Source organism: Heptranchias perlo, chromosome 11, assembly GCF_035084215.1.
Source record: "Heptranchias perlo isolate sHepPer1 chromosome 11, sHepPer1.hap1, whole genome shotgun sequence".
Classification (NCBI taxonomy): Eukaryota; Metazoa; Chordata; class Chondrichthyes; order Hexanchiformes; family Hexanchidae; genus Heptranchias; species Heptranchias perlo.
In genome coordinates, this window is record NC_090335.1 from 44,322,720 (window position 1) to 44,606,494 (window position 283,775).

Here is a 283,775-nt window from a genome sequence, read left to right on the forward strand (position 1 = left end):
GGGAACTGAGCACATAGCACAAAACTCTAGAGAGTTTCAATATCTCAATTCTGGTTTGAACTTGGCAACAATGTCACAGGTACAGTAAATTCCCATCAGAATTATTTGTGATGAAATAACTCAATATAATGCAGTTCCACACGTGTTCATTGGAACTTTCTGACTTGTGATGCCTATATCCTAAATGCCAATTGTAGATAAAGTACAATCTTAGCTTTTATTTCCTGGTGTGGTTATATCACTGAGACTCAATTTAGACATCATTGACCTGAACTAGTTGGAATACCCTTTCTTTCTTTTAAAAAAGTTGCATTGTACCCCTTTTCCAGGTTGCATGCTATTGAACATGGGCTGGCTGATGATGGAGACCTCTGTACCTTTACAAAGGTTGTGTATGTCACCAGCTGACATGTAGGATAGGACACCCTGCAGACTCCCCTTCACAGAGATGGAGGGCTCCACTGCCATAAAATGCTACATGTAGCAAGTCACACGTGATAACCACCAAAGCAACTCTAGCAGGTAGCTGAATTTAAGAAAAGAACAAGAAAAGCAGACTTGACTCACCAAACCTGCCCTTTTCACAGATCATGTAAATAAACTGTACATTTAAAACATTATCATGGAGTCCACTTCACTCATATACTCTCCTGAGGGAAATGTTCAAACTGCTCCCTGGTCCCTCGAAGTATTGGAATTTAACTCCAGAGTATCTATCCATTCCCACATCACCATTATTCAATCCTGGATTGTTGCTTTCCACAAATTACACTTCTTTGGTCACAATGGCAGAGAAGCCATCATCTTCCATAGTTTATTTGATTATCTGTGTCAATACATATTCTCATGATTTTTAATTCCATTCCTAATCAGATATTTTTGCTTTTGCTACCGATCTGTTCTATATAACAGGCTACTATTAAGAGTGAGAGAAAAAGGAGACAGAAAGGAAAAGTAAGAATAAAGAATAAAAAATTAACAATTTGACATTTTTAAAATCTCCTAAAACAATTCACAACCTGAAGGAATAAGACTCCACATTTATGTTAATTTTCAGTGCCAGAGAAGGTGATTGGCAGTCTTTAACATTCAGCTCGTCATTAAAAAGATACTTAACCTTGTAATTACTAGCCCTAAATATCTGCGGTGGGTTTAGTTCATATCTACCATGCAAATACAGCAACTTCACAACATTCAATGCATGTCAGTGGTGAGGCAGACAGCGAAATGCCGTTTTTGCGAAGCTAACAGCAGAACGACACAACTCAGACAGCAGCTTTTGGATATTTGTATTTAAGCACGCATCTGCTCCTTGCCTGAAGTTGCTGTATCTTTTACGCATAAATAACGGCGAGTACCATTGACCTCACCGTTATTTTGACAGCAAAATCTGGCCTTTCTCAACCTGTTTACTGTCTGATAGTGATTGAGCTGCTGTGTATTTCCAGCATTTTCTGTTTTATTTCTGTTATTGTCATCTCATGGCCACCTAGTTTGGTATCATCAGCAACTTTTATAATATTATAAGTACTCTCCCCACATGAGTTTATGAATAGTGTAAACAGGAGACTCAGAATAGAACTCTGATCCTCATCCTCTATAATATTTCTAACCAACCTAACTCTTAAAGGACTTATTTTACTTTTAACACAGACATACTGCTCAAAAAAAAATTGAATCCTTCTTGCTGCTATTTGCAGTTGGCCATTCTATTGCCCTCTTAGCTTATCTAATATTCATTTAGTTATCCACAATAGACAGTCCTCACAACTTTTTGTTTCCTTATATCTTTAAAAATATTTTCACTTGATCTTTAGGTTATTTTTGAGTTCCTTTTCCAGCCACTGTGTCTAGGTCATGCTATCCTTCTCCTCTTTCTCATAGACGCACATTTTCTTTATGCATCCCGTCAAATTTTGAATGACAATCAAGCTGCAAATATGAAACTGAACTTCCACTACAGCGCTTTTAATCTGCGTCAGCCCATGAGACCCAAGCTATAGGTTTAGAATGTTGTCATAAGTCTCAAGTGCTTCAAGGAAGATAACAGCACATGCAAAAAGAAGCATAACTTTCACTTCACATGAATTGAATATCCAAGTCAATTTTTAAAAAACGCCTCTATCAGTCAATATTCCTCAGTCTCAAACAAAACACTATCATCAGCTCTGCTTTTAAATTATTTATATATTTAATACTACTTTTCCTTTTTTTAACTCCCCCATCCTCCCCACCTTCTGTACTACCCTTCCTCACCAGGCAGAAGGAAAGATGATTTGGGATGCTATTCTGAACAAATTACTGGAGGTGCATAGTAATAGAGTGAGATTGGCCATGAAATGCTCCTCCCAGTATGTTGACCAAGAAATACTTCAAGGGTGAATTAAATTGATTCTCATAGAAGCTTGGAGTCCAACTTAAAGCCTTCTGGGTTGGAAGTCCAGTGCTGTTTATCACTGGAGCAGTCAGGACACCAGAAACAAGTTTGTCACAATTTTTTTGAACTTTGAAGTTTATTTAGATTATGTTTATTGTAGCTAAGGTTTCTTTTAATATATTAAGTGCAATGTATAATGCAAAGCATTTATGTGAAGGCAAAAGCTTTGATTTGCTCAATGGACCAGGAAGCATCCAACAGAATGCCACCTTGTGCCACCTTGTGGTAGTTTTGCATCACTGCAGGTGAGTGGATACTGCAACTGCAAACAGACTTGCCACATTGGAAAATATTAACTTTCTGTCATTTCCTGTCATATTTATTATTAATTACATTTTAAGACTTGTTGCTGTCCTTTATTGATTTCCCTCTTCTTAATTCCTCTAAAGAGAACAGAGGATGGCGAGGAAGCGGGAGGGCCCCAGTACTTGCCTGTAGCCAGAGCTCTTTAGCAGCAGCTCATGAAGAGTGCTTTAGCTGAACACTGCCTGTTCTCTTGCAATAATAGTCATGTCCAATATCTCTCCCGGTCCTTCCACTTTCAAAGGAACTGCATCTGCCCAAAGACCAACATTGTTATTCATGTCAACTAACATTGCAGGGCCGCCAACTACTACAGGAACACTCTCTGCACACAAAGGTTTCAAAAGTTATCATTTCCATAGCATCTTAACAATTCTTAATGCTAATTATCATCCTGATAAAAGCCGCTAGGGATCTGTCTTAGGTGCTCTCTTAGTTTATCTAGTGCTCCTACGAGGTGCTACCTGAGTGACAGCAGTATGGGAGGTGGAAGGCAGCTGTGGCTCTGTCAACGGCTCTTGACATGGTCATGGTTGGAAACTGCTAGGAACTTGGGGCTGAGAGGACCCAGCTCTACACTGCATTAACTCAGCAGCTTCTGGGGTCCAGCTGGCATCCTAGCACCGTAGCAGTCACTGGTTGAGGGAATGGCGGGGGAGCAGGCATGCTGTCATCATGAGAGAGACCAACATGTGCTACTCCCATCGCACCATTGTTACTCCCATGGAGCTGCAGCACAGCATTCCTACTGATCTGCTGGAGAGCAGGCTGCAGGAGGTTCTATCCATATGGTCTCCCAACTTGTTCAAGTCAGTGAAGATGGTGAAGCCCAGAGCCTGCATGGCCCCAGTATGAGCATCCTTAACAGAAACTCATGCCAGAAACTCCTGCTGCAGCATCCATTGAGGTGACTACACATTCCATGGATTGCTATAGAGTTCCAATGCCATGCACCAAAACCCGGCATATATTGGTAGTGGAATCCTCCACAAGGTTCAACATGTTGTGGAAGCTCTCTGGTAGGCAGTCCCAGGCATTCAGCAATTGATGGTGCAGAACAATAATCTTTCTTTTAAAGGCTGGGCCTCTGAGGTCTGCAGCTCTGTCTTCTTCAGCAAAGCTGGAATTCGAGCTTGCCCTCTATTTCATAAGCTGTCCTTTCCACTTGCACTTGCACCTGCTCACTTGTTATCGGTAACTCACCCAGTGCAGAACCCTCTAACTCACTATCCACAGTGCAAGGGGTCCCAATATCTGTGCTGGTGCTTGAAATTGTGAGAACAAGTTATGGTGCAGCTTTGGGAGGGTTGTCCTCCACAGTGTCTATTGAAGAATGGCCTGAGACTTTTGATGGGCCTAGAAAGAGGGGAGAGGGACAAGGGTTAGTAAATAGTGGCAAGGGTAAGCAATACCAGATGATTGGCAGCACTATGGTCCACCAGGTTGTCATGCTGCATGTTTGAATGAAAGAGTTTCATATAAAGAGAGAAGGAAGGGAAGATGCTCAAACATCCTGCTGTGCATGGCCTTCAGCCTCACCATCTCCAATGCTGCATGCTTTCCCTCCACCAATTATGTCAGAGGCAGCCTGCTCCATTGGTGTGAGCACTTGCAGAGAGACAGGACCTCTTCCTGATCTTATACTCTCCCTCAAGTTGTGTGCGAGCTTGTCCTGCATGAAGAGTGGGAGTGGGTTAGTGTGTGCCGTGTTGAAGGTTCTGAAGATGAGCGAGGCAGCTTGACATAGTGTGCATAATGAGAGGAAGAAACAGCAAATGTGGGGATGAGGGGGAGTCATTATGAGGGCAATAGCAGGTCCTGAGTGTGCAAGTGCGAGCAGAAGGAAATGCAGTGAAGTGTTGTGGTTGCAAAAAAAGGCATGCGAAGTGGAGGAAGGAAGGATTAGTAGCACTGGGACTAAAACAGGATGGTGTAGGGCTGTATTACATAGCAAGAAATGAAAAAAATCAGAAGATTTCTGAATATTAGCTGGATCTCAAGACTGAAATAGTTTTTAACTCAGCCCAGACAATGTATGTTGAATAATTTTATCCACAAAATAATGACCTTTTCTTACTGTTGAGCAGCATGTGTGCTGAGCACGATTATGAGGAAGAGCCATCATGATGCTGGTGAAAGTACATCAGGGATGAACCCCAAAACACAACTCTGAATTTGAAATGGGACAAATTCGGCTAAGTTCAAATGTATTTGGACAAATACTAAATAATTCCAATTTAGATGAGTTTTCCTCCCTGCCTCCACACCAGCACAATTAAGATGGCGAATTCACTGTATGGAAGATTATTGGTGCAAATTTGTGTCTATCATTCCTTGTCAAGGCTAATATAGCTCACTCGTGCATGTGAGAAAAGGCACTCCGCAGAGTCAGAAGACATTGGCCAAGAAATTTGGGTGCGGGCGTGAGGGGGCGCAGGGTTCAATCCTTGCACCTGAATGATGAGGCTCAAGGTACCCCTGATAATCAGCCTTGGGCCTCATTTACATCGAGGCAGAGCTGCTAAAAGCAACAGGCAACTCGCAGGCAAAGCACAATTAAAGATTGGGTCATTGCTGGCATCGCAGCGGCCCTCAGGTAAGTGAGGAAGTGGGGGGTGACCGGGAAGTGGAGGGCAGCCGGATGGGGGAGGGGGAGTGATCGGGTCGGGAGAAAGTGGCGGTGATCTTTGTGATGAGGTAGCGGGGGGGAGTAGCGGTGGCAGGCAGTGGCCCACATTCTTTGAATGTAGGGTCGGGAAGAGCTCTCCTGCTCCCCCCGGCTCCACGTTCAGGTGAGTTTTTTTAAATGCTTACCTTTTTGGTTGCGGCCTAACAGGCAGTCCCTTTAAGGACAGCCTGTTAGGCTGCATGTAGACCTGGTTTTCTTGAGGGCAAACCATTCTAGCAGTGGGGTTTCAAGCAGGCATTAGGCCCCTTATTTGCATATGCAAAGGGTCTCAGGCACGGGCATTGCACGCCGATTCTTTGGCCTTCACCACTATGGCGGGTGGTGCGCTTTCAGCTCGTAATAAGCGTGTACTTCCTGTCCGCCATATTGGAGGCTTAGGAGGTCTTTTAATGCCCGAAACTCAGGTGCTGCGTGGCCAAATTCTAGGCCCTTATGTACATCAAATAATATCCATGATCGTGCTTCATTACATTTGTGTACAAAAACACGATTGTTATTATTAAGTATATGAAATCGTCATGAAACAAGGAAGGATAGATGGTCATATATTTTACACCATTTTAATGCGATCTTAAAGATGAACTGATAATACAGAAGGCTTCCAATACGATTTTGAAAGTGTTTTTGATTTAAAATTTTCTAAAATGATCTAAAGCTATATTATCCATTTAATTAAATGAGACCAAAAGCAGTGTTGTGGCAATGATCTTCATTAATCCTTTCAGTATAATTTAGCTTATTTTAAAGCAAATATGTTGGCTTAAAAAGTTTCCCAAGGGTTTTATATATATATGTGTGTATATATATATATATATGAAAGTTTTATACCAAACCTGTGTAAGTGGCAAATAAATGGAAAATATACAGCAAGTCTAAACCACGTAGATAAGAGTTGCAATCAACTGTGAACACAATTTGTATCCTTCTCATTTATTTTTCATGCTTCCACAGAATCATTTTACATAAATCTGGTTTATGTTTTGAGTGTTGGGCACAGTAGCATTTAATAAGCTCTATACGTCGATCCTAAATACGCTACAGTGTTCAGGACAACAGAAATATCTACTAAACAGTACTATAATGTTTGAGTCAAGCTGCCATACACATTTTCAGGACCTTTAAATCTGGGGATGCAATTTATGCACAGTGCGACATGGTAAGATTTTGCCCTGGCAGGATGTAAAGTCATGGATCCAACTTTTACATCAGTGTAACCAACACGCTGACTCTTCAGTAGTAGCTGCCCAGCAGTATCTATTTGGCTAGTTGGAGTTGTTGCTCCTTTAAACAGATTAAAAAAGGGTGATGCAAACAGAACATAGGCCAATACAAGGATCAGTTGAAGTGTACAGGTGTGGAACTTTCCAGATTCCCTGATATTTTGTAGTTATGCCTTTTATACAGATTCCATTAAGCTCAGTAGGGTGAATAATGCGATCTTCAGTGCCTGTCCTGCTGCTGTACCACAATATGGGGCACTGAGGAATGAAGCTTATGGAGCGTCTGATGTGTGCTTTACATGATAATGCATCTTAGAAATGCTTGTAGTGCTCAGAGCCCGCACACCTGTTTTGCACAGGACTTATTATACCCTCAAAAAATGTTTCTTAGTGCTGTACCTCTTATTGGGCTCAATTTTGAAATGGAGCCAGGAAGAGGGTATGGGGGGTCATTTTGAGGTCGGGAAATCCATTAGTATGGGTTTATCAGACATCCTCACGATTTTGACGTAAGGACGTCTTTTATTGTTTTTTGTCGGTTTCCCGTCTGACTGACCGACTGATTGACAGGCTGGTCTCAATCAGATGGGAGAGCAGCCAGGGAGCGAACGTCTGCAGGTAAGTTTGCAGGTACTTGTTTGCAGGGAGGGGCGCGGGACGGACAGGAGGCATAGGTAGGCGGGGGCACAGGTGGGCATAGGTGCGCGCGGGGGTCACGAGTCATGGGGGATGAGATCGGGGGTCATCGTGGTGGTCTGCAATCATTGTGGGGGAGGGTCGGTGGGTCGGGGTGGGGGGATCGAGGTCAGAGGATCGGGGTCGGTGGATCGGGGTCGGGGTCGGAGGATCGGGGTTGGGGTAGGAGGATCGGGTTGGAGAATCGGGGGTCGGGGTCGGAGGATCGGGGTCAGGGTCGGGGTCGGAGTCGAGGTTGGAGAATTGGGGTCGGGGACGGGGTCGGAGGATCGGGGTTGGGGTCTGAGAACCGGGTCGGTGTTGGAGAATTGGGATCGGGGCCTAAGGATTGAGGTCGGGGTCGGAGGATCGAGGTCAGGGTCTAAGGATTGGGGTCGGGGTTGTGGAATCGGGGTTGGGGTTGGAAGATCGGGGTCAGGGTTGGGGGTTGGGGTCTGAGGATTGGGGTCGGGGTCGGAGGATCGGGGTCGGGGTTGGAGGATCGGGGTCGGGGTTGGAGGATCGGGCCGGGGTCGGGGTCGGAGGATCGGGGTCGGAGGATCGGGGTCGGGGTCTGAGGATTGGGGTCGGGGTCGGAGGATCAGGGTCAGGGTTGGGGGTTGGGGTCTGAGGATTGGGGTTGGGGTCGGAGGATCGGGGTCAGGGTTGGGGGTTGGGGTCTGAGGATTGGGGTCGGGGTCGGAGGATCGGGTCGGGGTTGGAGGATCGGGTCGGGGTCGGAGGATCGGGGTCGGAGGATCGGGGTCGGGGTCGGAGGATCGGGTCGGGGTCGGAGGATCGGGTCGGGGTCGGAGGATCGGGGTCGGAGGATCGGGGTTGGGGTCGGAGGATCGGGGTCGGAGGATCGGGGTCGGGGTCGGAGGATCAGGGTCGGGGTCGGAGGATCGGGGTCGGGGTCGGAGGATCGGGTCGGGGTCGGAGGATCGGGTCGGGGTCGGAGGATCGGGTCGGGGTCGGAGGATCGGGGTTGGGGTCGGAGGATCGGGGTCGGGGTCGGAGGATCAGGGTCAGGGTCGGAGGATCGGGTCGGGGTCGGAGGATCGGGGTCGGAGGATCGGGGTCGGGGTCGGAGGATCGGGTCGGGGTCGGAGGATCGGGGTCGGGGTCGGAGGATCGGGTCGGGGTCGGAGGATCGGGGTCGGGGTCGGAGGATCAGGGTCGGGGTCGGAGGATCGGGTCGGGGTCGGAGGATCGGGGTCGGGGTCGGAGGATCGGGTCGGGGTCGGAGGATCGGGGTCGGGGTCGGAGGATCGGGTCGGGGTCGGAGGATCGGGTCGGGGTCGGAGGATCAGGGTCGGGGTCGGAGGATCGGGTCGGGGTCGGAGGATCGGGGTCGGAGGATCAGGGTCGGGGTCGGAGGATCGGGTCGGGGTCGGAGGATCGGGTCGGGGTCGGAGGATCGGGTCGGGGTCGGAGGATCGGGTCGGGGTCGGAGGATCGGGGTTGGGGTCGGAGGATCGGGGTTGGAGGATCAGGGTCGGGGTCGGAGGATCGGGTCGGGGTCGGAGGATCGGGGTCGGGGTCGGAGGATCGGGTCGGGGTCGGAGGATCGGGTCGGGGTCGGAGGATCGGGGTCGGAGGATCGGGTCGGGGTCGGAGGATCGGGTCGGGGTCGGAGGATCGGGGTTGGGGTCGGAGGATCGGGGTCGGAGGATCGGGTCGGGGTCGGAGGATCGGGTCGGGGTCGGAGGATCGGGTCGGGGTCGGAGGATCGGGGTTGGGGTCGGAGGATCGGGGTCGGAGGATCGGGTCGGGGTCGGAGGATCGGGTCGGGGTCGGAGGATCGGGTCGGGGTCGGAGGATCGGGGTTGGGGTCGGAGGATCGGGGTCGGAGGATCGGGTCGGGGTCGGAGGATCGGGTCGGGGTCGGAGGATCGGGCCGGGGTCGGAGGATCGGGTCGGGGTCGGAGGATCGGGGTCGGAGGATCGGGGTCGGGGTCGGAGGATCGGGTCGGGGTCGGAGGATCGGGGTCGGAGGATCGGGTCGGGGTCGGAGGATCGGGGTCGGAGGATCGGGGTCGGAGGATCGGGGTCGGAGGATCGGGTCGGGGTCGGAGGATCGGGTTGAAGGATCAGGTCAGAGGATCGGGGTCGGGGTCGGATGGGGAGGGTCAGGGAAGGATGACCAGAGTCGGGGGCTTGGGGTCGGGGGTCTGCGATTGGGGGGGGGCCACGATCGGTGGGGGGGGGTCGGTGCTGGTAGGCTTGTTGGACCTGGGGGAAGCCTGCTCACGAGCTGTGCCTTTCTAGGCATTTACCTGAAGTCGCGGGCCTTCTCCCCTCCTTTCACAAGGTGTAAAACAGAAGGCCCGGGAATCCTGGCCCCCCCAAGGTTGAAATCGGGAATTAGTTAAAAATGGAGGCCTGAAGCCATCTTGAAAGGTTTTAAGGCCGGGTTGGCCGACTCCCCTCGTCCCACCCTGGTGAAAACCGGAAATGGGCGGGTTGGAGGCGGGTCTGAAATGATGGCCATTTTCAATGCCCTCCCGCCCCCAACCACCTGTTTTTTACTTTTAAAATCGAGCCCATTGTGTCTGAACAATGCTCAGTGCCCATATCAAATGGGCACCAGAAGGGAGGCCCCTTCCCACATACTGGTTCGTGCCTCTTAAAGGAGCTTCCTCTTCCCTCAATCCTTGCCAGTGCCTGTTGTACTTATTTGACCTAAACGAAAAGCTGTTTTATTATTTAGTTGCTTCAGGACCAAGGAACTGTCAGCTTCTTAAAGGTTCATTCCACTTGCAAGATCAGCTTGTCTTCCTAAGGATATTTTGTACTGGGCTACCTATATATGTATCTCTCTGGACATTCCTCTGTAGTTGCAAGAATCACTCCACGTGATATCAAGAAACGGCTGAGTGCACTGGATACAGCAAAGGCTATGGGCCCCGACAACATCTCGGCTGTAGTGCTGAAGATTTGTGCTCCAGAACTAGCCGCGCCTCTAGCCAAACTGTTCCAGTACAGCTACAACACTGGCATCTACCCGACAATGTGGAAAATTGCCCAGGTATGTCCTGTCCACAAAAAGCAGGACAAATCCAATCCGGCCAATTACTGCCCCATCAGTCTACTCTAAATCACCAGCAAAGTGATGGAAGGTGTCGTCGACAGTGCTATCAAGCGGCATTTACTCACCAATAACCTGCTCGCCGATGCTCAGTTTGGGTTCCGCCAGGACCACTCGGCTCCAGACCTCATTACAGCCTTGGTCCAAACATGGACATAAGAGCTGAATTCCAGAGGTGAGGTGAGAGTGACAGCCCTTGACATCAAGGCAGCATTTGATCGAGTGTGGCACCAAGGAGCCCTAGTAAAATTGAAGTCAATGGGAATCAGGGGGAAAACTCTCCAGTGGCCGGAGTCATACCTAGCACGAAGGAAGATGGTAGTGGTTGTTGGAGGCCAATCATCTCAGCCCCAGGACATCGTTACAGGAGTTCCTCAGGGCAGTGTCCTAGGCCCAACCATCTTCAGCTGCTTCATCAATGACCTTCCCTCCATCATAAAGTCAGAAGTGGGGATGTTTGCTGAAGATTGCACAGTGTTCAGTTCCATTCACAACCCCTCAGATAATCAAGCAGTCCGAGCCCACATGCAGCAAGACCTGGACAACATCCAGGCTTGGGCTGATAAGTGGCAAATAACATTCGCACCAGACAAGTGCCAGGCAATGACCATCTCTAACAAGAGAGAGTTTAACCACCTCCCCTTGACGTTCAACGGCATTACCATCGCCGAATCCCCCACCATCAACATCTTGGGGGTCACCATTGACCAGAAACTTAACTGGACCAGCCACATAAATACTGTGGCTACAAGAGCAGGTCAGAGGCTGGGTATTCTGCGGCGAGTGACTCACCTCCTGACTCCCCAAAGCCTTTCCACCATCTATAAGGCACAAGTCAGGAGTGTGATGGAATACTCTCCACTTGCCTGGATGAGTGCAGCTCCAACAACACCGAAAAAGCTTGACATCATCCAGGACAAAACAGCCCACTTGTTGGCAACCACTGGCAACCCATCTACCACCTTAAACATTCACTCCCTTCACCACCAACGCACCGTGGCTGCAGTGTGTACCATCCACAGTATGTACTGCAGCAACTCGCTAAGGTTTCTTTGACAGCAGCTCCCAAACCCGCGACCTCTACCACCTAGAAAGACAAGGGCAGCAGGCACATGGGAACAACACCACTTGCATGTTCCCCCTCCAAGTCACACACCATCCCGACTTGGAAATATATCGCCGTTCCTTCATCGTCGCTAGGTCAAAATCCTGGAACTCCCTTCCTAACAGCACTGTGGGAGAACCTTCACCACACGGACTGCAGTGGTTCAAGAAGGCGGCTCACCACCACCTTCTCAAGGGCAATTAGGGATGGGCAATAGATGCTGGCCTTGCCAGCAATGCCCACATCCCATGAATGAATTAAAAAAAAGGAGTTTCAGAGGTTCAGATATTCTAGACAGGTGATCAGTCGCCAATTCTATTGCAAATTCCAAATTACATACTGTTGAGTAAGCAGCAAACATAAGTGCCACCTGTCAATAGTGCCGGGAAGGGGGGATCCCAGAAAATTCGTGTGGAGGTGGTGAACTGGTGCTGTTGTAGGATTTAAAGGCCTGCAGCAGCGTAAACATGTCAGCAGTATCAAAAGGTGAACCATGACTTTTTCAGAGGCAGACATTGATGTTTTACTCTTAGGGATGCACTCGTGGAAAGATGATATGTGGTGGGCAGCAGGAGGCCAGTCAATCCAGGACCTCTTTCTATTCTGAATTTACTCTACCAGCATCCCCGTTGCTGTATCTGAAAACCTTGGGGCCCTGCTGAAATTCATCGTATCCCTAACCATCTTCGGCAGCTCTACAATGTTGCTTCCCTCCTTTGGCCACAAAAAATGCACCTCCCTTTAAACTGTAGCTGGCCATCAAGAACCTGCAGCAGCACCTGATTCCCCACATCTCACAGCCTATAGGGAGCATGTTTCACACTAGCAGCTCACCTCAACAAATTAGGGGCTACCCGGAAACTGGACGTATTCCCTGCCGATTCCTCCAAGCAGCTGTGGCTCTCTCCCCGTCCACTTCCCGCCTGTTTCCCGTGGAAGACCACAATCACACCCACCTTTTTAATCCTTGTTTGGCAGAATATTGCTGGTATTTTTTGATAGACTAGCACAAATTTCATGATTTGTGACAGGTCAAAATTACCTGCATTTTCCAATATTGTTCTCAGCTGACCCCCAAAGATCGAACGGGAGAGCTCATCTCTTATGTAGGGAGGTAGTGGCCTCTGCTCAAAACCTCCTGGCAATTCTGTAGATTAGCAACTGAATCTACATTCCCTCCGCCAACTGCACCATACATCGGTGTTCCAATATATTGCATTACTGGAGCATCACAAATTATTGCTTGCATGTAAATAAGATATTTGTAAACAGTGTGGTGTGATTTAGAATTGGGGGAAGGGTAAAGCTGGAGATTTTTGATTTAACTTATTAATTATTAAGAGTAGAGTGCCATGATTTATAACAAAACGTGAGGCGCATTTTCTATTTAGCCAGTGAGCAATTATTTGCAGAGTTTGTTTTATAATGAAAATGTATTTTCAATGACGTGTCCCCAGTTAGGCGTATCGAGACAATACACATATGGAAGACGAGCTGAGATCCCATCCTACCTTAATGAGACATTAGCTGTTCGAGCAATTAGAGTGCAGCAGATCTCTGTCACACAGCAGCTATTCTCAACACTAATTAAACAACAGCATGGCCTGAGCCACTCACAATCAAGAATTTTCCACACACGACAACTACTTATCTTCTCAGGAGTGCAATCTTGGCAGGGTTGCTCCACATATTCGAATGATGAATCCCCTGAAGGAAATACAGGTTTCCTTTAATTATTCAGTACGTTTCTGCACTAAACTGTTGTCTTGTATGGAGGAAATAGAACATGACTATAATCTTCCTATCATCCTCACCTAGCAGCACTTAAATGACACAATTATCAAGATTGATAAATACATTTAAGGAAGCCAGAATTAATTACCATTCCTAACAAGCTTCATCTCAATTGTTTGGTAACAGTGTATACGTTTATATCTATAGGAGTATGTATAAATGTGATATCTGTATACTATACATAAATACCTCTATAGAGATGTGTCGGTGTTGAAGGTGTGCCTCTATTCACAGTGCTTATATGTGCATATGGACATTAGCATGCAAGCGAGAAGGCAGGAATACCAGTCGCACTGGAATCTCGGAGAGGCCACTGGCCCCTCTGTGTTAGTGGTCAGTTTGATCTAAGATGCCAGGGATTCCACAGTTAAAGATTTGTTGCTCCCTAACTGGGGTGCCCATATTATAATGGCAATCGAGTATTCTGGGATTTCTTCTTAGTGGGGCCCATATGCAGCCCAGTATGGCTGCATATGGGCCCCGCTATGGCATGTAGATCTACTTTCTGCAGGCGTACATACCGCTAACTGGATTGCTGGCATATGTGACGGGATTTCCAAGGGTGCCTTTTCTTTATTCTTTCATGGGATGTGGGCGTCGCTGGCGAGGCCGGTATTGATTGCCCAACTCTAATTGCCCTTGAGAAGGTGGTGGTGAGCCGCCTTCTTGAACCGCTGCAGTCCGTGTGGTGAAGGTTCTCCCACAGTGCTGTTAGGAAGGGAGTTCCAGGATTTTGACCCAGCGACGATGAAGGAACGGTGATATATTTCCAAGTCGGGATGGTGTGTGACTTGGAGGGGAATGTGCAGGTGGTGTTTTTCCCATGTGCCTGCTGTTCTTGTCCTTCTAGGTGGTAGAGGTCGCGGGTTTGGGAGGTGCTGTCGAAGAAGCCTTGGCGAGTTGCTGCAGTGCATTCTGTGGATGGTACACACTGCAGCCACAGTGCGCCGGTGGTGAAGGGAGTGAATGTTTATGGTGATGGATGGGGTGCCAATCAAGGGGGCTGCTTTGTCCTGGATGGTGTTGAGCTTCTTGAGTGTTGTTGGAGCTGCACTCATTCAGGCAAGTGGAGAGTATTCCATCACACTTCTGACTTGTGCCTTGTAGATGGTGGAAAGGCTTTGGGGAGTCAGGAGGTGAGTCACTCGCCGCAGAATACCCAGCCTCTGACCTGCTCTTGTAGCCACAGTATTTATATGACTGGTCCAGTTAAGTTTCCAGTCAATGGTGACCCCCAGGATATTGATGGTGGGGGATTCGGTGATGGTAATGTCGTTGAATGTCAAGGCGAGGTGGTCATCGCCTGGCACTTGTCTGGCGCGAATGTTACTTGCCACTTATCAGCCCAAGCCTGGATGTTGTCCAGGTCTTGCTGCATGCGGGCTCAGACTGCTTCATTATCTGAAGGGTTGAGAATGGAACTGAACACTGGGCAATCATCAGCGAACATCCACATTTCAGACCTTATGATGGAGGGAAGGTCATTGATGAAGCAGCTGAAGATGATTGGGCCTAGGACACCACCTTGAGGAACTCCTGCAGCAATGTCCTGGGGCTGAGATGATTGGCCTCCAACAACCACTGCCATCTTCCTTTGTGCTAGGTATGACTCCAGCCACTGGAGAGTTTTCCCCCGATTCCCATTGACTTCAATTTTACTAGGGCTCCTTGGTGCCACACTTGGTCAAATGCTGCCTTGATGTCAAGGGCAGTCACTCGCACCTCACCTCTGGAATTCAACTCTTTTGTACATGTTTGGACCAAGGCTGTAATTAGGTCTGGAGTCGAGTGGTCCTGGCAGAACCCAAACTGAGCATCGGTGAGCAGGTTATTGGTGAGTAAGTGCCGCTTGATAGCACTGTCGACGACACCCTCCATCACTTTACTGATGATTGAGAGTAGACTGATGGGGCGGTAATTGGCCGGATTGGATATGTCCTGCTTTTTGTGGACAGGACACACCTGGGCAATTTTCCACATTGTCGGGTAGATGCCAGTGTCGTAGCTGTACTGGAACAGTTTGGCTAGAGGCGCAGCTAGTTCTGGAGCACAAGTCTTCAGCACGACAGCCGGGATGTTGTCGGGGCCCATAGCCTTTGCTGTATCCAGTGCACTCAGCCATTTCTTGATATCACCTGGAGTGAATCGAATTGGCTGAAGACTGGCTTCTGTGATGGTGGGGATATCGGGAGGAGGCTGAAGATGGTTGCAAACGCTTCAGCCTTGTCTTTTGCACTCACGTGCTGGACTCTGCCATTGTTGAAGATGGGGATGTTTACAGAGCCTCCTCCTCCCGTTAGTTGTTTAATTGTCCATCACCATTCACAACTGGAGTGTGGCAGGAATGCAGAGCTTTGATCTGATCCGTTGGTTGTGGAATCGCTTAGCTCTGTCTATAGCATGTTGCTTCCGCTGTTTAGCATGCACGTAGTCCTGAGTTGTAGCTTCACCAGGTTGGCGCCTCATTTTTAGGTACGCCTGGTGCTGCTCCTGGCATTCTCTTCCACACTCCTCATTGAACCAGGGTTGATCCCCTGGCTTGTTGGTAATGGTAGAGTGAGGAATATGCCGGGCCATGAGGTCACAGATTATGCTGGAATACAAATCTGCTGCTGCTGATGGCCCACAGCGCCTCATGGATGCTCAGTTTTGAGCTGCTAGATCTGTTCTGAATCTATCCCATTTTGTACAGTGGTAGTGCCACACAACATGTTGGATGGTGTCCTCAGTGCGGAGACGGGACTTCATCTCCACGAGGACTATGCTGGTGGTCTCTCCTGCCAATACTGTCATGGACAGATGCATCTGCGACAGGTAGATTGGTGAGGACGAGGTCAAGTAAATTTTTCCCTCGTGTTGGTTTGCTCACCACCTGCTGCAGGCCCAGATCTAGCAGCTATGTCCTTCAGGACTCGGCCAGCTCGGTCAGTAGTGGTGCTACCGAGCTACTCTTGGTGATGGACATTGAAGTTCCCCACCCAGTGTACATTCTGTGCCCTTGCTACCCTCAGTGCTTCCTCCAAGTGGTGTTCAACATGGAGGAGGACTGATTCATCAGCTGAGGGAGGGCAGTAGATGGTAATCAGCAGGAGATTTCCTTCCCCATGTTTGGCCTGATGCTATGAGATTTCATGGGGTCCAGAGTTAATGTTGAGGACTCCCAGGGCCACTCCTGTGTACTCCCTCCTGACTGTATATCACTGTACTGCCACCTCTGGTGGGTCTGTCCTGCCAGTGGGACAGGACATACCGAGGGATTGTGATGGAAGAGTCTGGGATGTTGGCTGAAAGGTATGATTCTGTGAGTATGGCTATGTCAGGCTGTTGCTTGACTAGTCTGTGGGACAGCTCTCCCAGTTTTGGCACAAGTCCCCAGATGTTAGTGAGGAGGACTTTGCAGGGTTGACTGGGCTTGGTTTGCCTTTGTCGTGTCTGATGCCGGGTCTATTCTTATTGTGACTTTTTTTAAGCGAGATTTTGACAACTGAGTGGTTTGCTAGGCCATTTCAGAATCAACCACATTGCTGTGGGTCTGGAGTCATATTTATGCCAGACCGGGTAAGGATGGCAGGTTTCCTTCCCTAAAGGACATTAGTGAACCAGATGGGTTTTTACGACAATCCTGTAGTTTCATGGCCACCATTACTGATACTAGTATTTTAATTCTGGATTTTATTTAATTAATTGAATTTAAATCCCCAGCTGCCGTGGTGGGATTTGAACTCATGACTCCGGATTATTAGTCCAGGCTTCTGGATTACTAGTCCAGTAACATAACCACTATGCTACCATACCCCCCCTTCGAAACCCCCCCCACCCCCCCTTTGGGATTTAATGTCCCAGCCATCAAGGGACGTAAACACGAAAGTGACAGGTTCCACCTCAATTTCCGGCCTTTCTGCTCCCAGGATGCCTGACTTTTGCCTTAAAAAGGGCCAGAAGTTCTACCCTTGTGGAACAGAAAGTTGGACACAGAGGCTAATGCAGATGTTTCGGAGTGCTCCCAATTTTCCAGTGATTAGTTTTAATGACTAGAAAATTGGGAGCATCACAAGTTAATCATTCTGCTGCATGCTCCTATCTTTGCAAGCTTCTGTGGAGGGAGGGGAGTCTTGCTAAATTTACCCGTACATTTGTGCATGTCTATAGTCTGGAAATGTCTTTTGGTGTTAGCTCTAACAAATGCATTATTTGTGGGTAATGATGAAGAACTCTAGTTGTACAGAGTAGTGCAAATTTTCCCACCATTTAGCAAATGCTGCCAAATTGCTATGGATGAGGCTTTCATATGCTATGCAGTGAAGATCTTCGATAAACTTAGTGAGCTTGTTATTGTTGGGATTACAGGTAGTTAAGGAGAAGACACACCATATTGAAAGGCTTATGCTTTGGTATGTGCACTGTGTTCCTAATGCCCATATACATTGGGTGTTGCAGCAGAGGTGGTGTGCCAGTTGTTTCTAACAACAGGTGTACTGTTGCATAGTGGAGCTTCAAGATACTAACATCTGTATACAATGGGTATTGCATCCATCTGAGAAAGATCAGTAAGAGCAGGAAAGGACTGCCAGTGATACTTGGTGATGCACAAGGTGTACAGTTTGTTCCCACTGATGGACTACCCATTGGATCTATTGTCCCAGACACAGCTATGTTTGTTTGGCTGAAGAGCAGTACCTTCAGAGGCTAAGGCATTGCAGGGAGACAAAGGAACAACTGTACCATCACCTACAGGAAGACTCACAGATGAGTTTTAACATCCATACTGCTAGTGGTGATGAGGCCACCATGGCACTCAAATTCACGTGTCCATCTAATTTAGCACTGGGAACATCTGCAATGTCAGCCAATTTGTTGTCCACAGATGCATGAAGGAGACAGCTGAAGGGAGGCCCAACAATTCATCACATTCACATTGACCAGCAATAGTTATATGAGAGGACTATGATTCCAGCACTCCGTTAGTGACCTGAAGTCCAGGGCGTCATTCATTACAGCCATTACAAATTACAGGTCTGCCCTCTTCTCCTGTATACAACTGTGCTAGCCACTCCCATAAATGATCCGAGATCTTACATTCAGCACTGTGCCCCTACTGCCCAATATCAAATTATATATTAAAGCATAACCTGGGAGTGTAACAATAGGACCTCCTTCGTGATCTGAACTGGATATCATGGGAGCAATTTCAACTGCCGCCCTCCCCGTTCACACTGGATATCGGGGCAGTAGGCAGCTTAAATTTGGTACCAGACTTTGAGCGACCTAATGAACAGTCCTTAAAGGTTTGAGTCAAAGGATAGGAGAAAGTGTGTATGGAATGAAGTATAAAAGAACTAATCTGAAACTCATCCAAACCCAAATAAAATGAAAGCAGATGTTAAAGCTTTTTTTACAACGATTTTAGTGGGGTCAGGTCGGGTTGCTAACCCTCCAGGATTGCCCTGGAGTCTCTAGGAATTAAAGGCTAATCTCCAGGACACTGCTGCGAGCAACTAAGAGAAAAATCATAAGCTCAATAAAAAAAATCCTTTGAACACTTTTGTTTACTAGTTATAAAAATATTGGACATGAGAAAAAAAGGTTGTTTGACTGACAGTCAAGAATAATCCAATCAAGGTAATGAAGAATCAATCTGCTTTCCAATTGGTGTGGTAAGGCGGTGCACCGTGAGTAGGCACTGTATGGACATGTTGGGCGACCAATGGCAGGAGTGTGGGGGTGGGGTGGTTGGAGGCAAGAGGTCATGTGATGACACCTCCAGGAATATGTTCAACCAGAGTTGCCAACCCTAGGGCCAGGAGGAGCATGAATGCTGAGTGCTGGCAACTTGCCCAAAATATTGAGATGATGCCAAACCCCATTAAATTGGTTTGGGCCTCCCACTAGTGCCATTGAGTGGGTGGCACAACTGCTCTGCCCACTACCCTCCTTATGTGCACTTCAGTTGAAAATTGTCCCTCATGTCTTTCATAAGAACATAAGAAATAGGAGCAGGAGTAGGCCAATCGGCCCCTCGAGCCTGCTCCGCCATTCAATAAGATCATGGCTGATCTGATCCCAACCACAAATCTAAAGAACACAAGAAGTAGGAGCAGGACCCGGCCACATAGCCCCTGGGCCCTCTCCGTCGCCCACAGGGCATTGACCGATCCGAACTCAGCTTCATGTCCAATTTCCTGCCCGCTCCCCGTAACCCCTAATTCCCTTTACTTCTAGGAAACTGTCTATTTCTGTTTTAAATTTATTCAGTAATGTAGCTTCCACAGCTTCATGGGGCAGCAAATTCCACAGACCTACCACCCTCTGAGTGAAGAAGTTTCTCCTCATCTCAGTTTTGAAAGAGCAGCCCCTTATTCTAAGATTATGCCCCCTAGTTCTAGTTTCACCCATCTTTGGGAACATCCTTACTGCATCCACCCGATCAAGCCCCTTGACAATCTTATATGTTTCAATAAGATCGCCTCTCATTCTTCTGAACTCCAATGAGTAGAGTCCCAATCTACTCAACCTCTCCTCATATGTCCACCCCCTCATCCCCGGGATTAACCGAGTGAACCTTCTTTGTACTGCCTCGAGAGCAAGTATGTCTTTTCTTAAGTGTGGACACCAAAACTGTATGCAGTATTCCAGGTGCGGACTCACCAATACCTTATATAACTGCAGCAATACCTCCCTGTTTTTATATTCTATCCCCCTAGCAATAAAAGCCAACATTCCGTTGGCTTTCTTGATCACCTGCTGCACCTGCATACTAACATTTTGATTTTCTTGCACTAGGACCCCCAGATCCCTTTGTACTGCAGTACTTTCCAGTTTCTCGCCATTAAGAAAATAACTTGCTCTCTGATTTTTCCTGCCAAAGTGCATAACCTCACATTTTCCAATATTATGCATAGCTTTCATACATAGCTTCATGTGTACTCCTGCAATCTTTCAATAGGTGGACTGAAACAGTTCTGTGGTATGAGGCCAGATACAAATCAGTAAGCTGCTTTATTTTACCGTTCCCAGACCCTTGGTTTACAAGGAGTCTTACTCAAAATCAAAGGCATGTTCGCCAATGGAGAAGAGGTGTGCCAGCTTCCAATCCTAGCAGGTGAGTCCCACCCGGGGAGTGGTCATGGCCAGAATCTGGACCAGGACCCCAAAGATGAGGGTAACTTTCTTTTAAAAAGTAGCAGTGGGATAGAGGAGTCGGTTTGTGTCTCCTTCATTTTGTTTCAGAAGGGAAGAGGTCGGCACTCTGTACTCTGGCTGGCTACCTGTGCGTTATGGAGCTCCCCGGATGTGCTCCCAACCCCACCTCCTGGCCCCGTAAACTTCAGCAAGGTCCGTGCCTGGAGGCCCCAGTGTGAGTTATTGACCACTATCACTCCGTGGCTAATTTTCTTTCAACCACCAGCCCCAAATGTGTATCCTCTCTGCAGACCTACAAAGAGTAAACTATCCAAGTAATATTGGTTATTTGCATATTTTAAGTTTTTGATAAAGGTTTAAAAGCCCTTGTTGTGAATAGCAAATGAACTAAAGCCTAGACTTGGGCCCTAGGATCCATATACTCAAATCATGAATGGTACCAACCATTAAAATTATATTAAAAAATAATTTTGAAAGATAAAGTGATGACAAAAGAGTTAGTTCAATGTGAATGAGTGGGACTAAGGTTCCGATATGGAAAATGCAATTCAATTTATATAAGTCTGAACATGAATATCTCTTTTAAAATAAATTTTAAAAATTCAAAGTAATGTTACCATTTTATTAAATTTACTTTTGATCCACTCTTGAATATTTTTGTTTAAACAATGATTATTGGTGTTATCAGGCATACTGGTCAGGAGGAGCTATTGTGCCAGACTTGATAATGCTGTTTAGTGTTGCAAACGAACATCAGAGGGGTCATTTTTTGAAATTACACTCATGGCATAGTTCACTGGGAGTACACACTGGGAATTCAGATGCACGGTCCCCATCATTGTCCATTATTAAAATGAATGGATGGAAAATTGTGGTAGCGTGGACCTGAATTCGTGACATGCGCTTTTGCTGAGTAAGGTTCCATGCCAGGAGCATAATTTCGTAAGACTAACCATCAGATTTCATGCTAACTCTGTCAAACCTGTGCTTAGACCATAGAATCTTTCAAACTCTGTTACAACCTACTAGGAATCCGAAAAGTCTGGATCCACCAAAGGGAAAGAGTAAAACAATGGAAAGAGTAGTATTACCCTTTTTGTTGCAACTCACTTAATTGCAATTCCCATTTTAACAAAATTATTTCTATAGTCCCATTTTTTTTGTCTGTATTTCCAATTGTGAAGAGTTTGTTTCATTGCAATTTCATTTATTGCAATTCCTGCTTATATGCAAGTGTGGCGCACGGAAATCCCGCTTTAATGAGTCTTGTCACCTTTGAACCGGAGTCTTTCATTCGCAATCTGATTGTGTTCAGTGGTCAACAGCCTAAAAACCGGTTTGACCTGGTTTCCGGTCATCCCTAATGTTTGTTAGTGTTGTGTGGGTGAGCAAGGAATGACAGTCGAATTTCAAGCTGGTTCAACAAAAAACGCATCATGACTTGCATGGTTTGCAGTAATTGAAGATGCAAAAGATAGTTACCCATAAGAAGCATGGCATTTCTGAAACTCAGGTTTCTAGAATTCTGAAAAGAAAAGCAGACGTCTTGTAGGACTGGGAAAGAAATGAGAACAGGGATAGGAAACATAAGCATAAAAGATGGGCGATGTTGATGAAGCGCTGCTTCGGTGGTTTAATCACAAAGAGCTCAGAAAATCCCGCTTGGCGGCTGCCTGTTTGAAGCTAAAGCAATAGAACTTGGCTTGGAAAGCTCTGAAGCACCAAATGGATTCCTGTAGCACTGAAAAGTGAGACACAACCTTGTTTACAAACATCCTGTACAAAAAGCGGACAGGGACAAACCCACTGCTGAAGTGTTGCCGGGTTTGTTAGCAGAGCATCCACCTAACTTCATTTACAATCACGACGAGACTGAACTTTCCTATTGTGCCCTGCCTGATCAAACCTACACAAAAAAAAGAGGGAAGGTGAGCGACGGCAAAATGAGAAATGAATGCTTTACATTGTTGTGCCCGAACCAAATGGGTTCAGACAAGGTGAAACCTCTCGTGAGCGGGAAAAGCAAGAATCTTCGTTGCTTTAAACATGTGAAAACCAGTGTCAATGCTTGGATGAGGCAAACAATTTTCAGAAAGGGGCTGCGATCTTTCAATGTCAGGATGAGAAAGCAGTGCAAGGGAGTGCTTTTGATTGATAATGCCACTTGCTGTGATGTGGCTCTTAATATTTAGCATGTAAGGGTCCTTTTTTAACCATCTAATACCACTTCCATCATCCAGCCCCTGGACCAAGGTGTCATTCATAGCATGAAGCAGCACAAGAAGCAATTCCTGTGCAAGATGTTTTAGATTCCATTGAGGAAACTGTCGTTTCATAGGTTATGAAAAGTATAGTATGATGGATGCTTATACACTTATCCAGTAAAGCTTGATTCCCTGCTGCATCAGTAACTGCTTTAGAAAGTGCAGTGAGGAAAACCAGTCAAAGTTGCAAAAATTGATGAAGGGATTCCCGGCGGTTTGAGTGAGGCAGGTTCGATCTTTTTGTTTCAAAGACTTTGACATCTGCAGAGAGATGACTGATGCAGAAACCGTTTCTTCTCCAAAAGATTCAGAGACACAGGCTGCAGAGGATGTAAATGAGGATGTGCCAGAACTGGAAATTCCCAAAGTTAGAGAGGTAGATTCTGCACTGTGCGTTTTGTGTCGATTCATCGAGACAAAAGATAGTGAAACATTTGATGAATTTTATTGCACTGGAAGGAAAATTGCAGAGGTTGATGACTTTTTATCTCCACCAAAAAATCACAGAATTCTTCGCAGCAATTATGAGGAATATTTATGTTGAAACATTTTGTTAATATTTACCTTGGCAAATAGAATTTGCCAGGAGTCAGGGTAGATATCCTTCATTCTTTCTTCCCAATTTCTTCTTTAGCCCCAAATCTGATGCAGGGGCCTTCCCCTTTCATCAGGTTTGGGTCCACCAGTAGCAGCAATAATGACAGAGGAATATGGAGAAGAAGGAATGATGCATATGCCCCATAGTCTTTATTGGGTCTCTAAACTGTCTATAGACATTAGGCTAGCACAGATATTATGAAGGATTAACTCCCAGAACCAGACCTCTCTAGGGGTGCAGTTTGTGGTGACCTTGAATAAGTGCTTGACAGAATCATGCTTTCATCCTCCCTCAGAGCAGGTAAGATGCGATAGTGTCTGTTCCAACATTTCAAATTTCCAAGTACCAGTGTAGCTGCAGTTTCTTCGAACCTAGTACAAGCAGCTGGTGCTGCAGCATTCATATCTAGTTCTTCCCAACGGGAGAGATCGTTTTCCCAAGTTGTAGTATTTGAGGTACAGTTACCAGAAGCAGCAGCTGCATTGCTGACATCACTACTACTTCTATCTTGGATTTTTTTCTTCTCTCCATGGTGGAAGATCTCCTTTGGTTATGATGTGTAACAAAATCATAAACACATTTAGAAAGAAAGCGTTTAAACTGTTTCTACGTATACCACACACAGAAAATCTTTCCCCATGTGGGAACTCTCAAGACACAAACCCTCCAATTTTCTCGGTTGCAATATTATCTTACCCATGGTGTGTGCTGTATCACCCAATGAAGAAGAACTACAAATTACAAGGATATTTTTAAATTGAGACTTTTACCCAGCAATATTTTCACATCAGTTTTATTACCAGATCAGTAACCAACGGTGTTCATCTTATGTCATATAAGCACAAGGTTGATTTAAAACACTAGATTCCACATGATTTGTTCAAAAAGATTTTACAACAAATGTTTCATTATTTAAGTGTATAACATTGCCTATTGCTAAACCTGCTAGCACAAGTTACTTGTTACTTCTCAAAGTTACTTGCATTAGTCGTTAACATTCTATAGACCAATAAGAAATGACCTATGCCTTGCCGTGCAGATTGGTGGCCTCATTCAAAATTAAACCGTCATTAGCTCTATCAAGCAGAAGTTCAGACATTAACATGAGCTTTGACACAATTCAAACAAAACAATGATTTGTTTATCTGTCAGTACATTACAGGTGACACCAGATTTACATTGTCTGTGTACCAGTGTAGAAATAAAATGCTACAACTGACAATATAAAACTTTCAAATGTTACAGATTGAAAATGTACACATTGAAAAGACAGTCACATAGGCACTTGAGAAAAGAAAATAAAACACCACAAAGGGATAAGGCACAAAGACTAAACTCACAATGTCTTTGGAAAAAAGACAGAATCAGCTTCACTGTAGCTTGTTCAAATACATTGATTTTGCCATAAACACTGATACCCAAATTGTAGTGTCCATCACTGTATTTCCGTATCTGCTTTAGCACAATCACACTGAACTCACATTGATGTTTAACAACTATTCATAACATTTCAGTTTCATCGTTACATGCATTTGCATTGTAATATCACTTTTTTAATGCATTAGTTTAATAAAATGGTAATTCACTGTTTTGGCTTTTATGACATCGTCAATCTAGATCCTGATTTTTAACATGTAACTTTGTTCTTAATCTATCTCAATTTGCTCAACTAAACTCTTTCAAAGCAGTAACATAATTAATAAGATTGTAAAATAAAATCTTTGCCCAACAATTGATTACAATTGACTGAACAGAAGGGTTAGGATTTAGTCCAGAACTTAAACGTTTAAAATGAGTTTATATTAGTACAATTAGGACTCAACTTTATTTAAATTAATATATAGAAACCTGCATAAGGAAGAAAAATTGAAAAATACAGGTATCAGAAAGTGCCATGACTTACTCATTCACAAGCACAAGTCAGAAAGTCAGGATTAAATCATTCAATGTTTCCCTTCTGATTTTCACGTTCCAAAGTGCAGAGTAACATCAGCATGAAGATCTTATCAGTCCATAGCTCTTGATTATTTGGAGTTAATAGCACAGTGCTGGTTGTTAAAGCTGAATAAAATCAGAACCATGTTTTTGATAGTTAAAAGTTACTATTATGCGTTATTTTAATCAATATAAATGTGAATCTATGCTTTTACATAAATTATAAAGTAGGACATGAACATTTTTTAAAAAATGTATTCCTCATAAAACAGACACCTGTAGTGTCCAGATGGGATGCCTGTGCTGCCTAAAATCTACTGGCTAAGTTGATCAGATTTTCACAGATGACATGGAGAATTCCTGGAGGTTCCTAGAGTTGAAGAACTACGTGTAATACTATCTAGTATTCCTGTACAAAAGTTTTCTCACTGTAACTTTTTTACTCAAACTTTGTTACTACAAGTTAGTTATTTTTGTATGCATCTCAGAGGCATATATACAACTTAGGAGCTTAAAAAGGCATCACTGTCCAAGGTAGATGGATAATAATGAGGATTGTTGGTGTTTTAATATCACTTAGTTCTACATATAATGCAACAATTTCTGAAGTAAGGTTCAACTACTGTAAATACAATTATAGGCAGAAATTTATCATGCAAAACACATTCTATTTTGTAATGAGCACAGTAACTAAGACAGCAAGCATCAAGAAATAGCTGTTCACATAGTATAAGACTTCTTCCAAAAATCTAAAATTTGTTAATGTAATGTGGAAAATCATGAAAAATAAAAATAAAGTTGTGTCAAAAGGTGCAAAACCATGGATTCCTATTACTAACAGCAGGTTCAATTATGACTTATTATCTCCCAGCAGATTAGACAAAAATTCATGGAAAGCCTACAGAGAATAAGGTTTCATAATGACATTTTTCATCTGTAGTTTGGAAAACTAAATGATTGTATAAATCAGTAGAACTGAAATATTTTTAGAAGATTACGCAACTAGCAGATGATGACCATAAAGCTGTGCATTAAGGAAGAGGTGACGGGTCTGGCTGTTGAAGTATCTCTTACTTAGTTCTTTCTTAGCAGCCCCTTTTTATATGCAAAGAGCCCCGCAGCAGCTGCAGAAGCGAGGAATGCTGACCATCCGAAAAGCTTAAAACATCCTGAAATTGAAGGCAAGTTTCTCTCCCAGAACGTTGGCTTGATTGGCAATGCTGGAACATCCTGAAAGAAATATTAAGATCTACATCAGGGGCCTAGCTCGGTGAACAAATATTTTCAAGACTCACGCATTGCCTCAACCAAACAGGAGGATACACCTGCAAAGGACTCAATATGTGAGGGGACAAAGGGTGAATTATAATGATAAGCCTCTGACTTCACAACTGGATGGTTACAGATTTGAGTTCTCAACAGTCTGATACAAGAACATCCCAGCTACAATTCTAATTAATTTTATCAGTCTTTAAGCAAGCCAGCTTAGAAGATGGAGATGGCCAATTCACAATACTCTCAGTGTAACAGGGAGAGCGGCATGGTTACCTTTCAGCTGTTGTTCTCCCAGAGGCTCCTTTTGTTGTATAAAAAAGCTGAATGTGAAGAGATTATCAGCTGTAGATATAAAGCCAATACTGTACGATCAAATGAAGTTCAGGTTCATTGCGAAAAAAAGTCTCAAGTTTTAGTCTGAAAACTTGAGGAGGATCTTGACAGCACAGTCATCAGCTGACTCAAATATGATGCCAAATGTAAGATTAAATTGATCCCCACAGTTGCAATACTGAAAATTTGAAGGATGCGAATAGCCTCACGTTTTTATAAAATTGCAGTAAATTTATATCAATTTTTGCTATTTAGGTGTCCTTCCCTCACCAGCTTCTCCAATGAAGTCACTAATGCGGAGGGGCCGACTGTGTCTCAGAGCAGCTTTACTCATTGCAATAAGGTCAATCAGCAAGCTGATCCAGAGCTACTAACACCAAGAAAAAATAAAACTTGAGAATTACACTACTGACAGGGTCCTTTGGAATAGGCCATCATCACAGAGATTTTTGACAGCAAAAGAAAGAAACTACCAATAAGCGCAGATTTTTAGCCGATAATCATCATTAAAAAAAAATTTTAAATTAAGATTACACATAACAATAAAAAAATAAGGAAACCATGTTCTAATGTACTAGAGACTTCCCTCTGAGTGAAATACAGATGGATGACATCTGAGAAGTTTTATAGAGAGACAATACAAAAAGAACTACTTAAAGTTTAAGTGTGGCAATTTTAGGGGAATTGGCCAACCATCAGTTTGGAAATCACGAGGTGGTATATGAAGATTTTAAAATGACCTAATTAGTAAACAAGCATGTGCACTAAATCCAAGTGCACATGACAAAAGCAACTGACTGAACCTATTACAATTTCCGTCAACATTAGTGTAGCACTAATTATTTGAAGAATGTGCAGGATAATTTATTTAAAAGTAGCTGGAGGTCCCAGTTGATGAATATAAAAACTGATGTGTAAAATGTGATGCTGCAATTGTCAGTTGGCCTCGAGCAGGCAGTCCATGAGACCATAGACAGTGCACAGTGAGACATCATAGAAATATTCAGAAACTTACCAAAGACTTGGGCTCATCCTGCCAGATCTCACTTGCTGAAATCGTCCCCATATCATACAATATCTGAAGGGAAAAAAAACACAGAAGTATATCTTATTAAACTCAGCTCGTATTTCCCAGTGACGGATTTACCGTTAGTAACAGAGAGCTGGTGACAGCTACAAGTTATCTGACATTTGCCAAATGACTGCTGATATCAATTACTAACGGAACGGACAGTAATGCCAACTTAGATCAGTACGCCTACATTATCCTGCTACCTTCATCATCAGGATAGCATTTCTACATCTTCCTGTATTTAGACTAAACCCTTGAGCCCTGTCAAGATTATAGGGGGGTAATGTTCCAAGTACGCACGGCAACCTCGTACCAGCACGTATCAGCAAATCGTAGGCATGTTCCAATATGCGCTGTCAATGGCCAAATCACTAAGGGGAACAACTGAAAACAAGCAGGCTGTACATTTGGAATTGAAGAAAGTTGTCCTAAATATTCGAATTGTGATGTATTTTGGTTGGAGGCTGGAGAAAATTACAATCAAACTCTGCCAGGTTGGCTCAGTAGTAGCACTCTCACCTCTGAGTCAGGAGATCATGGATTAAAGCCTCAGTACATGATTTTTGAGTACATAATCTAGGTTGATATTTCAATGCAGTACTGAGGAAGTGCTGCATTGGTGGAGGTGCTGTCTTTCAGATGAGATGTTAAACCAAAGCCCTATCTACCTGTTCAGGTGGATGTAAAAGATCCCATGGCATTATTCAAAGCACAGCAGGGAAGTTCTCCTGGTGTCGTGGCCAACATTTGTTCCTCATCTGACATCATCAAAATAGATTAACTGGTCATTTATCAAACTGTCGTTTATGGGACCTGGCTGTTTACAAATTGGCTACTGCGTTTGCCTACAGAACAACATTGATTACACTTCCAAAAGTAATTCTTTGGCTGTGAAGCACTTTAGGAAGTCATGAGAACATGAAAAGTGCTAAATAAATGTAAGTTCTTCCTTTCTTTCGATACTGATCTCATTTTCAAGACAAATGGCAACATAAACTGAAGTCATCTTTAGGGAACCAGAATTACCTTCAAGTGAGATTTTATGCAACACGTTTCAATAGCTTTCAAATTAGATGTCATACTATAAAATAAGGGGTTTTGCAGTGCCTGACTAAAGCCTGTAAATAAATGATTAACTAGCAGTGAATTTATCCATGGACAACTTTGACAGTGGAGTGCATCCCCAGGCTCAGGACAGCCCAATGAAGTGGAAAAGCCCCATCTCTCTCAGTTGAAGCACTGGCACAGAAAAAGCTTGGTCCACAGGCCACAGCAGTAATCAAAACTGCTAATGATTGGAGATGGCAGAAGAATGAAGGATTCATGGTAGCAGATGCTCTAATAAAATCCTTCATGTAGACATTGAAAAATATAACCACATTAAATTATAAAGATATTATATACCAGTTTTCCATTCATCGGGAAGCTAAAACTGAGTAACATGCAAGTATATAATATATTAGCATGGAAAGAGGATTGGTTAACAGACAGACAACAGAGAGTAGGGATGAACAGGTCATTTTCGGGTTGGCTGGCTGTAACTAGTGGGGTGTCGCAAGGATCGGTGCTTGGGCCTCAGCTATTTACAATCCATATTAATGACTTAGATGAAGGGACCGAGTGTAACATACCCAAGTTTGCTGACGATACAAAGTTAGGTGGGAAAGTAAGATCTGAGGAGGACACAAAGGGGGTGATTTTAACCTCCAAAAACGGGTGGGTTGGGGGAGGGTGGGAATTGAAAATAGTTTTTTTGGGTCACAACCGCAACATTTTTGGACTTGGCATTCCCAGTGGGAAGCCTGTACTTTTACGCGCCCAAGTTAAACCCGGAAATAAAGCCGGGTTGCGGTCGTGACCCAAAAAACAACTATTTTCAACTCCCACCTGACCCCGACTCACCCGTTTCTGGGGTTTAAAATCACCCCCAAAGAGTCTGCAAAGGGATATAGACAGGTTAAGTGAGTGGGCAAGAAGGTGGTAGATGCAGTATAATGTGGGGAAATGTGAGGTTAATCACTTTGGTAGGAAGAATAGAAAAACAGAATATTTTTGAAATGGTGAGAAACTATTAAATATTGGTGTTCAGAGAGATTTGGCTGTCCTGGTACAAGAAACACAAAAAGTTAGTATGTAGGTACAGCAAGCAATTAGGAAGGTAAATGGCATGTCAGCCTTTATTGCAAGGGGTTGGAGTACAAGAGTAAGGAAGTCTTACTACAATTGTACAGGGCTTTAGTGAGACCTCACCTGGAGTACTGTGTACAGTTTTGGTCTCCTTATCTAAGGAAGGATATAAAGGATATACTTGCCTTGGAGGCGGTGCAGCGGAGATTCACTAGATTAATTCCTGGGATGAGAGGGTTGTCCTATGAGGAGAGACTGAGTAGAATGGGCCTATACTCTCTGGAGTTTAGAAGAATGAGAGGTGATCTCATTGAGATATGTAAGATTCTGAGGGGGCTCGACAGGGTAGATACTGAGAGTCTAGAACTAGGGGGCATAGGCGCAGGATAAGGGGTTGGCCATTTAGTACTGAGATGAGGAGGAATTTCTTCACTCAGAAGGTTGTGAATCTTTGGAATTCTCTACCCCAGAGCGCTGTGGATGCTGAGTCATTGAATATATTCAAGGCTGAGATAGATGGATTTTTGGACTCTAGGGGAATCAAGGGATATGGGGATCGGGCGGGAAAGGGGAGTTGAGGTAGAAGGTCAGCCATGATCGTATTGAATGGTGGAGCAGGCTCGAGGAGCCATATGGCCTACTCCTGCTCCTATTTCTTATGTTTCTTAAATCAAATTAATAGTACACCTTCAGCAAAAGATTAAAAAGGGAGTTTAACACATGTATTTTCTTGAACTCTATGGTGCTATTCTGCAGAACAAATCTGCTACTTTAATGAATAGCACGCTTTAACCCTTTCCTCACTGAATTTCATCCATGCAATTAACTTTGTTTCCATGTTTGGTAAATGACAACAGCCCGATTCGCTCTGCTTTTCAATAATATGTGAATTCAAATTACCTATTACACCATTGAGTATCAAGGAATACTTGAAGTTAACTCAATATCAAAGCTTGTTCAGTATGGACTGGTTTGGACTCTTGATCATAAGATAATTATAGATGAGGAAGGCCATTTGTTTCATCCAATTGGTTCTTATATGATTCCAGGGTTTCATGTCCACTATTCTGTCTGGAAGTCCATTCCTTGTATTGATCACTGTTTGTATGATGGACTTCCTGATAGCAGTTTAAAATTTGATGTTTACTAGTTTGAACCAGTGTCTCCATTAACTATAAAGTTATTTTCTGAATTTACTTTTTCCATACTATTCACTATTTTATATACTTCTATCCATGGCTATCTTTCTCGCAACTCCATGTTTGAATCTCATCAATCAGGTTTCCGCTCCTTCTGTAGCACTGAAACGTCACTAATCAAAGTCACAAATGAATTTTTTGAGCAGGTAACAAGGAGGGTCGATGAGGGGAACACGATTGATGTAGTGTACGTGGATTTTAGCAAGGCTTTTGACAAGGTCCAACATGGCAGACTGGTCAAAAAAGTAAAAGCCCATGGGATCCAAGGGCAAGTGGCAAGTTGGATCCAAAATTGGCTCAATGGCAGGAAGCAAAGGGTAATGGTTGACGGGTGTTTTTGTAACTGGAAGGCTGTTTTCAGTGGGGTCCTGTAAGGTTCAGTACTAGGTCCCTTGCTTTTTGTGGTGTATATTAATGATTTGGACTTGAATGTGGGGTCTTGATCAAGAAGTTTGCAAATGATACAAAAATTGGCTGTATGGTTGATGGTGAGGAGGAAAGCTGTAGACTGCAGGAAGGTATCAATGGACTGGTCAGGTGGGCAGAAAAGTGGCAAATGGAATTCAATCCAGAGAAGTGTGAGGTAATCCACTTGGGGAGGGCAAACAAGGCAACGGAGTACACAATAAGTGGGAGAATACTGAGAGATGTAGAGGAAGTGAGGGACCTTGGAGTGCATGTCCACAAATTCCTGAAGGTAGCAGGACAAGTAGATAAGGTGGTTAAAAAGGCCTAAGAGATACTTTTCTTTATTAGCCGAGGCATAGAATATAAGAGCAGGGAGGTTATGCTAGAACTGTATAAAACATTGGTTAGGCCACAGCTTGAGTACTGCATACAGTTCTGGTCACCACAAGATGTGATTGCACTAGAGAGGATACAGAGGAGATTTACGAGGATGTTGCCAGGACTGGAGAATTTTAGCTATGAGAAAAGATTGGATAGGCCGGGGTTGCTTTCTTTGGAACAATGGAGACTGAGGGGAGATTTAATTAAGGTATATAAAATTATGACGGGACTAGATAGAGTGGTAAGGGAGGACCTATTTCCCTTAGCAGAGGGCTGTGACCAGGGGGTATAGATTTAAAATAATTGGTAGAAGGATTAGAGGGGAGCTGAGGAGAATTTTTTTCACCAAGAGGGTGGTGGGGGTCTGGAACTCACTGACTGAAAGGGTGGAAGAGGCAGAAACCCTCAACTCATTTAAAAAGCACTTGGATGTGCACTTGAAGTGCCGTAACCTACAGGGCTACGGACCAAGTGCTGGAAAGTGGGATTAAGCTGGATGGCTCTTTTTCGGCCGGCATGGACACGATGGGCTGTTCTGTGCCGTAACTTTCTATGATTCTATGATATACTCTGTGACTGTGACCGTGGTGCATTTTCCCTCCTCATCTTTCCCAACCTCTCTGCAGTCTGTGTAAGGTTGACTACACCATCCTCCTCCAATGCTTCAGTTTCTAGCTCAGTTGGACTGGCCTCGCTTGGTTCCACACTTACCTATCTGATCATAGCTAGAGCACCTCCACAATGGCTTCTCTTCCTGCCCCTGCATCATTAACACTGGAGTCCAAGAACCTATCCTTGATCCCTTCTCTTCCTCATCTACATGCTGCCTCTTGGTGAAATCAACCGAAGATATGGGGGTAAATTTTAACCCCAAGAATGGGTGGGTTGGGGGCAGATGAGCAGTCAAAATTCTCCGATTTTGGAGTGGGACTGCATCCCAGCTCAAATGCGCCGACTTCCGGGTTTGACCCAGACGCGATTGGGTGCGCGCGTGCTTCTGACATCCGGAAGTCCCGCCGGCGATAATTAAAGGGTCAACTGAGTTATTTAAAGTCCTTAAAGCTGTAAACTGTTTGTGTATTGAACTACACAAGCCATTTTAACTGCTTGTGAATGTGTCTCCCATGGTCTCTGAAAGACGTCATGGAAAAGGAGGTGAGTTGCAGCCGGCCCTCATTTGGACCTTTAAACCAGCGATTGACACGTGAAGAAAAGGTGAGTTTTTGCAGCAGGGAGATCAGTTCCCTCAGATAAACCTTTGGCTGGGAGTTCTTTATGTTTAGACTGAGATTTCTTTGTTCACACTCAGAATTCTTGTGTTCACAAATATTTACCTACATTTTGGACCCCCTCAAACTGACAACATCAGGAAGGGAGGGGGGGGCACAATGGATTTATTCTACAGCACATCTGAGGAGGAGGCACATCACCATCCATGGCAGGCATGTCGTGCAAATCTGGGAGTTGCAGGTCCACAAGTGGCAAGTAACATTCGGGCCAGGCAATGACCATCTCCAACAAGAGAGAGTCTAATCACCTCCCCTTGACATTCAACGGCACTACCATCACTGAATCCCCCATCATCAACATCCTGGGGGTCACCATTGACCAGAAATCAAACTGGACCAGCCACATAAATACTGTGGCTACAAGAGCAGGTCAGAGGCTGGGTATTCTGTGGCGAGTGACTCACCTCCTGACTCCCCAAAGCCTTTCCAATATCTACGAGCCACAAGACAGGAGTGTGATGGAATACTCTCCACTTGCCTGGATGAGTGCAGCTCCAACAACACTCAAGAAGCTCGACATCATTCAGGACAAAGCAGCCCATTTGATTGGCACCCCATCCACCACCTTAAACATTCACCCCCTCCGCCACCGGCGCACCGTGGCTGCAGTGTGTACCATCTACACGATTGCAGCAACTCGCCAAGGCTTCTTCGATAGCACCTCCCAAACCCGCGACCTCTACCACCTAGAAGGACAAGGGCAGCAGGCGCATCGGAACAACACCACCTGCACATTCCCCTCCAAGACACACACCATCCTGACTTGGAAATATATCGCCGTTCCTTCATCGTCCCTGGGTCAAAATCCTAGAATTCCCTACCTAACAGCACTATGGGAGTACCTTCACCACATAGACTGCAGTGGTTCAAGAAGGCGGCTCCCCACCACCTTCTCAAGGGCAATTAGGGATGGGCAATCAATGCTGGTCTTGCCAGCGACACCCACATCCCATGAATGAATAATTAAAAAAATAAATCCGAGGACCTGCACATGAGCCAGGAGTATTCATCAACCGAAATGGATACCATTCCATCAATACGCAGCTGGTTTGTGACCATCGGAGGAGGTTTCTGCAGGTGTGTGTCAAATTCCCTGGAAACTGCCATAATTTCTTCATTTTGCACGAGTCCAACATCCTGGCCCTCTTCCACGCACAAGACAGACTTAAGGGCTGGCAGCCTGGAAACAAGGGATACCCCCTGCAGACATGGCTCATGGTACCTCTCTGAAACCCCACCAACGAGGCACAGCAGCGGTACAACGACAGTCAAATCACCACCAGGTCTGTCATTGAACAAGCCATTGGAATGCACAAGATGCGCTTCAGATGCCTGAATCGATCTGGGGGATCCCTTCAGTACTCACCAGCGAGGGTATTCAGAATAATAGTCATGTGATGCGTCCTGCACAACATCGCTCAACAGAGAGGATTACAGGTGGAGGACTTCCCATGCGCTCATGAAGCACCCGCATCTGCCATCAACATTGGAGAAGACGAGGAGGAGGAGGACGACAATGGGCAACCCATCGGCAGAGCAGCGGCACACATGGCTGCTCGTGATTCTAGAGAGTCACTCAGATTCTCACATGGAGATCTGCAAAGTGAAGATAGTGAAGGACTCAAACCGCCTGGAATGACCACCACCAACACCAGCACCCCACCCTCCGCTTGCACAAAACAGTCCTTCAATCACACACCCGGACCTCCAAGAAACTGTCGAAAACTTAATTACCTATTATACACAATGCATTTGTTGCTTTATCAAATGCTGCTGTGTTATGATGTCCAATCTGGGTACACAGAAAGCGCCCACAAATTTGATGGTGCAAGTAGGGGTGACACAGGATGAGGCGACACAGGAGGAGTTTGAACGTCTGGGTGGAATAATGCCTTATTAAAGTGTTGTCCTTTTATATATATATATGTAGGACAACACTTTAATAAGGCACTTTCTTATCAATTTTTTCCCGGTTCGGATTGGACCCGAGGAACTGGTAGAGATACACCGGCATAACCTCACCACCGTACAAGTTTCTGAGGATGTCAAAAAAGGACTTAAAAGAATATCAGGACACATTTGGGTATCTGACACCCCTGTTGCCTAAATACTTGAAAGCATTGCGAATGGAGATACGCCTCTCCCAGAAGGTTTATTATAACCTACAACAGGACAATAAAAATGTTTTCAAAGGAAGAGAATCAGGTAGTAAGAATTCAGTAGGGGGTGATGTAGTGGTCATACTGTGGCGGGGTAAAACTGATAGGCGTTTAGTACCCTGTGTCAGTACATAGCTCAAGTAATGGACTTCCAATTGTCTAACCTATGCTTTCTTTTGATACGATTTGTTTTACATTCCTTTCTTATCAATTTTTTCCCGGTTCGGATTGGACCCGAGGAACTGGTAGAGATACACCGGCATAACCTCACCACCTTACAAGTTTCTGAGGATGTCAAAAAAGGACTTACAAGCTTCTTGGTAATAAATTCTTACTTGTCTGAAAATAAGTGTTTTGGAGTTAATGCATTGTGTATAATAGGTAATTAAGTTTTCGACAACACACCCATTGTAAACGCGCCCAATGGGTGACATGAAGTCTTGCTGTTCATGATGAAGCACATTTTAACAAAAGGGACTCAAGAATGGACAAGATGTGGTGACAACTATGACATTTAATGTGAATGTAACAAAAAACAAAGAGAAATGAAAAATACGACATTTAGTCAGACAACCTTGTGCATACCCTTGGCGATTACAAAACCTTAGCCTTCCTCTTCCTACTGCTTCTACGGGGTGCATCCCCTGTGGCTTCAGCAGAGGTATTGGCAGGTTGCTCAGGTCCCTGTCCTGCCTGCTGAGATGCTCTTGGAATTTGGAGCCCGGGAGAGCCCCGCCAAAGACTGCTCCACCTGCACCAGGAGGAAGCATTGCGGGTACTGGTTGGGGGGGGGGGGGGTGCAATGGGTGAGACGTAGGAGCGCTTTGAGTGGCATCCCCACTTCCATGTCCCCTTTCACCATCATCCCTCTCCAGGGCCATGGCAACAACACTCCTACCACTCTGCTGGACAACAGCTTGGGAGACATCTGTGATGCGTTTCAAGGCTACTGCTAAAGTATCAGTCTGCCTGTTTAAGATGGCAGAATAGTCGGCACTCTGACTCTGCACAGTTGTTGTCAGGGCCTGAATGGACTCAATTTTGAGCCATGCTTGAAGCTCAATGGAGGCTGCCATTCTCTCCACCGCAGACATTCCCACACTCACCTGCATCTCCATTCCACTAATGCTGGAGGTGGACTCCACCAGCCTCTCCACTATTGTGGAGAGTGAGTGTGGGCCGTCTTCCAGTACGTCTCAAAGGTGCATCTGTACCTCGATCATTCCTCTTCTCAACGATGGTCCCTGTGGTTCAGCATTTGCGTCCAGCTAAGCAGAGCTTGGAGAGGAGTGTGCCCCCGCGCGGACTCTCCGTAGCTGCCCCTGCCACCAGTTTCTGTTCGTGCTCACTTGTGAGTGGTGAATCACCAGGTGACAACCCAACTAACTGTCTAAAATGACCCACCAAGGTGTGAGTATCTGCGCTGGTGCATGACTGGATATGATGTGACGGTGCGCCCTCAGAGGCATGGAGCCCCTCTGAGGAATCACCCCCATCTAGGTCGTCTGCTGCTTCAGCATCCTTGAAAACCATGGAAGTGAACATACTGCAATATTAAGAATCATCGCAGAAGTGATGTTGCGATAAGCATACTGACGGGGTTATTTGATGAATGCATTGCTCTGGTTGAGGCTGCCAATGAAAGAGATACATCAGAGGGTGAGTATGAGACAGATTCATCACATTGCATCAGGATTGGGGTGAGTGGGACTGGTGGGTTCGCAAATGGGGAGGTGAGTAAGTGCACAGAAAGTGAAGGTAAGTTGAAACTGAGCCTTAAATGGGTGTGAGGAGTGATGTGATGGAATAGGCTTCGCAGGACAGAGTGAGAGGGGCGAAATGTGCACCACAGGATCAGTCACTGTACTCACTTTTCCTGACCTGGAAAAGTCATTAAAGCACTTCCTGCAGTGTACCCATATCCTTGAAATGATGGTCCTGCTGCTCACCTTCTCTGCCACCTCGAGCCAGCCCTTCTTGGTGGCAGAGGCAGGGCGCTTCCTCCTGTCAGCCGGTTACAATGTATCCCTCCTGCTCCTCACACCAGCTAGTAGGAACCCCAGCGAAGAGTCACTGAACCGGGGTGCTGGCCTTATCCTTTGTTGCTCCATTTGGCTCAATTCCTCCTTTCTCCCTCAAAAACCATGGTTGAAATGGCCCTTTAAAAATCAAGCTCCCAGCACATCATTCGGGTGCACACGACGCCCGCTGCGCAGCATGGAGACACGAAACCCAGAAGTCATATTAAGGGCCTTCAATTGAGTCGCGATTGCGCAAGAAAACGCATAAAAACATTTTCCGGGTTTCCCACGCGTGCATTAACTCCCCTGCTGAGTTCCCACCGATAAGTTAAAATTTACCCCATGGGGTCAGCTTCCACATGTACGCTGACAACATCCAGCTCTACCTCTCCACCACCTCTCCAAACCCTTCCACTGCCTCTCTGCTGTCAGACTGATTGTCTGACATCCAGTCGAAAATTTCCTCTTGTTAAACATCATGAAGACTGAGATCAGCTTCATAGCTCTTCTTTGCTCTGCCTCCATTGCTTGAATGTCTCCCTTGTTTCTCGGTGACCAGAACTGGACACAACACTCAAGGTGTGGTCTGAACAGATTAATCATAACTTCCAATGTTTCCTCACAACTCAGACCTCTAACACTAGGGATCAGCCTCAAAGCACTACTCTCCACTGCCTCCAATGTCTCCCTTGAGTCTCAATGTATCAGGTTACAATATATCCCTCCTGCTCCTCCTGGTATCATCCTGGTAAATCTCCTCTGTACAGGTAGGACCTGTTTTAAAATTTTTCAAAAGGTTTCTCGCCCGATAGCCAGCTTGATTGACAGGCTGGCTGCCTGTCGGGTGGGAAAGCAGCCGGGGAGTGGATGGAAGGTAAGTTGGAGTTTGGTTGGGGGGTGGTCGGGAAGAGATCGGGGTCTTTGGGGTTTGGATGGGGGTTCAGGGAGAGATCAGGGCCTTTGGGGTTACCAGAACTGTACACAGCACTCAAGGTTGGTCTAAATAGAGTACCATACAAATTGGTCATGACTTCATCTGACTTGTATTCTACTGTTTTGGCTGCATAGTTCAACATTTTATTGTAAGGAGTCGTACAACACCAGGTTATAGTCCAACAGCTTTATTTGAAATCACAAGCTTTCGGAGCTTTGCTCCTTTGTCAGGTGAGCTTTGCTCCTTTGTCACCTGACGAAGGAGCAAAGCTCCGAAAGCTTGTGATTTCAAATAAAGCTGTTGGACTATAACCTGGTGTTGTACGACTCCTTACATTTGTCCACCCCAGTCCATCACCGGCATCTCCACATCATGGCTACTATCAACATTTTATTGGCTTTGTTGATTGCTGCTTTGATTGGGCACGTTGAGCGTCAAGTCTACTAAGACTCTTGTGTCCTTTAGCTATTTCAACGTGATTCAGGGTTATGAGGAGAGACTGGAGTGACTTGGGGGGAAATTTTAACCCCCAAGATCAGGTGGGTGGGAAGTTAAAATAATAGAATTTTGCAACACGACTGCAACCCGGCTCCAACGCGCCCACTTCTGGTTTTAACGGAGACGGGTTGGGGGGCGGGCGACCAATCCACTCTCAGGAGGCGGGTCAGTCTGTGAAATCTTTTAAGGAGGCTGCATGCCTCCATTTTACCTAAATTTTTATTTTTAACCCATGAAGGCTGGGTTTCCCAGGCCGCGGGAATTCTGGCAGGTAAAAGGAGGCAAGAAGGGCCGGGTCCATGAGGTAAGTGCATTTACATCACTGCTTGTGCACCAAGAGGAGCAGGAGTGCTTCCCCAGGCACCCCAAGCTAACCTTTCTACACACCCCATGATCGGACCTCGCGATCTCCGACTGCTTCCACCCCGGCGAACGGCACCCCCACATCCAAACCCCAAAGACCCCGATCTCTCCCTGAACCCCCATTCAAACCATAAAGATCCCGATCTCTTCCCGACCCCCCACCCAACCAAACTCCAACTTACCTTCCATCCACTCCCCGGCTGCTTTCTCACCCGACAGGCAGCCAGCCTGTCAATCAAGCTGGCTATCGGGCAAGAAACCTTTTGAAAAATTTTAAAACAGGTCCTACATGTACAAAGGAGATTTACCAGGATGATACCAGGAATGAAGGATTTCAGTTATGTGGAGAGATTGGAGAAGCTAGGATTGTTTTCCTTAGAGCAGAGAAGGTTAATTATGAGGGGTTTTGATGGAGCAATTAGGGAGAAACTGTTTCCTCCGGCACGTGGGTCAGTAAGCAGAGGTCATAGATTTAAAATAATTTGCAAAAGAACTAGAGGGGAACTTAGGAGAAATGTTTTCACACAGAGGGTTAAGATCTGGATCGCACTATCTGAAAGGGTGGTGGAATCAGATTCCATAGGAACTTTCAAAAGGCAATTGGATATGTACTTGAAGAGGACTAATTTGCAGGGATAAGGCGAAAATGCTGGACAGCTCTTTCAAAGAGCCGGCTTTAAGATTCTATGATTCTACCGTTAAATTTGGTGGAAACTCTTACCTCCGAGTTTCCTGTCCGCAAACCCCCCACCGCTCTCTTCCCAGCTCCAAGTTAATATTGGGGTCCTGGACTATTCAGTTTGCAAAGGAGGCATCTAAGCATCTTGTAACAACAACTTGCATTTATATAGTGCCTTTAATGTAGAAAAGCATCGCAAGGTGCTTCTTTCAGAGGCGTAATCAGAGTGAAATGGCCACCAAGACAATTTTTACTTCCTATGTCTAGTTCTTTACAATTACTGTTACTAAATTTCATCTGCCATATTTCTGCCCACTTACATATTTTGGCATCATCTGCAAATTTAATCACTTTGCATTGAGCTTCTGAATCCATACCATTGCTATAATAACTATATTTCCAAGTCACACACTATCCCGACTTGGAAATATATCACCGTTCCTTCATCATTGGTGGGTCAAAATCCTGGAACTCCTTACCTAACAGCACTTTGGGAGAACCTTCACCACACGGACTGCAGCGGTTCAAGAAGGCAGCTCACCACCACCTTCTCAAGGGCAATTAGGGATGGGCAATAAATGCTCGCCTTGCCAGCAACGCCCACATCCCATGAATGAATAAAAAAAAATTTGAAACAGTAGCAGTCACAACACCGATCCTTGGGCCACCCCATTTAATACTTCCACCCACCCCAACATAGCTCCTCTGATAGTTATCACACATGTTGGGTGGCACAAAACAAATAACAACAACAATTTGCATTTATAAAGCACCTTTACCGTATGAAAATGTCCCAAGGATAATAAATTGATGCCAACCAAGCAAGGAGATATTAGGATAGGTGACTAAAAGCTTGGTCAAACAGGTAAATTTTAAGAAGAGTCTTAATGGAGGAGAGAGAGGTGGAGAGACGGAGAGCTTTAAGGAGGTGATTCTAGAGGGACTGCCTAAAGGCACTGCTGCCAATGGTGGGGCGAAGGGAATGGAGGATGCACAAAAGTCCAGAGTTGGAGGAATGCAGTGTTCTTAGAGGGTTGCAGTGCTGGAGGTGGTTACAGAGATAGGTAGCGGTAAGGCCATGAAGGGATGTGAACAGGAGGATGAGAATTTTAAAATTGAGGCGTTGGTGGACTGGGAGCCAATGTAAGTCAGCGAAAACAGAGGTGACGGGTGAATGGGACTTTTTTTTTCTTTGTTAATGAGATGTGAGCGTCACTGGCGAGGCCGGCATTTATTGCCCATCCCTAATTGCCCTTGAGAAGGTGGTGGTGACCCGCCTTCTTGTTCCGCTGCAGTCCGTGCGGTGAAGGTTCTCCACAGTGCTGTTAGGAAGGGAGTTCCAGGATTTTGACCCAGCGACGATGAAGGAACAGCGATATATTTCCAAGTCAGAATGGTGTGTGACTTGGAGGGGAACATGCAGGTGGTGTTGTTCCCATGTGCCTGCTGCTCTTGTCCTTCTAGGTGGTAGAGGTCATGGCTTTGGGAGATGGTGTCAAAGAAGCCTTGGCGAGTTGCTGCAGTGCATCCTGTGGATGGTACACACGGCAGCCACTGTGCGCCGGTGGTGAAGGGAGAGAATGTTTAAAGTAGTGGATGGATGGGGTGCCAATCAAGCGGGCTGCTTTGTCCTGGATGGTGTCGAGCTTCTTGAGTGTTGTTGGAGCTGCACTCATCCAGGCAAGTGGAGAGTATTCCATCACACTCCTGACTTGTGCCTTGTGGATGGTGGAAAGGCTTTGGGGAGTCAGGAGGTGAGTCACTCGCAGCAGAATACCCAGCCTCTGACCTGCTCTTGCAGCCACAGTATTTATGTGGCTGGTCCAGTTAAGTTTCTGGTCAATGGTGACCCCCAGGATGTTGATGGTGGGGGATTCGGTGATGGTAATGCCGTTGAATGTCAAGGGGAGGTGGTTAGGCTCTCTCTTGTTGGAGATGGTCATTGCCTGACACTTGTCTGGCGCGAATGTTACTTGCCACTTATCAGCCCAAGCCTGGATGTTGTCCAGATCTTGCTGCATGCGGGCACGGACTGCTTCATTATCTGAGGGGTTGCAAATGGAACTGAACACTGTGCAATCATCAGCGAACATCCACATTTCTGACCTTATCATGGAGGAAAGGTCATTGATGAAGCAGCTGAAGATGGTTGGGCCTAGGACACTGCCCTGAGGAATTCCCGCAGCAATGTCCTGGGGCTGAGATGATTGGCCTCCAACAACCACTACCATCTTCCTTTGTGCTAGGTATGACTCCAGCCACTGGAGAGTTTTTCCCCTGATTCCCATTGACTTCAATTTTACATGGGCTCCTTGGTGCCATACTCGGTCAAATGCTGCCTTGATGTCAAGGGCAGTAACTCTCACCTCACTTCTGGAATTCAGCTCTTATGTCCATGTTTGGACCAAGGCTGTAACGTGGTCTGGAGCCGAGTGGTCCTGGCGGAACCCAAAGTGAGCATCGGTGAGCATGTTATTGAGGAGTAAGTGCCGCTTGATAGCACTGTCGATGACATCTTCCATCACTTTGCTGATGATTGAGAGTAGACTGATGGGGCAGTAACTGGCCGGATTGGATCTGTCCTGCTTTTTGTGGACAGGGCATACCTGGGCAATTTTCCACATTGTCGGGTAGATGCCAGTGTTGTAGCTGTACTGGAACAGTTTGGCTGGAGGCGCAGCTAGTTCTGGAGCACAAGCCTTCAGCACTACAGCCGGGATGTTGTCGGGGCCCATAGCCTTTGTTGTATCCAGTGCACTCAGCCGTTTCTTGATATCACATGGAGTGAATCGAATTGGCTGAAGACTGGCTTCTGTGATGGTGGGGAACATCAGGAGGAGGCCGAGATGGATCATCTACTCGGCACTTCTGGCTGAAGATGGTTGCAAATGCTTCAGCCTTGTCTTTTGCACTCATGTGCTGGACTCCGCCATCAGTGAGGATGGGGATGTTCACAGAGCCTCCTCCTCCCATTAGTTGTTTAATTGTCCATCACCACTTGATGTGGCCGGACTGCAGAGCTTTGATGTGATCCGTTGGTAGTGGAATTGCTTAGCTCTGTCTATAGCATGTTGCTTCCGCTGTTTAGCATGCATGTAGTCTTGTGTTGCAGCTTCACCAGGTTGGCACCTCATTTTTAGGTATGCCTGGTGCTGCTCCTGGCATGCTCTTCTACACTCCTCATTGAACCCCTGGCTTGTTGGTAATGGTAGAGTGAGGAATATGTCGGGCCATGAGGTTACAGATTGTGCTGGAAAAAAATCTGCAGCTGTTGATGGCCCACAGCGCCTCATGGATGCCCAGTTTTGAGCTGCTAGATCTGTTCTGAATCTATCCCATTTAGCACGGTGGTAGTGCCACACAACACGTTGGATGGTGTCCTCAGTGTGAAGACGGGACTTCGTCTCCATAAGGACTGTGTGGTGGTCATTCCTACCAATACTGTCATGGACAGATGCATCTGCGACAGGTAGATCTGTGAGGCAGAGGTCAAGTCAGTTTTTCCCTTGTGTTGGTTTGCTCACCACCTGCTGCAGGCCCAGTCTGGCAGCTATGTCCTTCAGGACTCGGCCAGCTCAGTCAGTAGTGATGCTACCGAGCCACTCTTGGTGATGGACATTGAAGTCCCCCAACCAGAGTACATTCTGTGCCCATGCTACCCTCAGTGCTTCCTCCAAGAGGTACTCAACATGGAGGAGGACTGATTCATCAGCTGAGGGAGGGCGGTAGGTGGTAATCAGCAGGAGGTTTCCTTGCCCATATTTGACCTGATGCCATGAGATTTCACGGGGTCCGAAGTCAATGTTGAGGACTCCCAGGGCCACTCCCTCCTGACTGTATATCACTGTACCGCCACCTCTGGTGGGTCTGTCCTGCCGGTGGGACAGGACATACCCAGGGATGGTGATGGAAGAGTCTGGGACGTTGGCTGAAAGGTATGATTCTGTGAGTATGGCTACGAGTGCGGGTTTGAATATAGGCAGCAGAGTTTTAGATAAGCTCAAGTTTATGGAGGGTGGACGATGGGAGGTCGGGCAGGAGAGTATTGGAATAGTTGAGTCTGAAGGTAACACTCGCGTAGATGAGGGTTTCAGCAGCAGATAAGCTGAGGCAGGGGCAGAGATGGGTGATGTTATTAAGGTGGAAGTAGGCGGTCTTTGTGGTGAAGAGGATATGAAGTCAGAAGCTCATGTGGTGTGTGGTGTGCTCATTCCACATTGGGTATGCGTCCTTCCCGACAGCTGCCGTCCTGCCTTGACCTGGCAAGAAAGCCGCAGCAGCTTCCCCACTCAGCCCTGGGTTAAAATGCAATCAGAGTCCTATTGACAGAATAGGACTCCAATTTGCATTCGTTCATGAGGCTCCTGTTTGTTTCCGGTGGGCGCCTCAGCCACCTAACTGCAGTGAGCATTTAAAATGGTGGTAAGCGGTATTCTAGCAGAAATGGGGCAATAAGGCACAATGGTCCATTTTAAAGGTCCCCCGCCCCGTTCCCACGGGGCAGGGCGGGTTAAAATTGACCCCACACTAAGGAAAATATGGGCAAGTGAATCATCAAAACTACCTCCACAGTATGCCATAAAGAAAATCTTAGAATACGTGGACTGGTGTAAATAAAAGCGAAGTATTAATTGTGTTAGATGAAAGTTAAAACACATGTTGAATACTGTTAGCAGTTCTCAGTGCTGTGTCTCAAAAAGCAGATTGGTGTATCAGAGCACTTGGAAGTCGTTCTCTAATATATGCCAATTCTCCTGATGCTATTTTTTTCACTAAGGCAAATCTGTCAACAACGGTGAACTGTGTGTAACTGGATGTGTGGTATTGCTATGGTTACCGTACAGTTTTCAATGGCTACACAGAATGGCAAGAGAGATTGTTCCTGATTGATGACAGTCTTAGGGAATGCAGATTATTTTTCATTAGAACAAAAAGAGGATCAAGGGAAGACACATTTTAAGTGTTTAAAACAATGAAGGGGATAAACCAAATAGATACCAGAAGACCATTCAGTGCAGAACACTGATTATGGAGAAACAAGCTGAAAGTGAGAAAACGACTGGCAAATGGTATTTTTCTCAGTGGGTTATCATAATTGATTTATGAAATGTATTATCTTCCAGGGCAGTGAAAGTACGGTAGCATAGTGGTTATGTTACTGGGCTAGTAATCCTGGAGGCCTGGACTAAAATCCAGAGTCATGAGTTCAAATCCCGCCACGGCAGCTGGCGAATTTAAATTCAATTAATTAATTAAATTCAATTAATTAAATAAAAATCTGGAATTAAAATACTAGTATCAGTAATGATGGCCATGAAACGACCGGATTGTCGTAAAAACCCATCTGGTTCACTAATGTCCTTTAGGGAAGGAAGCCTGCCGCCCTTACCCGGTCTGGCCTATATGTGACTCCAGACCCACAGCAATGTGGTTGATTCTTAATTGCCCTCTGAAATGGCCGAGCAAGCCACTCAGTTGTAAAATCTCGCTACGAAAAGTCATAATAAGAATAAAACCGGACGGACCACCCGGCATCGGACCACTAGGCACCGGACACGACAACGGCAAAACACCAAGCCCAGTCGACCCTGCAAGGTCCTCCTTACTAACATCTGGGGACTTGTGCCAAAATTGGGAGAGCTGTCCCACAGACTAGTCAAGCAGCAGCCTGACATAGCCACACTCACAGAATCATATCTTTCAGCCAACGTCCCAGACTCTTCCATCACCATCCCTGGGTATGTCCTGTCCCACCGGCAGGACAGACCCACCAGAGGTGGCGGTACAGTGATATACAGTCAGGAGGGAGTGGCCCTGGGAGTCCTCAACATTGACTCTGGACCCCATGAAATCTCATGGCATCAGGTCAAACATGGGCAAGGAAACCTCCTGCTGATTACCACCGACCGTCCTCCCTCAGCTGATGAATCAGTCCTCCTCCATGTTGAACACCACTTGGAGGAAGCACTGAGGGTAGCAAGGGCACAAAATGTACTCTGGGTGGGGGACTTCAATGTCCATCACCAAGAGTGGCTCGGTAGCACCACTACTGACCGAGCTGGCCGAGTCCTGAAGGACATAGCTGCTAGACTGGGCCTGCGGCAGGTGGTGAGCGAACCAACACGAGGGAAAAACTGACTTGACCTCGTCCTCACCAATCTACCTGTCGCAAATGTATCTGTCCATGACAGTATTGGTAGGAGTGACCACCGCACAGTCCTCGTGGAGATGAAATCCCGTCTTCGCACTGAGGACACCATCCAACGTGTTGTGTGGCACTACCACCGTGCTAAATGGGATAGATTCAGAACAGATCTAGCAGCTCAAAACTGGGCATCCATGAGGCGCTGTGGGCCATCAGCAGCAGCAGAATTGTATTCCAGCACAATCTGTAACCTCATGGCCCAGCATATTCCTCACTCTACCATTACCAACAAGCCAGGGGATCAACCCTGGTTCAATGAGGAGTGTAGAAGAGCATGCCAGGAGCAGCACCAGGCGTACCGAAAAATGAGGTGCCAACCTGGTGAAGCTACAACTCAGGACTACATGCATGCTAAACAGCGGAAGCAACATGCTACAGACAGAGCTAAGCGATTCCACAACCAACGGATCAGATCAAAGCTCTGCAGTCCTGCCACATCCAGTCGTGAATGGTGGTGGACAATTAAACAACTAACGGGAGGAGGAGGCTCTGCAAACATCCCCATTCTCAATGATGGCGGAGTCCAGCACGTGAGTGCAAAAGACAAGGCTGAAGCGTTTGCAACCATCTTCAGCCAGAAGTGCCGAGTGGATAATCCATCTCAGCCTCCTCCCGATATCCCCACCATCACGGAAGCCAGTCTTCGGCCAATTCGATTCACTCCACGTGATATCAAGAAACGGCTGAGTGCACTGGATACAGCAAAGGCTATGGGCCCCGACAACATCCCAGCTGTAGTGCTGAAGACTTGTGTTCCAGAACTAGCTGCGCCTCTAGCCAAACTGTTCCAGTACAGCCACAACACTGACGTTTACCCGACAATGTGGAAAATTGCCCAGGTATGTCCTGTCCACAAAAAGCAGGACAAATCCAATCCGGCCAATTACCGCCCCATCAGTCTACTCTCAATCATCAGCAAAGTGATGGAAGGTGTCGTCGACAGTGCTATCAAGCGGCACTTACTCACCAATAACCTGCTCACTGATGCTCAGTTTGGTTTCCACCAGGACCACTCGGCTCCAGACCTCATTACAGCCTTGGTCCAAACATGGACAAAAGAGCTGAATTCCAGAGGTGAGGTGAGAGTGACTGCCCTTGACATCAAGGCAGCATTTGACCGAGTGTGGCACCAAGGAGCCCATGTAAAATTGAAGTCAATGGGAATCAGGGGGAAAACTCTCCAGTGGCTGGAGTCATACCTAGCACAAAGGAAGATGGTAGTGGTTGTTGGAGGCCACTCATCTCAGCCCCAGGGCATTGCTGCAGGAGTTCCTCAGGGCAGTGTCCTAGGCCCAACCATCTTCAGCTGCTTCATCAATGACCTTCCCTCCATCATAAGGTCAGAAATGGGGATGTTCGCTGATGACTGCACAGTGTTCAGTTCCATTTGCAACCCCTCAGATAATGAAGCAGTCCGAGCCTGCATGCAGCAAGACCTGGACAACATCCAGGCTTGGGCTGATAAGTGGCAAGTAACATTCGCGCCAGATAAGTGCCAGGCAATGACCATCTCCAACAAGAGAGAGTCTAACCACCTCCCCTTGACATTCAACGGCATTACCATCACCGAATCCCCCACCATCAACATCCTGGGAGTCACCATTGACCAGAAACTTAACTGGACCAGCCATATAAATACTGTGGCTACGAGAGCAGGTCAGAGGCTGGGTATTCTGCGGCGAGTGACTCACCTCCTGACTCCCCAAAGCCTTTCCACCATCTATAAGGCACAAGTCAGGAGTGTGATGGAATACTCTCCACTTGCCTGGATGAGTGCAGCTCCAACAACACTCAAGAAGCTCGACACCATCCAAGATAAAGCAGCCCGCTTGATTGGCACCCCATCCACCACCCTAAACATTCACTCCCTTCACCACTGGCGCACTGTGGCTGCAGTGTGCACCATCCACAGGATGCACTGCAGCAACTCACCAAGGCTTCTTCGACAGCACCTCCCAAACCCGCGACCTCTACCATCTAGAAGGACAAGGGCAGCAGGCGCATGGGAACAACACCACCTGCACGTTCCCCTCCAAGTCACACACCATCCCGACTTGGAAATATATTGCCGTTCCTTCATTGTCGCTGGGTCAAAATCCTGGAACTCCCTTCCTAACAGCACTGTGGGAGAACCGTCACCACACGGACTGCAGCGGTTCAAGAAGGCGGCTCACCACCACCTTCTCGAGGGCAATTAGGGATGGGCAATAAATGCCGGCCTTGCCAGCGACGCCCACATCCCGTGAACGAATAAAAAAAAAGTTACACCAAAAGTGGAGTTTACAGGTTACAGTGAGTGTGGCGTGTTGGATGTGTGGTAAAATGAACAATGAACCTAAAATACTCCTGAAGTCTTGGTTAACAATATCTGGCTGCAGCATGTGATCCAGTAATCAGGGATTATAAAGAAGTGGGCCAGAGTCTTCTCAGCATTAATGATGTGGAGGTGAATAAAGCTAGCCCAGGAGAGGAAAGGGTTAATAAGTAACAGGGTTGCATTTTAAATAGTACAAGATTCAATAATCTTAAATACATTAGACTATTTCACACAGACTGCTAGCTTCAAGTGTAATGAGTCACATTAGTTCTTGATGGCGCTGGTAGGTGAAAAGCCGCAGGACAGCAGTGCGGCTAAGGCAAACAGATGCCATTACCCAAATCACTCTGCACTACATGCTTCTTGGTCAAGTACCATGGAGAAATTTGTTGCCTGTGCTGCCCTGTTCTTTTAACTAAAGGCACATACAGAGAGGAAGAAGACTGTGCCATGAGTATGTGTGCGTGGTGGGGGTGGTGGTAGCATGGATGCAATAGTAAAGAAAATTCAGAAATTGGTGTGTTAAAGATTGTTCTTCACCTGTAACTGCTATTTTGCCCCTTTGGGAGGTGATGCTTGTTTGAATTGCCTGGCATCTCAGGACACTCCGAGCATGGTGACAGCAAATACGTTAATGGTATTAATGTGCTAATACTCAACAATTCTAATCTAAATTATATTTTCTAATTAGCGTAAGGATAGTGAAAACTGCATTTCAAGATTACTTTTACATAACAAAACAATTAATTCTGGCAATCTCTAATGCACTTTGAAATTAAATTTAAGTAAAATGACAAACTAATTCTGACATGCATTATGCCCCAATAAAAAAAAACAATTTTATTTATCACTGTTTAATTAAACCTGCAGAGTACTATCGGAGGGATTTTAAACAATTTTAACATTGTGATTTGAGCTCTCTATGTAAAACAAAGCTTGCTACTTTTCAGATGCAAGCTACAGTTCTTAATTAAAATGTATGAATCTTTCACTGCTCACATTCATTTAATTGTCTGCTGAAATAATTATTTCTCCTTTTTCTTTCTTCTTCCTTGCAGGGATTCTCCACATCGCTTCACTCTCTCAGCAAACCAAGGCGCACATTCCGCCAGGATTTTCTACTCAGCTCAGACAGCAAGTGCTTAACCTTGGGGTGATTTCAGCCTGGCCCAGTCATGACTGCAGTCTAATGCCCCTTCATATTATAGAAGTGCTCCTACATTTGAACAGTTCTGTAGTATAATGGGGCTCCTGGTGCTGTCCAATCTGCCTCATTTACCTTGCAGAGCAGCTTCCACAGCACCACTGTCAATGGAGAAACAAATTTCTATGCATAAGCTTGCACGTACATGGTTGTCTAGAAGTCTTGATCACAACTTTCATTTTCTGGCCAGACCAACTGTTCAAAAATCATTCTACTGGATGGGAACCTCAGCCGGGAGTCAGAAGGGAGTAAAGTTGAGAGCAGCAAGAGAGGGGAAGACCCAGGGGAAATTTACAATACAAATAGTACAAACAGTTGTTCAAGAACAAGTGAAAGGGAAAAGCGTAGAGCAGCGGAAAGAAAGTGTACTTTAGGCACGACAAAGTAAAAACTAGAAGGCGTAAGGCGATTAACCCAGCATCAAAGCTGAAGGTCAGGCTAGGGTGTGTGGCCCAACTAAGAGTTCTATATACAAATGTACGGAGTATAAGGAATAAATTAAATGAACTACAGGTTCAAATTCAAATTGGAGGATATGACATGATAGCTATTACAGAGACATGGCTGCAGGATGGTCAGGATTGGGAATTAATTATACCAGGTTATAAGGTCTACAGGAGAGAAAGGGAAAATGGAAGAGGGGGAGGAGTAGCCTTAATGATTAGGGATGAAATCACTTCAATGATAAAGGGGGATATAACGAGAGGTAAGCAGCCAACAGAGACCTTATGGGTTGAATTAAGAAATAGGAAAGGATCTAAGACAATAGTGGGAGTTGTATATAGGAGCCCTGGCAGCAGCTCTGAAGTGCTAGATTGTATAAATGCAGATTAGACAAGCGTGTAAGAAAGGCATAGTGGTCTTAATGGGGGACTTTAACCCTCACATAGATTGGGAAAAGCAGACTAGCAACTGTCAGAAAGGTAGCGAATTTCTTGAGTGTGTCCGGGATAGTTTTCTACAGCAGTATGTCCTAGAGGCAACAAGGGGGCAAGCCATATTAGATTTAGTAATGAGTAATGAACCAGATTTAGTTAATGGCTTAACTGTGCGTGAACATCTATCCAATAGTGATCATAACATGATCGAGTTCAATGTAGTGTTTGAAAGGAAAAAAAGTGAATCAGCTGCTAAGATTCTAGACTTGGGCAAGGCCGACTTCAATGGGATGAGACAGAGACTGTCCACAGTAAACTGGGAAAATCTGTTAATGGGTAAAACGACTGATGATCAGTGGGAAATGTTTAAAGAAACATTTAACGTGATACAGAATCGGTTTATACCCCTGAGGGGCAAAAACTCTACTTGCAAAAAAAACCAGCCATGGACAACTAAAGAGGTAAGGGCCAGTACAAGACATAAGGAAAGGGCATACAAAAAGGCAAAAAATGGCACAGATCCTGGCAAATGGGAAAGATACAAAGATCAACAAAGGGTCACAAAACAGATAGTAAGAGCTACAAAAAGAGAGTATGAAAAGAAACTCGCAAGGGATATCAAAACCAATACGAAGAACTTTTATAGTTATATTAGGAAAAAGAGGGTGGTCAGGAGCAGTGTTGGCCCCTTAAAAACTGAAAGTGGGGATATTGTCATTGACAATGGGGAAATGGCGGACATGTTGATCAATTACTTTGCGTCAGTATTTACAGTCGAAAAAGAGGATAGCATACCAGAAATCCCAAGAAAAATTATATTGAATCGGGGACAGGGACTCGATAAAATTAACATAAGTAAAGCAACAGTAATGAAGAAAATAATAGCACTAAAGAGTGACAAATCCCCAGGACCAGATGGTTTCCATCCCAGGGTTTTAAGGAAGTAGGTGAGCACATTGCGGATGCCCTAACTATAATCTTTCAAAGTTCTCTAGATTCAGGAACTGTCCCTCTAGATTGGAAAATTGCACATGTCACTCTGCTTTTTAAGAAAGGAGAGAGAGGGAAACTGGGGAATTATAGACCAGTTAGCCTAACATCTGTTGTGGGGAAAATGCTGGAGTCTATAATTAAAGATAGGGTGACTGAACACCTCTAAAATTTTCAGTTAATCAGAGAGAGCCAGCTTGGATTTGTGAAAGGTAGGTCGTGCCTGACAAACCTGATTGAATTTTTTGAAGAGGTGACTAAAGTAGTGGACAGGGGAATGTCAATGGATGTTATTTATATGGACTTCCATAAGGTCCCACATAAGAGACTGTTAGCTAAGATAGAAGCCCATGGAATCGAGGGAAAAGTACGGACTTGGTTAGGAAGTTGGCTGAGCGAAAGGCGACAGAGAGTAGGGATAATGGGTAGGTACTCACATTGACAGGATGTGACTAGTGGAGTCCCGCAGGGATCTGTCTTGGGGCCTCAATTATTCACAATATTTATCAACGACTTAGATGAAGGCATAAAAGTCTCATGTCTAAGTTTGCCGATGACACAAAGATTGGTGGCATTGTAAGCAGTGTAGATGAAAACATAAAATTACAAAGGGATATTGATAGATTAGGTGAATGGGCAAAACTGTGGCAAATGGAATTCAATGTAGACAAATGTGAGGTCATCCACTTTGGATCAAAAAAGGATCGAACAGGGTACTTTCTAAATGGTAAAAAGTTAAAAACAGTGGATGTCCAAAGGGACTTAGGGGTTCAGGTACATAGATCATTGAAGTGTCATGAACAGGTGCAGAAAATAATCAAGAAGGCTAATGGAATGCTGGCCTTTATATCTAGAGAACTAGAGTACAAGGGGGCAGAAGTTATGCTGCAGCTATACAAAACCCTGGTTGGACCGCACCTGGAGTACTGTGAGCAGTTCTGGGCACCGCACCTTCGGAAGGACATATTGGCCTTGGAGGGAGTGCAGCGTAGGTTTACTAGAATGATACCTGGACTTCAAGGGTTAAGTTACAAGGAGAGATTACACAAATTGGGGTTGTATTCTCTAGAGTTTCGAAGGTTAAGGGGTGATCTGATCGAAGTTTATAAGATATTAAGGGGAACAGATAGGGTGGATAGAGAGAAACTATTTCCGCTGGTTGGGGATTTTAGGAGTAGGGGGCACAGTCTAAAAATTAGAGCCAGACCTTTCAGGAGCGAGATTAGAAAACATTTCTACACACAAAGGGTTGTAGAAGTTTGGAACTCTCTTCCGCAAATGGCAATTGATACTAGCTCAATTGCTAAATATAAATCTGAGATAGATAGCTTTTTGGCAACCAAAGGTATTAAGGGATATGGGCCAAAGGCAGATATATGGAGTTAGATCACAAATCAGCCATGATCTTATCAAATGGCGGAGCAGGCACGAGGGGCTGAATGGCCTACTCCTGTTCCTATGTTCCTATGAAATGAGTGCTCAAATCAGCCACAGCTCCAGTCGGCCATTTACACTTTCTATTTACAATCATCTCCAAAGCTGGTTTTCCATTCCTCTGGCTGAAGTGCTATAATGTAAAGGGGAAAACAGGACTACCCAGCTAGTAGTAAAGTTACTAACTAACAAAAAGAACTTTTCATTATAGGTCAGATAGAGTGGCAGTCTCCATTGGAATCTGATACTACACTGCATAGGATAATGGAAATTACAGCAGGTGTCCATTCAACTCATGGTACTTGTGCCAGTGTTAATTCTTCAACTGGAACAATCTAATTGAATCCCATTTCCCTGCCCATTTCATGTATCCTTTTATATACTTTTTCAAATTCTTATCCAATTCCAAATGGTTATAATCTCTACCTCAATAGTTACTTGTGGTAAAGCATTCCATGTTTTACGAGTCCTCAATGTGAAAAACAAATTCTAACTCCTCTTTTTGTTTTTGTGATAATTCTGAGCCTATGCCTTCATGTTACCAATTTGCCAACCAGTGGACTCAATCTTTCACTATTTACTTTCTGTAAACCTTTCATAATTTTAAAAACCTATAAGAGATTTCCCCCTTAACTTTCTCTGGTCCAGTACAAAAAAGCCTCAATTTTTCATCACTATAACCGCTCATTCCTGATCTTATTCATGTACATCTACTCTGTATCCTTACCATGGCTCTAATATCCTTCTTATATTGTGGTGCACAGAACTGCGTGCGATATTCCAACTTTGCCGATGTCTTGTACAAATTCAACATGACTTCCTTGCTTTTATATTTAATGCCCCTTTATATAAAACCCAATATCCCAATTTGCCTTTTTAACCAGCATTCCCACCTTAAAGATCTGCAATTTCCTATTTGTTCCTCATAGTTTGCCATGCCTCCTAATTTGGTATTATCCGTGAACTTCAATATCATTCCCCTTGTGCCTATGTCCAAATCATTTATCTAAATGGAAAGCAAAAGAGGTTTCAGCACAGATCCCCAAGGCACATCATTACCTACATTCTGCCAATCCAAAAACATCCATTTATCTAATTTCTCTGCTTTCTGGCCCCAGACATCTCTCTATCCATGTGCTTACATTTACTTTAGTTTTTTGAAACAAATCCCTTATAAAAACATATCCCCTTTATCTATACACTGTGATATCCTCAAAAAATTCAGTTAAATTAATCAAGCATTACCTATCCTCTACAAATGCTGATTGCCCCTATTAACCCATGCCTTTCTCAGTGTTAACTAATTGCATCCTATATTATGAACTTTAGAACTTTACCCACAACCGAGATATCACTAACTAGCCTATAATTTCCTGTATTATTCCTTTCCCCTTTCTTGTACCGGGTGTAACATTTCTCTCCAGCCCTTTGGCTCAATTCCTGTCTTTGGAAAATTACAGTTAGTGCCTTAGTTATCTCCTCCCTAACCTGCTTCAGTATTCGGAGATGCGAATCATCTGGGCCTGGTGACCCCTCTATTTTTAGTCCCAATAACCTTATAAATACAGTTTTCTTTTGAATATTTATCTCCAGTAGTGGCTCTTCCATATCCTTCTCAGGTACTCTCACAATTCTATTTTCACCATCCTCTAAAAATTAAGGTGAAATACTTTTTAAACATTTCTGTCAATTCCTCCCTCTCAAGTACAAGATGGTTCACTTCATCTCTAAATGGTCTCATCTCTTTGGGTGTTTTGTACTTATGTGCTTATAAAAGCACTTATTATTTCCCTTTGGTGTTGACTGCCAGTCTTTTTTCAATACTTACTCTTAGTTTTTCATATTTCTTCCTAGCCTTCCTATACTCATGTAAAGAATCTTACAACACCAGGTTATAGTCCAACAAATTTATTTGAAAATCACAAGCTTTCGGAGGCTTTCTCCTTCGTCAGGTGAATGACGAAGGTGAATCACATTCACCTGATGAAGGAGAAAGCCTCCGAAAGCTTGTGATTTTCAAATAAAATTGTTGGACTATAACTTGGTGTTGTAAGATTCTTTACATTTGCCAACCCCAGTCCATCACCGGCATCTCCACATCATTCCGATACTCACTTTCTATAATTTTTATATTTCTCACAGTTCTTTCGATATTATTCCCTTATATTTATCATATGCCTAATTTTTGTTCCAGTCTCCAGATTTATGGAACTCAAGCCTTTGATCCATCCCTTTTCTCCTTGTTGGAATGCATTAACCTGCAATAGTAGAAAGCATCTGGCTGAACTAAAATGCTATTAAATATGACAATTTAATTATTTTCAAAAGTGCTATTAAACTGATACACAAAAAGGAATGAAAGAAGGAAGGAAGGAAGGAAGGAAGAACTTGCTTTTCTATAGTGCCCCTTTGACATTATCAGGACATACCAAACCATACACTCCACAGTCAATGATGCACTTTTGAAATGTAGCCACTGTCATTGTGTAGGGAAACAAGGCAGCCAATTTGCACACAGCAAAGCCCAATAAACAACAATGAGATAAATGACCAGATAAATCTGTTTTTGTGATGTTGCTTGAGGGATAAATGTTGGCCAGGACAAAATGGGAACTCTTCAGATAGTACCATGGGATCTTTTACTTCCACCTGAGAGAACAGACAGGGCCTCAGTTTAATCTAGGCTAGCACTTCAATTCAGCACTCCCTCAGTACTGCTCTGAATGTCAGCCTAGATTACATGCTCGTCTCTGGAGTGGGGCTTAAATCCACATCCAAGGCTGACATATGAATGTTAGTCAATCTATGGGTAGGATTGCAAATTTAACTGCCCACGGGCTCAATATCACATCAGCAAAAATCACACTTTAAATAATACTTAAAAATCAGCAGCAGATGAGAGTTCAGTCGTAAAGATGCATTTAAGTTGCATGCTGCTTGCGATATACAGACTATCTCAGTAGTGAGAATGAATGCCAGGAACATTTCCACTTATGCAAATGATCATTCCATCTCTGGTTTAGTCACACTTGTGAGGGAATATTGTAACTCCCCAACACCAGTGATATGTTCTCAATTTACTGAAATCCAGATGAACAGCACAATGCAAAATGCAATTTTATTACAGTGAAGGATTCCTTTTGCCCCTACCTCTCTGGCTGCTCTCTCCCCAGCCTGCACAGCACCCTCCATGTATCCACTCCAGTGGGTGGCTGTCTCAGTGCCAGCAAAGTAGATCTTCTGAAATGGCTGTCTCAGGATTCTTCAAAGACAAAAATATTCATTAGCAACATGATGTTTATAATACTGAACACTGCTGAAACTAATCAGCAGAAATGCATATATACATAGTGCAGCTAGTCAGTACAAACCAGTATATCTATATTTGTAACTGACAGTGCACATTGGTGCCAATTTTTGTGTGTTTTTCCCTATCTGTGCTCCTCCAGGGGAAGAATGCAAATGCAGCATCAACGTCACAAGGTACTTACAGATGAGAAAGGCCATTTGGGTCATCTTAAAACATCTATCCAGAACAACCGTACACTTCCCCCATTGCAGCATGTCATTGTTTCTGAAATGATTTTAGGGTCTTTGCTTCCACCATTCTGCCCAGAAGTCCATTCCAAGTTTTGATCACTCTGCATACAGAACCTCCTGATATCAGTCCTAACATTACCGTTTGCCAGCTTGAACCTGTGTCCACTAATGCTACTTTGTTTATTTTAAAGTAAACCTTTTCCATGCCATTCACTGTCTTATATACCTCTGTAAGATCACCTCTCAAATGCCTCCTTTCCAAGCTGAAAAATCCAAGTCTATCCAGCCTCTCCTCATAATTCAGACACCTGACACTAGAGATCTGCCTTCTGGCTCTTCTCTGTACTGCCTCCAGTGCTTGAATGTCTCCCTTGTTTCTTGGTGACCAGAACTGGACACATTATTCAAGATGTGGTCCGACCAGAGGATTGCATAGTGTAAGGAAATATAGGGGACGATTTTAACGATCGCAGACTCCCGACCCCGATTGCGGACTCCCGACCCCGACCCTCCCCCGCAACGATCGCAGACCCCCGATCCCAATTGCGGTCCCCTGACCCCGATCCCTCCCACAACAATCATGGACCCCCGCGATGACCCCCCCGTGACTGACCCCAGATCCCTCCCCCCACCATTGAAGACCCCTGTGCCAACCTATGCACTGTGCCAACCCATGCCTCTCCCCATCCATACAAACAAAGACTTACCTGAAGACTTACCGAACCACGTCCTCTCCCTGGCTGGTCTCCCGTCCGACTGAGACCAGCCTGATGACGGCAAACCAACAAAAAAAAATAAAAGATGTCCTTACGTCAAAATCATATGGACATCCGGGAAACCTGTACTTCTGGGTTTCCTATCCGCAATTTGAACCCCCTGCCCCCTTTCCGGCTTGGAGTCAAAATCATGCCCATAGCTTCCACACAAATTCAGTAAAAGTAGTTAAAAACACACAAACAGGCTATCTGAGGCAAAAACAGTGAAATAAAGGATGGGCCTTTATGTCGCTAGGCAACCACATTGCACACATGTAACTTGACTCATTGTACCACATGTATTTTGATATGTAAATTTTGCTATCCTCTCTGAGCACCTTCTTCCCTTCTGTACTAATCAAGCAAGTATATAGGAATTAACCATATAACCTAGAATCTGTCACCTTTACAAAAACCCTTAAAATCCTTTAATACAATTAAAAAGAATATGAAATTGCTAGCACAGCACACAAGCAGTAACCATAGCTACATTAACAAGTTACTCAGTCATGTCCACGAGATAAGGAGCTAGTTGTCCATATGAGACAATGAAGTCTTAGAGCTAACAGCCTGGGACAAGATAGGGATTGAAAAGATAACAGGTCCAAATCTCTGGATTTGGCCTTGAAGAGAAGTTAGACAAGATAAGTTGGAGGGGCAGGCCCTCTCTAGTGTTGAAAGCCAATGATTGGTCAACCAGATGGTATGACATTTTGACAGTCTCTCAATCACCCCTTGCCTGCAAAATATAGAGGTAAGGGGGGGTGATTTTAAACCCCAAGAGCGAGTGGGTTGGGGGTGGGTGGGAGTTGAAAATAGTTGTTTTTTGGGTTGGGACCGCAACCCGGCTTTATTTCCGGGTTTAACATCAGCGCGTAAAAGTACAGGCTTCCCACTGGTAATGCAAAGTCCAAAAATTTTGCAGTTGCGACCCAAAAAAACAACTATTTTCAACTCCCACCCGCCCCCCAACCCACCCGTTCTCGGGGTTTAAAATCACCCCCAGGAAGTGGGTTGACTCTCCTTCCTTTGTCTAAAGAGATACACGATGCCTCATTGGCCACCTCGCCCTTTAGAAAGACCCCGATAGGGTAAACATCTGTGTCAGTAACAGCCCTTCTGCCGTCCCCCAAAAGTAGCATGAAAGAGAAACCCCTTGCTAGAGTCAGGTTGTAAAGGACAGAAAAGAAGGTACCTAGGGAGTAAACGAGAACGCGAGTACATGTATGAGGGAATGTGGAACGGTGTCACAGCTTCTACCCAAAGGACAATGGGCTGATGTAATTCTCAATTGTGCTTTATAAATTATTGTTTCAATACTGTACGGTATTGATTCTTACTTGTGCTAAATAAAGTCATATGACTATTAACCATTATGGAGTCAGCCTCGAACCTTTGAACAGCGAGTCAAATAGACAACAATAGTCTGATATTGACTTTCTTTGATTTGTATTCTGCTGTTTTGGCTATGTAGTTCAACATTCTATTGGTTTTGTTCATTGCTGCTCTGCATTGGTTGGACATGTTAAGCATTCAGTCTACTAGGATTCCAAGTCTCCTCTCAACCTCATCCATACCTATTTCAACCCCATTTACAGAGCACATGTGTCATTTATTTTTCCTTCAAGCATGATCATATCAGGGATATTACCCAAATACAGATTAAAGCTCCATCTACTTTGTCCCAATAATGAATCTTACTTCTATCCTTCTCACTGTCTATAATGAAAATGTGCAGATGTTATAGCAATAAATAAATGTGCTGTTGGATAATTAAATTAGCATAACTAGGCACAACAATCTAAAGATCACATCACCATCAACAGAAACAACAACAGCATTATTTGGAATATATATGGCCTCTTAATCTAATCCATAGAAGTTACAGCAAATGTTATTGACTCCACTGACCACAATGGAGAAGCCTGCTTTCACTCTGTTTAATGGCGATAAACCTGTACAAATGTTCCATATTAGAACTCTGATTAAATTAGCAATTTTTTGCTATAGGCCTAATCTGAATCCATTCACACTTCAATAAGTGTTTAACTGCTGATGTAGATAATAAAATTATTGCACTTACTTGCCATACTGTGTCATGATTCCCGGAGGGAAGTATGCAGTGTAACATCCACCTGAATACTGCTCCTCACACCAGTTCTTCTCTTCATAATGAATGGGCTGGACAAAAACACAAAGGGGGAATTTTAACCCGCAACTACAGGTGGGTTGGAGGTAGGTGGGTAGTTAAAATAATTGATTTTTCGAGCGCGACCGCAATCTGGCTCCAACACGCTCACTTCCAGGTTTAACGGAGGTGCATTTGGATGTGTGCGAGTAACCTAGTCGCTGCAGTCGGGTCTCTAATTAGTGCAGGCAGGCGGGTAGTTACCGCAGCAATTAACATCCTCATGGGGCGTTAATTAGGTTTTTTAAAATTGATTTTCACTGACCTTTAAATTTAACGCCTCCAGCGCAGGTTCCCCGGGGTTCGTGAATCTCGCTTGTGAAAAGAAGGAGAAAAGGGCCGGATCATGAGGTAAGTGTCTTTATTGCACTGCTCATGGGCCAGGAGGAGCAGGAATATCTCCTCCAGGCCCAACAAGCTTACCTGCAATGATCAGACCCCCGCGATCAGCCGATGCCCCTCCCGATAGCTGATACCACCCCCCCTCCGATGTCCGACTGCTCAACCCCCTCCCCATGATCTCCGACTTCCCTCAACCTCCCCCCCATTGCACCCCCCCCCCCAATCCAAACCCTGAAGATCCCGATCTCTCCCCGGCTCCCCCATTCAACCCCCGAAGACCCAGATCTCTCCCCGATCTCCCCCATCCAAACTCCGACTTATCTTCCATCCGCTCCCCGGCTGCTTTCCTGCCTGACAGGCAGCCAGCCTGTCAATCAAGCTGGCTTTCGGGCAGGAAACCTTTTGAAAAATTTTAAAGCAGGTCCTGCAGTTAAGTTCAGTAGGACCTGCGGGAAATCCTTACTTTCGGGTTTCCCATCTGCAAATCCCCTCTACCCCCCACTATCTTCGTGGCTCCAAGTCAATATCAGGGCCAGAGACACATAAACACACAATTCTGTGATATACCACATCTTTATTGAAATCTGGTAGTTTCCAGGGGCCTTGTTTGAGGTGGAAACTTCGTCCCCCAAAAGATGGTTCCCCACGAGGGGTCTGGCTGGACGAAGGGAACTTGCAGGTTGGGAGCTTCCCCAGCCCTGGCCTGGGATATGCTCAGCAGCTGGTAGGTAAGAGAAAGAAGTCATATCGGCTTCCTGATCAATGGACAAGGGGTCCACCCCTAGGTCGGAACCCTGGAAGACTGAAGCTTGACTACACGATTGATTAACCACCATGCAGCTTTTGGCCCTTCCTGCAATTTACTCGCTGAGGCCCAAGTGAGCTCATTTAAATATATTATAATGAGAGCAAGTGGCGCTGCTGCTCCAACTTACTGTAGCACTCACAAATCACTCGGATTAAGTTAGACTGAAAATCATACGACACAGCTGTTGTCAGGATCAGCTGAGACAGGTGGAAGTGAAGAGTTTGTGATCCTGAACGGTGTGGAGAGTTTCATTCACGATTTCTGCAGCTGGGAAAGATTTTTTGAAGCAACTTTTCTGCTACACAAAAATTTGCAGGGTCAGGGGAAGGTCATTTGATTTAAATACCTCAGGCAGGTGCTTGCGGCATTAAGGCCAGATCTCACCCACCTGGCCAGAAGGCCACAAATTGCAGTGGAAGTGCGCCAACCGTGCCGGGGGTGGGGGTGGAAGAGGGAGGGGGTTGCTAGGCTCCCTCCTCAAAAAGAACTCTTAACTGCCCCTGTTGGCATCCTTTGTAAGAGGGCCACTTTTAGATATTAAACTCACTCCTTTATCTTCAGGAGTCCAGGGCATGTGCCCATATGAATCCTTGGTGGCCTGGTTTGTCTGGTCTTAGCAGACGTACTGCTGCCAATGAAACTCTGGGTCCCTCTGAAGGACACAGGAACTCCTGGCGTGAGGAATCCACACCCCTCCTGGTCCTGCCCCCTTCTGCATCAATGTCCTGGCAAGAGGAGGGCAGAGGCTCCGCCCCTTGCAAAGGCCTACAGAAATCCTGATGTTAGGCCAGGACTCAGCATATCTGGGTCCCGTCCAGATTTCCAGCACATGTGGCGCACTCCCACCGGAGTTACGAAGAAAGCGCACCAGAAGGGCCAAATGTTTTTGCACACCCCAGTATTTTGGTGCAACTGCTAATTTGAAAATTAATTGCTGCTTCTGCTGCTGCTGCATTGAATGTAGATGAGAGCATGGTGAAACAGGGCTTCAGTTGCTTTCTTTTTTAAAATTTATTTGTTTATGGGATGTAGGCGTCGCTGGCGAGGCCGGCATTTATTGCCCATCCCTAATTGCCCTTGAGAAGGTGGTGGTGAGCCGCCTTCTTGAACCGCTGCAGTCCGTGTGGTGAAGGTTCTCCCACAGTGCTGTTAGGAAGGGAGTTCCAGGATTTTGACCCAGCGACGATGAAGGAACAGCGATATATTTCCAAGTCGGGATGGTGTGTGACTTGGAGGGGAACGTGCAGGTGGTGTTGTTCCCATGTGCCTGCTGCTCTTGTCCTTCTAGGTGGTAGAGGTCGTGGGTTTGGGAGGTGCTGTCGAAGAAGCCTTGGCGAGTTGCTGCAGTGCATCCTGTAGATGGTACACACTGCAGCCACTGTGCGCCGGTGGTGAAGGGAGTGAATGTTTAGTGTGGTGGATGGGGTGCCAATCAAGTGGGCTGCTTTGTCCTGGATGGTGTTGAGCTTCTTGAGTGTTGTTGGAGCTGCACTCATCCAGGCAGTGCATGGAAATGCGAATTCCTCATGTGATGTCTCTGTGGGTGCCTGGAAGTATATTTTGTCATAAAAGACAGTGATGGCCTTCACTAGCACTAGTAGTTCAGTGCAGTTGGTTGGGTGTTTCTACTGGGCTTCATGGACTAGATGGCACTCCTCAGTCAGGTACATCATTAAGGTGCACTGGAGGCAGCTGAACTTCAAGTACAAATCTCCTATGCCTTGTTTGCTGCTCAGATGCTACCTACTGGGGATAGGGCGGGAAAGTGGAGTTGAGGTCGAAGATCAGCCATGATCTTATTGAGTGGCGGAGCAGGCTCGAAGGGCCGTATTGGATACTCCTGCTCCTACTTCTTACATTCTTATACTCAACAATGGATGATGCATCATGCCGTGTGCTGGAACACGATTTTCAACTGATTGACACCTGGTCTGATCTGCAGTTTAATGTTCATTTTTTGTTTATATTCTAGTTCTGCGTGAGTTTCTCAGGATTGGCCTCTAACAAAACCGTAACATGCAAAAAGCTGTTATCAATATTTGCTAATTTCCATGAGTTCATATTGAGATCAGGGCACTATTCAGAATATTGGTACAAAGAGAAGGTCTTGCGCATCTATTTTTCTAGAAAAAAATATACAGGAACATATGGCCTGTGAAGGTCCCTCCCTCTTCAAGATGAAATGAGTCTTTGGGAGATTCATCATACTAAATAGGATTGAATATCATCAAATAAAACAGACTAAACCTATAAGAATGCAAGAGAAAAAACAGCTTACATGCAATGCCTCCTCAGACTCAAGGACCTTGGCATAAATCTCACAGATCTTCTTCTTCCTGCATATCAAAAGATAATCCAGGTTACATTTCACATGCTGTAAAATAAGCAGTGACAAATAAAATGGAAGCCATGTATAACATGGTTTTCTGCGTTCAGGGTGCTCTACGGTATGACTTCCATATACTGACATTTGTAGTTCAGTTACTAGTTTTTCACAGGTTTGTAAATAACGTCCTTGTTAAAGCATACTGAATGACATAAATTGGTGATGTTGTGTAAATGGACTTTCAAAAGGCACTTGATAAAGTACCACACAATAGACTTGTTAGCAAAATTGAAGCCCATGCGATTAAAGGGACAGTGGCAGCGTGGATACAAAATTGGCTAAGGGACAGAAAGCAGAGAGTAATGGTGAATAGTTGTTTTTCAGACTGGGGGGGAAGTATACAGTGGTGTTCCCCAGGGGTCGGTATTAGGACCACTGCTCTTTTTGATATATATTAACGACTTGGACTTGGGTATACAGGCAATAACTGCAAAGTATGCATGTGACACAAAACTCGGGAATGTAGTAAACAATGTGGAGGATAGTAACAGACTTCAGCAGGACATAGACAGACTGGTGAAATGGGCAGACACATGGCAGATAAAATTTACGCAGAGAAGGGTGAAATGATACATTTTGGTAGGAAGAATGAAGAGAGGCAATATAAACTAAATGGTACAATTTTAAAAAAGAGATCTGGGGGTGTATGTACAAAATCTTTGAAGGTGGCAGGACAAGTTGAGAAGGCTATTAAAAATGCACATGGGATCCTGGGCTTTATTAATAGAGGCATAGAGTACGAAAGCAAAGAGGTTATGCTAAACCTTTATAAAACACTAGTTAGGCCTCAGCTGGAATACTGTGTTCAATTCTGGACACCACACTTTAGGAAGGATGTTAAGGCCTTAGAGAGGGTGCAGAAGAGATTCACTAGAATGGTACTGGGGATGAGGGACTTCAGTTATATGGAGAGACTGGAGAAACTGGGGTTGTTCTCCTTAGAGCAGAGAAGGTGAAGAGGAGATTTGATAGAGGTGTTCAAAATCATGATAGAGTTAATAAGGAGAAACCATTTCCAGTGGCAGAGGACACAGATTTAAAGTGATTAGCAAAAGAACCAGAGGTGATATGAGGAAACTTTTTTTACGCAGAGAGTTGTTATGATCTGGAATGCACTGCCTGAAAGGGTGGCGGAAGCAAATTTAATAACAACTTTCAAAATGTAATCGGATAAATACTTGAAGGGAAAAAATTAACAGAGCTATGGGGAAAGAGCAGGGGAGTGGGACTAATTGGATAGCTCTTCCAAGGAGCCGGCACAGGTACGATGGGCTGAATGGCCTCCTTCTGTGCTGTGACATACTGCAATACTATGATATGCAGTGCCTTCATAATGAACACTATTATATCAGTAGCCCAAAACTCTAATGACCAAGCAGATCAAGTAAGCAGAGATTAATGTACTGATTAATGATGAGTGAAACAGCGATATATCTGAATACCAATGGAGCAGGATCGCAGAAGGACATTTCTATGGATCTCAGGCTTAGCAGTTTAGGACTGACTAATGGGACTTGTTTTGACCTCTTCACTGAATACCCTCTGTAACTGGCACAATATGTTCATTTTCTATCACATACGTGCAGAAAACAAATTTCCTATAAATTTCTACTGCTGATTATAAAATCAGGAGTCTCATCAGTGACAGATATAAATGCAGGTAGGCAGCTTCCCAGATTGAGAATCTTGATCAAAGATAGTGAAAATTCTTCTTTAAGTACAATTTGAGAACTGCATCTTAATTCACAGAATACTTGGCACAAACTAAGTATCTCATTATAATTTTATATTGACACGAAAATTTTCATTCAGTAAGATGACAGACATTTCTCACTATTAACCATTTGGATGCAGATTTCTGCTACTATTTTGCTAGGTTAATTTATGCTAATTCTCCATTACAGAGTACAAGTAAATTTAAAAGTGCTTTTAACAAAAATAAATGATCTGTTTATGATTACTGGCAGATACAACAACAACTTGCATTTATATAGCACCTTTAATGTAGGAAAACATCCCAAGGTGCTTCACATGAGTCTAATCAGACAAAAATGGACACCAAGCCAAAGAAAGAGATATTAGGATAGGTGACAAAAGGCTTGGTCAAAGAGGCAAGTTTTAAGGAGGGTCTTAAAGGAGGAGAGAGGGAGAGATGGAGAGGTTATGGGAGGGAATTCCAGAGCTTAGGGCGGCGGCTAACACATTTTCCATTAAAGTCTCATTATTAAACATGACATTAACCACTTGTAAGTTTTAATGAGGTTCACTCACCTAGCTTCCTTTGTGAGATTTACCAGACGCCGTGCTTTTCGAGCAAGGATAAATCTGAAAGAAAAGAGTTGGAAAAATATTTGCATGTAAATTGTCCTGAACTGCAAATGTGCTTTTAAAATCACTCTTTGAAAAATGCTTTCAATGCAATTTTTCATGCAACACTCCATCTGGAGAGCAGTCGTTCTGTCGGTGTATTGAAAGATTTTTTTAAATTAAAAACCCATGGGCCTAGAAATTCGTTGATGCTGTGCCCATCTTACAGGCATAAAACGGGCGCCTAAGCATCCAATATTCCGCACCAGAACAGCGCCGCCCACCATATTGGTAAAGGCTGAAGTATTGGTGTCCAGGGCCCGTGCCCAAAACAGGTGTTAGACCCTTTACATAATCAAATCGGGGGCTCAATGTCTGTTTTAGGGTCCCTTTCTGAAATCAGCCTAACCGGCTAGAAGCAGGAGTGTTCCTCCCAACTCCACAGCAATCCTAAAGACCACTGCCGGCTCCCGCTCCGCCCCTTCCTGATCGCCTTCCCCCTCCCGATCGCCGCCTCCACCAGCTGGTGCTCCCATGCCCCCGATTGCCGGCCCCCCAATCACCGACCCTCTCCCAGGACCTACCTGAGGGCCGCTGCCAGCGACGCGGTGGCCCAAAATTTCAATCCGCTTTGCCAGCTAGCTGCCTGAACATGCGCAGCAGGCGTCTACAGCTCATCGGTCTAATTTAAACAAGGCCCAAGGCCCAATATCAAGTGTACATTGAGCCTACCCGTTCCGGCACAGGGAAGATTTCCTACACCCATTTCGCACTGGCCAGGCCAGCACTATCCAATTTCACCCCCATGGTATCCACATTCTACAACTTCAACAAAAAGTTTGATGAAGTTTGTTGAAAAATATTAGATTTTGTGAGGCTTTGCTGGTGGCACAGACCCTTGTCAGGGGTGAAGACAGATTGTGAAATCAAGGGAGCAATTCTCAGCACACTGCATTTTGCAGTGCTGAAGGTGCTCCCACAATGCTGTTAGGTAGGCAGCTTCAGGATTTTGACTCAGCGACAATGAAGGAACAGCGATATAGGTCCAAATCAGGATAATGTGTGACTTGGAGGGAAGCTTGGAGGTGATGGTGTTCCCATGCACCTGCTGCCCTTGTCCTTCTAGGGGTGCCGGTCGCGGGTTTGGGAGGTGCTGCCGAAGAAGACTTGGTGAGTTGCTGCAGTGCATCCTGAAAATAGTACACGCGGCAGCCACAGTACGCCAGTGGTGGTGGAGGTAAATATTTTGACTACTGGATAAAGTGCCGATCAAACGGGCTGCATTATCCTGGATAGTGCTGAGCTTGCGTGTTGCTGCAGCAGTATACATGTAGGCAAGTGGAGAGTATTCCATCACACTCCTGACTTGTACCTTGCAGGTGATATCTTTGGGGACTCAGCAGGTGATCCACTCGCTGCTGAATACCCAGCCTCTGACCTGCTCTAGTTGCCACGGCATTTATGTGGCTGGTCCAGTTGAGTTTCTGATCAATGGTGTCCCTCAGGATGTTGATGGTGGGGGACTTGGCGATGGTAATGCCATTAAATGTCAAGGGGAGGTGGTTAGATTCCCTCTTGTTGGAGATGGTCATTGCCTGGTGTTTGTGAGGCATGAATGTTACTTGCCACTTGTTGGACCAAGCTTGGATGTTATCCAGGTCTTGCTGCATGTAGGCATGGACTACTTTATTATCTGATGAATTGCGAATTTGGCTGTTTACCCCCTGATCCCCATTGACTTCATTTTTACTAGGGCTCCTTGGTGCCATACTCAATCGAACGCTGCCATGATGTCAAAGGTAGTCCCTCTCACTTCACCTCTGGAATTCAGCTCTTGTGTCCATGTTCAATTAATGTTCCAGTGGTATCTGACCACAGAAACATCATATTACAAGTAAATGTCCATTATCCCATGATGCCATCATTATGCAGCAGTCAACTGTGTCCATGTTATTTGGAGGCTTAAATAGACTGAAAGAATGGCTGCTGACAGGCAAGCATAATCCTCTGTAGCCATGACTGATGATTTCATTGAGCTATCCCTGAACTGCAGTTGAACATAAATACAATGAGACACATGCCTCAATTAGAACAGTCAAGAATAAAGCAGAATGTCAAACACCTAAAAAAAAGTCCAGCTTTTGCAACAGCAGCTGCAGCCAAGACAAAAAGACCCCAGAAAAGACAAACTCAAAAGCCAGAATACAGAGGAGTTAGTTTGTTTAAGACATGCAAGACAACTCATGAAGTGGGGTAGCCTTATTTTCATGTTATTAGATAACTAAATGACTCTGATTATAACTATTGCTCTGCACCTTCACCTCACTGTGGAATGAAGTAGCTTCATGATTTGAACCAAGTCTTGCATCATATAGTGTTAATTCGGTCAACCTTCGAAAAGATTGAATAAATACTTGTGCAAAAGGCACGGATATCCTGTTCAAGTAAAAAGGGGATTGCACCCCCAGGTCCCATTATCATACAAGTAGATATATGGCAGTGTCAGACAACCCCATAAAAGTAAGTCACTCATACTGCATACAGGAACAACTGACGCCACTGAATCCAAGAAGGTATCTACAGCAGACCCGAATTCATAACAATTGGTGGCAGGATGTAGAGTTACACTGGTGACAAAGGTGATTTAAATAAATTTTAACATGAAGGAACAGAAAAAGTATCATCTAACAATGTCCACATCAAAAAAGATCGAGCTTAGGTTGGCGAGGTTGGCAGCCGTTAAGAAAAGGAGCAAAATTTTCAGCTAAAAGAGCATAGCCCCGATTTTAACTCAGGGCGGCAGTCGTGCGTGTGGGAGCCGACCTTAGCAGCCTGAGGTCCAGGAGATTTTAACTTTTTTGCATAGGCCCCATAAGTCTCTCAGAGACCAGCAGGAAGTAGCAGTTGCCCCGTGGGCAGGAGCACATTGTCATGTGGCAGAAGGCCGCCGAGGACCGAGGGAATGCTCCCCCACACTCAGGTAAGTGGTTGGAAGGGGGATCAAGTGGGTCTCGTGATCAGGGGAGGAGGGAAAGCGTGGGACAGGGGAGGCCTAAATTTTCCTTGTGGGGCCTAGAGAACTCCTGCTCCTCCTGGCCTCACAAGGGCTTCCCTGTCCAGACCTTTGGTTAAACCAGATGCCTCATGCCGCTCAGCAAGCCAGCTACTCAGCCCACCCTGGGCGAGGGTACAGGGGGCAGTCAAGCAGAAGTTAGAGATCTGAAAACAATGAGGCTACGCAGTCCCGATTTTGCCAGCATCACTAACGGCATCATCTATGATGTGAGTAGTTCCACTGCTGCTTGGAACCGATGATGAAATTGATAAGTTTCTGTAAGGTGCTATCTTGTTCTGGAGTATTGGCAGTGCTGGCTAGCTATTCTTCGGGGGCGACTACAGCAGAAAAGGAACACATCTTAGTATGCTGGGTCCAGGAAAACACCTTCAAACCAAACTTGCATTGCAGGATACAGTGCATGATGTTTGTGTGCATGAATGAGTGTAAGTGAATGACAGAAAGAAGGAAGAAGACACAGGAACACAATGGTACTAGCTCTAAGCTTGAGGAGGCCACAACTCTACGTTCCCTTACTTCATCCATGCTCTTCTATGCAAGGATAGGATATCAACTCTGTGCTAGAAGAAGTACACTCTTGATTTTTCATTCATGATACAGATTTCCAGAATTTAAAACTAGTAGCTACGTTGTAGAAATCCTGAACATAATGTCCCTTCATCTTTAATTTTTGTCCATTTACTGTAATTATTTCATTTCGAATTTTGGATTTTCCAGGTGAGAATCAACTTCTATGGTTTATTTTTTTTAAAGAGCTACAGAGACTTGAGTTTTTTTTTATTTGTTCATGGGATGTTGGCTTCACTGGCGAGGCCGGCATTTATTGCCCATCCCTAATTGCCCTTGAGAAAGTGGTGGTGAGCCGCCTTCTTGAACCGCTACAGTCCGTGTGGTGACGGTTCTCATACTGTGCTGTTAGGTAGGGAGTTCCAGGATTTTGACCCAGCGACGATGAAAGAAAGGCGATATATTTTCAAGTCGGGATGGTGTGTGACTTGGAGGGGAATGTGCAGGTGGTGTTGTTCCCATGTGCCTGCTGCTCTTGTCCTTCTAGGTGGTAGAGGTCGCGGCTTTGGGAGGTGCTGTCGAAGAAGCCTTGGCGAGTTGCTGCAGTGCATCCTGTGGATGGTACACACTGCAGCCACTGTGTGCCGGTGGTGAAGGGAGTGAATGTTTAGGGTGGTGGATGCGGTGCCAATCAAGCGGGCTGCTTTGTCCTGGATGGTGTAGAGCTTCTTGAGTGTTGTTGGAGTTGCACTCATCCAGGCAAGTGGAGAGTATTCCATCACACTCCTGACTTGTGCTTTGTAGATGGTGGAAAGGCTTTGGGAAGTCAGGATGTGAGTCACTCGCTGCAGAATACCCAGCCTCTGACCTGCTCTTGTAGCCACAGTATTTATGTGGCTGTTCCAGTTAAGTTTCTGGTCAATGGTGACTCCCAGGATGTTGATGGTGGGGGATTCGGCAATGGTAATGCTGTTGAATGTCAAGGGGAGGTGGTTAGACTCTCTCTTGTTGGAGATGGTCATTGCCTGGCACTTGTCTGGCGCGAATGTTACTTGCCACTTATCAGCCCAAGCCTGGATGTTGTCCAGGTCTTGCTGCATGCGGGCTCGGACTGCTTGATTATCTGAGGGGTTGCGAATGGAACTGAATACTGTGCAATCATCAGCGAACATCCCCATTTCTGACCTTATGATGGAGGGAAAGTCATTGATGAAGCAGCTGAAGATGGTTGGGCCTAGGACACTGCCCTGAGAAACTCCTGCAGCAATGTCCTGGGGCTGAGATGATTGGCCTCCAACAACCACTACTATCTTCCTTTGTGCTAAGTATGACTGCAGCCACTGGAGAGTTTTCCCCCTGATTCCCATTGACTTCAATTTTACTAGGGCTCCTTGATGCCACACTTGGTCAAATGCTGCCTTGATGTCAAGGGCAGTCACTCTCACCTCACCTCTGGAATTCAGCTCTTTTGTCCATGTTTGGACCAAGGCTGTAATGGGGTCTGGAGCCGAGTGGTCCTGGCGGAACCCAAACTGAGCAACGGTGAGCAGGTTATTGGTGAGTAAGTGCCGCTTAATAGCACTGTCGACGACACCTTCCATCACTTTGCTGATGATTGAGAGTAGACTGATGGGGCGGTAATTGGCCGGATTGGATTTGTCCTGCTTTTTGTGGACAGGACATACATGGGCAATTTTCCACATTGTCGGGTAGATGCCAGTGTCGTAGCTGTACTGGAACAGCTTGGCTCGAGGCACGGCTAGTTCTGGAGCACAAGTCTTTAGCACTACAGCCGGGATGTTGTCGGGGCCCATTGCCTTTGCTGTATCCAGTGCACTCAGCCGTTTCTTGATATCACGTGGAGTGAATCGAATTGGCTGAAGACTGGCTTCTGTGATGGTGGGGATATCGGGAGGAGGCCGAGATGGATCATCCACTCGGCACTTCTGGCTGAAGATGGTTACAAACACTTCAGCCTTGTCTTTTGCACTCACGTACTGGACTCCGCCATCATTGAGGATGGGGATGTTTGCAGAGCCTCCTCCTCCCATTCGTTGTTTAATTGTCCATCACCATTCACGACTGGATGTGGCTGGACTGCAGAGCTTTGATCTGATCCGTTGGAATCGCTTAGCTCTGTCTATAACATGTTGCTTCCGCTGTTTAGCATGCATGTAGTCCTGTGTTGTAGCTTCACCAGGTTGGCACCTCATTTTTAGGTACGCCTGGTGCTGCTCCTGGCATGCTCTTCTACACTCCTCATTGAACCAGGGTTGATCCCCTGGCTTGTTGGTAATGGTGGAGTGAGGAATATGCCGGGCCATGAGGTTACAGATTGTGCTGGAATACAATTCTGCTGCTGTTGATGACCCACAATGCCTCATGGATGCCCAGTTTTGTGCTGCTAGATCTGTTCTGAATCTATCCCATTTAGCACGGTGGTAGTTCCACACAACACGTTGGATGGTGTCCTCAGTGCGAAGACGGGACTTCATCTCCACGAGGACTGTGCAGTGGTCACTCCTACCAATACTGTCATGGACAGATGCATTTGCAACAGGTAGATTGGTGATGGACGAGGCCAAGTAAGTTTTTCCCTCGTTGTTGGTTCACTCACCACCTGCCACAGGCCCAGTCTGGCAGCTATGTCCTTTAGGACTCGCCCAGCAGTGGTGCTACCGAGCCACTCTTGGTGATGGACATTGAAGTTCCCCACCCAGAGTACATGCTGTGCCCTTGCTACCCTCAGTGCTTCCTCCAAGTGGTGTTCAACATGGAGGAGGATTAATTCATCAGCCGAGGGAGGGTGAAAGGTGGTAATCAGCAGGATGTTTCCTTGCCCATGTTTGACCTGATGCCATGAGATTTCATGGGGTCCAGAGTCAATGTTGAGGACTCCCAGGGCTACTCCCTCCTGACTGTATATCACTGTACCGCCACCTCTGATAGGTCTGTCCTGCCGGTGGGACAGGACCTACCCAGGGATGGTGATGGAAGAGTCTGGGACATTGGCTGAAAGGTATGATTCTGTGAGTATGGCTATATCAGGCTGTTGCTTGTCTAGTCTGTGGGACAGCTCTCCCAATTTTGGCACAAGTCCCCAGATGTTAGTGAGGAGGACTTTACCAGGTCGACTGGGCTTGGTTTGCCTTTGTCGTGTCTGGTGCCTAGTGGTCCGATGCCGGATGGTCCATCCGGTTTTATTCTTATTGTGACTTTTTTTAAGCGAAATTTTACAACTGAGTGGCTTGCTAGGCCATTTCAATCGGGCAATTAAGAATCAACCACATTGCTGTGGGTCTGGAGTCACATATCGGCCAGACCAGGTAAGGACAGCAGGTTTCCTTCCCTAAAGGGCATTAGTGAACCAGATGGGTTTTTACAACAATCCGGTAGTTTTATGGCTACCATTAGTGATACTAGTATTTTAATTCCAGATTTTTATTTAATTAATTGAATTTAAATTCCCCAACTGCCGTGGCAGGATTTGAACTCATAACTCTGGATTATTAGTCCAGTAACACAACCACTATGCTACCGTACCCGTTTGAAGCAGAGCAGGAGTATGGTTGCCACACTAGCCTAACAGACTGTGGCGACAGTCTCAATTTTTTTAAAAGGGAATCTCCCTTGTTCTCTCTCTCTCACCAAGGCAAGTGGGGATAACAAAATGTAAATATACAAATCAGCTATATGTTTTTGTGCAATTATGCAGCAGTACGATATTCTCATGCAGAAAAACTCCAACTAAAAGTAATGATTCTGATCACTGGTCTTCTAGAGGTGACTAGTGACTGTTACAGGTGCCTAGCCAATATGCTACTTACCCTATGATAGCAGGGACAGAGCCATCTGGTTTGGTGTCATCCAGAGTCAGACCAATAGGAGATTCCTCATCTTGAATGATCATGCTACCGCAGTAATCTGATTAAAATGAGAAATGAATTACATCTAATTCTGACAGCAGTTTTGAACTGACTGGCAATCTGTTTACTATCTTTTGTTTAATACCTCCACAAATGATGTGGAGCAAGAAGTCACAAGCATGGTGGTGAAATTTGCAAATGACACAAAGCTAATGAAGGTGGTAGATTGTTAAGCTAAACAGGATAAGCTGTAAGAGGATTTGTATATACTTGGGAATTGGGCAGACGGGTGGCAGATGAAACTCAATGTGCAGAAATGAAAAGTGCTTCAGATGAGAACAAAAAATCCAGAAAGGGACTATTATTTAAATGGAAAGAGAATAATGTGTATGGAAAATGAAGGCGATCTGGGGGTCCTGATTGACAATAAATTGAAGATATTGCAACAAAGGTTGGTGGCAGTGAGTAAAGCAAATCAGCTGTTGAGATGTATTAAAGGGTCAATATTTAGCCAAAATAGGGAGCTAATCTTGCCACTTTATAAATCATTGGGTGACTGCACTTAGAATACTGCGTGCAGTTCTGGTCGCGCAGAACAAAATGGATATTGCAGCTATTGAAAGGATACAGATGAGGGCAACGAGAATGATTGAGGGGATGGAGGGATTGGATTATGAGTCATTATGTAAATTGGGCATGATCTCACTGGAAAAGCCAAGGTTGAGAGGTGATATGATTGTTGTATTTAAGGTCCGAAAGAGACTAGATAATATAGACCATGACAAGCAGTTTCACCATGTCCAGAACTGTAGAATGAGGACACGGCCTGCACATGAAGTGGGTAAATTCAAAACTAATCTGCGGAAACATTCTTTCAGTGAACGAATGGTAAATCTAAGGCTCCCTAGGGAGATGGTGGAAGCAGCTAGTGTTAATTCATTCAAATTAGATATATTTGTTTCAGAAAATAATACTTTGGGATACAGTATATGAGTAATTTGAGATGTGACATATGGTAAGTATAGTATGCTTGGTGACTTGGTAACTGGTGACTTTGGATCTATGGTCCCCAAAGCTTTTCACCACTGGGGTTTTCATTGTCCGGGTCTGTTGTTTTACCAATTGATAGAAATTGATTGCCATGATTAATCAACAACTCCATTACTGTCACATTATGCAACGATCAGGATATTAGAAGGCGAAATAGAAGGAACTTGGTCTTTCTCGTCTACCAATTCCTATGTTTTCAAAGTTAAAAAGTTTTAGTACAGTTCAAGGAATTCTTTCTTTGCTTCATGGTAGCTCATTTTCCTCCCTCCAATTTCCACTTTGGTGACACAGGACACATATGCACAATTATGCTTAATTATGAAAGTGCTAAATCAGAATTTAGTAAAAAGTTCATAAATTTAGATATAATATAAATAATAGCAAAACTTTTAACAATACTACTGATCAATGCTATTCCTAGGTGAGTCAGCATATAAGAGTCTTATTTTAATTCTGTTCATTACTCTTGTAGAAAAGTACCCACCTTTCTTCCTCCAGAAGTTTTCCTTGTAGTATACCATGCATTTGATCACACATCCCATAGGAACACGCTGGATGAGTTGATTTCGCAGAGGTGGCAGGGGTGGTTCATAGTGAATCTTTACAGTGAGGGCTGGTGGGATGGCACTGATCACATATTTAGCCTAAATGGCAAAAAAAAGTTATAATTTTCTTTTCCTCTTTCCTCTTTCATTACCTCACCCAACCCCTCTGCCCACAAAGATCTTCCGCAGTTGAATAAGCAGGATTCTCCACTAATAGTCAGCTCTGTGGAGATTCTAGTGCAGAAATGCCTGTCCTTCTTGGGGCTGAATTTTGGTATAAGAACAATGGAGGAACTGGAAATTGGGGCGGAATCCAAAGCTACCAAGTTTACTCCTTATTGACCAAGACATGACAAATTCTGGAAGGTGGGGGTGGTGGTGGTGGTGGTGCAGATGGTTCGTCCGCCCATCTTCTCTGGCGCTTTAATTTCAGTCTGGGAGTGTGTGTGAGATCACTCCTATGCATCACATCAGATACAACGCCTTAAGGCTCAGTGGTACCCACGCCAACAGAGAGCGGGTGTCGATGCCATTCTGGGCTGCATGTGGGCTCCGCCATGACAAAATCAAATGGTTCCTGGCAACTGCAGCCCCAATTTTGCCAGGATTGTATTATTAGTTATATGGAGTGGCTGGCAATTGGAATGTCACTTATGGAATTACCTCGTAGAATCACCATAGCTCTATCAGCTTTGGGCACTTACATGACGCCTGTGTGTGTTGAATTTCCTTTTGTTTTGAGGGGAAGGGGGAAAAAACAGACCCCCAAAATTCCACCTCATTTTCAGGGCATCTTTAGTGTAAGATCAGAGCAAATACTTTTCCTGGGCAGCATGTTGGGGCAGTAGCCATTTCCTTCCGTTTTCCGCCCAAAAATCAATTAATTCGAATTTCCACATGCCTTTTGTTGCTTTCCACAATAGCCCCGTCGAGGCCCCAGTCACATAATTAATGTATATTAAAATTAGGACCAGTGGTGCTGCAGCTCTGAATTTCCAGGTTTTATACTCACAATTCACTAGGGGTGAGTTAGAGTGAACAATACAAGGCATAGCTGTAGTCAGGATCAATCTGAAGATTGCTGAAAGTTTGAGTAGTGATTATTGCAGCTGGGAGTGATTTTTTTTGGCATTCTGTCCACTGTCTACAGACTTGTTCCTGTCTGCCTGTGGAGTTTGAAACCACTGGGAGATTTTGACTCCCACCCACAGTGAGGGCTTCTCAGGGGCAGATATGGCATTCTCTATGGGCATATGTTTGTATGTCATTATCATGGAGAAGAGGAACAGGAGAGGATGAGGAAAGAAGAGTGAGGCAGACTTTAAGGAGGATACAGCCCACCAGACATTACCCTCTTATTGGCTATACAGGCAGCACAGGTCACATGAGGGCCTTAGTGAACAGATATGTATTAGAAAGTGAACCTCATCAAACAGGCAATGAGGGAGCCCTGCCAGCTGCCGCATGGGCACCTGCAGCCACAGTCATCAGCCCACTGTTCCATCTACGGCTATGAAGGTGATATGGTGGACGTTGAAGAGATGTTTCCACTTGCGGGGGAGACCAGAACTAGGGGCCATAAATATAAGATAGTCAATAATAAATCCAATAGGGAATTCAAAAGAAACTTTTTTACCGAGAGAGTGGTTAGAATGTGGAACTCGCTACCACAAGAAGTAGTTAAGGCGAATAGCACAGATGCATTTAAGGGGAAGTTAGCTAAACACATGAGTGAGAAAGAAATAGAAGGATATGCTGATAGGGTTAGATGAAGTAGGGAGGGAGGAGGCTCGTGTGGAGCATAAACACCGACATGGACCTTTTGGGCTGAATGGCCTGTTTCTGTGCTGTACATTCTATGTAATTCTACGTAAGTTGACAACTGCACTCAATTTTTATGGTCATTACAAGCAGCCACGGGGTTTCTCTGTAATATTAGCCAGAGTACAGTTTGGGCATGCATTAGTTAGATGGATGATGCATCTTTCAGGACAGCAGTGGAATTTATTGAGTTTGGCATCACAGTTAGGCAGCAGTGAGATGGTACCCATGCTGCTTTGTGAGCCACTAAATTCAACCACCTCAGATTCCCCAACAGAACAGGCTTCCATTCCCTGAATGTACAGATTGTATGGGAAAACATGCAAAGGATTCTACACGTCAATGCAAGATTTGCTGGAAGTTGTCATGATGTATTCATCCTTTGGAATTTGGCCCTCCCTGAATGCTTTAAGGAAGAAAATCATGTCAACGAATAGCTTGTAGGTGACAAGGTGTACTTCCTGTTCCCATAGATAATGACTCCAATAAGAATTGCACAAACAGCAGCAAAGGAGCACTACAATTAAGGCATATGCCCACACCACAGTAGTTATTGAGAAGATCATCGGGTTCTTAAGGACGGCTTTCATGTCCTTGCAGGTTGGGAAAGGGGCTGCAGTATGCTCCAACTTGTGTATCCTGCAGAGCTGCAGTCTCCTGTGCACTATACAACTTTGCTACACCTGGACTTGGGTGTGGATTATTGCTTTAGAGGCAGGCATACATGGAGGAAGGCATCATGAGGATTCCTCCGTGACTGCTGCAAGGGGTATCAGAGCACAACTGATCAGTGAAGCCTTCTCTTCTGTTTAACATTGTCTACCTTAACTTCTCCCCCACCTTCAAATAATGGACTAGTCCTTCAATCCACTATCCATCAGACCTTTTTTTTAACTAGGCGTAGCTTAATGAACTAACCAGAACTGCATGAACATACCAATGATACACCCTTGTAAGCAGCGGCATCCTATCTGGCTATGCAAATGGCCCCATTCCGCAAGATTTGGGACAGAGCTTTTTGGCCTGGGGCAAAGGCAAGTGGGGCTTCCACTCTGCTGAACTTATGTTGACAGATGGGCCCACGGGCCACTATTCACTATCCCAATCCTGTGGAGTACTTTGGAATAATGTGCATTATCAGTTGTTACCATCCACTTTGCTCACCCCAAATGTCTCATGATCCAGTGTCTCCACAAGGACTGTATCTTGTGTTTGATCAATCCGGATTACAGGCTTTTGCAGCTTTACACAGTCTCCAAGGTTAGCCATTAATCGTTCACAGATTTGACCAGAACCACCAACAAACTTTCTTTCCTACAAATGCAAAACATATATTAATGAACTATTTAAAACCGTGTATCACTAAAATAGTTCATTAACTATGGCTCATTTACACTCGTGAATGAGACATATAAGACATCAAAAAAGCACAGATCAAAGAAACACTTGCATTTATGTAGCGCCTTTCATGACCTCAGGACGTCCAAAAATGCTTTACAGCTAATGAAGTACGTTTGAAGCGTTGTCAATGTTGTAATGTAGGAAACGCAGCAGCCAATTCGTGCACAGCAAGGTCCCACAAACAGTAAAGTGATATTGACCAGATAATCTGTTTTAGGGATGTTGGTTGAGGTATAAATATTGGCCAGGACAATGGGGAGAACTCCCCTGCTCTTCTTCGAAATAGTGCCATGGGATCTTTTGCATACACCTGAGAAAGCAGACTGGGCCTCGATTTAATGTCTCATCCGAAAGACAGCACCTCCGACAGTGCAGCACTCCCTCAGTACTGCTCTGGACTGTCAGCCTAGATCTTGCGTTCAAGTCTCTTAATTGGGACTTGAACCCAAAACTTTCTGACTCAGAGGAGGGAGTGCTACCACTGAGCCACAATGGAACATCAGGACTATTTTGGCTCACCAAACCTGCAGAAGCCATCGGGAGGACAGATCTGGAGCAGAGTGGAACTTCTGCCCACTCGCTGCCTACGTTCCTTTCCCCCTTCAATTTTATTTTATTTTTAACCTCTTTATCCATGGGATTTTGAAACTTGAAGTAGTCTCCCTTTTTAATGGTATATATTCTGTAACTTTGCAATCTCCTTTTTTAAAAATATCCCATTGTTGATCTACAGTCCTTTGTGCCTATTTCCCTTTCCAACTTATCTCAACTAGTTCACTCCTTAGCGTAGATCTTGACTTAATGGAAATCATAATGGAAATAAAAATCAGGAGAGATGTAAAACGGGCTGCCTACTCTCGATCACCCGTTTTATACTATTGCACCATGTCAAGGTTTACCCCCTAATCTTTCCAAAATCTGCTCTATTCTAATCTCGTGTCCTTGTTTTGGAACTAACTTTTCCCCTTTCTATTTGGACCTTAAATCTGATCATATTATGGTCACTACTCCCAAGGCACTCACCCACATTTAACTCATCTATCTGATCTATTTCATTACTCATAACTAGATTTAACAAAGCCCTCCCTATATAGACTCGTGAACACACAGTTTGAGCCCTGCACACATCTTAGGAATTCCATTCTCTTTGCTCTGTTTACTCTCTCCCTGTCCCAATCAATGAGTTCATAATTAAAATATCCTAGAACAATAATTTTGTTATTCCTACTCATTTCCCTGATCTGTTCACAGATTTCCTATTCCATTTCTTTCCCTCAATTAGGTGGCCTGCAGTACAACCTTGCTAATGCAAAAATTCCTCTTTTTAAAAAAAACCTTTGATCTCTAGCCATACTGACTTTGTCTGAACCTCTATTTTTTTTGCATAAATCAGCGTGTTTACCCTCTTTAACCAAACTTGCCATTCCTCCTCTTTTTTTTACCTATTTTGTCCCTCCTGAAAAGATTATAACCCAATATGTTATTTTCTTGCGCAGCACTGAGTCTGGACCCGTGAACATGCCCAGATAAATTTCTACCCCACTGTGAGTTAGCTGTACATCTGCTCTCACAGCATGCAGGACCACTAAATTGGCCCGAATATTTCTTCATTAAGATATCTGATATGAAAGGCTTCTGCTGGCATAAAGAACATTGCTTTAGCTGCTCAACTTCAGTTTCATTTCAGTCTATTTGACAGCTGTGCTCCTTGTGGCAGTCAGGACTATGCCTTATCCACATACAAGTATTGCATCAGAAAGTCCACAAAAGACCGTTTCCTCCAGAAATCTTGCAGATTATTGGACTGTGCAAATATATATTCTAAAGAAAATATTTTAATCCATTTTGGACTGATTCTATCTTTATTACTTTCTTAGCATTTGTATTCATCATTATCTTCTGTTGTCTTTCTGCCTCTGTGAAATTAAATTACTTGTAAATAAATATGACTGTTAGATTTACCCTGAATGCAACAGTCTGACAGTGTGGTATTTATTACCTTTTAGAGTAGACAGGGTATGGGTAGCCCACGTAACCTCTGGTGTAATATACCATAGTTAAAAGGTAATTGTGAGTCAACTGGCATGCAATCCCACTCATGTCACTTTTAAGGGTACAGACTTCAGTTTAATGGACACTCTTCCACTTATGGAAATTGCCAGGGATATCAAATTACCAAGGATATCAAGCATTATCAACATATCCACTCAGGCCAACGGGGAAATGAGATACCACAACCAGAAAATTACCAGACCACCAGAAAAACAGGATGCTACAGATACCCAACCATTAAATAAGATGTGTAATCAATAAATCGTTTGGAAATTATAAAGACAGAAAATAAAAATTATCTTCAAAGGTAATTATTTGCAGATACTAATAGAGGAAGTGTGCAAAACTTGTTGGTACAGAATCAACTGTCATTCTGATAACAGACTGCTGAGTCACATATACAGAACAGCACCATTTTCTTAAAGGGACACGTCGATAGAAATCTGGACTCGTTATTTTTCAGGTTGCTTGGGAAAGGCACTTTTAGAGAATTTTCAGGAAAAAGTTCTACCCGACATTCTCTGTTAAATTATCCGCCACAACAATAAAAAAGACATCTAATGAGAATTCAGATGCAATTTTGACAGTTAATGCTTCAATTGCCAGAAGCAAGTCACCTGATAGGAACATAGGAACAGGAGTAGGCCATTCAGCCCCTTGTGCCTGCTCCGCCATTTGATAAGATCATGGCTGATCTGTGATCTAACTCCATATACCTGCCTTTGGCCCATATCCCTTAATACCTTTGATTGCCAAAAAGCTATCTATCTCAGATTTAAATTTAGCAATTGCGCTAGTATCAATTGCCATTTGCGGAAGAGAGTTCCAAACTTCTACAACCCTTTGTGTGTAGAAATGTTTTCTAATCTCGCTCCTGAAAGGTCTGGCTCTAATTTTTAGACTGTGCCCCCTACTCCTAAAATCCCCAACCAGCGGAAATAGTTTCTCTCTATCCACCCTATCTGTTCCCCTTAATATCTTATAAACTTCGATCAGATCATCCCTTAACCTTCAAAACTCCAGAGAATCCAACCCCAATTTGTGTAATCTCTCCTCGTAACTTAACCCTTGAAGTCCGGGTATCATTCTAGTAAACCTACGCTGCACTCCCTCCAAGGCCAATATGTCCTTCCGAAGGTGCGGTGCCCAGAACTGCTCACAGTACTCCAGGTGCGGTCCAACCAGGGTTTTGTATAGCTGCAGCATAACTTCTGCTCCCTTGTACTCTAGTCCTCTAGATATAAAGGCCAGCATTCGATTAGCCTTCTTGATTATTTTCTGCACCTGTTCATGACACTTCAATGATCTATGTACCTGAACCCCTAAGTCCCTTTGGACATCCACTGTTTTTAACTTTTTACCATTCAGAAAGTACCCTGTTCTATCCTTTTTTGATCCAAAGTGGATGACCTCACAATTGTCTACATTGAATTCCATTTGCCACAGTTTTGCCCATTCACCTAATCTATCAATATCCCTTTGTAATTTTATGTTTTCATCTCCACTGCTTACAATGCCACCAATCTTTGTGTCATCGGCAAACTTAGATATGTGACTTTCTATGCCTTCATCTAAGTCGTTGATAAATATTGTGAATAAGTGAGGCCCCAAGACAGACTCCACTAGTCACATCCTGCCAATATGAGTACCTACTCATTATCCCTACTCTCTGTCGCTTTTCGCTCAGCCAATTTCCTCACCAAGTCCGTACTTTTCCCTCGATTCCATGGGCTTCTATCTTAGCTAACAGTCTCTTATGTGGGACCTTATCAAATGCCTTCTGGAAGTCCATATAAATAACATCCATTGACATTCCCCTGTCCACTACTTTAGTCACCTCTTCAAAAAATTCAATCAGGTTTGTCAGGCACGACCTACCTTTCACAAATCCAAGCTGGCTCTCTCTGATTAACTGAAAATTCTCAAGGTGTTCAGTCACCCTATCCTTAATTATAGACTCCAGCATTTTCCCCACAACAGATGTTAGGCTAACTGGTCTATAATTCCCTGGTTTCCCTCTCTCTCCCATGCAAGTCACCTTTTTCCCACTCTACACAGGCAATACACATATACAAATATGTACAAATTTCCCCACTGCTATTTATTATCGATCTTTTCACAAGATGTACTGGAACAAGTCAATCAGCATCCACAATATTTAAAATGTTTGCTCACCTGTCCGCCATTGGTTGTTGAAAATATCCGTGTTGTTCCACCACACTGCTTGACATACCACAGGAACCAGAGAGCAGAGACTTCATGTGGTTCGGAGGTGACATTTACATTTACAAAGAGTGTAGCAAAGAGCTTGGCAACCCTACAGATTAAAATTAAGAGGGAAATGTCTGGAAAACTCATCAGATGCTCACAGAAAACAGTGCGGCTGAGTTGTGGTACAATTCCTCAATTGTGAAGATTAAGTTAACCAGACCATAAATATTCAAAAGGTTATACCAACAAAATATTTGAAACTCAGCGACAGCAAAGCAGCTACAAGAATGTGACAGGTTCAACAAAGAAGTGTACGACTGCAATAATCCATGGAATAGAAATTCCGATTGGCAAAGTTGAGATACAAACTCTTAATGCGCTCATACGACATTTCTGTGTCTATTATTTTTAAAGGTGTTAACTTGTTTATACCTGCGTAAAAACAGTGCATGCAGGAATGTAGTTAGAGTGCATTAAGTGTACATACATGAACTTGCCTTTGGGGGTTTATACACTACCATGTGTCATTAAGTGAGAACCCAGGCTGAACATAGAAAGTTCAGAGGGGAAGTGAAAAAGGAAATAAGAGGGGCAAAGACAGAGTATGAAAATAGACTGACAGCTAACATAAAAGTGAATCCAAAAGTCTTCTATAGGCATTTAAACAGTAAACGGGTAGTATGAGGAGGGGTGGGGTCGATCAGGGACCAACAAGGCGATCTACTCACTGAGGCAGAGGGCATGGCCGAGGTACTAAATGAGTATTTTGCATCTGTCTTTACCATGGAAGAAGATGCTGCCAGAGTCTCAGTACAGGAAGATGTAGTTGAGATACTGGATGGGCTAAAAATTGATAAAGAGGAGGTACCAGAAAGGCTAGCTGTACTTAAAGTAGATAAGCCACCTGTTCCGGTTGGGATGCATCCTAGGTTGCTGAGGGAAGTAAGGGTGGAAATTGCGGAGGTACTGGCCATAATCTTCCAAATATCCTTAGATACAGGGGTGGTGCCAGAGGACTAGAGAATTGCAAATGTTGCACCCTTGTTCAAAAAAGGGTGTAAGAATAAACCCAGTAACTACAGGCCAGTCAGTTTAACCTTGGTGGTGGGGAAACTTTTAGAAACGATAATCCGGGACAGAATTAACAGTCACTTGGACAAGTGTGGATTGATTAGGGAAAACCAGTACGGATTTGTTAAAGGCAAATCGTGTTTAACTAACTTGATAGAGTTTTTTGATGAGGTAACAGAGAGGGTTAATGAGGGCAATGCGGTTGATGGGGTGTATATGGACTTTCAAAAGATGTTTGATAAAGTGCCACGTAATAGGCTTGTCATCAAGACTGAAGCTCATGGAATAAAGGGGGCAGTAGCAGCATGAATACAAAATTGTCTAAGTAACAGGAAGCAGAGAGTAGTGGTGAACGGTTGTTTTTCGGACTGGACGAAGATGTACTGTGGTGTTCCCCAGGGGTCGGTACTTGGACCACTGCTTTTCTTGATACATATTAATGACTTGGACTTGGGCGTACAGGGCACAATTTCCAAATTTGCAAATGACACAAAACTTGGAAGTGTAGTGAACAGTGAGGAGGATAGTGATAGACTTCAAGAGGATATAGATTTCAAGAGGATATAATGGGTGGACATGTGGCAGAAAAGTGCGATGTGATACATTTCGGTAGGAAGAAAGAGGAGAGGCAATATAAACTAGAGGGCACAATTCTACAAGGGGTACAGGAACCGAGAGATCTGGGGGTATATGTGCACAAATCATTGAAGGTGGCAGGGGCAGGTTGAGAAAGCGCTTAAAAAAGCATACGGGATCCCGGGCTTTATAAATAGAGGCATAGAGTACAAAAGCAAGGAAATCATGATGAACCTTTATAAAACACTGGTTTGGCCACAACTGGAGTATTGTGTCCAGCTCTGGGCACCGCACTTTAGGAAAGACATGAAGGCCTTAGAGAGGGTGCAGAAGAGATATACTAGAGTGATTCCAGGGATGAGGGACTTTAGTTACGTGGATAGACTGGAGAAGCTGAGGTTGTTCTCCTTGCAACAAAGAAGATTGAGAGGAGATTTGATAGAGGTATTCAAAATCATGAAGGGTCTAGACAGTGTAGATAGAGAGAAACTGTTCCCATTGGCAGAAGGGTCAAGGACCAGAGGACATAGATTTAAGGTGATTGGCAAAAGAAGCAAAGGTGACATGATGAAAAACTTTTTAACACAGCGAGTGGTTAGGGTTTGGAATGCACTGCCCGAGGGGATGGTGGAGGCTGATTCAATCATGGCCTTCAAAAGGGAATTGGATAAGTACTTGAAAGGAAAAAAATTGCATGGCTACAGGGATAGGGCAGGGGAGTAGGACTAGCTGGATTGCTCTTGCACAGAGATGGCACAGACTCAATGGGCCGAATGGCCTCCTTCCATGCTGTAATCTTTCTATGATTCTATGATTAAAGTACAGCACTAAACACATGTCCTGTTATTGGCAAAAAGGGCTGTAGCCAAGTAATATTGCAAAGACAACTAGGAATCTTGTTGACCCCTTACTTTATTAAGTATAATATCAAATAATACATATAGATTAGTTTAACAGCAAAATTCTCTGAGACCCTGGGCTACTGGCTGAACCAGACCATCTGTAATCCTCGTGACCTGTTCGATCTTAAGCTGAGATTTAAACCCCAAGTCCTATCCATCACCAAGACCGCTTACTTCTACCTCTGCAACATTGCTCATCTCCAGCCCTACCACAGCCGCTCCGTCACTGAAATCCTTATGCATTACTTTGTCACCTTCGGACTCAATTACTCCAGCAGTCCTTGCTGGCCTCCCATCCTCTGTAAACTCCACCTTGTCCAAAACTCTACTACATGTATCCTTGCCTACAGTAAGTCCTGCTTGCCCATCACCCCGGTTTTCATTGATCTACACCAACTCCTGGTCTCCCCTGCAGCACATTTAAAATCCTTATCCTTATCTTTAAATCTGTCTATGGCCTTTCCCCATCCTATCGCTAAAATATTCTCCAGCCCTATATAGCCTCCTGAATGGTACATCCCCTTGACTTGACCTTCTGTGAATCCGCCCCCTCCCACCATTTGCCGCACCATTGGTAGCAGAGCTTCAGTGAGTGTGTGCAGGCCTGATGACCTTTTCTCATCCTGAGTACATAACATAATATAATATAACAAAAGATCTATAATAGCAACTCTGTGCTTACAGTACCTTTATGAATCAATGCTTTTTAACGTATATTTTAAAAGAAACTGATGAAAGGATCACAGTTACCTTTTAACTAATCTTTAAATTAATCTGGTCCTCATCAGATAAGTAAGCAAGAGGTCCACACACAGTGCAGGAATTGCTTTTAAAATTACCGTAAATGTCAGTAATTCTCAGGAGAGCCAGGCTATGCTAGTGAATAAGATAGTTTTACCTGGTCTAGCACTGTGATAGAACTGAGAATTGGTGTGTTAGTTCTGTGGAGTGGGATGCTGCAATTTCCCATTGTGTTCAATTCTCAATCTGAGTTGTGCCAAGCAGAGGGATTCTGCATCTCGGCACAAGGAGAGGGAAAAAAATCAGATTGGATACTTCAGACTGGGTAGTAATTCATATCTCCTGATGGCTAATCATAGGCAGTGTTGGCACAAGTATGGAAACTGGCCATCCACCCACCCTCTCTGGAACAGGGACGCGAGTCTAGCTGGCCTGAAGAATGTGGCTATTGAACCCGGGCAAACCAATAAAAAGAAAATTTTTAAAAACTTACTTGGTCCAGCAAAGTTTGTCTATCAGCTGTTGCATTGTTATTTTATCCCATTGTTCAGCATGGGGTGCTGTCCATGGTGCTTCAACTGGTATCTGGAAAAACAAGGTTCATTATCCTTTACAGGAATATTCTTCTTATTAATTGAAGTTATGAGACTTGTGTTGAAGTGCATCTATCAGGGGATAAAATATTAGATTTCGGGCTCAGAGAATTAGTTATGCTTTGTGTAGGTTCTTGCCTGCATACACTATGCTGACTCCATTCTCACCCTCACCTTCCCAATTTCTGATCCATCTCCTAGCTCTGTTCTTGCCCCTTCCCATTTTTCATCCATGCCCTAGTTCCATTCTTATCCACCTCTTCACACTCTTCTCCCTGTTGCTCCTTAATTGATGTGCCAGCATCATTCTCACCTACCCAATCCACTTTCGGATTTGTGTCCCACCTCCATTTTTACCTCTTCACATGCTTTAATCCATGGCACATCCATTCATCCCTTGCCAGCCTTTGATCTGTATCCCAGCTCTACTCTTGCCCATCATGTCCACTTTCCAATCCATGTTCCAACTTGATTACACTCCCTTTTCAATGCTTTGATCTATGTTTCAGCTCCATTACCTCCCTTCCCGCTCTCTGATCCATGTCCTAGTTCTATTCTCACCTGCTCTCTCCCACTTCTGTGATCAAGTTAAATTTAAATATTTGGGTGACAGTAATCCATTAGAATTCCAGTGTCAGAGCAGCACTGTATGTTAACTTCATGCACGACAAACGTGAGCATCATAATGCCCTCAAATATAATGAAGAACACGTCTCTATAGAATCACAGAATTTTACAGCACAGAAGGAGGCCATTCATCCCATCTTGCCTGTGCTGGCTCTTTGATAGAGCTATCCAATTTGTCCCATTCCCCCACTCTTTCCCCATAGCCCTGTAAATTTTTTCCCTTCAAGTATTTATCCAATTCCCTTTTGAAAGTTACTACTGAATCTGCTTTCACCACCCTTTCAGGCAGTGCATCCCAGATCATTACAACTCACCGTGTAAAAAAAATTCTCCTCATCTCCCCCTTTGCCAATTATCTTAAATCTGTGTCCTCTGGTTATCGACCCTCTTTTTCTCACTATCAACTCTATCAAAACCCTTCAGAATTTTGAACACCACTGTTAAATCTCCCCCCAACCTTCTCTGCTCTAAAGAAAACAATTCCAGCATCTCCAATCACTCCACACAACTGAAGTCCCTCATCCCTGGTACCATTCTAGTAAATCTCTTCTGCACCCTCTCCAAAGCCTTTGCATCCTTCATATAGTGTGGTGCCCAGAACTGGACACAAAACTCCAGCTGAGGCCTAACCAGTGATTTATAAAGGTTTAGCATAACTCCTTTGCTTTTGTACTCTATGCCTCTATGTATAAGCCCAGGATCCCTTATGCTTTTCAACTTGTCTTGCCACCTTCAAAGATTTGTGTATCCAGTACATTTTAACTCTTGGACTGCTGGCAGGTTTTTCTGGGCTTCCCCGGCCTCAGTTGAGTGGGGGCTGATATGCCCAGTGAGATGAGGCGTACTGGCTCCTGTAGGGTACAAGTTGGCACCACATGAGGGTCCAGGCCAGGAAGTGCCTAGACCCATCAAGACAAAGTAACTTTAAAAAAAAATTATCAAAAAATCATTTCTCTGGGGCGTGACTGGACACAGTTCCAAAGGCGACAGCAGACACCAGGGGTCCCAGCCTGTTTGGACCGGCAGACACACAAGATAAGCATGAATGTGCCCATGTTAATTAGGTGCCCTCCCACCGACCTCACAACTCTCGCAAGGTTAGCGCTAGAGGGCACGAGTGGGCGGAACTCACGGGATCTCATCCCCGAGCAATTTCAAGCCTTTAAAGTCTAACTTTGACCTGATTCCTTCCTGGAGAGAAACCAGCTCTCCTTCTATATGCTGTTGTCACAGACTTGTTGGAAACAGAAAAAAAAATAGTAATCTTAATAGATTGAACATATCTTTCGATTTTTTCCCTAAAGAATTACAAAGTAGCACTGAGTTATTTTTGGTAAAATTAGTTAACACTACTTCCAGTTTTTGACAATACTGGCTGGAAAGTATTTAAATAGATAAGCTCCCATTAATAATTCTTGAAAGAGTATATGTATTTTTTTGTATTCCTTGCATTTCCTCTTTGAGAACCTGCACCTATTTTGTACCACTGTGGTTTGCTCATCTCTGTGAGCTGTATCTGCATCAAATGGTCTTCATTCTCAGAATGTTACAGAAGTGAGATATTGGCCTGAACATTCCTCTTTAGGGTGGACTTTCAGCGGGGTGGTACTTCTGCCCACCCCTCTATGTCCGCACCAGCCCTGACCTATTTTCCTGGTTTGGAGCTCATTAGAGTTTCCCGTCGTTAAGAGGGGGCTTGCCAATGCCAGCGAGGAAACTCTGGAAGGACGCCACTGCTGCACCACAAGATCCAACAAGGGCAGAAGCGCCCCAAAAATTCAAAAGAGATCTCTCACTCAAGACTGAGGCTGAGAATGAGGCCTTCAGTAGGTAAGTTTCTGGGGTCGTGTGGAGAGGGAGGAGGCTGCTACAAGGCTCTCTCCCTCCATTTGTGTATTTATCGCTGCTTTCCAGGCCCTACCGCCACCTTCCATATGGCAGCCCCAGGAAACGGCAGCAACAGTGGCAGGGAGCAGGGAAGTCCATCAGGATCTCAGGCCCCATGACACCAGACCCCGTGTCCCTGCCACCGTTTACATGTGGCAGGTGGGGAAGCAGCGGGCGGCATGGGCCCTGATGGGACCCCAGGCAGGCGGTGGGGCGACAATTTTCCGACGTTCTTCATCACACTTTCACCCAATTTTGGGATCGCAGAGAAGAAATCCCCCCCTTCTTGTGCTCAAAAAGGGAAAGCAGAAGTACATATTTACATTTCAGTTTCATCACTGGGAGAATTTATTCGCACTTACAGTGTCACATTCTCGGATAACACCACAACATTTGTCAAATGCATTATTTAAAGACGATTAAAATTACTGTTTACCTCCTTTCCCATGTCATCCAGGGTTCTCCATAGGTTGTTGTAATCCATGTAGGCAAACGGATTCCACATAGGTGGAAAAGGACCCCTGAAAGGATAGGATTTTCCCTGAAACAAAAAAGAAATTGAAAATAGAACAGATTTTCCTTGGAAATGCCTTTTCCCAATCTGACCAATTAAGGTATAACTGATCTCAAAAATTAATCACAATGCCAAACATTGTAGGAGACTTCAATTCGTTACATGTACAAATATCGAATACGCCACTGACGCTCCAGGTGGACTTGATAGAAAAAAATCACAGGAGTCCAAAGTCAACAGCCTCTCAATGAAACCATTAATGCAGTATGAAGATTCTGCCACGAACGTTGAAATTTTATTCAATTTAAGAGAATGCGGATCATAGTATCAGATGTAAAGGCCAAGGATCCCAACTAAAATTTATCACTGTAAAGTCAAGAGCACCAAGAATTGGGTGTACTGATCCCTGCACCCAATTCTCCAATCAATGCTCTCTTCAAGGAAGGCTTCACACTGTGGATGTTAATTCACAAAGTTTAATCTATTGTTTCACGTTCCTAGATCTAACAATAGTGGAAGATAAATGCCATACATGCCAGCCTGAAAGTTAAATTCCTTTTTATTAGATTTCAGGATTTGTATTGGTGCTTTGGGATCACCACGTACAATTAGTTTTTTTCTATGAAAGCCAAAACCCAGTGGCCTTACCTATGATATATGAAAGAAGCAATTACAATGGGAGTGCAGTGGGACATGAACTTGCAACTGCAGCTGCAACTATCAGTGTATTATAGGAAAAAGAAAACTGAAGCACACAAAAGTGCAATTTTGGTTCTGATAGCACAAAATTTATTTCTTCAGGGGATTGGGAGACATGCCCACCCCTCCCACCCTCCCAGTAAATTTAGTTTCTTGACATTTTTTGGTGCAATTTCGAGCATTTTGAAATGTACTAAGATTCAACACTTGAAACATAAAATTCTTTATTCTGGCATTGCACGGAGTATGATAGGTATTGACTTTGGGCGGTTTTCGAGCAGGGTGCTTGGGCTGCCTGTTGTCATCTGTCTGAGGCTCGAGCCATTTTGATGGTTGGGCTTCATTTAAATTTAATTGGTGGGCTGCCCATGCAGTTCTAACAGTGATAGGCGATCTGCCCAATTGCAGGGCGGGATAACAGGCTTGGCTGGTGCCCATTTAAAGTGTGCTTGCACGTCATAAAGTGAGGGGTCATTTTACTCTCCTGACATTGTTACTGGAATTTTGTACGGTTTGAACTATAAGATGTCACGTCCACAATATAGCAGTGGAGATCCTTGTGGGACTCTAGGCTGATAGGCGGGTGACAAGGCAAACTTTGCAGTAGGCGTGGGGGGAGGTGGCTGACAATGTGAACACACGGATCATCACTCCCAGGACATGGGTTTGATTTTGACACCGTCAAATCAAAACTTTCAACAACAACTGTGGCACAGGTTGCAGGCTAGTGCAGTGAACGCTGATTCGTTGTATCCCTTCAAGCGAGAGCTGGACCTGTTTCTGGCTGGGGTGGAGGTCATCCCATACAAGAGGCAGGCACCTTGTAATGTTAATCAGGACCAGGGTGGTTTCCTGGACTAGTTTTGATCATCGGAGAGGTATTATCCAGGTTTGTTCCCCTAATTGGTCTGGGTTTTTATCTGTTTGTTCACCTCTCCCAGGAGATTACAGTGGTTCCGGGTGGGTGGGGAGTGTCTGTATTGTGATACACAAGGTATCACAACTGTATGGGACAGGCTGGGTGGACCATTAGGTCTTTTCCTGTCCGTCACTTTTTGTATGTTTGTATATAAAGACTGTAATTAACTAAATTCAAAAGGAACACAAGGGGGCAGCAGAGAATCTGAAGGATGAAAAATAACGAATTGCAATAAATTAATATTTATTTTTGAAAATTGAGCTCAAAGCTACAGCTTATATTTTTGATTAGGAAAATCTAGCATGGAATGCAGCCAAAGTTAATTATATTCCATCTGTACTATTGGCCTCATTATTCAAATCTGTATGTGTGATAAAACATTTTCCACAGGCTCTGCGCTGGTAGTGCTGCATCTGCATTGAAACTGTAATCAAGATGTCTAGCAACAACCTGATCCTGATGTGGGCACAACTGACAGGAAGTTACTTGAGATCTGTAGTGGAACACTATCATTACCACACTCAATTTTCTAGCAAACCTTGTATTAAAAACAAGTTGCAGCATTATGTAGGCTTATAAAATAAAGGAGAAAAAAGGACTTTAAAAAATGGAAGCATGGCAGAAGTATAAAGAAACAAATGAAAGCATGGGGAACACATTCGCCCGGATTTCCATCTCCATTTTTGGGTGGGGTGATAGCACGCTCAAAATCAGAGTGCAGACCTTACCGCCTCATTCCCCCAGTCATTTCCACCTGCCGCTATTTTGATTGGGGCCTTCAGGTAGGCACCAAGGCTCCAACTGAAAACAGGTAGGAGCCTCATTATACAAGGCAAATAGGGGTCCTATGATGTCAATCAGACCCCGATGCAATTTTCAAGCACCAATGTTACTGGATATAGAGTGGACTAAGCAGCTGTCCTTAAAGGGATGATTGGAGGCCTCCAAAAATGGGGCAGGTAGGCTTTTTTTGTGATTTTTACGGGGTCAGGAGAAGCATTAGTGCTTAGGTGCCAAGATAATTCTTGCCTGGCATAAAAATCATAGAATCATATCATGGTTACAGCACATAAGGAGGCCATTCGACCCGTCGAGCCCATGCTGGCTCTCTGCAAGACCAATCCAGTTAGTCCCATTCCCCATCCTTTCCCCATAGCCTTGCAATTTTTTTCCCTTCAACTACCTTTCCAATTCCCTTTTGAAAGCCACGATTGAATCTGCCTCCACCACCCTTTCAGGCAGTGCATTCCAGGTCATAACCACTTGCTACATAAAAATTTTTTCCTTATGTCGTCTTTGGTTCTTTTGCCAATCACCTTAAATCTATGTCCTCTGGTTCTCGACCCTTCTGCCAATGGGAACAGTTTCTCTCTATCTACTCTGTCTAGACCCCTCATGATTTTGAACACTTGTATCAATTCTCCTCTCAACCTTCTCTGCTCTAAGGAGAACAGCCCCAGCTTTTCCAGTCTATCCACGTAACTGAAGTCCCTCAACCCTGGAACCATTCTAGTAAATCTTTTCTGCACCCTATAAGACCATAAGAGATAGGAGCAGGAGTAGACCATTCGGCCCCTCGAGCCTGCTCTGCCATTTAATGAGATCATGGCTGATCTGATTTTTTTTACCTCAACTCCACTTTCCCGCCCTTTCCTCATATCCTTTGACACCCTTGCTGATCAAAAATTTGTCTAACTCAGCCTTGAACGTATTCAATGACTCAGCCTCCACAGCTTTTTGGGCTAAAGAATTCCAAAGATTCACGACCCTCTGGGAGAAGAAATTCCTCCTCATTTCCGTCTTAAACGGGCAACCCCTTATTCTGAGACTGTGCCCCCTAGTTTTAGATTCCCCCCGAGGGGTAACATCCTCTCAGCATCTACCCTATCGAGTCCCCTCAGAATCTTGTATGTTTCAATAAGATCTCCTCTCATTCTTCTAAACTCCAATGAGTATAGACCCAACTTGTTCAATCTTTCCTCATAAGACAACCTTTCCATACCCGGAATCAACCTAGTGCACCTTCTCTGAACTGCCTCCAATCCAAGTATGCCCTTCCTTACATAAGGGCACCAGAACTGTACACAGTACTCCAGGTGTGGTCTCACCAGCACCCTGTACAGTTGTAGCATGTCTTCCCTGCTTTTATACTCCATCCCCCTAGAAATAAAGGCCAATATTCCGTTTGCCTTCCGGATTACCTGCTGCACGTGTATGTTGACATTTTGTGTTTTATGTACGAGGACACCCTGATCCCTCTGTACCGCAGCATTTTGTAGTATTTCTCCATTCAAATAATATCTTGCTTTTTTATTATTCTTTCCAAAGTGGATGACTTCACATTTTCTCACATTATATTCCATCTGCCAAATTTTTGCCCATTCGCTTAACCTGTCAATACCCCTTTGCAGACACTTTGCGTCCTCATCGCACCTTGCTTTTTCACCTATCTTTGTATCATCAGCAAATTTGGCCACAAGACACTCTGTTCCTTTATCCAAGTCATTGATATATATTGTAAATAGTTGAGGCCCCAGCACTGATCCCTGCAGTACCCCATTAGTTACAGATTGCCATTTTGAAAATGACCCTTTTATCCCGACTTTTTGTTTTCTGTTAGTTAGCCAATCCTCTATCCATGCCAGTATATTACCCCCAACACCATGAGCTCTTATCTTGTGCAGTAATCTTTTATGTGGCACCTTATCGAATGCCTTTTGGAAATCCAAATATACTGCATCCATTGGTTCCTCTTTATCCACCCTGCCTGTTACTTCCTCAAAGAACTCTAATAAATTTGTCAGACATGATTTCCCCTTCATAAAACCACGTTGACTCTCCTTGATTGTATTGAGTCTCCAAATGTCCTGCTACTACTTCCTTAATAATGGATTCTAGCATTTTCCTAGTGACAGATGTTAGGCTAACTGGTCTATAGTTACCTGCTTTCTGTCTCACTCCCTTCTTGAATAGGGGTATTATGTTTGTGGTTTTCCAATCCACTGGGACCTTTCCAGAATCTAGTGAATTCTGGAAGATTATATCCAATGCATCCACTATCTCTGTAGCCACTTCCTTTAAGACCCTCAGATGCAAGCCATCAGGTCCAGGGGACCTGTCAGCCTTTAGACCCATTAGTTTACCTAGTACTTTTTCTCTAGTGATAGTGATTGTTTTTAGTTCCTCCCTCCCCTTTGCCCCTTGATTTTCTACTATTATTGGTATGTTATTAGTGTCTTCTACTGTGAAGACAGATACAAAATATCTGTTCGATTCCTCTGCCATTTCCTTGTTTTCCATTATTATTTCCCCAGTCTCATCCTCTAAGGGACCAATGTTTAATTTAGCTACCCTTTTCCTTTTTATATACTTGAAGAAGCTTTTACTGTCAGTTTTTATATTTCTTGCTCGTTTACTCTCATAATTTATTTTCTCCCTCTTTATTATTCCTTAAGTCATCCCTTGCTGGTTTTTAAAGTTTTCCCAATCTTCGGGCTTACCAGTAATCTTTCCCATGTTGTATGCTTTTTCTTTTAACCTGATACCATCCTTGACTTCCTTAGTTAGCCATGGTTGGTTCACCCTTTTTGTGAAGTCTTTCCTCCTCACAGGGATATATTTTTGTTGTGAGTCATAAAATATCTTTTTAAATGTTTGCCACTGCTTATCCACCATCATACCATCTAATCTGTTTACCCTCTCTAAGGCCTTCACATCCTTCCTAAAATACGGTGCCCAGAATTTGGACACAATGCTCCGGTTGTGGCCGAACCAGTGTTTTATAAAGGTTCATCATAACCTCCTTGCTTTTGTGCTCTATGCCACTATTTATAAAGCCCAGGATCCTGTGTGCTTTTTTGACCACTTTCTCAACCTGCCCTGCCACCTTCAATGACCTGTGCGCATATACCCCCAGGTTTCTCTGTCCCTGCACCCCCTTTAGAATTGTACCCTTTAGTTTATATTGCCTCTCCTCGTTCTTCCTACCAAAATATATCATTTCGCACTTCTCTGCATTAAATTTCATCAGCCATGTGTCCGCCCGCTCCACTAGCCTGTCTATGTCCCCTTGAGGTCTATCACTATCCTCAATGCAATTGTATACAGATTAGATGCAGAGATTTGATGAAAATCTGAACAACATACTATCCATTGTTGGAAGAGTCACAACTTATTCACGGGGTGGCTCTTGGGGGGTGGGGAGGAGGCCTGTTTTCTGAAGCTGTTGAAGAAGACTTTATACAGCTGCTTTTTAGGGGAGTACCACCCAGTCAATAGTTACAGACCTGCAAGCAAATACAGATGCTGACTTTAAGAAGAAGATGAGTTGCAGTCCTGGAGTTTGAGGTAACATTGCGTGACAGGTTTTTTTTAACCATAATAAATATCAACCACAGCACCATCTACAAATGTAACTGGTACTGCAAGTAAATGTTGACATTTTTACAATGCATTTTCTCATTGAGACAGTATGACATAGGTCATTTCAATGCATTTTGAAATATAATGTTGCAACTCACTCAACAATTTTAATATATAATAGAATGCGATCAACTACATTCAGATTAGCAGTCATATAATCATAGTCAAAAGGATTTAATTCAATTGTGGTTAACTGGGACAGGATCCCAACCCACTGATTTGGTGAAATCAATGGTGTGTAAATTAAATTCAGAAATAAGAAGAGATGGCACTTCACCTGATATACTAAAATTGTAATATCTATCTATTATATTAAAATCACTGAGTGGGTCAGAACATTCCATTTGATAATTCCTATGTCAACATTCACCTGTAAGGAATCTTACAACACCAGGTTATAGTCCAACATAGTCACCTGCATAGTGTCATAGCAGGTACAATACAGGAGGAGGCCATTCGGCCTATGCCAGTTCTTTGAAAGAGCTATCCAATTAGTCTCACTCCCTTCAAGTACTTATCCAATTCCCTTTTGAAAGTTACTATTGAATCTGCTTCCACTTTTCAGGCAGTGCATTCCAGATCATTACAACTCGCTGCATTAAAAAATGTTTCCTCATGTCGCCTCTGGCTCTTTGCCGATCACCTTAAATCTGTGTCCTTTGGTTACCGATCCTTCTGCTACTGGAAACAATTTCTCCTTATTTACTCTGTCAAAACTATTCATGATTTTGAACACCTCTATCAAATATCCTCCTAACCTTCTTTGTTCTAAGGAGAAAAACCCCAGTTTCTCCAGTCTCTCCACTACCAGCTGCACCTGTAGATGGCACTTTGAGAAGTGGTTTTCAATATTAAATGTCAAGCTACGTTAGCTGCTAAAACAACAGCTGATATATAGCATAGTGAAAGTTATTTGTAAAATAAACAAATTGAGTCTGCATACAGTTGCAGGCTCTGGGCATCAAGTGTCACTATTTTTCTGAAGTACCTTTCAGTCAGCCAGCAGCCATGTTGGTATAGGGAAGTAAAGGAGGTGAGTAAATATGTGTAAAAGTAAATCATAATTTTTGTTCTTTAAAATATATAGCCTCATACAGCTCTGCCAGACTTCCTGCAACCCCACCCCATTGGGTAAATTTTCTCCCTTCCAACAAACTCCAGGAAATTCCCTCAACCTGCTTCACCCACCTGTTTGCTCACATGGTTTATTTCACTTGCACCTATCCTCACAATTGCAACCGCCCGGGCCCAACACCCAGCTGGGCTGCCCCACTCCTTACAGCTGAGGACATAGAAATTCCCAGAACCATCTGGCCTCTACCCTGGCTCCTATTAAACATAGGGAGATTTTGAGCCACCCCGCCCGGCGGAGATGGGACGGTAGCACCCCTGAAAATGGTGGGGAATCACTTACCGCCTCATTCAGCTGGCACAGTCGCCGCCGCAGTTTATGCTGTACATAGGACCCCTGTTCACGATTTTAGGACAGTATTGGGCGCAGCACCTGCTCCACCCAGTGTCAGCTGGAGGTCCAGCCAAAGAGAAACCCAAAGGTAAGTTTTACTGAATTTTTTTGGGGCCGGGTAAAGCACGAGTGACCCTCTGGGTTGGGTTGCACAAAACTAGCCTGGGCTGCTGCCATACCAGGTGCCCCCCCCGCACCCCGAGATTGCACCCCCTCCTACAAACCAACCTTCTTCCAATCCACCAAGTCGCCCAATATTGCGGCGGGTCGAAGCTGGCATGCTTTCCCAGGGCACTCATTTTCCGTCCGAAGTCCATGTTGGGGATAAATCTATCCCACACTTCCTTCTCCCTTCCAAAATGGTACAATAGAACTTGCCAGCAGTTGCTATCAGGACCAGACAGGAGAGGGGAGGTTGGTAGATGACTCCTGGACTTCTTTTATTTCCTACCCTTGATTCAAACTGTATCATGCCAAACAATGCACCACTCAATTGTTAATAAATGCAGATATTAAATGCTCGTAGGAAATAGCTTTTAATGATAGGTAATATATCTTGATATTACCTTTTCAAGTTAGCAACTCTTCACTGCATCATACAATTGTTTATTAGTTCCTATGCAAGTCACAACAAGATAAATTGAGGTCTGTCTACATGCACATGTGCAGAATCTGCTTGCAGCATCTGTGGTGCATCAGAGACTTTATAGACTTTATATGCACTGCAGGTATCATTGTCAACATCTTATTCCATACCTGCTGTGATCAGTGAAACTTCAGGAACAAGGGTTCTCCTGATTATCTACTATAACTTTCACGGATCTGCCGCTGACATTATAACAGAAATTCAACCCCACAGTGTTTACTGATATCCAAATGTAGTGAAGATTAGTCCAAGGTGAGGCATGTTAAGCATCTGTAAGTATTGCTTAATATAACAAGAGGTGTCCCACTATAATTATGAGTCCAACTGTTTTGATTTGGAATACTGTTTTTTGTCACTGACCTGCAGTATTCCTGATTGAGAGGTTTGTGTTGCTGTCATCAGCTGTAAAGGTCCCTTTTTATCTGTGCTTGGCTACATTTCCTTACATATTAATGATGATGACCTCACTCAGCAGATCATACCCCTTATTTGCTTGAGTTCCTGGGTGTAAACTATACACCCAGGCTATAAACAAAAAAAAGGTGAAATTGTAAATTTGTACCACTCTGAATTCAAAGAGTGTGCAATGGTCAAATGATTCCACTTGTCACTATTCTTTCTTTACGTTTTTCCACAGTTCATGTGATTTTCCACTTGTTACGGTGGGGGAAATCCAGGCGTAGACCTTTATTCCATATGTGAGGTATTTGTGTAAACAGTAAAATCAAGACTTTAGATTAACACAGCTAGAGTCTTCATTAAAAATGACATCGAGGCTATTACTTCCACTTTAAACTGCTGTACAGATGCTTTGAAATCTTACCCAATGTTAAGCTCAGTAACTCAACTAGCATAAAATATTAATTCTCGGTTTGCCACACAATTTTATCAGCCTTAAATAGGAAAAATCAAACTTTTTATTTACTTTTCACTAAAGATGTATAAATCCTCAGATCAGTATTAAACAACTAAATGAATCCTCCATTACCGTCTTTTTCTACTATTACACCACTTTTTACTCATGCCTAAGAGAAAAAGATTAGGCCTGGATTCCCTATTGTTTTAAATTGAATCCTTGATGCGGAACAGTGCTTCTTTATAGAATGAATGATAGAATGATACAGCACAGAAGGAGGGCATTCGGTCCTTCGTGCCTGTGCTGGCTCTTTGAAAAAGATATCCAATTAGTCTCACTCCCCTACTCTTTCCAATAGCCCCACAAATTTTCCCCCTTCAAGTATTTATTCAATTCCCTACTGAATCTACTTCCACCACCCTTTCAGGCCCTTCCAGATCATAACATCTCGCTGCGTAAATTTTTTTTTCCTCATATTGCCTCTGATTCTTTTGCCAATTACCTTAAATCTGTGTCCTCTGATTACCGACCCTTCTGCCAATGGAAATAGTTTCTCCTTATTTAATCTATCAAAACCCTTCATGATTTTGGACACCTCCATCATATCTCCCCTTAACCTTCTCTGCTCTAAGGAAAACAACCCCAGTTTCTCTAGTCTCTTCACGAAACTGAAGTCTTTCATCCTTTTCATTACCATTCTAGTAAATCTCCTCTGCACCTTCTCTAAGACCGTGACATCCTTCCTAAAGTGTAGTGCTCAGAATAGGACACAATACTCTGCTGGGGCCAAACCAGTGTTTTATAAGGGTTTAGCATAACTTCCGTCCTTTTGTACTTTATGCCATTATTTATAAAGCCAAGGATCTTCCTTTTTAACAGATTTCTCAACTTGTCCTGCCACCTTCAAAGACTTGTGTACGTACACCCCCAGGTCTCTCTGTTCCTGCACCCTCTTTAAAACTGTACCATTTAGTTTATATTGCCACTCTTCATTCTTCCTACCAAAATGTAATAAAGAATAGTCAGCACGGATTCCAAAAGGGAAGGTCATACTTGACCAACCTTATTGAATTCTTTGAAGAAGTAACAGAAGGGGTAGACAAAAGTAATGTAGTAGATGGATTTTCAAAAGGCCTATGCATAGTAGACTCGTGACTAAGGTCAAAGCATGTTGAGACGGGGAGAAGTAGCAGAATGCATAGCAAGCTGGCTACAAAACAGAAAACAGTGGTTAGGGATTAAAGGTAGTTATTCAGACTGGCAAAAGATAGTAAGTGGTGTTCCACAAGGATTGGTGCTGGGACCACTGTTACTCATCATTTACCGTACTTAAAGTAGATCAGTAACCAGGTCTGGATGGGATGCATCGTAGTTTGCTGAGGGAAATAAGGGTGGAAATTGCGGAGGTACTGGCCATAATCTTCCAAACATCCGTAGATACGGGGTGGTGCCAGAGGACTGGAGAATTGCAAATGTTACACCCTTGTTCAAAAAAGGGTGTAAGGATAAACCCAGCAACTATAGGACAGTCAATTTAACCTCGGTGGTGAGGAAACTTTTAGAAACGATAATCCGGGAAAGAATTAACAGTCGCTTGGATGAGTGTGGATTAATTAGGGAAAGCCAGCATGGATTTGTTAAAGGCAAATCGTGTTTAACCAACCTGATAGAGTTTTTTGATGAGGAAACAGAGAGGGTAGATGAGGGCAATGCAGTTGATGTGGTGTCGGATTGGATAAGTGACAGGAAACAGAGCGTAGTGGTGAAAGGTTGTTTTTCTGACTGGAGGGAGGTGTTCAGTGGTGTTCCTCAGGGGTCGGTGCAGGGACCACTGCTTTTCTTGATCTATATTAATGACTTGGACCTGGGTGTACAGGGCACAATTTCAAAATTTGCAGATGACACAAAACTCGGAAGGGCAGTAAACAGTGAGGAGGATAGTGATAGACTTCAAGAGGATATAGACAGGCTGGTGGCATGGGGGGGGGGGACACGTGGCAGATGAAATTTAACGCAGAAAAATGCAAAGTGATACATTTCGGTAGGAAGAACGAGGAGAGGCAATATAAACTGGAGGGCACAATTCTACAAGGGGTTCAGGAACAGAGAGATCTGGGGGTATATGTGCACAAGTCGTTGAAGGTGGCAGGGCAGGTTGAGAAAGTGGTTAAAAAAAGCATATGGGATCCTAGGCTTTATAAATAGAGGCATAGAGTACAAAAGTATGGAAGTCATGATGAACCTTTAGAAAACACTGGTTCAGCCACAACTGGAGTATTGTGTCCAGTTCTGGGCACCGCGCTTTAGGAAAGATGTGAAGGCCTTAGATAGGGTGCAGAAGAGATATACTAGAATGATTCCAGTGATGACGGGCTTTAGTTACATGAATAGACTGGAGAAGCTGGGGTTGTTCTCCTTGGAACAGAGACAGTTGCGAGGAGATTTGATAGAGGTATTGAAAATCATGAAGGGTCTAGACAGTGTAGATAGAGAGAAACTGTACCCACTGGCAGAAGGGTCAAGAACCAGAGGACATGGATTTAAGGTGATTGGTTTAAGAAGCAAAGGTGACATGAGGAAAAACTTTTTTACACAGTGAGTGGTTAGGATCTGGAATGCACTGCCTGAGGGTGTGGTGGAGGCAGATTCAATCATGGCCTTCAAAAGGGAACTGGATAAGTACTTGAAAGGAAAAAATTTGCAGAGCTACGGGGATAGGGCGGGGGAGTGGGACTAGCTGGATTGCTCTTGCATAGAGCTGGCGCAGACTCGATGGGTCAAATGGCCTCCTTCCATGCTGTAACTTTTCTATGATTCTATGATAAACGATTTGGACTCGGGAATTGGAAGTACAATTTCAAAATTTGCGGACAACACCAAATTGGGGGGTATAGTTAATACCGAGGAGGACTGCGACAAAATACAGGATGACATTCATAAACTCGCAGAATGGGTGTGTAATTGGCAAATGAATTTCAATATAGTGTGAGATATTACATTTTGGTCGGAAGAATAAGAAAGCCACATAATGCTTGGATAATAAGTCTAAATGGGGTGGAGGAGCAGAGGAACATGCGGGTACAGATACACAACTCAGTAAAAAATATCTAGGGGTTTGAGACAAATGACTTTGTTTTCTCAATCAAGAATCGGATTCTGTAGCCTTCACCAAAGGCAACATTAACAACAGTGATTACACTGTCTGCGGTACACAGCACAGGGTCATTAACGGTCTTCACAGGTTAATAAGGCAATAAAAAAAGCAAACCAAGCACAGGGGTTCATTTCTAGAGGGATAGAATTGAAAAGCAGAGAAGTTATGTTAAGCTTGTATAGAACCTTGGTTAGACCACACTTGGAGTATTGTGAACAGTTCTGATCTCCATATTATAAAAAGGATTTAGAGGCACTGGAGAAGGTACAAAAAAGATTTACTAGGATGATATCAGAATTGAGAGGTTATACCTATCAGGAAAGATTGAACAGGCTGGGGCGCTTTTCTCTAGAAAAGAGAAGACTAAGGGGTGACCTGATAGAGGTCTTTAAGATTATGAAAAGGTTTGTTAAGGTAGACGTAGAGAAGATGTTTCCACTTGTGGGGAGTCGAGAACTAGGAGCCATAAATGTAAGATAGTCATTAATAAATCCAATAGAGAATTCAGGAGAAACTTCTTTACCTAGAGAGTGGTTAGAATGTGGAACTCACTACCACAAGGAGTAGTTGATGCGACTAGCACAGATGTATTTAAGGGGAAGGTAGATAAACACATGAGGGAGAAAGGAACAGAAGGATATGCTGATCGGGTTAGATGAAGTAGGGACGGAGGAGGTTCGTGTGGAGCATAAACACAGGCATGGACCAGTTGGGCCCAATGGCCTGTTTCTTTGCTGCACATTCTATGTAATTCTTTGTAATGAATCATTTCACATTTCTCTGCGTTAAATTTCATCTGCCACGTGTCTGCCCATTTCACTAGTCTGTCTATGTCCTCCTGGAGTCCTCCTCATTGTTTACTACATTTCCGAGCTTGGTGTCATCTGAAAACTTTGGAAATTATGCCCTGCATATACAAGGTCATTAATATATATCAAAAAGAACAGTGGTCCCCTGGGGGCCACCACTGCACCCTCCAGTCTGAAAAACAACCATTCACCATTACTTTCTGCTTTCTGTCCCGTAGCCAATTTTGTATCCACGCAGCCATTGCCCCTTTAATCCCATGGGCTTTAATTTTGATAACAAGTCTATTATGTGGTACTTTATCAAATGCCTTTTGTCATAGTCCATCTACACAATATCTAACACACTATCCTCATCAGCCCTCTCCGTTACTTTATCAAAGAACTCAATCAAGTTAGTCAAATGTGATTTGCCTTTAACAAATCCATGCTGGTTTTCATTTATTAACTCATACCTTTCCAAGTACCAATTAATTTTGTCCCGGATTATTGTCTCTGTAAGTTTCCCAGCCACCGACGTTAGGCTGATTGGCCTGTAATTGCCGGGTTTATCCCTCCCCCCCTTTTTGAACAGAGGTGTAACATTTGCAATCCTCCAGTCCTCTGGTACCACTCCCATATCTAAGGAGAATTGGAAGATTGTGGCCAGAGCCTCTGCAATTTCCACCCTTACTTCCCTCAGCAATCTAGGATGCATCCCATCCAGACCAGGTGACTTTTCTACCTTGAGTACTGCTAATCTTTTATTTTTTTTCCTATCCAATTTCTCTACTACCTCCTCCTTTACTGTGACATTGGCAGTATTGTCATCTTTAGTGAAGGCAGATGCAAAGTACTCATTTAGTACCTCAGCCATGCCCTCTGCCACCACAAGAAGATCTCCTTTTTGGTCCCTAATCGGCCCCACCCTTCCTTTGACTACCATTTTACTATTTATATGTTTCTAAAAGACTTTTGGATTCCCTTTTACGTTACCCATTAATCTATTCTCATACACTCTCTTTGCCCCTCTTATTTCCTTCTTCAGTTCTCCTCTGTACTTTTTGTATTCAGATTGGTTCTCTACTGAATTATGAGCCTCACAATTATCATAAGCCTCCTTTTTCTATTTCACTTTAATCTCCATATCTATCGTCCAGGAAATGTGTCTAGTCTGTACCCAAACTATCTCCTCTTTGAAGGCCTCTCATTGCACAATTACTGTTTTATCTGCCAATCTTTGATTCCAATCCAAGATCAGAGAATTTCCCAGAATCATTTTCTATTTTGAGCTTTTCCCTATCACCTTTTGCTTTTAATGCAAAGTCTAGATCAGGTATTGATCATTTTCCATAGACTTTGTTCTATTGCAAAGTAGAACAAATGATCTGTTATATCACATTTATAGCAGCCAATCTGATACCTTGATTTTACTTTTAGCACAGATATCTCACATATGCAATAATGATTTACATGAGAACTGCTTTAGATATAGTGCCTAATTGCACTTTATCAGCAGCCATATAAAAGGATTTATCTGAATGAACCTTTAACTTTAAAGCCACAATGGTGGCGACTTAAACTTAACTGCACGTCAGGGGAGACCCGTGCTCTGCGATGCCAGGCAGTAGATCCAAGGAGGAGGAGCCGACTGCCTAAAGTAAGTACAAGATCTGTTCCTTTTAGCACTCCTCATGGGCCAGGAGAAGGAGTACTCCCCCCAGGCCTCACAAGGAAACCTTTGGCCTCCCCCTATCCTCCCCCCACCACCTCCCGATCGCTGCCCCGATCACTCAGCCTCCCCCCCCCCACCACCTCCCGATCGCTGCACCGATCACTCAGCCTCCCCCCCACCACCTCCCGATCGCTGCCCCTATCACTGAGCCTCCCCCCCACCACCTCCTGATCGCTGCCCTGATCACTCAGCCTCCCCCCCACCACCTCCTGATCGCTGCCCCGATCACTCAGCCTGCACCCCACCCACCACCTCCCGATCGCTGCCCTGATCACTCAGCCTCCCCCCCACCACCTCCTGATCGCTGCCCCGATCACTCAGCCTCCCCATCCCCCCACCTCCCGATCGCTGCCCCGATCACTCAGCCTCCCCCCCACCACCTCCCGAGCGCTGCCCCGATCACAGCCTCCCTCTCCCCCCACCATCTCCCGATCGCTGCCCCGATCACTCAGCCTCCCCATCCCCCCACCTCCCGATCGCTGCCCCGATCACTGAGCCTCCCCCCCACCACCTCCCGATCGCTGCCCCGATCACAGCCTCCCTCTCCCCCCACCATCTCCCGATCGCTGCCCCGATCACTCAGCTTCCACCCCCCCCCACCTGCCAATCACGGCCCTGATCTTTCAGCCTTTCTCCCCTTCCCAATGCTGGCCCCAATCTTGCAGCCTTCCCTACCCCCAGCCCCGGTCGTGGCCCAGAACTTCTCTCCGTACTAACTGCTGGGGACCATCTGCACGGGTTCCTGGCTGCAGCCTCCTGCCGCTACTTACCATTCCCGCCTGACAGCCAGGCAGTCAATCTGGCCGGCTGTTGGGCGGGAGTCATCCCAAAATTATTCAATTGATCTTGCCGGGTTCTTCGCCCGTTACCAGGCTTTCCCGCACCCTCCCCGCCTCCCCGTTAATATTGGGGCCATTGTGTGCAGTTCTAGGTTCTGCGTTATTGGAAGGATATCAGAGCCATGGAAAGGATACAGCAAAGATCCATTAGACTGACACTTGGAATGAGAAGCTATAGTTGTGAAGAAAAGCTTGAAAAGTTGGAGCTTATTTCATTGGAACACGGGAGATATGGCTTTCCAAATTCTGAAAAATTTAGAGAGGATGAACAGTGAAAGACTGTTTCCACTAGTTGAGTGATCAGTAACAATATTACCATTATCATTGGAGAAACAAAGGAGGAAGTGGAAGGATCTTTTTTCACACAGTAGCTATCGGAATGCATGGAATGCTTTACCAAAAGCAGCTATTAAGGTAGAGCCTATAACAGCATCCAAAATTGAATTCAGTAAGTATTTGAAAAGAAAGAATAAAAGAATACAGGGAAAGGATAGGGAAATAGGGTTAGCATAGATAGCTCCAGTAGAGCCAATACCAGTACAGGTGCAATGGACCAAATGGCCTCCTTCTGTGTTATCATTTCTATGATTCCCTACAGAACAACAGCTGCTGCACTTCAAACAGTAACTCACCACGTGAAATGCTTTGAGATGTATTGTGGAACGCCACTATGTAAATGTGAGTTTTTTTTCCTTTTAGGTACCAAACTAAATCCTCAGGAATCTCTGAAAAAGCAAGAACTCAAATTTGAATCTCTGCTAAAATTAGTCTCTTTTCCACATCATCATTGTTCAGGAGCTTATCTAATCTGCATGCAAAGATGCAGAGAGGGGAGAGAAAATAATAATTTTCCCATCCTTCTTAGTTTCAACAACAAGAAGCCTGATGCTTTTTGGCACCATGTATCCTCTCTGACACCAGCCAGCTTTGTGCCTTCTCGGAGTGGAAACTTGTGTTCAGAGATTGAGCAGTACAATCACTGACTGTTCAGTTTTATATACAATAATGGATTACATAGAATCATAGAAATTTTAGCAGAAATTTAAATCTACTTTTATTAGCTAAACAATTTGTCTAACTTAACACTTTTTATTTTGTCTAAACAAAATATATAGCATAAAACTGGAGAATTACACACCCAATTATTTCTGACTAAGCTCAGCTCCCACTGCTAATTTTATACTAAACTTTGGGGCACATAGAATGGAGCTGACACGTCCTCAAACTTAGGCCCAAGGTTCACGTTTACATTAATTGCAATGTAATTAACAGGACAGAAACGTTTAGATATTAATAACAACTTTACAATATCTCAACTGTAATTCACTTCTTTTAAAAGTAACAGGTCTTGCCCTCCCAGAGCTAATCCCTCTCGGGTGAAGGGAGAAGCCATAGTATGAGGATGTGCAGTGTACACAATTTATCAGTATTACCACTGGGATTCTATCAATGCAAGTGTAAGGCTATGTATAAGATTGACTAGCATCGTATTAAAAATCTTACATCTGCACATATGTCTGCTCACAAAAAAACATTACTTCCTGTTGTGTTTTTTTTACATCTTTCTGTCAACTTTTTCCAATATAAATTTCTATATCCATATTTATAATGGAAATCGCCTATGTAAACTCATCTCTCTCTAATTGCACAGTCTGACTACCTGGTGGATTTTTTTCCCCATTAATAGCTCAAAATACTTTCTGAAAACTTTTCACATACCAATTTTTCTCAGTAACTGAAATTTCTACATCCACAATGATAAAAAAATCAATAATAACATTATTAAATTTACCGACTGAAATGCCTTGTGTTTTTTAATGCCTTCATTGAAGTTTTCACTTGAAGGCCTCACCGACTCCCAAAAGCCTGGGCTTGGATTTTTTTTTGCCAAGTTGTGACAGTATTAGCTGTAGGCAGATCCTGTTGCCTGAGCATTTGCAGTGTACACAGTTCTGCAGGACGCATCAGTATTATTCAAGTTAGCAAAACAGTAATTTGCCAAAACGATTTGAAGAAAAGCTACAGGGTAAATTTGAAAACCTTTATTTGGGTAAAGTTTACTATGAATGTGCTTTAAAACTGTGTGTGTGTGTGAAATGTTTACTAATTACACATCTATTGTAGCATTTGCTTTGTATGCAATAAACTTCAGAAAGTACATAATGCCGAGAGAGTCCTTCCTCATAGTGACTCCATTCTTCAAAGAAACTTAAATTTTAAAGCAAACAGCTTTTAATAATTACCTAATTATCACCAGTATTATGTGACAGGACAGCCCCTAATTAGCACCTGATTATCACATTTTATGTTAACAGTTACACAATGTAAACACTCCAACTACTAACAGCTGTCACAGAACTAGTTGGAGAGACACACAGAGATCTATTTCCTCATCTTTATTTAGGTTATAACAAGTGAGTTGATTTTTGAAAACTTTAATTATCACATCTGTTTTGTTGATAGTAATTGGAATGTTTACATTTTCTTATAGTCATCAGAGAGTCAGAGAAACAGATAGGCAGACAGAGACATATAGGAAACAATCACAAAACACCAAATTCAATGGTTACAGAAATCCTTTTGAAAGTGAATGTTGTCAGACATGAGGTCCCAACAACAACTTGCATTTATATAGTGCCTTTAACCCAGTAAAATGTGCCAAGGCGCTACGCAGGAACGATATGGATCAAAATTTGACACCAAGCCACTTAAGGAGGTATTAGGACAGGTGACTAAAAGCTTGGTCAAAGAGGTAGGTTTTAAGGAGCGTCTTAAAGGAGGAGAGAGAGGGAGAGGTTTAAGAAGGGATTCCAGAGCTTGGGGCCTAGGCAGCTGAAGGCACAGCCGCCAATGGTAGAGCGTTGAAAATCAGGGATGCGCAAGAGGCCAGTAATGGAGGAGCGCAGAGATCTCGGAGGGTTGTACGGCTGGAAGAGGTTACAGAGATAGGGAGGGGCGAGGCCACGAAGGGATTTGAAAACAAGGATGAGAATTTAAAATTGAGGCGATCCCGGACTGGGAGCCAGTGTAGGTCAGCGAGTACGGGGTGATGGGTGAACAGGACTTGCTACAAGTTAGGATACGGGCAGCAGAGTTTTGGATGCACTCAAGTTTATGGAGGCTGGAAAATGGGGGGCCATCCAGAAGAGCATTGGAATAGTCGAGTCTAGAGGTAACAAAGGCATGGATGAGGGTTTCAGCAGAAGATGAGCTGAGGCAGGGGCGGAGATGGGCGATGTTACAGAGGTAGAAATAGACAGTCTTGGTGATGAAGCGGATATGTGGTTGGAAGCTTCTCTCAGGGTCAAATAGGACGTCAAGGTTACGAACGATCTGGTTCAGCCACAGACAGTGGCCAGGGAGAGGGATGGAGTAGGTGGCTAGGGAACAGAGCTTGTGGTGGGGACCAAAGACAATGGCTTCGGTCTTCCCACTGAGTGCTGTAAAGCTCATGCCCTACCTCTCCTCTCACTGCTGACATGCATCAGCAATCCTTCAGTGAGCCAAACCTCACATTCAACCCCCATTTGCACCAAACTTCGGATTCCCCTTCCACAATGAGGCCAGATGAAAGGACTCCCCTTGCTGTCAAACTGTTTCAGCTACTATGAGGTGAGCAGGAGGCCACCTCATTAGCATGCAATGGGTGAGAGTAAGCATCATTACAGGGACAGCTCTGGCATTCGCCTGCTTCAAGCAATTGAAAACCCCGGTGCTCATAGCTGCATGCAAGCCATTCGGGGGATTTTTCAGGCTCTCCATCAATGTCCTCTTCCACAAGCTGTCTAAGTGGGTCAATCGTTTTTTAAAAAATCAAAGTTGTTATTTCTTTGGGAATCCAGGTTACTTCCCTGGCTGAGACCCATGGTGGGGCCCACATTCTCCCATCTGGAGACCAATATGCCTCAATTGACTTGGCCTACCTGCTTCCATAGACACGCCAGGTCCCAACTGAGCCAAAAGAGTGGGAACTCCTGTGATAGGGAGCCTGCAGCCCTTATTCTGCCCTACCTAACGCCATTTGCCATGTCTGTTACAACACAAGTTGTAAACAGCGAAGACCCGATGTAAATGGCTGTTTTCCTGGGTTGGGGGGGGTTCCCACTAATATCCCATAGAATAGAACATTAGATACCGCGTAGAGTCAGGATATTCAGCCCATCAAATCTCTGCTGGTGCGTTTCTCCACATGGACCACCTGGTATAAGAACATAAGAAATAGGAGCAGCAGTAGGTCATATGACCCCTGCTCCGCCATTCAATAAGATCATGGCTGATCTTCGGCCTCAACTCCACTCTCCTGCCGACCTCCATATCCCTTGAATATAATGCCACGGCCCTGCTCAGTCACCTTATGTAACTTTGTAATTTTTGCATTGTATATTTAAAAGAATGCCACTTTTCCTCTAAGTTTCTCCCTTTAAAAATCTATTCCAGTCTAGCTCTATTAATTACTTATTCCCCAAAGTCTACCTTTGTTGTATTCTGACACCAGACTCAAATATGTTCTGATCAGTATTTCTAAGAAGTTCCCAACCCTAACTTATTCAATCATCTCTAGCTTGTTATAAAAAAACAGATCCAGAATTGCTTCCCTCTTTGTATGCTCCTTAACCACCTGGGCCAAAAAGCAGTCCATGACAATATCCAGGAAGCTGTGGCTGTGAAGTGCTTTGCAACATGTGAAATGCATGTTCTTTTTTCAGGAATTAAATCTCTTTTTTCTGTCTTGCACTAAAATACTCTAAGTTAATTCTTGATAAATTAAAATTCCCCACACCAATTTTATTCATACTCAAGCATCCCTCCCTAACCGGTATATACAGTTCAGCATCTGTAGCTTCATTCTTGTTCGGTGACCTGTAACAGATACTAACAACCAGCTTCTTCCCTTTATTAAGCTTTATCTCAATCAATAATATATCCACCTTGTCTATATTAAATACAGGTTTAACTATTTTCCTTCATATCTTTTACATAAGAAGCAAAATCTTTTCCTGGCCTATCCACTTTCCTTTGAGATGTACCCATCCACTCTTCGTCTTTATTTAGCCACAATTCTGTAATACCTATAATACTATAATCAGTCACCAGCATAGAGCTCCAGATCACCTAATTTATTCTTAATCCTCCTTGCACTTGTGTATGTTATTTTAAGACACTCACCTGCGCTCCTTGATGCAGTCCTTCCTGGCATTCCCACTGATTCTGAACCCCCCCCCCCCACCCTTCAAACGGCCTTAGTCTAGTCTCATTTTTAGCCTGCTTTAAATTTGCAACTTTCAACATGCTTGCTTTGTGGTTTAATTCTACACCGCTGGTTTCCTGGTCTTTAAATGGCCCTCCTAGTTATACTAGTTTAAATCCATTCCACTGTTCTATTTACCTTCTCCTCTAATGTTTGGTGCCACGACGACGCAGTCCCATTTGCACAGCCTCCCCCTCTTCTAGATCCCACCTCAGTGTCCCAAAAATCTACGTTCTTCATTCCTACACTACTGCCCTAAAAATCCACAGGTGGGGCACCACCATGGATTTCTATCACCGATGCTGCCAAAGTTTGTGGGTTCCCTAATTACCATGCCAATGGCAGCTGCCATATCACTTAAGGTGCATCAAGGGCATCCGCCATTGGCATAAGGCCAGTAGGTCCAGCTGAAGACTGCCTGCCCGGAAGGGAGGTGCTGGGCTACACTTCCAACTCCAAAAACAAGTTAAAAGTGCCTCTGTGGCACCCATTGTAATGGGCTGCCAAATCTAAGGGGGTTCAGGCCATAACCAGTTTGGAACCCCGCAGGTGTTCCCCAAAACCACTGGTGGCCCAGCGGGTATACGTGGTCTCACCGAGCATACCTGCCCCAACCATATACTAGTCCCATTGAAGGCCCAGGGCAGAAGAACTCTAATGTTCCAAGTCCCTACCCGGACCCGGCCCCTTAAGACAATGGTCTTGAATGGGGCAGGGGAGGTTCCGCCCATTAGGCCATCCAGAAATTTGGCAGCATGGTCGGGACCCAGTGTATCCTGGTCCCGATCTTGTTGTGGGCGCTCCAGCGGACTCCCATTGAAGTTATGGTGGAGGTCTGTCACAACAGATATGGATATTTGGAGCTCAACTCTCCCTCTTGCCCATATTGTCCAGTGTATGGTGCCAGTGGTTATCCAGAGATTACTATCCTAGAGGTCCTTTTTCTGGCACCCAGCTCCTGGAAATCTGACTTCAGGATCTCCAAGTTATTCATGCCTATGTCACTGATTCCCACATGAACAACAAGCACTGGTTGCTCCCCCTTCCTTGCAAGATGTTTGCTTAGCTGCTGTGTGACATCCCTCACCCTGGCACTAGTGAGACAACAGACCATGTCAGACTCAGTCATGGCTGCAAAACATGCTATCCATACTTCTGATTATGAATCAACTACAATAATTACCTTTGTCATCTCCTTTACAGCTTTCCACTCCAGCCCTTGGTTAGCCCCTTTCACCATGGTGCAATAGTGCTGTTCAGGGCTACTTTCTCCAAGTCAATGTTGCTGTCCTCCTTATAGCAATCCAAAACCAGATGGCTATCGAATAGCTATAGGAACCTGAAGGTTTCATAGGAACATAAGGTTTCATAGGAACATAAAGAACAGGAGTAGTCCATTCAGCCCCTTGGGCCTGCTCCACCACTCAATTAAATCAGTCTGATCTGCACCTCAGCTCCATTTGCCCACCTTTGCTAAAAATCCCTTGATACCCTTATCTAACAAAAATCTATCTATCTCAGTCTTAAAAGCTCCAATTATCCTAACATCCACAGCATTTTGGGGAAGAGTTCCAAATTTCTACTACCCTTTGTGTGAAAAAGTACTTCTAGAAGGGAACCCCAGCACTTTGTGTACTTTGTGCTAAAACCTGAATGGTGAGAGTTAATGCCGAGGTCTTTGCGTGACATGCTAAGGCAGATTGGGAAATTAGATTAAATGAAACAATGGTAGGTAAGCAATGGCGAACATTTAAAGAAATAATTCATAATTCTCAACGAATATACATTCCCTTGAGGAGTAAGAACTCCACGGGAAAACTGATCCAAACATGGCTAACTGGAGAAGGATAGTATTAGATTAAAAGAAGAGGCTTACAATGTTGCCAAAAAGAGTAGTAAGCCTGAGGATTGGGAGGGTTTTAGAAACCAGCAAAGGATGACCAAGAAATTGATTAAGAGGGAGAAAATAGAATGAGAGTAAACTAGCAAGAAATATAAAAACAGATTGTAAGAGCTTCTAGAAGTATGAGGAATTATAATGGGGAATAAGGAAATGACAGAGACGTTAAACAAATATTTTGTATCTGTGATCACATTGGAAGACACAAAAAATACCAGAAATAGTGGGGAACCAAGGGTCTAATGAGAGTGAGGAACTTAAAGTAATTAAGATTAGTAAAGAAAAAGTACTGGAGAAATTAATGGGACTAAAAGGTGACAAATCCCCTGGACCTGATGGCCTACATCCTAGTGTTTTAAAAGAGGTGGCTGCAGAGATAATGGATGCATTGGTTTTGATCTTCCCGAATTCCCTTGATTCCAGAATGGTCCCCGTGGATTGGAAGGTAGCAAATGTAACCCTGCTATTCAAGAAAGGAGGGAGAGAGAAAACAGGGAACTATAGGCCAGTTAGCCTGACATCAGTAGTAGGGAAAATGCTAGAATCTATTATTAAGGGCATTAGTAACAGGGCACTTAGAAAATCTTAATATGATTAGGCAGAGTCAGCACGGTTTTATGAAAGGGAAATCATGGTTGACTAATTTATTAGAGTTTTTTGATGGTGTAACTAGCAAGGTAGATATGGGGGAACCAGTGGATGTAGTATATTTGGATTTTCAAAAGGCTTTCACTGAGGTGCCACACAAGAGGTTGTTACACAAGATTAGGGCTCATGGGATTGGGGGCAATATATTAGCATGGATTGAGGATTGGTTAACGGACAGAAAACAAAGAGAAGGAATAAACGACTCATTTTCGGATTGGCTGGTTGCAACTAGTGGGGTGCCGCAAGGATCAGTGCTTGGGCCTCAGCTGTTTACAATCTATATCAATGACTTAGATGAGGAGACTGAGTGCAATGTATCCAAGTTTGCTGGTGATACAAAGCTAGGTGGGAAAGTAAGCTGTGATGAGGATGCAAATAGGCTGTAAAGGGATATATACGGGTTAAGTGATTGGGCAAGAAGTGGCAGATGGAGTATAATGTGGGGATATGTGAAATTATCCACTTTGGTAGGAAGAACAGAAAAGCAGAATATTTTTTAAAAGGTGAGAGACTAAGAAATGTTGGTAGTCAGAGGGATTTGGGTATCCCTGTACACAAATCACAGAAAGTTAACATGCAGGTACAGCAAGCAATTAGGAAGGCAAATGGTATGTTAGGCTTTAATGCAAGGGGGTTGGAGTATAAGTGTAAGGAGGTCTTGCTGCAATTATATAGGGCTCTGGTGAAACCACATCTGGATTACTGTGTATAGTTTTGGTCTCCTTACCTAAGGAAGGATATACTTGCCTTAGAGGGGGTGCAATGAAGATTCACTAGATTGATTCCTGGGATGAGAGGGTTATCCTATGAGGAGAGATTGAGTAGAATGGGCCTATATTCTCTGGCGTTTAGAAGAATGAGAGGTGATCTCATTGAAACGTATAAAATTCTTAGAGGACTTGACAGGGTAGATGCTGAGAGGCTGTTCCCCTGGCTGGAGAGTCTAGAACTAGGGGGTCACAGTCTCAAGATAAGAGCTCAGCCATTTATGACTGAGAGGAGAAAAAATTTCTTCTCTCAGAGAGTTGAGAATCTTTGGAATTCTCAGCCCCAAAGGGCTGTGAATGCTGAGTCATTGAGTATATTCAAGACTGAGATTGATAGATTTTTGGACAATAAGGGAATCAAGGGATATGGGGATAGGGCGGGAAAGAAGTAGAAGATCAGCCATGATGTTAATGGACGGCGGAGCAGGCTTGAGAGGCCCTATGGCCTACTCCTCCTCCTATTTCTTATGTTCTACTGTGTAGTAAGAAAATCCTTTGAGACTGCCAGTGAACTTCCTGCACCTCATCTTCCTCCCCCCATTCTAGCAAGTCTCCAAGATGGACTGGCATGGACACCTGGCAAAAATATGAAACAAAAAAAACCTTGCTTTGATCCCGGATACTCTGGCAGGTGCAGAAGCAGAGGCCAGCAGCATAGCGGCATTCCCACTCCACCACACTTATAACAGCACATCACATCCGAGTATTTTTGTGCCCCTGGTGTCTAACACAGTGTGTCACAGTTTGGTAGGTCTGATTCTAATAGAGTCATCAGGGACAAGAACGGAATAGAAAGTGGACAGCTCCTCTAACACAGAGGAAAGTGGTGAGTTTGGGTAAGGAAGTTCGCAGGAATAAGAAATACAGAACAAAAGTACTGAAGATGAGTCACCAATCTGCTGCACACCATCTAACACAAAAAGCATTTCCAAAGGATGAGGAGCAGGTTGTCCACCCCACCTTAACAGGGGATGAAACTGTAAAATAGAGTACAGGATAAATTTATTTGTTTGCCTGTGAATTATTATGTTTAAGACTGGCAGTCATTAGTTGTATAAATTCCAATTTTAATTCAGTAATTACTGTTTTTAAATGAGGTTTGTTTGCAATCTATACAGAAGTGTTCAAAATTGGTATTGGATTTTTTTTAGTTCCACTGTTTAACATAGCTTTTAATTTCCACAGGTATAATAGTTCTATCTGTTTATACTACAGATTGTATGATGTGTTCAAGATTTTACATTATTCCACTGTTTTTCTCCGCTCCTCTCAGTTTTAAAACAGATGTAAAAATACTATTTACAAAATCACATTATTGAAATAATTAAGTTTGTGCCATTATTTTATTTGTGTGTACAGTAGTTTCTGAATGGACTGCTGGGTTTAATGTCAAAGTTTAATGTAAACAATTTTACAACACCAAGTTATAGTCCAACGATTTTATTTTTAATCCCACAAGCTTTCGGGGGCTTTCCCCTTCCTCAGGCAGTGTGGAAAAGACAATTTCGAATCCTTTGCATTTTAAGATCACAGAACAAAGCCTGGTGATTACTGCCCGTTGCCAAGGCAATCACAGTGAGCAGACAGAAAGGTGTCATCTAAAAGGCCACTGAATATACAACCCCCCAAAAAAAAAGAGAGAGAGAGAGATAAGGAAGACAGTCAATGACCCGTTATATTAAAAACAGATAACATTTGTTCGCTGGTGGGGTTACGTGTAGTGTGACATGAACCCAAGATCCCGGTTGAGGCCGTCCTCATGGGTGCGGAACTTGGCTATCAATTTCTGCTCGACGATTTTGCGTTGTCGTGTGTCTCGAAGGCCGCCTTGGAGTACGCTTACCCGAAGGTCGGTGGCTGAATGTCCATGACTGCTGAAGTGTTCCCCGACAGGGAGAGAACCCTCCTGTTTGGCGATTGTTGCGCGGTGTCCGTTCATCCGTTGTCGCAGCGTCCACATGGTCTCGCCAATGTACCATGCTCTGGGGCATCCTTTCCTGCAACGTATGAGGTAGACAACGTTGGCCGAGTCACAGGAGTATGAACCGTGCACCTGGTGGGTGGTGTCCTCTCGTGTGATGGTGGTATCTGTGTCGATGATCTGGCATGTCTTGCAGAGGTTACCGTGGCAGGGTTGTGTGGTGTCGTGGACGCTGTTCTCCTGAAGGCTGGGTAATTTGCTGCGAACAATGGTTTGTTTGAGGTTGGGTGGCTGTTTAAAGGCGAGTAGTGGAGGTGTGGGGATGGCCATAGCGAGGTGTTCGTCATCATTGATGACATGTTGAAGGCTGCGGAGAACATGGCGTAGTTTCTCCGCTCCGGGGAAGTACTGGATCGACAGTTCCGACGGGCCACAGCGAAAAATCGCGTAGACCTCCTCAGAAGACTAACACGGGACGCAACCAACAGAGTACCCTTCGTCGTCCAGTACTTCCCCGGAGCGGAGAAACTACGCCATGTTCTCCGCAGCCTTCAACATGTCATCAATGATGACGAACACCTCGCTATGGCCATCCCCACACCTCCACTACTCGCCTTTAAACAGCCACCCAACCTCAAACAAACCATCGTTCGCAGCAAATTACCCAGCCTTCAGGAGAACAGCGTCCACGACACCACACAACCCTGCCACGGTAACCTCTGCAAGACATGCCAGATCATCGACACAGATACCACCATCACACGAGAGGATACCACCCACCAGGTGCACGGTTCATACTCCTGTGACTCGGCCAACGTTGTCTACCTCATACGTTGCAGGAAAGGATGCCCCAGAGCATGGTACATTGGCGAGACCATGCGGACGCTGCGACAACGGATGAACGGACACCGCGCAACAATCGCCAAACAGGAGGGTTCTCTCCCTGTCGGGGAACACTTCAGCAGTCATGGACATTCAGCCACCGACCTTCGGGTAAGCGTACTCCAAGGCGGCCTTCGAGACACACGACAACGCAAAATCGTCGAGCAGAAATTGATAGCCAAGTTCCGCACCCATGAGGACGGCCTCAACCGGGATCTTGGGTTCATGTCACACTACACGTAACCCCACCAGCGAACAAATGTTATCTGTTTTTAATATAACGGGTCATTGACTGTCTTCCTTATCTCTCTCTCTCTCTTTTTTTGGGGGGTTGTATATTCAGTGGCCTTTTAGATGACACCTTTCTGTCTGCTCACTGTGATTGCCTTGGCAACGGGCAGTAATCACCAGGCTTTGTTCTGTGATCTTAAAATGCAAAGGATTCGAAATTGTCTTTTCCACACTGCCTGAGGAAGGGGAAAGCCCCCGAAAGCTTGTGGGATTAAAAATAAAATCGTTGGACTATAACTTGGTGTTGTAAAATTGTTTACAATTGTTAACCCCAATCCATCACCGGCATCTCCACATCAAAGTTTAATGTGACTCCGGAATGTGTTTTAGATAGTTGAATGTTTAATTTCTCGCAGATATGATCACATATCTTGATATTTGTTTGCCATTCGCCTGTTCCCAGGGATTGCTTTAGTTTAGTCTGATAGAGGTGATTTAATTAGTTTGCATAACTACAAGTTAAGCACAAGTAATTTGGACTCTAAGGGGGTGATTTTAGGAGGCAATTGCAGGTGCGTTGTGGGTGGGGAGGCTCCGAAAATCGCAGAAATCCCGTTCGGGTCCGGAAACCAGCTCTAACCCGCCGACTTCCGAGTTTCCCAGGAACCCACCTGTGTGTGCGCGGGTGACCCGAAAACGGAAGTCCCGCCGGCAATTAAAGTCGGCGGGATGACAGTTAAAGAGCCAAATGTACCTCACTGAGGTACTTAAGGCACTTTACCTGTGACAGAGTAAATCATTAGAATGATTTTTAACTTACCTGGGTGGCTTGCCCACCGCCTCTGAATCACGCCTGGTGAAACCAGGCATGAAGGGCTGGATCAGGGAACAAGAAACTAAATAAATTAAATAAAAAACCATAGATGGAAGTGAAAACACAAAATGAACCTACCTTTCCACTCTGCTCCGATGTCCGATGTCTCCCCCTCCGATCTCCCCCTTTTCACCCCCTCCGATCTCCCCCTCTTCACCCCCTCCGATCTTCCCCTCTTCACCCCCTCCGATCTCGCCCTCTTCCACCTCCTCCACCCCCCGAGGTCTTCTAGTCCAGTGCCGGATGACGTCTGGCTCTCTCTCTCTTTCGCCCCCCCTCGCGTTGCAGCACACGACAGCAGCCAGCCTGTCAATCAGGCTGGCCGCCGGGCATAAAACCCGGAGAGGACGCTAATTATCATCAATCAACACACGATCGCATTGGAAACGGTAAGTTTTGTTCATGCAGGTTTGCCACGCGCACCTGCACCCACCCCACACTGCTGGCAACCAACCACCATTGCAAAATCGAGCCCAAAGTCACTAAAATGCTTGGTTATTAACAAAGATAGCTTTATTAATTTTGAAAAACATACCTATTGTGCTTTTTAAAGGAAGACATGCTTCATAAACAAATCTCTAATACTAGCAGTGTCATACAGAGTAGGTTAAGGCAGCAACATTATGCTGAATTCCTGATCTCAGCTGTATTATTGTTAGGAGATGTTGAAAGGAGATAACCTGAAGGAAGGGAACAATCAGAGGGCGGGTAACCCTGGGCTGATGTCATAAAATGCTTGGCAGCGAGGTTGAGAGGGTAAATGGTGGCTGTGTGGGGATGGTGCATAAGACAAGGAGACCCAAGAAACAGAAAAGAGAAAACACATCTTAAAAACAGCTAGTTATCCTCATAATAATTGAAGCATGCTACAATCATTGATACCAGGTGCTAAACTGCCTAACCAGTGGTGCTTACAGGGAACACTGCAGGCCGCTCAGTAAAAGGTGAGTTTTGTTGTTTTTTAAGATTTTTGTGGGGCCAGAAGGAGCATGCCCATTGCTAGCCCATCTGCTGCACCACCTGCTCACCCCTCCCCCACAGGAGAAAATGTCCAGGTTAGCTCTGTAGTGGGGCCACTGAAATTCCCACCTGCCATCTGACCAACGAGATGTCTGTGAGCGCCCGAACTGCATTCACAGCTCTTCGGGATCATGGAGACAAGACCCAGCCCTCAATGGTTCGGGCCTCTCCACAGGGACTTCAGTGGGCACCCATGGTTAAAATCTACCCGATAAACTTTTCACTAACTCACCCAATAACACTGAACCCGGATCAGCGTCCGTAACACAAACCTTATACGTGAGACTGAGTCCTTCATATGTTTACTCATACATCAATAGAACATGAATAACTGCTGAGTATGCTTTTCTGCCTACGCATGGAGTGGTCAATCAATAGTCAAAAGATACAATGGCACCAAGCTGCCAACAGACCTGCTAACAGCACACTCACCTCCTCTGGCGAGTCAAGAAATGAGCTCTGTCTCTAAAAGTAGTTTCCAAAACAATAACAAATTCTTCGGTCGATTGAGCGGCCCATCCCCCTCCAGCCCCAAAGGCAGCCCTACCAGATCACTCATGATTGCAATCAAACTGTTTATATGGCAGCCAAAAACAGGGCAACTTCAGCAAAACCTACTTCTCAGCATTCAAACTTAACTTTCCAAAGTCAGAAAACAGTCCAAAAAATGCTCAAAAGTTAACAGCAGCCTGAAATAACAAACCAGCAACTAACCTGTAAGTACTGCATGGTTCCTTTACATAGCGTGGGGGAAGGGTCCTTCCTGCCTGTTAATGTCACGAGTGGCCAGGGCAAGTTTAGCACGTGGTGAGGCAGACACTAGGGCATACCCTAATCGGAAAAGGTCCTCCAACATGCGTACGACCCTTACTTACATAAGTTATTCATTGCTTTAAATAGTTCTGGACGCCTACGGAGAAGCCCAATCCAATATGGAAGGCGACATACTATTGGCTCAAAATGAGCATGCGCTTCCTGCCCACCATATTGGAGGGTTATGCACCCACTTAGTGCCCGAAAAACGGGCGTGGTGTGATCGAATTTCTTGGCCCATGTTTACTCAGTGCTGACAGTAATATAGAGCTGTACTGAATGGGGAAAGTAAATAAGATAGGGTTGAGAGAAGGTTATACATCAAACACCTGTTCAAAGAGGGCCTGGGCATTGTCATCAAGATCACAGATTACTGTGCTAGGTATGCTAATACATGCACTTAAATGTTAATGTTTGTAGGAGATAAGCGTGTAACTGATTTACATGCTGATGAGTTTGAACTGCACCACAAGCAGGACAGACTGTGCTCCCCAGCAGCTGACTTAGTAAAGTTTTAGTGTGTACTGCTCCTGGAGTTGACCTCAACAAAACAAATCCAAGATGATAACAACAAAACTCAGATGTCTGGCCTATACTACAAACTAAGTGCATCCATGGGAACATAGTCTGTACCTCAAAGTATCCTTGTTATACTAGGACTGTTGTGCTGAATTTAAATACATAGCAACAACAACAACTTGCATTTGTATAGTGCCTTTAACATAGTAAAACGTTCCAAGGTGCTTCTCAGGAATGTAATCAGACAATATTTGACACCGAGCCACATAAGGAGATATTAGGACAGGTGACCAAAAGCTTAGTCAAAGAGGTAGGTTTTAAGGAGCGTCTTAAGGGAGGAGAGGTAGAGAGGCGGAGAGGTTTAGGGAGGGAATTCCAGAGCTTAGGGCCTAGGCAGCTGAAGGCACGGTCGGCAATGGTGGAGCAATGAAAATCAGGGATAGGCAAGAGGTCAGAATTGGAGGAGCACAGAAATCTTGGAGGGTTGTAGGGCTGGAGGAGGTTACAGAGATAGGGAGGGGCGAGGCTATGGAGGGATTTGAAAACGGATGAGAATTTTAAAATCAAGGCATTGGCCAGACCGGGAACCAACGTACGTCAGCAAGCACAGGGGTGATGGGTGAATGGACTTGGGCAGCAGAGTTTTAGATGAGCTAGAGTTTACAGAGGGTGCAAGATGGGGGCCAGCCAGGAGAGCATCGGAATAGTCGAATCTAGAGGTAACAAAGGCATGGAGGAGGGTTTCAGCGCACACATATAGAGCAGAAATCCCGAGAAAGTCCAAAGTGCATCTGATCATGTTGACTCCACCAAGACTCTCAGCAAAACTGCCAGTGGAGTAAGTTGCAACCTACACCTGGGGACAATAAACACTCCAGGCTCCAGTGTGTATCATGACTTCATAATTAAAGAAAGAGGAAGAAGGGCAGACTTGCATTTAAATACTGGCTTTTTGTATCTCACAAATATACTTCTTTATTCATTCTCGGGATATGAGTGTCGCTGGCACTTATTGCCCATCCTTAGTTGCCCTACAGAAGGTGGTAGTAAGCCTTCTTTTTGAACCGCTGCAGTCCATGTGATAAAGTGTTCTCACATTGCTGTTAGGTAGGGAGTTTCAGGATTTTGATCCAGCAACAATGAAGGATCAGTGATATATTTCCAAGTCAGGATGGCGTGTATCTTGGAGGTGGTGGTATTCCCATGCACCTGCAGACCTTTTTCTTCTAGGTGATGGAGGGCATGGATTTGGGAGGTGCTGTCGAGGAAGCTTTGTTGAGTTGCTGCAGTGCATCCTCTAGATAGTACACACTGCAGCCGCAGTGTGCCGGTGGTAGAGGGAGCGGATATGTTAGGTGGTGGAGGGATGACAATCAAGCGGACTGCCTTGTCCTGGATTATATCGAGCTTCTTGGGTGTTGCTGTGGCTGAACCCATCCTGGCAAATACAGAGTATTCCATGACATTCCTGACTTGTAGGTGGTGGAGAGGCTTTGGGGAGTGAGAAGATGGACCACTCACCACAGAATACCCTACCTCTGACCTGCTCTAGTAGCCATGGCATTTATGTGGGCTGGTTCAGATGAGTTTCTGGTCAATGACAACCTCCAGGATGTTGATGGAGGGGGATATGGTGGTGGTAGTGCCACTGAATGTAAAGCGGAGGTGGTTAGACTCCCTCTTCATTAGATTAGGTGGTTAGATTCTTTCCTACTTTACAATAGTGACTACAGTTCAAACGTATTTCATTGGCTGTAAAGCACTTTTGGACATCCTGAGGTCAAGAAAAATGCTATGTAAATTCAAGTTCTTTCTTTCTTGTTGGAGATGGTTATTGCCTAGCACTTGTGTGGTGTGAATGTTACTTGCCACTTATCAGCCCAAGCCTGGATGTTGTCAAGGTCTAGCTGCATCCAGGACTGGACTGCTTCATTATCTGAGGAATTGAGATTTGTTATCTCCGAATGGAACTGAACATTGTGCAATCATCAGCGAACAGCACTCTTTCTGACCTTATGATGCAGGGAAGGTCATTGATGAAGCAGCTGAAGGTAGTTGGGCCTAGGACACTGCTGTGAGAAACCCCCGCAGCGATGTCCTGTGGCTGAGATGATTGGCTTCCAACAGTGACAACTATCTTCCTTTGTGCTAGTTATGACCACAGCCACTGGAGTTTTTCCCCTCATCCCCAATGACCAGTTTTATGAGGGCTCCTTGATGCCACATTCATTCAAATGCTGTCTTGATGTCAAGGGCCCTCACTCTCACCTCATTTCAGGAATTCAGCTCATGTCCATATTTGGACCAAGGCTGTATTGAGGCCTGGAGCCGAGTGGTCCAGGCAGAACCCAAACTGAGCATCAGAGAGCAGGTTATTGGTAAGTGCCACTTGATAGCACTGTTGGCAACTCCTTCCATCACTTTGCTGATGATTGGGAGTAGACTAATGGGGCAGTAATTGGCCGGATTGGACTTGTCCTGTTTTTTGTGGGCAGGACATACCTGAGCAATTTTCCACATTGTTGGGTAGATGCCAGTGACGTAGCTGTACTGGAATAGCATAGCTAGGGGCTAGTTCTGGAGCACAGATCTTCAGCACTACAGCCGGGATGTTGTCGGGACCCGTAGCCTTTGCTGTGTCCAATGCACTCAGCTATTTCTGGGAATTAGGTTGAGTGAGTCTAAGTGGCTGAAGGCTGACATTTGTGATGGTGGGGATGTCAGGTGGCCGAGAAAGATCATCCACTCAGCACTTCTGGCTGAAGATGGTTGCGAACTCCCCAGCCACCACTGTGGATGGGAATGTTCTCTTGTTAGTTGTTTAATTGTCCACCACTTTAATTGTCCACTGGATGTGGCAGGACTGAGAGCTTTGACCTAATCTGTTGGTGTGGGATCGTTTAGCTCTGTCTAGATCTTCTACTGTTTAGCATGCATGTAGTCCTGGGCTGCAGCTTCACCAGGTGGCTCCTCATTTTCAGGAATGCCTGGTGCTGCTCCTGGCTTGCTCTTCTACACTCGTCATTGAACTAAGATTGGTCATCTGGCTTTATGGTGGGCCACTCCCACTTGACTGTATACCATTGTGCCCCAACCTCTTGCGGGTCTGTCCTGCCGGTAGGATAGGACATACCCAGGTGATGGAGGAGTTTAGGACGTTGGCTGATAGGTATGATTCTGTGAGTATAACTATGTCAGGTTGTTGCTTGACTAGTCTGTGGGGCAGCCCTCCCAATTTTAGCACCAGTCCCCAGATGTTAGTGAGGACCTTGAAGGGTTGACTGGGTTGTGTGTACCTTCATCAGATGTCTGAATTCGATGCTTAGGTCGAAGCCGAGTGGTCCATTTGGTTTTGTTATTCCTATTCTTTGTAGTGGTTTGATACAACTGAGTGGTTTGTATTGGCCAAACCGAATAAGGATGGCAGGTTTTCTTCACATACCATGAACTACCTTGATGTGCAGTCATTGTTGTTTTGTAGGCAAACTTGGGACATTTGGACATTGCAAGATTCCACAAATAGCAATGAGGTAATTGAATGAATCTATGGCACCTCTGACAATATAGTACTTCCTCAGTGGGGTGGGACTTGAAACTCTGGAGTAATGCAATTGGAGCCTCCATTTATACATAAGTGTCAGCGTTAATCCAGCAAATCAGTTGGCAAAGCTTTATGCATTCTTCTTCTGCGATGGTGAAGTGCTGTTGAGAGACATTGTAAGCCAACATTGTGAAATTAATCCACATATCAGCGCACTAAATTTGACAACTTTCCAAACCAGCAGATTTCTTCCTCAACTGCTCCCAGGTTCACTGTGCAGGTGAAACAACCTTCACTCTTTCTGCCACCTCTGCCCATGCTAATCTAACAATGTTCTTTATTGCAGGTTGACCCTCACCTCCAAAAAGAGCAGGACCTGCTGCAGCAGGAGCTTTAAAGCTGTGTCGGTAAGTGAGGCTGCTCCTCCCTCCTTGTCTAAATGCATCCTCATTAACAGGACAGCTTTAAAATCTAGTGGTGCTGCATAGTCCATCCTGGACCCTGTGGCACTTCCAGTACATCATGCGCTGTGTGCCAAATATTTATTTAAATGAGCTGACCTTGTCTTATATTGCGAGGTCAGCAGGAAGCACAGCAGGCATGAGCCACTACACCCAGACAGGATTAAAATCTCATAAAATCTCATCCAGCACAGTTATGCACTCCACCTTTTTCTAAGTGCAGCAAGAAACTAAAATATCTTCAAGTAGAAGCACAGCACAAGCCATAAATAAATCTTTTTATAAATGACTGCCAACAGCAAGCCTAGGCAGAGACAGAATTTGAGTGCCACAGACTGTGCAAATGCCCCAAGCCTTTTGCTGTAAAAATGGATTTTAAAATGTACTTGGTGTAAATCAAATCCAATGTGGTTTCAATCATTAAGTCAACCACATGCCCATTATTTGGCCCAAAAGGGCCAGCAGCTGAAGGAACTATAAGATGCTGACATCCCCGATGGCCATTTTAAGCATTTGTGGGATATTACCAACCACTGTAAATGTAACCTGTACACATTTCACAGATGTGAAAAGCTGGCCTACCAGTTCTAATGAAGGGCCTGTACATGAAATATGAATCTATCTTACTCTTTTCAGATGCTGATGGGCATGCTATGTATTTCCAGCATTTTATTTCAGATTTTCAGCATTTGGAGTTTATTCTTTCTCTCATCATCAGTTGTTGCTCATTTTTGAAAGATAGGGGTGGATTTTAACTTCCGAGCAGGAAGATCTTCCCACCCGGAGGTCTCCAATTTTAACTGCTGAATCTCATTTATATCCTGCTGGCCAGCTGCCCACTTGAAACGTGCAGAAAGGTCGCATTCACTGGACCCTGAGGCCGCCCGCCAGTACCAGGGTAAGTGGCAAGAGGGGGGAGGGGGTGGGGGGGAAAATTGGGACCAATTTGCAGGTGGGAAGCAGAGGGAGCCTAATGCTGCCGAAGCCTATACTTTCCTTGTGGGGCCTGCTCCTCCTGGTCCCACGAAGGAAAGTTTTTGACTTACCTTAGAGGGCCTCCTCTTCTTCCCACCAGGTTTTACTGAGCGGGCGCCTGCTCTGTAGGCCATTAAAATGGTAGGAGGGTCCTATGAACATTGTAGGACCCCAGTTAGCATATATTAATGACACTCCCATCTGAGTCAGGTGGGTGTCTCGGCCGCTTAAAAAAGCAGCAGCGGGAATGGCCATTGAGCTAAAGCTCCCCCGGCGGCTAGCATTTCGAAAAAAAATTGTATTTATATCGTACCTTTCATGTTTTCTGGACGTCCCAAAGCACTTCACAGCCAATGATGTATTTTTAAAGTGAAGTCACTGTTATGTAGGAAACATAACAATTTATACACAGAAAGGTCCTACTAACAGCAAATGAGATAAATGTTGGCCACAATAATGGGAGCACTCCCCTCCGCTATTCTTCAAATAGTACCAGGGGATCTTTTATATTGACCTAAACAGGCAGATGGGACATTGATTTAACATCTCATCTGAAATAATTCAGCACTCTCTCAGTACTGCTCTACACTATCAGCCCAGATTATGTACTCAAGTCTGTAATGGGGCTCGAACCCAACATTCTACCTATGTCACATTTGATTGCCTCAGAATGAAAGCAGAATGCATACTCTCCAAGAAATATGCATTGACATGCATTATTTCCTGATATGAAAGAAAGAACATGCATTTATATAGCAGCCTTCATGATTCTGGAGTTTACAGGCAATGAAGTACTTTTAAAGTGTGGTCACTGTTGTAAAGTAGGAAACATGACAGCCAAATTGCATACAGCAAGGTCCCACAAACAGCAACGAGATAATGACCAGATAATTTGTTTTTTTAGCGATATTGGTAAAGCGATAAATATTGGCCAAGACACTGGGAAGAACTCATATAGTACAGTGGTATCTTTTACGTCCACCTGAGAGGGCAGACAGGATTTAACATCACATCCGAAAGATGGCAACTCTGACGGTGCAGCACTCCCTCAGTATTGCACTCAAGTGTCAGCCTAGAATATGTGCTCGAGTCCCTAGAATGGATTTGGTGTGGGTCACTTACCATTTGCATGTTCATAGAATAACAGACCTTCCTAATGAGGTGAACCACAAGATTATTAGTAGGCTCACAAATTGCTACAAATAGACTATTAATGATACGGTGTTTTGGGAAACCCACTAAGGCGGAAAACTCTAGCTGCATCTTTTGCTCCTGCTGGTGATCCCTGCTGTATTTAGATGATTGCATGGCAAAACAGGACTGCAGTTATCTGTTTAATGTAGCAGAGTGACAGAATTCTATGATACCTGAAAGGTTTATTGGCATAAAAGTTGAGGGCGATTTTATTGGAGTATTCAAAATTCATGAAGTCTTTCAGCATGTTGACCCCGAGGAGCTGTTTACCAGGGCCCCAAGAACAACAAGGGGGCATGGGATGAAGCTCAGAAGAAGGAAGATGAATAGACAAATCAAATACACTGGCGTACATTATTTTTAGGATTATCGTACAGTTTTGAATTCTATTTTTAAAAAATAATTTCACTGAGGTGGATTTTTATCTTCACCAACTGGAGTGAGGCAGATCGCACAACGTTTACTAGAACCTGCATGTGATCTACCCCACTATTTCAAACAACATCTGCTGAATGTTTGGAATACACAGCCCAGGGAGGTAATCGAGGCTGATAACTTCATGTCATTTTAAAAGGGAGTTGGACAGGTGTTCGACGAGAAAATTAATCGAGGGATTATAAGTAGTGAACTGTGTATTCTACTTTTGAACTCTAGATGGAATGAATTGGTCCTTTTCAGTCCTGTACATTCCCATGTTGCTAAGAAACCCACACTTGACCAAACAGACTGCCTTTTACTGAAATAATAGGAGAAATTTTAACTCTCTCTGATTGGCAGGAAAGGAGTGAGGGAGCATTTAATATGAAGTGGCTCCATTTCTTGCCAATTCTCCATTTTAACAGCACTGGTTTTGGTGGTGGATGAGGCTCCCGCAGGATTACTTACACTGTTGGACTGAGCCTTGGTGTATATTCTGAATCTGTTCCAGCTTGTTTCATATTTGAGTTTGTTATTTATCAATGTATTAAATAGACCTGTTAAAGTAAAATTTAAGCTGTTGGGTTAAAGGCAAAGATGAAGTGACTATTGTGTGCATGGCTGCGGTCACTGCCCCGAGACCACACTGAAATGCGCTTTGCGCAGACCAGACTAACCATAATTAAAAGCTTAAACATAACATATGACAAATCAGTGTACTACTAAACAAAATGGACTCTACTAAACAAAATGGATTCTGCTCAAGATGGACTGTGTGAGAAGACATTAAAAAATGCTGAGCTTGTGTGTTTAGAAAGCTGAATTACAGTCTGGAGTTACAAAGATAAAAACTACAGAACCAGACTGGATAAACAAAGACCATACTGTCTTAAGTTGATAACAGTTGTTTTAATGTGATTAGAGGTCAATTGTTGCTGTGGGGGCCTAATTGGCTAATATGTAACTAATCAAGACTAATAATGTAATAGCTGCTGAAAGTCTGTACTTGAAAGGTATAAAAAAGCACGACAATCATTTTGAAGTTGAGAAGGTGGCTGCGTACACTACTGAATGTCCAGTTCTTCTCCCAAAGTACTTTGTCCAATAAACTGCATGTTGAATCTTTAAGTCTGACTCCGAGTGGTGATTTTCCCACAACAAATTGGCGTAGTCGGCAGGATCTCACTGCTGGTGAGCTGATCGGTTTAATATGAAGTGGCTCCATTTCTTGTCAATTCTCCATTTTAACAGCACTGGTTTTGGTGGTGGATGAGGCTCCTGCAGGATTACTTACACTGTTGGACTGAGCCTTGGTGTATATTCTGAATCTGTTCCAGCTTGTTTCATATTTGAGTTTGTTATTTATCAATGTATTAAATAGACCTCGATCGGCGAACTGGAGTAGAGATTATTGAACTGTGGGAGTCAGACTGAGCCAAGAATGCAGTTAAAAATGGGGGAAAGTTAGGGGAAGTTATGGGACTGTTGGGTAAAAACAGGAACTGATTGCTTGTGCTGATCGACTAAGGACAAGGGAGTGCCTGTCTCAAACGCGCAGCCTTAGACCGGTTGTTAAGAGGGGAGATCCCCCACGCGAAGGTCAGGACCATGAAGTGGGTGTAGTGGTGCAAGGGCACTTAGGATCGTGAAGCACAAGTAGTCAGGGCCATCCGGCATCAAACTCTGTAGTGGCGAACAAACGCAGAGATAATTAGAGCATAAGTTAATTCACGATGTGTACTGTCTGAAGTTTTAAGAATGCGTTAAGGAGCTGATCACCCTGACCTAGAGCCGGACTCTGGTGGAGGAAACACGTTACCAAAACGGTAATCGTGGCCGTGAGTATAAGTAGAGTATAAGGGGGAAAACACGTTGCCGAGTCGGTAGTCGTGGCCGGAGTTAGGTTAAGTAATCCGGTGAGAGAGACCGGGAGTTAAGTAGTCCGGTGAGAGAGACCGGGAGTTAAGTAGTCCGGTGAGAGAGACCGGGAGTTAAGTAGTCCGGTGAGAGAGACCGGGAGTTAAGTAATCCGGTGAGAGAGACTGGGGTAAAATCCGGTGAGAGAGACCGGGAGTTAAAAGTAAAATCCGGTGAGAGAGACCGGGAGTTAAAAGTAAAATCCGGAGTTTGGGTCTTGAGTTAAAAGTAAAATCCGGTGAGAGAGACCGGGAGTTAAAAGTAAAATCCGGAGTTTGGGCCGGGAGTTAAAAGTAAAATCCGGTGAGAGAGACCGGGAGTTAAAAGTAAAATCCGGTGAGAGAGACCGGGAGTTAAAAGTAAAATCCGGAGTTTGGGCCGGGAGTTAAAAGTAAAATCCGGTGAGAGAGACCGGGAGTTAAAAGTAAAATCCGGACCGGTGAGAGAGGCCGGGAGTTAAAAGTAATATCCAGTGAGAGAGACCAGGAGTTAAAAGTAAAATCCGGTGAGAGAGACCGGGAGTTAAAAGTAAAATCCGGTGAGAGAGACCGGGAGTTAAAAGTAAAATCCGGTGAGAGAGGCCGGGAGTTAAGTAATCCGGTGAGAGAGAGAGCAAGCAAAGATAACAAGTGGGGAAACTAGATGGGGACCTGCGGGTTCCCTTATTGATAAATATATGACAGACAGACACTTGTTGATTAAGCAGATGCAAAAGGATGGCTGGGATGTTTCTCAGACCTTAGAACAACAAAGAAAGTGGGTAGATGGGGAAAAGAAAGACAGAACAAAAAGGCAGGGGTATTACTAGTCCACCAACTGGCTGGACTAATAGGACAAGGAGGCGCTTCCACTAGAAAGTGGAGCGAAGATAAGGATAAAACTAGGGAATTAGAATCTAGGGTAAGGGAATTAGAAAAAAAAGGAATCAATTAAAATGTTTAAAAGACAGAGACCTGAAAAAGAAAGGTTCTGTTGTTCCAGTGTACTGTCCCTTTAAAAAGCCTGTACTGATCAGTGTTTTTTTTGTCGGTGTTGTGGGCCACGCCCCTTCTTACTGCGTCTTACGTGTTTTCTTCCTTTGTGTAATGTATCTGTTTTGTCTTGTGTTTAATTCTGATATTGCTGAATTAAAATTGGACTTATTGAGGTTAAGTGACCTATTAAATTCTGGTTCTTATAAAATGTGAGCATGTTAAATTCCAGACATGGGATCTTCTAAAAATTGGCATTTTGAATTTTTATCTTGTGATTGGCTGTGGTTTAAAAAAAAGAGGTTTAAAAAAAATTAACGGGACAGATTAAAAAAAAGCTATTTGGTATCACCGTGATAGGAAAAGTCGGAAACCTGAAACAGCTCGGAGAATTGGTTATAATCAAACCCACTAAAACTATGTGAAAAAAAAAATGAATTGGAAAGCTATAGTTGTGTATGACGAGCAAATTATAAAACTTACGAAGACTAACTATAAACTAAAATGTACGATGGGAGATGTTATTTCCCGGTATGAATTTTTTTTAAAAAAAGAATTTATGTGGAAATTACGTTGACGTATGCTGAGAACGCTGCGTGAATCTGATATCTGACTCCGTTGGTTTGTTAAAAGAGTTTAACACCTTCCAAGGACATCGACATCTGTTTTCAATTCACCAAGACAAAATTAGGTTTAATTGTAAAAGAAAAGACAAAGTGCAGATTTAAAGAATTACAAGTTACAGTTGCAGGATGATCTCTAGTTATAAATTAAACTGATCTTCGAAGCAGTTTGTGCTATTGAGATTGATTAAACACTGTGATTAAAATAAATCTCAAAAATAGTGTGCAAAATATATATAGTGTAAAGCAATCCACAAATCTGAAAAAAAAAATCAGACAAACCTGTGTGAAGAGAAATTTTGAAGGTGGAAACTTAATCTCAAAGGGAGAAGGATCAAATTACTCCTACCACAAGAGCAACTTAATATTAACCCCTTCCATTCCAAGAAGCCAGACTGTCATGCCAAGAGCAGTTCAAACAGATAGAAATGACCCAGTCGGTTGAGAACTGTCTGAGGCTTGCCCAGAACACAGGTGAACATGAGGTAACAATTACTATAGGTTATATTATTAAAATTGACCCAATTACTCGGAAATGCCAAAGGCTACAATTGACTGAAATATAAGTTTCCACACAGACAATGCTACAGTGAAAAAAATTGATAAGAAAGGTGAATGTAAAACAAATCGTATGAAAAGAAAGCATAGGTTAGACAATTGGAAGTCCATTACTTGAGCTATGTACTGACACAGGGTACTAAACGACTATCAGTTTTACCCCGCCACAGTATGATAAGGAAGTTCGACCAAAGAGGGGAGACCTTCCCTGACAAATTATATAACTCGCATTGAGAATGCTAAGAAAATTCAACAATTATATCAACACCTCCTAACTCAAGTGTTAAAACAAAGCGAGACATGGAATGGAGGTGGACATCGTAAAAGAGATAGACAAATATGGAGACGTAAAGGTCTGTGATAAGTCATATAGCAACTGCCTTTAATACGAATGCCTCAGTTGTTAACACCATTGATTTGGACATCTTGAAAACACGGAGATTAGGACTTGGAGTTGGGAATTCCAGTCTGCAGTCCTACGTACATCTGTATGTGGGAGAGACAGTGTTTATTTCAGACAGGCTGCGTGCTCCAGAGAGAGAGAGAGAGAGGGACTAGGCAATTTCTCTCTCCTGTTTTTTCTGGATTTGTTTCAGGTAAAGGGATTATTCCTTTGGACAAAATAAATAATAAATGATGATTTGACAAATTAACCCCTTGGGCTCTCAAGAAGAGCCGCAATGGATTTCCTGGGCCCGATTTTACCAGGGGTGCGGGTTCTCGGCGGGTAGGCCAGTGGGCGCGTTGAAAACACGCCCGGTGAAATTAGTGGGTTGCCAGCCCGATCGTAGCAGGCAACACACTAATTGGATGCACTTACCTGCTCCTCCGGGTTCCCCGATGCTGATCTGCGCGTCGGGCGGGCTGCGCATGCGCAGTAAGATCTGTCAGCTGGAGACGCTCTATTTAAAGGGGCAGTCCTCCACTGACAGATGCTGCCACAAACAGCAAAAATTACAGCATGGAGCAGCCCAGGGGGAAGGCTGCTCCCAGTTTAATGATGCCTCACCCCAGGTATCATTAGATGGGGTGAGGAGGAGGGGGAGGACAAAGATCTTCCCCCCGACGGCCGGGAGGAAGCGGCCTGCCTCTGCCACCAAGAAGGCCTGGCTCGAGGTGGCAGAGGGGGTCACCTGCACCACCAACATATTGCCCACCTGCATACAGTGCAGGAGGCGCTCCAATGACCTCAGTAGGTCAGCCACAGTGAGAACACGTAGTCTTTCCCCTACACTCCGTCTGCCACAACACTGCCCCCACCCCACATCTCCTTCGGCACTGCCAACACTACTCTGTCACATCACCCCTCATAACCACTCAAACCCCATCCTCATCTTACCTGCACCTACTCACCTCGCGAGTACTCACCCCGCCACTACCACGCAACCCAATCCTCATACAATCTCATGGCTCGATCCCATACTCACCCTCTCGTGCATCTCTCTCACGGCCAGCCCCACTCAACCTGCCACTACCTGTGCTGCAGCCACAGGGCATGCATCACATATGTGCAGTAGGCAGCGTAAGGCAAACGTGTCGTGAGTATGAAGGGGATGCACAAGGGTGTTTGAGGGTTTGTCATGGTTCTTACTTCTATTGAATTAAAGAACAACTCACATCACACATTATATTGGCTCCACTACTGCCATGTCTTCGCGAATCCTGTCCAGCTTGTGCAATAATGCCCGCTCCTGGGTATCCCTATGAGGACCCACCACTGATGCCACCCAGTGTGTCACTGCAGAGTGGGTGTAGGTGTATTTGCAGGGCTCTTCTGCGCAGACAACTGAGAGACATCGGGGATGTCCCCGGTTGCAGCCTGGAAGGCTGTGGAGCAGAAGTTCGGGAGGGCAGTGGTGACTTTGACAGCGACAGGTAGGAAGATGGTGCACGGGCCAGCCAGGAGCAGCTCGGCATGAAAGAGGCTGCAGATGTCCACGGCTACATGTTGACTGACTCTGAGCCTCCGTGTGCACTGCTGCTCAGAGAGGTCCAGGAGGCTGAGCCTCGGTCTGTGGAACGTGTGGCGAGGGTAGTGCCCTCTGCGACGCATCTCTCTCTGCGGTAGCCCTCCCTCCTGCTGTACAGGTGGATGTGTCACAGCACTCTGTTGTGGAGCTCCACGTGTCAGAGGTGGACGGCGTGGATGGCGAGGCTGGTGAGGCTGGTCATGCTGTTCGTCCTCCGAGGATGTCAACACACCACCCATCTGGCAGGTGTTGGTCTGAGGGGTTGTGCAGGGTAGGTAGGTGGTTCCTCACACTAGGGCTGCGGTTTCACGTCGGTCTGTCCTCTGGCTTGGCGGGGGGTGGTGGAGGGCAGAGGTTGCCCTACGTGATGCGGTGGCCTCCTGCGTGGGTGAGGGCTCTCCCACCCGCTGTGGAGTGCACCTTGGCAGCTGCCACAGGCTGCTGGCTGGAACACGACCGGTTGAAGGAAGACTGTTTCCCCCAGTGTGTGAAACTCACTGCCTTGAAGCTAAAATCCCACACTTCCTGTCTTGACAGCTGCTTCAGCTCATTTAATGACCTCAACAAGCAAGGTAAGTACATTCAAGTGGAACCCCGCTGGCTTTAACTGCCTGCGGGATTCCCACCAGCGGGGCCTGCGCGCGCAGCCCCGCACGTCAGCGCGGCACCCGGAAGTGGCCGGGATCTCGGCGCGATCCGGTCACGTGACTGGATATCGGGATTTTCGGGGCCCCCCCCGCTGGAAACCTGCAGGAAACCCGACGCTAAAATCGAGCCCCCTGTGTTTCTTTTAAAACAGGTGACCCTGGTTTTTGGGACCACGTGAGTGTTGATGGTGCAGGATTACCAAGAGTAGTTCTTTGACATAAAATGGCTTTATAAAGTTACAGTGCAACCTTTGCTGGAGAAATTTGGTGCAGGAAACGATCCAGTGGTGTTAAAAATTTAAGACTTTAGCTGCAGACATCGGCAGATACCAAGAGCCCGATTTTAGCAGCGGGTTTCCGGTGCGTTCTCGGCGGGGGGGCCTCGAAAATCCCGATATCCAGGCGGGTGACCGGATCGCGCCTCAATCCCGGCCACTTCCGGGTTCCGCGCTGACGTGCGGAGGTGCGTGCGTAGCCCCCGCTGGTGGGAATCCCGCAGGCAATTAAAGCCAGCGGGATGTCACTTGAGTGTATTTACTTTGCTTGTTCAGGTCATTAAATGACCTGATGCAGCTGTCTTATTAGGAAGTGTGGGATTTTACCTTCAACTCAGACTGTTTCACATACTGGGGGAAACAGTCTCACTCCAAACGGACGTGTTGCAGTCAGCAGCCTGTGGCAGCCGCCAAGGTGCATTCCACAGGTCGGGGGGGGAGAGCCTTCCCCAGCGCAGGAGGACACTCCGTCACATTGGGCAACGCCTGCCCTCCACCACCCTCCTCCAAGCAAGAAGATTCACCGGCGTGGAAGTGCAACCCCTGTGCGAGGACACACTTTTCTACCGTGCACAACCCCGCAGACCTACACCCGCCAGATGGGTGCTGCGTTGACATCCTCGCAGGACGAACAGCATGACCAGCCTCAGCAGCCTCGCAGTCCACGCCGTCCGCCTCAGAGACATGGATCCCCACAACACGGTGCTGTGGCACATCCACCTGCACAGCAGGATGGAGGGCAACCGCAGAGAGAGATGAGTCGCAGGAGGCACTACCCTCCGCACAGGGTCTACAGACCGAGGCTCAGCTTCATGGACCTCTCTGAGCAGCAGTGCATACGTAGGCTCAGAGTCACTCGCCAGGTAGTTGCCGACATCTGCAGCCTCCTTAATGACGAGCTGCTCCCGGATGGACCAAGCAGCATCTTCTTACCCGTCGCCGTCAAAGTCACCACTGCCCTCAACTTCTTCGCCTCCGGATCCTTCCAGGCTGCAACCGGGGACATCCCCGGTGTCTCTCAGTCGTCTGCGCAGAAGAGCCCTGCAAATACACCTACACCCACTCTGCAGTGACACACTGGGTGGCATCAGTGGTGGGTCCTCATAGGGATACCCAGGAGCGGGCATTATTGCACAAAACAGACAGGATTCACGACGACATGGCACTAGTGGAGCCATGTCGTCGTGAATAATGTGTGATGTGAGTTGTTATTTAATTCAATAGAAGTACGAACCATGACAAACCCTCAAACACCCTTGTGCATCCCCTTCATGCTCACGGCACGTTTGCCTTACGCTGCCTACTGCACATGTGTGATGCATGCCCTGTGGCTGCAGCACAGGTGGTGGCAGGTTGAGTGGGGCTGGCCGTGAGAGAGATGCACGAGAGGGTGAGTATGGGATAGAGCCATGAGATTGTATGAGGATTGGGTTGCGTGGTAGTGGCGGGGTGAGTGCTCGCGAGGTGAGTAGGTGCAGGTAAGATGAGGATGAGGTTTGAGTGGGTATGAGGGGTGATGTGACAGAGTAGTGTTGGCAGTGCCGAAGGAGATGTGGGGTGGGGGCAGTGTTGTGGTAGGCGGAGTGTAGGGGAAAGACTACGTGTTCTCACTGTGGCTGACCTACTGAGGTCATTGGTGCGCCTCCTGCACTGTATGCAGGTGGGCGGTATATTGGTGGCGCAGCTAACCCCCTCTGCCACCTCGGGCCAGGCCTTCTTGGTGGCAGAGGCAGGCCGCTTCCTCCCGGCCGCCGGGGGGAAGATCTCTGTCCTCCCCCTCCTCCTCACCCCATCTAATGATACCTGGGGTGAGGCATCATTAAACTGGGAGCAGCCTTCCCCCTGGGCTGCTCCGTGCTGTAATTTTTACTGTTTGTGGCAGCATCTGTCAGTGGAGGACTGCCCCTTTAAATAGAGCGCCTCCAGCTGACAGATCTTACTGCGCATGCGCAGCCCGACGCGAAGATCAGCAGCGCGGAACCCGGAGGAGCAGGTAAGTGGATCCAATTAGTGTGTTGCCTGCTGCGATCGCGCGGGAAACCCACTAATTTCACCGGGCGCGTTTTGAACGCGCCCGCAGGCCTACCCGCCGGGAACCCGCAGCCCTGGTAAAATCGGGCCCCAAATGTCACAGCGTGGTGATATCAACCTGATTCTCTTCTTTTGAAAACATTTTGATTTGTTTTGTTTTAACCCATTTATTGTCTTCCGAGACAGAGTGCTCGAGGTGGGGAGATATGGGAGTTACATCCAAAAGTAATTACGAGTGCTTCATCTCTACTATAAAAACCACAAAGCCTGGACATAATTTGTTCTGAAATTGGAATTGATAAGGAAAATTTATATGAGTTGCTATTCAAGCACTCGAGATAGAAAAATTTACTTGTAACTTAAGGGGATAATCAAATTATATTTTAAAATAGAAGAAGTCCAGTCTAAATGGTTCCTATTGAATGCTGTGTATCAAGGAAGAATTCTTTTCGGGAGGGAAGAAAATTTTACATTGACAAGTCCTGTCAGTCCAACAATACTGCTCTTAAGTTGGGATAATTGTGAAATGATAGAAGGGACTCGGGCACAATGTAGTGGGATATTTTGGGAAATGAAAAGCGGTTCATGAAGAAATTACGTAAAATAAACAATTTTTGGGATATTGGAGCTGACTGTAAATATTGTATCGGACAGTAACATTGGTTTGGCAACATTAGATCAAAAGGTCAGAGATTTAGGGTCTCGCATTAAAGATATATTTAAAAAATAAATGAAAATACAGATAAGGAATTGTCTGAGGATCAAATACTGATCATACATTTGCAAAGGATAGCTACAGTGCTAGAAACACATGCCCAAACCATTAATAAATTAATAAAAGAGGAATATAACGTATCTTAGCAGGCGGCTGCTAATGACATCTGCAGTACATATGGTAACTGGATTGTGGAACAGATACGAGAGAACCTAGCCCAGATACAGGCAGGGGAAGTACCCTTATGAATAACGAATCAACAAACTGAGGGTGAACCTGACCTGTGGGCATGATGGAGGTGGTACCTCCAAGTGGCTGTGAGCAAACAAGAACATCACCCCTTGCCAATTCAGGGCAATGGTGCGGGTGTACCCCACTCAAGTGGAGTGTAAACCTGACGGAGGAGGGCTCCTAGGGTTGGTACTAGTAATACTGGTGATGGCACCCGAAACCCAGGGACGAGAGGTGTAACAAGTACAGAATATTGGGGTAGTGAAGGACGGAATGCACATATCCCATCACAATATGTTACCATATGCTGAAAAAAAAAATTAAAGGGAATTTGGCTGGAACAAAATTAAAGGGATGTGTTACTAGACATGCTGTCACTGTATGTCCACATAGTGTTGGACACACCCCAGAAGCACAGGGTGGGAAAATTTACAACAGAAATGCGTATGTGCCACCCCAACAGCCAAATAGCATAAAGATAGGGCACTTTGCACCCAAAATTAGAACCTCTAGGGACAGTCGGAAGTCCACAGCCCAATTAGACCAAAAGAGCAAATGGCTCAGATAGGTAGGTGATGCCGACAAAATCAGGACATTAGATAAGATCATGTGAGGTTACCCGGGGTTGTTGGAGCTTACAGTATAAAATGAAGGACAACATCCCTGGGCTAGAATTCTCTTCTAACTCTTGCTACCAAGGTATGAACCTAAAAGAAATTTTCCTGTAGGATGTTTAAGACATCTATCTGTAACATGTAACCTGTGAGTTACGGGTTAGGCATACGCATGGAACATCACGGAAGATAAATACCCGAAAGGCTGTGTATTAAGTGCCGGACTAACGTTGCATGGACTCTATCGGTATTGGTCTAAATGATTATTAAGCCATAATCATGACCAAAAGGGAGGACTGTTAAAGTAAAATTTAAGCTGTTGGGTTAAAGGCAAAGATGAAGTGACTATTGTGTGCATGGCTGCGGTCACTGCCCCGAGACCACACTGAAATGCGCTTTGCACAGACCAGACTAACCATAATTAAAAGCTTAAACATAACATGACAAATTAGTGTACTACTAAACAAAATGGACTCTACTAAACAAAATGGATTCTGCTCGAGATGGACTGTGTGAGAAGACATTAAAAATTGCTGAGCTTGTGTGTTTAGAAAGCTGACTTACAGTCTGGAGTTACAAAGATAAAAACTACAGAACCAGACTTGATAGACAAAGACCATACTGTCTTAAGTTGATAAGTTGTTTTAATGTGATTGGAGGTCAATTGTTGCTGTGGGGGCCTAATTGGCTAATGTGTAACTAATCAAGACTAATAATGTAATAGCTGCTGAAAGTCTGTACTTGAAAGGTATAAAAAAGCACGACAATCATTTTGAAGTTGAGAAGGTGGCTGCGTACACTGCGGAGTGTCCAGTTCTTCTCCCAAAGTACTTTGTCCAATAAACTGCATGTTGAATCTTTAAGTCTGACTCCGAGTGGTGATTTTCCCACAACAGATCTAACTGTATCTGCAGCAATAAAAAGTTGTATGCCAAAAAACACTCAGAAATGGAAAGCAATGTATATTGCACTTATTTACAGGGACCTGCTTCCATTGTTTTCAAATAGGATGGTGCATTTGAGTAGGTTGGAATGGATCTTATGCAATGATCATAAATTACTTTTTAAGTTCTATGAAATATTAATGACTGGGCATCTGTAAAAGCCTTTCGTTCATAGCCTTTACACTTGGCTGGCTGAATCCACAAGTACATTAAATTCTGAATTATAAACTGGTTCACAGAATCCTCAATAAAGATCAGAAACAAAATTAACATTCTAATACTGTTTCAATAAACACATCAAGATTGCTGGTGCCTCTTTCAGACCCAAAATGGACAACAGTGAATAATGCATATACGAAAACACAGAACAAGGTGAGGCCCTTCAAAGTATCAAGTCTGCTCCTTCCAGAGCACATTCATTTTACTCTTATCTATCTATCCAGCTATCTATAGATCTCCCATTGTTTAGCTGATGATAAATTGGATTATATACTCTTTTATAATGACAGCAGTGTACCATGTATGCACCAGGAAGTCTAATTTATATAAGTAAACATAGCCAGTGGTCACTCAGAGTTTAACTGTTGTTTGATCAGGGAATTTTGCAAATTGGTATGTGCTTGTCAGCTTCAGGCTGTAATTCAGAAGCAGCCAGCGTTTTAAGATTATTTTGCATCTGTAACAAAGTGTGATATCTGGAGTATGATGAACACATGTGCTTTTCATTTTTATTGTACTACTGGAAGGAAGATCTCTTGTGGTGGTGCTCCTCTGGTAAGTCTGATGATACACTGTTTCATATGGACAGAAGTATATTTATGTAGGAAAAAAGATCAACTCAAACCCTATCATTTTCAGATGTGCTGAGGCCTCCAAGTAGCATAAGATACTCAAAGATAATTTTATAGGTAAGTTGAACCATATCACTGTACAATATCTATTTTTAATGTCTTTTGTTATGTTGCCAACTTTATTTACAACATTAAGTATTTGGCAGAGAAAATAAAGATGGTGTCCAAAAAGATTTCAAAAAATAGTACAGCCATTTGAATAGTTCATCTTCTCCTTTCTTTTCAGTCAGAAAGTCGTATAGTCAAGCCTCATACCAGGACCTGAGCACATAATCTAGGCTAACACTTCAGTGGAATACTGAGGGCGTTCTGTATAATTACAGGTGACATCTTTCCCAGCATCTTTTTCATCATTTTGATTGAAAAAAAGTACATTCTTGATAAACAATCTCAGGTTTATTTCAGTCCTTTGAAAAGAGCAAAGAAACTCACAGGATGAGGGAACACACCCTTCTACATCAATTCGAGATGATGCACAGATTGCGTGTTGGGAAATTCTGCAAGCTACACGTGATCAGAATGCATAGATGTAGCTGGAAGCTCTGTTCAGCTGTTCTGTTGGAAGCACTGTTCAACTGTTCTGTTGGAAGCACTGTTCAACTGTTATGAGATTAAAATATCCATTCAAATCGCAGACTTTTGAGACAGGATGACAGGCCTTCAAATGAAAACTTTATGGAAGGCATTAAAAGCTGCAGGAGTTCCTCAGGGCAGTGTCCTAGGCCCAATCATCTTCAGCTGCTTCATCAATGACCTTCCCTCCATCGCAAGGTCAGAATTGGGGATGTTTGCTGATGACTGCAGTGTTCAATTCCATTCGCAACCCCATCAGACAATGAAGCAGTCCGTGCCTACATGCAGCAAGACTTGGACAACATCCAGGCTTGGGCTGATAAGTGGCAAGTAATATTCACACCACACAAGTGCCAGGCAACAACCATCTCCAAAATGAGAGTCTAACCACCTCCACTTGACATTCAATGGCATTACCATCACCGAATCCCCCACCATCAACAGTTGGGGATCACCAAATTTAGCTGGACCAGCATCATAAACACTGTTGCTACAAGAGCAGGTCAGAGGCTGGGTATTCTGCAGCGAATGACTCACCTCCTGACTCCCCAAAGCCTTTCCACCATCTACAAGGCACAAGTCAGGAGTGTGATGGAATACTCTCCACTTGCCTGGATGAGTGCAGCTCCAACAACACTCAAGAAGCTCGACACCATCCAGGACAAAGCAGCCCACTTGATTGGCACCCCATCCACCACCCTAAACATTCAATCCCTCTACCACCGGAGCACCATGGCTGCAGTGTGTACCATCTACAAGATGCACTGCAGCAACCTGACAAGGCTTCTTCAGCAGCACCTCCCAAACCCTCAACCTCTACCACCTAGAAGGACAAGGGCAGCCGTTTCTTCATCGTCCCTGGGTCAAAATCCTGGAACTCCCTACTAACAGCACTGTGGGAGTAGCTTCACCACACGGACTGCAGCGGTTCAAGAAGGCAGCTCAGCACCACCTTCTCAAGGGCAGCAATGCCCACATCCCATGAACGAATAATAAAAAAAAACACAAAATGTACTTCAGTGCTTATATTTAATCATGTTATTGTGAAATATAACATTTTAATTTTTTTGTACCTTAGGCATTTCTACTACTGAGAAAAAATAGTGGTAAGAATGTTTTCAAAAACCACTTTGAGTGATTTGATTGGATCATTAATAATATGTGATGCTGAAATGTTGACATGTTGATTTAGGGTTTTTCCCATTATTAATGACACAAAAAGGGCTACATGGCTTCAGGAAGTAAGTTTGTCGACGGAAAGTATGTGCCGTACACAAGATTTTTAATAATAGATAGGTGATTGGATGGCTAAAAGTGCATGTCCATCATTCTCCAGACATCACACACCTGACATCATACTTTGTCACAGGTGTAAAGCAATCTTAAAAAAAAGCCAGTTATTGACCCCTAATCTGAAATTTTAAACCAGTTGCAATTACCTTTTAAGTGACTTTGGCGGTTTATAACCAGCTACAATTACCTTGATTTGCCTATTTTAAAGCAGTGGCCTTAAAAGGGCAGGTATAGTTATCAGCTGATCATCGCAGCTTTGTTTCGGATGCCACAATATTGTCATGGGACAGCAGCTGATCTATAAAGATTAACAAGCAAAACTCCAGGGTATCTTACCATCCTCACTTTTCAATCTGTGTCACCTACCCTCTACAGAAAATTACCCCTTCCCCCTCCCTACATAGCAACAGAAGAGCCATTGTGGCCAATGGAATATTTAACCTCTCAATCTGGAACCATCCCTAAAACCTTTCATTTTATTTTAACCAGATAGTTATACAGCCCTTTTTGAAGGAGTTAATTGATGTAGCACACTAGAATATAGACCTGCACCCAGGATTCTCCACAGGGTGAGTTCCTGATCACGATCAGTGAAAACACAGAGTGAGGAAGAAATCCTCTCCCACAGGACTGAAGCAAGATGGCAGAGGATTCCCCAGCGAGATCCCTAGGTTTAAGCATAATCAAGGCCTTGGAATAAAATGGCTGATGGACCTCTTAGCCAGGGAATGGTGTAGGTACCGGGACTGATTAACCTCCCCAAGACGGGCGGGAGAGGTTCATGGGGGAGGGGATATAAAAATGAAAAAACGGGGAACACGACCCCAACTCACCACTTACGCACCCGTTGCCTTTTCTACAGCGGCAAGTTTCGAGGCGTGCCAGTGTCCCACCGTGGAGAGTTGGGGCACTTCATTAACATATTTAAGTCAGGCTCCCACATTGCAATTTAAATTTAAATTTAACCGTTGCCGCGCGTGTTTCCCAGGGCTCGAGAATCCCGGCAGTAAATGGGAGGCAGGAACCGTTGGCTCAAGAAGATAAGTGCCTTTTACAACACTCCTTGTGGGCCAGGAGGAGCAGGAGTGCTTCCCCCTACCCCTCAAGGAAGCCGTCGCCCTCCCCTCTGCCGATCGTGGAATCTCTTCCCCACCCCCCACCATCGCCTCCACCCCCCCCCCAGCCCTGATGTCTGCTCCATGTCGTGATCACGGCCACCCAAGCCCCAATCTCTGGCCTTTCCCCCTCCCACAATGGCCTCTCTCTCTCTTCTCCCCCCCTCCCCAAGTCCCGATCTCCAGCCTTCCTCCCTCCCGACTGCAGAGGACCATCCCCAAGGGTCCCCGGCTCCGGCCTCCTGCTGTTGGTTTTCCCGCCCGGCAGCCAGCTAGGCTGACAATTTGGCCGGCTGCCGAGCGGGAAATGGAAGAAAAAAATTACAATGATGTCCTCCCGTTAAATTCAGTAGGACCTCCGCGTCCCCGGCCTTGCTGCGTTTTCCCCACGCTACCGTAATCCCAGCACCCTCCCCGCAAATATCAGGGCCAAACATTGGAATAAGCTTGTAATAAGGCACGGGCTTGATGGACTGAATGGCTTCCTTCTGCACTGTAACAATTCAATGATTCTACCATTTTCCCTCTTAGAAAAAAATCCTCTAACATTTTAAACTTAACCTGCATGATCCACTATCTGAAGCTCCAGGGTATAGGGTTAATACTCAGTGCCAGCACAAAGGTTACAGTACAACCTGAAAATATTAAAATCTGGGCCCACAATGCCAATTCAACTCTGGATGACTAGTTTAAAAACTCATTTGATTAAATTAAATCAGGACAGGTTAATGAAGCTGCAGCATACTCCAAATTCTTCCTCTCAAAATAATCACAGTTATAGTGACAAAGGAAAAGTTGTCCTTAGCACCAGTCGTGTAAGTATCTTATAGAACAAGGACTTCTCCCCTCAATACAACTGGAGTTCGGTTCTCAGTGAATCAGGGCTCCAGGTGTATAAATTTATGGAAACATCAGAATCAGTTGAGGTGCCTTTTACTGGTTTTTATAATCTGCTTCATCAATTACCGAGACAAGCTAACAGGTTGCTTGTTATTTACAATCTTTCAGGAAAACTATTTTAGCATATTATCTAACTTTTGTCCAGAATCATAGAATCATTCAGCACAGAAAGAGGCCATTAGGCCCATTGTGTCTCGGTGTTTCTTTTCTAAAATTGTGTGAATACTCTTTAAAAGTAACTCTTTTCCTAGATCTTTTTTGTGGAAAAATGCTCAAAAAATCTCAAAACATGACACCTACATTTCAGTCATCCCATCCTGCCCAAATCATAACCCGAATGGTCAGTCCTCTAACCATGCACTCAGCAAGTGCTCCACTGACAGTTGTTACTTCAGTAGCTTCCACACAATCAACTCTTACCTTCAAGTGGTAAACTAGACGCTCAACCTCGTTCACTTTGTAGGTTTCCAGACCCAACTCCTTTGACAGGCGTAGGACTCGGTTTTGAGTTGGACCCACATAAGCTCCACCCAGGTCCACGTATTTTACATTTTTATTCTGGTGAAAAATAGAAGTAATGCAATCAGAGTTCCGCTGAAGAGACAATTAATATTTTCATGAGCATTCCACAGCTCTGTAGGCTTAAATCACTGTCAGAATCTACAAGCATTGCAGGCAGCTAGCTGCGAGCTATCCATGGACTTACTATCATCATGTGACAAACTGCAAGCACATGAAGGGAACACACTCAGCAGCACCAAACTTGGTTATAATTACTTCAGTTTCTTCAGTTCTGGAAAGATACACGCACAGATGATTCACTTAATTACTGCTTTTATAAAGGAACCATCCATAATTGTCAATATTTGCACAGCAATGTCTACGAGTGTCTATGAGAGTGCAAAAGTACTAAAAATAATCTGGCAGCACATTTTTGAAAGATTGGCAACTCTAAGTCAGTAAATATACTAGGTCTCAGCAAAAAATCATCTTGCTACACACAATGAGCCTCTCTACTCATGTTCAATAAAATAACTGGCAGGCATGATGTGATTACCAAAAATATCCAGCTGGCCAACCGACTAAAATAATGAGTTTCACGCATCCAAGATTCTCACTGGGTTCGGGTAATGATGTATACTCTGTCACACTAATTGGAATCAAAATGACTGCAGTAAAAGACTGCAATACTGAAAGGGCAGCAACACTTTCTGTTGACTGACTTAAGTGGACTAAACTACTGTTGCAGTATAATGATTAAGATGCTATTTTTGGCTATCTCCTCAGATGGTAGTATTAAAGTACCTGTAACAGGACAATGCAGTGGCTGTGACAAAGATATCAATCCATAACTGCAGCTACTGTATGAGCCATCAAGAGGCACTGTAGAGTAGAGGCTGTGCACTTTCCAATAGAGAAAGGGAAGAAGGCTTAAAATGAATGATTGGGCGAGGAGAAAAATTTTCAGTTACACTTTTAAATGACAGAAAAAGTGTGTAGTTTGAAACCTGAAGGAATCAGTACTCAGAAGGGAAATAAAAATCATAAAACATTATGGGCTGAATTCTCCCCCCCCCCCCACCGTTGGTGGGTTAGCAGCGGAATTGAAATACCACCCCCCAATGTGAATCCACCACTAACCCGCTGCAGTTCCATCCTCATTTGCAATGCAAAGCATGCTTGGAACGGCAACTCAGCTCCTGATAGGTTTACTGCCTTTGGGATGGAGGGAAATACAATTTTTGTGCCACCTTTAAAAGGCTGCAGCCAGTTAAAAGGCAGCATCATTTTCTGAGCGGCAGGAAGAACAGTAGCAATGTCTCAAGCAGCATCAACAGCACCAGCCTTGGTGGTGGGGGTGAGGGGGGTGGGGGGAAGAGGGGTAGGGTCAGCAACTGCAAGGGCCCCAGATTCTCAGAAGCATCTCCAAAGGTATTGCTAGCTGATCAGGGCTAGAAGATGCAGATTGCTGTGCGCCAAGGGCAGGAAGCCTCAGAACTGGGTGGTGCAGGTTGTCTAAAGGGAGGTAGCAGAGGCTGAGTGTGCAACCTCCACCACTCCAAGAACTGTCAGACATTGTAGGAAATAGATCAATGATTACACAAGGATGGCCAAAGTAAGTCAAGTCGTTCTTGCCAATACATATCCTCTATTGCTCATACAGCCTTCATTCATCTCTTGTCATAAAAATGTATCTGATAAACAAAAGTCTGATACTAAATCGGCTCCAGCATGTCTGAAGAAAAAAGACTCTTAAAAGGTGGATGGATTGTTATTTGACACATTGTGAAAGACCACACGCAGAGGATAGATCACCATAGCAACAAGAACAATTCCAGGAAGATTGGCGGTCTTTTGAACACTTGCCTACTTGGTTACGTGTGAACACTGAGAGAAAACAAGCGAAGTGTCAATCAATCGTGGGTTGAATTTATAGGAACCTATTGTTGACAAGCCACCGCCCCCATGGTGTGGTTCAATGTTAAAAAGTCTTTTAAAGCTAGGCAGAAGTGAGAGTGGGGTGAAACACTGTGACTGCTCCAACCTCGCCTTTCACCTCCTGGCGGCACCACCTCACCTGGAATCTTCATGGCTGCTCGCTACCTCAAAGCTTCATGCCTCGATGCAGGTTTACAGATTGTCTGTGAAGCAGATGTGGCTTCAAGAAAAAGCCATGCTACACGACAATACCATCAAAATACATGGAATCTTACCGACAGGCTTGAGCCAACTATGAGTATATAGCTTTCGTTATGGAGTTAGTCAAAGATAGACATTTGATTTCCAAAAAGTTATGTATTTTAGGAATTCAGAATTATTTTTTGTTGTTAAAGCAATTCTAAATCAAACATAAACCTAAGATATTCATAGTAGGTACAGCACAGGAAGAGGCCATTCGGCCCATCATGCCTCTGCCGGCTCTTTGAATGAGCTATCCAATTAGTCCCATTCCCCTGCTCTTTCCCCATAGATCTGTAAATTTTAAATGTTGTTTAAACTGTAATGTCAATTTTTCTAGTGTACAATCAACGATGGCATTATAAAGAAAACAAAGGTTTGTGCCTGAAGTTTCTTTAGGAAAAAGAGCCCATTAAGTTAAATATTAAACTTTGTGGAGATAAAAGGGCATTTCCCCAAATTAAAGTGTAAAATCACTTTGCACCTTTTTGCTCCTACACTATCATACTCTTTCTTAGGGGGTGATTTTAAACCGCAAGAATGGCTGGGTTGGGGGCGGGTGGGAGTTGAAAATAGTTGGTTTTTGGGTCGCGACCGCAGCCTGGCTTTATTTCCGGGTTTAACGTCAGCGAATAAAAGTACAGGCTTCCCATTGGGAATGCAAAGGCAGAAAATTCTGCGGTTGCGACCCAAAAAAACAACAAATTTTCAACTTCCACCTGCCCCCAACCCACTCGTTTTTGGGGTTTAAAATCACCCCCTTAGTATCTGGGTGTCAGAGGAATTCATTTCTACAAAGGGAAACCTTTGCAACATTAAAGCACCTTCTTAACTCAAAACGACTCTGGCAACTCACACTGCCTGCCACAAGGGCTGGCCTACAAGGACACTTAATTTAAAAGGACAATGCACTTCCACATTTCATCATCATGTGGTGCATGCATTCATATGGGGGAAAGTGTCTATGTCATTCACATCCCCTTAACATTGACTTCCCATCCAAATGAAAACATGGCCTACAACCAATGCCAAAGAAGTAAAACTAGGGAAGGAGCAGCGGTGCTGAAAACCCCCAGTGCACATGAAGAGGAAGCATTGCACATCATGGACAGGCAGACAGGAGAACCTGTGGGCGATGGCAAATTTGAATTTGAGGTAGTAACAGAAGGTTGTTAAAAACTGGGAAATTCTCATCAGATGTAGTCTCAGCTTCATGTGCTTTCTCAAAGTATTGCAATGCCCTTACCCTCAACTATTTCTTCAAAGGGAATATCACTGTGTGCAGCTAAACAAGCTCTTCTACGTTTCGCATCATAGGGGGTGCCTTGTAAGACGAGGCCTGCCATGTTGATAGCCACCTAGGCAATTCCACTGGGGAATTATCTGCAGGAAGCAGAGCCTCAACTGCTGCCACTTGATCACCAACTGTGTCATGGCATCTTACTTGCGCAAGCACCTGCTCCAGCACTTGGGAGCAAGTAGCTAGTAAGTCAGAAGGGTTGTCACTGAGTACTAGTGAGAATGAGCTGGCAGGGAGAGTGTTGTTCCTCCATGAATAGGGGAAGAAATGACCACCCTCGGCTGAAGATCCTAGGAACCCAGATCTCAAGGCCCAGTCTTCAAAAGGGGAATGATTAGCAGATATTAATCTCAGGTGCAGGCAGTGGAGATGGTTATTATGCATATGATTGAGATGATGTGCAAATGGGAGGAGTCCACTATCCACAATGATAACACATTGCAGCGTTTCCTACGACCTGCACAGCAGGCTGGAGACTGCGACAGCCTAAGAAATTTTTTACAGGATTAAGATGCCTGGAATACCTTCTAAGGACTCTGCTGGTTTCCTGAGAGGCAGCTAACATTGCTGCCATAGATGCTTTGACTAGGACACTTTCACAGGACACTGCCAAGATCTGGCCTGTGCCCAGCACTAGTGGGCTGCAAGGAGTGGGTGCCAATAGCACTGCCTTTCCAGACAGTGGCATGGAAGCTCCTGCCTACACTGTCTACACGAGGGATCTTCAGACATGGGTTTGGCCGTCCTTGCCACTGCAAGACAAAGGTTGTCAAAATAAGTCACCTTGGGTTTCAAAGGCTATAAAGGGATTGTCCCAGCCATCCGTCAGTCAACCTCATCTTGCTTAGGGAACACCTCGTAGGAGTAGCACAGTGGGGAAACACGAACAAGTAGGTTAGCTGGCACAAAGGATAGACACGGTGTTAAGTAGTTGTAGATAGGGTGATTGGAATTTTTGACACTTTTTGGAGAATATATTATTGCGTGAAGTTACCACAGCTTATGCACATAGGATTCTGAGTCCATTTCTGCATATATTTTCTCCTTTTTGGGGTTTGGATGATGTCAGGGGAAATGTAGATTTTCATCTTATGAAGGAACTTGGCAGAAATCTTTAAAGTGAGGGACTTTGCGAGGATGTGGGGGGGAAATGGGCAGGTGTAATATAACTTTATTTGGTGAGTCATCCTTATTTATTGAAAGTCAGTTGTGTCGTCCTTTCTCTGGCTGCTGGCTGTCCTGCCGCACATCCTCTCATTCCTGTATGTCCTCCTCAGGCTTAGAGGAGGGAGGTCCTTCCACCTCCTCTTCATCAATTGTCTTCAGCTTAAAGAATCAGCAAGCTTTTCTTCACTGTGATAGTGTGTAGAATACAGCAAGCTTCAATGATTCTTGAGGCTCTCGCTGGTCTGTATTGCAGGGCGGCAACAGGTTTATCCAGGCGCCTAAATCAGAACTTGAGAATTCCTTTGATCTGCTCTATGACACTTCTTGTAATGGCATTGGCCTCGTTGTATCTGTTGTCTCCCTCTGTCTGCAGAAGCCTTACTGCAGTCTCCAGCCATAACTGCACAGAATAGTCCTGATCACCAATCATCCATGCTGATACATGGCTCTGAGTCACAAGGCCTGGTATGATGAAAGCATCATGGCAGCTTCCTAGGTATCTGACACTGACATACAGGATAAAGTGTTTGGCATCGTACACTGTCTGCACACTAATAAAGAAAGAAAGAACTTGCATTTATATAGCGCTTTCACAACCTCAGGACTTTTCAAAGCATTTTGCAGCCAATGAAGTACTTTGGAAGTGTAGTCATTGTTGTGATATTGGGAAACACAACATCCAATTTGCATACAGCAAGGTCTCACAAACAGCAACAAAATAAATGGCTAGGTAATCTGTTTTGAGTAAGGGATAAATGCTGACTAGGCCACTAGGAGAATCCCCCTGTTCATCAAATAGTGACATGGGATCTGTCACATCCACCTGAGAATGCAGATAGGGTATTGGTTTAACAGTGCATCCGAAAGATGGCACCTCCCAAAAGGCAGCACTCCTTCAGCACTGCAATAAAGTGTCAGTCTCAATAATGTGCTCAAATCTCTCAAGGAGTGGGGCTTGAATTCATGGCTTTCTGACTCAGGGCCACAGTGAGTTTTTAAATAGAATTTCCCAAACAGATCACCTAGCATATGAGTTTTCAATGCATTTTGAAATGGGATTTTGTGACCCAATAGATTTTTCTTATTTCTCTTGGCTAGTTAATTTTTTTCATTCAGTTTAATTTATTCTCCTCAGGCCTGTTCTGAAAGGAACAACAAGGACTTATTTTTTGGTACTCTTTTTATAAGTACATGAGGAGTTTTAATGTAGAACACAAGCAGAATTGATCGGACAAGAATCTTCTCTTTTCAGATAATGTTTGTCTGATTATATGTTCATATTCCCTAACTAATTAATATAATTTTACCACTTGGACTCTCAAAGTAATTTAGTCATAGTACTGCACTTGAGGGCAACATTACAGTTTTAGGTTTTGATGCTAGATATTTCTCTGGGTTCAGCGTCAGCAACCATTCCCATAAGCAGACTTTGCATGTCCTGAAAATGTTTGCCTTTACTTGCCCAATCGCTAGGTAAATGTAGCGAGACCCAGGGGTCAAACAGAGAATCCTTGCCACTGTGCTCTGGCTTACTGCCTCAATGTGACCTCCTTGACCTCAGAAGACAGAAGAATATATGTTCAATCATAATGTGCCTCAGGCTATAAATCAGCAGACACATTTATTTAACATTAAACAGATAAGTATACAGTATTCAATACAAACAGTACATTTAGAGAGCTTTAGCATTCTTTTCAAAATGGCATCAGGCACAGTCTGCACAAAGATGCTTCTCCTGTGCTAACCATCAGCACCTAATTGATCCTTGAACCTGCATAGCTGATGAGCCCAGACCTGGAAGTTAAAACTCCCTGTGACTTGCTAAACTTCAATATAGAAATTGCACATCACACAAATCCCTCCATTTTTAACACCACGAGGGAAATTATACCCCACTAACTAAATATACACACATCAAAGTTGCTCCACCGAGTTCAATTATGTTGTGGTTACAGGATGAAACAAATGTTTCCAGCAACTAATACATCTGCTTAAAAGTTAAGGTAATGAACATTTGTGTACTTTTGCCCTAATGTTTCTTAACATCTATTTAAACTGCATAAAAATACACGAGCAACTTGTCATCATTCCTCTTTGGTGGAAGAGCACCCTCTCCTAGTGCCAGAAGTGAATTTTCAGCTGCACTGCATAGCTTATATAATAGAACCCTGTTAGAACTGCAAGAATCATAGAATCATAGAAAGGCAACAGTACGGAAGGAGGCCATTCAGCCCATCGAGTCCATGCCGGCATGAGCAATCCAGCTGGTCCCACTCCCCTGCCCTATCCCCAAAGCCCTGCAATTTTTTTCCTTTCAAGTACCTATCCAGTTCCCCTTTGAAGGCCATAATTGAATCTGCCTCCATCACCCTCTCGGGCAGTGCATTCCAGATTATAACCATTCGCTGCGTAAAAAAGCTTTTCCTCATGTCACCTTTGGTTCTTTTGCCAATCACCTTAAATCTATGTCCTCTGGTTCTTGACCCTTCAGTGAATGGGAACAATTTCTCTCTATCTACTCTGTCTTGACCCTTCATGATTTTAAATACCTCTATAATATCTTCTCGCAACCGTCTCTGTTCCAAGGAGAACAACCCCAGCTTCTCCAGTCTATCCACATAACTACAGTCCCTCATCCCTGGAATCATTCTAGTAAATCTTCCGCACCTCTCTAGGGCCTTCACATCTTTCCTAAAGTGCGGTGCCCAGAACTGGACACAATACTCTAGCTGTGGCCGAACTAGTGTTTTATAAAGGTTCATCATGACTTCCATACTTTAGTACTCTATGCCTCTATTTATAAAGCCCAGGATCCCGTATGCTTTTTTAACTGCTTTCTCAACCTGCCCTGCAACCTTCAAAGATTTGTGCACATATACCCCCAGATCTTTCTGTTCTTGTACCCCTTTTGGAGTTGTGCCCTCTAGACTATATTGCCTCTCCTCGTTCTTCCTACCGAAATGTATCACTTCGTATTTTTCTGCATTAAATTTCATCTGCCACGTGTCCACCCATGCCATCAGCCTGTCTATATCCTCTTGAAGTCTATCACTATCATCCTCACTGTTTACTACCCTTCCAAGTTTTGTGTCATCTGCAAATCTGGAAATTGTGCCCTGTACACCCAAGTCCAAGTCATTAATATATATCAAGAAAAGTAGTGGTCCCAGCACTGACCCCTGGGGAACACCACTGTAGACCTCCCTCCAGTCCGAAAAACAACCGTTCATCACTACTCTCTGTTTCCTGTCACTTAGCCAATTCTGTATCCATGTTGCTACTGCCCCCTTTGTTCCATGGTCCCCAATCTTGATGATAAGCCTACCATGCGGCGCTTTATCAAACACTTTTTGAAAGTCCATATACACCACATCAACTACATCGCCTCATCTACCCTCTCTGTTACCTCATCAAAAAACTCTATCAGGTTAGTTAAACATGATTTGCCTTTAATAAATCCGTGCTGGCTTTCCCTAATCAATCCACACTCGTCCAAGATTTCTAGACTCTTTAGAATTACCAATTAAAGAGAAAGATTTCCTTTGTTGCTACCCTCCCTGTCAGCAACACATTAAGGTAGTCACTCGACAATGACTTACATTTACAGAGAATCTTAAATATAAAAAAAAGTCCCAAGACACTTCACAGAGATTTATTCAGAAATAAATGGAGGCCAAGCCAAAGAGGGAAATAAAAACTCCACGGGAAAAGTGATCCAACCATGGTTAACTGGAAAAGTTAAGGATAGTATTAGATTAAAAGAGGCGTACAATGTTGCCAAAAAGTGTAGTAAGCCTGAGGATTGGGAGGATTTTAGAAATCAGCAATGAATGACCAAGAAATTGATTAAAAGAGGGAGAAAACTGAATATGAGAGTGAACAAGCAAGAAATATAAAAATAGATTGTAAGAGCTTCTACATGTATATAAAAAGGAAGAGATTAGCGAATGTAAACGTGGGTCCCTTAGGAAGAGACAGGTTAAATTATAATGGGGAATAAGGAAATGGCAGAGACATTAAACAAATATCGTGGGTACTAAATTGGGCCGTGTAGCGCCCGTTGTTTCGGCGCTACACAGCCTTTCCGATATCCAAGTTGGCGTCTTGGATGCGCACACACGTTTCCTGCATGACGTGCGTCAGACACCATCTTGGTATTGGGGTTAGCACAGGTGCAGATAACGAACACTGGAATCAGGTAAAGTAGGGAGAAAATGGCTTCAATCAGTGTGCAACGCTGATTTAAAGTGATAGACACCATTTTGGGACTTAACGCTCAACTCAATACACAGTCTTACCCACAACCATCTGAACGTTTCTTAGAGTGCCTGGAAGACCCCCCACCAGTGCTATTTAAAGGGGCCATGCAGGACTTACAGGTTAATGGCAGGATTATTGCTTCTGGCACCGAGACATTTGTAACTGTTTTTGGAGGTCTCCTAGACTTGAATACTAGGACGTGGGGACACAGCCTAACATTTGGAGCCAGGACGTGCAGGAGTGGAGTTAGGAAATGCTTCTACGTGCAAAGGGTGGGAGAAGTTTGGAACGTTCTTCTGCAGATGGCAGTTGATGCAAGCTCACTTGTGAATGTTAAATCAGAGATTGATAGATTTCTGTGAAGCATGCGAAATTGGGCTAAGGTGGGTATATGGAGTTAGGTCACAGGTTCACCATGATCTCACTGGATGGCAGAACAGGCTCGAGGGGCTAAATGCCATTGCCATTTGCTGCCTCCTGATACGTGTCATCTTCTCCTGCAAGAAAGCGGAACGTGTGTCTGGGTGATGTGCCTGTCATTGTTGAATAGCTGCCAGTGTGTGTGGCCTGTGAGTTGTGGGTGGGCAGCTTGAAACAGTGGTAATGTGTAAGGGTGAGAGGAAGCATGTGATTGGAAGAGTTGAGTACTGATGGAAAGAGTTTATTGGTATGTGGGGGATGGGGGGGTGTAGTGCATGGTGCAGTTGGTAGGAGACCCCACTTGACAGTTGACCTCACTCACCTTGACCACTCATGTCAAAGCATTGAACTTCTTCCTGCACTGCATCCATGTTCGTGATGCTGTGCGCCTGGCATTGACTTCGTCCCCCACTGCCTCCCACTGCCTTTTGAGTGTATGTCTGGAGGGCCTCTTGCACCCCCCCTGCGGATAAAGGATGTCCCACCTTCTGTCCACCTCATGCACGCAAGGTCTCTAGTACATCAGCAGAGAATCTTGGTGCACCCCCTCTCGCAGGCCTGGTACCAACTTAAATCGGCAGATTGGTGAGGTCTGGAGTGCAGATTGGAGGATGTGGGATTTAGTAGTGCGCAACCTTTATTCAATGTTTTAACATAACTCATCAGTTTGTAAACATAGGCTTGGGACCTGCATCTGCGTTTTACATGTGCGATGTCTGATCTCCATTCAGACTCCGTGCAGACAATAGACTGTTATTTTCAGCAAGTAACAGGTACCAGCTACCTTTAAGAGATTTCTAAGAAACATCCTCCCTTTAAGAGATTGCGCTCCCTCTGGTGGTGGAAAGTGCAAGTTGCATTGATTCCATGTGCAAGGTCTGGAATGGAACGCTGATTGCAGGTAAGTGCTCTGGTGGCTCCAAACTTGTGTCCTGCCTGCGCAGGGGCCATTGGGCGCGGGGTACTAGTGCATCGCGTTACCCGTGTCCAAAAACGGCCCCTATCGAATTTTTCCCCCCTTGTATCAGTTTTGACAGTAGAAGACACAAAACAAATACCGGAAATAGTGGGAAACTAAGTGTCTAATGAGAGTGAGGAACTTAAACTAATTAAGATTACTAAAGAAAAAGTACTGGAGAAATTAATGGGACTAAAAGGTGACAAATCCCCTAGACCTGATGCCCTGCATCCTAGGGTTTTAAAAGATGTAAGCACAGAGATAGTGGATGCATTGGTTTTGATCTTCCCCGTGGTAGCAAATGTCACCCTGCTATTCAGGAAAGGAGTGAGAGAAAAAACAGGGAACTACAGGCCAATTAGCCTGACATCATTAGTAGGGAAAATGCTAGAATCCATTATTAAGGATGTAGTAACAAGACACTTAGAACATAATAATATGATTAGGCAGAGTCAACACAGTTTTATGAAAGGGAAATCATGGTTGACAAATCTATTAAATTGAGGGTGTAACTAGCAGGGTAGATAAAAGGGGAACCAGTGGATGCAATATATTTGGATTTTCAAAAGGCATTCGCTGAGGTGCCACACAAGAGGTTGTTACATAAGATTAGGGCTCATGGGATTGGGGGGTAATATATTAGCATGGATTGAGGATTGGTTAAAGGACAGAAAACAGAGAGTAGGAATAAACAGGTCATTTTCGGATTGGCTGGTTGTAACTAGTGGGGTGCCGCAAGGATTAGTGCTTGGACCTCAGCTGTTTACAATCTATATTAATGACTTAGATGATGGGACCAAGTGCAATGTATCCAAGTTTGCTGGTGATACAAAGCTAGGTGAGAAAGTAAGCTGTGAGGAGGACACAAAGAGACTGCAAAGGGATGGAAAAGATGGTAGACGGAGTATTATGTGAGGAAATGTGAAATTATCCACTTTGGTAGGAAGAACAGAAAAGCAGAATTTTTTTAAAAGGTGAGAGACTAAGAAATGTTGGCAGTCAGAGGGATTTGGGTATCCTTGTACAAGAATCACAGAAAGTTAACATGTAGGTACAGTGAGCAATTAGGAAGGCAAATGGAATGTTAGCCTTTATTGCAAGGAGGTTGGAGTATAAGTGTAAGGAAGTCTTGCGGCAATTATTTAGGGCTCTGATGAAACCACACCTGCAGTACTGTGTACAGTTTTGGTCTCCATATCTAAGGAAGGATATACTTGCCATAGAGGGGGTGCAATGAAGGTTCACTAGATTGATTCCTGGGATGAGAGGGTTGTCCTGTGAGGAGAGATTGAGTAGAATGGGCCTATAATCTCTGGAGTTTAGAAGAATGAGAGGTGATCTCATTGAAACGTATAAAATTCTGAGAGGGCTTGACAGGGTAGATGCTGAGAGGTTGTTTCCCCTGGCTGGAGAGCTAGAACTAGGGGTCACAGTTGCAAGATAAGGGGTCGGCAATTTAGGACCGAGATGAGGAGAAATCTCTTCACTCAGAGGGTTGTGAATCTTTGGAATTCTCTACCTCAGAGAGCTGTGGATGTTCAGTAGTTGAGTATTTTCGAGACTGAGATCGACAGATTTTTGGACACTAAAGGAATCAAGAGATATGAGGATAGGGCAGGAAAGTGAAGTTCAAGTAGATCAACCATGATTGTATTGAATGGCGGAACATGCTCAAGGGGCCGTATGGCCTACTCCTGCTCCTATTTCTTATGTTCTTAAATATTAGATGGGGTCACCATAAGCTGGGTCAGAGGTTAATTTAATGAGGGTCTTAAGAACGAGAGGGACTTAGGCAGGGATTTCCAGAAAAACAGGTTTAAGCAGCTGAATACATGGCCGCCAATGGTGGGGATGGGGGAGGATGCACAAGAGGCCCGAGTCGGGGAAGGGGAGGGTTGTCGGGCTGGAGCAGATTACATAGATAGGGAGAAGTGACGCGTGTAAGGAAGACAGTAATGGAGAAAAGAATCTGACAGCTTATCTTTGCTCTCAAGGATGATCCTGGAGTAGTTTGCGGTTTTGGCACAGCAGAGTGAGACACAATAGCACTTGATATGTCCAGCCAGAACTTATGATGAATGACTACGCCAGTTGTTCACCGTATACATTCAAGTCTGCATCCCTTGGATTTGAGGGAGATAAGATGTGGGCTATACCAGAGGGAGTGGGGTGGAAGAGATAAAGGTTTTGCTGGAGACAAGGGCATCAAAGGTGGAGGTGAGAAAATGGTCAAGCAGATCGACGCTGCAGAAATAGTGTGTTGAATAAAGGACCTAAAGGCTAATTTGAAAGTGCAGTTGTAAATGACTTGGGGGAGAGTTTTTTTAGGAGCGGCCACAGAGGAATTGGAAAGGAGTACGGGATGGGGGAGTGAGGGACATAAGGAAGTCATTGGTAATGGCTTTGTCAGCACCCAAGGCCATGGGTGTAGAGAGGCCATGGAAAATGGCAAAGTTGAAAGGCTGGCCCTGAATATGGGTAGGAGAGTTTATGTGGAGGGAGAGGTTTAGGGAGGAAAGAGAACAGTGAATTCAGAGGACAGAGGACAAACCATTCAGCTGGTTTTAGACCACTTAGTTCAGTTTTTGAGAGGTCTGACTGGAAATTTCAGAGAGCTGATACAGATATGATGGACTGAATGGCTTCCTCTATGCTCAAAAATTCTAGGATTCTAAATCAACAAAAGTCTGATTTTTGAAGAAGTTTTTTTTTAAAATTACTTGATATCTTCTGATATGCAGCCTTTGATTATTAAGGTTATTGGAGTTTTCAATGAATTTTCTTCAGCAGAAAAACAAACTTCAGAACCCAAGCCATGATTCCTGCCACAGTCATGCCCCCACTCCAGCCTTTGATTTTTTAAGAGGTGGCAACTATGATACAGCACACAAGCACAAAGTTTTTTTTACAAGGTAAATACCTTCCTACAGTCATGTTTCATACTCACTCTGGTTGTGAATGTCCTGCCTCCAACCCTGTCACGGGCCTCCAGCACCACCACCTTCTGCCCAGAGTCTGTCAGCAGTTTGGCTGCAGAAAGACCTACAGGGTGGAAAAGATAAAATGGAAACCTTCAAACAGAAACCAAGTGATTTTTGTACGGCATTTTGAACTCTGGAAAAAAGGAATAATAGTTAATAAAATAAAACAAAACATGTAAAATATGTCAGGAGCTCCTCACTTCCACCTTAATCAGCGGATTCTGGCACTGCTGGGCCTCAGAGAACTCAAGTGTAACTAACCTTGAGTGCAGCAGCGGTCTAACCCAGGAAACTCAAAGCTGCCTCACCATTTTGATATATTCAAATGAGACTAGTGGCAACTCAGCACGCGGATCACAGTCGGACTCTAGAAGTGTGAGGAAACTCAGGGTTAAAAGACCCAAATATCCTCACTGGAACAATCTTTCTTCTGCCATTTCTGCACATTAAGTGGACTGGAAACGGTGAGAAAATTTACCCCCACAGCACCTAAGGAAGATGATTCCACAATCCAACACCCTACTGCTCTGTGGTAGATTGTTTGGTGAGCTCCGATAAGCCTGAATCACCATCCACCTTGGTGTGATACTTACATGATTTAGAAAAACAAAGCACAACAGTCACTTTTAAATCTCTGGTTCATTCTTTCAGCATCTCAGAAAGCGTACCATCACTTCTATTATCTCTACTTTATTCTAGACTTCTAAGGAGCAGATTTTCACACCCAGACTTCTAGTGCAACACAAATAAACACAAAACCCTTGCAAAAGTATGAATATGCAAATTCCATCAGATTTAAGCAGCAGCTCTTCAGTTTTTATGGTAAAGATGTGATATATTCAGTGTGGGGGAGGGGAGGTCGGGAGTCACCCAATCATTTTTTAAAGCCAAAAATGGATAAGTGCAACCAAATCTAAACTGGTTGAAATTCAACTCTTTTCACATGATTTGACTCAGTCTGGACTGGGTTTCCAGTTAGCACATTTTTTTCTGTCCGTATTTCTCACATGATGTACCTTTAGTTGCTAGGAGAACATTCTAGAACCAAACAAAAATTCAACAAATTCAGAATACACATTATGATATGAAGCCATCTTCAAACACATACTTTTTAAAAAACAAACTCAGTAATAAGCTTCAATTGCAATCTGCAAATGTAAAGTTTTAAAAACTGGGAACAGGATGGCGTGTTGGGTTTGATTCTGGGATTTGAGTTCAAATCCAGCTCAACCTGACAATGACGACGACGACAACAACTTTAACATAGAGCAGCATCCCAAAGCACTTCACGGAAGTGTAATCAGACAAAAATGGCCACCGAGCCAAAGAAGGAGATATTAGGAGGGGTGACTAATAGCTTGGTCAAGGAGTTGGGTTTTAAGGAGGGTCTTAAAGGAGGAGAGGGGGATGGAGAAGTGGAGGGATTTAGGAAGAGAATTCCCAAACATAGGGCCGAGACAGCTGAAGGTACAGCCACCAATGGTGGGGCAAAGTGGAAGGGAGTCGGAGAAATGGAGAATTCAGGGGGGGGGTGTTGTGGGGCTGGGGGAGGTTACAGCGATAGGGTGAGGCATGGGATTTAAGCACAAGGATTAGACATTTAAAATTTGATGTGTTGGGGAACTTGGAACTAATTTAGGTCAGCAAGGACAGGGTGATAGGTGAGCATGGTTTGGTACAAGATAGGATACGGGCAGCCGGGTTTTCAATGAGCTGAAGTTTACACAGGGTGGAGGATGGGAGATGGTCTAGGAGAGCAATGGAATAGTCAAGTCTAGCGGTGACAAAGGCATGGATGAGGGTTTCAGCAGCACATGGCCTGAGGTAGGGGTGAAGACAGGTAATGTTATGGAGATGGAATTAGATGGTCTTTGTCAGCTCAAGGTCAAATAGGATGCTGAGGTTGCAAAGAGTCTGGTAAGAATGGAACCAAGCAAGGACATTTCTATTAAGCTGGATAAAGGAAGAGTGGCTTTGGAGGAGGATGCTGTGGCCAAACATGTCAAAGACTGCAGCAAGGAAGATAAGGAGAGGTAATTCAACACAATCACAGTCATAAAGGATGGCATTTGTTAGAAAACAGACGATCTCCTTTAAGAGGTCGCAGTTAAAGGCGGCACCAGTACTGGATTTCCCTCTCTCCCACCAGAGCAGGATTACCACTCAAAACCCACCCTGCACAACTAATGAGAACCCCCCAAAAAATTTAGAGGTGTATTCATATGGGCGGACTGCCACTAACCTGACAACTATGGGAGAATCTAGTCCCTGCTGTTAATCAAACATGGCTCAAACTTCACTGCAAATATTTTTTAAAAATAAACACTTGAGCTTTATTACTGGTGATCATTCTAAGATAACCATTATCAAGAAAACATAATCATTCGGTAAATTTAATATTCGGCACGTACAACATAACATCAGATGAGCACTTCGTGTCTAATCCAGCTTTGTAAATCTTAATTAAAATTTAAGAATATCTCATTCAGTTGTTTGCTCCCCTCGAACCTTCTCCAAGATGGATGGTTTGTACTCAAACCACAAACTTTATTGTTTCTATCTCCAACTAGATTTAGAATGCTCAAGCAAGAGTTCCAGCTGTCCAGGTGCATGTAGCCTCCTAGGCAAACTACTGAAGCAACGAAGCTCCAACGAAAAAGGGGGAAGTAAGAACAACTGCTTTGTACTGTCACCATTATCCCATGTTCAATGTCACATCTCAGACAAGAATTACAGTTAATTCACTTAGATTGATAGAACAAGGTCTTGTCATTCTCTATTAACAAAATAAAGTAAAAATGTGACTACAGTGCCCATTACCTATAGTGCTTTCTCTTAAATTGTAATTGCTTCAATAAAAGTTTTGAGTTATTTCTACAGCAAAAGATTGCAATGAACTTTAATCTTCCTCCATATTGATGTCAATTACTGATAGCAAAACTTGATTAAAGGAAAAAGAATATGAAACAAAAGGTAAAAATAACTGCTCTGCATCCCTAACCTATTTTGCCATAATTATTAAATATTGGCGTCTCCCTACCCACAGCTATTCAGTCTCCTTTCTCCGTACACAAAGATTTTTGGTCTTTTCTATTACTTGCCAACACATACCATTCCTTGCCTTGAGATTGGGTTTCCTTTCTTTTCATTTTGTTTTTTCCAGGCATTTCTCCTCACCCCCACTTGGCAAAGGCTAACAAACTTTATAAAGGCTGAAACAATATTTGTCCCCATATATTACCTTTAAGTGCAGACATGCCTTTAAATTAGGCCCGATTTTCTGTAACCACCATTAGGCTGACTGTACAGGAAACCATGAATAATTATTCAAATGAGTTAACTATGGAAGCTTGGGGGCATTCAGATCACTGCACTGCTAACTAGTTTTGCACCAGCATTTAGCCTGCAGCAGAAATGTGTCTTAATGCTAGCCCACTATTGCAATATGATATTTCCTTTTCCAATTCAAAAGTAGACAGTTTTGTATTGAAAACCCACCTCTACAAATAACTGGGTCAGGGCTCCTCAAAATCAGTGAGTGCCAGCAGATAGAGGGGATTTCCATCCTATCAATTTGGGGTGAATCCAAACTTAGGTCCCAGTCGTCCAATGATGGCCTATCACCTCACTGCACAAACCAGGCCCAGGAATTGATGTGCTACCTTTTACTGAAAGCTTGCTTGTAGTGAGACAAGACCTTCAGGTCAATTTCTTCTTGTCCCCAAGAAGTGTTACAGTTAATAAACGGGATGATAACGGACAATTTTTTTTAAGTGTCTGCTAACATCAAATAGTCTCCTCCATACAAATGTACCTGAACAGTTGCTGCTCAGTCGATAAGATTGATTCTGTGGTTTATCTGAAACTATATTTCAGCTCTGTATGTGCCCTTGTACACTTTATTTGTGCAAATGTCTTTCTCTACTGTACTGCAGTCTGATAACTTGTTGGAAGTGCCCATTTTGTTTTACAGCAACACCATTTGGAATGTAACTAAAAGGCAATCGTTGGTGGGGTCTATAATATATCCAACAAACTTTAAAACAGGATAAGACAAGAGAGTAATAGAAGTATAGCTGTACGTTATCTCCATATAATTCCATTACTTGAAGACAGTACAGTAAAGGTAATAAAACGCTAGGCAACACTGCCAAATCATTATTATATCTGGCACAAACAGATGTGACATGGACTAGACACTTTTCAATTCCTTCTCAGCTCTCAGCTGGAATGAGTTCTACTGAAGCCTTTTAAGGGTGTAATGGTGGAATTCCTGGGGTAACCAAGGAAATGCTCCTGACAAGCCGTTTTGGATACTGTTGGGGGAGATGGCTCACCAGGGGAAGGTGGCAATGGCCAGGTTCATGGCACCGTGGCTGGCTCTGCTGCACAGGAGGGCAGGAAAAAGAGTGGCAGAGCTATAGTGATAGGGGACTCGATTGTAAGGGGAATAGACAGGCGTTTCTGCGGACGCAACCGAGACTCCAGGATGGTATGTTGCCTCCCTGGTGCAAGGGTCAAGGATGTCTCGGAGCAGCTGCAGGACATTCTGGAGGGGGAGGGTGAACAGCCAGTTGTCGTGGTGCATATAGGCACCAACGATATAGGTAAAAAACAGGATGAGGTCCTACAAGCTGAATTTAGGGAGTTAGGAGTTAAACTAAAGAGTAGGACCTCAAAGGTAGTAATCTCAGGATTGCTACCAGTGCCACGGGTTAGTCAGAGTAGGAATGACAGGATAGCTAAGATGAATACGTGGCTAGAGAGATGGTGCAAGAGGGAGGGATTCAAATTCCTGGGCCATTGGAACCGGTTCTGGGGGAGGTGGGACCAGTACAAATTGGACGGTCTGCATCTGGGCAGGACTGGAACCAATGTCCTAGGGGGAGTGTTTGCCAGTGCTGTTGGGGAGGGTTTAAACTAATGTGGCAGGGGGATGGGAACCGATGCAGGAAGTCAGTGGGAAATAAAGTGGTGACAGAAACAAAAGGCAGTAAGGGAGAGTGTACAGAACATGACCGGACAGATGGTCTGAGAAAGCAGGGCAAAGACCAAGGGAAGTCTAGATTAAACTGCATTTATTTCAATGCAAGAAGTCTGATGGGCAAGGCAGATGAACTCAGGGCATGGATGGGTACATGGGACTGGGATGTTATAGCTATTACTGAAACATGGATAAGGGAGGGGCAGGACTGGCAGCTCAATGTTCCAGGGTACAGATGCTATAGGAAAGATAGAGCAGGAGGTAAGAGAGGAGGGGGAGTTGCGTTCTTGATTAGGGAGAACATCACGGCAGTAGTGAGAGGGGATATATCCGAGGGTTCGCCCACTGAGTCTATATGGGTAGAACTGAAAAATAAGAAGGGAGAGGTCACTTTGATAGGATTGTACTACAGACCCCCAAATAGTCAACGGGAAATTGAGGAGCAAATATGTAAGGAGATTACAGACAGCTGCAAGAAAAATAGGGTGGTAATAGTAGGGGACTTTAACTTTCCCAACATTGACTGGGACAGCCATAGCATTAGGGGCTTGGATGGAGAGAAATTTGTTGAGTGTATTCAGGAGGAATTTCTCATTCAGTATGTGGATGGCCCGACTAGAGAGGGGGCAAAACTTGACCTCCTCTTGGGAAATAAGGAAGGGCAGGTGACAGAAGTGTTAGTGAGGGATCACTTTGGGACCAGTGATCATAATTCCATTAGTTTTAAGATAGCTATGGAGAAGGATAGGTCTGGCCCAAAAGTTAAAATTCTAAATTGGGGAAAGGCCAATTTTGATGGTATTAGACAGGAACTTTCAGAAGTTGATTGGGAGAGTCTGTTGGCAGGCAAAGGGACGTCTGGTAAGTGGGAGGCTTTCAAAAGTGTGTTAACCAGGGTTCAGGGTAAGCACATTCCTTATAAAGTGAAGGGCAAGGCTGGTAGAAGTAGGGAACCTTGGATGACTCGGGAGATTGAGGCACTAGTCAAAAAGAAGAAGGAGGCATATGACATGCATAGGCAGCTGGGATCAAGTGGATCCCTTGAAGAGTGTAGAGATTGCCGGAGTAGAGTTAAGAGAGAAATCAGGAGGGCAAAAAGGGGATATGAGATTGCTTTGGCAGATCAGGCAAAGGTGAATCCAAAGAGCTTCTACAAATACATAAAGGGCAAAAGGGTAACTCGGGAGAGAGTAGGGCCTCTTAAGGATCAACAAGGTCATCTATATGCGGAACCACAAGAGATGGGTGAGATCCTGAATGAATATTTCACATCGGTATTTACGGTTGAGAAAGGCATGGATGTTAGGGAACTTGGGGAAATAAATAGTGATGTCTTGAAGAGTGTACATATTACAGAGAGGGAGGTGCTGGAAGTCTTATCGCGCATCAAGGTAGATAAATCTCCGGGACCTGATGAAATGTATCCCAGGACGTTATGGGAGGTTAGGGAGGAAATTGCGGGTCCCCTAGCAGAGATATTTGAATCATCCACCGCTACAGGTGAGGTGCCTGAAGATTGGAGGGTAGCAAATGTTGTGCCTTTGTTTAAGAAGGGCGGCAGGGAAAAGCCTGGGAACTACAGACCAGTGAGCCTGACATCTGTCGTGGGTAAGTTGTTAGAGGGTATTCTGAGGGACAGGATCTACAGGCATTTGGAGAGGCAGGGACTGATTAGGAACAGTCAGCATGGTTTTGTGAGAGGAAAATCATGTCTCACGAATTTGATTGAGTTTTTTGAAGGGGTAACCAAGAAGATAGATGAGGGCTGTGCAGTAGACGTGGTCTACATGGACTTCAGCAAAGCATTTGACAAGGTACCGCATGGTAGGTTGTTACATAAGGTTAAATCTCATGGGATCCAAGGTGAGGTAGCCAATTGGATACAAAATTGGCTTGACGACAGAAGACAGAGGGTGGTTGTGGAGGGTTGTTTTTCAAACTGGATGCCTGTGTCCAGCGGTGTGCCTCAGGGATCGGTGCTGGGTCCGCTGTTATTTGTTATTTATATTAATGATTTGGATGAGAATTTAGGAGGCATGGTTAGTAAGTTTGCAGATGACACCAAGATTGGTGGCATTGTGGACAGTGAAGAAGGTTATGTAGGATTGCAACGGGATCTTGATAAATTGGGCCAGTGGGCCGATGAATGGCAGATGGAGTTTAATTTAGATAAATGTGAGGTGATGCATTTTGGTAGATCGAATCGGGCCAGGACCTACTCCGTTAATGGTAGGGCGTTGGGGAGAGTTATAGAACAAAGAGATCTGGGAGTACAGATTCATAGCTCCTTGAAAGTGGAGTCACAGGTGGATAGGGTGGTGAAGAAGGCATTCAGCATGCTTGGTTTCATTGGTCAGAACATTGAATGCAGGAGTTGGAATGTCTTGTTGAAGTTGTACAGGGCATTGGTGAGGCCACACTTGGAGTACTGTGTACAGTTCTGGTCACCCTATTATAGAAAGGATATTATTAAACTAGAAAGAGTGCAGAAAAGATTTACTAGGATGCTACCGGGACTTGATGGTTTGACTTACAGGGAGAGGTTAGACAGACTGGGACTTTTTTCCCTGGAGAGTAGGAGGTTAAGGGGTGATCTTATAGAAGTCTATAAAATAATGAGGGGCATCGATAAGGTCGATAGTCAAAATCTTTTCCCAAAGGTAGGGGAGTCTATAACGAGGGGGCATAGATTTAAGGTGAGAGGGGAGAGATACAAAAGGGTCCAGAGGGGCAATTTTTTCACTCAAAGGGTGGTGAGTGTCTGGAACGAGCTGCCAGAGGCAGTAGTAGAGGCGGGTACAATTTTGTCTTTTAAAAAGCATTTGGACAGTTACATGGGTAAGATGGGTATAGAGGGATATGGGCCAAGTGCAGGCAATTGGGACTAGCTTAGTGGTATAAACTGGGCGACATGGACATGTTGGGCCAAAGGGCCTGTTTCCATGTTGTAACTTCTATGATTCTATGATTCTATAAGCCCCTTTGACGCGAGGGCTGGAGGGAAGATCCACCCAAGGTGTGCCCCCACCATAAAATGGCTGGGGCTAAATAAACATTGAGGTGAAATCCAGGTGAAATCTGGTTTTGCCTCATTTTCTGGTCCCTTAAGATCCATCCCAGTTATGCCTTGGTCCAGAACAGCATTTCAGCCTCCCGGTTAGAAAACACCCAATTGAGAGCTTGCCAATTGGTAGGCAGAAGATCAGGCACTGCTGCAGGATTTCAATGCCTGCAGCATTTTAAAGGATTGAAAAGCAGGAAGTTAATTTGGGCAAAAATGTCAGAAATAAGTGCAGGATATCAGAGAATAGCTTGTTCCTCTCTAGAGGTCATGAAAATTGTCCTGCAGGAAATCAGGAAGAAGAAGGATCCTGTTTCACCTGGAGATATTCCTTCACTCACACCCTTGTATACATTCAGCCCAAAATAATCCTCCTCTAATATAGCTGCATAATGCAGGTGCAACAGCCACTACAGCCAGCAGGCTGACACTTAGGTATCAATAGATGTCATTATGACAATATGAGCTTCTCATTTATTGTACTTTGGTTGCAGGAAGAAAACAGTTCATAACAAAAGGGAAAGAGGAAGAATAGGAGGAAGACCCCAAATAGATGACCATTAACCCCATACAAGAAGAAATCCCCATCAATCCAGAAAGCCCCAGATTGCCCACCCTTTGGAGAATGTGCCCAATTTTCATACTATTGAAATTTTCACCAATATCAACCCCTAACTCATTTAAAACTTGAAGGTGCAAATTGTCTGGATTCAGTACTTTTTCTATTATAACAGCACCTAGCCTTTTTATAAACATATCTTAAAAATTATCTCTCAACTTTTGATGATTTTCAATAAAATGTAACTCTTTTTGTGTCTCCTAACAGCTACATTTTTATATCCTAACTAGTAAATCTCCCTCCACTTCGATCTTTGGGATGCTTCTGCCACTTTACGACTCCTCACTGGCTCGTCTGGTGCTGCAGCAGCATCCAGACTATCCTCTTTGCACTGGCAAGCTTCTTCTTGGCGGAGCGAACGCTGCCTGGTGACCACTGTGCATTGGAAATATGCGCCTTCCCAGGAAAATGAGTGGGACTGGAGTGGATTCAAAGGTGCAGGCGGAAGTCTCGCTCCACCAGAATTCACCCTGAAAGGGAGAGTCCTGGCCATGATATTAAAAAAAGTCACAAAATAAAATGGTTCCAAAAATGGAGAACTCACAGGAACTTCAAAAGGAGGCTGCAGCAGTGTAGAGTAGATTCACATATGTTGGTACTAAAACCCAAGATTAATGGACAAGATTGGTTCTATTACTGAAACAAAAATATTTAACCAAGATTTGAGATGATTTGTTATTACTCTATGGCCAAATTGTAGACCCTGGTGGATTTACAGTTTGCATGTTGTAGAATATTAAATTATGGAAAAAAAATCAATCAAAATATAAAAGAAAACTGTGTTAAATAGTTCTGAGATATGGTTAATGACACCAATCGCTACATTTTTAGTATATGTTAAAAATTATCTTTCACTGCACAGAAAATATTCACTTACATAGTCTACAACAGTGAAAAAGACAATATCATATTGTAAAATAGAAATATAAGTAATGTGTAATTTTCTTTTAAGACAAAGCACATACGTAATGATTATCAGCTTATCAACAGTAATATTTTCAATTAACAACAGTTATGTGATTTGACGCAACTACAGACATTGTCAATGCTTTTTGTTGCCTGTTCATCATGGTATAGTCTCATTTTATTCTTCTTCTTGAATTATTATTTTAATGTCATAAGTCTGGAGCGATGTTAACATACAAATGCTTAATGCACTTGTACAAAATTCCTCTCTCTATTATGTTAATGGAAGGTTAACCTATTCATTTTAAATGGGTTAATGGCCCCGATATTGGCAGGGAGTCAGGATGACAGCGGGCAGTGGATGGGGGTGGGGGGGTAAATTGGAGCCACTTAATGTGGCTTTCGGGTTTGCCGTCAGAAAGCTGCGTAACAGGCAGACTGCGCACCTGCATCACAGGCTGTCAGCTGGAGGAGCTCTATTTAAAGGGGGCAGTACTCCAATGGCTGCTCCTGGAGCAAAAACTCAAACAGCACAATGGAGCAGCTCAGGGGAAAGACTGCTCCAAGATTTAATGATGCCTCACTCCAGGTGCTACTGGATGGGGTGAGGAGGAGGAGAGATGTATTCTACCCGGCGGACGGGAGGAAGTGCCCTGCCTCTGCCACCAAGAAGGCCTGGCTCGAGGTGGCAGAGGAGGTCACCAACAGCAGCAACATCTCCCGCACCTGGATCCAGTGCAGGAAGCGCTACAATGACCTAACTAGGTCAGCCAAAGTGAGTACACTTACTCATTCTCCTACATTCCGTCTTCCGCATCACCGGCCCCACCCCCCAACTCATTCTGCACTGCCAACACTACTCTATCACATCACTCCTCACACCCACTCAAAACTCATCCTCAACTTACCTGCACTTCCTCACTTCCCCATTACTCACCCCACCACTACCACTCAACCCAATCCTCATACAATGTCATGGCTCTGTCTCATACTCACCCTCTGATGCATCTCTTTCATGGTCAGCCGTACCCAAACCAATGCATTCATCGGTTGGCCACGTCACCATCACTCACTCAAGCATCTATACTTTCTCCCCTTATAGGAGAAAAGAGCTTTGCCATGCCTAATGGCTCTGAATCATGGATTACATAATTGAATAATTATACATCATGGAGAAGTAAAATGGTATTTGAGAGAATACATTTCTTGAGAGAAAGTGTTTAGTTGAGTGTGGTTTTCACAAGGGGAATAATGATGTAGCACTTGGCTGCAATCTGAAGAGTGACAATAACATGAAAATCTGCAGCAAATAACAAGGTTTTATGTATTTGCTGGATGTTACATGCTCATTATTAGATCAGGTTAGACCCAGACAACAAACTTGGTGCCTATAGCTGTTTCTATGGTTACCAATTACCGTGCAACAATGGAAGCTCGCCTTCATTGTTAAAGATTACAAAATAGTCTGTCATTTTCAGAGTAGCCAGCTTGATATTTTATTTAAAATTTCTAAAACATAAAAATGACCAATTTCAATCAAAGCAGGCTCCCGTTTAGTCTGGACATCTTGTTATATTACTGATAGCTTTTCTCTTAAAAGCTGAGATCGAAAAGCAGTTTCAATAATCCAGTAACCAAATGCCTGAAGGCACGAGAGAGGCTGAATCTTTAAATTATATTTTACAGCTACTAAGAGCTTGCTTCCTTTTCAGAATATAAAATAGGTCCGAGTGCATGCACAAGATTCATGCAGCTGAAAGTTGAGCACAATCAGCATTCCTCCTAGTTAATGTTGGTTTCTAGTATGCTCTTTAAGAAGTTGGGAACAAAATACAGCCAATTTTCCTCAACTTTGCCCCTGGGGAGTGCCCATTTCCCCCAAGCACAAAGGAGAAAAAGGAGTAGAGACCTGTTTCACCAGGGCTTCCCCAGGGGGCAGAGCTGGGCCTGCACCTGCAATATTTTCAGGCCCATCGCATGTATGCAAATGAGATAAGGGGCGTTCCCGGCCTCCTGCCGCAATTCTCTGGGACTTCGCTCGCTGGGTGCCCAGTGAAACCAGGTACTACGGCCTGCCCCCAAACCCCTGCCAACCAGAGGGTCTGCAGGGACCTTGGAGGCCGGCCAAAGACAGAAAGTCAAGTAGGAATTTCAATTTTCTCCACACCACCCCGCAGCCACTATTTCTCTACGTGCAAACATCATTTATACAAAAACTCTGAGGAGCAAAATCAAGCCCACAGTCTTTTAGTTCAACAAAAAATTGTTCTTCTGATTGTTCCTGTTATGTTGCTTTCCAGAGACGAGGGGTCTGGTCTAGCTCTTTGTATCCTCTGTGTGGTACTCGTTACTCCGGTTTCCTTTTGTCCCATAATGAGCGTTGATTTTTGGAAGCTTGTTGCCATCTTCTAGATCCATCTTTTCTCGTCCAATTAGCTAGGGGTTTGGTTCTCTCTATGCCCACTTCTTACTTTCATGGTTGTTCACTAGTGATCTATCTCAGTGTTTAGCTTTACTTGGTATCAATGACATTGTATATTGTTAGTTCTGTAACCTCAAAAAATTCTAATTAAAGTTTTTTTTAATAAATCGATTATTTACTGAATAATCGATTTATTAAAAAAAACTTTAATTAGAACTTTTAGAACTTTAGAACTGGTAATTTTATTAGTCCGGTCATGAAGCATTCCAATTTTGAAGCTCTGTACACTGTACACTAGGTCCAACAGACAAAAGGGGAATCAGGTGACAAGCACACCGCAAGCGGCAGAAAGGTAAATGATTTTTTAAAATGTTAAAGTAGCGGTGTGGAGCAAGCTGGGAGACAGAGTTTGACAGCATAGCAGCATCACCTAGGCCTAATTTTTAACACGGAGTCGGGAAGAGGGGGGAATTCCTGACGGGAAACCCAGAAGTACAGGTTTCCTGGACGTCCTTATGATTTTGATGATTTCCCGCTCGACAGGCCAGCCTGATTGACAGGCTGCTGATTGACAGGCTGGCCGTCAGTCGGACGGGAGAAGAGGAAGGAAGCGGATGCGAGAAGGTAAGTCTTAGATGGGGGGTGGCAGTCATGCGGGGGGAGTCGGAGGTCATGGGGGGGGTCGGGAGTCATCGAGGGAGGGTCGGGTGTCATCGGGGGGATCAGGGAGGCGGGGTCAGAGATCGTGGGGTGGGGGGGGGGGTGGTCACTGCAGGTAAGCTTGTTGGGCTTGGGGAAAGCACCCCTGCTCCTTCAGGCCCACAAGCAGTGCGACAAAGGCACTCACCTGCTGTTTTGGGTCTTCTCGCCTCCTCTCATGTGGCGTGACGTAGAAGGCCCGGGAATCCCGGCCCGCAGGGGTTAAAAATTAATAAAGCTGTAAAAATGGAGGCCCCAGCCTTCTTGAAAGCTTTCAGTGACCGACCCGCCTTCTGAGAGCGGATTGGTCGCCCGCTCCTCGTCCCGCCTCCGTTAAAACCAGAAGTGGGCGGGTTGGAGGCAGGTTAAGGTCAGGTTTTAGACTTTTAAAATTTTTACTGCCCTCCCGCCCCCATCTCACCCGTTCTTCTGGGTTATAATTTAGGCCCTAGTATTTGGAGGTCTGTAAGGTAAGTAATGGCAAGTACAGAAAGCTATACAATCTATACAGTTAATATAAAAGCAATCCTGGCGTTATACTCAGGTGTGACAATAGCATGACACTGAAAGTAAATAGTGTGACAAATAGAAAGTGAGAGCTATACACAAGACTTTTAAGATATTAGAGATGAGTTTGCTAGTCCCTTAGCTTCAAGATTCAATTTAAGGCTGGTGAAGGCTGATTTTGTTTTTACATTATTGATTATATGATGAAACAATCAAAATGGATATGGCAAATATTCTGCACTCTTTCAGCATTTCTTTCAATAAGGAAAGCAACACATTGGCAGAGCAATTTTTAAAATAAGAACCAGGGCTTTATATTTCAAAACCTGTTCTTTTCTCTTGTCCTTTGCGAAAACCATCAGTCACTGCAAATTGCATTAAGAGCTTTGCAATCACTAAAAGCCAACAGATTTGTTATTGCGTTTATTTTTCTAGTAAAAGAAAATGTCATTAGCTACACAAAATTGAAAAATTAATCCTGACAGTAGTCACCCTCTCATCATTATTTATTAATTCTTTCCCTAAACTCTGGTCTGTCAGATTGGGCTGGATTTTAGCTGCTCTCTAGCTTTGAATGGGCAAGCATCTGCATTCTTTCCCCGAACACTGTATAATTCTATACATGACTCGACTGTGTGAATTGAATACATATGGTAGGCAGCATTCTTATCTTATTTGAGAGGAATTGCTTCACATTAGAAGTCCATTACTGGGAGGTGCCTGCCACTCATGGGTAGTTTTAATCAAAGGAATGACAGTTTATCCTTATTTTGATATAGTGGGGAGGATTTTAACTGGGAGCAGGTTTCCAGCAGAAAACTGCTCCGGAGAGTTGATTTCCCGCCTAGTAGAGAAAGCAAGAGGCCACAATGAGTTTTACCACCAGATCTCATGTAAACGCTCCCAGTCCACTTCCCGCCCAGAATGGGTGTGAAGAGAATACAGAGTAGCTGACAGCAGGCAAAAATCAGGCACCCCTTGGTCGCCCACCAGCTTCCATGCCAGTGGTGGAGAGGTGGTTTCAAGATGGTCTTGTGAGAAGTGGGGAGGGGAAGGGGGAAGGGAGCCCAGGGTGTTATAAATTGGATAGCCAGGTGGTGAAGGATTGAATTCTAGAGCCTGATCTTCAGTTGCTTCCAAGCCTTTAATCACAGAGATCCACATTATCCACTCCACACCCTAGATAAGGTCTCATATAAATGGATACAAGAGAGAGCCCAATTGATACATACCTTCTGAATACAATTAACACTAATTAATATAAATCATATGCATACAATTAACAGACTTCCTTCTCTCTTTTTAAATAAAAAAATTAAACTTTACATATAAAATACAAACAAAAATTTTGAAAATCAAAAAATTTCCACACTCTGTACAACTTATACTATTCAAAGTATCACATTGTGAGGCGACCCTTCTCCAGGACCCCTACTAATTTCTGCGTACATGTACTTCTTTTAGTAAAACAATCCATCAGTTGATAGCTTGAATCCACCCATTTAATTTTAGAGCTTTCCTTTCTCTCCAGCATTTGTTTCAAGCCAGCAAGGTCAATCTGTAATCTTTTCTCTCACATTTTTCGTAGAGTGTACATTATCCCACAATGAATGATTGTCCATTTTTATTCGTGCATAGGATGTGGGTGACCCTGGAAAGGCCGGCATTTATTGCCTATCCCTAATTGCCCTTGAGAAGGTGGTGGTGAGCCACCTTCTTGAAATGCTGCAGTCCATGTGGTCCAGTGCTACTAGGTAGGGAATTCCAGGATTTTGACCCAGCGACGATGAAGGAACGGAGATATATTTTCAAGTCGGGATGGTGTGCGACAGGGAGGGGAACATGCAGGTGGTGTTGTTCCCATGTGCCTGCTGCCCTTGTCCTTCTAGGTGGTAGAGGTCGCGAGTTTGGGAGGTGCTGTCGAAGAAGCCTTGGTGAGTTGCTGCAGTACATTTTGTGGATGCTACACTGCAGCCATGGTGTGCCGATGGTGAAGGGAGTGAATGTTTAGGATGGTGGATGGGGTGCCAATCAAGCGGGCTGCTTTGTCCTGGATGGTTTCGAGCTTCTTGAGTGTTGTTGGAGCTGCACTCATCCAGGCAAGTGGAGAGTGTTCCATTACACTCCTGACTTGAGCCTTGTAGATGATGGAAGGTCTTTGGGGAGTCAGGAGTTGAGTCACTCGCCGCAGAATACCCAGCCTCTGACCTGCTCTTATAGGCACAGTATTTACATGGCTGGACCAGTTTAGTTTCTGGTCAATGGTGACCCCCAGGATGTTGATGGTGGGGGATTCGGCAATGGTAATGCCGTTGAATGTCAAAGGGAGGTGGTTAGACTCTCTCTTGTTGGAGATGGTAATTACCTGGCACTTGTCTGGCGCGAATGTTACTTTCCACTTATCAGCCCAAGCCTGGATGTTGTCCAAGTCTTGCTGCATGCAGGCACAGACTGCTTCATTATTTGAGGGGTTGCGAATGGAACTGAACACTGTGCAATCATCAGCGAACATCCCCATTTCTGACCTTATGATGGAGGGAAGGTCATTGATGAAGCAGCTGAAGATGGTTGGGCCTAGAACACTGCCCTGAGGAACTCCTGCAGCAATGTCCTGAGGCTGAGATGATTGGCCTGTAACAACCACTACCATCTTCCTTTGTGCTAGGTATGACTCCAGTCACTGGAGAGTTTTCCCCCTGATTCCCATTGACTTCAATTTTACTAGGGCTCCTTAGTGTCATAGTCAGTCAAATGCTGCCTTGATGTCAAGGGCAGTTACTCTCACCTCACCTCTGGAATTCAGCTCTTTTGTCCATGTTTGGACCAAGGCTGTAATGAGGTCTGGAGCCGAGTGGTTCTGGCAGAACTCAAACTGAACACCGGTGAGCAGGTCATTGGTGAGTAAGCGCCGCTTGATAGCACTGTCGACGACACCTTCCATCACTTTGCTGATGATTGAGAGTAGACTGATGGGGCGGTAATGGGCTGGATTGGATCTGTCCTGCTTTTTGTGGACAGGACATACCTGGGCAATTTTCCACATTGTCGGGTAGATGCCAGTGTTGTAGCTGTACTGGAACAACTTGGCTAGAGGTGCAGCTAGTTCTGGAGCACAAGTCTTCAGCACTACAGCTGGGATGTTGTCGGGGCCCATAGCCTTTGTTGTATCCAGTGCACTCAGCCGTTTCTTGATATCATGTGGAGTGAATCGATTTGGCTGAAGCCTGGTTTTTATGATGGTGGGGATATCGGGAGGAGGCTGAAGATGGTTGCAAACGCTTCAGCCTTGTCTTTTGCACTCACGTGCTGGGCTCTGCCATCATTGAGGATGGGGATGTTTACAGAGCCTCCTCCTCCCATTGGTTGTTTAATTGTCCACCACCATTCATGACTGGATGTGGCAGGACTGCAGAGCTTTGATCTGATCCGCTGGTTGTTGAATCGCTTCGCTCTGTCTATAGCATGTTGCTTCCGCTGTTTAGCATGTATGTAGTCCTGTGTTGTAGCTTCACCAGGTTGGCACCTCATTTTTAGGTACGGCTGGTGCTGCTCCTGGCATGCTCTTCTACACTCCTCATTGAACCAGGGTTGATCCCCTGGCTTGTTGATAATGGTAGAGTGAGGAATATGCCGGGCCATGAGGTTACAGATTGTGCTGGAATACAAATCTGCTGCTGCTGATGGCACACAGCGTCTCATGGATGCCCAGTTTTGAGTTGCTAGATCTGTTCTGAATCTATCACATTTAGCACGTTGGTAGTGCCACATAACACGTTGGATGGTGTCCTCAGTGTGAAGATGGGACTTTGTCTCCACGAGGACTGTACGGTGGTCACTCCTACCAATACTGTCATGGACAGATGCATCTGTGAACAGGTAGATTGGTGAGGACGAGGTCGAGTAGGTTTTTCCCTCGTGTTGGTTTGCTCACCACCTGCCGCAGGCCCAGTCTGGCAGCTATGTCCATTAGGACTCGGCCAGCTCGGTCAGTAGTGATGCTACTGAGCCACTCTTGGTGATGGACATTGAAGTCCCCCACCCAGAGTACATTCTGTGCCCTTGCTACCCTCAGTGCTTCCTCCAAGTGATGCTCAACATGGAGGAGGGCTGATTCATCAGCTGAGGGAGGGCAGTAGGTGGTAATCAACAGGAGGTTTGCTTACACATGTTTGACCTGATTCCTTGAGATTTCATGGGGTCCAGAGTCAATGTTGAGGACTCCCAGGGCCACTCCCTCCTGACTGAATATTACTGTACTGCCACCTCTGGTGGGTCTGTCCTGCCGGTGGGACAGGACATACCCAGGAATGGTGATGGAAGAGTTGACTGAAAGGTATGATTCTGTGAGTATGGTTATGTCAGGCTGTTGCTTAACTAGTCTGTGTGGGACAGCTCTCCCAATTTTGGCACAATTCCCCAGATGTTAGTGAGGAGGACTTTACAGGGTCGACTGGGCTTGTATTGCCTTTGTCGTGTCCGGTGCCTAGTGGTCCGATGCCGGGTGGTCCGTCCGGTTTTATTTTTATTATGATTTTTCATAGCGAGATTGTACAACTGTACACATGGCTTGCTTGGTCATTTCAGAGGGCGATTAAGAATCAACCACGTTGCTGTCAGTCTGGAGTCACAAATAAGCCAGACCGGGTAAGGACGGCAGGTTTCCTTAGTGGAAAAGGACATTAGTGAACCAGATGGGTTTTTCGACAATCCAGTAGTTTCATGGCCACCATTACTGATACTAGTTTTTTTAAATTCCAGATTTTATTTAATTAATTGAATTTAAATTCCCCAGCTGCCGTGGCGGGATTTGAACTCATGACTGGATTATGAGTTGGACGCGATTTTCCTTGTGGGGTCAGGAGAAGTACTTCTGGCCCCACAAAAGAAACTTATAGACTTACCTGAAGGCCCTCTTCTGTCTGCAATCCTACATGTGAGTAGCAGGAAAACTGCTGCAGTTTCCCCACTTAGGCCACGGTTAAAACTGCACTGGGGTCCTATCAGTACAATAGGACCCCAATTTCATAAATCTAGGAGGCTCCCACCTGGTTTAGGTCGCACTTCATCTGCCTGTAAAACCGTAGCTTAATAAATGAAGTGTTTGGGATCTGAGCGGGTAAATAACCTGCTTGTTTTTAACTGCCCACCCGCCCAATTTCTGCCAGGTGGATAGGGTTAAAACCAATCCCAGTTTGTTAAGTCCAGTAGTGCAAACCAATTTCCAGTTTTAATTTTTTACAGCAACCTCTCCAGCAGCGAAATCCACAAGGTTTTAACACCGCCATCACAGAAGTTGCAGGTGAAAACACTGCAGCTGGAAGTTAGGCAGGTCGGTAAAGAAAAATGCAGCATTGGGCATCTGTAGGATGGTAGAACATGCTCTTGCGCAGACTACTGAAAATTTAAAGGATCATCCTGAAGAACTCAACTTGATTCTACACTTTTCCGTGAGGTCCTTAGTGAAATTGTCAGTCATAATCATTCTCTTGATACCATCTCATGGCCCACATGGTTATTACCCTGTAGCTGCAAACTCTTACTAGAAATATAGCTAGCAATTTACAACTTTGCCTTTTTGACACTGGTAGTCCAGCCACCTATAAAATAATATAGCGTGCAACTTGGTCTGTCAGTGGCATTACCATCAAGACATCTTGCACCGCCGGATCTTTCCTGTCAAAGTGTCCATGAAAGCCAGGGCTTGGCAGACTATGAATGGCCTAATTTGATATTGAACAAATAAAGTTAAAAGACATGATGTACCTTGTTCTAGAAATAGGTCATTGTTTATGGCACATTATTAGTGAATAAATGGTGTTCTCCGATTGTGCTATGGTGAAAAACCATTTAATCTTGGTCAATGGAGACAGAGTCGTACAGTGGGTTAGCATATTCTCTTTACCTCTGACATCCAAATTTGAATACGATGAAAATCTCCTCTCTCTCTCTCTCTCTGCTGCCTTGCAGAGAACCTGTTTGAAATTAGATTGGGCAGCCTCAATCGAGACCCCACCAATTGTAAGTTTGCAGCACAAGTTCACTACAAAAAGCCAGTTTTCATGAATAAACCAGAGCCTTCTAAGTACTGAAACTTGCAACATCGTGCATGATGTGAATGGGATAGCTTGCCACAGGATTAACAATCATCCTTTTCCAAGGTATTACTCACTGGAGACTATGTGGGCTATCCACCATGTTCTCTTTTCTACTCCAGAATGTGGAAAATACGCACAGATTGTTGTATTCAGAATGAAAGTAATAATCAAATTTATTTACAAGCCGAATAATTAAACAGAAGCAGAAAATACAGAGTAAGTAATTCTCTCTTTGGTGCCTAGTGACATATGAGACAATCCATTTCTTTTGCTGTTTTCCATAACAAAGACCCTTTTTTTATGTGGACAGGTGATTAGCCTGACTCTCAATTCCCCCCCAGGAGGGCCGGCTAGATGTGGTGGGGGGCGGGGTCACCACTCCGCTGCTAGATGTCACCCCAGTATTTATAGACTGGAATTCTCATCTCTGTGCGCCAGGACACAGAGCAAGTAACTATTAGTACAAAAACTGACTTACACAAAACATAAGCTGTTTCAGAACAATAAAAAATGTGAATCTGTGGAATTTCATGCCAATATATTTTGAACTTAGTCTTTGGTAAAACGTTCCACAGATAATAATCCTCCGCAGAGCCCCTCTAGCCCACCTCCGGTGGAAACTGAATGTCTAAGCAGGGAACTGAAAATTTCAGAACTGCTTTTCAGCTTCGGGGTTCATTTTTTGACTTGAAGCTCACAGCGGAGAGCCTCTCCTAATGAGAGCACAGGTTAGAATCTGCAGCATACGGAGTACGTGTAAGAATTTCCAATTAACGTTCTCAGCTCCTCGCTCACCCGCACTCTCTCTCTCCCAAATCTCCTTTCCCCCCAAAAAGTATTGTTCTCCTTGAATATTAGTTTACTAGTGCCAGAATCTATTGTAAAGGATGTGATAACAGGGCACTTAGAAAATAATAATAGGACTTGGCAGAGTCAACATGGATTTATGAAAGGGAAATCATGTTTGACAAACCTATTGGAGTTCTTTAAGGATGTAACTAGTAGAATAGATAAGGGGGAACCAGTGGGTGTGGATTTTTAGAAGGCTTTCGATAAGGTCCCACACAGGAGGTGGTGAACAAAGTTAGAGTACATGAAATTGGGGGTAATATACTGGCATGCATTGAAAATTGGTTAACAGACAGAAAACAGAGAGTAGGAATAAACGGGTCTTTTTCAGGTTGACAGACTGTGACTAGTGGGGTACCGCAGGGATCGGTGCTTGGGCCCCAGCTATTCAAAATCTATATCAATGATTTGGATGAGGGGACCAAATGTAATATTTCCAAGTTTGCTGATGGCACAAAACTAGGTGGGATTGTGAGTTGTGAGGAGGATGCAAAGAAGCTTCAAGGGGAAATAGACAGGCTAAGTGAGTGGGCAAGAGCATGGCAGATGAAATATAATGTGGAAAAATGTGAAGTTATCTACTTTGGTAGGAACAACAGAAATGCAGAGTATTTTTTAAATGGTGAGATATTAGGAAATGTTGATGTTCAAAGAGATCTGGGTGTCCTTATACATGAGTCACTGAAAGCTAACATGCAGGTTCAGCAAGCAATTAGGAAGGTAAATGGTATGTTGGCCTTTATTACAAGAGGATTTGAGTACAGGAGTAAAGATGTCTTACTTCAATTATACAGGGCCTTGGTGAGACCGCACCTGGAGTATTGTGTACAATTTTGTTCTCCTTACCTAAGAAAGGATATCCTTGCCTTAGAGAGAGTGCAACGAAGGTTCACCAGATTGATTCCTGGGATGGCAGGATTGTCGTATGAGGAGAGATTGAGTAGACTAAGCCTGTATTCTCTAGAGTTTAGAAGAATGAGATGTGATCTCATTGAAACAAACAAAATTCTTACAGGGCTCGACAGGGTAGATGCAGGGAGGATGTTTCCCCTCGCTGGGGAGTCCAGAACCAGGGGTCACGGTTTCAGAATAAGGGGTAGCCCATTTAGGACTGAGATGAGAAGAAATTTCTTCACTCAGAGGGTGATAAATCTTTGGAATTCTCTACCCGAGGGCTGTGGAGGCTCAGTCATTGAGTACATTCAAAACTGAGATTGGTAGATTTCTAGATATTAAAGGCATCAAGGGATATGGGGATGGTGCAGGAAAATGGCGTTGAGGTAGAAGATTAACCATGATCTTGTTGAATAGCGGAGCAGGCTTGAGGGGCCGGATAGCCTACGCCTGCTCCTATTTCTTATGTTCACTTCTTATTTAAAACTACCCTACACAGAATATGCACTTTGTCAGCAACAATGCACAGCAAATAAGTAACATTTCACTGAGAAGTCATGCACAGAGAAATAAATAAGTGTTTTTATTTTTCAGCTAGGAACTTTAAGACAGAACTTGCACAAAATGGGATCTCAAATGTTTCACAGAAGCTACTATGTGTAATTTAAACCAAATCAGATATATGGCTACTGCACAAAACCCTTTAACTCTACTTGTAGCTAAAAAGGTTGGATTGTCAGAATAGTGTTCAATCCCTGTAGAAAATGCAGAAAAGATGCAAAGAATTCTACTTTCAGAGTCTTGTAGATAACAGCTCTACTTTCCAATTCTTTGAGAGAAAGTAGAGTTAATAAAAAAATTAACAAGAGGAGCTAAAAATATTATTACACCATGCAGGACTTTAGTCAAATTGTAAACAAGAACTTTGGCTAACGCTGTAACCCATCCTCAATCGCAGGCTAGTGCTCCATTAACAGAGGTTGTGTAATAGTTGCAGAACCTGTGAATTTAAAATAAAATTGCTGGACTATAACTTGGTGTTGTAAAATTGTTTACAATTATAAAAATATAGCAGTTGATTCCAAAACATCAGCAAAGATAGCAAATGTTGTACTGTTGATTAACAGTAATCCCAGCAATATGCCTTTAGTTGAAAGTACATATTAGTGTATGCAGACAAATGTACAGTAGTTACATGTTATACAACAGAACAATTGTTTTTTCTGTTCCTCCTGGCCCCATAAAAACCCTTAAATAAACTTATCTTTATCAGGGTGGCCTGCAGTAGTTCCTTTAAGGACTACAGGTTAGGCCGCTCAATGCCTGGTACCAATTGGCTGAGTGTGCATGGTGCAAGCTCTGCTGATGAAGAAACAATAAGTAAACTCTGATTTCCCATTTACATAGTAATACAAAATAATAAACCATCTGCAAACTTCTCCCTCCCTCCCACCTCCACACAGTTCCAGGATTACTTAGGGATAGCGAAAAGTCATTGAACCCATAAGGCCTGTTCCTTCTATAGACTATGTACAATTTGCTCCACAATGTACACCACTCAACATTTCAACTCCTGAAGGAAAGTCCGTCACATCTCACTTTCTGTTCGTATTTGTCTGTCACACTTTGCACCCCCCCCCCAGTCAATTAAACGCCACAAGCTAATCCCCAGTTCTACCAAATGCCTGATTCCCCATCCACAGACGCCATGAGTAGTCCCAAACCCTAGGACCCTTTGCCCACTGCTACCAAACCTGATGACTCATACCCCAGTTCTATCAAACAACAGGACCTCTTCCTCAATACTAGAACTCAAAGCCCGATAACTTACACCTGATTACCAAACCCCAGGATGTCCCCACCCCCTCTCCCCATAACTCAGGACCGACACCAAACTATTACCAATCTTCAGGACCACTTACCTTAGTGCTGTTAAGCTCCAGGAGCATCCACTGTGTTGCTAAGCTCAGTATCTCCACTGGGGAACACAACTTCAAACCTTTCTCCAGTCTAAGCAACACCCATTCACCCTGGGCCGGGGAGGAGTTCGGGGGGCTGAGAAAGAGATCGGGATGGGGGCGGGATGAAAGTTGGGCGGGGGGGGGAGATCGGGGGGCTGAGGAAGAGATCGTGGGGCTGGGAAAATCGGGGGCTGAGGAAAAGTTTGGGGGACGAGGAAGATGATCGAACCAATCACTGCTCCAAAAGCTCTATTAACTTTGTCAAGCACAACTTTCCTTTAAAAAAGTTATGTTAGATGTCTTTGATAAACCTATGTATTTCTAAATGCTGATTAATTTTATCTCAAATCATGGATTCTACGAGTTTACCCACAACTGATGTTAAGACTAACTGAGCTTTGGTAACCTGGTTTATCATTCTCTTCCCTCGAGAAAAGGTGCTATAATCAGCTACTCTCCAGTCCCAACACAATTTGCATTTTTGAGGAATGAAAAAGTGGCCAGAGCCTCTGTTACCTCCTCACTGATTGTTGCAACAGCCTAGGGTAAATGCCATCAAGGGCCAATGGATTATTCATTTTGAGTTCTGTCAATTTTTTCGGAGAACCAATTCCCCTTCTACAGTTAGTTGTATCAATATTTCATATCATCCTCTAGTGCACCTATATTATCATTTCATATGTAAAAACCATCATTTGTAAAACTGATGTAAAAAACACATCTAATGTTTTTGCCATACCTTCATCCTCCAAAATAAGAATCCCTCCTTCATCCCCGAGTGGTTCTACCCTCTCTTTAACTAATCTTTTCCTTTTTGTATGCATATAAAGACCCTTATAAATCATAGAACCATAGAAAGGTTACAGCATGGATGGAGGCCATTCGGCCCATCAAGTCCGCGCCAGCTCTATGCAAGAGCAATCCAGCTAGTCCCACTCCCCCACCCTTTCCCCATAGCCCTGCAATTTTTTTCCTTTCAAGTACTTATCCAGTTCCCTTTTGAAGGCCATGATTGAATCTGCCTCCACCACCCCCTCAGGCAGTGCATTCCAGATCCTAAGTGCGGTGCCCAGAACTGGATATAATACTCCAGGTTGTGGCCTAATCAGTATTTTATAAAGGTTCATCATGACTTCCATACATTTGTACTTTATGCCTCTATTTATAAAACCCAGGATCCCGTATGCTTTTTTAACCACTTTCTCAACCTGCCCTGCCACTTTTAACGATTTGTGCACATATAGCCCCAGATCTCTCTGCTCTTGTACCCCTTTTAGAGTTGTGCCCTCTAGCTTATATTGCCTCTCCTCGTTCTTACTACCGAAATGTATCACTTCGCATTTTTCTGCGTTAAATTTCATCTGCCAAATGTCCACCGGTGCCACCAGCCTATCTATATCCTCTTGAAGTCTATCACTATCATCCTCACTCTTTACTACCCTTCCAAGTTTTGTGTCTTCTGCGGATTTTGAAATTGTGCCCTGTACACCCAAGTCCAAGTCATTAATATATATCAAGAAAAACAGTGGTCCCAGCACTGACCCCTGGGCAACACCATTGTACACTTCCCTCCAGTCTGAAAAACAACCATTCATCACAACTCTCTGTTTCTTGTCCCTTAGCCAATTCTGTCTCCATGTTGCTACTGCCCCCTTTATTCCATGGGCCGCAATCTTGATCATAAGCCTACCGTGCGGCACTTTATCAAACGCCTTTTGAAAGTCCATATACACCACATCAACTGCATTGCCCTCATCTACCCTCTGTTAACTCATCAAAAAACTCTTATCAGGTTAGTTAAACATGATTTGCCTTGAACAAATCCGTGCTAGCTTTCCCTAATCAATCCACCCTCGTCCAAGTCACTGTTAATTCTGTCCCGGATTATCGTTTCTAAAAGTTTCCCCACCACTGAGGTTAAACTGACTGGCCTATAGTTGCTGGGTTTATCCTTACACCCTTTTTTGAACAAGGGTGTAACATTTGCATTCTCCAGTCCTCTGGCACCAACCCCGTATGGCCAGTACCTCTGCAATTTCCACCTTTATTTCCCTCAGCAGCCTAGGATGCATCCCATCCAGACTGGGTGACTTATCTACTTTAAGTACAGCTAGCCTTTCAAGTACCTCTTCTATATCAATTTTTAACCCATCCAGTGTCTCAACTATATCTTCCTTTACTGCCATTGTGGCAGCATCTTCTTCCTTGGTAAAGACAGATGCAAAGTACTCATTTAGTACCTCAGCCATCCCCTCTGCCTCCATGAGTAGATCTCCTTTATGGTCCCTAATCAGCCGCACCCCTCCTCTTACTACCCGTTTACTGTTTACATGCCTTACTACTTCCTCTCATATTATCTGCTAGTCTTTTCTCATATTCCTGCGTCGTCCTTCTCATCTCTCTTTTCACATCACTACTCACTTTCTACATTCCTCATAATTGTGTTTAGGATTGTTGACCCTAACTTTGTCATATGCCTCTGGATAATGCTGATGACCCTGCTGAAAGAGCTAAGCAGCCATCTTCATCCCAAGGACTGTTCGGGGACATCTGGTAGCCAGCTACCTCATTTCCTTCTCCCACTTGAGTAGCAGTTAAGAGCACTATATTAGGCAAGGAGAGACACTCGACATATAGGAAGTAAGTTTAACCCCCCCAGGAAGGGGCAGAGGCGGGAGGGGGGCGGGGTGTTAAAAATCAACCCACCTCCAACACACTCACTTCCGGTTTTAAAGGAGACGGGTTAGGCATCGGGTGACCAACCTGGGGCATGATTTTAGCTTGGAGCCGGAAACCCAGTTCGTGCGTAGATATTCATATGGGAAACCAGATTGAGCCAGATTGACTGCCTGGAGTGAGGGAAAGGAGTTGCGAATCAGAGAGGGGGAGGGAGGGAGATAGAGATTGTGGGCCGTGGAAGAAATTAAGGGAGGGGGAGGGAGGTGGGGGGACGTGGACGACATCGGTTGGGCCATGGAGAGGATCGGGGGAGATCCACCATGGGGGCTGGGGTACACCATCGGGGGGAGGGGGTGCTCCAACATCAGGGAGGTCCAGCATCGGGGGGTGGGGGGTGGAGGCCGATCGCGGGGGTCCTGTTGGCCAGGTGAGAATGTTGGGCCTGGATGAAGCACTCCTGCTCCTCCAGGCACACAAGCATGGTAATAAAGGCATTCACCTCATGAATCTGGCCCTTCCCACCTGCTTTCACCTGACATGAATCGGAAGCGATGGGAAACCCAAACAAGTACGGTTAAATTTGTTTTATATTTGTACTACTCAAAACATTAAGTGCCTCAACTATCGCAATGAGGTACACTGCCCCTTTAAGTATCAGCCCGCAACTTGATTCTACACTTTTACAGAGAGGTTCTTAGTGAAATTGTCAATCATAATCATTTTCTTGATACCATCTCATGGTCCACATGGTTATTACCTTGTAGCTGCAAACAGATACTAGAAATATAGCTAGCAATCTACAACGTTGCCTTTTTGATTCTGATAGTCCAGCCACCTTTAAAATAATATAGCGTGCACCTTGGTCTGTCAGTGTCATTACCATCATGACATCTTGCACCGCCGGATCTTTCATATAGAAGTATCCATGAAAGCCAGTGCTTGGCAGACTATAAATGGCCTAATTTGATACTGAACCCCCCGCCATGATGTACCTTGTTCTAGAAATAGGTCATTGTTTGTGACACATTATTAGTGAATAAATGGTGTTCTCCGATCGTGCTATGGTGAAAAACCATTTAATCTTGGTCAATGGATTTCAAATAAAAATTGTTGGACTATAACTTGGTGTTGTAAAATTGTTTACAATTGTCAACCCCAGTCCATCACCGGCATCTCCACATCTTGGTCAATGGAGACAGAGTCGTACAGTGGGTCAGCATATTCTCTTTACCTCTGACATCCAAATTTGAATACGATGAAAATCTCCTCTCTCTCTCTCTCTCTCTGCTGCCTTGCAGAGAACCTGTTTGAAATTAGATTGGGCAGCCTCAATCGAGACCCCACCAATTGTAAGTTTGCAGCACAAGTTCACTACAAAAAGCCAGTTTTCATGAATAAACCAGAGCCTTCTAAGTACTGATACTTGCAACATCGTGCATGATGTGAATGGGATAGCTTGCCACCGGACTAACAATCATCCTTTTCCAAGGTATGACACACTGGAGACTATGTGGGCTATCCACCATGTTCTCTTTTCTACTTCAGAAGGTGGAAAATACGCAGATTGTTGTATTCAGAATGAAAGTAATAATCAAGTTTATTTACAAGCAGGATAATTACACAGAAGCAGAAAACACACAGTAAGTAATTTGGTGCCTAGTGACACATGAGACAACCCATTTCTTTTCCTGTTTTACCTACAGCAGATCATGCTTTGGGTTTTTCCATAACAAAGACCTATAGGATGCACTGCAGCAACTCGCCAAACCTTCTTCAACAGCACCTCCCAAACCCGCGACCTCTACTACCTAGAAGGACAAGAGAATACGGCACATGGGAACAACACCACCTGCACGTTCCCCTCCAAGTCACACACCATCCCGACTTGGAAATATATCGCCGTTCCTTCATCGTCGCTGGGTCAAAATCCTGGAACTCCCTTCCTAACAGCACTGTGGGAGAAACTTCACCACACGGACTGCAGCGGTTCAAGGAGGCGGCTCACCACCACCTTCTGAGGGGCAATTAGGGATGGGCAATAAATGCTGGCCTCGCCAGCAACACCCACATCCCATAAACAAATTTTTTAAAACTCCCCCCAGGAGGGCCGGCTAGATGCGGTGGGGGGAGGGGGGGGTCGCCACTCCGCTGCTAGGTGTCAACCCAGTATTCAGTATTCTCATCTCTGTGCACCGGGACACAGAGCAAGTAACTATTAGTACAAAAACTGACTTACACTATCTTTTGAACTTAGTCTTTGGTAAAACGTTCCACAGACAATGGGCTCGATTTAAAAGTAAAAAACAGGTGGGAGGGCATTGAAAATTGCCACCATTTCAGACCTGCCCCCAACCCGCCCATTTCCAGTTTTCACCGGGTTGGGCCTTAAAATCTTTCAAGGAGGCTTCAGGCCTCCTTTTTTAACTAATTCCCGATTTCAACCCAGGGGGCTGGGATTCCCGGGCCTTCTGTTTTACGCCTCGTGATAGGAGCTGAGAAGGCCCGAGACTGTAGGTAAATGCCTAGAAAGGCACAGCTCGTGGGCCCAGAGGAGCAGGAGTGCTTCCCCCAGGCCCAACAAGCCTACCTGTACCGACCCCCGACCCTGATCATTTGACCCCGATCCTCCCCCTCCAAACCTGACCCCAATCCTCCGACCCCGACCCTCCCCCTTGAAGATCGCGGACCACTGCGATGACCCCCGATCCCGTCCCGCCCCCCGTGGCTGACCCCCGATCCCATCCCCATGACTTGCGACCCCTGTGCTCACCTATGCCCAGCCGTGCTCACCTATGCTCCTTGCCAACCTGTGCCCACCTATGCCCCTTGCCCATATGTGCTCCTTGCCCACCAATGCCCCTTGCCCACCTGTACCCCTTGCCCATGTATGCCTCCTGCTCCCCCCCACCCCATGCAAAGAAAGACTCATCTGCAGACGTCCTCTCCCTGGCTGGTCTCCTGTCCAACTGAGACTAGCCTGTCAATCAGCCGGTCAGCCGGATGGGTAATAGACAAAAAAATAAAAGACATCCTTACATCAAAATCATAAGGACATCCGGGAAACCCGTATTAATGGGTTTCCCGAACTCAGATTGACCCCCCCACCCCGTTCACGGCTCCATTTCAAAATTGAGCCCAATAATCCTCCGCAGAGCCCCTCTAGTCCACCTCCGGTGAAAACTGAATGTCTAAGCAGGGAACTGAAAATTTCAGAACTGCTTTTCAGCTTTGGGCTTCATTTTTTGACTTCAAGCTCACAGCGGAGAGCCTCTCCTAATGAGTGCACAGGTTAGAATCTGCAGCGTACAGAGTACATGTAAGAATTTCCGATTAACGTTCTCAGTTGCGCGCTCACCCGCAATCTGTCTCTCCCAAATCTCCTTTCCCCCCAAAAAGTATTGTTCTCCTTGCATATTAGTTTACTAGTGCAAAACTACCCTGCACAGAATATGCACTTTGTCAGCAACACTACACAGCAAATACGTAACATTTCACTGAGAAGTCATGCACAGAGAAATAAATAAGTGTTTTTATTTTTCAGCTAGGAACTTTGAGAAGACAGAACTTGCACAAAATGGGATCTCAAATGTTTCACAGAAGCTACTATATGTAATTTAAACCAAATCAGATATATAGCTACTGCACAAAACCCTTTAACTCTACTTGTAGCTAAAAAGGTTGGATTGTCAGAATAGTGTTCAATCCCTGTAGAAAATGCAGAAAAGATGCAAAGAATTCTACTTTCAGAGTCTTGTAGATAACTGCTCTACTTTTCAATTCTTTGAGAAAAGGTAGAGGGTTTCATTCTTATTTCATAAAAAAATTAACAAGAGGAGCTAAAAATATTATTACACCATGCAGGACTTTAGTCAAATTGTAAACAAGAACTTTGGCTAACGCTGTAACCCACCCTCAATCGCAGGCTAGTGCTCCATTAACAGAGATTGTGTAATAGTTGCAGAACCTTATAAAAAAGATAGCAGTTGATTCCAAAACATCAGCAAAGATAGCAAATGTTTTACTGTTGATTAACAGTAATCCCAGCAATATGCCTTTAGTTGAAAGTTACATATTAGTGTATGCAGACAAATGTACAGTAGTAACAACTTATACAACAGAACACTTGGTTTTTCTGTTCCTCCTAGCCTCAGAAAAATCCTTAAAAAAAACTTACTTTTAAGGACTGCAGGTTAGGCCGCTCACTGCCTGGTACCAATGGGCCTAATGTGTATGGTGCAAGCTCTGCCCAATGCTACCTCAAAATTGCATCTGGGTCCTATGTACGCCCTAGGACTCCGGTCAGCATATTTTAAGTAGGCATCCACCTGAAACAAGACAGCCACCTGGGCCACGCTGGAAAAATTCATAACGAAAATATCAGCATAGAATCATAGAAAGGTTACAGCACGACAGGAGACCATTCGGCCCATCGAGTACGTGCCGGCTCTATGCAAGAGCAATCCAGCTAGTCCCACTCCCCCACCCTATCCCCGTAGCCCTGCAAATTTTTTCCTTTCAAGTACTTATCCAGTTCCCTTTTGAAGGCCACGATTGAATCTGCCTCCACCACCCCCTTGGGCAGTGCATTCCAGATCCTAACCACTCGCTGTGTGAAAAAGTTTTTCCTCATGTCACCTTTGGTTCTTTTGCCAATCACCTTAAGTCTATGTCCTCTGGTTCTTGACCCTTCCACCAATGGGAACAGTTTCTCTCTATCTACTCTGTCTAGACCCTTCATGATTTTGAACACCTCTATCAATCTCCTCTCAACCTTCTCTGTTCCAAGGAAAACAACCCCAGCTTCTCCAGTCTATCCACGTAACTAAAGTCCCTCATCTCCGTAATTTTTGGGGCCACTACTGCCTATTCCCCCAGGCAGACCCCTCAAAATCAGAGCCATTGTTAATACTGTTGACAACTTACTTGACAAGAAGAGTTCTACACTGATGAGAAAAAAATAAGTAAACTCTGATTTCCCATTTACATAGTAATACAATATAATAAACTGTCTGCAAACTTCGGCCACCCTGCCAACTCCACGCAGTTTCAGGATTACGTAGGGATAGCGAAAAGTCATTGAACCCATAAGGCCTGTTCCGTGTATAGAATGTGCAAATCGCTCCACGATGAACGCCACTCAACATTTCAACTCCTGAAGGAAAGTCCGTCACATCGCAATTTCTGTTCATATTTGTCTGTCACACTTCATTATCTAGGCAAATTAATGTGCCCCCCACCCCCAGTCAATTAAACTGCAAAAGCTAATGCCCAGTTTTAACAAATGCCTGATTCCCCATGCACAGACGCCATGAGTAGTCCCAAACCCTAGGACCCTTTGCCCACTGCTGCCAAACCTGATGACTCATACCCCAGTTCTATCAAACAACAGGACCTCTTCCTCAATACTAGAACTCAAAGCACGAGACCTTACACCTGGTCACCAAACCCCCGGACACCTCCCCCCCATAACCCCAAGACCGACATCAAACTATTACCAACCTTCAGGGCCACTTCTCTTAGTGCTGTTAAGCTCCAGGACCATCCCCAGTTTTGCAAAGCTCAGCATCTCCATTTGAGTACAAAACTTCAAACCTTTTCCAGTCTAAGCAACGCCCATTTACCCTAATTCCTTGAGGGTTAAATTCAATAACCACCCCGAATCCAGGTGCGGGGTTACAGCACGCAATTAATCCGCGCCCAGTCGTTCGATGCAGGCAGCACGTGAGATTTGTGCCGCCTGCTCATTTACCTGATTCCAGCGCAAGCAGCCAGGCCTAGTTGCATTGTGAAGTGACTTCTCACCAGCATGGGGGCCCAGAAAACTCATGAGTAGCTCGCACCTCTTATAGGCAGGCTGCGCCTCCTAAAGGCAGCCTGCAACTCTTAATTGCAAAAAATAAGATACGGGTCCACACGGAGTCTGAATAGAGATCAGACATCGTCCACGTAAAACACGGATGCAGGTCCCGTCCCTATGTTTACAAACTGTTGATTTATGTTAAAACATTGAATAAAGGTTGTGCACTACTAAATCCTACATCCTCTAATCTTCACACCAGACCTCACCAATCTGCTGCTCTGAGTTTGTACCAGGCCTCGGAGAGAGCATGCACCAAGGTTCTCTGATGGTGCACTAGAGGCCTTGGTGCAAGAGGTGGACAGCAGAAGGGTCATCCTATATCCGCATGGGGCAAGTGGCCCTCCAGACATATGCTCCCGAGGCAGTGGGATGCAGTAGGGGACGAAGTCGATGCCAGGCGCATAGCACCACGAACATGGATGCAGTGCAGGAAGAAGTTCAGTGCTTTGACACGAGTGGTCAAGGTGAGTGAGGTCAAATGTCAAGTGCCATCGCCTACCAACTGCACCACTAGCCGCAACCACTGCTCCACGCACTACACCCCCCCATCACCCACATACCAACAAACTCTTTCAATCAGAACTCAACTCTTTCAATCAGATGTTTCCTCTCACCCTAACACATTACCATTGTTGCAAGCCGCATTCCCACAACTCACAGATTACACAAACTGGCAGTTATTCAACTATGACAGTCACATTGCCCAAATATCCTGCAGCATATTCACCAATACATGTCACGCTTTCTTGCAGAAGAAGGTGATGCTTAACAGGAGGCAGCAACTGGCAGTGGCATTTAGCTCCTTGAACCTGTTCCGCCAATTTCAATGGGATGAGAACAGATCTGGCCCAGGTAAATTGGAATCAAAGATTGGCAGACAAAACTATAATTGAACAGTGGGCGGCCTTTAAGGAGGAGATGGTTCGGGTACAGTCCTGGCACATTCCCATGAGGGAGAAAGGTAGGGCAACTAAAGCCAGAGCTCCCTGGATGAAAAAGAGATAGTGAGTAAGATGAAACGGAAAAAAGGGGCGTATGACAGCTGTCAGATTGATAATACAAGTGAGAACCAGGCAGAATATAGAAAGATCAGAGGGGAAGTGAAAAAGGAAATAAGAGAGGCAAAGAGAGAGTATGAGAATAGACTGGCGGCTAACATAAAAGGGAATCCAAAAGTCTTCTACAGGCATGTAAATGGTAAATGAGTAGTAAGAGGGGTGGAGCCGATTAGGGACCATAAAGGAGATTTACTCATGGAGGCAGAGGGGATGGGTGAGGTACTAAATGAGTACATTGCATCTGTCTTTACCAAGGAAGAAGATGCTGCCAGAGTCTCAGTAAAGGAAGATATAGCTGAGATAATGAATGGGCTAAAAATTGATATAGAAGAGGTACTTGAAAGGCTAGCTGCACTTAAAGTAAATAAGTCACCTGGTCCGGATGGGATAAATCCTAGGTTGCTGAGGGAAGTAAGGGTGGAAATTGCAGAGGTACTGGCCATAATCTTCAAAACATCCGTAGATACGGGGGTGGTGCCAGAGGACTGGAGAATTGCAAATGTTACACCCATCAAAAAAGGGTGTAAGGATAAACCCAGCAACTATAGGCCAGTCAGTTTAACCTCAGTGGTGAGGAAACTTTTAGAAACAATTATCCGGGACAGAATTAACAGTGACTTGGATGAGGGTGGATTGATTAGGGAAAGCCAGTACGGATTTGTTAAAGGCAAATCGTGATTAACTAACCTGATAGGAGTTTTTGATGTGGTAACGGAGAGGGTAGATGAGAGCAATGCAGTTGATGTGGTGTATATGGACTTTCAAAGGCGTTTGATAAAGTGCCGCATGGTAGGCTTATCATCAAGATTGCGGCCCATGGAATAAAGGGGGCAGTAGCAACATGGATACGGAATTGGCTAGGGGACAGGAAACAGAGAGTCGTGATGAATGGTTGTTTTTCAGACTGGAGGGAAGTGTACAATGGTGTTGCCCAGGGGTCAGTGCTGGGGCATTCTGGAGGGGGAGGGTGAACAGCCAGTTGTCGTGGTGCATATAGGCACCAACGATATAGGGAAAAAACAGGATGAGGTCCTACAAGCTGAATTTAGGGAGTTAGGAGTTAAACTAAAGAGTAGGACCTCAAAGGTAGTAATCTCAGGATTGCTACCAGTGCCACGGGCAAGTCAGAGTAGGAATGACAGGATAGCTAAGATGAATACGTGGCTTGAGAGATGGTGCAAGAGGGAGGGATTCAAATTCCTGGGCCATTGGAACCGGTTCTGGGGGAGGTGGGACCAGTACAAATTGGACGGTCTGCATCTGGGCAGGACTGGAACCAATGTCCTAGGGGGAGTGTTTGCCAGTGCTGTTGGGGAGGGTTTAAACTAATGTGGCAGGGGGATGGGAACCGATGCAGGAAGTCAGTGGGAAATAAAATGGTGACAGAAACAAAAGGCAGTCAGGGAGAGTGTACAGAACATGACCGGACAGATGGTCTGAGAAAGCAGGGCAAAGACCAAGGGAAGTCTAGATTAAACTGCATTTATTTCAATGCAAGAAGTCTGATGGGCAAGGCAGATGAACTCAGGGCATGGATGGGTACATGGGACTGGGATGTTATAGCTATTACTGAAACATGGATAAGGGAGGGGCAGGACTGGCAGCTCAATGTTCCAGGGTACAGATGCTATAGGAAAGATAGAGCAGGAGGTAAGAGAGGAGGGGGAGTTGCATTCTTGATTAGGGAGAACATCACGGCAGTAGTGAGAGGGGATACATCCGAGGGTTCGCCCACTGAGTCTATATGGGTAGAACTGAAAAATAAGAAGGGAGAGATCACTTTGATAGGATTGTACTACAGACCCCCAAATAGTCAACGGGAAATTGAGGAGCAAATATGTAAGGAGACTACAGACAGCTGCAAGAAAAATAGGGTGGTAATAGTAGGGGACTTTAACTTTCCCAACATTGACTGGGACAGCCATAGCATTAGGGGCTTGGATGGAGAGAAATTTGTTGAGTGTATTCAGGAGGAATTTCTCATTCAGTATGTGGATGGCCCAACTAGAGAGGGGGCAAAACTTGACCTCCTCTTGGGAAATAAGGAAGGGCAGGTGACAGAAGTGTTAGTGAGGGATCACTTTGGGACAAGTGATCATAATTCCATTAGTTTTAAGATAGCTATGGAGAAGGATAGGTCTGGCCCAAAAGTTAAAATTCTAAATTGGGGAAAGGCCAATTTTGATGGTATTAGACAGGAACTTTCAGAAGTTGATTGGGAGAGTCTGTTGGCAGGCAAAGGGACGTCTGGTAAGTGGGAGGCTTTCAAAAGTGTGTTAACCAGGGTTCAGGGTAAGCACATTCCTTATAAAGTGAAGGGCAAGGCTGGTAGAAGTAGGGAACCTTGGATGACTCGGGAGATTGAGGCACTAGTCAAAAAGAAGAAGGAGGCATATGACATGCATAGGCAGCTGGGATCAAGTGGATCCCTTGAAGAGTATAGAGATTGCCAGAGTAGAGTTAAGAGAGAAATCAGGAGGGCAAAAAGGGGATATGAGATTGCTTTGGCAGATCAGGCAAAGGTGAATCCAAAGAGCTTCTACAAATACATAAAGGGCAAAAGGGTAACTAGGGAGAGAGTAGGGCCTCTTAAGGATCAACAAGGTCATCTATGTGCGGAACCACAAGAAATGGGTGAGATCCTGAATGAATATTTCACATCGGTATTTACGGTTGAGAAAGGCATGGATGTTAGGGAACTTGGGGAAATAAATAGTGATGTCTTGAGGAGTGTACATATTACAGAGAGGGAGGTGCTGGAAGTCTTAACGTGCATCAAGGTAGATAAATCTCCGGGACCTGATGAAATGTATCCCAGGACGTTATGGGAGGTTAGGGAGGAAATTGCGGGTCCCCTAGCAGAGATATTTGAATCATCCACCGCTACAGGTGAGGTGCCTGAAGATTGGAGGGTAGCAAATGTTGTGCCTTTGTTTAAGAAGGGCGGCAGGGAAAAGCCTGGGAACTACAGACCAGTGAGCCTGACATCTGTCGTGGGTAAGTTGTTAGAGGGTATTCTGAGGGACAGGATCTACAGGCATTTGGAGAGGCAGGGACTAATTAGGAACAGTCAGCATGGTTTTGTGAGAGGAAAATCATGTCTCACGAATTTGATTGAGTTTTTTGAAGTGGTCTACATGGACTTCAGCAAAGCATTTGACAAGGTACCGCATGGTAGGTTGTTACATAAGGTTAAATCTCATGGGATCCAAGGTGAGGTAGCCAATTGGATACAAAATTGGCTTGACGACAGAAGACAGAGGGTGGTTGTAGAGGGTTGTTTTTCAAACTGGATGCCTGTGTCCAGCGGTGTGCCTCAGGGATCGGTGCTGGGTCCGCTGTTATTTGTTATTTATATTAATGATTTGGATGAGAATTTAGGAGGCATGGTTAGTAAGTTTGCAGATGACACCAAGATTGGTGGCATTGTGGACAGTGAAGAAGGTTATCTGGGATTGCAACGGGATCTTGATCAATTGGGCCAGTGGGCCGATGAATGGCAGATGGAGTTTAATTTAGATAAATGTGAGGTGATGCATTTTGGTAGATCGAATCGGGCCAGGACCTACTCCGTTAATGGTAGGGCGTTGGGGAGAGTTATAGAACAAAGAGATCTAGGAGTACAGATTCATAGCTCCTTGAAAATGGAGTCACAGGTGGATAGGGTGGTGAAGAAGGCATTCGGCATGCTTGGTTTCATTGGTCAGAACATTGAATGCAGGAGTTGGGATGTCTTGTTGAAGTTGTACAGGGCATTGGTGAGGCCACACTTGGAGTACTGTGTACAGTTCTGGTCACCCTATTATAGAAAGGATATTATTAAACTTGAAAGAGTGCAGAAAAGATTTACTAGGATGCTACCGGGACTTGATGGTTTGACTTATAGGGAGAGGTTAGACAGACTGGGACTTTTTTCCCTGGAGAGTAGGAGGTTAAGGGGTGATCTTATAGAAGTCTATAAAATAATGAGGGGCATAGATAAGGTCGATAGTCAAAATCTTTTCCCAAAGGTAGGGGAGTCTATAACGAGGGGGCATAGATTTAAGGTGAGAGGGGAGAGATACAAAAGGGTCCAGAGGGGCAATTTTTTCACTCAAAGGGTGGTGAGTGTCTGGAACGAGCTGCCAGAGGCAGTAGTGGAGGCGGGTACAATTTTGTCTTTTAAAAAGCATTTGGACAGTTACATGGGTAAGATGGGTATAGAGGGATATGGGCCAAGTGCAGGCAATTGGGACTAGCTTAGTGGTATAAACTGGGCGACATGGACATGTTGGGCCGAAGGGCCTGTTTCCATGTTGTAACTTCTATGATTCTATGATTCTATGATTTTCTTGATATATATTAACGACGTGGACCTGGGTGTACAGGGCACAATTTCAAAATCTGCAGAAGACACAAAACTTGGAAGGGAATTAACAGTGAGGAGGACAGCGATAGACTTCAAGGGGATATAGACAGGCTGGTGGCATGGGCGGACATGTGGCAGATGAAATTTAACGCAGAAAATGCGAAGTGATACAATTCGGTAGGAAGAACGAGAAGAGGCAATATAAACTGGAGGGCACAACTCTAAAAGGGGTGCAGGAACAGAGAGATCTGGGGGTATTGTGCACAAATCGTTGAAGGTGGCAGGGCAGGTTGAGAAAGTGGTTAAAAAAGCATACGGGATCCTGGGCTTTATAAATAGAGGCATAAAGTACAAAAGTATGGAAGTCATGATGAACCTTTATAAAACACTGGTTTGGCCACAACTGGAGTATTGTGTCCAGTTCTGGGGACCGCACTTCAGGAAAGATGTGAAGGCCTTAGAAAGGGTGCAGAAAAGATTTACTAGAATGATTCTAGGGAGGAGGGACTTTAGTTACGTGGATAGACTGGAGAAGCTGGGGTTGTTCTCCTTGGAACAGAGACAGTTGCGAGGAGATTTAATGGAGGTATTCAAAATCATGAAGGGTCTTTTTTTATTCGTTCATGGGATGTGGGCGTTGCTGGCGAGGCCGGCATTTATTGCCCATCCCTAATTGCCCTTGAGAAGGTGGTGGTGAGCCGCCTTCTTGAACCGCTGCAGTCCCTGTGGTGAAGGTTCTCCCACAGACAGACTAGACAGACTAGATGGAGAGAAACTTGGTGGAAGGGTCAAGGACCAGAGGACATAGATTTAAAGAGTTTGGCAAAGAACCAAAGGTGACATGAGGAAAAACCTTTTCACACAGCGAGTGGTTAGGATCTGGAATGCACTGCCAGAGCGGGTGGTGGAGGAAGATTCAATCTTGTCTTTCAAAAGGGAACTGGATGGGTACTTGAAAGGAAAAAAATTGCAGGGCTACGGGGAAAGGGCAGGGGAGTGGGACTAGCTGGATTACTCTTGCATAAGGCTAGCACAGACTCGATGGGCCAAATGGCCTCCTTCCATGCTGTAACCTTTCTATGATTCTATGATTCATTCAATGATATCATGGTTGATCTGTGACCTAACTCCATATACCCGCCTTAGCCCCATTTCCCTCAATACCTTTAACAAAAATCTATCAATCTCAGATTTAAAATTAACAATTGAACTAGCATCAACTGCAATTTGCGGAAGGGTGTTCCAAACTTCTACCAACGTTTGCGTGTAGAAGCGTTTCCTAACTTCACTCCTGCAGTCCTGGTTCTAATTTTTAGGCTATGTCCCCTAGTCCTAGTATTCAAGTAGAGGAGACCTCCAAAAATAGGTACAAATGCATCAGCAGCCAGAAGCAATAATCCAGCAACTAACTTGTAAATCCTGCACGGTCCCTTTAAATAGTGCTGGTGGGGGTCCTCCAGTCTGTGTAAGACATGTTCAGCTGTTCGTGGTTAAGACAGTACGTTGGCTGGAGCGTTGAATGCCAAAATGATATCTATCCCATTAAATCAGCGTTGCACACTGATCTAATGTATATTCTCCTTATGTTACATGATGCCAGCTTTCGTTAGCTGCACAAACGCCTTTACCAAGATGGCGTCCAGCGCACGTCATGCTAGAAGCATGCGCATGCATTCCGCACGACATTTTGGGACCTTAGGAGGCCACATAGCACCTGAAAAACGGGCGCTACACAGCCCAATTTCTAGCCCCATGTTTCCTGTCCATCAACCAATTTTCTATGCATGCTGCTATGTTTCCTCATACCATTCACCTGAATTTTTCTAACCAGCCTCTTATGAGACACTTTAGCAAATGCCTCTAAATCCCATATGCACTATTTCTACTGCATTCCCTTTATCTATCGAACCAGTCACTGCTCCAAAAACTCTATTAACTTTGTCAAGCACAACTTTCCTTTAAAAAAATCTATGTTGGATGCCCTTGATAAAACAATGCATTTCTAAATGCTGACTAATTTTATCTCAAATCATGGATTCTATGAGTTTACCCACAACTGATGTTAGACTAACTGAGCTATAGTAACCTGGTTTATCCTTCTCTCCCCTCTCGAGCAAAGGTGTTATAATCAGATATTCTCCAGTTCCAACACAATTTGCATATTTGAGGAATGAAAAATAGTGGCCAGAGCCTCTGTTACCTCCTCACTGATTTGTTACAACAAAGTAGGGTATATGCCATCACGGGCCAATGGCTTATTCACTTTGAGCTCTGCTAATTCAGAACCAATTCCCCTTCTACAGTTAGTTGTATCAATGTTTCTTATCATCCTCTAGTGCACCTATATTATCATTTCATATGTAAACACCATCATTTGTAAAACTGATGTAAAAAACATATCTAATGTTTTTGCCATACCTTCATCCTCCAAAATTAGAATCCTTCCTTCATCCCCGAGTGGTTCTACCCTCTCTTTAACTAATCTTTTACTTTTTGTATGCTTATAAAAACATTTACTACTTCCTCTCATATTATCTGCTAGTCTTTTCTCATATTCCCATTTCGTCCTTCTCATCTCTCTTTTCACATCACCACTCATTTTCTACATTCCTCAAAATTGTGTTTAGGATTGTTAACCTTAACTTTGTCATATGTCTCTGGATAATGCTGATGACCCTGCTGAAAGAACTAAGCAGCCACCTTCATCCCAAGGACTGTTCAGAGACATCTGGTAGCCAGCTACCTCATTTCCTTCTCCCACTAGAATAGCACTTAGGAGCACTATATTAGGCAGGGAGAGACAATAGACATATAGGGGGTAATTTTTAACCCACCAGGATGGGCGCGAGGGGTTTAAAAATAAAAAGATCGGAAACCCGACCCCAACCCATATCTGTGCACCCACTTCCAGTTTTAATGGAGGAGGGTTGGGGGTCAGGCAACTAACCTGTTCTCCGGAGGCAGGTCCGTCCTTAAAATATTTTAAGGAAGCTGCTTGCCTCAAAATTAACCTGTTTCCCATTTAAATCCTGGGGGCCGGGTTTTCCGGGCCTCAGGAAACCTGGCAGCTGAAGGGAGGAGAGAATGGCTGAATGGAACAGGTAAGTGCCTTGTGCTTGTGGGCCAGGAGAAGCAGGAGTGCTTCCCACCAGCCCACCAAGTTTACCTGCTTCCATCCGCGCGATTGGATCACCTCGCTCAGCCAACCTCCCCATGCCAACGATATCCAACACCACCAACCCCCCGATTTCCGATGTTCAACTTCCCCCCCCGATCTCCGATGTCCAACTCCCACTTCCCCCCCAACCGATCTCCATCTCCGCCCCCTCCCCCTCCAAATCTCCGATGTCCTCCATGGCCCACGATCTCTCCCTCCCTCCTCTCCAGTCCCCGGCTGCAGTCTGCTGCCGGAGGCCTTCCTGCCCGACAGCCAATCTGGCTAGCTACAGACGTGAAACCGATTCGAAAAATTTAAAACAGGTCAGCTAGAAAACCAATATTTGGGGGTTTCCTGGCCGCTAAACCTTCTCCCACTCTCCCTGTTATTATCGGGGCCATAATACCAAAGGAAGTACCAAAAAAGAAAAAAATAGACCACACACCAGAAACACAAGAAACTGTACATGACTGTACGGATATTGATCTTTGTGTTTCCTTGAAAGGGCACTTTCCTTCATACTGCAGTATGCCTTGTTCTTCAGTGATAGTGACTAAAGTGCGGAATCAGCATGCAATGTGTTTGTCTGTTTGGCCAGGAGGAACATTTTTCTGGAGGGGTGTAATGAACTTTGAAATTAAGTGGTTTCGCAGTGAATTCACAAACATGCTGTTGTCCAAGGGTAGTGTCAAGTTCACAAGCAATTCTGACTCAACTGTGGCCCTTTGCTGCTGATTTTTTTTTTTATTATGTTGATTCTCGTGATATGGGCGTCGCTATCAAGGCCGGCATTTACTGCCCATCTGTAGTTGCCCTTGAGAAGGTGGTGGTGCACCTTCTGAAATGGCTGCAGACTGCGTGGAGGAGGTGGTCCCAAAATACTGTTAGGTAGGGAGTTCCAGGAATTGGATCCAACGACGATGAAGGAACGGCGATGTATGTCCAAGTTAGAATGATGGGTGACTTGGAGGGGAATTTGGAGGTAATGGTATTCCCATGCACCTGCTGCCTTTGTTCTTTTAGATGGTTTAGATGGTCGCGGGTTTGGGAGATGCTACCGAAGAAACCTTGGCAAGTTGTTGCAGTGCATCTTGTAGATAGTACCACACTGCAACCATGGACGCTGGTGGTGGAGGGGTTGAATGTTTAAGCTGTTGGATGGAGCATCGATCAAGCGGACTACTTTGTCCTTGATAGTGTCAAGCTTTTAGAGTGTTGTTGCAGCTGCACTCATCCAGGCAAGTGGAGAGTATTCCATCACACACCTGGCTTGTGCCTTGAGATGGTGGAAAGGGAATCATGTGAACCACTCTCTGCAGAATACTCATCCTCTGACATCCTCTAGTAGCCACAGCATTTATATGGCTGGTGACCCACAGGATGTTGACGGTGGGGGATTCAGATGATGGTAATGCCACTGAATGTCATGGCGAGGTGGTTAGGCTCTCTCTTGGACACTGCCAGGCACTTGAGTAGTGCGAATGTTACTTGCCACTTATTGGCCCAGGCTTGGATGTTGTCTTAATTCTTTGGCTGGTGGATAGATATTCTGGAGTTTTTCTTGATCACCTTTAGGGATTAGGGACTATTAATGATACATTACAACAGTGACTACACTTCAAAAGTACTTCATTGGTTATAAAGTGCTTTACGACATCCTGAGGTCGTGAACGGCACTTTATAAATGCAAGTTCTTCCTTAACTTGCTTTTCATTTACACAAGAATGGTCATTTGAATCGGTAACTTTATTTATGGGAACATAAAAAAATGGAACAAGAAAAAGCGATTTGGTCCATCTTCCTTGTACCTTCCATAAAATACCCTTTCTATTTAATGTTCTAAGGAAACTTTTGCATTAATAGTTCCTAATTCCTAAAGGTAATCAAGCAAAACTCCAGAATATCTATCCACCAGCCGAAGAATTATTGTGTCTCACAACGCATTCGACTGTATAAATCTCTATCTATCAACAACCTCCAACTCACTTTTCAACAAATTAACTGCTTTTGCTAGGAACCTCTTTCATTATCCATTACTCTGTTAGAAATAAAATATCTCTCCTAATCTCTAGTCTTGTTTGAAGACTATTATAGAGGATACCAAACAAGGTCCTGGTGTGTAACACATTTAAACAATGAGTAGGACTGGCTTTGCATCACTTAAATAATGAAGTTGCAGATAAACAATGCTCAGTTGGGTCCACCAGTTTGTCAAATGTGGTAACATACCTGGACCTGTGTCATGTTCTACATATATATTTGGATATGTAATTTTAATTTTTAATTGTATTTAAACAAATATTTCAAGTCAGGATCAAGTATAGCTGTCAGGCCGGATTGGAGGCCAGGGGATATTTGCATCAGGAAAAGCAGATGTAATTCAATCCCCATTTTAAAAACACATTGGGCTCGATATTAGCACCTGCTATCGGTTGTGTTCCTGGCGGGGGGGGGCTCCGAAAATCGAGGAATCCCGGAGCGGGTCGGGAGCCCGGCTCCAACCCGCCCACTTCCGGGTTCCCCACAGACGCGCCGACGTGCGCGCGCAGCCCCCGCATGTGGGACTCCCGCAGGCAATTAAAGCCAGCGGGGTGCCACTTAAAAGTATTTATTCTGGTATTTCAGGTCGTTAACAGACCTGATTAAGGAGATATTTCAGGAGGGGTGGGATTTTACAAACAACTGGGACTGTTTCCCGTACTGGGGGAAACACTCCCAGTTGAAATGGACGTGTTGCAGCTATCAGCCTGTGGCAGCTACAAAGGTCCATTTGACAGGTTGGGGGGGGAGACCTTCACTCATTGCAGGAGGCCACTCTGTCACGTTGGACAAAGTTTGGCCTCCACCACCCTCCTCCTAACAATAAAATTCACAAACTTGCACACTTACCCTGGGGTCCAGACACATGTACCTACCTTGCAGACCCCCTCAGATGTACATCTTCTGGATGGGGGCCGCCGTAGCTGCAGTCATGACCTCCTTGGAGGGCAAACAGCATCACCAGCCTCGCCGGCCACGCTGTCCACCTCTGACATGTGGAGCTCCACAACACAGTGCTGTGACACATCCACCTGCACAGCAGGAGGGAGGGCAAAGGCAGAGAGAGATGCGTCGCAGAGGGCACTACCCTCGCCACAGGGTCCACACACCGAGGCTCAGTTTCCTGGATCTCACTGAGAAGCAGTGCACACGGAGGCTCAGAGTCACTCGACATGTAGTCGTGGACATCTGCAGCCTCCTTCATGCCGAGCTGCTCCCGGCTGGCCCGAGCACCATCTTCTTACCTGTCGCTGTCAAAGTCACCACTGCCCTCAACAACTTCTCCTGCGCATCCTTCCAGGGTGCCACCGGGGACATCGCCGACGTCTCTCAGTCGTCTGCACAAAAGAGCCCTGCAAATACACCTACACCCACTCTGCAGTGACACAATGGGTGGCATCAGGTGTGGGTCTTCATTGTGATCCTCAGGAAAGGGCATTATTGCAAAAACCAGACAAGATTCGCAAAGATGTGGCAGTAGTGGTGCCAATATAATATGTGATGTGAGTTGGTCAGAAATTAAATATAAGTAAAAACCATGACAAACCCTCAAACACCCTTGTGCATCTCCTTCATGCTCACGACACGTTTGCCTTACGCTGCCTACTGCACATATGTGATGCATGCCCTGTGGCTGCAGCACAGGTAGTGGCAGGTTGAGTGAGGCTGACCGTGAAAGAGATGCATGAGAGGGTGAGTATGAGATAGATCCATGAGATTGTATGAGGATTGGGTTGAGTGGTAGTGGTGGGATGAGTACTGGCGAGGTGAGTAAGTGCAGGTAAGATGAGGATGAGGTTTGAGTGGGTATGAGGGGTGATGTGACAGAGTAGTGTTGGCAGTGTAGAAGGAGGTGTGGGGTGGGGGCGGTGATGTGGCAGACAGAGTGTAGGGGAATGAGTAAGTGTACTCATTTTGGCTGACCTACTTAGGTCATTGCAGCGCCTCCTGCACTGTATGCAGGTGCGCGATATGTTGGTGGTGCAGGTGACCTCCTCTGCCACCTTGAGCCAGGCCTTCTTGGTAGCAGACGCAGGCTGCTTCCTCCCGCCCGCCGGGGGGAAGATCTCTGTCCTCCCCCTCCTCCTCACCCCATCCAGTAGGACCTGGAGTGAGGCATCATTAAACCTGGGGGCAGCCTTCCCCCTGGGCTGCTCCATGCTGTAATTTTTCCTATTTCTTGCAGCATCAGTCAGTGGAGGACTACCCCTTTAAATAGAGCTCCTGCAGCTGACAGAGCTTACTGCGCATGCGCAGTCCGCCCGACGCGCAGATCAGCAGCGGAGAACCCGGAAGACCAGGTAAGTGGATCCAATTAGCCTGCGGTCGCGCGCGGGGCAGACTGATTTCACCGGGCGCGTGGGTAGACCCCCCCGCCACGAACCCGCCGCCCTGGTAATATCAAGCCCATTATGTCAATTTTATGTGTTTCCATTACAGGAGGGAAAAAAAAAGAGAGAGGAGAGAGCGTGCCAGAGAGAGCAAGAGAAAGAGAGAGTGAGAAAAAGAAAGAATGAGAGAGAGAGCGAGAGAGAGAGTAAGAGAGAACACGAGAGAAAGAGAGAATTCTAAAAAGAATACGTCATTATGCAGTGTTGCTTGTGAAGTTTGCTTCAGAATGGCAAACTAAAGAATGCAGCTCACGTCAGGCTTTAGCACACAGGGACCAGCACCAGCAAAAGCTGCAGCCCAGAATTGTCCGCCCAAACACTGACCAGCAAGCGTGGGGATAAGTATTGGCCAAGAAGGGGACACTAACTTTAAAAAAAAATTCCTACAGCAGGCCACAGAGCGACTAATCAACAGGCGTGAGAACCAATAGTGCAGGCTGCAAACTGGCTGACGCACCCACTAGTGGATCAGATATCAGTGCCAACTGAGAATGGACCAATTAAATTAATAAAAATATATAAATATACAGAATACCAAAGGGCCAATGTTGGAGACGAGCATCTGGGTTGAAGAGTCTGGGCAGGCGAGAGGAGCGGTTTGTCTGAAACAGCAGCGGGTCAGAGGGAGAGCTGTCGGAGCAAGAGGAGTGACTCTATCGTTAAAAAAAGAGAAAACCTGAAGGACATAATTATTTCATTATTACTATTCAAGATGAGAAACAAGAATCTCCAATTTAAAACTTGAAATTTGAATTTTAGAAGCAACTTGCCTGCTCGGAAAAAAACACTCAGAAAAACTTCAAGACGGCAGCCGGACTAGCACAGACAGTCGATACATTTGCTCTGCCGTCACCCACGAATGCTCTATCAGCATGACGAGTTTACCTGGGCAGTTCCCATTATAAATATGGACATACGAATTTATAATGAAAAAAATGTGACAACATGACAAGAAAATCAAATGCTGCAGACATGAAGTGCATACAGCTGTAAGATTTTTAATTTATGATAGATAGATAGATAGATAGATAGATAGATAGATAGATAGATAGATAGATAGATAGATAGACAGACAGACAGATAACCTATCAAATTGGTGCAACTCATCAAAGAAGATTGCTGGAACTAGGCAGTTTTCATATAATTGGAAATTCAAGATAGGGATTTAAATGTGACCTGTGCGCATCATATGAATTGATGTGCAATATTTCTGAGTTCTTTAATGCTTTTCTCCATGTATTTCGGCCTATTTTAACTGATCGTTGTTGGAGTGTTTTTATCTTGCTTTTCTCTTGCCAAAAAATTTGATGAGTTCCATCAGCAGTCACACTGTAACAGCTGAAAAAACACCAGGAAATTGTACAAGCAAACAGCTGCTAAAGCCACAATCTTAGACAAACATTATTAAACTAGATCTACATTTCAGGATCTGCACCACTATGCTGCAACAATGTGCATTTATATACCACCTTTAACCTAGTAAAATGTCCTAAGACGCTTCACAGGAGCACATTCAGACAAGAATTGACACTAAGCCAAGGAAGGAAACATTAGGACAGGTGACCAAAAGCTTGGCCAAAGAGGTAGGTTTTAAGGAGCGTCTTAAAGGGGGAGAGGTGGAGTGAAACGAAATATGATTCTAATGGCCAATTTATGACAGCTGCCTGCCTCTGGTCATTATTTTGCTTTAATGTGTGGTTGGAAGATAGATACAATCCCTAAGGGGATAAGAACTTCATTGTTTTGAAAATCTGTTTTCGAATTACTATTTCTTAATTTAAAAATATCTGGAAACATGGACAGAAAGGCGTCCTCTTCCTTCATTTTCATGTTTTTAAGTGATAGGAGTAGTTGAGATAAATCCACTGATGTGAGAGCAATATTTGAAAGTGGATTGCTAAAATCCTGATAATAACTTCTCCCAAAAGCTGTTGGCTTGGTGGGTAGAGAGGGCTACTGCCAAATGGCAGAGGCAGCCTTTTGCCCATAATGCTGAATGCAACTGCCTACTCTTTAGCACAAATACCATTTGCGTCACAGTAATGATAGGAAACTCAGTTCATTGTTCGACCAGAAATGGGGGGGGAATGGTAGGGAATAATCAGCCGAATTCTGTTCAAGATGTGGAATGTCAAAGAGGATTTAGTGCAAGTTGGAAAGAGTCAAAAGCTTATAAGACTGTGATCAGCTGCTCCCTCCCACCCCATTATCTTAGTAAATTTTGTGTTTGTAGTTCACTATTCTTTATATAAATTACTTACCAGGTTTCACACACTGGGAACAAATTAAGACAAAACAGTATCTGATAGAGGTCAACAAGGACAGGAGTAATAGAACAGGACTTACTATTGGATAGGATGCAGCCGATAGAGTTTTGGATGAGTTGGAGTTTGTACTTAGGAGACTATCGAGGAGAGTGTTAAAGAAGTCAAGCCTAGAGGTGACAGAGGCGTCCATGAATGTTTCAGCAGTAGTGGATGAGGTAGAAACTTTTAGAAACATCAAACAGCTTGATTCAATATTTATCATCATTTTTAATATTTTAAGTATCTTTTGTTCAAAATGTTAATTATCATTAATTCATAATAACATACCTATCCAGGAGGTTTGGGGTTTTGTTTGTGGACTCTAAAATGTTGAAAAATGCACAAAAAAAAAATCTAAATTTTCTGGAGAGGTAAACTGTCACCAAATCACCTAGAAATAAATAATGGGCCTTCAACAAATGCATTCCCCTTCGAGCTTTCATGTGCTTATGCTTTCTTTCACCTTCCTATACAAGCAAAAAAAAATGGGTATACCAGCAGTTTCAATTACAACCAAACCATGTCTCATTGCACATGCAGTGTTCTTTTCACCCATTGTAGATTCAGGGCTGTTTTTGAGTTGTCAGTTTTTCTGGGACTGTGTCAACTTATTTGAAGCTATTGATCAAATTTTACTGGTTTTCTAGGTTGACACATATGTACCTGAACCACCCAGAAAAGAAGGTCCTACGTTTGATTCTTGGTCAATGCTGAATTAGCTGGTCTCAACTAAGGCAGCTGTAGGTGTGCTTCAGTTGGGTTATGTACCCTGAGCTAATGAGAGGCAAATCAGTTTCTGATCAATATCCAGTGTCCCCTGCTGAAAAATGCATATGTGTAGATATCATTTGGAGATGGGATCATACTTGGCTATAATGGCCCACGTGATAAAATGGCGAGCCAGAACTCACCATCACTCACGAAGAGTGACCATCTAGGCAAAGTGTTGTGCGGTTGCTGACACCCATGGAGCTCTACCCAGCAGGATTTAATACCTTTAGAAGAGAACACATTGAGAATGATAAAAAAAATCCAGGTAATGCAAAAGTGACTGCCAGAAAATAATCTTCTTTCAAACAGCACTGCTTATTCAATGTAGAAAACACAGTAAGTGATGAAAATACATTTAACTGTCAACATGATGCAAATTGAACCTTCAGATAAATTCTAGCATGACCTGGTGAAGTGGAAGATTTAAACAGTTGTCATAGTATTGTCAGAAACAACAAAACTTGCATAATTCTTCATCTCAGAAACTACAGGTTTAAGGGGCCATCTGAATCCCAAGATAAATTGACTGCTTGGAAGCCACACCCTACGAGACATTCCTGAGAGATGTGATAAGGCAGTTTTTAAATGAAAGCCATTTTTTAATATTATACAGAAGGGTTGGTAAGAGTAATTTTATTTGTTTTTCATCTCTTTTCTCCTCCCCCTTCCAATCAAAATGCAGCTGTCAAAATGAGTGCTGATGGCAGAATGTGGTTGATGCATGATGATATCCATACTGAAGGATTAAATGACAGTGACCCAATTACTGGAAGTTTATTAGATGATTATATGAACAACTGGTCACCAGAAAATAATGCAGTTGAGTAAATTGCCTTGTAATACTCAATTTCACAGGTCTGCTTTCCATCACAGAATGTTCTACACATTGACCCTGAAATTGGTTGGAGACAACTCTTACAGCGTAAGTGCGGGGGAGTGGACGCTCCCACCCATATCCAGTTACTGGTGTGGCTACAGATCCCATCCCATATTTAGAGGACAGGGTTGTTTGCCCGATTGGGCTAGATGCATCAAGCTTGCCCTGATCGTCTGGTGGATGTTGCAATAGCACCCAGATGTTCCCACAGGTGGACCCCAAGGCCTGTGAAAGGCGAAAAAAAGAACAAGAGACCATCTGGATCCAAAGGGAGCATGTGGAAGCATTTCAAAGGTAATCAATGGCATCCAGGATCAATAACATTTACTGCTGGGGCTTACCAGCTCTCAGCTCAGAAGCACAGAATAAGGGCTGAATTTCCCACGGAAGCCTGAGAACTCCCCCAGACACGCCCACTTGATGTCATTACAAATTAGGCAGAAATTCTGTGTTTCATCCCAAATTCATACCCTCCTAGGTGGAAATCACCTGTTCTGCCCTCTCCAGCCTCAGAAACTTTGGGGCCAGGGTTTTTAAGGGAAACCATCATAAAACCAAAGTTTCCATAAATGGTGCAAATGTTTTAATACTATTTAGGCATTTTTTCTGTTTGTATTTCCAAATGGGATATTACAGCTTTAAGGAAAAAATGCTCTGAAAGCTAAATCCTATAATCTGTGTAATACAGAATCAAACCAGAACACAGAATCAAATCATTGAATTATATCAAAACTACAGCACAAAAACAGGCTATTCAGCCCAACTGGTCTATGCCGGCGCTTATGTTCCACACGAGCCTCCTCCCTCCCTACTTCATCTAACCCTATCAGTATACTCTTCTATTCCTTTCTCCCTCATGTGCTTAATCTAGCTTCCCCTTAAATGTATCTATGCTATTTGCCTCAACTACTCCCTATGGTAGCATGTACCACATTCTTACCACTCTTTGGGTAAAGAAGTTTCTCCTGAATTCCCTATTGGATTTATTAGCGACTATTTTATATTTATGACCTCTAGTTTTGGACTCCCCACAAATGGAAACATTTTCTCTATGTCTACCCTATCAAACCCTTTCATTATCTTAAAGACCTCTATCAGGTCACCTGTCAGCCTTCTATTTTCTAGAGAAAAGAGCCCCAGCCTATTCAGCCTTTCCTGACAGGTATATCTTCTCAGTTCTTGTGAATCTTTTTTGCACCCTCTCCAAAGCTTCTATATCCTTTCTATAGTATGGAGACCAGAACTGTGCACAGTACTCCAAGTGTGGTCTAACCAAGGTTCTATACAAGTTTAACATAACTTCTCTGATTTTCAATTCTATCCCTCTAGAAATGAACCCCAGTGCTTGATTTGCCTTTTTATGGCCTTATTAACCTGCGTCACTACTTTTAGTGACTTGTGTATCCCTAGATCTCTTTGCTCCTCCATCCCATTCAGACTCTTATTATTCAAGCATTATATTTCCTCCTTATTCTTCCCACCAAAATACACCACATACTTATCTATATTGAAATTAATTTGCCAATTACACGCCCATTCTGCAAGTTTATTAATGTCCTCTTGCATTTTGACGCACGTGCTGTTTGGAAAACAAAAGAAAAATTACTTCGGAACTGAATCAGCAATATGTGAGTTCTGCACACCAAGGACTCGATTTTACAATGGTGGCGAGTTGGCAGCAGGGGAGTGAAGGTGCGTGTGGCAAACCCGCATGAACAAAACTTACCGTTTCCGACACGATCGCATGTTGATTGATGATGATTAATGTCCTCTCCGGGTTTCGCGGCCGGCAGGTAGCCTGATTGACAGGCTGGCTGCCATCAGGAGCTGCAACGAGAGGGGAAGGGGGGAGAGAAAGAAAGAGAGCGAGACGTCATCCGGCGCCGGAACGGAAGACGGGGTGGGGGAGAGGAGAATGGAAGATCCAGCGCTGGACTGGAAGACCTGGGGGGGGGGGGGGGGGAGAATGGAAGATCCAGCGCTGGACTGGAAGACCGGGGGGGGGGGGGAGAATGGAAGATCCAGCGCTGGATTGGAAGACCGGGGAGGGGGGGAGGGGGGAGAAGAGGAGAAGATCGGAGGATGAAGAGGCGGACATCGGGGGGATGAAGAGGGGGACATCGGGGGAAGATCAGGTGGGTGAAGAGGGGGCAATCAGAGTGGGAGACATTGGACATCGGAATAGGGTGCAAAGGTAGATTCATTTTGTGTTTTAACTTCCTTCCATGGTTTTTTATTTAATTTATTTAGTTTCTTGTTCCCTCATCCAGCCCTTCACATCTGGTTTCACCAGGCATGATTCAGAGACGGTGGGCAAGCCGTCCAGGTAAGTTAAAAATCGTTCTAATGACTTACTCTGTCACAGGGAGAGGGTCTTAAGTACCTCAGTGAGATACATTTAGATCTTTAACTATCATCCTGCTGGCTTTAATTGCCGGCGGGACTTCCGTTTACGGATCACCCACGCGCACACAGGTGGGTCCTTGGGAAACCTAGAAGTCGGCGGTTTGGAGCCAGCTTCCAAACCTGAGCAGGATTTCCGCAATTTTCGGAGCCCCCCCGCCCCCACAATTGCCTCCTAAAATCATCCCTCAAGACACCAAAATAGAAGTTCAGCTCTACTTGTAATAAAGGTCTGTTATAAATTGTAATTGAAATTTATCCCATTGTTTTACAACACAGAGAGGACTGAATTCAGAGGGAGAGATTTTCTCGTGAAATGGTCAACAATACTGCGGAATTTTGTATAAATTCATGAACAACAATAAAAATTTTGTCCAAGCATTTTCTGTCTCTTCTATTGTGCAGCCTATTGCCGATATTTTCTCTTTTAGCAGATTACAAGTTTAATAGTTCTTATCCTGTAGAATTTAACTGAACAATTTTAAAATATCTTGAGGATCCAGCATAGCTTCCAGAAAACTACCAAAAGGTGAACTCAGATTTACTGCCATGCGAAGCTGGGAGAAGATCCTCAACAAGTTGCAAAACCTAAAAAAAATGAAGGGGAGGACTGGGCACGAAAAGGAACAGGTCATCAGCCTTATTGTGAAAAATCTTTATCTGTGTATAAACATAGACAGAGTTCATTGGAAGGAGATGGTTCTCAGGAAGCTAGACAGTTGAAATCACCTGGTACACGCCATATTAAACAAACTCTGAGCTGTGCGTCAAATATTATCAGCATGTCCATGAACTACATAAATATTCCATAGGTCATGCCTAGAGAAAAATAATAGCCAAATCAATAAATCAGGTAACCTGAAGAGGAAAATATAAGCCTAAGTTACTGAAACTGACCTACACACTTTAACATGGCTGTCAAGTGTCAATGGTATTTGTCAAGTAAACTTTGTTCCAAAATAAATCGATAATTGAAAAAACCATTTCAAGGTGCTTATAATTGTAATTCTTCTATTCAAAAATCAAAAGAGCAACTGAGAAATTCTGCAACTAAATCAAACTGAGCTAATATAAATTCTACTACATTTCCTTATGCATTTCCAACAACTAATAATGACAAGAGAGGAGGAAAATTGTGTCTTTCCCCAGGTGAATGATATTGGTTTAGGCATTAATCAGACATTATCTTCAGTGGACCGACATTAACAGTGACAGCACGTTAATGGTGTAACCAAAGGCTAGGAATTACTTTGGCGGTTTCATTGCACAAACCTTTAACATGTTTATATGAAGATTCCTCTGGCCATTATTTTAGTAGATTATTAACCCATTTAAAATAAACAGGTTAACATCCCCATTAAAACAGTGGACAGAGTAATGTCTTACAAATGTTCTAAGTATTTGTACACTAAAATCACTAACAGTAATTTTGAGACTCAAATCACCAAGATCTGGTGCTTGATCCTTCTAGCTAAACGTCCCAAGATCTGGTTAGCTTTCCAGATGCACACTACTGCTGCACACTTGTCGTGGGTTTCAGTGAGTTTTCTGCCAATACTCGTGTTGTGTCCTGCAGAGAGCCATTTAGTTTATATGTTCACTGTTTGTTCCCTTTCATAGTCTCATTACACTGCATTTGTCCACATTAAATGCCACATCATTTATCAGCCTATATTCCCAACCTCTCCAGATCCTTTTGGTTTCCCTGTTCCATATTGTTTGACCCCTCCTCAAAAAAAAATTGGTGTCATGTCCAAAATTAGCCAGTTTTGTTTGTTCCCGGCTTCAAATCATTCATATACACTGTAAGTAGCAATAGCCACAGCCGTGCTCTCTGTGGGATCCCACTAGTGATACCACAGCTCCATTCAAAAACAACTTTTGTTTTCTCTGGTTTAACAAATTTTCAACCTTCCTCAGAAGCTTGCATTCTATTTCGTGCCTTCCTACCCTGTGGGATGATTACTTTATGCAGCACAGTATAAGAAGCTTAGCTACAATCTAAATATAGCACATTTGCAGAAATTCTACTGTTAACAAGGTCTGTCATTTCCTCAAAGAACTCCATTAGTTTCTTAGGCAAGAGATTTTTTTAAGTATTTAGTTTATTTCTGTTAAATTTAGTTAATAATATAATAGAGGCATAGCAGGGCACCTCAGTCCCATCGAGTGCACATCCTGTGCCATGTGGGAACTCCAGGATGCTTCTCGTGTCCTGGACAACCACATGTGCAGGACGTGTCGTCAGCTGGAGGAGCTCGAGCTCCGGGCTTTGGAGCTTGAGCAGCAGCTGGCGTCAGAACAGTGTATCCGCGAAGCTGAGAGCTACGTGGATAGCACGTTTCAGGAGGTGGTCACCCCGCAGTTTAAGAGAGTGCATGCAGAGAGGGACTGGGTTACCGCCATTCAGACAAGGTGGGCCAGGCAGGTAGTGCAGGAGGCCCCTGAGTGCATCTCACTCTCTAACCGGTACGCTGGTGAGGGAGAGGGTTCCTCTGGGGAGTGCAGCCAGAGCCAAGTCCACAGTACCATGGGTGGCTCAGCTGTACGGGGGAAGAAGGAGAGAGGTCAGGAAATCAATAATGATAAGGGATTCTATAGATAGGGGAACAGACAGGTGTTTCTGCGGCCGCAGACGCGATTCCAGGATGGTATGTTGCCTCCCTGGTGCCAGGGTCAAGAATGTCACTGGGCGGCTGCAGAACATTCTGAGGGGGGAGGGTGAACAGCCTGAGGTCGTGGTCCGCATCGGTACCAATGACATAGGTAGAAAGAGGGATGAGGTCCTGCAGGCAGATTTTAGGGAGCTAGGAAAGAGATTAATAAGCAGAACCTCAAAGGTAGCAATCTCCGGATTGCTCCCAGTGCCACGCGCTGGTGAGTATAGAAATAGGAGGATAGAGCAGATGCGTGGCTGGAGAGATAGTGCAGGAGGGAGGGCTTTAGATTCCTGGGGCATTGGGATCAGTTCGGGGGAACTGGGACCTGTGCAGGCCAGACGGGTTGCACCTCAACAGAGCTGGGACCAATGTCCTCGCGGGGAGGTTCGCTAGTGCTGTGGAGGAAGGTTTCAATTAATTTGGTATGGGGATAGGCACTAGGATGTGGCATTGGAAAGGAGAAACAAAGTGCACAAAGGATTGGGAGAGCCAGATAGCACTAGAGTAAAAAATAGTATGGTATTAGCTGGGATCAGACTAAGAGAGAATAAAAGGTCTAAGATAGGTTTACAGTGCATGTGTGTAGACGCACAAAGCGTAGTAAACAAGGTTGGTGGGCTGTAGGCGCAATGAGCCACATGGGAATATGATGTTGTGGCGATAACGGAGACCTGGCTCAAGAAAGGGCAGGATTGGGTACTAAATATTCCTGGATACAAGGCTTTCAGGAAACATAGGGACGGAAAGAAAGGAGGGGAGGTGGCAGTATTGATTAAGGAGAATATTGGAGTGCTGCAGAAAGAGGATGTCCTGGAGGGAGTCAAGGACAGAATCTATTTGGTTAGAGTTAAGAAACAATAGAGGTACCCTTACACTACCGGGTGTATTCTACAGGCCACCAACTAGTGGGAAGGATATAGAGGAACAAATTTGCAGGGAAATTACAGAGAGTTGCAAGAGCCATAGAGTAATGATAATGGGGGACTTCAACTATCCTAATATAGACTGGGATAGTAATAATGTAAAGGGCAAAGAGGGGGAGGAATTTTTGAAGTGTGTTCAGGAGAACTTTCTTGACCAGTACGTTTCTGGCCCAATGAGGAAGGAGGCATTGCTGGATCTAGTTCTGGGAAATGAGGTAGGCCAAGTGGAGTAAGTGTCAGTGGGGAAACATTTAGGGAACAGCGATCATAGTATCATAAGGTTTAGATTAGCTATGGGAAAGGACAAGGAGCAATCTAGAGTAAAAAAACTCAATTGGAGGAGGGCCAATTTCAGTGGGTTGAGAACGGATCTCGCCCGGGTAAATTGGAATCAAAGATTGGCAGGCAAAACTGTAATTAACAATGGGCGGCCTTTAAAGAAGAGATGGTTCAGGTACAGTCTAGGTACATTCCCACGAGGGGGAAAGGTAGGGCAACTAAAGCCAGAGCTCCGTGGATGACGAAAGAGGTAGAGAGTAAGATGAAGCAGAAAAAAGGGGCATGTGACAAATGTCAGGTTGATAAATACAAGTGAGAACCAGGCTGAATATAGAAAGTTCAGAGGGGGAATGAAAAGGAAATAAGAGGGGCAAAGAGAGAGTATGAGAATAGACTGGCATCTAACATAAAAGAGAAACCAAAAGTCTTCTATAGGTACATAAACAGTAAACGTAAGAGGAGGGGTGGGACCGTAAAGATCTATGCATGGAGGCAGAGGGCATGGCTGAGGTACTAAATGAATACTTTGCATCTGTCTTTACCAAGAAAGAAGATGCTGCCAAAGTCACAGTAGAAGAAGAAGTAGCTGAGATACTGGATGGGCTAAAAATTAATAAAGAGGAGGTACTAGAAAGGCTAACTGTACTTAAAGTAGATAAGTCACCAGGTCCAGATGAGATGCATCCACGGTTGCTGAGGGAAGTAAGGGTGGAAATTGCGGAGGTGCTGGCCATAATCTTCCAATCATCCTTAGATACAGGGGTGGTGCCAGAGGACAGGAGAGTTGCAAATGTTACACCCTTGTTCAAAAAAGGGTATAAGAATAAACCCAGCAACTACAGGCCAGTCAGTTTAACCTTGGTGAGGAAACTTTTAGAAACGATAATCAGGGACAAAGTTAATGGTCACTTGGAAAAGTGTGGATTAATTAAGGAAACCTAGAAGTCGGCGATTTGGAGCCAGCTTCCAAACCTGAGCAGGATTTCCGCAATTTTCGGAGCCCCCCCGCCCCCACAATTGCCTCCTAAAATCATCCCTCAAGACACCAAAATAGAAGTTCAGCTCTACTTGTAATAAAGGTCTGTTATAAATTGTAATTGAAATTTATCCCATTGTTTTACAACACAGAGAGGACTGAATTCAGAGGGAGAGATTTTCTCGTGAAATGGTCAACAATACTGCGGAATTTTGTATAAATTCATGAACAACAATAAAAATTTTGTCCAAGCATTTTCTGTCTCTTCTATTGTGCAGCCTATTGCCGATATTTTCTCTTTTAGCAGATTACAAGTTTAATAGTTCTTATCCTGTAGAATTTAACTGAACAATTTTAAAATATCTTGAGGATCCAGCATAGCTTCCAGAAAACTACCAAAAGGTGAACTCAGATTTACTGCCATGCGAAGCTGGGAGAAGATCCTCAACAAGTTGCAAAACCTAAAAAAAATGAAGGGGAGGACTGGGCACGAAAAGGAACAGGTCATCAGCCTTATTGTGAAAAATCTTTATCTGTGTATAAACATAGACAGAGTTCATTGGAAGGAGATGGTTCTCAGGAAGCTAGACAGTTGAAATCACCTGGTACACGCCATATTAAACAAACTCTGAGCTGTGCGTCAAATATTATCAGCATGTCCATGAACTACACAAATATTCCATAGGTCATGCCTAGAGAAAAATAATAGCCAAATCAATAAATCAGGTAACCTGAAGAGGAAAATATAAGCCTAAGTTACTGAAACTGACCTACACACTTTAACATGGCTGTCAAGTGTCAATGGTATTTGTCAAGTAAACTTTGTTCCAAAATAAATCGATAATTGAAAAAACCATTTCAAGGTGCTTATAATTGTAATTCTTCTATTCAAAAATCAAAAGAGCAACTGAGAAATTCTGCAACTAAATCAAACTGAGCTAATATAAATTCTACTACATTTCCTTATGCATTTCCAACAACTAATAATGACAAGAGAGGAGGAAAATTGTGTCTTTCCCCAGGTGAATGATATTGGTTTAGGCATTAATCAGACATTATCTTCAGTGGACCGACATTAACAGTGACAGCACGTTAATGGTGTAACCAAAGGCTAGGAATTACTTTGGCGGTTTCATTGCACAAACCTTTAACATGTTTATATGAAGATTCCTCTGGCCATTATTTTAGTAGATTATTAACCCATTTAAAATAAACAGGTTAACATCCCCATTAAAACAGTGGACAGAGTAATGTCTTACAAATGTTCTAAGTATTTGTACACTAAAATCACTAACAGTAATTTTGAGACTCAAATCACCAAGATCTGGTGCTTGATCCTTCTAGCTAAACGTCCCAAGATCTGGTTAGCTTTCCAGATGCACACTACTGCTGCACACTTGTCGTGGGTTTCAGTGAGTTTTCTGCCAATACTCGTGTTGTGTCCTGCAGAGAGCCATTTAGTTTATATGTTCACTGTTTGTTCCCTTTCATAGTCTCATTACACTGCATTTGTCCACATTAAATGCCACATCATTTATCAGCCTATATTCCCAACCTCTCCAGATCCTTTTGGTTTCCCTGTTCCATATTGTTTGACCCCTCCTCAAAAAAAAATTGGTGTCATGTCCAAAATTAGCCAGTTTTGTTTGTTCCCGGCTTCAAATCATTCATATACACTGTAAGTAGCAATAGCCACAGCCGTGCTCTCTGTGGGATCCCACTAGTGATACCACAGCTCCATTCAAAAACAACTTTTGTTTTCTCTGGTTTAACAAATTTTCAACCTTCCTCAGAAGCTTGCATTCTATTTCGTGCCTTCCTACCCTGTGGGATGACTACTTTATGCAGCACAGTATAAGAAGCTTAGCTACAATCTAAATATAGCACATTTGCAGAAATTCTACTGTTAACAAGGTCTGTCATTTCCTCAAAGAACTCCATTAGTTTCTTAGGCAAGAGATTTTTTTAAGTATTTAGTTTATTTCTGTTAAATTTAGTTAATATTATAATAGAGGCATAGCAGGGCACCTCAGTCCCATCGAGTGCACATCCTGTGCCATGTGGGAACTCCAGGATGCTTCTCGTGTCCTGGACAACCACATGTGCAGGACGTGTCGTCAGCTGGAGGAGCTCGAGCTCCGGGCTTTGGAGCTTGAGCAGCAGCTGGCGTCAGAACAGTGTATCCGCGAAGCTGAGAGCTACGTGGATAGCACGTTTCAGGAGGTGGTCACCCCGCAGTTTAAGAGAGTGCAAGCAGAGAGGGACTGGGTTACCGCCATTCAGACAAGGTGGGCCAGGCAGGTAGTGCAGGAGGCCCCTGAGTGCATCTCACTCTCTAACCGGTACGCTGGTGAGGGAGAGGGTTCCTCTGGGGAGTGCAGCCAGAGCCAAGTCCACAGTACCATGGGTGGCTCAGCTGTACGGGGGAAGAAGGAGAGAGGTCAGGAAATCAATAATGATAAGGGATTCTATAGTTAGGGGAACAGACAGGTGTTTCTGCGGCCGCAGACGCGATTCCAGGATGGTATGTTGCCTCCCTGGTGCCAGGGTCAAGAATGTCACTGGGCGGCTGCAGAACATTCTGAGGGGGGAGGGTGAACAGCCTGAGGTCGTGGTCCGCATCGGTACTAATGACATAGGTAGAAAGAGGAATGAGGTCCTGCAGGCAGATTTTAGGGAGCTAGGAAAGAGATTAATAAGCAGGACCTCAAAGGTAGCAATCTCCGGATTGCTCCCAGTGCCACGCGCTGGTGAGTATAGAAATAGAAGGATAGAGCAGATGCGTAGCTGGAGAGATAGTGCAGGAGGGAGGGCTTTAGATTCCTGGGGCATTGGGATCAGTTCGGGGGAACTGGGACCTGTGCAGGCCAGACGGGTTGCACCTCAACAGAGCTGGGACCAATGTCCTCACGGGGAGGTTCGCTAGTGCTGTGGAGGAAGGTTTCAATTAATTTGGTATGGGGATAGGCACTAGGATGTGGCATTGGAAAGGAGAAACAAAGTGCACAAAGGATTGGGAGAGCCAGATAGCACTGGAGTAAAAAATAGTATGGTATTAGCTGGGATCAGACTAAGAGAGAATAAAAGGTCTAAGATAGGTTTACAGTGCATGTGTGTAGACGCACAAAGCGTAGTAAACAAGGTTGGTGGGCTGTAGGCGCAATGAGCCACATGGGAATATGATGTTGTGGCGATAACGGAGACCTGGCTCAAGAAAGGGCAGGATTGGGTACTAAATATTCCTGGATACAAGGCTTTCAGGAAACATAGGGACGGAAAGAAAGGAGGGGAGGTGGCAGTATTGATTAAGGAGAATATTGGAGTGCTGCAGAAAGAGGATGTCCTGGAGGGAGTCAAGGACAGAATCTATTTGGTTAGAGTTAAGAAACAATAGAGGTACCCTTACACTACTGGGTGTATTCTACAGGCCACCAACTAGTGGGAAGGATATAGAGGAACAAATTTGCAGGGAAATTACAGAGAGGTGCAAGAGCCATAGAGTAATGATAATGGGGGACTTCAACTATCCTAATATAGACTGGGATAGTAATAGTAAAAGGGCAAAGAGGGGGAGGAATTTTTGAAGTGTGTTCAGGAGAACTTTCTTGACCAGTACGTTTCTGGCCCAATGAGGAAGGAGGCATTGCTGGATCTAGTTCTGGGAAATGAGGTAGGCCAAGTGGAGTAAGTGTCAGTGGGGAAACATTTAGGGAACAGCGATCATAGTATCATAAGGTTTAGATTAGCTACGGGAAAGGACAAGGAGCAATCTAGAGTAAAAAAACTCAATTGGAGGAGGGCCAATTTCAGTGGGTTGAGAACGGATCTCGCCCGGGTAAATTGGAATCAAAGATTGACAGGCAAAACTGTAATTAACAATGGGCGGCCTTTAAAGAAGAGATGGTTCAGGTACAGTCTAGGTACATTCCCACAAGGGGGAAAGGTAGGGCAACTAAAGCCAGAGCTCCGTGGATGACGAAAGAGATAGAGAGTAAGATGAAGCAGAAAAAAGGGGCATGTGACAAATGTCAGGTTGATAAATACAAGTGAGAACCAGGCTGAATATCGAAAGTTCAGAGGGGGAATGAAAAGGAAATAAGAGGGGCAAAGAGAGAGTATGAGAATAGACTGGCATCTAACATAAAAGAGAAACCAAAAGTCTTCTATAGGTACATAAACAGTAAACGTAAGAGGAGGGGTGGGATCATAAAGATCTACGCATGGAGGCAGAGGGCATGGCTGAGGTACTAAATGAATACTTTGCATCTGTCTTTACCAAGGAAGAAGATGCTGCCAAAGTCACAGTAAAAGAAGAAGTAGCTGAGATACTGGATGGGCTAAAAATTAATAAAGAGGAGGTACTAGAAAGGCTAACTGTACTTAAAGTAGATAAGTCACCAAGTCCAGATGAGATGCATCCAAGGTTGCTGAGGGAAGTAAGGGTGGAAATTGCGGAGGTGCTGGCCATAATCTTCCAATCATCCTTAGATACAGGGGTGGTGCCAGAGGACAGGAGAGTTGCAAATGTTACACCCTTGTTCAAAAAAGGGTATAAGAATAAACCCAGCAACTACAGGCCAGTCAGTTTAACCTTGGTGAGGAAACTTTTAGAAACGATAATCAGGGACAAAGTTAATGGTCACTTGGAAAAGTATGGATTAATTAAGGAAAGCCAGCACTGATTTGTTAAAGGCACATCGTGTTTAACTAACTTGATTGAGTTTTTGATGAGGGCAATGCGGTTGATGTGGTGTATATGGACTTCCAAAAGGCGTTTGATAAAGTGCCGCATAATAGACTAGTCATCAAAGTTGAAGCCCATAAAATAAAAGGGGCAGTGACAGCATGGATACGAAATTGGCTAAGTGACAAGAAACAGAGAGCAGTGGTCAACGGTTGTTTTTCGGACTGGGGGGAGGTATACAATGGTGTTCCCCAAGGGTCGGTACTTGGACCACTGCTTTTCTTGATAAAGATTAATGACTTGGACTTGGGTGTATGGGGCACAATTTCAAAATCTGCAGCTAACACAAAACTTGGAAATGTAGTGAACAGTGAGGAGGACAGTGATAGACTTCAAGAGGATATGGACGTGCTGGTGGCAAAGGGGGACACGTGGCAGATGAAATTTAACGCAGAAAAGTGTGAAGTGATACATTTTGATAGGAAGAACGAGGAGAGGCAATATAAACTAAAGGGTACATTTCTAAAAGGGGTGCAAGAACAGAGAGATCTGGGGCTATATGTGCACAAATATGGCAGGGCAGGTTGAGAAAGCAGTTAAAAAAGCATACAGAATCCTGGGCTTTATAAATAGAGGCACAGAGTACAAAAGCAAATCATGATGAACCATTAAAAAGCAACGGTTTGACCATAACTGGAGTATTGTGTCCAGTTCTGGGCACCGCACTTTAGGAAGGATGTGAAGGCCTTAGAGAGGGTACAGAAGAGGTTTACTAGAATGGTTCCAAGGATCAAGGAACATAGGAACAGAGGTAGGCCATTCAGCCCCTCGTGCCTGCTCCGCCATTTGATAAGATCATGGCTGATTTGTGATCTAACTCCATATATCTGCCTTTGGCCCATATCCCTTAATACCTTTGGTTGCCAAAAAAGCTATCTATCTCAGATTTAAATTTAGCAATTGAGCTAGTATCAATTGCCATTTGCGGAAGAGAGTTCCAAACTTCTACAACCCTTTCTGTGTATAAATGTTTTCTAATCTCACCCCTGAAAGGTCTGGCTCTAGTTTTTAGACTGTGTCCCCTGCTCCGAGAATCCCCAACCAGCGGAAATAGTTTCTCTCTATCCACCCTATCTGTTCCCCTTAATATCTTATAAACTTCGATCAGATCTTCCCTTAACCTTCGAAACTCTAGAGAATACAACCCCAATTTGTGTAATCTCTCCTCATAACTTAACCCTTGAAGTCCGGGTGTCATTCTAGTAAACCTACGCTGCACTCCCTCCAGGGCCAATATGTCCTTCCGCAGGTGCAGTGCCCAGAACAGCTCACAGTACTCCAGGTGCAGTCTAACCAGGGTTTTGTACAGCTTCAGTTACGTGGATAGACTGGAGAAGCTGGGGTTGTTCTCCTTGGAACAGAGAAGGTTGCGAGAAGATTTGATAGACTATTCAAAATCATGAAGGGTCGAGACAGAGTAGATAGAGAGAAACTGTTCCCATTGGCAGAAGGGTCAAGAACCAGAGGGCATAGATTTAAGGTGATTGGCAAAAGAACCAAAGGCGACATGAAAAACTTTCTTACACAGCGAGTGGTTAGGATCTGTAATGCACTGCCTGAGGGGGTGGTGGAGGCAGACTCAAAATGAAGCTTTCAAAAGGGAATTGGAAAGGTACTTGATGGGAAAAAATTTGCAGGTCTACGGGGAAAGGGCAGGAAAGTGGGACTAGCTGGATTGCTCTTGCAGAGAGCAGGCACGGACTCGACGGGCTGAATGGCCTCCTTTCATGCTGTAACCATTCTATGATTCTAAGACCTCTCTCCATAAATCCTTGCTGACTCCTCTTTATTGCACTATGCCAATCTAGATGTTTCATTATCTCCTCATTCAAGATGCCTTCTAATACTTTACTCACAAATATTAGGCTCAAAGGCCTGTAGATCCCTAGATCATTCCTATGCCCCTTTTAAAAAAAATTGATCTTATGTTAGCGACCTTCCTACTCCTGTTTCTAATGATTCCCTATAGATAGTGGCAAAAATATGGCCAATTTAACTAGGCATTCCTTTAAGTACCCTCATATGAAGCCTTACCTGAAATTTCTATTTTATTTTAGGACTTCCTCCGACCCCAAGAAACTCCGTTTCTGTGTTGGGAAGACTGTCTATAGGTACCTCCATTACCACAGAAAATAATCCATTTAGTATTTTTGCTATCTGGCCACTTGATATCATGTCACCTTTGGGATCTTTCAATGGCCCCACCATTTTTTTTTACTTGCTTGCTATGAATATATATTTATAGAAATGCTTGACATTGCCCACTATCCTATCCTCATTTTCTGCTTTAGCTTTCCACCAATTTCTTAGCCTCCTTTCCATGTTTTTATATTTATCTCGGTTCATTGTGCTACCTGTAGTTTTATACTTGAGGAACAATTTCTTTTTTGCTCATAGTCCCCATGTTATTTCCATTGTTGCCCTCCCATTTCATGTATAATTCATAAGGTTTTGGCCTAAAGGAACTTGCTCCTGGGCTGACTGCTTTTGCTTAAAATGGATATTCTCCTTAGATTGCTATACTGTTTCCAGTTGCCCCCGGTTTATGATCCACGCTTCATCTTTGAAGAACTCGATTGGCAGATTGCCAATTTCTGTGGAAGGGAAAATGACCATAAATGGCTTTAAGTGATATCCAGCAAAGCATCAACTTGTCAAATTGTTAGTTCCATTATTTTCTGGCACAGATCTGCTTCATGCAAGAGCGGATACCTTTGTCCACAAATCAACAGTGGGTGACTTTGCAGCTGGAGTGCTGCATCCAATATTCCCAACTCAAGTTCATTACCCTTCTTTATTCCATATTCAAACTCCATCTGAAGGTCCCACTGAGTCTCTGAGTAGAATAATTGCTTAACCTGCTACTTTATGCCACAATCCCAGTAAAATGCCAAAGGCATAACTCTTTATATAGTTATTGCCTTGGTTGTAGAATATTGTCCAATCTGAAAAATGTCTTTGCTACCACTACGGCATGATGATGTCCTGAAACACGACCTCCTATCTTAAAACATTGTAAAAGACTGGGCAACACCGGCACTGCCTCACCTCCCATAGTAATCCAAGCCAACAACAACTTGCATTTATATAGTACCTTTAATGAAGTTTAATAAGAGAGAAATTGAGACCGAGCCAAAGGAAATATTAGGAGAGGTGACCAGAAGCTTGGTCAAAGAGGTAGGTTATACGGAGGGTCTTAAATGAGGAGACAGTGGAAGAGTGGAAGAGTTTAAGGAGGGGATTCCAGAGCTTGGAGCCTAGACAGCTGAAGGCCTGGCTACCAATGGTGGGGCAAAGGTAGTGGGGGATGCACAAAAGGCCAGAGCTGGAGGAACACAGAGTTCTTACAGAGCTGGAGGAGGCTACAGAGACAGGGAGGGATAAGGCCATGGAGGGATTAGAACATAAGGATGAGAATTTTAAAATCGAGGCATTGCTGAACCTAAACCATCTCCGCCTCTCCATCTCTCTCTCCTCCTTCGTGACGCTCCTTAAAACCTATCTCTAACCAAGATTTTGGTCACCTGCCCTAATGTGCCCTTCTTTGGCTCGGTGTCAATTTTTGTTGAATTTCGCTTACACCTTGGGACGTTTTATGACATTAAAGGCGCTATATCAATGCAAGATGTTGTATATAAGGCATTTTCTACTAAAATGAGTGCATGTAGCTAAAATTATGTCACTGTAACCACCCTTGTGGTAGGTCAGCAATTTCAATTGGTCAACACTGGGATAGGATACGGGCAGCAGAATTTTAGATGATCTGAAGTTTATGGAGGGTAGAGGATGGGAGGTCAGCCAGGATAGCATTGGAACAGTCAATTCTGGAAATGACAGAGCATGAGTTTTGTAAGCAGATGTGCTGAGAAAGGCGGTGTTACAGAGGCGGTCTTTGTGATGGAGAGGATATGGGGTCGGAAGCTCAGCTCGCTGATGTTCAAACAGTCGGCTTCAACCTGAGATAGTGGGTGGGGAGTGGGATGGAGTCAGTGGCAAGACTACGGAGTTTGAGGCAGGGGCAGAAGACAATGGCTTCAGTCTTCCCAATGTTTAACTGAAGGAAATTGTGGCTCATCCAAGATTGGATTCGGACAAGCAGGCTGATAATAGAGGCAGTGGACGGGCTGAGAGAGCTGGTGGAGAAGTAGAGCTGTGTGGCACCAGCTTACATGTGGAATCTGACACAATGGCACCGATATTTATTTGGAGCCAGGAAGAGAGTGGGGGGAGGGTTTGCAAACAGGAAACCCAGAAGTAAGGGTTTCCCACAGATTCCACTGAATTTAATGGTAGAACCGGTTTAAAAATGTTTCCAAAGGTTTCGCCCAACAACCAGCTTGATTGACAGGCTGACTGCCTGTCGGGTGGGAACGCAGCCGAGGATCGGATAGAAGGTAGGTCGGAGTTGGGCATCGAGGGGTGAACGTGGGGGCAGTCGAAGATTGCAGTGAGCAGCCAGAGATCACGGTTTGGGGGGGGGGGGCAGCAGTCGCAAACCCTCAGATAATGAAGCAGTCCATGCCCGCATTCAGCAAGACCTGGACAACATCCAGGCTTGGGCTCATAAGTGGCAAGTAACATTCGCGCCAGACAAGTGCCAGGCAATGACCATCTCCAACAAGAGAGAGTCTAACCACCCCCCCTTGACATTCAACAGCATTACCATCACCGAATCCCCCACCATCAACATCCTGGGGGTCACCATTGACCAGAAACTTAACTGGACCAGCCATATAAATACTGTGGCTACGAGAGCAGGTCAGAGGCTGGGTATTCTGCCGCGAGTGACTTACCTCCTGACTTCCCAAAGCCTTTCCACCATCTACAAGGCACAAATCAGGAGTGTGATGGAATACTCTCCACTTGCCTGGATGAGTGCAGCTCCAACAACACTCAAGTAGCTCGACACCATCCAGGACAAAGCAGTCCGCTTGATTTGCACCCCATCCACCACCTAATCATTCACTCCCTTCACCACCGGCGCAGTGTGGCTGCAGTGTGTACCATCCACGGGATGCACTGCAGCAACTCGCCAAGGCTTCTCCGACAGCACCTCCCAAACCTGCAACCCCTACCACCTAGAAGGACAAGGGCAGCAGGCACATGGGAACCACCTGCACGTTCCCCTCCAAGTCACACACCATCCCGACTTGGAAATATATCGCCTTTCCTTCATCGTCGCTGGGTCAAAATCCTGGAACTCCCTTCCTAACAGCACTGTGGGAGAATCTTCACCACAGGGACTGCAGCGGTTCAAGAAGGCGGCTCACCACCACCTTCTCAAGGGCAATTAGGGATGGGCAATAAATGCTGGCCTCACCAGCGATGCCCACATCCCATGAAAGATTTTTTTAAAAGTCAGAGATCGTGGGGAGAGTGTGGGCAGTCAGACATTGCGGGGTCCGATCGCGGGATGTGTAAAGAGGTTAGCTTGGGGGTGCCAGGGGAGGTACTCCTGCTCCTGTAGGCCCACAAGCAGTGATGTAAATGCACTTACCTCATGGATCTGGCCCTTCTCGTCTCCTTTCAACTGTTGGGTTTCCCGCAGCCCGGGAAACCAGGCTTCCGTGGGTTAAAAATAAAAATTTAGGTAAAATAGAGGCACGCAGCCTCCTTAAAAGATTTTACAGACCTACCCGCCTCCTGAGAGCAGATTGGTCACCAGCCCCCCGACCTGCCTCCGTTAAAACCGAAACTGGGTGGGTTGGAGGTGGGTTGGGGTCGAGTTCGAGAAATTTAAAATTTTTGCCTCCCTCCTGCCCCCAATCCAGCCATTCTTGGGGGTTAAAATTCCCCCCAATGTCACCATATGATGTCATAAATGGGCAGCATGTAGATGAGGGAGAGCAGGAGGGCCAAAGTTAGGTCCTTGGGGGATGCCAGAGGTAGCGGTGCTGGGGTGGAAAGAGAAGCCAATGCTGGAGATGCTGTGGCTATGATCGGATAGGTGAGAGTGGAACCAGGTGAGGCAGTCCCACTCAGTTGGACAATGGAGGCGAGGCATTGGAGAAGGATGGGGTGGTCAACCGTATCATCGGCTGCAGACTGATCGAGAAGGATGAGCAGGGCATGTGCTCCAAGGTCACAGTAATGGAGGATCTCTTGTGTGACTTTGATTAGGGTCGTTTCAGCAGGGCAGAAGCCTGAACAAAGAAATTCAAACATGGAATTGTGGACAAGGATTTTGGACATGACGACACATTCAAGCGATTTGGGGAGGAGATGGAGCAGTAGTTTGCAAGGACAGAGGGATCGAGGGTGGCTTTTTTGAGTTGGTTGATGATGGGAGTTTTGAAAAGGAGGGGACAATACCTGAGGAGAGGGAAGCATTCACAATGTCAGTTGGCATGGGGGTCCAAGAATGGAAGCTGGTGTTAATTGTATGATTTATATCAATTAGTGTTAATTGTATTCAGGTGTTAGGTATCAATTGGGGACTCTCTTGTATCCTTTTTATTGAAGAGCTTAGCTAGGGTGTGGTGTGTGTGTAAGGGGAATCTCTGTGAATAAAGGCTTGGAAGCAACTGAAGACCAGGCTCCAGTATTCCATCCTTCCAGTTATAACAGTTGGGTGGTCAGCAGTTTAGTGGGAATGGGGTCGAAAGAGCAAGAAGTGGATCATGGACAAGATGAGCTCAGTGAGGGAATGATGGGTGATAAAATAAAAATAGAGAAAGATGAGGGTTCAGGGTTAGGGTAGCGGGGAACATTGGGGGAAGTTTGGCTTTGTGGGCAAGGCGGGAGGAGGGGGGTTGCAGCAGAGACTGCTGAACAGATAGTCTCATTCTTAATGACAAAGAAGTCCATGAGCTTCATTTAGGTTCCTCTGGCAAGCCTGGTTTCAGGGGCAGCAGAGTCAAACACACAGAAGCCTGCATTTTCACCTATACACAGTGCTAATCCCTCTAGCTTTCCTTTTCCATTTGAAGTCAAAACAGAGAAGCAGACTGTATGACTGAGGTATAACACATTATTGTCTGTTCTGGGATCACAAAGGGGAAAGTAAATCTACAAGTATTTTTAATCAGGGTATTCCCCTATTTTATACCATAAAAAGAAAAATCTGGCTTGACATCTTTTTTGCGGTCAGGCCTTCCTCCCTCCTAGGCCACTCCATAGAAAGCCAATCTGGAGCCAAGGGACCGGAGAGTCCATGCTACTGGTTCTGTACTCTGAATCCCCAAACAATAGTGTAATCTCCTCAGGTCACATGGCTCTGGATGGGTTCTCAGGCTGCATCATGGAATGACAGGATGCAGATTCTCACTCCTAATCACCTACACATTGAGATCCCAATAATGAGAACACATTATTAAGTTTGGTGCGATCCACTAATCTAAGACAAAGTTTGTTTTCATTATTACAATAATGTAGTGCTGGGATTTCTAACTGAATTGCAATGCTCATTTTAATGATTGAAATATATCTAGGAGTAATTTGATGTGTTTCATAACACTTGACACTGTTTAAGGGAACAGAATGTGAAATTAAGTTAATTGAAGATATGTTTGCATCAGACCCTATTAAAAAAATTCAGAAGGCAGAAAGATGAGTACTTGGATACCCTAACTCAAATATATGAATGGATGGACATAAGGCGGTTACATACATGGAATACAATTGGAAAGGTATTTTGGTGTAGATTCTGACATCGGAACTTCACTATCTACAGAATAACAGTTTCTTGCTTATCACATTTGGCTGCAAACTCATGATTGAAGCGGTTAAGCTGCTCGGTTCTGTTTACACTGCTATATTTTTTTGCTTTCGAAAACCTGTTGATTGCGAGAATTGACTCCAACTCTACACGTGAAACCAATATCAACATAACTGGATTAAAAAATGCAACTCAGCAATCAGCCCGATCGTTCTCTCCACTGAATGCCAGTACAATACGGGAAAACACTTCGACACAATCTATATAGATGTGTGGTTAAAAAGACAGAAAATGCATTTTGATAAATCATTTTTCTGGTATTAAAATCAATATTAGCATTGCAGTTTAACGCAGAACTAAATGCGATAACAATTTGACAGTCAAAAGCCGCGCAGTTAAGAAATAGTGTAACATATTGCACAACCGCAAATCAAAAGGCCCGCATTATAGCACAGAACTAATCACAAGGATACAATTATTAAAAAAACTGTGTAACGGTAGCTTTAAAATAACACACCAAGGAGGCGCACGTCTCTCGAAATGAATGTTTGTATAAAATGGTGTATTCCGTTAGTCTTTTGATAGCTGTTTATTAGAGTGCGGTATATATAAACACTGTAATTAGTCTTTATTTAATGACCATGTTGAGCAGATCAGAAATAAAAAATGCTGATATGAAAAATATATAATTCTGACGCAGGACGAAGCTGGATCCACAGATCGGCGGGATCTGACCGATTTTCACACTTCCCTCAATATCTTTCCGATCAAGGGCTTCGGGTGAGTATCAACCACAGCTCAGGATTGACCCTAAACTCACCCTTCAAAAAAAATCCCTATTTATTGCAAACGGTCAGTATTGGCAACTACTGAAAGGTCAAACTAGCACAGATGCAGATTGCACTTCGTTTCACATCCATTTCAAAGGGGTTTGTTTGCACTTTTTCGTATTTTCATCTCGTCTCTTTTGCACGAAAGCAATTTTAAATGAAGTTGAGACTGACCTGAGATGCCGCCGCCGATGACAATCACGTCACATTTGTTGCTTGCCATGTTGCCGCCGTAGCTTCGTCCTTGGAAGGAACGTTCAACCAAGTAACGATAACAGGGGCCGTGTACGGCAGTGAGCCTCTGAGAGGTCCCACTCGTGTAGCTCCGCCTCTGGGCTCGTCACTCGGACCCCAGCGTGCAGCTCCACCTCTGGGCTCGTCACTCGGACCCCAGCATGCAGCTCCTTCTTTGGGCTCGTCACTCGGACCCCAGCGTGCAGCTCCACCTCTGGGCTCGTCACTCGGACCCCAGCATGCAGCTCCTTCTTTGGGCTCGTCACTCGGACCCCAGCGTGCAGCTCCGCCTCTGGGCTCGTCACTCGGACCCCAGCATGCAGCTCCTTCTTTGGGCTCGTCACTCGGACCCCAGCGTGCAGCTCCGCCTCTGGGCTCGTCACTCGGACCCCAGTATGCAGCTCCTTCTTTGGGCTCGTCACTCGGACCCAGCGTGCAGCTCCACCTCTGGGCTCGTCATTCGGACCCAGCGTGCAGCTCCACCTCTGGGCTCGTCACTCGGACCCTACGTGCAGATCCTTCTTTGGGCTCGTCACTCGCACCCTACGTGCAGCTCCTTTTTTGGGATCGTCACTCGGACCCAAACGTGCAGCTCCTTCTCTGAAGCGTCCGCTGTTGCAATTAATTGAAGCTGATCTTCTTACAGTTCAGTCCGTCACAGCCCCTTCCCAGGATCCCAGCCGTTCAACTGGTTAAAAGTGGCCCCTTTTAGGCATTGCAAAATATTTAAAAATGTACAATTTATTTTTAATTTGTCCATTCAAGTCTCGACCAGACGGACTCCAGTCTTTTCCTTCGGCCATTGGCCAGGTCTAGAACTTTGGTTCACTCAGACTCCTTCCTAATGAACTTTGTTTTAACCATGTATACAAATCCATCCATGGCCTCTCCCCTCCCTATTTCTGTAACCTCCTCCAGCCCTACAACCCTCCGAGATCTGTGCGCTCCTCCAATTCTTGCTTCTTGCGTATCCCCAATTTTAATCGCTCCACCATTGGCAGCCGTGCCTTCAGCTGCCTAACTCCTAAGCTTTGGATTTCCTTCCCTAAACCTCTCCACATCTCTCTCATTTGACACTCCTTAAAACCTACCTCTTTGACCAAGTTTTTGGTCACCTGTCCTAATATCTCCTTATGTGGCTTAGTGTCAAATTTTGTTTGATAATCACTCCTATGAAGCACCTTGGGAGGTTTTACTCTGTTAAAGATGCGCTATAAATGCAAGTTGTTGTTGTTATACCTTTCACTAAGGATTGTACATGTAAATCAAAGTTTCCACTTACGTGCATGTATCTTTTACGGACTGCTATGTATTTCCAGCATTTTCTGTTTTTATTTCCCCCACCTCTCTGATACCCAGTTCACTCTGCCCCCTTTCACCTCCGGCCGTCCCCATCTCCCACTTCTCCCTCCTCTTGCACTCCCAGCTCCTTTCATCACTCCTTCACTCTTCACTAATGCAACATGCCCTTCTCTGGCTCCCCATCCCATTCGATGTTACTCCACTGCCACTATCCCAGGGTCAACACCTCTCCCACACGGCCCACAGCTTCAACCCTTCTCCGTTTTAGGCATCTCTTACATTGCTTACCACAGTTGTCCCATGTCTCATCCTCTTCTCTGGTCGCCTACCCCACCCAAACTACTTCCTGTTCCCCTTTCCATTTTACCTGTTCCTCTCATTGACTCCCTCGGTGTGTACCTGTCTAACATTATGCCACCTGTGGTGCCGATTTCTGTGCTGGTGTTTGGAAAGGTATGAACGAGTGATGGTGCCTCTTAAGGCATGTTGTTACCCCTCCGTCTGAATGGCTGCAGGGCCCAAAATGTAATGGGAAGGGTAAGCAATAGCAGCTGATTAGTAGCACAATGCAGCCACATGTGTGAGCTAGAGCGTCAAGAGAAAAGGAAGGGGAAATGCCCAAACACCCTGCTGAGCTTGGCCATTTCTAACACTGCGTGTCCTCCCTCTGCCAATGATGTCATGGCAGTATCTTCCATTGAAGCCAAAGTTTCAAAGTTGCTGGACCTCCTCCTGTTTTTGAGGTAGCAGATCTTGAGGGTGTGAGTGCTGGCAGAAGGAGTGACCCATTGTTATTGGAGGAGAGGCTTGTGAAGCAGGGGAGGGAAGGATTGCTAGTGCTGGGACTAAAGTCTGGTGTTGCCGGGCTATCTGGAGAGTAAGAGAGATCATAGGATCATAGAATGATACAGCACAGAATGAGGCAATTTGGCCTATCTTGCCTGTGCCGGCTCTTTGAAAGAGCTATCCAATTAGTCCCACTCCACTGCCCTTTCCTCACATCCCTGCAAATTTTCTCCCTTCAAATATTATCCAATTCCCTTTTGAAAGTTACTATTGAATCTGCTTCCACCACCCTATCAGGCAGTGCATTCCAGATCATAACAACTCACTGCGTAAAAACATTTTCCTCTTGTCGCCTCTGGTTCTTTTACCAATTACCTCAAATCTGTGTCCTCTGGTTACAGAATCTTCTGCTACTGGAAACAGCTTCTCCTTATTTACTCTTATCAAAACCCTTCATAATTTTGAACATCTCTATCAAATTTTCCCTTAACCTTCTCTGCTTTAAGGAGAACAATTCTAGCTTCTTTAGCCTCTCCACATAACTGAAGTCTTTCAACCCTGGTACCATTCTAGTAAATCTCCTCTGCACTCTCTCCAAGGCCTTAACATCCTTCCTAAAGTGTGGTACCCAGAATTGGCCACAATATACCAGCTGGGGATTAGATGTGAAGATGAGTCTTACCTCGGCAATCCTAGTCATTAAATTTGTTCCTGCACTGCAGCTAAGTCCTAGGAACCATGCTGTTGGTATTGACCTGTCCAGCCATAGTTGCTGACTAATTTGCCAGGGCACCCGTTGCCCATCAGAAGGAAAGAAAACGTCCTTCTTGGTACTCACCTTTTCCATGAGGATCTCCGCAGCAGTATCTGAAAATTGGGATGCCCTGACCATCTTCATTCTGCCTGCTGCCTCAGTAATCATTACCCACCACTAAAAACTTCAACTCCCCTTTAAGAGTAGCAGTCTAGCTTTATAAGTGGCAGTGTCGCCGGATTTCCTACCCTCCCAAATGGTGAGCTACCTGTAAGTAGCACGATTAGCTCACTTCCAGTATTTAAATTAGGTCCAATCATGAAAATCTCGTAGCCCTCCTATCAATGTCATTGGGCAAGTGGAGTGGATGCCTCACTCACTGACAGCCTGATCTGTGCCGGAAACGAAAATCAAGCCCAATGTGTGTGGTCAAGGGTACCTCCGACAAGGAATTGTAACACTTATTTAATCACAGTGTTTGGAACTAAATGTATTCCAGTTGTAAAACAATCACAAATGCATTGCAACATTGGAACTCCTTTGACAATCAAGACCTTGTACCCAGTTTCAGTTTGCAATGCGGTCATCATTTTTTTAAAACAATTCAGATCTCTGTGAACAAAATCCCCAAAAATCAGATGTAACTTGACTGGAAATGTAGCAGATGGAAAAATATAACACTGCTACTTGCATTCATATAGAGTCTTAGCACGTCAAAACATCTCAAAAGCACTTCATACAATGAATTACTTTGCAATTATGTAGGCAAACATATAGCAATTTTCAAAAGGATTTGTAACTTTTAATTTTGTAGGAAGTGCCTTTTGCAATATTATGACTTATTTTCAATTTGAGTAGTTATGGAAAATTCCATACCTCAGGGTCGTACTGCTTTTGTTACAAATGTGTAACTGTTTATTTGCACAACACACACATCCCTTTTCCTATATTTCTAGTTTTACTTTAAAACAAATTGCTGACTTTCATGGAAATGGATGAGACGTCCCTGCTTACTTTTTTGAAATGCCACATGCCATTCTCCAGGTAAGCAGATAATCTGCTCACATGTCTCTCTTGATTTGGTCACTGGGCGGTGTGAAAGAGCAATTTGGGATGGTTCCTCTGCCATTTTTTTCTTCTCTGTCCAGTGGGGAAGCACCAACCTCCTGGTCTCTGTTGCTTTTCAGTAGAACAGCCAAGATCAGAAACTCACCATGTGGAGAATCACAGGCATGAATCCATGTCCTGCCAGTTGCATTACCCCTGTATCACCGAATTTAACATAGGTATTTTAGAAGTTAAAAATCATATGGGGCCGGAACTTGCAGACAAGCACTACGAGAAAGCTTATCTCGTGGTCTCCGATGTCCACTAGCTCCCTCTTTAATTTTTTTTAGGTTCAGTGCTGTGAATTCAGCACAGGCTCATTCAGATCCGATACAGACTGTGGGAATGGAAGCCACGCCCACAGAATCTGTCAAGAAGAGAAGTCACGCCTACAAGCAGGCAACTAGAAATCATTCCTTTACAGTTAACTTCTGTACTTTAGTTTAAATAAAAATTCAACATATTTTATAAAAAGCCAAGCAAATGATGTAATTTAATGAAACTTACAGAAGTTAAAAGTTAAAAAAAATTAATTTTTAAAAATGTTTTAATTTTTAATTTTTTTTAACGATCAAAAAATATTAAAATCAGAGTAATATGACATTCCACATTTTTAAAATTTAATTTTTTGTTGTTTCGCAAACATTATCAGTCACCGCACATTTGAAAAGTAGTGTAGAGCTGCTACGTTCCAGTGTACCTTTTGGTGGCGTAAGTATCTTCGTTCCAGCTGGGCGGATGGGTAAGTTTACGAATGTTTAATGGTTTATTGACTGTAGTGTAGCATGGCCCTTTATTTCGGACCTGTCAAACTGCCAGAGAACCAATGGCAGCAAGTTCACAATTTCTTGGTTTTAGTGCACATGTGCGTATTCGTGAACTTGCTTCCTGGATTTGATGGCGAAGAGAGAAGACCCCATTGATGAACAGAGTCCTCGGATGAGCAATTTATGCCCCATGGTGAATAAATCTGGCATTGAATGAACAGTGGGAAAATCCATTAGGGACTTTAATAGTTCAAAGCTGGCACACACGTGCATCACATATTGATACCTGAATATAAACCGGTGGGACTCAGATTTTATATTTTTTTAACTTTCTTGGGAAATCTTAACTTGTTTCTTAAAAGAAATTGTGAAAATCACAGGAATACAGCAAATGTTCCTTTGCTTAAGTAAAAATCAGGGAAAATTCAGTGTTTTTAAAAACTGGTTATGTAGGTTTTACAAGAGTTTTCTAGTTTTATTTTATTTCTTTATTTTGTTTAGATCATACAGATTTTTATAGTGTATTGGAAAAGGGTAGCAGAAGCCATCTCCTTACGCAGCTCAAAGGGACACACAAATAAATCTTGCAACACTCAAAAAAAATAATCTCAGGAAATTGCATTCTTTGGCAAGTTTGTGCGGTAGAAATTGCATAGTGCCGGCCTGCCGGTTCAAACTGGGCACAGGGGTCAATTCCTATGCTGGAACGGGTAGGCCCGAGGCCCGATCGAAATCAGGCCTCGGAACTCATTTAAATTAGACGACTGCTGCGAGTCCCCAAGCAGCTCACTTGCGAAGCGGACATCAATGTCAGGCCGCAGGTAGGTCCTGGGAGGGGAGCTGAAGGGGTCTAAGGGAGGGGGGAGGGGGGAGGGGAGGGGAGGGGTAGAGGCGATCGTAACGCTGTGGAGTCGGGGAAGCACTCCCCAAACGCTGTGGAGTCAGGGAAGCACTCCCCAAAAATTTTTTGATGTGGAGATGCCGGTGATGGACTGGGGTTGACAATTGTAAACAATTTTACAACACCAAGTTATAGTCCAGCAATTTTATTTTAAATTCACAAGCTTTCGGAGATTTCCTCCTTCCTCAGGCAAATGTTTCAAGAGCTCCTTGAAGCCTACGCATTTATACATATAGAACAATACATGGTGTTTACAGACTGCCCCTGCAACTGCCCGTTGCCAAGGCAATCACCGTGTTCAGACAGAGAGGTGTCACCTGCAGAACCCCCGAATACACATTCAACAAAAAAACAAACAGGGAAAAAAAACAGAGAAAAAAAACACAGAGAGAGGCAGAAACATCCGGAAGGCAGAGAGAGCCAGCAAATGACCCATTATATTAAAAACAGATAACATTTGTTCGCTGGTGGGGTAACGTGTAGCGTGACATGAACCCAAGATCCCGGTTGAGGCCGTCCTCATGGGTGCGGAACTTGGCTATCAATTTCTGCTCGACGATTTTGCGTTGTCGTGTGTCTCGAAGGCCGCCTTGGAGTACGCTTACCCGAAGGTCGGTGGATGAATGTCCATGACTGCTGAAGTGTTCCCCGACTGGGAGGGAACCCTCCTGTTTGGCGATTGTTGCACGGTGTCCGTTCATCCGTTGCGACAACGGATGAACGGACACCGCGCAACAATCGCCAAACAGGAGGGTTCCCTCCCAGTCGGGGAACACTTCAGCAGTCATGGACATTCATCCACCGACCTTCGGGTAAGCGTACTCCAAGGCGGCCTTCGAGACACACGACAACGCAAAATCGTCGAGCAGAAATTGATAGCCAAGTTCCGCACCCATGAGGACGGCCTCAACCGGGATCTTGGGTTCATGTCACGCTACACGTTACCCCACCAGCGAACAAATGTTATCTGTTTTTAATATAATGGGTCATTTGCTGGCTCTCTCTGCCTTCCGGATGTTTCTGCCTCTCTCTGTGTTTTTTTTCTCTGTTTTTTTTCCCTGTTTGTTTTTTTGTTGAATGTGTATTCGGGGGTTCTGCAGGTGACACCTCTCTGTCTGAACACGGTGATTGCCTTGGCAATGGGCAGTTGCAGGGGCAGTCTGTAAACACCATGTATTGTTCTATATGTATAAATGCGTAGGCTTCAAGGAGCTCTTGAAACATTTGCCTGAGGAAGGAGGAAATCTCCGAAAGCTTGTGAATTTAAAATAAAATTGCTGGACTATAACTTGGTGTTGTAAAATTGTTTACAAAAATTTTTTGACAACTTACCTTTTGTTGGCGGCTGCAGGAGCTGTTGCAGAGTCCTGAGCAGGGCAGGCATGGCTGCTAATTTTGAAACAGGGTGCTTAAACAGGTGTTTGACTCCTAATTTACATATTCAAGGGGCCTAGTGCCTGTTTTAGGAATCCGCCCGAAATGCCAAAATTTGGGTTCCATGAATTTAGCAGTGGGACCGAAGCCCAAGCACATTGGGCACAGGCTATCCCATTGCTAAATTGGTATGCTTTACACCCAAAAAACGGGTGCAACGCATACCAATTTCTACCCCTGTCAATTTGAATGTGCAAATCTGCAGAAAACTATTTATGAATTTTATCAGTGAAAATCAGTAGAACCTGAAAATGAAGACCTTTAACCATCACCTATAGTACTTATAGTGAAGCACATGCATTATGCATAGCTTGGATTGTAGAATTGTAAAGTGAGAATCAGGAAGTCAGAGGGAGTTAATATAAAGGTGTATTCATATTTGCAGTTATCTATAATTAATTTTTTTTAAATCCTTCAGTAGAGACTCATCCAATCAATACTTTTCCATAATCCAGTTTCCTACTTATTTTCCCCTTTGCCCTTGCTCTGGGTAATAAGGTTAATATCCCATTAAAGAGTAATTTCTAACTTACAGTAGTAATTGCAATGACTTTCTGTACCTATGAAATTTATAATAGACAAATGTAAATTAGTACATATAGCATGGAAAAATGTGCAACACGTACTCCATAGAAACATAGAAAAATTTATGGCACAGAAGGAGGCTATTCAACCCATCATGTCTGTGCTGATCGGAAAAGAGCTACCCAACCTAATCCCACTTTAAAGCACTTGGTCCGTAACCTTGTAGGTTATGGCACTTCAAGTGCATATCCAAGTACTTTTTAAATGTGATGAGGGTTTCTGCCTCTATCACCCTTTCAGGCAGTGAGTTCCAGACCCCTTCCACCCGCTGCGTGAAACATTTTTTTTCTTCAGCTCCCCTCTAATCCTTCTACCAATTACTTTAAATCTATGCCCCCTGGTTAGTGACCTCTCTGCTAAGGGAAATAGATCCTTCCTATCCACTCTATCTAGGCCCCTCATAATTTTGTACACCTCAATTAAATCACCCCTCAGCCTCCTCTGTTCCAAAGAAAACAACCCTAGCCGATCCAATCTTTCCTCATAGCTAAAATTCTCCAGTCTTGGCAACATCCTTGTAAATCTCCTCTGTACCCTTTCTAGTGCAATCACATCTTTCCTGTATTGTGTTGACCAGAACCGTACGCAGTACTCAAGCTGTCACCTAACTAGTGTTTTATACAGTTGTAGCATAACCTCCCTGCTCTTATGCCTTGGCTAATAATGGAAAGTATCCCGTATGCCTTCTTAACCACTTTATCTACCTGTCCTGCTACCTTCAGGGATCTGTAGACATGCACTCCAAGGTCCCTCTCTTCCTCTACACCTCTCAGTATCCTCCCATTTATTGTGTATTCCTTTGCCTTGTTTGACCTCTCCAAATGCACTACCTCACATTTCTCCAGATTGAATTCCATTTGCCACTTTTCTGCCTACCTGGCCAGTCCATTGATATCTTCCTGCAGTCTACAGCTTTCCTCCTCACTATCAACCACATGGCCAATTTTTGTATCATCTGCAAACTTCTTAATCATGCCCCCTACATTTAAGTCTAAATCATTAATACATACTACAAAAAGCAAGGGACATAATACTGAGCCCTGTGGAACCCCACTGGAAACATTCTTCCAGTCACAAAAATAGCTGTCAACCATTACCCTTTGTTTCCTGCCACTGAGCCAATTTAGGATCCAATTTGCCACTTTCCCTTGGATCCCATGGGCTTCTACTTTTTTGACCAGTCTGCCATGTGGGACCTTGTCAAAAGCCTTGCTAAAATCCATGTAGACTACATCAAACACGTTACCCTCATTGACCCTCCTTGTTACCTCCTAAAAAAATTCAATCAAGTTAGTCAGACACGACCTTCCCTGAACAAATCCATGTTGACAGCCTTTGATTAATCCATGCCTTTCTAAATGACGGTTTATACTGTCCCTCAGAATTGATTCCAATAATTTGCCCATCACTGAGGTTAGACTGACTGGCCTGTAATTACTAGGTCTATCTTTTTCTCTCTTCTTACACAACAGTACAACGTTAGCAATCCTCCTGCACCACACCTGTAGCCAGGGAGGATTGACTGTATCCAGTCCACTTTTGCTAACTCACTTCTCAGCTTAGTAAAATTGGCCTTTCCAAGAACTTGGAACTTTTACTCCTGTTCTATTGTTGTCCTTTTCCATAACTGTGCTAAATATAACTGAATTATGATCACTGCCACCAAAATGCTCTCCCACTGATACTCTTTCCACCTGCCCAGCTTCATTCCCTAAAACTAAATCCATAACTGCACCCCCCCCCCCCCCCACCTTGTTGAGCTTTCTATATACTGGCTAAAAAAGTTCTCCTGAATGCAATTTAAGAATTCTGCGCCCTCTATAGCTTTTACACTGATTGCATCCCAGTTAATATTAGGATAGTTGAAATCCCTTACTATTACTGCCCTATTGTTTTTGCACTTCTCAGAAATTTGCCGATATATTTGCTCTTCTATCTCCCTCTGACTGTTTGGGTGTCTATAGTACACTACCAGCAGTGTGACTCCCCCATTTTTGTTCTTTAGCTTAACCCATATGGCCTCATTTGATGATCCTTCTAACATATCATCCCTCCTCACAGCAGTAATTGTTTCTTTAACCAATATTGCCACCCCCCTCCTTTTTTATCCTCCTCTCTATCTCGTCTGAAAACCCTGTAACCGGGAACATTGAGATGCCATTCCTGCCCCTGTTTAAGCCATGATTCAGTAATAGCAATGATATCGTACTTCCACATGTCTATCTGTGCCCTTAGCTCATCTGCCTTATTCACTATACTCCCTGCATTGAGGTATATACCATTAAGCACTGCCAAACTCCTTTGTTGTCTATTTTCCAAGCTTTGTTTCCTTTGCCTTCCAAACTCACTTACTAATTTTCTGCCTTCCATTTCCAGCTCTGTTTCTCTCCCTTCTGAATCTATGCTCAGGTTCCCATCCCCCTGCCAAGCTAGTTTAAACCCTCCCCAACAGCACCAGCAAACCTCCCAGCGAGGATATTGGTCCCGGCCCTGTTGAGGTGCACCCCGTCCGACTTGTACCATGAATGGTTGAAATTGCTAAAGATAAAAAAGACCTAGGAGTCTTAGTGCACTCAAAGTTCAAAATGTCCAACCAATGCAGAGCAGCTATATAATCAAAACAGTAGAATATAAGTGAGAGGAAGGGAATAATTTTAACCTAACCCACCTGGTGGCCAACCTTCGGGATTGGATAGGCTGCCCGTTTCACACCCCGCCTGATTTTACTTTCTACTGAAGCCTGTTATACAGTTTTGTGTTTCGTTACACTGACAGATATAAAGATGAAGGTTATGCTCTCCTTTCAGGCCTGTCCTCAGTGGGATTAGACTTCAACTATTTCTTCAAAATGCCTTCAAGAGATGGGGAAGGGAAGCACAACAAAGATACCTGATGAAGGGTTATATCAAAATATTAACCTTTTCTTTTCTCCTTATAGATGCTGTCTGCCCTGTGTATTTCCAGCATTTTCTATTTTGTTAAAAATACCTCACTGTTGGAACTTGGCCTTTTCTTACTAGCTGGACAGTCTTTCTATCTGTTTAATCTCGGTGGTGGGGAAGCTTTTAGAAACTATAATCCGGGACAAAATTAATAGTCCTTTTGACAAGTGTGGATTAATAATGAATAGGTAGCTCGGATTCATTAAAGGCAAATTGTATTTAACTAACTAGATTGAGTTTTTTGATGAGATAACACAGAGGTTTGATGAGGGCAATGCAGTTGATATGTATTTAGACTTTCAAAAGGTGTTTGATAAAGTGTCACATAATAGGCTTGTCAGCAAAACTGAAGCCCATGGAATAAAAGGGGCAGTGGCAGCATGGATACAAAATTGGCTAAGTGACAGGAAACAGAGAGTAGTGGTGAATGGTTGTTTTTCAGACTGGAGGAAGGTATACAGTGTGTTCCCCAGGGATCGGTACTAGGACCACTACTCTTTTTGATATATATTAACGATCTGGACTTGGGTGTGCAGGGCTCAATTTCAAAATTTGCAGATGACACAAAACTTGAAAGTGTAATAAATAGTGAAGAGGGTAGCAATAGACTTCAAAAGGACATAGACAGGCTGGTGGAATGGGTGGACACATGGCAGATGAAATTTAACGCAGAGAAGTGCAAAGTGATACATTTTGGCAGGAAGAATGAGGAGAGGCAATATAAACTAAATGGTACAATTCTAACGTGGGTGCAGGAATAGAGACACCTGGAGGTATATGTGTACAAATCTTTGAAGGTCACAGGGCAGGTTGAGAAAGCAGTTAAAAAAGCATATGGGATCTTGGTCTTTATAAATAGAGGCGTGGGGTCAATTTTAGGATGGCCGAGTGGGTGCGTTTGTGGCGGGGAGTTCTTAAAATTGGGGAATCCCGGACCGGGTCCGAAGCCCAGCTCCAACCCGCCCACTTCCGGGTTCCCCAATGATGCGAATCGGTGCGCGCGCAGCCCCCACATGTGGGACTCCCACCGGCTAGTAAAGCCAGCGGGATGACAGTTTAGATAGTTAGGGAGGTACTGGAGGTCGTTGACAGACCTCATTGGGAAAAGATTTTAGCAGGGATGTGATTTTGGACTCTCCTCAGTGTGTTTCCCATGCCGTGGGAAACACTCCTGTTGTTGCAGACATGTTTCAGTCAGCAGCCATTGGGAGATGCAGAGGATTCCTTGAAAGTTGGGGGGAATACCTCATTCATTGCAGCAGGGCACTCTGTCACCTCAGACAAAGTTTTGCCTGCCACACCGTTGTCTCCACACTCAAAATTATTACATCATACCCTAAACTCTGCTGTCCAAACACATTTACCTACTTTGCGGACCCCCTCACACTCACACCGTCAGGATGGGGGGGGGTCCATTGCTGCATTCATCACTCCATTGGAGGACAAGCAATATCACCAGCCTCGCCAGGCATGCCGTCCACCTCCGCCACGTGGAGCTACACAACACAGTGCTGTGCAACTACACATACATGCACTGTAGGATGACCCAATGGGTGGCATCAAGGGTGTTCATGGAGATCCTCATGAAAGGGCCTTATTGCACAAGCCAATCAAGAATGACCAAGACATGGCAGTAGTGGTGACAGTATAATATGTAATGTGAGTTGATCAGAAATCAAATATAAGTAAAAACCATGACAAACCCTCAAACACCATTGTGCATCCCCTTCATGCTCACGACACGTTTGCCTTACGCTTCCTACTACACATACGTGATGCATGCCCTGTGGCTGCAGCACAGGTAGTGGCAGGTGGGGTGAGACTGACCGTGAAAGAGATGCATGAGAGGGTGAGTATGAGGCAGAACCATGAGATTGTATGAGGATTGGGTTGAGTGGTAGTGGTGGGATGAGTACTGGGGAGGTGAGGAAGTGCAGGTAAGATGAGGATGAGGGTTCAGTGGGTGTGAGGAGTAATGTGATAGAGTAGTGTTGGCAGTGCAGAAGGAGATGCGGGGTGGGGGTGGTGATGTGGCAGACGGAGTGTAGGGGAATGAGTAAGAGTACTCACTTCGGCTGACCTGGTTAGGTCATTGAAGCGCCTCCTGCACTGTATGCAGGTGCGTGATATGTTGGTGGTGCAGGTGACCTCCTCTGCCACCTCGAGCCAAGCCTTCGTGGTGGCAGAGGCAGGCCACTACCTCCCGTCCGCTGGGTGGAATCATAGAGAATCATAGAGAATCATAGAAGTTTACAACATGGAAACAGGCCATTCGGCCCAACATGTCCATGTCGCCCAGTTTATACCACTAAGCTAGTCCCAATTGCCTGCACTTGGCCCATATCCCTCTATACCCATCTTACCCATGTAACTGTCCAAATGCTTTTTAAAAGACAAAATTGTACCCGCCTCTACTACTGCCTCTGGCAGCTCGTTCCAGACACTCACCACCCTTTGAGTGAAAAAATTGCCCCTCTGGACCCTTTTGTATCTCTCCCCTCTCACCTTAAATCTATGCCCCCTCGTTATAGACTCCCCTACCTTTGGGAAAAGATTTTGACTATCGACCTTATCTATGCCCCTCATTATTTTATAGACTTCTATAAGATCACCCCTTAACCTCCTACTCTCCCTATAAGTCAAACCATCAAGTCCCGGCAGCATCCTAGTAAATCTTTTCTGCACTCTTTCTAGTTTAATAATATCCTTTCTATAATAGGGTGACCAGAACTGTACACAGTATTCCAAGTGTGGCCTAACTAATGTCTTGTACAACTTCAACAAGACATCCCAACTCCTGTATTCAATGTTCTGACCAATGAAACCAAGCATGCTGAATGCCTTCTTCACCACCCTATCCACCTGTGACTCCACTTTCAAGGAGCTTTGAACCTGTACTCCTAGATCTCTTTGTTCTATAACTCTCCCCAACGCCCTACCATTAACGGAGTAGGTCCTGGCCCGATTTGATCTACCAAAATTCATCACCTCACATTTATCTAAATTAAACTCCATCTGCCATTCATCGGCCCTCCAGCTGACAGCCTATGATGCGGGTGCGCAGTCCGCCTGCTGCGCAGCTTTCCAGCGCGAAACCCGGAAGCCAACGTAAGTGGCTTCAATTTATTTATGATCGCGTGCCAAACCCACCGATTTCACTGGGCACATTTCCCACGCGCCCAGTCAACTCCCCCCCCCACCCCCTGCCAACCTGCCTCCCTCCAAATATCGGGCCCATAGAGTACAAAAGCAAGGAAGTTATGTTGAACCTTTACAAAACACTGGTTCAGCCACAGCTGGAGTATTGTGTGCAATTCTGGGCACCGCTCTTTAGGAAGGATGTGAAGGCCTTAGAGAGGGTGCAGAAAAGATTTACTAGAATGGTTCCAGGGATGAGGGATTTCAGTTACGTGGATAGACTGGAGAAGGTGGGGTTGTTCTCCTTCGAGCAGAGAAGGTTAAGAGGAGATTTAACAGAAGTGTTCAAAATCATGAAGGATTTAGATAAAGTAAATAAAGAGAAACTGTTCCCATTGGCAGAAGGGTCGAGAACCAGAGGACACAGATTTAAGGTGATTGACAAAAGAACCAAAGGCAACATGAGGAAAAAAATTTTTACGCAGCGAGTAGTTATGATCTGGAATGGGCTGCCTGGAAGGATGGTGGAAGTAAATTCAATCGTGGCGTTCAAAAAGGAATTGGATAAATACTTGAAGGGAAAAAAATTGTAGGGCTATGGGGAAAGAGCAGGGGAATGGGACTAACTGGATTGCTTTTACGAAGAGCTGGCATGGGCTCGATGGGCTGAATGGTGTCCTTCTGTGCTGTAACCATTCTATGATTCTATCCTCTTCTTGCTCCTGAAAGTAGCAGCAAAACTAATCATTACAGCATCACTATCTATCACAACATCAAAATGGACAGTTAAATGTTCTAAAATGACAGTTACTTCTAGAGGAGGAAAATATTAAAAATGGTGGTGACAGATTTACCGTTTGTAGTAACCCACTACTACCCACCTACAGCAGACTCATTTCTTCTTATTTATTTGGTCTTCTCCCATTTTTTCTCTTTGTGGATCTCTCTATTCTACAGCTCCTCTGCCCAAGATGACAGGCTGGAGACCTTCTTCAGTGATGTTCCATAGCTGACTGCTAGAAGATGAGAGCCTGTGATGATTCTCTCTCCTAACACTTCCTTGTTCACTGTAGGAGGGAGACTAGCCACTGCTCCAGGCATCCACATAACAAGACTATATGGGGAACCATCTACCAACCAATGTCTTTGGAGCTTCAACCTATTGTTTTACTATGTCATTCTACAAAAAATAATCCTGTACTCTGCTGCCATAGGCAATGGCAGTAATTGTTGAGGACAGCCACAATCAGAAAAGGATGTTAAGTCATTAAAAGATTAGAAAGTATTTTCTAAACAATTATTATTAACTATTAATTCAAACAAAATAGTGAAATAGAAAATAAATTTAAAGATGGCTTAACTTAAAGTTCAAAGTGGCAGTTCCATATTTGAGAGGATGACAGGAAAGTATCCTGCACTGCAATATATCCAGAAAAAGAAAATGTGAAAGACGCACCAGTTCCAATATCTTCTGTTTCCTTAGCATTCAACACAGATAAACTGTTCATTTTTGTTCCATTCTCTAGATCCTTTCCTGACTCTAAGTGGAATGCTAAAACACTTCTGAGTGGCTCAGGCCTTGTGTTATGAAGTTGTATTTCTCTTCCTTTCACTCTCAGTAATATAGCTTGTTGTGATTCCGCTGCAGTCCTGAATTTGCATTTTGTAACTTCTCATTAATTGCATTCTTCACAGCTACAGGATAGTATGTACCGGTAAGTAGCTGTCAGTCTTTTTCCATTTGCACAACGCAATGGCACTGCCTTTAGTTTCGAAGTTTTGGGTTTGCAGCATTCACACACAGTCCTGAATGGTTGTTTCAGGACAGCACTGAATGAGATGAGCGGTTCAGATCTGGAGGTGTGACCACAGCGTCCTTCACAATGGGAGAAAAGCACCATCTGAAAGAGATTCATCGGCATGAGAAATATTAAGTTGCATGTAAGAAGCCTCCCATTAACTAGAATGCACTTGGCTTCAAACCTCAATACTTGAGTCCCCTTCAATTCAGCATAAATACTATGTGACAAAAGCAGAGCTCCATCTTCCCTCAAACAGGAAAAAATTGTATTGTATTTATTTTTAATATGTCTTTAGAATAATCAAGATGTTTTAAATTTGATTTCAGTTAACTGTGGCTGAGACACAAAGGTCTGGTAATTGAGAACACTCAATTTATCAATCAGTGTTACTATCCACTGGAGCTCTCTGCCAGTAATGGGGCCTCACAAAATATGCCCAATAGAATTTTTTTTGTCTTGTTGTCAGGGGAGAAACAAATGCACAAAGCTATCTAAATATAACTATTTGTTTCATGGGAACAGAACCAGCGTTTGTTTGGTATTATTGCCTGATCAGAAATTATTCAGGTCAAGTTTGTTCGGTTAGCCCATCATGTCTTTGAAAACTTAATGCTTACAAATTTGCAGACTCATGTCAGATATTTGGGTAATTTTCCTCCACAATCGGGCAGGATCACAAAGGAAATGGCAGGAAAATGGGATGATGAGGATATTGCCACTTTCACCACCCTGACTGTGATTTCACCCCCCCTGCCCCCAGTGAGTCCACTGCTGCATGCTCCTTCCCGACCCGTTGCATGCAAATGGCAGCGGGGTGAGGCCTGGGTCCCCATTGGATTTTCTTTCTTTCCACCGGTGCTCCTGCTTCTCCCCAGGCTGCCCGGGTGGCGGTGACAGTCGTGAGATGCCCTAATGGAGGGAGAGGATCTTTTCTTTCTCTGTTCCTTCCCCAACATTTACCAGTTGAATGCCCCAGCCTCACTCTCAGCTGAGGCTTTCAGTGGGACATCTTGTATAACCTTTGAGGTGCTTCTGCCCTTTTAAGGGCCTTATGGTGCTTCAGCATCATCCTTACTACAGCACGCTGGGATTCTCTGCTTTTACACTGGCAGGCTCCCTCTTGTCGGCAAGAATCCTTCTAGGAGCCGGCTACACAAATGTAACAAGCCCAAACCCAGAAAAATAGGTCAGGGACTGGGGTGGATACAATGGGCTGGGTGGAAGCCTCGCCCTGCCAGAACTTTGCCCTGAAGAGGAGAATCCCCTCCTCAGAATGGTTTCTTTTGCAGGCAGTTATCCTGAACAAATAACTCAACAGGTAACTAAGAGATTGTTGTTCACATTTTATTTACTTGTAAAGCAGAAATAATTGATATTCTGATTGTCTAATTATTGAGAAAGAACCGTTGATCTTCAGAGGAGTTTGGACTTTGGAGGCACAGATGAATTTAAGAGTTATTGGTTTCCCCTTTATCTTCAGATTCTTATTTTGAGTCTAATTCCATGGTGAGGCAGTGTAAAAGACTCCATGGTGTCAATTGTCCATGTAATGATTCATCAGTTCAAAAGTTACTGGTATGAACTTTAAAAGAATCAGCACTCTTAATTTTTTTGGAACTATTTACACTGTAAGCCAAGTATTGTACTGCTGCTTTCTTGCTGATAATTTCCATTTCTGTGAAATTAACCTGCTTTTAAGCAAATTTGACTATTAGTTTTAGCCTGAATAGAATGATATGACAGTGTGATATTTACCAACTTCTGAATTAGGGAACAACCCACATAATAGGCCACATAATCTCTGCTACAAAATACTGTGGTAAAAGAATAATTGTTAGTCGTGTGGCACACTGTCCAATCACATCATGCACAAGCTTTTAAGTTTAATTCATAAGAGATGCAGTTCTGCTTATGAAAATTACTTTTTTGTGTAATACAGATATATCTGGAGTAAGGGGTATATTACTATAAATGTACAGGACAATTCCTCATTACAATTATGGGGCACCTACAATAAACTTTGAATCCATAAAAGCAGAATGGCAGGTAGGAGAAGCTACGAGTTATTTGTATGTGATTTTGGCACAGTGGGAAATGCTAAGATGAATTGTAGCACTCCAATACCAGCTTGGCTTAAATCAGACAATTCAGTATTGAGCAGGGATTACACCTGAGGTCTTTCTGGTTTTATTATTTGGTTATATACCAGGAAGTGCATTTATCATTAAGCCATTCCAGGCTTACACACAAAAAGTTTCTTCGCATATTTGCAATTAATTTAAAAATAATTTAAGAAAATTGCAGGGCTATGGGGAAAGAGCGAGGGAGTGTGACTAATTGGATAGCTCTTTCAAAGAGCTGGCACAGGCACAATGGCCCGAATGGCCTTCTTCTGTGCTCTATGATTTTATGACTGGATAAGTATATGATTTTTACCTAGTATAATTACAATTTTTTTAAATGGTGTTTTGCCAAAGTGACATTCTTCTGGTTTAATTAAATGATATATTAAATACAAGTGAAACTCCTATGGCATTGCTCGGGGTTAAACCAAGGAAATGGTACGTCTTTCAATTGTGTTTGTTGTACAGGACTGAGAACACATTTTATTTTATAATATATTAAATCAAATCATTTATCTTGCTTCAATTTTGATTATGTTGCAGAAATGTTATTGCGGTCCCGAAGGGTGAAAGGCGTCCAACAGCCATTGTAGCAGGAACAATATACCGTGCCAGACTCAAAGATGTGATCTTTTCAGGTTCTGACTGTAAGGCAGTATTTGACTGGTTCAATCTCTGGTTATCATGTTTAAGAAACACACTATATAGAATCATTTGTTTTGATCATCATGTAACAGATCTAATTCTTCTTACCTTTGAATTGCACTTGAATGATGGATGGCTGATAGTCTCCACAAAATGGTGCCTCATGCACCGATGGGGTTCTGTGTTCATTATTATTGCACTACTAGCTTTACAATTTGCTATCCACACCACTGTCAGCAGAAGGAGCAATAGCAACCAAACTACTAATTGGAGCTTCCTCACAAAGCAGACATCTCTCACCGTCTCCATGGGAAATGAGAGGTACTCCAAAACAGGACAGTCACTGGCCAGTCTGACCCAGAAAAGAATTCAAACAGTAGCTGTTCACAAAAAATTATAATCGTTTTACATTCATTGTCTTATGTTTAAAGCTTCACAACCTGCAAAAATGTAATAAGAATTGAGTCATATTCAATCCCCAAGAAGGTTGCAATATTTCCTGAACTGGCAGAGGGATCGTTATTGAATGTTATGTATTTATGTGTAGGGGGCGGTAAACTGTTCTAGTGTAGGGCTTTATAGAGCAGTGGAGCATGGATTCACATTAGATAATTACCACCTCATACAGACTCACATTTATTAATATATTTGGAGTGTACAACATGAAATTTCACTGAATTTTACTTGACACCTTGTTTTTTAAATGGCCTTACTGAATGTGGGTATTGCTGTAGTTTTACAGTGAGCCATCTATAAGGATCTAATTTATACAACAATGAGTAATGTACAATCAACAAAAGTGTCAGTTCCTGATGAAGATTTGTGTTGTATAGTTGTAATGCAATTCAGCCTCATTATTACAAAGTTATTGGGACTCTTGTTCTCAGTGCTCTGAAATGAGGTTTGAACTCTGCTATTGATTACAATGGAGCTTCTTACCAGGACTAACAGCAAAGAGCCTTAGAAAGAGAGATTTAGAAGTTTGTAGTAATGAGGTTTGCTACTTGTACAACATCACTTATTTCTAATCGTGCACTGAATAAGATAATCTTGCAATAATTGGCTTCTTATCACATGGTGGGGAGATCTCTGCAAAGGAAAGAATGCCAGTTACAGAAAAGAGAATTGGGGCAGATGGATTGTTTCCCCTGCTACTTCATAAAACTGCCTCTCTGTGTAAATGGTACAGTTTCACAAGTATGTAGATGGTACACTTAAATGTTCAGATTTTGAAATGATTGGAGTGAACTACAAGACTGGTACTTACCACACAAAGAAAAAAGAAAAAAAACTGCAAACACTGGAAATCTGAAAAAGAATAGAAAATGTTGGAAGTACACAGGTCTGTCAACATCTGAAAAGTGAAAAAAATGAGTTATCATTTCGGGGTACAAACCACCATCAGAACAGAAGCAGCAACTGGAGTTCTGACAAAGGGTTCCACCAACACGTTAATCTGTATTTTGTTTTCAACTGCCGATGGAGTTCCTGTGTATTTTCATTTATGATACACTTTTTTTTCCAATGGAATGCAGATATTTAGAAAATTGTCTTTCAAATCCTTATTTCCTCATCACGTAAATCTTTATTTTTTTCCTACTTTTATTCTTCCTATATGGATTCCAAGATCTTATAAAGATCTGACCCTCTCTACTGCTGCTGCTGCTGGTGTGAGGGAGAGGTGCTTTGATCCAGGTTGGGTTCCCATTCCCACAGACAGTCCCTGCCATCGACACAAAGTAACAGGTATGTGGGCTGACACTGACCTGCTCCATTCATCCCTCCCTCCAGCAACTCCAGAGCCCATCATCCCACACACCCTGCCCAAGTAGGCCCACCATGGGTACTCCTGCTCTGCTTCCAGGAATTATATTAGAAGCAACTGGATCCGTTATCAGGCCTCTCACTCCATCTGTCCCATCCAATAGCAACTCCAGGGCCAAACATCTCTGATCAGTCAAGTCCCATTTCAGTACTACCGCTCCACTTCCAGCCTTGCCACTGGAACCCAAACCGACCAGTTCTCAAGCTTTCCATGCCATCTCCAGCCCCCCTCCCCCCACCCCCCATCTCCCCACCTTCCCCCTCCTTCACAGCCCAGTTTGTCATTCTGGGCTGGCATCTTTATTCTGCTCCCTGATGGTGCCTCTGTCCCACTCTTTTGCTATTACAATTGAAATCAATACAAGATGGCAGCTCCTATATGCAAGGCTCCATGGTTAATGTCCCATTCATTCACTAAACAGTAAGACAGCTGCGAGAGAAAAATGAGAGGAGAATCTGACCAGAAAGTGCAGCTTCACTTGGTCCAGATGAGACTTGAGCAAGTGTAGCACCACCTGGTGCTGGCGGCTAAGCATTACACCAACTTTCCATCCATCCATCCATCCAAGTTTCACATCTATCGGCCTAGATTTTGCTGTAGCAGGGCTTCTAACGGTGTCTGCCCTTGCATGTTTAGGTTTTTAAATTTTTGCCATGGCAAGTTGCTAAAAGTGCGAGCTGATAATGTTGCAGCGAGGGAAACAGGGCATCTGGGACCTGAGTTGACAGGGCAAGCAACTGTATATCTGCTTAACCAATCAGACCGAAGGATTGAGAAATAAACAACACAAGGGGTCCAATATTAGGAGGGAGGTGGGTCGGCAGCGAGGGGTCGACTGGGCACGTGGGTAACGCACCCAGTGAAATTGGGATGCTCCGCATGCAATCGCAGCCTAATTGAAGGTACTTACGTGCTTCCGGATTTCCTGTTGCAGACCTGCGCAGCGGGAGCACTGCGCACCCGCATCACAGGCTGTCAGCAGGAGGAGCCCTATTTAAAGGGGCAGTCCTCCAATGCTCCTCCTGCAGCAAAGAACCAAAATAATAGAATGGAGCCGGCCAGAGGCAAGGCTGCTCCAAGGTTTTCTGACTCCTCACTCCAGGTGCTGCTCGATGGGGTGAGGAGGAGGAGGGAAACGTTTTTCCCATCTGATGGGAGGAGTTGGCCTCCCTCTGCCACCAAGTAGGCCTGGCTCGAGGTGGCAGAGGAGGTCAGCAGCAGCAGCAATGTCTGCCGAACCTGGGTCCAGTGCAGGAAGCGCTTTAATGACCTAACCAGGTCAGCCAAAATGAGTATACTTACGCATTCTCCCACACTCCGTCTTCCACATCACCTCCACCACCACACAACTCCTTCTGCACTGCTACCACATCGCTCTTGCATCACTCCTCACATCCACTCAACCATCATCCTCACCTTGCCTGCACTTACTCACGGCCCCAGTTCCCATTCGAACACTACCACGCAACCCAATCCTCATACAATCTCATGGCTATGTCTCAAACGCACTCTCCCATGCATCTCCCTCACGGTCACCCCACCCACACCAATGCATGCAATGGGTCACTATGCAACCATCACTCAATCACGCCTCCCTGTGTTTTGCCTTGATAGGAGAAGAGATGCCAGAATGCTCGGGAGAGGGCAAGGACCGGAGGGGGCCCACCACACCAGGTGGTCCTAACGGTCGCGGAGCAGCAGGCACTAGAAATAAGTCGCACACTGGAGTGCCTGTCCGTGGCGGACGCCGAGACTGGGAGTGCACAAACGGCCGGTGACAGAAATCTAACACTCAGCACTCATGATAGCGAATGATCTTAACATCACTTGGCATCTGCAGCACCTCAACATCTGTCCACATGCTTAATATTGCTTTCTGTTCTCTTGCAAGGCCATCTGCGACCGCCGTGACTGCGGAGGGTGATTCCTCAGAGGACCTGCCGGCCTCTGAGGGGGCATCGTCACATCTGAGCCAGCCATCCACCAGCGCAGATACACACACCTCGGTGGATCCCTGTCCTCAGTTAGTTGGGCTTGCACGTGGTGAGTCACCATGCACATGTGAGCATGAGCAGACCCTGGTGGCAGGGGCAGCCGTGGAGAGTCCACGTTGGTGGGAGCACTCTTCTCCAGGCTCTGCTCAGCTGGACCCAAATGCTGAACCTGGGGGCCAGCCATGAAAAAGAGAGTCATCGAGGGGCAGCAGCACATTGCCGAGGTACTGGAACAGTTGCCACGCGCACTCTCCACAATCGCGCAGAGGATGGAGGAGTCCAACTCCTGCATGAGTGGAATACAGTTACAGGGACATGAAGGCATCTCTGAGATGGTGTCGCGGGTAGGTGCAGGAATGTCTGCGATGGAGGGAAGGCTAGCCTCCATCAAGCACGGCTCAACAATGAGTCCATTCAGGCCCTGACAACGGCCGTTCGGAATCTGGGTGAGCAACATTCTGCCGCCTTAAACAGGCTGACAGATACCTTACAACTGGCCTTCCAAGGTTTCACACAAGTCCTCCAAACTGTCGTGCAAGCAGGGTGGAAAGAGTGATGTGGGCCTGGGCCAGGAGAGGGAAGATGGCGAAAGGGAACATGGAAGTGGAGACGCCACTCAAAGTGCTCTCACATCTCACCCGTTGCCCCCCTCAACCAGTACCCGCAATGCTGCCCCCTCTCCAGGTGGCCGAGTCTGCCCCTGCACAGGTGCAGGTGGAGCAGTCTTTGGAGGGGCCCTCACGGGCATCGAAACCCAGAGGGCGTCCACGCAAAGCATCTCGTCGGTCAGGGCATGGACAAGAGCAACCTGCCACTATCTCTGCTGAAGCCACAGGGGTAGCACCACGTAAAGGTTCCCGTAAACGTAAGGCTAAGGTTTTGTGAGCAAAAAGGGGATGCACAAGGGTGTATGACAGAATGTCATGTTTTTCATTTAGTTTTGTTTGTTTTGCCAACCACATTAAAATTTGTTATCACCACTACTGCCACGTCTTTGCAAATCTTATCTGGTTTGTGCAATAATTCCCTTTCCTGAGGATCACCATGAAGACCCACACCAGATGTCTCCCATTGTGTCAATGCAGAGTGGGTGCAGGTGTATTTGCAGGGCTCTTTTGTGCAGACGACTGAGAGATGCCGGCGATGTCCCCGGTGGCACCCTGGAAGGATCCGGAGGAGAAGTTGTTGAGGGCAGTGGTGACTTTGACAGCGACAGGTAAGAAGATGGTGCTCAGGCCAGCTGGGAGCAGCTCGGCATGAAGGAGGCTGCAGATGTCCACGACTATATGTCGAGTGACTCTGAGCCTCCATGTGCACTGCTCCTCAGAGAGGACCAGGAAGCTGAGCCTCGGTCTATAGCCCCTGTGGCGAGGATAGTGCCTTCTGCGACGCATCTCTCTCTGTGGTTGCCCTCCCTCCTGCTGTGCAGATGGATGTGTCACAGCACTGTGTTGTGGAGCTCCACGTGTCAGAGGCGGACGGCATGGCCGGCAAGGCTGGTGATGCTGTTCATCCTCCGATGAGGTCATGACTGCAGCTATGGCGGTCCCCATCCGCAAGATGTACATTTGAGGGGGTCCGCAAGGTAGGTAAATGTGTCTGCACACCAGAGTTGAGGTTCCAAGTTTGTGAATTTTAGTGTTAGGAGGAGGGTGGTGGAGGCCAAACTTTGTCCAAAGTGACAGAGTGGCCTCCTGCAATGAGTGAGGGTCTCCCCCCCACACCTGTCAAATGGACCTTTGCAACTCCCATAGGCTGGTGGCTGCAACACGTCTGTTTCAACTGGGAGTGTTTCCCCCAGTACGGGAAACACGCTCAGTTTAGATGAAAATCCCACCCCTCCTAAAATATCCTCCCAATCAGGTCTGCAAACGACTTGAACTATCTAATTAATTGGTTTAAGTGGGATTCCGCCAGCTTTAATTGGAAATGGGCGGGTTGGAGCCGGGGCTCTGGACCCGCCCTGGGAATCCCGAATTTTAGCAGCCCCCCCCCCCCCCAGCCACGAACGCACCTGCTCGGCCACCCTAAAATCGACCCCAAGGACGAAGAAGGAAGTGTAAATTAGAATAGTGAATTCAATGTCAAATCAGGTACAGAAAGAGAAATAAAGAGGGAAAGAAAGATTGGATGAAGAGAGAGAAAAAAGACAGAAAGGAAAAGTAAAAAAAAATTTTAAATTTTAAATCTCCAACAACAATTAAAACCTGAAGGAATGAGACTCCGCACTTGTAATAGTTCATTTTCAGTGCCAGAGAGGTTGATTGGCAATAATTAACATTTATCACTTCGTTAAAAGAGTACTTAGACTTGAAATAACAAGACTTAACTTTCTGTGGCGAGTTTAGTTTTTATCTACCGTGCAAATACAGCAACTTCATGCCGTTCAATGCATTTCAATGGTGAGGCAGACAACGAGATGCCGTTTTCACTAAACTAATGGCGGAGCGGCGCAACTCAGACAGCGACTATTGGATATTCACATTTAACCGCGCATCTGTCCCTCGCCTAAAGTTGCTGTACCATTTACACATAAATAAAGGCGAGCGCCATTAGCCTCACCATTATTTTGACAGCAAAATCTGTCATACTCAAAGTGTCACTGTCGGTCACATCCAAAGTGTCCATTTCACAAAAAGGAAATTTATCAATTAACAAGGAACAGCAAAAAGGATCACAATGAACAAGCAGCAAGCACCACAAAGCTACCAATGAAATCGCTTGAAATAAATTTTCAAACTGATTTCAGGAGTTATCTTGGTTTCTCACTGAATCTAAAATATTTGACTAAAATAAATGTTTTAAATAAAAAACACATAAATAAAATAATTCACATTAAAATCATGCAACTTATGCATAGAATGTCTCTCTCTTTTATGTTACATCTGCACAGAGCTCTGGTTAGATCCCATCTGGAGTACTGCATTCAGTCCTGGGCAATGTACCTTAGGAAGGATATGTTGGCCTTGGAGAGGATGCAGCACAGATTCACCAGAATGATACTGGCGCTAAAAGGGTTAAATTACGAGGACAGGTTGCAAAGTCTAGGCTTGTATTCCCTTGAGTATAGAAGATTATGCTAGAGCTATACAAAGTCCTGGTTAGACCACACCTGGACTGTGTTCAGTTCTGGGCACTGCACCTTAGGAAGGATATATTGGCCTTGGAGGGATTGCTGTGTAGATTTACTAGAATGATACCTGAACTCCAAGGGTTAAATTACGAGGTGAGATTACACAAACTAGGGTTGTTTGCTCTGGAATTTAGAAGATTAAGGGGGATTTGATCAAAGTTTTCAAAATATTAAGGGGAACTGAAAGCATAGATAGAGAAACTATTTCCGCTGCTTGGGGAGTCTAGGACGAGGGGATAAAGCCTAAAAATTAGAGCCAGGACTTTCAGGAGTGAAGTTAGGAAACGCTCCCACACGCAAAGGGTGGTAGAAGTTTGGAACTCTTTTCTGCAAGCAGCAGTTGATGCTAGCTCAATTGATGCTAGCTCAATTGTTAATTTTACATCTGAGATTGATAGATTTTGTTAACCAAACGTATTAAGGGATATGGAGCTGAGGCGGGTATATAGAGTTAGGTCACAGATCAGCCATGATCTCATTGAATGGCGGAACAGGCTCGAGGGGCTAAATGGCCTACTCCTGTTCCTATGTTCCTACTAAGGGGTGATCTAATTGAAGTGTTCAAGATGATTAAAGGATTTGATAGGGTTGATAGAGAGAAACTATTTTCTTGGGTGGAAGAGTCCAGGAAAAGGGGGCATAACCTTATAATTAGAGCCAGGTCATTCAGGGGTGATGTCAGAAAGCACTTCTTCACAAAGAGTAGTGGAAATCTGGAGCTGTCTCCCCCAAAAAGCTGTTGAGGCTCAGTCAGTTTAAAATTTTTGTTAGGCAAGGCTATTAAGGATTATAGAATCAAAGTCGTGATCTAATTGAATGGTGGGAACAGACTCGAGGGGCTGAATGGCCTGCTCCTGTTCCTAAGTTCCTATGTACCAATTGCTCCAACAACATTTCTATCGAGAGGCCTAAGAGACTTCAAAGGGACTTGCATTTTTGTGGTTTAATGCGGTGTGCATTCTTAGATTGGGCTTTGTTGCCTACTTTTCTTTTGCCATAAAATTGAGACCATTTACACTTTTGCATCTCTAATCTTAAGGTCCCTGGGATAATTATTTTTTATTTCAGTGCAGTTTTCTAAGGTTCTATAATATTTTATTTGTATTCTTTTTTATTTTTCTTGGTTTGGCTATTATTTCTTGCTTTAAATTGGGGCCTGATCATTCATCCTTTGGTTTGGCATTCCACACATATGCAATCAAAACTGAATTTCTTAGTTTTTTTTATTTTACAGTATCTTTGCAACATTTATTAAATGTTTTTTTCATGAGACTGTTGTATTGTTTCCATGTTTCGCTATACGTTAGGTTAAGATGGGACCTAATCTCATATGTGCATGGCCTCTGACTTGATGGTCCACATGTGTGATAAGGCCCTATTTTACATCAAATATTTTACTTTAAATTTTGTAATAAATTTTGGTCAGTTTTTTTTTGCGGGGGTAGTTCTGCTTACCATACCTTGATAATAATTTGTTTCTTTCTTTGCTGTTTTTTTGCTTTCTCTGCACCCTCTGTACATTGTGACTCTTATGATCTCTAATTTGACCTCTGATATTGTATAATAATACTGTGTCTTAAAGGGTATAATATTCTTGTTGTTATAAAATAGCATATCCTGTAACTCACCATGAGCAATGCCGTGGGAGATCAGCTAATACTATAGAATGATTTAAACTTTGCATCCCCTACATCTAATACTTAGGTTACATACGTACATTACATTGGTAGATTTGTGGTTCTTGTTACTTATTTATAGAACACTATTTGCACCTAAAATGCAATATCTAAATTACACATATTTTGTGCAGTTGATTGAATATATTTAATATATTTACTTAAATGCTACAACTGTTTAATGGAATATACTTATATACAGTGTAATATAGAGAGAGAGGGCTAATTGTAAAAGTTGAAAATCTAGATGTGCTACATTCCTCTGTGTTGTAGCTCATAATTTTATTTGTGAGCAGTGCCACAGGACATCAACTACTGCTGTAAAATACACTGTTATAAAACAATGTATCCTCTTGAATGATTGTGAGCGCTGCCACAGCAGATCTGCTAGTATATATTATAATGATTTATCCTTCAGGTATCCTGCAATCTTCTAATTGTTTTTGATAATTAAATTTGTATAGTTTATTCAAATACACTATATTCAGATGCACTTGATCATGTTCCCAGAAGGCCCCAGAAGAACACAGGCCAAACTTCCAAACAGTATACTTTAATTATAGGTTACAGAGCCCATTTAAATTTAGAGCTTTGTCCCTCACTAATGGTGTGGATATTATAAGATTAGAAATGTATTTTAAAATTTGTCAGAGAAAGATTGAAGTGGGAGCACGAACCTAGTACCAGTATTTAATGGTAAGGCTATCAGCATAGTTTAATTTATATTTCTATTCTTCTAATATTTTGTATGCCGTGGGACACAGGGATCAAGGCTTCATTTGGTTTAAATTATTTAAATATACAGTTGTTGGTGCTGTCCCTCCCCTTAACTTTCAACTTTAATTCCTTACAATGGGATTTTCAAGATGGTGGAAAAAATCCTTTGGAAAGAGATTAATGACATAGGAAATATTGAAGCAGCCTCAAATTTGTAGGTTGCATTAAGAGCCAACTGAAAATTGAATTGTCTTTCAATATCATTCAACATTTCAACATTATCTTTGCAGTATAAACTACATCCTGCAGGCTTACCTTTGCAAATGAATTTTGTTAAATTATTGTTAGATATATGCAACTCACTCAAGCCTGTGACCTTTGTGAGTAGAACAAATAATTTTTTGCAAAAAATCATCTGTTCTTGCTCAAACCTGCTCACAAACCAACATTTTCACTGCCTCCAATTTTGTGCCAAATTGTGGTAGTTAGGCAGCAAATCACACTTTAAGGGTTCAATGTAGAAGTTGGCGGCATCTATTGTGGGATATTGCGCTCTGCCACATCACTTGCTCTACTCATGAGTTATTCATTCCCCCTTCACTCTTGAGAGCCTGGTTTAGCATGGAGATTTCTTTGTGTGTACTGTCCCCATATTGTATAGTATTTGTTAGTAACCAAACTCAATGAAAGTACTTACTCCAACAATGTTTCCTGCAGTCTTAACAAAATCTTATATTTAGTTTGGTTTATTATTTAACTTATTTTAATTTATCAGAAAAATATAGTACAGGACTTCCAATCACATTATGATGTTTTATTCAGATTTATTTGTATAAAATACTTTTTCCTATTTACCTCTTCTTTGATGTAAGAACGTCTCCTTGAGTCGTTGGCTGGTGGTTCATTTCACATGACGACCAAAATCATTTCCTTTTATAAAAACTCATCAGGCAAGATAACAAAAGGGGAATTAAAAGGAAAGGTTAACACAAAACCTTTTGTTTCCTTTCGCAAATATATAATTATTTTTATAACAGATACACTTTCACCAAAATGTAACTGAAAACCATTTCCACAATCTGTCAGCCCGCTCGAGTGTTCCAGGTTCAAATGCTTTTCATCCAATGTGTGTTCGGTAACTATGGGGAACCTTTACAAATCTAAAAAAATCCAGTCAACATTTTTGCACGGTAGAAAAGTTAAAGTGTTTCAAACTCGAAATTAGAGAGAAACTTACCATTTCAATTGAAAAACTCGAATAGGCAATAAAACCAGTCGTATTCCCGGTGAGCTCTTTATTCATTTCACGTTTCTTTCCCTTATGCTCTCGCTCTACGACTTCTGGACGCTTTTAAATGTGGAACAAGAAAGTTAGTGGGAGTTAAATACTGGTGCCAAATGAGCACAGGGTCATTCGAGCCATAGATCAGCCAGGACAGCAACAATGTGTCAGCTGGGAAATCCACTGCCTACCAGCAGAGCTCCCAGCTATCTCTGAAATCACCTACATCTCATTTATATAAAGGTGTTTGAGGTTGATGTGTTTATTAGTGAGATCAAATAAATTCAGCTTCTCTTAAATACTCACGATGGTTGTGTACACCATCTCACAGAGCAACATATCACAGACACCACCAGATATCCTATACTTGTACACAAGACTAAAGTTTTAATGCAGGAGTGCAAGGGGGAGAGAATTAAGAAAGGAGCTCAGAAGCAATGAATGCAATTTTTGTTACCACAATGTTACACACAACTGATCTGAATGACATCAAAACCATGCAAAATTATTTCATTATGTTGCTTCTATACAGGCGGGGAGAAAATTTTGTCCAAATTTTTCAGGAGGCGACGGTATGCTCGAAACTGAGCTCAGCCATCATGTGTAGTTTATCCTGCTGCATGATTTGTCATGGTCAATGACCTACAATGACTCTCCTCTCCTTAGGAAATTATTCACTGCTTGATACCTTTTCACAACAGTGTGAGATCAGAACCTCCAAGCCTGCAACCATCCACTCCACCCGATTGCCCACTACTTTTCTAACATGTTGTGCCACTCTACCAATTCTTCTGTTATAATCACTGATAAAATGCCATACAAATTGTGGACAGAAATGGCGTCATAGCCTGTGGCACTAGCTGTATTGGTACTCACAAGTTTATAGTGAGGAGTCTGTTGATGTGTGAAAACTCCAGTGGGGTTTAATCACAATGTGATATTAACTTTAGATTGTGTCAACCTATTTCAAATGAATGGGTTAACAAGTTTGTTAAAATAGCAGACAAAAGAGTTTCATACAAATGTAGCATGCTAATGTCACATAGTACAATCTCATCCCACAGATAGTTACAGGTACTGCACAACAAAAGTCATCATTTTTGGTTATAGTCCAACAGTTTTATTTGAAAATCACAAGCTTTCGGAGGCTTTCTCCTTCATCACACTTCACCTGACTCTCTCCTTCGTCACACTTCACCTGACGAAGGAGAAAGCCTCCGAAAGCTTGTGATTTTCAAATAAAACTGTTGGACTATAACCTAGTGTTGTAAGATTCCTTACATTTGTCAACCCCAGTCCATCACCGGCATCTCCACATCACAGCATTTTTGGTGTAAATGTTTTATGTAAGTAATTTTATTTTTTCCCCTTTCCCCTCTTTTTAGATCTGTTTGATTATTCCAGCTGAGTGTTTGTGTGTATGTGTTGGAGGAGAGGGGAGATGACTTTCTTGGAGTCTTGCTAATGTCACTCTGTAACCATTGGGAGGTGCATGAATATTTAGGAACCGTACCCTCCTACCTGTCTATGTGAGAACTTGGTTGGCCTCTGCTCTGCACTCTATGTGGAGAATTGTAGAGCACCAATAAACTTCACCACAGTGCGACCCACAATATAAATACCTAAAACATAATCAAAAGGCTCATTAAAATATGGCAGTGCCAAAGTATCATAAAGGATATGCTCCACGACTTTCAAAGGAGGTAATGTTATTAGTTACAGAGAACATGAAAGGTGCGCAAACTTCTCAACATGCATATTTTTGATCTGTTTGGTTGAGTAAATCTTTTAGCTGAAATCCTTACAAGGCCAATACTTGCACCACAGAAATGAAGCAGAAAATGAGTGAAGATTTGATTATGGATTGCCTAAGCATATAATGCAACACGTGCATTTATTTGGATGACATTTTTTCATTGAAAGGTACAATGGGCCAAAATTTACTGTAAGCAGAGAATGAATTCGGCGCTCACTAGGCTTGCACTTGCCACAGACTTCACAGGGAGTTTTGCACGGCAAGTTGCTGTCAGCAGGAGATCCAAACAGCGCGGCTCCCTCTACAGGGCATCTGGGACCTGAGTGAACAGGACAAGCAACTGTGTGTCTTCTTAAACAATCAGGTTAAAGAATCGTTAATGAGCAGTGCAGAATCTGAACCAGGAAGTGTAAGTTAGAATAATGAATTCAATGTCAAATCAGATACAGAAAGCTTAATAAATAGAAGGAGAGAAAGATTGTAAGATTGAGAGATAAAAGAGACAGAAAGAAAAAGTAAAAAAAGTATTTAATTTTAAAAAAAATTTTCAACAACAATTAAAAGCTGAAGGAATGAGACTCCACACTTGCAATAGTTAATTTTCAGTGCCAGAGAGGCTGTTTGGCAGTAATTAATACTTATCACGCCATTAAAAAGTTACTTAGACTGAAATGGACAAGCCCTAGCTCTCTGTGGCGAGTTTAGTTCGTACCTACCATGGAAATACAGGAACTTCACGCCATTCAATGCATTTGAATGGTGAATCAGACAGCATCTCGGACAGCAGCTTATGGATTTTCGTGTTGAACTGCATATCTGCCCTCGCCTAAAGTTGCCGTCTGATTTGTGCATAAATAACGGTGAGCGCTGTTAGCCTCACCATTATTTTGACAGTAAATGCTAGCCCAATAAGTGGAGATGCATCACGGAAGTTTCTTTTGCCAATTCTGTGTTATCATAAGGAGGTGCCAAGTATAAGCTATATAATAAAAATAAACCAACATTAAAATTGTTTGAAGACTGAATGTTCTTCATGGCTTTCAAAATACAGTACATATGAATTTCCATTAAAGGTGGCAGTTCCAACACTGGAGAGTTCTGCTCCCAAACTGAGAGCCTGACTTTGAGTTCCAGTCTGATCGACATTCAATTTTGTAGGGATTTTTAGAGGTTCTGATCACCATCCACAATCCCAGCAGCTCCATGTTGTACAAACTTAACGCATTCACCTGGAATTTCTGCAAAACTTCATGGAACCTCTGGAGAAATGGCATAAATGGCTAAAAAAGGCCATTGACATTATTTCTCCATGGTTTCTGCCAAAATTACAGCAATAAATCGGGAGAACTCCTGTGAATATTCTCTCCCATTGGCCCTTCAACATTTCTTCCAAAAAATATTTTTTTTATACCCTTTTGATTCAATTCTCCAGTTGTTTTGTCTTTCTTGATCAGTCCCTCAGAGGACTCATTACCTGAGTCCAGAGTAGGGAGTATGCAAACTGCTCACAGTCTCTGCTGATTCTGCTGTGGCACCAGCTGTTGGAAGGCATACCAGAATGACCCAAGCAGAGCTCCCAGCAGCTTAGTGATAAAGGCATACCCCTGAACCATACAGACTAAGACAGTTCTAGGTTTGATGCACAGGCTATGTAAAGTTGGCTAATTTGAGCGAGGAAAGTACAATTGGCTGCAACATCCCTGGTTTAGCGAAGAAAGTTGGCCAGGGTTTACACTCCTGATCATTACAAAATGGCTTTGCTGGATGTTAGGTGAGGAGTGGATTAGATATGATGTTCTCTAAAGTTAAGGCTCACACATGAATAACAGTCATTTGGGTGAGATGCTGGAGAGTGACCACTGCACGTGAAACTGTAGCCCAGTAAGAGAGTCAATGCTTTCAGGAAAGGAGGTGATGGAAGAAATTTTGATGAGGAGAAAATCAGGAGAGGAAAACATAAAAAAAGACAACGGCTCGATTTTAAACGTAAATTGCGGGTGCCTTGGGGGCGGGGGAGGGGGCTGCAAAAATTGCAGAAATGCAGAGCGGGTTCGGAAACCGGCTCCAACCCGTCGACTTCCGAGTTCCCCACAGACGCACCTGTGTGCGCGTGGGCTTCCCGAATCCGGAAGTCCCGCCAGCAATTAAAGCCGGCAGGATGATAGATAAAGAACCAAATGTACCTCATTGAAGTACTTAAGGCACTTTAGTTGTGATATATTAAATTTTTAACTTACCTGGGCGGCTTTCCCACGGCTTCTGATTCACACCTGGTGAAACCAGGCGTGAAGGATCGTATCAGGAAAACAGAAACGAGATAAATTAAATAAAAAACCATTGCACGAAGTTAAAACATAACATCAACCTACCTTTCCACCCTGCTCCGATGTCCGATGTCTCCCTCTCCGATCTCCCCTTCTTCACCCCCCTGATGTCGCCCTGATCTTACACTCTCTCCCCCCTGATCTTCCCCTCTGCCCCCCCGATCTCCCCCTCTTCACCCCCCCCCGATGTCCCCCTGATCTTCCACCCTCCCCCCCGATCTTCCCCTCTGCCCCCCCGATCTTCCACTCTCCCCCCCGATCTTCCACTCTCTCCCCCCCCGATCTTCCCCATCCCCCCAGTCTCCCCCTCTTCACCCCCCCCGATGTCCCCCTGATCTTCCACTCTCCCCCACCGATCTTCCACTCTCTCCCCCCCGATCTTCCCCTCTGCTCCCCCCCAATCTTCCACTCTCCCCCCCGATCTTCCACTCTCTCCCCCCCGATCTTCCCATCTTCACCCCCCACCCGATGTCCCCCCGATCTTCCACTCTCCCCCCCCGATCTTCCACTCTCCACCCCCCCGATCTTCCACTCTCTTCCCCCCCCGATCTTCCCCTCTGCCCCCCCCAATCTTCCACTCTCCCCCCCACCCCGATCTTCCGTTCCAGCACCGGATGTTGTCTCGCTCTCTCTCTTTCTCTCTCCCTCCCCAACCTCACGTTGCAGCTCCTGTCGGCAGCCAGCCTGTCAATCAGACTGGCTGCCAGGCATAAAACCCGGAAAGAATTTTAATCACCATCAATTACATTGCGATTTTGTTGGAAACGGTAAGTTTTGTTTATTCCAGTTTGCCACGCACTCCTTCACCCCCACCCCCACTGCCAACCTGCCACCATTTCAAATTTGAGCCCAATGTCCCAGGTTGACTCTTCTAATTTTCCCATTTATGCAACTGTGATCAGGAACTCAGTGCCTGAGGAAAGACCAGTACAGACTCGCATCCTATCATTCGCATCTGCAGTATTTTGCTTTTGTCCTATCATTCTGTGTTGCATCAACCTAGTCACCTAGCTCCACCCAGTCACCTATGAGCAACCCTGCGAAAATGAGTCATCTAAACCTGCAACTAATCTTGGCCTAAAGAAATTACTATTGATTTTGTCCATAGACTTACACATTTGGGGGTTCAAGTAAACATAAGCAGTATTTAGTGTAAAGATACACTTCCAACAGCTGCCAAAATTCACTATTATTTAACATACTCTCATCGTCTAATCCTGAGGGCTGTTCCCATAGTGCTTTTGGGAGGCAATAGTCCACTTCATGTTGCTGCCTCACAATGGTTTCATTTGGCCTCCAGCAGAGCACAGAAAGACATAGCTTTATTTATAATGCCAAATGGCTACTATTCGTCATGGCGGAGCTCTGTGAGGCTGTTTACCTTGTATCATTTGTCATTCTGTGCTTTGTATAAGAATAAATCAGCATTGCCTTGAACAGATGCTCCACTGCCATGGAACCTGTTGTCATTTATTTTGTTTCATTCACAGCAGACACAGGCTTTACCTTTTATCATCCTTGTTTAAGGTAAACTAGCCATAGCTTCAATTCTTTTCATTGGAACACAGGCAGCAACATAGGCACATCGCAGCCTCTGGGGAGTATTGGGTCTCTGTTGTGGTTCAGTTTCTGACTGAAGTTACAAACAAACTGCATCCATCAGAACATATTGTTTTAAAATTAACTGGACTGGATATTAAAGCTAATAAGGACACAATACTTCTAACAAATAACTGCAATATTTTTAGCATAAATCAGAAGAAAAATAATTCCAGGGTGTTCCACAATGGCAGAAAATTGGAAGCTAAATACAGAGCTAAAGGTCAGTTGGACTGCCCACGTTTTCCTGTAAGAAACAACACAGCAACAGTCTCCTTGGATACCTTTCGTTCACAGAGAGTACAAGCTAAACAATTTTTTAATTGAATTTGCAGACATTGATAGAGTAAGTAAGGAGAAACTACATAGAGTTACATAGGGCTCTATTTTAGCACCCGCTATCAGGTGCGTTCCTGGCGGGGGGGCTCCGAAAATCGGAGAATCCCGGCGCGGTACCGGAGCCCGCCCCGAACCCGCGCACTTCCGGGTTCCCCGCTGATGCGCCGGCGTGCGCGAGCAGCCCCCGCTGGTGGGAATCCCGCAGGCAATTAAAGCCAGCGGGGTTCCACTTGAAGGTATTTATTTAGGTATTTCAGGTCATTAACTGACCTGATTAAAGGATTATGGGGGATTTTAGAGCAAACTGGGACAGTTTCCCACACTGGGGGAAACACTCCCAGGTCAAATGGACGTGTTGCAGCTGTCAGCCTGTGGCAGCTGCAAAGGTCCATTTGACAGGTGGGGGGGGAGACCCTCACCCATTGCAGGAGGCTACTCTGTCACTTGGGACAATGTTTGGCCTCCACCACCCTCCTCCTGACAGTCAAAGTCACCAACCTGCACACTTACCCAGGGGTCCGGAGACATGTACCTACCTTGCGGACCCCCTCAAATGTACATCTTGTGGATGGGGGCCGCCGTAGCTGGAGTCATGACCTCCTCGGAGGGCGAACAGCATCACCAGCCTCACCAGCCTCGCCATCCACGCCGTCCACCTCTGACGCATGGAGCTCCACAACAGAGTGCTGTGACACATCCACCTGTACAGCAGGAGGGAGGGCTACTGCAGAGAGAGATGCGTCGCAGAGGGCACTACCCTCGCCACAGGGTCCACAGACCGAGGCTCAGCCTCCTGGACCTCTCTGAGCAGCAGTGCACACGGAGGCTCAGAGTCACTCGACATGTAGTCGTGGACATCTGCAGCCTCTTTCATGCCGAGCTGCTCCTGGCTGGCCCGAGCACCATCTTACCTGTTTCTGTCAAAGTCACCACTGCCCTCAGCAACTTCTCCTCCGCATCCTTCCAGGGTGCAACCGGGGACATCGCAGATGTCTCTTAGTCGTCTGCGCAAAAGAGCCCTGCAAATACACCTACACCCACTCTGCAGTGACACAATGGGTGGCATCAGTTGTGGGTCCTCATAGTGATCCTCAGGAGAGGGCATTATTGCACAAACCAGACAGAATTCGCGAAGACATGGCAGTAGTGGTGCCAATATAATATGTAATGTGAGTTGGTCAGAAATTCAATATAAGCAACACCCATGACAAACCCTCAAACACCCTTGTGCATCCCCTTCATGCTCACGACACGTTTGCCTTACGCTGCCTACTGCACATATGTGATGCATGCCCTGTGGCTGCAGCACAGGTAGTGGCAGGTTGAGTGAGGCTGGCCGTGAAAGAGATGCACGAGAGGGTGAGTATGAGATAGAGCCATGAGATTGTATGAGGATTGGGTTGAGTGGTAGTGGCGGGTTGAGTACTGGCGAGGTGAGTAGGTGCAGGTAAGATGAGGATGAGGTTTGAGTGGGTATGAGGGGTGATGTGACAGAGTAGTGTTGGCAACGCCGAAGGAGATGTGGGGTGGGGGCAGTGATGTGGCAGACGGAGTGTAGGGGAAAGACTACGTGTACTCACTTTGGCTGACCTACTGAGGTCGTTGGAGCGCCTCCTGCACTGTATGCAGGTGGGCGATATGTTGGTTGCGCTGGTGACATCCTCTGCCACCTCGAGCCAGCCCTTCCTGGTGGCAGAGGCAGGCCACTTCTTCCCGCACGCCGGGAGGAAGATCTCTGTCCTCCCCCTCCTCCTCACCCCATGTATTGGTACCTGGAGTGAGGCATCATTAAACTGGGAGCAGCCTTCCCCCTGGGCTGCTCCATGCTGTAATTTTTGCTATTTGTTGCAGCATCTGTCAGTGGAGGACTGCCCCTTTAAATAGAGCTCCTCCAGCTGACAGATCTTACTGCGCATGCGCAGCCTGCCCGATGCGCAGATCAGCAGTGGGGAACCCGGAGGAGCAGGTAAGTGGATCCAATTAGTGGATTGGATCCTACAATCACACGGGAAACTGACTAATTTCACCGGGCGCGTTACCCACGCGCCCGATAGCCCCCCCACCGAGAACCCGCAGCCCTGCTAACATCGGGCCCATAGAATGTACAGCACAGAAACAGACCATTTGGCCCACCAGCTCCATGCTGGTGTTTATGCTCCACACGAACCTCCTCCCTCCCTACTTCATCTAATCAAATCAGCAAATCCTTCTATTCCTTTCTGATTCATGTGTTTATCTAACTTCCCCTTAAATGCACCTATGCTAGTGCCTCAACTATTCCTTGTGGTAGTGAGTTCCACATTCTAACCACTCTCTGGGTAAAGAAGTTTCTCCTGAACTCCCTATTAGTGACTATCTTATATTTATATGCCTCAAGTTCTGGTCTGCCCCGCAAGTGGAAACATTTTCTCTATGTCTACCCTATCAAACCCTCTCGTCATCTTTAAGACCTCTATCAGGTCACCCCTCAGTCTTTTTTCTAGTGAAAAGAGCCCCAGCCTGCTCAATCTTTCCTGATAGTAATAACCATTCATATACTGGTATCATTCTCGTAAGTCTTTTTTGTACCTTCTCCAGTGCCTCTATATCCTTTTCATAATATGGAGACCAGAACTGTGCGCAATACTCCAAGTCTGGTCTAACCAAGGTTCTATACAAGTTTAACATAACTTCTCTGCTTTTCAATTCTATCCCTCAGGAAATGAACCCTAGTGCTTGGTTTGCCTTTTTTATGGCCTTATTAACCTGCATTGTTAATTTTAGTGATATGTATATCTGTACCCCCAGATCCCTCTGTTCCTCTACCCCATTTAGACTCTTATTATCCAAGCAGTATGTGGCCCCCTTATTCGTCCTGCCAAAATGTAATACCTCACACTTATCTATATTGAAATTCATTTGCCAATTACATGCCCATTCTGCAAGTTTATTAATGTCTTCCTGTATTTTGTCGCAGTCCTCCTCAGTATTAACTATGCCCCACAATTTGGTGTCGTCCGCAAATTTTGACATTGTACTTCCGATTCCTGAGTCCACTGGCAGGAGGGTCGGTAACCAAAGGACACAGATTTAAGATAATTGGCAAAAGAACCGGAGGTGAGATGAGGAAATTTTTTTTAATGCAGTGAGTTGTTATGATCTGGAATGCACTGCCTGAAAGGATGGTGAAAGCAGATTCAATAGTAACTTTAAAATGGGAATTGAATATATACTTGAAAAAGAAAAATTTGTAGTGCTATGGGGAAAGAGCAGGGTTGTGGGACTAATTGGATAGCTCTTTCAAAGAGCCTGCACAGGCACGATGGGCCAACTGGCCTCCTTCTGTGCTGTATGATTCTATAATTCTATATATTTGTGATTTTACTGCACATATCGCAGAGAGAAATTTTTTCCCCTCAAGAGCAAGGCTCCCGGCAAATTTTCCCTTATATTCTGAGGCACCAAGGCCTATTGAAATGTTCCTAGTCATTGCTCAGGTGTGACCAACTAACTCAGCACAGACCAGATATAGAACTCTTTAAGAGGGGTTAAAAAATAAATTGGATAAGGCCTATTATCGGGTGCGGGTAGCGTGATCCGCTATTACTCCGCGCCTAATGGCCCCTATGCAGGCAGCACATGAATTTCGAGCTGCCTGCTAATTAGCATGATAGCTCCGTGTAGCCAGCGCTACCTGCGCTGCTGAGAGGCTGCACGGAGAAAGAGGAAACGCGAAATGGGGCGTGCTCACGTCATCGGCAGCCTGCACCTCTTAAAGGTGCAGGTGTACATTTTAAATGGGACATGCACAGTTCATTGGAAGGAGGGAAAGATTGCCGGAAGGATGGCAGGACCAACGTGAGAGAGGGCCCCACGCTTCTCCAATGATACACTGGAGGCTCTGGTGGAGGGGGTGGACAAAAGGAGGGTCAACATGTACCGCAGGGTGGCAAGAGAACCTCCAGACTCCAGCTCTACAGGCATTGGGAGGCTGTGGCCCAGTAAGTGAACGCCAGGAGCAATGCACCACTCACATGGGTGCAGTGCCAAAAGAAGTTCAATGATTTGACACGAGTGGTCAAGGTGAGTGAATGCAAGTGTTAAGTGGCACATCCTACCAACTGCGCATCACACCCCCCGTCACCCACCCACCAACAAACACTGCCCATCCATATGCAATGCTGCACTCAGCATGCTGCATCTCACCTACACATAGTACAACACTTGCAGGCCACACAACCACCACTCACAGGTCACAGACACTGGCAGCTATTCGACCATGACAGGCACATCACCCAGACCCCTTGCAGGATACTCACTGACACACTGCCCTCTGTCTTGCAGGAGAAGGTGGCGCATAACAGCCGGTAGCAGGCGAGACCTGAGGGAGGACAGGCATGCCTACATGTCCTCACCCCCTTGGAGGAGACTGTGCTTCGGATCATTGGGTGGGCCGTCACTATAACCGTGACCACATGCCGTGTTGGAGGTCCCGATGAAGGGAGGGTCCTTCTCGTTTCCCACATCTCCCTCCTCCCATAATCTTTTCCGGCTCATGTGCTGCAGATGCTGTCGGCACGCACGTCATAGTTGCTCCACTTCCCACTCCACAACTCAACCTGTTTCACTTTGTCATTGCAGATACCCAAGAATACGTGGCGGCAGCGTCCAAGGAGGAGGAGGAGGAGTTGGGGGGGGGACACCGAAGCCACACCGTCACTCGATCTGACACTCGCATCCACCAGCTCAGAGACTGACACTGCGCGTCCTTTAGAGGCTAGTTTAAAGGAGGGATCTGCATGTGGTGAGCCACCGGGCACAAGTGCACAGGAGCCGGGGTGGGGGGGAATGGATACCACAGGTACCAGCTCGCCGGAGGGCGAGGTCGCTCACTAGTTCTGCTGCAGAGGAGTCAGATGAGGACATCGATGGGCCAGGCTATAGAAGGAGGCTGATGGGCATACATCAGCAAATGTTGGGGCACTGGAAAGCCTGCTAGAAAGCCTGCACACAATGACAAGGGGCATAGAGGAGTCCAGCTCCAACTTGGCACAGGGCTTTGCGCAGAGCCCATCCTTTCCAACATGGTCACCTCCATCAGCACACCTGTGGAACCCGCCATGATGCAGCGTCTGATGGCCGATGTTGCAGCTTCCATTGCAGCACAAACCAATGTCATCAAAGGTCTGCAAGCTACGGTTGCAGCTCAGACTGCTGCTATGGTGGCTCTGGGGACCACTCTGGAACGGGGCTTCCAGGGATTCACAGCACTCCAGCAATCCGTTCTCCAGCTGATCACCAGCATTGCTGAGGCGCCGCCCTGGGAGAGCGGCAGTGGCGCCATGGCGGTTGGCCCTGCTGTCCTCTCTCAGGACGACATCATTCCTGCTCCCACTCCTGCCTCCCCGCTAGTGCCCTTGTTGTTGCCTATCAGCCAGCCAAGCCAGACTGCTGCAGCAACAACAGGGGCACTGGCGGAGTGGCAGGAGTGGGAGCAGGGATGATGTCATCCTGAGAGAATACCTCTATCAAATCTCCTCGCATCCGTTTCTGTTCCAAGGAGAACAACCCCAGCTTCTCCAGTCTATCCACGTAACTAAAGTCCCTCATCCCTGGAATCATTCTAGTAAATCACTTCTGTACCCTCTCCCGGCCCAGAGCTGCTTGAGGTCGTCCCCCAAGGTCATCTGCATGTTCCTCCATTGAAGGCCAGCAGCCTTCCACCACCTATGCTGGCACGGACATGAAGGGCCGAATGGCCTCCTTCTGTGCCATAACTTTCCATGATTCTATGATTCTATTCTCCAGCCACTGGGGATGCACCTCATAGGAGCACTAGGAAAGGTGAAGGCAAATGAATGACAGGCACTAAGGGAATGCACAAGGGAGAATAGTTCTGTTTCCATAATTTGATTTGTTCATTGATAAATGTGACTTTGAATTTGCATTTGGTGGTGATTTGATGAGCTGAGGGGGAAACCGATGTGTAATCAGATGGAGGGCAATTTGATGGTCATGTGGGAGCGGACAAGTGGGGAGTGTAGGACTGTTGGTGAGTTCAGGGATGTATTTCATAGAATCATAGAAGGGTTACAGCATGACAGGAGGCCATTCGGCCCATCGAGTCCACACCGGGTCTATGCAAGAGCATTCCAGCTAGTCGCACTCCTCCACCCTATCAATGAAGCCCTGCAAAGTTTTTCCTTTCTAGTACTTATCCAGTTCCCTTTTGATGGCCATGATTGAATCTGCCTCCACCACCCCCTCAGGCAGTGCATTCCAGATCATAACCACTTGCTGTGTAAAAAACTTTTTCCTCATGTCACCTTTGGTTCTTTTGCCAATCACCTTAAATCTATGTCCTCTGGTTCTTGACCCTTCCGCCAATGGGAACAGTTTCTCTCTATCTACTCTGTCTAGACCCTTCATGATTTTGAATACTTCTATCAAATCTCCTTGCAACCTTCTCTGTTCCAAGGAGAACAACCCCAGCTTCTCCAGTCTATCCACGTAACTGAAGTCCCTCATCCCTGGAATCATTCTAGTAAATCTCTTCTGCACCCTCTCTAAGGCCTTCACATCCTTCCTAAAGTGCGGTGCCCAGAACAGGACACAATACTCCATTTGTGGCCGAACCAGTGTTTTATAAAGGTTCATCATGACTTCCATACTTTTGTACTCTATGCCTCTAGTTATAAATCCCAGGATCCCGTATGCTTTTTTAACCGCATTCTCAAACTGCCCTGCCACCTTCAACGATTTGTTCACATATACCCCCAGATCTCTCTGTCCCTGTACCCCTTTTAGAATTGTGCCCTCTGGTTTACTATTGATAACGGGCACGGATCAGGCGAGCATGCAGAGCCCTTGCAGACAAGGCGTGTGTTCCCTGTTGCACCCTTGCGTCTTCCTCCACTTCCTCCTCCGGCTCCTCTCCCTCGTCCTCCTCAGCCTCCTCCTCCTCAGTTTCTTCCTCCTCCTCCTCCACCTCTGTCTCAGAATCTTCTCCGATCATCGGTGGCAAGGGCTGGTCCCTCACGATGGCGAGGTTGTGCAGCATGCAGCGTACTACCACGAATTTTCCCACCCACTTAGCGGAGTACAGGAGGGCTCCTCCAGAACGGTCCAGGCAGCAGAAGTGTTGTTTCAGGAGGCCTATGGTGTGCTCCACGACATTGCATGTGGCAGCATGGCTCTCATTGTAGGCCTGCTGTGTATGTGGGCGTGGGTTCCTGACCGGAGTTATGAGCCACGGTGTGAGGTGATAGCCCTTGTCCCTAGTGGCCAGTCTTTGACTTGCCGAGCTAGGTGAAAGATAGCTGGCACGTTGGACTGCCCATAATGAAGGTGTCGTGACTGCTCCCAGGGTAGCGGGCATCGACCTCCATGATTTGATGCATGTGGTCGCACACCAGCTGCATGTTCAGGGAGTGGAAGCCCTTTCGGTTGACGAACACGGCCGAGTTGATATGCGGGGCACCCAGGGCAATGTGCATACAGTCAAGGTACCCTGCACCATGGGGAAGCCAGCAATGCGAGCAAACCCCATGCCCACTCGTTCTGCTCATCTCTGTCAAGAGGGAATGTGATGAACCTGTTCCTCATCTCATCTGTGACCTCCCTTACGTAGCAGTGCATTGCATACTGCGAGATGTTGCACATGTCACCAGCAGAGACCTGAAATGAACCTGAGCTGTAGAAATTCAGCACCACGGTTACCTTCACAGCCACAGGCAATGCTGTCCTTGCCCTTCTCTGAGGCTGCAGTTGTGGCTGCACCAGTTGACAGATCTCCGTCACGGCCTCCTTGGTAAACCTCAGCCGTCGGATGCAATCCTCCTCGGTCATGTTGAGGTAAGAGAATTGGTCCCGGAAGGCACTCAGTGGATATGGCCTTCTAATCAGTGCCCTGCGCCTCCTCATCCTCCCTCTCCTCGCAGCTTGACCTGCTGTGTGTGGCCTCTCTGCATGCTCTCAGTCGTGCTCAATGCCCAGCGGCAGCCCTAGCAGACTCCCCCCCACTCCGGTTGCCACGAATGTTGTTCAACCATGGTTGTAACTTTCCGAACCGTAAGGCAGTACCTGCCAAACCACTCTCAAATGTACTGTAGCAACTCTCAGTAAGTATAGGGAGCTTCAAAAAACACTTCCTATTCCACCAGCAGCCAGAAGCAATAATCTAGCAACTAACCTGCAACACCTGCATGGTCCCTTTAAATGGCGCTGGTGGGGGTCCTCCAGGCACTCTAAGACATGTTCAAATGTGCGTGGTTAAGTGTTAAGGTCCAAAATGGTGTCTATCACTTTAAATTAGCATTGCACACTGATTGCACACATTTTCTCCCTACTTTACATGCTGCCGGCGTTCGGTATTTGTGCATGCGCTAATACCTATACCAATATGGTGTCCGGTGCACGTTACGCTGGAAACGTGCATGCACAGCTAAGATGCTATCTTGGCACTTCGGGAGGCTGCATAGCGCTGAAACAATGGGCCCAATCTAGAGTAGATTTGAGCCAAGCTTCCAGAGGTATAAAGGCAATATGCCACCAAGTGTTCAAAGATATAGAAAGTGGAAGATCAAAAGTTGGCTGATTAAACCAAAATGTGCAGACTGGAAATGTGCATTATTTTTTAATCATAAGCATTCATAACTATCACATTTATATCTGAAAGTACAGCTCATCCCAAACTCTAACTCTTAAGCTTCAAACAAAATCTCTGGGGAAGGAATGGTCTATTATGTGTGCTGCTATAACTACAATACTATTGTAGACTGGGATTTGTTTTAAGAGACTAAAGGCAGTGGCAAAATTTATATTATAGCAAATGTGTCATAATGAATTAATATAAATTCTGAAAATTCTGAAAGGGTATGCAGTCACTGCTTAATGAATTTGTAAAATAATTGCCTCACACCTTATGTAATATGTAATGCAGTGTCAAATAAAAACAATAACTGCTGGAAATACACAGAAGATCAGGCAATACCTGTAAAGACAAAAAAAAGGTTAACATTTTGTGTGTAGACATGGCATCAAACTCGTCTATTTTTATTTGTTATGAGATTTGTTAGCTTTTGATCTAGCTTCAGAGGTGAGGTCTCAGAGTTGTACCCAGCTCAGGCCGATAAATGGCACCTTATTTATTTCAGTATTCACATTTCCTGTGGAGTTGGACTGATGTCAAGCATCGTGATGCATTCGGCTACCTCCCAGCTGAAAGAGCCATGACGAGTTTTGTCATTTCTAGGCCAGATACTTGCGGGATCATCTTCACTTATAACAAACTGTCGAGAACTTGTCTCATCTGTATCTACTTCTGTGAATATGTGGACTTAGCAACTTTAAGAAAAAAGTGTTTGGTAAACCATTTAACATTTGGGTAAGGAGAAGAGAAAAAATCGCCTTCAGTTTTGTCACAATGACCTTGCATGCAGGAGCATTTAACCATTATATATGTGATAGTGTGTTTGTAAATAAACCAATAAGGAATTTAAGTATTTCTAAAAACAATATTCAACACTAAAATCTGACGTTAGCCAAAGTTTCTATTCAACTTTTTAAAATGTCAAAATACCTTGCCTAATTTAATTGAATTTTTAGAGAAAACAGAGAAAATTGTTTCTGCTGGTTGGTGAATTAGTAACAATGAGACTTCAAAAAAGGGGAGAGTGATAAACCTGGCAATTACAGGCCAGTCAGCCTAACGTCGGTTTTGGGGAAAAGTTTAGAGACAATAATCCGGGACAAAATTAATTGGCACTTGGAAAAGTACGGGGTAGAAAATGAAAGTCAGCACGGATTTGTTAAAGGAAAATCATGTTTGACTAACTTCATTGAGTTCTTTAATGAAGTAAGGGAGAGGGTTGATGAGGGTAGTACGGTTGATGTTGTGTATTGGATTTTCAAAAGGCATTTGATAAAATACCACATAATAGACTTGTTAGCAAAATTGAAGCCCATGGGATTAAAGGGACAGTGGCAACGTGGATACAAAATTGGCTAAGAGACAGAAAGCAGAGAGTAATGGTGAACGGTTGTTTTTCAGATTGGAGGGAAGTATACAGTGGTGTTCCCCAGGGTTCGGTGTTGGGACCACTGCTCTTTTTGATATATATTTATGACCTGGACTTGGGTATAGAGGGTATAATTTCAAAGTTTGCAGATGATACGAAACTCGGAAATGTAGTAAACAATATGAAGGGTAGTAACATACTTCAGGAAGACATAGACAGACTGGTGAAATGGGCAAACACATGGCAGATGAAATTTAACGCAGAGAAGTGTGAAGTGATACATTTTGGTAGGAAGAATGAGTAGAGGCAATATAAACCAAATGGTACAATTTTAAATGGGGTGCAGGAACAGAGAGACCCGGGGATGCACGTACACATATCACTGAAGGTGGCAGGAAAAGTTGAGAAAGCTGTTATGGAATCTTAGAATCAAAGAATCATAGAACGTTACAGCACAGAAGAAGGCCATTCAGCCCATTGTGTCCGTTCCGGCCAAAAAAGAACCATCCAACTTAATCCCATTTTCCAGCACTAGGTCCATAGCCTGTAGGTCACAGCACTTCAAGTGCACATCCAAGTACTTTTTAAATGAGTTGAGGGTTTCTGCCTCTACCACCCTTTCAGGCAGTGAGTTCCAGGCCTCGTCCACCCTCTGGGTGAAAAAATTTCTCCTCAGCTCCCCTCTAATCTTTCTACCAATTACTTTAAATCTATGCTCCCTGGTCATGAACCCTCTGCTATGGGAAATAGGTCCTCCCTATCCACTCTATCTAGTCCCATCATAAATTAAATCTCTCCTCAGCCTCCTTTGTTCCAAAGAAAACAACCCCAGCCTATCCAATCTTTTCTCATAGCTAAAGTTCTCCAGTCCTGGCAACATCCTTGTAAATCTCCTCTGTACCCTCTCTAGTGCAATTACATCTTTCCTGCAATGTGGTGACCAGAACTGTACGCAGTACTCAAGCTGTGGCCTAACCAATGTTTTATACAGTTCTAGCATAACCTCCCTGCTCTTATATTCTATGCCTCGGCTAATAAAGGAAAGTATCCTGTATGCCTTTTTAACCACCTTATCGACCTGTCCTGCTACCTTCAGGGATCTGTGGACATGCACTCCAAGGTCCCTTTGTCCTTTACACCTCTCGGTATCCTCCCATTTATTGTGTATTCCCTTGCCTTGTTTGCCCTCCCCAAATGCATTACCTCACACTTCTCTGGATTGAATTCCATTTGCCACTATTCTGCCCACCTGACCAGTCCATTGATATCTTCCTGCAGTCTACAGCTTTGCTCCTCACTATCAACCAATGGCCAATTTTTGTATCATCTGCAAACTTCTTAATCATTACCCCTACATTTAAGTCCAAAGCATTAATATATATCACAAAAAGCAAGGGACCTAGTACTGAGCCCTGCATAACCCCACTAGAAACAGCCTTCCAGTCGCAAAAACACCTGTCAACCATTATCCTTTGCTTCCTGCCACTGAGCCAATTTTGGATCCAACTAGCCACTTTCCCTCAGATTGCATGGGCTTTTACTTTATTGACCAGTCTGCCACGTGGGACCTTGTAAAAAGCCTTGCTAAAATCAATGTGGACTACATCTAACGCGTTACTGTCATCAGCCCTCCTTGTCACCTCCTCAAAAAATTAAATCAAGTTAGTCAGACATGACCTTCCCTTAACAAATCGATGCTGATTGTCCTTGATTAACCCATGCCTTTCTAAATGATGATTTATGCTATCCCTCAGAATTGATTCCATTAATTTGCCCACCACCGAGGTTAGATTGACTGGACTATAATTACTCGGTCTATCTCTTTTTCCCTTTTTAAACAATGGTACAACATTAGCAGTCCTCTAATCCTCCAGCACCACACCTGTAGCCTGGGAGGAACAGAAAATGATGGTCAGAGCCTCCGTTATTTCCTCCCTTGCTTCTCTTAACAGCCTGTGATACATTCCATCCAGGCCTGGTGATTTATCTACTTTCAAAGATGCTAAACCCCTTAATATTTCCTCTCTCACAATGCTTATCCCATCCAGTATTTCACACTCCTCCTCCTCAACTGCAATATTTGCATCGTCCTCCTCTTTTATGAAGACATATGCAAAGTATTCATTAAGAACCATACCCACATCTTCCGCCTCCACACATAGGTTACCTTTTTGGTCTCTAAAATGCCCTACTCTTTCCTTAGTTATCCTCTTGCTCTTTATATATTTATAAAACATTTTTGGGTTTTCCTTAATTTTACTTGCCAGTACTTTTTCATGCCCTCTCTTTGCTTTCCTAATTTCCTTTTTAATTTCATCCCTGCACTTTCTATATTCCTCTAGGCTTTCTGCAGTATTGAGCTCTTGGTGTCTGACATAAGCTTCCCTTTTTTGCCTGATCTTACCCTGTACGCTCCTTGTCTTCCAAGGGGCTCTAGATTTGGCAATTCCACCCTTTTCTTTGTGGGAACATGTTTACTCTGAACCACTTGAATCTCCCCCTGGAATGCCTCCCACTGCTCTGACACTGATTTACCTTCAAGTAACTGTTTCCAGTCCACTTTTGCTAAATCATTTCTCAGCTTAGTAAAATTGGCCTTTCCCCAATTCAGAACTTTTACTCCTGTTCTTTCTTTGTCCTTTTGCGTAACTATGCTAAATCTAACTGAATTATGATCACTACCACCAAAATGCTCTCCCACTAGAATCTTGGGTTTTATTAATAGAGGCATAGAGTACAAAAGCATGGAAGTTATACTAAACCTTTATAAAACACTGGTTGGGCACCACACTTTAGGAAAGATGTCAAGCCTTGGAAAGGGTGCAGACACGATTTACAGTCCCAGGGATGAGGGACTACAGTTATGTGGAGAGACTGGAGAAGGTGAGGTTGTTTTCCTCAGAGCAGAGAAGGTAAAGGGGAGATTTGATAGAGGTATTCAAAATCATGAACGGTTTTGATAAAGTAAATAAGGAGAAACTGCTTCCAATGGCAGAAGGGTAGGTAACCAGAGGACACAGATTTAAGGTGATTGGCAAAAGAACCAGAGGCGACATGAGGAAACATTTTTTTACACAGTGAGTTGTAATGATCTGGAATGCACTCCCTGAAAGTATGGTGGAAGCAGAATCAATAGTAACTTTCAAAAGGGAATTGGATAAGTACTTGAAGGGAAAAATTTTACAGGGCTAAGGGGAAAGAGCTGGGGAATGGGACTAATAGGTTAGCTTTCAAAGAGCTGGCACAGGCACGATGGTCCAAATGGCCTCCTCCGGTGCTGTACCTACTATGATACAATGAGACACAAACTGAGGATTACCACAAAGAGGGAAGTTAGAAGAATTTTTTTCGCACAGAGGTCATTAAAAGTTAACAAATATTTCATCACAAATCTCTATTGAGGCAGAGGCTATGAGGGTAAAGTTCAATTCGGCGCCACGCAAAACAGACGGTAGTGGATTGGCTGCCCGATTTACACTCCACCTGATTGTCCTTTCCATTGAAAGCTATGGAAGGGAAAATAGGACAGGTGGCTAATCACTGAAGGTGCATTTTACCCCCAATATCATTTAAAATGGGATTGGGTAGTTATTTGAAAAGGAAGAATAGAATAGAATTTTTATGCTGTAATTCCTATAATTCTTTGCCCATTAAGGGATTATGTGCAGCATTCTTCATTAATGTTTTCTCTGAAGCTGAAAGTGCCTTCCGAGCCTCTTCATGTCACCCACAGAAGTCACACAATTCCAGAACATGTGATATGCACTCAGTTAAAAAAAAATCTATATTGTTTCTGTTTATAATGCCAGGCAATGAAAATATTAATTTTGACAGATTGGAGGAATGGCACAAATCAATTACTTTAAATCCAATTCAGCATACTTTTAATTTTATTATCGTGAAAATCAAAATGGATTTAAATTGTGAATCTTGTAACAACTATTTACTTTGGGCAGTTCATTTAATTCAATAGCAAAAATCATGGGGTTCTGCAGCTCTAAAGACTGACTTGGATGTTCATGCTGTGAAGGCCTTTCAGCTTTACTCACTTCTTTCATGTCTCCTCACTTGTTTCATGTCCAAATTTCTGAGGACATTTCTGAGACAGGTGCTAGCGTACAATTATGGTTTTACTGCTCACTTCTGCATTTGAGTAAGGGAAAAAAAACGCTGCGCTCGTGTGCACTTAAACGTATGCATGGAGCTCTGCACACCGTCCCCCAGCTGCTAGTCAAAGATGTGGTAGTCAGATCTTTTCTATCGTTGAAAATTTTAAAGCAGAACAGTGGTCAGCTTATCACATTTTATACATTAAGTTTGAAAAGTCAGATGTGCGTTGGTTACAATTACATCGCAGTCAGTGCAGTATTAGCAGACTGAAGATAGGTGGCCGTGCTACAAAAGGCAAATGCCATTTTCTGTGAAATGAGCAAGGTTATGCTATAGGTTTCCAATTGGTGTGGTGGAAAATATCATGCTGCAACTAAATGAACCACAAATTAAAACTGGCATAACTGGATAGAAATTCATGGACATAGCAATGAGAGGCTGCAAAATAAAGGGGAGGAGAGAAAGGAGACTAAAAGTTAGCAGTGAAAATAGAGAAAATGAAGTTCAATAGGTAAACATATCCAGAAAAATATGAAGTGAGCTTGTTAACTTAAATAGAAATCAGAATTTCCATTTTGGAATAAAATATCAAACCAGGTGCATAATTCAGCAAAAGTTTATTGAATGTATTGCTAATTTTTGTAGCGTATTTTTTCTGGATTTATAATTTTTCCCATAATGTGAAGAATAAGCTTTACCAGCCTGTAAAGGGAATGTTTAGATTTTCTCCCTTTAATGTTACACTATTCCAAGAGAAAATTTCCCTTACAACTGGCAAAGAAAGCACAATGATGATGTAAGGCAGCAGTGGAGAGAATAAGTGAATATAGGGGAAACGTATTTACTGAACTAAATAAAAACTGACTGCTTAGGTTATCCTCTGTAATTATCCAGTTACTTGACTTGTTACTAAGCTAGGTATAATGGGGATGGTACAGAACTATGTACCCTCAGTTGCTTCTTCATATCCCTTTCTATATAAGGCTGGTGTCATTCTTGTGATCCAAAAAAATCACTGATTTGTATTTTTGTCTTTTATCAGCTGATCACCTGACATCTGCATCTGCTGAATAACATGACTCAAATGTGGTTCATTTAGTATTATTTCCAAACATACATGTGGAGGCCCAGAATGAATGTTAAAACCAGGAAGTGAAATAAGAAGCAACAAAGTCACAAGTGAGTTATGGTTAGCCACATGAACGAAGGCAGTTATCATGTGATTTTGCTGGCTATGACACATTTATATTTAAATATTAACCATAATTTAATAAATTAAAATATTATTCTTAGGGTAATTTTTCAACCATATTTTCAATGGGGGAGGGGGGTTGGACATTTTAATGCTTGCGTTTGGATATTATTGTATTAAAACACAGACATTGGGTGCAAAATCAGTAACCTGGATTTCAGATACTGCAAAGTTCACTCTGAATTTCAAATGAACTGAAACAGTTATCCCACACCCCTGGTAAATATTGGGCCTTCAATCTAGTCTGATCAACAGCATGACGCGAGCTTTTGATGTGGGCTTTTACTGGACTTGGCAGAGTTCAATCCATTGCAGAATGGCAGAAAATAATTGAATTCACAAATCAGTGTGTTAGGTATTGCTTGATAATAGATTTACTACATGAACCATTCCCACAGGAGGCAAAAAATTGACACGAGGCCAATAATTCCTGGAACTATTAAGACAAAGATCATTTTGCACATTCACAGCATGGAGCTGCTTTTCTGTGCCAATAGTTTGAGAAAGGAGAGGTAAGAAAGAAAACAAGTAAATTGAGCAATGTGAAATTGAAAGACTAGTTTCATAACCAACCGTGTATGTGGACAAAGATCACTTTGTGTAGGCAAAATTGTGGACAGACCATCTAGAACTAATGCATGCAATTCACCAGCCCTCCTGGCAGAAATTATGCTTACCACTATAATTAAATCAAAAATAAAGTAACCTCCACCCCCCCCAAAAAAAATCTTTGAATCACAGGAAGGATATAACAAGGAAAGAGAACTAGTGAAAATATTAGAATAATGTAAATTGTGTTACCTGTGCTATAATGTTAAAGACAAGGTGCTGCACAAAGGAATTTTCAAGGGTGAAATCACCCTGTGCTATTGCACACACCTTTTATGCTTATAGATTAAACTGACACACCACAGGCAGGCCAGTAGTGGGACAGGTAGTGGACCCTCCACAGAGAAGTTACTATTTCTGAGACATGTTTAGCATCCTTAATTAATTATGTGGAGATAATTAATTAAGACTTCAGTTATGTGAAGAGACTAGAGAAGCTGGGATTGTTCTCTTTAGAGCAGAGAAGGTTAAGGGGAGAATTAATAGAGGTGTTCAAAATAATGAGGAGTTTTGATAGAGTAGATCGGGAGAAACTGTTTCCATTGGCAGGAGGGTCAGTAACCAGTTGACACAGATTTAAGATAATTGGCAAAAAATCCAGGGGCGAAATTAGGAGAATTTCTTTTACGCAGCAAGTTGTTATGATCTGGAATGCAGTACCTGAAAAGGTTCAATAGTAACTTTCAAAAGGAGATTGGATGGGAGAAATTTGCAGGGTTATGGGGAAAGAGCAGGGGAGTGTGAGTAATTGTATCGCTCTTTCAAAGAGCCGGCACAGACACGATGGGCTGAATGGCCTCCTTCTGTGCTGTATGATTCTATGATTCTATTCTATGATTAACAGGGAAAAAAAACGTAGATAGTGCTGAGCCTATGATAGTTCGATTGAGGAACACCCATCCGGCATGTGCCACATCAACCATGTGTTCTACAATTTGCAACATATGCGATATCTACATGGTCATGCACACATTGTGCATTAGTGAATAAGTGTGTTTATGTACTCATAGGGGCCAATAATGCAATGACCAGTGCTGGTGTGCTTAAGTGCACTGAGCATCAACACCCCGAATTATCGGACATTGAGACCTGAGGCTAACTATGTGCCTCGTGTACTCTGCATCTCCCAGTGCAGGCCTGGTGCTCTAAGTCTGCACGCAACTGTGTGCAAGGCTCATTAAGGGCTTGGAATGTATTTTAATGAAGCCCAACTCCCATGTTGCAGTTGGTGCACCTAAGCAGCTCTCCTGTTGCTCAGCGTCCATTAACGACAAGTCCTGAAAGGGAGGGTCAATACAATAAAAAAACGCTTTCCTGGGTGGCCCAATCCTTGGACTAGGGTCATCCAATCTATCTTTTCTTGAACCAGTGTGTGCCAGCCTCCTTGCCCCTTCCATAAAAAGGCCCTTCCAATTTGCCAGCAGCCATTTACCTGCTTCTAGAGCAGGAAATCTTGCCCCCGACCTTGGCTCACTGCCAGTGTGTCAAGCACCATGTGCTGGGAGCACCATCAGGTTACGTTGATGAGCTGACCCTGCATTGTAGTCAGCTCATTTGTGGGCACACCTTGTATTGTCCCCTGTTCTCTCTTCACAGACTCAGGAGAATCACATTGTATACAGCACCCTGTAGCACAGGAAAAGTCAGCACAGGACCAACTGTCATTTTCCACACAAGCCACATGATAAACTCACCCAGCAAATCATGGTGCTTACAGTCAGCAAGAACTCTGCAGGAACACTATTGAAAAGGCTCATCCTCCCCATATAAGTTTGTTGCTGGTTTGTCCTCTTTCATTGCTGGTTAATATATGGGCCTTTTTTTGGCTATTTTCACTGTTCCACAACTGAATTCTGACTTCCAAGTACAACTTTGTGCTCGTGCTGGATTGGAGGTTTTGTCCACTTTGGAAACTGTTTTATTGCCGTTGTGGGTGGTCCAGTAGGACTGGAGGATGAGGGGAAGCAACAAAGAAGACATGAGAAAGCAGGAGCAGCAGGAGGAGGGCACTGCACTGCATGGGAGGCCATACCCACAGCGGGTCTCCAGGGAGCACTTTTCATTGCTCAATTTCACCGAGCAGAAATGTGTCAGGCGCCGTGCTTCACCAAGGAGGCTGTCACTGAGCTATGTCACCTGCTGCAGACACAACTGGAGCTCCAAACGAAGGCAAGGACGGCATTTCCTGTGACTGTCAAGGTCACCATTGCCCTTAACTTTTACACCATAGGGTCGTTCCAGGCTGCAGCAGGTGACATCAGCGACATATCACAGTTTGTTGTGCACCAACAGATTAGATGTGGGGAGAAAGTGGAGCTCGGGGTTGAGCTATATATCAAGGTTCTGCACCTCTGGATGAAACATGCTATGACAGTCAGAGAGGGAGATGGATTCGAGGTCAGAGGTATGTAGGCATTTGTGGGAATCAAAGAGGATGGTGTATATTGCTGGAAATCCCATCCCTTCCCCAACCCGAACATAGCCAGGACCAATATCCTTGCTGGGAGGAGTGTTAGGGCAGTGGGGAGGGGGAAGCAAGAGCGTAGAGTAGGCAGGTTGGAAAGGAAAATAACCATTAGGTGAGTAGGCAATAAGAAGGTAGAAAGGTTGAAAGAGATTAAACAGGAAAATATTGTAGAAAAGAAGAAAACAGGATTAGGTAAATTTTAACCCCAAAGAACGGGTTGGTTTGGGGCGGGTGGGCAGTGAAAATTATTGGTTTTGGGAGCGGGACCACATCCTGGCTCCAACCCACCAACTTCCAGATTTGACCCAAACACGTCTGGGTGCACACGGGCTTCTGAAACCCAAAAGTCGTTGGCACTAAACGCTGGCGGGACAATATTTAAATGGCCAATTGAGCTATTTAATCTTAAGGATGTTAAATTTTTGTGTATTGATTTACACCAGCCATTTTAATTGTTTCTGAGCGTGTCTCCTGTGGCCTCTGAAACACGCCATGGAAACGGAGGTGAGTTGCAGCCGGCAGCTATTTGGACCTTTGAACCAATGATTGAGCCATGAAGAAATGGTGAGTTATTGCAGCAGAGCAATCAGTTCTCTCAGACAAACCTATGGCTGGGAGTTCTTTGTGTTTAGACTAAGATTTCTTTGTTCACACTTAGAATTCTTGTGTTCAGACATATTTACCTACTTTTTGGACCCCCTCAAACTGACACCATCAGGATGGGGGGGGCGCAATGGGTCTATTCAACAGTATTTCTGAGGAGGAGGCACATCACCATCCATGGCAGGCATGGCGTGCAGTTCTGGGAGTAGCAGCTCCACAAGACAGAGGTGCACCACAAAGACCTGCAGAAGAGCAGAGAGGGGAACAACGGAGGGGCCGAGGTCACAGGAGACACTACCCTCGTGAGAGGGTCTACTGACAGAGGCTGAGCTTCCTGGACCTCTCTGAGAGCAGAAGACTCAGATTGAGTCGCCAGGTGATCACAGACAGCTAGAGAGCTGCTCCTGGCTGGGCCTGGTAGTATTGCATTGCCCGCCGCAGTTAAAGTCACCACTGCCCTCAATTTCTTTGCCTCTGGATCCTTCCAGGGCGCCACCGGTGACATCACCAGGGTCTCTCAGTTGTCTGCACATAAGTGTATATGACAGGTCACGGATGGCTTGTTTGCCAGGGCATCCAACTACGTCAACTTCCCCTGCGACGACATCAGCCAGACTGAGAGGGCAGTGTGTTTCCACTCTGGCTGGCTTCCCACGGGTACAGGGCGCAATTGATTGCACACATGTAGCAATCCGAGGACCTGCACATGAACCAGGACTGTTTATCAACCGAAAGGGATATCACTCTATCAATGTGCAGTTGGTTTGCGACCACCGGAAGATGTTTCTGCAGGTGTGTGTCAAATTCCCTGGCAGCTGCCATGATTCCTTCATTTTGCGCGAATCCAACATCCCGGCCCTCTTCCACGCACAAAATAGACTTAAGGGCTGGCTCCTTGGAGACAAGGCATGCCCCCTGCAGACATCGCTCATGATACCACTGAGAAACCCCACCAGCGAGGCACAGCAGCAGTACAACGACAGTCATATCACCACCAGGTCTGTCATTGAACAAGTCATTGGAATGCTGAAGATACTCTTCAGATGCCTGGATCGATCTGGGGGATCCCTTCAGTACTCACCGGCGAGGGTGTGTAGAATAATAGCCGTGTGCTGCGTCCTGCACAACATCGCTCAACAGAGAGGGTTACAGGTGGATGAGGTCCTATGCGTTGATGAAGCTTCCGCACCTGCCATCAACATTGAAAAAGATGAGGAGGACGATAGGCAACCCATCGACAGAGCAGCGGCACACCTGGCTGATGCCCGGGAGTCACTCATATTTGATAGATTCTCATAAGGAGATCTGCAAAGTGAAGATAGTGAAGGACTCAGGCCATCTAGTATGAGCAGCACCACCAACACCAGCCGCCCCCTCCACCCCTGACTGGAAAAAACAGCCCTATAACCACACATACACCCATTGTAAACGCGGCCAATGGGTGGCATCAAGTCTCGCTGTTCATGATGAGGGACATGCAAGGGCGCTTTCACGAAAGGTCCTCAAGAATGGCCAAGACGTGGCAGTGATGGTGACAGGTATGACATTTATTGTGAATATAAAAAAGAACGAGAAATAAAAAACATGACATTTAATCAGACACCCTTGTGCATTCCCTTGGCGATCACAAAACCTTTGCCTTCCTCTTCCTACTACTTCTACGGGGTGCATCATTTGTGACTTCAGCAGAGGTGGTGGCAGGTTGCTCAGGTCCCTGCCCTGACTGCTGAGATACTCTCAGCCTACGCCCTATGGGTTTTGGAGCCCATGAGGGCCCCTCCAAAGACTGCTCCACCTGCACATGTGCAGGGGCTGACACGGCCATCTGGAGAGGAGGCAGCATTGTGGGTACTGGTTGAGGCGGAGGTGGGAGGGCAACAGGTGAGATGTGGGAGCGATTTGAGTGGAGTCCCCACTTCCATGTCCCCTTTCGCCATCATCCCTCTCCTAGGCCAGGGCCACAACACCTCTACCAATCTGCTGGACAGCAGCTTGGAGCAGATCTGTGACACGATCGAAGGTCACGGCTAAAGTATCTGTCTGCCTGTTTAAGGCGGCAGACATGTTGGCATCCAGAGTCCATGTGGCCGTTGTCAGGCCCTGAACGAACTCATTTGAGAGCTGTGCTTGAAGCTCAATGGAGGCCGCCATTCTCTCCACTTACCTGTGTCACCCGTCCACTAATGCTGGAGGTAGACTCCACTATCCTCTCCGCTATTGTGGAGAGTGAGTGTGGCATGTCTTCCAGTATGTCGCAAAGGTGCATCCATACCTCGATCATTACCCTTCTCAAGGATGGCCCCCGGGGTTCAGCGTCTGTGCCCAGCTGAGCATAGCTTGGAGAGGAGTGCGCCCACCGACGTGGACTCTTCACAGATACCCCTGCCACCAGTGTCTGCTCATGCTCACTTGTGAGTGGTGACTCACCAGGTGACAACCCAACTAACTCTCTAATAGGACCCACCGAGGTGTGAGTATCTGCGCTGGTGGATGGCTCGCTAGAAAGTGATGGTGCGCCTCAGAGGCATGACGCTTCTCTGAGGAATCACCCTCGTCCATGTCTTGACTCCTTGAAGGCCCCGGAAGAGAACATACAGCAACATTAAGAATCATCGCAGAAGTGATGTTGCGATGAGGATCCTGAGGTGTGCAACAGGTCACTCACTTATAACATCAATTCATGATGTATGTGAAGGATGTTAAAGCCGTTTGCAGGTTGCCAATCTCGCCATCTCCGTCGGCCAGGCATTCAACCGCGAAGCTGAGATCTAACGCCTCCTCCTCCACCTCTGTCAGGGCCACAACTTGTGGTGGGCCCCCTCCAGTCCTCGCCCTCTCCCTTGCATTTTGCACTTTCTTCTCCAACAAGGGGATAAAGAACAAACGTGTGAGTGAGTGAGGGTGACGGGGTCACCCGATGGATGCATTGCTTTGGGTGGGGCTGACAGTGAAACAGATGCATCAGAGGGTGACAATCAGACAGATTCAACAAATTGCATGAGGACTGGGGTGAGTGGCAGTGCTGGATGCACAAATGGGAAGTGCACAGAAAGTGAAGGTAAGTTGATGATGAAACTTAAGCAGGTATGAGGAGTGATTTGATGGCGCAGCCTTGCCAACACAGAGTGAGAGGTAGGGGGGGGAGGGGGGTTCTTTTCACAGGATGTAGGTGAATCAGCAAATGTATTCACTTTTCCAGACCTGATTAGGTCATTAAACCACTTCCTGCATTGAACCCAGGACCTGGGCACCACGCTCCTGCTGCTGAGCTCCACTGCCACCTCCAGCCAGGCCTTCTTAGTGGCAGAAGCAGGTCGCTTCCGCCTGTCAGTTGGGTAGAGGACTTCCCTCCTGCTTCTCACACCAGCCAGTAGAATCTCCAGGGAAGCGTCGCTGAATCGGGATGCTGCCTTGGCTCTGTACTGCTCCATTTTCGTTGCTCCTCCTTTCTCCTTCAAAATCCATTTTTGCACTGGCCCTTTATATACTCCAGTTCACAGCACGTCATGCGGGTGTGCAGTACACCTGCTGCTCAGCTTGAAGACGTGAAACCTGGAAGTAAAATTAAGCACCTTCAATTCAGTTGCAATCTCTCAAACCGACGTGCTAAAATTTTTTCCGGGTTGTCCACGTGACTAATTACCCACCCACTGAGTTCCTGCCACCATGCTAAAATCCTGACCGATGTGACAAGAAAAAGATAGGGGTCAGAATAGGGCTAGCAAGAGCTGAAGAGACAAGTTTGAAATGGAGAATGAGGAAATGGCAGAGATACTTACTTTGCTTATTTCCAAGCAAAAATGGGTGAATTTCCTCAGGACTTCTCCCACTCCACCACTGTAATTTTGGCGGAAACGCAGTGGAACAAGGGCCCCGAAATTCACGGGGAAGCAGAGAGGTTGGAGGGCAGCATGGTAGCAGGGGGTAACCTGACAAGGCCAGGATACGGAAGTCCTGCTGAATTTAACGATAGGACCTCATTATAATTTTTCTCTTCTGCTTCAATGGTGGCAGAGGAGGAGAGCAGGAGAGCGGCCCATAAAAGAGGCGGGAGTCAGAGGAGAGCAGGACAGGAGGAGAGCGGCAGAGGAGGAGAGCGGGAGAACGGCAGAGGAGGAGAGCGGCAGCGGAGGAGAGTGGCAGTGGAAGAGGGCGGGAGAGCAGGAGAGTGGGAGAGCGGCAGTGGAGGAGGGCGGGAGAGCGGGAGGGCGGGAGAGCAGGAGGGCAGGAGAGCATGAGGGCGGCAGTGGAGGAGGGTGGGAGAGCAGGAGGGCGGGAGAGCAGGAGGGCGGGAGAGTGGGAGGGCGGGAGGGCGGGAGAGTGGGAGGGCGGGAGGGCGGGAGGGCAGCAGTGGAGGAGGGCGGCAGTGGAGGAGGGCGGGAGAGCGGGAGAGCGGCAGTGGAGGAGGGCGGGAGAGCGGGAGAGCACAGCGGAGGAGGGCGGGAGAGCGGGAGAGCGCAGCGGAGGAGGGCGGGAGAGCAGGAGGGCAAGAGAGCAGGAGGGCGGCAGTGGAGGAGGGCGGGAGAGAAGGAGGGCGGGAGAGCAGGAGGGCAGGAGGGCGGGAGGGCGGCAGAGCGTCAGTGGAGGAGGGCGGGAGAGCGGGAGAGCGCAGCGGAGGAGGGCGGGAGAGCGGGAGAGCGGCAGTGGAGGAGGGCGGGAGAGCGGGAGAGCGCAGCGGAGGAGGGCGGGAGAGCGGGAGAGCGCAGTGGAGGAGGGCGGGAGAACGGGAGGACAGGAGAGTGGCAGTGGAGGAGGGCGGGAGAGCGGGAGAGTCAGGGAGAAAAAACCCAAAGTGACGTCAGCACAAGGGAAAGAGCTGATTGGTGAGTAGCTGGTGAGTGTTTTTTCTAAGTCTTTATCAACTAAACTTAACAAAAATAAACTAATCTAATAAATCGAGGCATGGCAG

General features: G+C 44.5%; 2 protein-coding genes across 2 annotated transcripts; both read right to left on the reverse strand.

Moving 5' to 3' along the window:
- Positions 1-24,093: 24,093 nt before the first annotated feature.
- mao (monoamine oxidase) lies at positions 24,094-225,005 on the reverse strand. Its single transcript, XM_067992899.1, has 15 exons — positions 224,837-225,005; positions 155,674-155,768; positions 142,363-142,500; positions 88,706-88,810; positions 85,656-85,747; positions 81,837-81,978; positions 77,373-77,522; positions 74,327-74,486; positions 72,754-72,850; positions 65,308-65,361; positions 62,929-62,986; positions 59,396-59,493; positions 56,168-56,279; positions 27,875-27,937; positions 24,094-26,481 (listed from the first exon to the last, which is right to left on the reverse strand). Exons 1-15 carry the CDS (start codon positions 224,883-224,885, stop codon positions 26,326-26,328), a joined length of 1,569 nt encoding a protein of 522 aa, XP_067849000.1. The 5' UTR covers positions 224,886-225,005; the 3' UTR covers positions 24,094-26,325.
- Positions 225,006-239,896: 14,891 nt separating this feature from the next.
- On the reverse strand, positions 239,897-243,502 carry ndp (norrin cystine knot growth factor NDP). The gene is made up of 2 exons (XM_067992321.1): positions 243,291-243,502; positions 239,897-240,513 (listed from the first exon to the last, which is right to left on the reverse strand). Exons 1-2 carry the CDS (start codon positions 243,489-243,491, stop codon positions 240,289-240,291), a joined length of 426 nt encoding a protein of 141 aa, XP_067848422.1. The 5' UTR covers positions 243,492-243,502; the 3' UTR covers positions 239,897-240,288.
- Positions 243,503-283,775: the final 40,273 nt, after the last annotated feature.

What these genes read in the sequence shown, in the direction of transcription:
- mao (XM_067992899.1), bottom strand. Translation starts at nt 224,885, where the DNA reads ATGGCAAGCAACAAATGTGACGTGATTGTCATCGGCGGCGGCATCTCA. An exon ending in TCTGTCCCTGCTATCATAGG is followed by an intron (nt 65,362 to 72,753) that starts GTAAGTAGCATA and finishes CTTTTCTTTCAG; the next exon opens with ATTTATCCTTGCTCGAAAAG. An exon ending in AGTCTGAGGAGGCATTGCAT is followed by an intron (nt 59,494 to 62,928) that starts GTAAGCTGTTTT and finishes GTTTTTGTCCAG; the next exon opens with CCCATTCATTATGAAGAGAA.
- ndp (XM_067992321.1), bottom strand. Translation starts at nt 243,491, where the DNA reads ATGGAGACGGTGAGAGATGTCTGCTTTGTGAGGAAGCTCCAATTAGTA. An exon ending in CATTCAAGTGCAATTCAAAG is followed by an intron (nt 240,514 to 243,290) that starts GTAAGAAGAATT and finishes AATCTCTTTCAG; the next exon opens with ATGGTGCTTTTCTCCCATTG.